At 38.8% G+C, this 288,358-nt stretch overlaps 15 protein-coding genes across 27 annotated transcripts; 6 read left to right on the forward strand and 9 right to left on the reverse strand.

Moving 5' to 3' along the window:
- Positions 1-2,378: 2,378 nt before the first annotated feature.
- LOC126369246 (short-chain specific acyl-CoA dehydrogenase, mitochondrial-like) lies at positions 2,379-11,392 on the reverse strand. 2 transcript variants are annotated; one of them, XM_050013591.1, is made up of 9 exons: positions 10,992-11,392; positions 10,535-10,698; positions 9,706-9,964; positions 9,117-9,278; positions 8,299-8,365; positions 7,089-7,228; positions 6,227-6,318; positions 5,195-5,394; positions 2,379-4,747 (listed from the first exon to the last, which is right to left on the reverse strand). In XM_050013591.1, the coding sequence occupies exons 1-9, from the start codon at positions 11,029-11,031 to the stop codon at positions 4,654-4,656; spliced, it is 1,218 nt and encodes a 405-aa protein (XP_049869548.1). In that variant the 5' UTR covers positions 11,032-11,392; the 3' UTR covers positions 2,379-4,653. The 2 variants fall into 2 exon arrangements, with proteins under 2 accessions (XP_049869548.1, XP_049869547.1); XM_050013590.1 differs by having other exon boundaries at positions 7,089-7,240.
- Positions 11,393-12,060: 668 nt separating this feature from the next.
- Positions 12,061-25,988, forward strand: LOC126369202 (vacuolar protein sorting-associated protein 18 homolog). Its single transcript, XM_050013506.1, has 9 exons — positions 12,061-12,526; positions 12,971-13,302; positions 14,162-14,473; positions 14,624-15,846; positions 16,444-16,613; positions 22,224-22,375; positions 22,784-22,849; positions 23,718-23,883; positions 24,273-25,988. Exons 1-9 carry the CDS (start codon positions 12,268-12,270, stop codon positions 24,506-24,508), a joined length of 2,916 nt encoding a protein of 971 aa, XP_049869463.1. The 5' UTR covers positions 12,061-12,267; the 3' UTR covers positions 24,509-25,988.
- A 16-nt stretch (positions 25,989-26,004) lies between these two features.
- LOC126369223 (BAG domain-containing protein Samui) lies at positions 26,005-61,547 on the reverse strand. Of its 3 annotated transcripts, none has more exons than XM_050013544.1 (3): positions 61,385-61,547; positions 28,222-28,363; positions 26,005-27,866 (listed from the first exon to the last, which is right to left on the reverse strand). In XM_050013544.1, exons 1-3 carry the CDS (start codon positions 61,406-61,408, stop codon positions 26,254-26,256), a joined length of 1,779 nt encoding a protein of 592 aa, XP_049869501.1. In that variant the 5' UTR covers positions 61,409-61,547; the 3' UTR covers positions 26,005-26,253. The 3 variants fall into 3 exon arrangements, with proteins under 3 accessions (XP_049869501.1, XP_049869502.1, XP_049869500.1); XM_050013545.1 differs by lacking the exon at positions 61,385-61,547 and adding an exon at positions 47,953-48,029; XM_050013543.1 differs by lacking the exon at positions 61,385-61,547 and adding an exon at positions 37,863-38,045.
- On the reverse strand, positions 58,043-58,465 carry LOC126369284 (60S ribosomal protein L35-like). The gene has a single exon (XM_050013643.1). The coding sequence runs from the start codon at positions 58,420-58,422 to the stop codon at positions 58,051-58,053; it is 372 nt and encodes a 123-aa protein (XP_049869600.1). The 5' UTR covers positions 58,423-58,465; the 3' UTR covers positions 58,043-58,050.
- Positions 61,548-63,407: 1,860 nt separating the features above from the next.
- Positions 63,408-69,609, forward strand: LOC126369203 (uncharacterized). The gene is made up of 5 exons (XM_050013507.1): positions 63,408-63,800; positions 65,964-67,375; positions 67,795-67,999; positions 68,089-68,264; positions 68,639-69,609. Exons 1-5 carry the CDS (start codon positions 63,674-63,676, stop codon positions 69,533-69,535), a joined length of 2,817 nt encoding a protein of 938 aa, XP_049869464.1. The 5' UTR covers positions 63,408-63,673; the 3' UTR covers positions 69,536-69,609.
- On the reverse strand, positions 69,609-74,753 carry LOC126369205 (uncharacterized). 2 transcript variants are annotated; one of them, XM_050013511.1, is made up of 5 exons: positions 74,605-74,753; positions 72,830-74,265; positions 72,110-72,314; positions 71,246-71,421; positions 69,609-70,598 (listed from the first exon to the last, which is right to left on the reverse strand). In XM_050013511.1, the coding sequence occupies exons 1-5, from the start codon at positions 74,726-74,728 to the stop codon at positions 69,753-69,755; spliced, it is 2,787 nt and encodes a 928-aa protein (XP_049869468.1). In that variant the 5' UTR covers positions 74,729-74,753; the 3' UTR covers positions 69,609-69,752. The 2 variants fall into 2 exon arrangements, with proteins under 2 accessions (XP_049869468.1, XP_049869469.1); XM_050013512.1 differs by lacking the exon at positions 69,609-70,598 and adding an exon at positions 70,979-71,174.
- Positions 74,754-75,589: 836 nt separating this feature from the next.
- LOC126369275 (39S ribosomal protein L12, mitochondrial) lies at positions 75,590-77,524 on the reverse strand. The gene is made up of 4 exons (XM_050013633.1): positions 77,354-77,524; positions 76,969-77,119; positions 76,554-76,682; positions 75,590-75,863 (listed from the first exon to the last, which is right to left on the reverse strand). Exons 1-4 carry the CDS (start codon positions 77,410-77,412, stop codon positions 75,660-75,662), a joined length of 543 nt encoding a protein of 180 aa, XP_049869590.1. The 5' UTR covers positions 77,413-77,524; the 3' UTR covers positions 75,590-75,659.
- A 325-nt stretch (positions 77,525-77,849) lies between these two features.
- LOC126369228 (cryptochrome-1) lies at positions 77,850-104,209 on the forward strand. 3 transcript variants are annotated; one of them, XM_050013562.1, is made up of 14 exons: positions 77,850-78,037; positions 93,135-93,282; positions 94,294-94,440; positions 94,541-94,728; positions 97,096-97,212; positions 97,657-97,790; positions 98,736-98,762; positions 99,415-99,510; positions 99,799-99,872; positions 100,200-100,326; positions 100,728-100,910; positions 101,600-101,767; positions 102,167-102,290; positions 103,328-104,209. In XM_050013562.1, exons 2-14 carry the CDS (start codon positions 93,153-93,155, stop codon positions 103,448-103,450), a joined length of 1,638 nt encoding a protein of 545 aa, XP_049869519.1. In that variant the 5' UTR covers positions 77,850-78,037; positions 93,135-93,152; the 3' UTR covers positions 103,451-104,209. The 3 variants fall into 3 exon arrangements, with proteins under 3 accessions (XP_049869519.1, XP_049869522.1, XP_049869521.1); XM_050013564.1 differs by lacking the exon at positions 77,850-78,037 and adding an exon at positions 86,691-86,968; XM_050013565.1 differs by lacking the exon at positions 98,736-98,762.
- Positions 104,210-107,930: 3,721 nt separating this feature from the next.
- LOC126369265 (cytosolic Fe-S cluster assembly factor NUBP2 homolog) lies at positions 107,931-111,373 on the reverse strand. The gene is made up of 4 exons (XM_050013623.1): positions 111,153-111,373; positions 110,760-111,030; positions 110,423-110,594; positions 107,931-108,844 (listed from the first exon to the last, which is right to left on the reverse strand). The coding sequence occupies exons 1-4, from the start codon at positions 111,261-111,263 to the stop codon at positions 108,604-108,606; spliced, it is 795 nt and encodes a 264-aa protein (XP_049869580.1). The 5' UTR covers positions 111,264-111,373; the 3' UTR covers positions 107,931-108,603.
- A 570-nt stretch (positions 111,374-111,943) lies between these two features.
- Positions 111,944-185,843, forward strand: LOC126369291 (protein tweety). Its single transcript, XM_050013648.1, has 14 exons — positions 111,944-112,185; positions 161,112-161,190; positions 170,208-170,363; positions 170,960-171,088; positions 175,811-175,954; positions 176,408-176,620; positions 177,649-177,777; positions 178,713-178,850; positions 180,917-181,061; positions 182,006-182,151; positions 182,893-182,990; positions 183,651-183,806; positions 184,751-184,959; positions 185,585-185,843. The coding sequence occupies exons 3-13, from the start codon at positions 170,229-170,231 to the stop codon at positions 184,926-184,928; spliced, it is 1,611 nt and encodes a 536-aa protein (XP_049869605.1). The 5' UTR covers positions 111,944-112,185; positions 161,112-161,190; positions 170,208-170,228; the 3' UTR covers positions 184,929-184,959; positions 185,585-185,843.
- On the reverse strand, positions 155,610-157,421 carry LOC126369286 (uncharacterized). The gene is made up of 2 exons (XM_050013645.1): positions 156,654-157,421; positions 155,610-156,178 (listed from the first exon to the last, which is right to left on the reverse strand). Exons 1-2 carry the CDS (start codon positions 156,843-156,845, stop codon positions 156,038-156,040), a joined length of 333 nt encoding a protein of 110 aa, XP_049869602.1. The 5' UTR covers positions 156,846-157,421; the 3' UTR covers positions 155,610-156,037.
- Positions 185,844-193,656: 7,813 nt separating the features above from the next.
- On the reverse strand, positions 193,657-205,772 carry LOC126369259 (sulfotransferase 1C2-like). Its single transcript, XM_050013612.1, has 8 exons — positions 205,690-205,772; positions 204,526-204,610; positions 204,007-204,141; positions 202,884-202,983; positions 198,836-199,128; positions 198,187-198,281; positions 197,927-198,089; positions 193,657-197,484 (listed from the first exon to the last, which is right to left on the reverse strand). Exons 2-8 carry the CDS (start codon positions 204,605-204,607, stop codon positions 197,369-197,371), a joined length of 984 nt encoding a protein of 327 aa, XP_049869569.1. The 5' UTR covers positions 204,608-204,610; positions 205,690-205,772; the 3' UTR covers positions 193,657-197,368.
- Positions 205,773-220,342: 14,570 nt separating this feature from the next.
- LOC126369256 (sulfotransferase 1C4-like) lies at positions 220,343-253,524 on the forward strand. 7 transcript variants are annotated; one of them, XM_050013602.1, is made up of 8 exons: positions 223,974-224,011; positions 226,520-226,706; positions 232,829-232,963; positions 249,530-249,629; positions 249,954-250,276; positions 251,062-251,156; positions 251,615-251,780; positions 253,114-253,524. In XM_050013602.1, the coding sequence occupies exons 2-8, from the start codon at positions 226,625-226,627 to the stop codon at positions 253,245-253,247; spliced, it is 1,035 nt and encodes a 344-aa protein (XP_049869559.1). In that variant the 5' UTR covers positions 223,974-224,011; positions 226,520-226,624; the 3' UTR covers positions 253,248-253,524. The 7 variants fall into 7 exon arrangements, with proteins under 7 accessions (XP_049869563.1, XP_049869559.1, XP_049869561.1 ...); XM_050013604.1 differs by having other exon boundaries at positions 223,988-224,011; positions 226,530-226,706; XM_050013603.1 differs by lacking the exon at positions 223,974-224,011 and adding an exon at positions 224,019-224,130 and having other exon boundaries at positions 226,530-226,706.
- A 7,105-nt stretch (positions 253,525-260,629) lies between these two features.
- Positions 260,630-273,174, forward strand: LOC126369260 (NAD-dependent L-serine dehydrogenase). Its single transcript, XM_050013613.1, has 6 exons — positions 260,630-260,844; positions 266,632-266,814; positions 268,411-268,528; positions 271,557-271,767; positions 272,146-272,302; positions 272,984-273,174. Exons 1-6 carry the CDS (start codon positions 260,701-260,703, stop codon positions 273,149-273,151), a joined length of 981 nt encoding a protein of 326 aa, XP_049869570.1. The 5' UTR covers positions 260,630-260,700; the 3' UTR covers positions 273,152-273,174.
- Positions 273,175-283,647: 10,473 nt separating this feature from the next.
- On the reverse strand, positions 283,648-284,265 carry LOC126369162 (lactosylceramide 4-alpha-galactosyltransferase-like). The gene has a single exon (XM_050013456.1). It carries the CDS (start codon positions 284,263-284,265, stop codon positions 283,648-283,650), a length of 618 nt encoding a protein of 205 aa, XP_049869413.1.
- Positions 284,266-288,358: the final 4,093 nt, after the last annotated feature.

A 288,358-nucleotide genomic window follows, 5' to 3' on the forward strand; every position in this document is an offset into this window, starting at 1 on the left:
CACGGAACAGAAGAAAGAAGTTGGAAGGGTCAAGTGAGCGCGAAACGCGCTCCATACAAGTAAGAGCAAATAGGTCTTATGTACTTCAACTTTGCACTCCACTCGTCCGCAAACTTTACGACACACGGAGCTCCGCGAAAGTATATTAAAAGGCAAATATCATGCAAGATCGATTATCATGCAAGAAGATCCCTCCATATCACAGGAAAGCTAAAACCTTAGTATGATCGGCTATTTATCACTAAAATACTTTTGTATGCAGTTTCTTACGAAACTTAATGATAAAATTCCAGTCTATCACATAAAAAATACATTGCCGGTAAAGTGGCTATGAGATATGAGAAGCAGTAGAGCTATCGTAGTTATCTGTTTACAGGAGTAGTAGTAAAAGAGAGTGGGGTTGAACCGGCGACAGCAGTTCTCATACAAAATATGCGTTAGGGCCTTTCCAACTTCTTTCTTCTATTCCGTGCTATTGAATAAACTGGTCTACGTAGGTAGCATACGAACGACATCAAACTTTGTGGTATTTGCACCAAAATCTCCCCCACCGCTCCGATTCCGCTCTTTACCAAGATAAGAACTTTCTAATACTACAGAAAAATTTACATTATTACCTACTTACCATTCTCATAAAGTGCAAACCATACAAACGGGAGGGGGACCTCCTAAATATAAACGGCGTCTCGAGCCGCGCCAGTTTGGCGTTGTTGGATAACATTGACCTTTACGAAAATCGCAATGAAGTTATTTATTCAGTAGTGTTATTTACGAAAAACATGAAGGTGGAAAGAATGAGCGTGGAATTGGTAATGTTAAGAGATCCAGGATGCAAGAGTAAACTCCTCTAAACTCTTTGATAAGAGTGGAAGAAGCGAGAGTGGTGTCAGGTTCGTACTAAGTGGAATTCCGTGGTATCTGCCAGCCCCCACGAGAAATAGGTGTGGTCTCATGTATGTATCAGAATGTGCTCGCCGCCGCTGTAGGTCTGCGCTGACCCTTACTAAACCGATTACCTCGCTTTGAACTTGTAATGCGACTACTGACATTGCACAGTTCGCTACACCACACAGATAAATAACTATGTACTTATAAAAGTGCACTAGAATTATTGTCAAAGATACTTCATACATAAACTTAGATCCGTAATACCTAATGGGAGCTCGGTAGCGCAGCGTTTAATGCGCTCGGTCTGCGATTGTTGAAGTTAAGCAACTTTCGCAAAGGCCGGTCATAGGATGGGTGACCACAAAAAAAAGTTTTGATCTCGAGCTCCTCCGTGCTTCGGAAGGCACGTTAAGCCGTTGGTCCCGGCTGCATTAGCAGTCGTTAATAACCATCAATCCGCATTGGGCCCGCGTGATGGTTTAAGGCCCGATCTCCCTATCCATCCATAGGGAAGGCCCGTGCAACAGCAGTGGGGACGTTAATGGGCTGATGATGATGATGACCTAATGGGATGAGCAGAACCGTAAGTACTTATAAATTATTCCGCAGCTACTTTTGACGCGATACAAACATAACACCACGCCTGCCCCGAAAGGGTAGACAGAGGTGCAAAGTAGGTACCTACACCAACTCACGATGATCGATACTCACGTGATGATGAAGATGAAGAAAGGTTTTATTTTCTAGTCAAGTCTTTTATAATTTCTCCTGGCCATCTGTCGCTCTGCCTACGGGCGTGAATTAATGCAGCAAAACATTACATCGAATAATAACAACATAACTACGTTATTTTATCGCAAAATGTGCCCAAGATAAGTTTCATTAAGAAAAAGATTACAAAAGGTACGAAACAAAGATAAACCACGAATTTGCTCATTACATAAACCCAAGCGATATATAGCCAATAACCTATTATCATTTGTTGGAAAACTTGGCTACTGCTTATCGTGAGGAATTCCTTAATCACCCGATGACGTCGCGAGGGTCGCAAATGAACCGAACCTGAATAGAAATACCGAACAATAGAGGATAAAACCATAGACTTATTTTTTTTACCTATGGGTAAAACGGAAGTCAAATCATGTCTAATGACAAAGGAATGCCAGATTTTACAGTTAGCTTTAAATTTAGGCGTTCATTGGTGTCAATTCCTGTAGACACAATCTAATTTTAAGTTATTCTGTAATTTTCAAAAGGAAAGGGATGGGTAATCGACAGGCATAAAATTTATGCAACACACGTCAATTTTTTTTTTTATATTGGCCAATAACCCGACAGAATTAAGTTGACAACACACGTGAAACAGGTTGCATTTCAGCGAGATGCACGCAAGATAAGAAACTGTTAGGTATTACTTAAAATAAAATTAGTAGGTGCTGCAGTTCCTTTCTTGAAGTTGGTAAGAGTGTGAGGAAACGAAAACCAATAAGTATAAAATATATCTTTATTCAATAATTAATAACAATGTATATATATTTCGCTCTTGTATAGCACATTTTCTTAATTAGTAAGCCTTAATACATTGATCTGAATATCTTGTATTATTGTCACAATTATATCATTTAAAGACATAAATAAGCACATTTAAATTATATTATTAAGTTTAGGTATTTCAAAAAATAATGAAATATTTTATAAAGATTATAGAAAAAAAATTAAAAGTAGATTATATCTGAATAGCTTACAGCATTCTAGACCTTAAAAAGAACAATTTTCGTGCCAAAATCAAAATCCCTGTATAAATTCAATGGTTTTATAAACCGCTTAACAAAACATTCGTAAAAAGGAATGTTTTTGTTTGTGACAAGTTATAAGTACATTTTACGCTTATAGTTTAACAAACGCTAGTCAGACTTTTATGGTGGCATTAATAAACTAATCTTGGCTTCGACACTGCCCTCAAGATCATGCCAATGTGACAGTACTTATAAAAACATGATCTTGAGGGCATCAGCTGAGATTAGTTTATTAATACCACCCATAGACTAAAGAATCGACTTTTCAACGTCGGCCAAATATGTGTCGCTTGTAACTCACGACGCCGGCAGACGTCGCCACACCCCGGACAGTCCATACAAACATCTCGTTCTTACCGTGTGCCGCCAACGCGTAAGTGCGAGCGAGACAAACGGACTGCTCTCCCCCTTACCCAGAGGGGGTGACGTTGGCGCCCTATACGAATTGGTGCGGGGCGGAGTTACCGTTCTACAGGTATTAACCTGCGTTTCCACCAAAGACGAGCGAGGATACGTAGCAAAAGATGCGTTTGTTAAGAACCAATAAAATCGATTCATAGGAGCTGAGGAAGGTTATGTATGATTCTTAGCAAACACGTTCCTCGCTACGCAGTCTGGTGGCACAACATTGGAGGAAAAACAACCTTATTTTTTAATCTATGACGCTCTCGACATCAAGTTGTGTGCGCCCGATGTCTGCGGGGACACATGTCGTTCGACAAATGTCTCCAAGTGGAGACGACGCTAATATTCTCTTTAGGACATAGTCAATACTTAGCTTAACAGTATTTTTTATTCCAATATCGATACGATGTAAACTCTATAGCATTTAAAAAATACTTACTGGCCAATTGGTACGTCCAAAGTCTTAACTAAATACTTCTACATTACGCAGTTAGCTTAAAGTACATATGGCAGTAATTTTTGATAATATCCTAAACTACTAAGCTCATAGAAATTATCTAAATTTATTGATAAAGTAAATATACAGTGGAAGACAAGCAGAAAGACATATATAGAAATACATTTTGACAGCTGTCAAATAAAATTATAATAAAAATAGAGTTCGCGCCACGAAACAAATCCCACGGCCACACCGCTAGTGTTGCAGTAGAATAGGGTAGTTTCCAACTAGTCAAATCACTTACTTTTTACTAAACGTCAAAACACGAAATTACTATGGAATTTGTATAAAAAAGCAACCTGTGACGTCATAGATAAACGTGACAAAAAGTGGCGCTTATAAAAATTCATAAATAAGTTAAATAGTTTTTTTTGTCAGTTTCAGATCTGTTTTTATTTAGTAATAAGGATTTCATAATTTATTTTTGACCTAGGAAACTACCCAATTATTGTTGACTTTGTTTTTTTTTTGTTGACTTGTCTGTTAGTTCCATTATAACCCGCAGGGCTTGTATCGTGGCGCTTACTGTACGTAGGATCACAATATCATTGCAGACAATTGTCAGTTTTTATAGACGAAAGAAATAAACAGAAAAAATATTATCAATTATTTACTTGTGAACACAAACTAAAAATGGTGGTATTCACATTAAAGTTATACCAACTTATACATAACTAAAATATTACTTTCACGGAACTTTGGCACTGACGAGTCGAGGGAACCGAAAAAAATTACATTTTTATACGATGCGGCGCGTTGGCTTTACATACGAGACATGGCTGTACGGGCTACGTTGCCTGCCCAGTACGGGCAAAAATAACCAAAAAGAAAAAAACGTTTAAGGCCATGTGCCAAAAGTTCCTTGTCGGGCTATACCGCCGTTATGAACTGTCTAAAATCATCTATTTCAGTCTACCTCCTTCGCACGCATTAGGCTTATACAAAGCTACTGTTCAATATATTTGAAAAGTAGCTCTGGTAATTCTTATTATTAGTAAATTACTAGTGTAATTTATGATCGGACTCTCCACCTCACCTTCATAGACTAGTATCGTTGCAGAGTGGTCACAGAGCGTCGTGTTCTTTGAGCAGGTAGTGGCCGACTAGACGTTTTTGTATGTCAGTTACGCCGCCATAGACCTGTGTCCCTCGCGCGTCCCTGTACATAAATAAATTATTTATAATATTTAGTATATTTTATTTATTTCCATTATTTATTTATATTTATGCTGCGGAGCGGAAAGCAAGAGAGAAACCACTGTACTATTTATCCCTAAAAAGTAGCATGGAGAATGAATGCTACACCGACAAGAGCGTGGTTCTTAAATTAGTGATAATATTAATATTTAGGTATATGAAGGCCCTGTTTCCTGCAGACTAATAAGTAATTTTCTTACCCGCCCAAAAGAAAACTGAAATGCTACTAACTTCATAAAGCGTCTTCTGCCATTACATTCACGCAGTTACTGCAAGTAAATAAGTGGCTAACTTCATAACATATTACCTACAGCTAATTTCACGCAATTACAATGTCATCTGCGGCTAACTTCATGTAGCATGTTTTGCTAACTTCACATTCATCATCTTTGCAGCTAACTTCACTAACCTGAAGTGTCTCTCGGCGGAGTATTTAGTAGACAGCCCTCGACCTCCGAGGATCTGTACGCAATGGTCCGCGACTGCGTTAGCGTTCCTTCCGGCGACATATTTTGCCATAGCACTGTTCTTGGTGCTGACGTCTGTTGCTGCCCGGTAGGTCAACAGGCGGGCTGTCTCGACTAGCATACACATCTCTGTTAGCCGGTCCTGAAATAATGACGTATATTTTTAAATAGAGAAGTATGCAACAGAGCCGTGTTAGCCCAGTTGGACGAACGTTCGACTCTCACTGTGAGTTCGGAGGTTCGAATCCCGTCACGGGTCTAAATCAATGATTTTCGGATTTGTGTCGAACATAAATTATCATCACATGCTCAGCGGTAAAGGAAAACATCGTGAGGAAACTCCAACCCCGAGAAATGCATTTCGGACGTATGTGACCTAACCTGTAACGTCTGGGTTTTTCTTCGCAGGTTGCATTAGAGAGGCAGTCGCTTCTGTAAAAAGCTGGACCTATCAAATCTTTAGGTTAGGTAAGCGGACTCTGTGACAAAAAGGGATAACGCTAAGGAGATGAGAGAAGTATGCAATAACTGAAGCTTTCTAGTTCTAACATTCTTAATTCGAAAAGATCAATAATCGTTGCTGAGATTGGACATGAAATAGTCTTGGTGAATTTCTGTAGTAGTTCGTAATGACTAATGATTATTTTTCAAAATTTACCCGCAATTTGTCTACAATGACCATGACCCCATCACGTGATATATAAAATCACCTCCATAAAAAAATATAAAATGCTAATCTAGAAATAGAAGCAAGTCTACGACCAAAAAACAATCTAATTTTACAATTCGAATTATTTTCGAATATTATTTATAAATAAATTAAGAATGAGTACGACGTTTGACCGCTTTTATTTATGACGTCACAGGACTGTACAAACTTAAGAGAAAACTTTCGTTTTGACGTTTCGTAAAAAGTATCTCATTTGAGTAGGTTGTCAAGTAGCCTGATGTCAAATAGCAAATGGTTATAGTACCTTGACGGAAGCCAGTCTGGTGAGTGATTTACCGAAAGCCTCTCTTTGTTTGGCGTAGTTCATGGCCGTGTCCAAAGCCGCTTGCGCAATACCTGTTTACATGTGGAGAATAAATAAAAAAAATCATTTATTCATTCAATTAAAAAAAGAAATCACTCCCGTTTTTTGTCTCGCTCTAGTAGAATAGAATAGAATATAATAGAATAGAATAGAAAGGTCGTGTAGTAAAGCACTTTTTACATAAATTTTGCACCTTTTTACTGCCGGCAACGTACGGTCACGAGCATTAATATGTATACACTTTGGTACCATGTCACATTAAATTTTTTGACAAATTGAACTGTAAATCTCACTAAATGCCAAATATATTAGTGCGACAGAGTCCTAAAGTGGGTACATTATATTGCTCAAGACTGTACCCAAATTGCACACGGAACATGACTGGATGCGGTGCCCTAACTTTCACTTATACAGGGTGTTAGTGACATCGTAACGAAAACTTTGAGGGATGAGTTCTGACTCATCCATGAGCCATGATTCTGAGTCGATATCAAGTGTATTTTTCCGTCGCAAAAATCATGTATTTTTTTTAGTTTTTTTTTAATTATTTTCCTATCCATACTTTTGCGACGGAAAATTCCACTTGATATCAACTCAGAATCATGGTCTGAATCATCCCTCAAAGTTTTAGTTACGATGTCACTAACACCCTGTATATATTGATAGGCAAAAATACAAGTATCCCTTCCAGAATGTTTCATCCTTCTTTTCCATTTCCCATTCTTTTAACTTGTCATAGGCACAAAGCAGCATTAGTGCCATAAACAAAAAAAATGCAACAAAATAATGATAGCTAACTCACCAACAGCATGGGCGGCGATACCAATCCGGCCTTGATCGAGCTGCTCCATGGCGATCTTGAAACCCTCCCCCTGCTGCCCCACCATGTAGCCCCGCGGGATCCTGACGTCAGACAGCGTGACGTCACATGCCGTCGCCGCCCTGTCGCACACGCTTCACAACTCTTTACAAGCTCGATTCAAACAGGGAGTCCGGTGTATGGATAGGGCGGGGATTTGGAAATTAGGCTTGTGTAGATTTTGTCAGTGAAAACTGTACTTAAGATAAATTAATAACTCATTGATGCAAGTCCCACACACACACACACAGTTGGCTCGACCATTCGACTTTGATCTAACAGAAAGCTCTGTGAGGTGTGTGTTCTTAGTTCATCTTACGATAGATGCACCTCTGACAACCCCAATTAGGATATAGTCGTACGCTCATGTTATGTGTAGATTGTTGTTGCAGCATGAGAATAAGCACCAGTCAGCTCAGACAAAATCCAACTAATACTGTAAACAAGAAAATTTGTGAGAATGTATAACTCTTTGACACAAACATTACTAAACAAATTTTCCCAATACTGCTGATCAAGATGACCTTGAATCACTACTGTTTACAAGTTCGAGCCCGGTGTATCGTTGCGATTGGGTTAGGTTCTGTGGATTGGTGAAGATGTTTGTGTTGGTGTCTGAATTGGTGAAGTTGTCAGAGTTGGAAAAGTTGTCAGAGTTGGAAAAGTTGTCAGAGTTGGAAAAGTTGTCTGGGTTGGAAAAGTTGTCTGGGTTGGAAAAGTTGTCTAGGTTGGAAAAGTTGTCTGGGTTGGAAAAGTTGTCAGAGTTGGAAAAGTTGTCTGGGTTGGAAAAGTTGTCTGGGTTGTTAAAGTTGTTTGGGTTGGTCAGGTTGTCCAAGTTGGTAAGGTTGTCTGGGTTGATAAGGTTGTCTGGGTTGATAAGGTTGTCTTTTCTGGGTTAGTGAGGTTGTATCGTTCATTAGTTAAGTTGACTGAAGTTGACTATTATTACTACTACTAAATGATTATTATGACAAAAACATAATTAAGATACCTGGCCGGGTTTACTACGGCTTCCAACAAACTTTTACAAATGTATAGCAATGATTAGTATGGTTTATTCGCTCGCCAACACGACGGGGCATAATTATTTGTAAAACCGCAGTGAATGTTTTTGACTAATTAAAAAGAAAAAGTAAAATATGAAAGTACATACCTGACTCCGATGATCGGTTCTTTGTTGCCTCGGAACACGCCTTCTGTGTCCAGGGGTACCAGGAAACCTATAAAATGTTTAATGTATGTTTTTTGTAAACTAGTTTTCCTAATTTAAGTAATATTATTGGTTGTATTCATAGTCGATGTTGTGTTTCTATTCTATTCGTGTGTGGGAGACACTATTTCCGTGCCTCACTTAGCAGTCAGAGGCTGTTTTATGATGGACACCACCACCATTGTTGACCAGTCCATACACTCAATTACAATTTGCCTTAATATTTACTGACTATTTATTTGTACTCTCTTGTGTAAGTTGTTTTTATTATGTGTTTTGATTGTAAATTATGTGTTATTCCGTGTTTTGTTACTGTGGTGCCCCTTTATAATAAAAATATTTCTTTTTTCGAAAATTAGGAAGTGATTCTATGACGTGTTTAAAATTTGTTCTAATAATTTAATGCAGTAACATTAGAGTCAAATTACTAGTAGAAGAAAAATACCACTTAATTAAAATCTTTTCTTTTTAGAAAAAATAATAAATCATAAGAACTGAAACTTATTAAACCTTAGCCTTATAATTTCACCTCCTGCAATCCAGATTTCCAGACACAAACAAAAACAATGGTGTTTAAAATTTAATAGGACTTTAGGTCTAGACACCTCAAGACCGCGGCAGCCATGCCTTCGATGGATGATGTCAATCCAATTTAATTGACTATTAAATTTAATGGATTATTCAATTTAATGGATTGTTCAATTTAATGGATTATTCAATTTAATGGATTATTCAATGTAATGGATTTATAAGACACTTACAGGCGATGCCCTTATGCCGCAGCTCTGGGTCGAAGGTGGCGAAGACGACGGCCGCGGAGCCTTCGATGGATGACGTCACCCAGCTCTTACGGCCGTTCAGCACCCAGTAGTCGCCGTCCGCAGTCGCTGTCGTCTTAATGTTGGCCGCGTCGCTGCCAGCACCTGGCATTATTAAAGATATAAGTTAATTTGAGTGGAATCGCAGCGGACAGCGGAGGGGTGGTGTTAAAATCGTATTGTTCGTCGACAGGTTTGTTTTTTGATGATTTTTTTAGTTAATTAGTAACTAATATCCAGTGTGTCTATTGGTCGAATCCCGCGATATTTATGGCATGCGTGGCGCAGATGCATCTACTGCTGTCTCAAATAGAGGGCTCATAATGACAAAAACGCAAAATGACAGATTCACAAAATGTCAGAAACGCAAATTGTTAGATGGCGTAAAATGCCAGATTCACAAAAAGACAGTTTCTCAAAATGACAGATTAGCAAATTTATAACTTTTTTTGCGGAAAAGAAAAGCATAGATACATGTGGATGTTGTGACACAAATAAGAAATTTATCAAACCAGTCATCACAAGAACTTACCAGGCTCACTCAAAGCAAAACACCCGATGGCTCCTCTAGTAAATTTCTTCAGAAACAGTTCCTTTTGTTCTTCAGTGCCCTTTTCATTCACCAAGTTAGCATAGAGAAAGTTATGAATGGACAGGATCATCCCGGTACTGGCACAACCCCGAGATATCTCCTCAACTACCAGAGCTAGGGACAGGTAGTCCAAACCCAAGCCTCCGTGTTCGTCATCCACCGATGTACCCATCAGACCTAGGTTGGTTAACTTCTGTATCTGAAAAGATAAGAGGATAATGGTAAGAAAATTATAAAAGAGTAAAATAAAAAGGCAGCTATTGTGAAGGTATATAAAAAAAAATGTTAAAAAGAAGAAAAGTTTTGTTACCTATCAACATTCCAGTTCCTTCTAACATGTTTTATAAAAAAGATTTCAAATAATTACATTAGAATTCTACAAGACCTGCTAAATATATGTATATAAATGAATAGATTAACAGTTGTGAATTTTAAACAATAATAGGCATCTGACTCTATTTAAAAAAAAATAATTGGTAGGTACATTTAGATAACTGTTTACATGTAGACAATCACAATCTTTATAATATCACCACTTGAGATAAAACTGTATGAATGATAAGGAAAAATATATCAACAAATTTACAAGTTCTTTATTTATGTTCCATGGTAGATATACCATATACTTATATATTATTATTATGTAACTTTTAATGTTGGCTAATTTACAGTAATGTCTGTAGTGATCAGAGTAACAAAGCCACTATACGGTCAAAAGAATAGTGTTTTTTACTGCACCCACTCTTATTACATAAATAAAAATAAATACCGGTTCAAAGGGGAACAGTCCAGCCCGATCAAGTGCACCTGCATGTGGCTTCAAGTGCTTGTCGGCGAAGTTCCTTGCCAATTCCTGTATAGACTGCTGCTGTTCTGTCAGCTGAGTTGTAAATGTACGGGACACAAGTCTCTTTGTACATTGTACTGAGCTCACTGGAAAAAGAATATGAGTGATATGATTTATGCATCATTCATGGGAGGATACCATCTCTGGGGAGACTTCTGGGGCACTGCCCAGTGCCATTATGCTGTGGATAAAAACACTGATTGCCCAAATGACTTCTCGAAGCGGGCCTTCCCTGCTAGGAAAGTGGTGATTCGGCGGCCCAAGTACAAAAAAGTAAGCCACATATTAACTTATCATTAAGTGAAATTGTTGTTCCATTTTCAATATGCATGCCAATTAAATACCCACATGAAAATTAATACGAGATCGAAATACTCACGCGCGAATTTTCCTGATTTGAAGAATACCCCACCAGCCATGATAACGGTTGAATTAAAACTGTTATGTATGTACTAACTGAATAAATTGTATATCACTCGCAATCAAATTATAGAAAATGTTGACTTTAAAGTAATACGATATGGTAATATGTGATAATGATAAGTGCCAAGGTCATGAAACGTAAGTTACAGACCCGAAAACTTGTTATTTCGTCTGGTTTCGGATGCCGGTATTCCAACGGTAAATGCAGGTCGTTTTGAAATGTAAATCAGTAGTAGACCAATCAATTGTTTTTAATGAAACACAAAGATAATCAGCACTACGATAATTCTATGGATGTTAAATAGTACTACCTAATTGATTAAAATAAAAGTTTCGCGGATACGTAAAGTTGATATCATTATTATCATTTTTTGTTAGTTAGGTATTTAAAAAAAAGTTAATTTTACAATAGGTGCCAACAACTGAGAAAGCAATAGAAGATTTTGTATAGTGCTTTTTCAGTTCTAAACAGAATGTAGACCTGTGTAGCATACAAAGAAAGCGCATTAAAAAAACAAAAATTGACATTTCAATAAATCTGTTCGAAAACTATATGTTGATTTCAAAAACTATATTTGACATGATTTGACATAAAGTTACTTTATAACATTTTAATTAAATTACTTAATAACAATGAATTGTCTTAGTTTCTATTTTACAAAATCTCAATCAACGTTGAAGTCACAGTAAATTTATGGCCAAAATATGGGGTTACTTTACGAATTATTCCAGTCTCACACGTTGGAAATGTATTTTCTGAACGTCCTACATTATCAACAAGTCTTTTATAGTACCTTCGACACGTTTTGCAATAATATAAAAACGTTCAAAAACTTTAAAATGTTGTTAATATTAGTTAAAAATTAAAAGAACAAGTTGCTGGTTTTATTAAAATATTATAAAATAACTGTTTCTAAAATTTGACTTATAGTTATGAGAAATATTTGATTTTAAATGATTTTAAACCATGATTATATAAAAAAAATAGTTGACCTTATAAAAGAGTCGCGATTACAAATGTCAATTGTGTCGATTACAATTTGTCACTGAAACGGGGAGTTGGTATTTTTGTTTCGTGATCTTGTGCGTGAGTTTTATTTCACAGCCGAATAGACGTTAACACGCATCTTTATATACTAGCAAAACATGATACTATAGTGATTAAAGTAAGCACTAACAAAAAGTTTGGTGAAGTGTTTTGTATTGGGTTTCGTAAATCAACAACTAACAAAATGACTTCAATTTTTGATCAATACGAGCAAGCATCCCAGGTTTCGCAGCGAGCGAAGCCTTTGTCGGAGCCGATGACATCCTCCGGGTACATTACCATGCAGGTCGAGGACAATACGCCGATGTTTTCCAAGCAGAAGATGAATTTGACTCCTTCAGACACTATTACTCATATCGCTGTTGCTAGTGACTACCTTGTCCTTGCCATGGCCAATGGGAAGCTGTTTAGGATGGATCTGAGGATGCCTGATAATGCTGAAGGTATATTTTATACCTATACTCTTCATGACTAGACGCAAGCCTCCCCTACAACCTTTCTCATTATAATGAATAATACACATTCTTCATAGGCACTTTATTTAACTATTGAGGATTGATTAAATGGCCTGTAATATTGAGTGGCAGTACTAAATCCAGTGATGTTGGTTTGTATAATAAATGAGAGATGTTGTAACATTATTAATAAAATACATTTTCCTCCTTTTTATCAGCAATGCTGTGTATGTAGTATTTATATACTTAAATTTATATTAATTTGTAATGAGTACCATATTTTTTTTCAAAGGTTCTTATCACTTGCAACTGCTTAAATAAAAAAAAATATAGTTTCAAATAAACACATAATTAAGTGCAAATTACTATAATACCTACATACAAAGAGATTTACATCACTGATAGTTTCACTATTAATTTTATTTATTCCAGAAATCCAATATTCGAAATACGTTCAGCAAAATACGAAGCTCACCGGCATATTCCTCGATCCCTTAGGCCAGCACCTTCTACTGGCATTCGCAGCTAGAAATAAAGAAGGCAATCCTGAACTAGTCTACCTTCACTGCAAGAGCTCTAAGCTAAAATGTGTTACGAAGTCAAGAAACTTTGAAGTGACAGAAGTTGGCTGGAACTATGAGAATTTCTCAGAAGTTACTACTGGTCCGATCTTGCTGGGTACATCCCAGGGGCACATCATAGAAACTGAGCTGGAAGCTGATAGCGATAAGTCTTTTACCGCAAGCCAGCAATATTGGAGACAGGTAAGATGTTCCATAGAGACGAGAGTGGTAAACGCAAAGGGGAGTAGAAAAATATTGGTGGAGGCCATTGCTATGGACATATAGACAGAATCGTCAGATTCCTACAACAAAGAATTAAAACCATTTTAGAAAATACAAAATAGTGCCTGTTTCTGAATAGGGTATTTGACTGGGTGACAAGTAAATTATAAAATGCTAATCTGGAAATAGAAGCCAGTCTTAGATGATCAAAATCAACCTCATTTTACTTTTCTACTTATTTTCAAATTTTATTTATAAATTAAGTAACAATGAGTACAACATTCAACCGCTTTTATTGATGACGTCACAGGACAGTATTTCCATCCAAACTCCAAAGGAAACACTCGTTTTGACGTTTCGAAAAAAGTATCTCATATGAATAAGGTCATCAAGTAGCCTATTGGATGGGTATTTCTTTTAGCTTTAAAATGTTATAACTATAATTTATTGCTTGTCTTGAAGAAGTTTATAACAATGTGTTTGAATAATTATATATTTTACTACAATTTACTTATTTGTAATTTCTGTTACGCAAGCTGCCTAACTACCTGCCCTTGTATGGTGGAAGGGATATTGAAGGATTGGTAATGTTATATTATCTGAATAATGCTTGCTGTTATGTGTGTAATTTGTGTATGTTTGTTATATTTTCTTAATTTGTAGATTATTGAAAAAAGAATACATTATTTCAGCTTATGAGGCGACTAACTGTTCTCAAATGATTGGGATATACACATTGTGATCTTTGGAATATTATATTCATTGCATGCAGTGGTTGGGAATTAAAAACGTTACATGACCAACATTCACTATTAACTTGTCACCTTTAATATTTCAGATATTCGACATTGGTCGAGGCGCGGAGACGCCAATAACAGGCTTGCAGTTCCACCGAGTGGGGAACACAAGTAAATACTTCATATTTGTGACCACTCCAACAAGATTGTACCAGTTCATAGGCCATGCAGTGACCACGGATGGGAAGCCGTCACTCCAGTCCATATTCCATCAGTATCTGACCACACCAGAAACCAGTTTCCAAGAAATACCGTCGACATTGAAGTATTCTAAACTGCAGTTCTTCCTTGATAAATTCAATACGCCGAAAATGTTCGCCTGGCTGACTGAACCTGGGATATTTTATGGACAGGTTAGTGATGTATAAGATGTTTATAATACTTAACTTTATCATTTTTGATTTCGTTATCCCGTTTATTAGCCTGAATTTCTGCTACTTGTACATTTATTCTGTCTATTAAAACCTCAAAATGTGTCATAATGCCATAACTTTTACTTCCAGTTGGATCCTATATCTCAACAAAATTCAAACTCCCTTTTCACACAAGGTGAACTAATCAACTACCCCACAGAAAACGAGGCTAAAGAAAAGTCCCCACTGGCTTTCGTCCTTACGGAATTCCACGCGCTTATCATGTACTCCGATAAAGTGAAAGCGATATCTTTACTGAACCAGGAATTAGTATACCAAGATCACTATTCAGAAGCTCATGGGAAGTTGAAGAATATAGTCAAGGACCCATTAAGGAGGACGATCTGGGCAGTGACAGACAAAACGGTCTTCCGATACAAGGTGCTAAGAGAAGAACGCAATGTCTGGAGGATATACTGCGACAAAGAACAATTCGACCTCGCTAAAGAGTACTGCTTCAACAACCCTGCGTTTGTCGATATAATAAATGTGAAACAAGCAGAGTTACTGTTTTCCAAAGGCGACTACGAAAAAAGCGCGGAGATATTCGCCGAGACGCAAAGCAGCTTCGAAACGATCTGCCTGAAGTTCCTAGAAGTTGATCAGATAAATGCCCTGAAAGTGTATCTGGGAAAACGTCTGGATGTTTTGAAGGAAGATGAGAAAACTCTCACATCAATGATAGTTATTTGGATGACTGAACTGTACCTGTCCCAGTTAGGTCTCCTGAGACGGACTGGAAACGAGGAGTCGCACGAATACCGGCAGATACAAAGTGACTTTGAAGTCTTTCTTCTTCAGCCCAAAGTAGTGAAATGTATGCAGCACGTGAAATCTGTCATTTACGACTTGATGTCTTCGCACGGAGACAAACAGAATTTGATCAAGCTCACTATAATAAACGAAGACTACGAAAACGTCGTGTCACAGCACATTTACAAGAAATCCTACTTGGAAGCTTTGAACACTCTTCAGACTTTGAAAAAGCCAGAGTTGTTTTACCAGTTTGCTCCAACGTTGATGGAGGAGTCTCCAAAACACACAGTAAACGCTTTGATTTCCCAGGGTATGCGGTTGAGTCCTACAAAGTTGCTCCCAGCGTTTCTCTCGTGTGAGAATGATGAGGCCCATGTGTCAGAAATTATTAGATATTTGGAGTTTATGGTGCAGAACTTCAATGTGAAAGACAAAGCTATCCACAACTACCTTCTGACGCTGTATGTGGAACATGACAACACGTCGCTGATGCGGTATCTGGCCAGGCAAGGCCAGGATGCGGCCTTGGTCAATTATGATGTTCATTATGCTCTAAGGTAAGTAGTGCCCCTGAAGTTTTGTGTGATTTTTGTAAAATATTTCATATACTGATTTGAGCTCTTTCGATATACTTGGTTATAAATGTTTCCAAAAGTGTGACCAGTGTTTGGTATCCCCGTCAAATCTAGTTATTGGTAATGGCAGAAGCAAATATAAAAATAATTGTTGCTTGATATTTGGATCACATTATGTATAGAATTATGTTGCTACCTTTATTGCTTTTGATCAGAATAACAATGGGTGGAAGATGTAATTGTATCTAGGGGTAATGAAAACTATCTTCAGTTATACCCAAAAATATAGATAAAAAGTAAGTCATCCTATGTTATCCATGAAATTAGAAGGTTAAACGAAGGAAACTGGCACTGGGCCCGCGTGGTGGTTTAAGGCCCGATCTCCCTATCCATCCATAGGGAAGGCCCGTGTCCCAGCAGTGGGGACGTTAATGGGCTGATGATGATGATGAAACGAAAGAAAATTTGTACAGCGAAATCTATTTTTTTTTGAAGAACGTAGTCTCGAAGGTCCCTCATAGGGATATGGTGAACTTATGTTATATGTTAAATATTTATGTTGTCCTCACATTTTCCCAGACTGTGCCGCGAGAAGAACGTACCCGAGGCGTGCGTGAAGCTGTCCGCGCTACTGGGGCTGTGGGAGACGGCGGTGGAGCTGGCGCTCACCGTGGACCTGGCGCTGGCCAAGAGTGTCGCCGACCTGCCTGACTCCGTGGACATGCAGCGGCAACTGTGGCTTAGCATCGGTCAGTAACGGCCCCCGTGGTCCAGCGGTAGAGCGTTGGGCTCACGATCCGGAGGTCCCGGGTTGGAATCCCGGTGGGGACTTATCACAAAAAATCACTTCGTTTAGGACATTACAGGCTGATCACCTGATTGTCCAAAAAGTAAGATGGCACCGTGCTTCGGAAGGCACGTTAAGCCGTTGGTCCCGGTTACTACTTACTGATGTAAGTAAGTAGTCGTTACATGAGCCATGTCAGGGGCCTTTGGCGGCTCAATAGTAACCCTGACACCAGGGTTGATGAGGTTGGTACTCCACCTCACAACCCACACGATAGAAGAAGAAGATCGGTCAGTTATATAACCCTTCATCATTCTACCATTTTTACCCGACTGTGACGAAGCAAAAAGGAGAGTTATGCGTTATTAGAGGCATCCACTTACCTAACCTACGGAGTTAAATAGGCCACATGCAAGCAACTCACCTAAAAAACCAATATTGCGCATTTTATATGCGGCAATTGAATTGCGTTATAGTGTTATTATATCCAGAATTCATAAATAACTATAAAAACTTAGTCTAATTACACATAGATAAAAAATGATAATTAAATGAATTTTAAATTAATCCAACATCAGTGAATTAACGTCTATGTGCACGTGCGTCATGTTCAAATAATCCACCTCGTGTCATTCCCGGCGCAAAGGTGCCCATCAAACTAGCCGCGTTTCCACGCTGGATAGCGATGGACAACCGTTGCACAAGGTACGAACCGGAGCGGGCGTCATAACCACGTTCTCTCAATCGCCGGCCCACCTCAGCCACAAATGCCTTCGCCTCCACACACCAGGAGCCCGCAGCTTCCACCGCGAACGGCACGAAAATATATTGCTGGGCGAGGGCTGAGTATTTTTCCCGCTTTTTCACCGCTGCGCATTCCGCTGCAGCCCCGGGTTTTCTAACCGTCCGACTTAGGTGACTAGCGGCAAAGGTGCTGACGCAAGTAGCGTCCCAGATCAAGCACCTACCGTTCTTCCAAGGCACCAAAGTCAGTCCGTCTGGCCTCTTTCCATCTGAGCGACTAAGCCCAGGAGGCTCGAGGACACACGGTATTTGGGCGGACACCAGGGCACGCCGGAGCAAATCATTCAGGGCGTGGTGACGCGGGAACCTCCCCGAGCAGCGACAACAACTTAAGGCGTGATGTCCATCGGCCTCCACCATAGAGCCACAAACGCATAAATGACGTTCGCAAACGTTGCAGCCCAGGCGAAAAGCAACCGCCACCCGCACGGAGTCATTATCCAGGAGAGTCCCCATGTGCGGAGAAGGTCAATACCTTCGTGGCTGCATGCAATCATGCAGCCACGCACCTGCTTCCGGCTGTGACACCGCACGTAGCCTGGCCAAATCCACCCCTGAGGCATTTTCCACCAAACGCTGAAGAACAGCCGTCGCCTGAGTGTCGTCCCACCCTCGCTGAGAACACACAGCCTCGGGTACCGTGGAAGCAGGATTGAGACCCCGCCATACAGTCAACGCGCCGTCAGCGAAGGGTATACTCACTCTACCAGTAGCGGGTGACAATATAGATGACACCAGGTCTGAGACTCCATGTGCTGATGCCAAGAATGCAGGCACTCCTATATCCCCCATACACCTTATTCCTAGGCCGCCCAGCCGTATAGGCAGGTGAGTCCACTGGGTACTGTCGAGCGAGACATTAAGAATGCCCTCCACAGAAAGCTTGGTAACCGCGTCGAAGGATGCCACTTCCGTTGGGAACAGCCAAGTCGGAGACGTCCGCACCAAATAGGTTACCCTCGGAACCGCAAAGCAAACCCGCAATAACAACAAGGCCACGTGTGCAGGGAGAGAACTGAGGCGCTCCTGGGCCCTCTCTAGTAATTCCTTTTTCTGGCGTATGGCCCCTGGGACTCCTGTAGGAAAAATGGGAGCCCCAAGTAGGCAAAAATTTGCTGAATTCAGTTCCCTCAAGCCCGGGATCAGAGAGCCAAACCGTTGAAACCTATTCTCCGCTGCCGGACCGCAAAACATATCTCTTTCCACAACCTCAGGCTTCCCCCCGATAGTTCCGTCATCGAGGTACCAAACATTAAGTGGGGATTCGAGCTGAGATATTATTTTATGAATGGCCAGGCTAAAGATAAGGGGGCCAAGTGGGTCCCCCTGTTGGACCCCAACCTGAGATTGGATAAGAGATTCTCCGTAAAAGAGACTCGAGGGTGAGCGGTACATCTGAAGGAGAAATCGGTACAGGCAGGGAATCTTATCTTTTGCTTCCGCTAACAAAACGTCTCTTTCTAGAGAATTAAAAGCATTGCGTATGTCCAGCTTCAATATTACGCAGTCAGCGTTAATCGGATCGACAGCAAAAGCGCGTGTGGCGTGGATCGCCGCTTTACACCCTAAAGGTGTTCCGAATCCGAGTTGTTGCGGCTGAAGATAAGTAGCAACTTCAGCTCTCACTGCCTGACACCCCAGTTTTGCCACCAAACGTCTGAAGATACTACCGATAGCAATCGGTCGTATTCCTCCATCCTTTTTGCTCAAAGCACACAGAGAAGCTCCATAAAGGTAAGGGCATACAGCAGGGTTTAGCTGACCATCTAAAAAAAATTGCAGAGGTTGGTAAGTTGTTCTAATAGCTTGAGGCCCTCATCCCCTGCTGAAGATGATGTCAATTCCTTGAGATGAGCCGGACGAATGCCATCTAACCCAGCCGCTGAACTGCTATAAAACGAGCTGAGCGCCTGGGCTACGCCCTCAACCTTAACTTTCAAGGACGGTGTATCGCTGTCTAGTTCCGGTGGAAATGAACGTGGCCGGGACGGGGAAGGATGTTTCGCTTGTAAAGAGGCTAACGTTTGGGGATCAGATCTTACAAAATTATCGTCCGACACAAGTAACCGCACTGCAGCTCTAAGGTCTCCCTCATATACCTTTGACTCGATAGTTTTAATCAATGAGGGTGTTTTGCCATTTACATTATTATCACTGGCAACAAAACAAAAACCATCGATATTTCGTTTGACCTTGGTTGTTAGAGACCCTGCTCCAGAGCATTCTGGTCTCCTCAATGCCGTGTAGGCAAACGAAAGAAGGCGGTACCACTCATCTACACCGTTTTTCTCCACACAATCCCGTATTACAACAGCAAGTTTGGCCGCCGCCAAACACCTTGCTCCTTTTGGAATGTGACGAAGGACTGGTGTGGTCCTTTTCATATTGGGAAGGATATCTAGGCAGCAGTTTGTTGGTGGGGACAGAGACAGTGAATTTTGGTGTGTAGACACCGGTACCGGTGCAGCCGGAATATCAGTGAACGGTCGTGTGATTGCATCGGCATCGTTCTTGTGTTTGCGACCGATGTGAATACTAAGGCCCCGCCGTGAAAACAGTCTTGTAGAACCGGGGCAGTGTGGACAGGTCACATTGAGAGAACTCATGGTAATAAAATACACAATCCATAGAGATACTAATATTTTATACTAAAAAAAATAGTACCCTCTAGTTAGTAAAACGTAGTCAACAAGTATACAAAAAAAAGGAAAATACAGTGCGATTTTACCAAATTAACCGAAACATGACAACGAATAAATATTAATTATTAAAATAGTGAATCATTAATGAATATTAAAAGTGGACTGTATTGGGAAAATTGCGATATACTAAATTTGGGTAAAAAATTGATACGAAAGTGCAACTTATAAAAATACGACAATCGACGAGAAAATGCCTTTAAAAGAGAAAGACTCACCTAGATGACCTGCTGCGACATACGCAGGCTCGAGAACCAACAGCCAGGGAGGCTCCTGCAGTACCTTCAGCTCGCCGACTTACCTCAGATTACCGAGTTACCTATAACTGTGGCAAAACACTCGAGCGATGGATTGTCTTCCCAATCTAAAGGCACTGTTGCACTAGGAATATTTTCGGCAATTACGACAATGATTCGAAAGATTCAAAAATTATTCGAGGGTCACACGTCTGACCTCTATAACGACACGAAAGCAAGAGGGTTAGAGAGACGTTCCAAAACTAAATTTTCAAAAAGTTATTTTTTTTTTAAAGTTATGTTTGTGATGTTGCCAGGCGAAATATAGTACAATTCTGAACAATTAAATATAAAATTATTATGTCAAAATATTAAATTAAAACAAAACTAAAACAAGAAAATGTCAAAAACTTAATCAATTTCACTTGTATATAAATAATTTAAAGTGGGAAGACAATTAATAATAATTAAAAAGGATGTAAACCACATTAAAAGATAGACGTCTCACAAAAATACCAAAAAAAAAAGAAGCTAAAAACGATTTGTCGACGCCGGGATTTGAACTCGGAGCTGGCGGCTTGAGCAGTCAATAATAACGTCACGTACACCCCCAGGCCATCGATGCAATCGTCTGAAGTTGCGAAATTTGCGGCCATTAGGAGACAAACACATATATGGACCTAAAAACAGCTGACGTGCAGTCCAAAGGTCACCTTTGTGTTTTTATAGATAACTGATGTAGCCCTTTGCTTAAAAGTCCTCTGATAAATCCGCTCGTTCTAAAATTACTCGTAGCACTAAAGTTATCACGCTCCCTCGAAGAATCAATGCCTAAAAACATGCACAAGTGGTGACAGCAACATTCCATTGAAACTTGTGTCCGTCTTTGTTGCCTGCACGAAACACTTCACCAACACTAGTACTCATTAATCGCAACACTTATAATGCGTAGTATATACGAGCGTGATTTTTTATGTGTATTTTCCGTTTTTAAATAAATGTAATTAGGAACAGCTTTTTTTACTGTAGAACTTCGTTCTACCCTCTTCCAGAATGTTATTGTATCGAATTAAAATTCGGCTTTATGAGTTTGGAATGAATAATTGACATCACATGGTTTATTATTTGAGCACGTGAGCACTCCGTTTTGGTAAATATTTATGGCGAGGGAGTTCACTGTAAAGATAGACTACATAAGCCATCTTGGGGCGCATCAGCGTTGTGCCGACTAGGAGTCGAAGTGGTCGCCATGGCCGAAATCGGTCGGAGATCATCATCATTTGGGACTATAAATTAAAAAAAAAAAAACTTTTGGGACTTAAACACAGCAGGCGCAGAGTGGGTGTTATTATACAACTCTGCCTACCCCTTCGGGTTTACAGGCGTGATGCTATGTTATGTTAATATTACCCAGAACGACCTCCGGGGTCCGGAGCGTTGGGCTCACAATCTGAATGTCCCGGGTTCGAATCCCGGTGATGATATATCACAAATACATAATGCCATCTATGTCAAATATACAATCATCATCATCAATTTAAGAGTCACGCTACACCGACAGGTGTAGCATTTTCCATTCCAATCTATCAAAGGCCAATTCCTACTGAAAAAAAATCTACAATAAGTCATAAAAATAACAGGCTGATCACCTGATAGTCTGAAAGTAAGATGATCCGTGCTTAGGAAGGCAGATAGTAAGTAGTTGTTACATGAGTCATGTCAGGGGCATCTGGTATAATAGTACCTTGACACCAGTTTTGATGAGGTTGGTAATCCACCTAGCCCACACGATAAAAGACGCTGAAATACCTAAAGGCTGTTATTTTACCGCAGCGGAGCACGTGATAACCAAAGAGCAGGACTTGAAGCAGGCGATGTCCTTCCTGGAGGAGTGTCCGCTGGTCAAGATAGAGGACATCTTGCCCTTCTTCAGCGACGTGGTCACCATCGACCACTTCCGGGAGCCCATCTGCCAGTCGCTGCAGGTTTGTGATGTTTTTTGCAGGACTTCAATAAGGTATAAACGGCCCCCTCGGCACCCCGTTTGCACGTCCTGTTTTTGAACCATAATCTTTGAAATATAATGTAACTTCAATAAATTCCAAAAATTCAATATTCAAAAATAGTCATTTTTCAAAATTGGCTTACCTAGTCAGCGCTTTTTGAACGTCAAAAATTACGTACATATTATGTAACTAGCTGTAAAACTACTACCACATCGGAATCTGTAACGCTGAGGGAAAGACGTGGTCAGAAAACCTCCCAGCAGAGGGCCCTAGCGCCCCTGGGCCCAGTTTAAGACTGGGACGAGATGTCCCCTAAGTCCCTAGTTCTACTGTTTCATGTTTGCCTTTCTTTTTTTTTGTTTAAATGTTTTAATTGTTACATTCTAGGAGTATAACAATCAAATAGAAGAACTGAAAGCTGAAATGGAAGAGGCTACACGATCGGCGGAATACGTAAGTAAACTTCCTTTTTTTCTCTGCCTACCCCTTTTGGGGATACAGTCGTGATTTAAGGGTTTATTACACTAACCAATCCATCAGGCCCTATGCATCGGGTGTTTGTTTAAAATGCATGCCGATATCGCGGCGCCGCCACCCCGGTGAGCTATTAATATAAGTATACACTGCCCGATGAGTTCGGTAGTGTAATAAGCCTTCTCTCACATTATTTAAGAGCTGCGATCTTATCGGTGGAGTAACCTCCCTCATTCAGCGCTTATCGCTATCGACCCACTAGGGTCGATTAATCCTTTCAATATTCTTCCTCTCAGACGACGCGCTGAGCCGAGGTTCGCGCCCAACTGGGCACCCTCAGGCCTGTTGTCTTAAACGTTGTACCGGGTGAGAGCCTTCAGCGCTCCCCATTTGTCCGGCCAAGTAGTTAATGCCATCTGCGGCAAATCTACAACATCACGTCAAAAAAAAAAAAAAAGTGGAGTAACCACTATTCCTCTCTTCTCTCCTTCATTTCCTCATTGATACAACTTGCACCTTCCGTCTGTTGTTTTTTTTTTTATAAACGAATCGTGTCGTATCAGGTGGCCAATCATATTTCCTAGTTCTCTAAAGTCTTTACTATGGTTCTTTATGTTTCAACAATATATACCAAAAAACCCTATTCCTAGTACGGGTTTGATATAGACTACTCTGGGCGCCATCCCACTCGCGTCAAACAGTACTGCGGGTCGGAAGGTAAGAGGGAAACCACTGACCTATTTTTCCCTAAAATAGCATGGAGAATGCTACACCGACAAGAGCGTGGCTTAAATTAGTGAAGACGATGAAACTAAAAACTAAAATAACATGCGACCTCTGATTGCAGGTCCGCGGAGAGATCCAATCGTTCCGCAACCGCAGCGTGTTGGTCTCAGTAACGGACGCGTGTTGTCTGTGTGAAATTTCTTTGCTTCTGCGCCCCTTCTACCTGTTCCCCTGCGGGCACAAGTTCCATAGCGACTGTCTGTTGAGCGAGACGCAGCCTATATTGGGTAACTATTGTTTATGGTTCGAAATTTATGGTCGGAAATTTGGCGGAAAATATACCTAACCTTGACGGTAGTACATAATATAGAGTTGATATTACCGTTCACCACCTTACCTTACTTCACTTTTTAAAATATGTTTTTGCTGCAAATTTTTTTGGTTAGACATTAAAATATAACCGTGCCATATGAAAGTATGTTAGCAAAGAACTAATAAAACTACATATATTTTAAAAAGTCAAGTAAGACGGTGAATGGTTATATCAACTCTATATTATGTACTACCATCAAGTTTAGGTAAATATGCCTTTACAACTATCACACTTACTTATATAGAGTGGTAGACCTCTAAAATTTCTCTTTGGAACTAAGTGTATTTTTGTCTTTTTCTACAGCACCAGCCCGCCGCAGCAAACTAACAGACCTACAACGCCAACTGTCAGTATTATCGAATATAGAGTTGAACACTGTCACTTCCACTGGGCTGCCTCTGAGAGAAGTCTTGAAGAACGAGATAGACGACCTTGTTGCAAGCGAGTGTCTCTTCTGCGGCGAGTACATGATCTCTTGCATCGACAAGCCGTTCATACCGCCTGAAGATTGGGATAGAGTGCTGAAGGAATGGGAGTGATTTGTGACTTTATCTATTGACTTGAAGTTGATAAGAGTGATGCATTAATGATATGGGTACAGTCATGCATGAGCAATATAATGTACCCACTTTAGGACTTTGTCGCATTAACATATTTGACATTTAGTGAGATTTACAGTTCAATTTGTCAAAAAAGTTAATGTGACATGGTACCAAAGTGGATACATATTAATGCTCGTGACCGTACCTATTCTGGGAGATGCCAGCTTAATTTTAATTCGACATCTCTTAAATCAGTGCCGTCCTTCATTTACAATAGGAACAAGAAAAAGATGGAAATACTTTTAGTTACAACAACCTAAGCTACAACGTAGCATAGCTTACGAGTAGTCAGAGGTACATCCATCGTAACCATAGATTGTCAACCGTATCGTCACAGTTTCAACTCTGTCAAATTAAGCTAAAATTAAGTTGGTCTGCCCAAATCGGACCTAGTGATGTGCTTTATAGTTCTTGCGCTCTATATACCTTATAATGAATTGTAATCAGGTAATTTTATGAGTTGTTTAGTATTTTCATTTTCTCAAATGGGAAGGCAATGGAATACAGCCATACAGCCTGGTCTGCAGTTCAAGTTCTTTAATGGCAGTTGTTAGGAGACGATGCACCCTACCTCCTGTCAATGTAATTTAAATGTCACAAGAACCTTCTCGACTATTTGTGTTTAAGTTGGCATTGGCAGTAATGGTAGTCTCTTCTCTATGACGACCGGTTGCCATACAACCATAAAGTTGAAGTTTTTAAGTTTTTCGTCGTTTCCCACCTCACTATGGCGCAGGCGCAAATACTTTTAGAAAAAAGGCACGTCTACCGCTCGGTAAAAATGTAAATGCTTTTTGTTGAAATCGAAATATTTTTGTATAATTTGAGTAAGAAAATAATTTGTAAATAGTCTGCATATTTTTTTTATTTAGTAATACATGTTAATGCTTTTTATTAATTGCTGCGTCCTGTGATATTTAAGTTCGTCTCTATATAATCTCTATGCAATCTGTGTATTTATATAATATATAAAAAGCTTATGTACCAAATTAACTATAAATTTTGAGGAACTGATAGTTTAGGTACATATTGGTGCAGATACCAGTACACACCTTCTAATTTTTTATCTGTCTTTTTCTTATCCACCGAAAAGGAAAGGGACGGCTAATCGACAGGCATAAAATTTATGGAACACGTCAATTTTAGGCAGTTCAAACAACCCTCTCAAAATTTTACATTTAACCCGACAGATTTAAGTTGACCGCACACGTCAAACGGATTGCATATCAGTGAGATGACTATTTGATTCACCCGGGTTATACATTTAATTTTTTAAATTAACATCTGTATCACGCGTCCCTTTTCTTTTCGGCGGATAAGGAAATGACAGGTATAACTTTAATTAAGATTAGGAGGTGTCTGCAGGAACCAGGCCCATTATAAAGTGCATATTATTTTGTAAAGTTATGAAATGTAAATAAATAATAAACACATTTCAGTGGCATCTTATTTATTGAGAAAATTGTGTTATCACGTAATGATAAACAATAAATTAAATATTAGGATTTAAATACAATACCATTTAAGATCCTAAAGGACAAATACTTAAGTTTAAATATTAATAAATGTACAAACATAAACACTATACATAGATGTCAACACCTGTGTTATATTAGCACAATGAATTAACATAAGGAAGGCCGAGCCGTGTACTAACTTGCGAATTCACTAAGGCAGCTATATTATTGACTAGCAGCACCGTCCACCTCCATCCCCGCGGGCTTGTCCCCCTTGTCGTCCACCTGCATCACCTCCTTGCTATCGGCCTCGCCTTTCGCCGCCTTATCCTTACTCTTATCGCGTTTCTTTACATTCTTAACTACCTTCTTTGTTTTCTTATCTACATTATCTTCTTTAGTTTCCGTGGCCTCGGGTTCGGCGGGCTTTTCGTCCGGTCGCGTGTCGGCGGCTTGAGGCGCCTCCGCGGGCTCGGGGGCCGCCGCCGCTGCAGCCGGCTGCTGCTCGGGCGCAGCTTCATCTTTGGACGGTTCCTTCATGTCGACCTCCCCGTTGGCCGCCTGCTCGGGCTCGCTCGGCTGACTGTTCATGTCAACGTCCGCGGGCGCCTCCTGGTTCTCTTGAGGCTGCGGGGTGCTCCCGCCCTTATCGGCTTTGGCTTCTAACACGGCTATACATTTCTGAATACACCTAATCGCCTCCTTCCTCGCGTTCCTGATGTTCTCCTTGCCCTCGGTTTCGATGTTGTCTAACTTGATAAGGTTCCTAGTGAGCATTTCATCCAGGAACAGGTATCTCTTGTCCTTCTTGGTGCCGGTGAAGTTTTCGACTTCAGTCATCAGGTTGAGGACGTCGGTCTGGATGGCGAGAATCTGCGTGATGGGGTCGGCGGGAGAGGCCGGCTTGGGCTGCGGCGGCGGGGTCGCCTCCTTCTGTTGCTGCGGTGGCGGCGGCGGCTGTTGCTGCTGCGGGGGCTGCTGCGGCTGTTGTGGTGGCTGGGGTTTGGGCTGTGGTCGCGGCTGCTGCTTTGGCGCCTCGTGCTGCACGGGCACCTTAATAAACTCCTCGTGCTGCGGTTTCGGCGACTGAGATCTCTGCGGGGACGCGCCCCGCGCGAAGTTGGTCGCGCTCTGCGGGTACACCTTCTGCTGCGCGAACGGCTGCCCCTGCCGGTACGGCTTGCCGAACGGGGTGCCGAACGCGCGCGTGAAGTTGGGCGGGTGGTTGAAGTTGATGGGACCCTCCTCGGTGAAGTATGTACTGTCTAGCGGCGGCTGTTGATGCTGGTGCTGGTGCGGGTGCGGATGCTGGTGGGGTACGTATGCGGGTTTGGACTCCCCGAAGTGACCAGCGTGGTCGACATTCTCGTTGATGACGGGCTGGTCGCGGCCCTCCACGAATATGGGGATATTACGTACTTTGGAGTGTGCCTGCGGCTGCGGCTCGCTGTGTGGGGCCTCCTGGTGGTTTTGTCCGCTCATTTTCGTGTGGTTCGCGCTCTCGGGAGGTGCTGACATGGACCTTTGGTTTCTGTCGTCTGCATTAACTAGGCTCGGGTCGACTGCGCTTTTCTGGCCGAGATCTACTGTATTCCTTAGTCCGTACTGTGGGAGTGAAGTCTGTGGCTCTGGCGGTTGGTTGGGTTCAGTCTGTGTTGCTGTGGTCTGCTGCTGTGGCGACTGTGGCTGCGGTTGATTGCTAGTCTGTGGCTGTGGTTGAGGGACCTCCTCTCTGGGACCGAATCTGCGGTTCCAATGTGAAGGGAAGTGTCCTCTGAACTCAGGCGGGATCTCGTCGAAGGGGAATCTGTCGAAGCCGCTGAATCTGTCGCCGAAATCTGCAATAGCGAAACGTTTTTTGGTTACAAAACCTGCAAAAGACGAATGTCTTCATTAATATTGTTACCGACTAAAGGTAAGAATATTAACGTTGAGACATGTTGTTGTTGACTTTAGACTATTTACCTACATTACAGAAAACGGAAATTAAAAAAAGATAGGTAATCCACCTCACAACCCACACGATAATATTTTGGACGGCAAGGGGAAGTCTTTGGCGGATCCATTGAGCCGAACTTAGATCTTCTTTTAAAGTGTCAACTGTCATTCCCTTAGTTTTTAAGTAGGTTTTTTTTCTATAGTTTTTAAGGTGTCTTATAAATATTAAATAAATTGAATAAACTGTGTTCGTACCGTCGTCGTGCTGGCTGTTGGGCCGCCGCTTGCTGGCCCAGCCGGCGGGGTGGTGTCGCAGCCGCGCCGCGATGTCCGGGTGGCGCGCCGCTAGCTCGCTCCACGCGCCTGAGCCCTCCTCCTCGTCGAATGGGAACCCGCGCTGCAAGAGAAAAGGGATGGTTATAATCTCATAGTAATACAACTATCTCTTCTAAGCTCTAATCTCCTATCTTCTACGGCTTCCATGGTGCTCAACGCGTTGGACTCGATTCCCCATGGAAGACACGTCTGACAAAAATCACTTTGTTGTTAACCTTCCAGGCTGAAATCACCTGATTGTATAAATAAGCTGATTCCGTGCGTGGAAGGCACGGTCAGCTGTTGGTCCCGGCTGTTACTTACTTTGCGCATGTTAGCCCTACTGGTGTGAGGAGTGGAGTGATGTGATTATGTATAATACTAATGGTGTTCTTCTATCTAACCCAACTGCCTCCGTGGTCCAGTGGTTTGAGCGTTCGGCTCACGATCCGGAGGTCCCGGGTTCAAATCCCGGTGGGGACACATCACGAAAATCACTTTGTGATCCCTAGTTTGGTTATAGGACATTACAGGCTGATCGATCACCTGATTGTCCGAAAGCAAGATGATCCGTGCTTCTGAAGGCACGTTAAGCCGTTGGTCCCGGTTACTACTTACTGATATAAGTTAGTAGTCGTTACATGAACCATGTCAAGGACCTTTGGCGGCTCAATAGTAACCCTGAAACCAGGGTTGATGGGTTGGTAATTCACCTCACAATCCACACGATAGATGATGATGATAGCCTATTTCGGTGATTGTCCTTTATAACTTATCGCACCTGTTAAATCTAGTTCTCGTGACATTATTGTCACAATAAACACATGAGATGACGAATTATGCGCAATTATCATAATACCGTCTGTTATTGAGGAGTTGTTGCACACTGAAGTGCTTTTGATGCACTACATTGAGGGGAAGGAAGGTGAGAAACATCGCGAGGAGACAGACCCACATACTCGAGAAATGTGTTTTCGTAGATAGAAGATCTAACATATTAAACTCTCCTTTAAAGCTAAATAAGCCTTTATACCTACACACTTATTACAACTTCCTACCCAAAATCCGTTCTCGTATAACGACATTATAAAACCATGCGTCTCGGAAGACTCGGCCATATATGGCAAGGTCGGCCAACTGTCGACCTTACTGGCGCGACTTTCGTACTACTTAACTTACGATAAATAAAACCCACTGCGAGACTTTGTTGCCTAAAGCTAAAGCCACACTGAGTCACTTCAGTTACTAAACTAGTCGACTCGCTTAGTAACTAAACAGTATCTAAAAAGGCCACCAGGTGTCGCTACTATTGACTGTTCAAATTCAAATTATTTATTTTCAGATTAATATCCATAATTATAAGTATAAGTACATCAGATTAGATTAGATAAATTAAAATTAAATTATATATAAAATTAATATTATTAATAAAAATTAAATTACACGAAATAAAATAAAATACATTGGTGCCCATTCGGGTGCACACAAACCCAACCCAATTTCAGTTCGACAGCTCCCAAATGAGTGCCCTCCTGCACTTACAATAAGTGCAAGAAAGGTAAACAAACATAGTTTTGACTATAAGAGCCCCCGCAAACCACAGACTTTCCATCGGCCGATAGTTTGGTCGGGCTTATAATCAGTATGAAGATGTATGCAAGTCCGCATACTACAACGACCGATACCAAATCGTAGTAACTCTTTAACCCTTTGCTCAGCGTTTAACTGCAAAATCATAGTGTTATATTTATTCTCTAAAGATGGGAAAGAAGAAAGCTTATTTTCAATCAAAACTTCCTTTTTCCAACTGATGGCTTTTCTTTTTCGTAACTCGTACTTCAGACGGGATACACTCCACGTTGCTCCACATTTTATAGCAATTTATCACAAATTTTAGCTGGACAGTATGGTGAACTGTCAAAATTTAGAAACACTCGACAGTGCTGCCGCCCACATTCGAGCTTCTAGTTTTTATCCTCGTTGCTTCAACATGGCGTTTTTAACCCCTTCTTGGCAAGTCACAGGTGTAGACGGCTGAATTTGTTCCTCTAATGTGTCGGTTCGCTCTTAGCAATAACCAAGGCTTAACGTGGCTTTAGAAGGAATAAAGTAACTCACATTTGCAGTTTGAAGCAGACGTGGCGTGGGTAGTTATTAATTACTAAATTTGCTAGTGGTTTATTCATAGAGAATCAAGTATTGAAAGAAAGAATATAGTATAAATTGTACGGTATAAAAGTTTAATCTTCGTACCTGAACTTAAAGATAGCGAGTAGGGTTTATGCAAGCCAATAATAGCCAAGCACCTTGTACTTAAAAGTTAAAAAAGTCATCAGGACATTGACATCAGGTCATTGACCCTACAGGCATGTCGATGACCAGAAGGATGTTTTGTACTGGCAAGAATTTTTTTGGGTAGATTTTCGATGATGATGGACGACATTGACAGCTGGTGTGCATCTTCGTGTATTACAACTGCCAATAATGGCGTTTTCATGGTATGTGATAACGGCCTCCAGTGGTTTTTTTTTTTGTGGTTGAGCGTTCTGCTCACGATCCGGAGGTCCGTGGGTTCGAATCCCGGTGGGGACAAATCACTTTGTGATCCCTAGTTTTGTTAGGACATTGCAGGCTGATCACCTGATAGTCCAGAAGTAAGATGTTCCGTGCCTCGGAAGGCACGTTAAGCCGTTAGTCCCGGTTACTACTAACTGATGTAAGTACGTAGTCGTTACTTGAGTCACGTCAGGGGCCTTTGGCGGCTCAAAAGAGGTTGGTTATCCACCTCACAACCCACACGATAAGAAGAAGACCGAAAGAAAAAGAGAGAAGACACTAAAGATGGATTATGTACTATTTTACATAATCATACAGATAAAATCCATTTCGGAAGACACTAAATCTTAAGTATATAAAATATTTTGCATGAAATTTTATTCAGACTTGAATTTCGACACAAATCGAAAGTTGAGTGTTTCTCCTACCATATTAGCAATGTTTACCAAGTGACAACGTTTCGAAATATTCGCCTACAAAGGAGGGAAAGACATCTTGAATGCATGATTGTTTCGTAAATCATTGTGTAAACTGTCTAGATGTATCTACAGCTGTAATATACACCATTCTGTTTAAACTGACTCAATTCGATGTTATTTCTAAGATGGTACCATATCTCTGCCTAACTTTGTAGGGAATATGACCGTGAGTCATACTCAATCTTTTCAGACACTACAGAATATCTTCAACTTTGACTCTATTGGGAATTAGTTTAAATATAAAGCAATATTTATATATTTAATAAGCTAATCTAGACACGCGCTAGCGTGTCAAGCCAAGTTCAAGAAACAGAACTGGCGAGCCGCACCTTCTTGGCTAGTTCATATATGAATTATAGCCTTCGCAAATTCTAAACCTACAAGTATTTGTCGGTTCTTTTTTTATAATTCCGAAAATTTGGGTTGTTGATAGAAACTAGCGATCGAATATAATAATTCGTTGGTTGGTAGGTTTATAAAAACTAGCCAAGACAGACCTTAGGCTACAATACATTATCTTATGTTATAAGAAGATATGTTATGTTATACTGTTACTTATAAATAAATTTCAGGACTGACCATTGAACTTGGCACCCATTTAGATCTCACTTCTTTTGTCGTTGAAGTCAACAACCAAAGCATTTATCATAATATTGAACTTGGCTCTCATTTCACATTTATGTTTTTTATTGGATTAATTGTATTACATTACGATCTGATGAACCACTGCATGTCCACATAGTATCGACATAGGTTGAAGAATAGTACTACGTATAGGACGGTAACTCTTGTTCATGTGTACTTTAGTCTGAAATGGCCGTAAGCCGCTAAGGAGTAAGGAGGAACGCGAGGTTTGGTTCGCTCGCCATGACGCGTTAGGCGGCACACAAGACTTTTTTATGGAGTCTCCGGGGTAGGGTATAGAGTTGATAGTGACAGTTTGTTTAATCTAATGACCTAAGCCTTTAGGAACGCGTAAAATGTGCACAAAACTAACAAACGAATGACTGCATTTGAGTACATTTTCCTTAATGACGAATCGCAAATCGCAATGCAATGTAGAGTCACACTTTACTACTATAGAAGCAGAAAAATAATTGGATACAATATTGAATGCATTTTACGAAATTCAAACATAAAACGTCTTGTTTATAACAATAAGACACGACGCCGACACTGGTGCACTAACATTCACATTTGTCCGACCAATCCGAGACAAATCTACAATGAATCATGTAAGTAAAAATATATCTAAGATATACCTTGCAGAATGGAATAGATGCAAATATTACTAAATATCAATATATTTTCCTTAATGACGGCATTGCTATGCAATGTGTCTCGAATTATATTATTAACACTTATAGATTTTTTACATAAAATGTTATTGGACAGGAAAACAATGTTGCCTTCACAATTTTTAGTTTACAACAACAAAATACCTACATGAAAGTAGTTTTATTTATCTTTATTACTGTTTCCGACTATTTCAACTTTTGAAGTAACAGTTTACAGAAAGATTAAATATAAAACTACAGCAATTTTATGAGAACTTAAAAGCATTACAGATCTTTTCTGACTGCATTATGTACGTACGTACACTGTTACATTAATTTTACGACTTTAAGAACTTTTAAGTTTTCAAGGATTTGCATTTGCGAGTATGTACAAACTAAGATTAAAGCTCTTTATCCAGCTTCGGACACATTGTCATAAGCAAAATTCAATATTAAACTCATTTGCATAAACTTAACGACATAAATAATTTATGCGTAAATAATTACAAGCAAATCCACAACACTTGCAGTGGGCGGATTTCGCGCCATTTGCATATTATGATAAATATCCGCCATTTTGTCATGTTAATATTTTAACAACGCACTCAAAAGACAAACTAGGAAAACGAATTGTGAAACGTTGTAAATTATCCGTTTCGTTATCTGGACACAATAAATAAAAGACCTGTCAAAATCTAAATGTTAAAATTAAACATGGACAAACAATAAAAATGTGTTGTTCGAAAAGTATATTGTCAATAAGTCATCTTTTTTTCAGAAACCCCAACGCATTTTATTTAGTTTGTTCATGAGTGTAAAATATTGGTTCACTAAATTGGTCCTCATCCAATAAATGAAAACTCAAATAATGTCAGGCACACTGTAAAACTCAATTTGATTTCTTCACGCTCAATTAGTACTCCACAAGACCCAATTTTGCTAATTATGCCACTAAATAACATTCTAGAACAGTTTATAAACGAGGCTTAGTATAACGCGGATAATTGCTTATATAACATTCGCGAAACTGCGCTAAAGGAGCTAAGTAGTCACCTTATACCTGGACAAACAACCGTACATTATTTATGCTAATAAATGAACATGATGTTTTCAAACCAGACAGTACGAGCCAGCAGAAATAAGAGAATATTAAACTATTTGTTTGAGAAAAGATGGCAGAGATATCTATTGTTTCGTAATGCATGTATGTTTTGGAGATGGGAAAGTTTGTGTGAACCAAAACATTATAACAAAAATGCTATGTGATTCTACTAGATGTGGTCTGCAAGATATGATTAAACTTTCGTAATACATTATTAATGAGGAAGCTAAAAAGTTCGTTAAAGAACTAGGGCGACGTCTGCGAGATCGTGGTGGCGACCCCCGCTCTGGATCATACCTGGTTCAGCACATCTCGCTGGCCATCCAACGTGGCAACGCGGCGTGATGGGTACATTTGAGCCGGGTATGCTCCGAGGCGGGCTATTTGACTAATTTTAAATGTAATTAATATCTAGTTTTTAAGCAATGACATGTGTTTTTTGTAACACTTATTTATTTATGACATTATTAAAGTATTGAACAATCCTAAAAAAATAAATTTGATTTTGCTATTTAGATTCTTTAGATAAAAAATATATTTTACCATATTTATTATACATCCTGTTTCAAGCACTGAAAGTAATTATAGAATCCAAATCATTATGAACGAAGTTTTTTTTTTCTATCTCACCAACCGTACGAAAACCAAATTAAGTAACTTATTATAAATTCATTCCTCCATGCTGAGCAAAAAATAAATGGTTGCAAAAAAACAAACTTTCTTACGACTCATATAGATGACGAACGATGACATCACCGTGTGGGCGATCACAGACCAATACAAATATCGTCACAAAGTGTTCGCAAACTGGCGGTTCGAAACGGAAAACACATTTCACGTGTGCCGTCTCGTGACCAGTTACACGGTGCTGAGCTGACAATGACTGACTGAAGAGAATTATTGTCATTGCGCTATAAAATTGTAGCCAAGCTTTTAATGTGATCACGCAATGTGAAACAAATGCTATTTTAACATTATAAATCGTCGATAAAGTGGCTCAGTAAAGTGACAAGAAGTCCACAAAACAGATGGACTGAATTTTCAAAATATCAGTTACTGTGCCCGATATCAGTGGGATGCCGATAAACTGAAAAAATACGTAGCATTGAACAGAAATACGCACTTTTTATTTTTATCTACATCGTCGATATTGGTAATTCTAGCAGTTTTTATACTGAAATAAATATTCATAGGCCCTCCATGGCAAAAAAAAGTACATCATATTTCAGACAATACGAATGATGTGATCGGGGCATTGACCGCGAAAATGAACTTAAGTATACGATGAAAAATACTGTTTTGACTTACGGTACTGGTATGTGTAAAATACTCTTTGAGATATTTAAGAAGTTATTAAAGTTAACTGACAATGTCGTAAAATCCTTATATCGGGCTTGTCCCACAAATCATGCAGAAGTATGACCGGTATTAAATCAGACGCTACACACTTGAAAAGAGAACATATTACACAATCACGATATTCTGAACTAAAGGCGAATATTACACTAAAATACTAATTACTAACTCATACATAATTTGATAAAAAATATATACAATTACCAACAATCACAATCACGCGATGATAATAATTAATCACGGCATTATCACATTGACCTATTAAATGCTTTCGATAAAGTTTTTGTAATGAGAGTCACTAATATCTTCTTACTAGTTATTAAAAAAAAAACAGAACCGGATTTAAAATATACAGTTTACTATTCTACAATAATACAATACCATAAAAAGTAATGTCAATCTAAACTCGTAGGTGTGCGTGACGTATTCCACAGGGGAACATTCTAGGTCCGTTTATGCACATTCGATACATTTTACCTTTTCAGATAAATAGCAGTGAGATCATCGGCTGGACTTAGCTTAATGTTTACAAGACGATGAGGTGAGGACGTTTCGACCGTGAACTTGTCTTAGGTAATCTTTTTGTCATGTCCACGGAGTCCACTTCGCCTTGTTTGCTTATTTTAGACGTTTTTGCACGTTTTATCAGTGTTTTAACAAAAAAAAACTTGTCGAATAGCTGTTTTTTGCCGCCTAGGATTACGGGCTTGTGTTTATATCCAAGTTTTAAAACTAGCTAGTCTTAGTATGCAGAGATGGTCTAAAAACGATGACTCGTACCTTGATATATGGCTTATGGTGGATTGATCGTATTTCAAAAGCACACATCGATTCCGCATTGCAATCGCTATAATTAGCTCTTTGTGAGTATTTAGAGCGGAATGCTCTTAGCTTGTAAAACAACGCAGATGGGATTTATGAGCTCTTACTGATTGGGAATTGGATCAGATTTGAATATATTATATATTCCTCTCTACTTTCTCTATCCTCTCTCGATAAAATCCTCTTTCGGTAAATTAGGCGATAGGATTTGTCTGTTGGTAGCTTGTGATTAATTTTGTTTTAGAAGGGACTGAGACTTTATCCCCAGTAGCGCCGTAGATATTTATTTACTTTATATTGATGCTACAGAAATACAACTTACCTATATGACAAATCATTCTTAAAGTACATTAATCTATCAGATTATCATTGTAAATATCAACAGATACTATAGCTTTTAAATATCACTGATTATCGTGTAAGTTATTCTAGGCGTATGCATATATAAAGCGTTTCTTGTTTCAATATAACACTGAAAAACTGCGCACGAGGACTTTTTCTTGTCAGACAGGATTACATTAAGAGCTTTTTCGTGCAGTCTTTTAAGGATAACGGAAGGAATCGGAAATTAGGACATATTTCCTAAAGAAGCTACATAAATTACATTTTAATTTGGGCTCCTATAAATGGTGTTTCGAAACGACAGATGCTCGCGTCGGTGACTCACGCGCTGCTACGTCACTCTGTTTACATCCACTCGTTGTGGCGTTGCTAGCAACATGGTAAACGATATTTAGGATTCCGTCTGTTTTGAAATGCTTGGATTATATTCTAAACCACAGAACAGGGGGAATTACAGCAATCAGGGTTAAGTACGTCCACAAGCATTAATATGTATACACTAAGTACCATGTCACATACAATTTATTCGACAAATTGAACCCTAAGTCCCATTAAATTTCAAACATGTTAATGCAACAAGGTTTCATGTACATTATAATACTCTCATAACTGTACTACATGACTAGAGAATAGAAATTTACAAGTCAAGAATAAATGATCACTCCATACTAGCTCAGATAATATAACAGAGAATGTAAGAATAAAGTAGGATATTCTGTAAAAATAGGAATATGCATAATTATGTATGGTCAATTATCAAATCAAAAGAAATAAGGAATAAGAAATAGAATACATAATTTATTTCTTAATACATTTTCTTGATTGGTATGTACCTTGAATGTAGATTCAACAAGAGACCCTTATTTTAAATTTATTATCTATGATGACATTATCATCAATATCTCAGGCAAAAATATATTGACGGTTGCCACTGTATAAATATTGGTAAAATATAAATAATATCTTTTGTGTCAAATTTTTATAAAATATCAATGAATTTAGCGCCTCAATTACGTAAGTGACGCATTTTGAAAAAAATATTTTTTATTATTGATGTGAAATTAAATGTAAACTATTACTATTAGTGTTCATTTTATAATGCGAACCTTACCACGTAAGGAACTCCGCGGCGCAATTTGGTCTGGATTCTTGTACAGGGGGAAAACGTTGGAATATCAACAAAATGTATATTTCTGGCGCTAAGTTTCTAGTGTGAACGTGGCCGTGGCGTACCCTGGCTACCTTCCAACATTACTAAGATAGGTAATTCGTAAAGTCATTTCTTTACCTAAATTTAGAGGCCTACTGATGTCACGGACGCTTTTAACCTATTTGTATGTTTCAGCTGCTTATAAATAAACAGTCAATACACAAGATGACAACAAAAACGTGCCGTTGTAATTAATTATAATGTCTCATTTGTTTTAAGTCATTTATTAAAAAGAGGTCGTGTTCAAAATGTTCATTTAAAAATCAAACACTTATTAGTGGAAGTCAATAAATTTTGCAAAAATATAAAACCGGGTTTTGGGATTTTGATTCATAGGTACGATTGTTTAAACTTAACCTAACCTATTTTTCTATAAAATTGAAAAGCTTATCGAAAACTTTAATTCAAAAAAGTTTTAATGTACAAAAACTACTTACATCATTATCGTTCCCGTGATACTCCGGTGGCTTATCCACTACTACAGGTGACTCCATAACTTATACACTGGAATGTCCACTGAAATCCACTGATTTTTGTAAATAAAGAATATTTAAACAATCGTCCTCTTTTACACGCACTGTTCCGTTCAATTTCTTTCTTTATACTGGCGCGGTGGGCTGAGAGACCGTATTTATATGATCGCGCGAATGCGTCCACGGCGTCGCGAAACTACGAGACGTTTCGAGAGGTGTGTTGGTTGGGGGCCTTGGTACTATATACTACGTCTCTTTCGAATTCCACGCGTACATTGCCTCGTCCATTCGATTGTCTCTCAAAAATATACCCTTCTCTTTCGCACTCATTGTTATTAACATGCTGAAAGCAGTCTGTGCGTCTCGCTCTGAGCTTCACAGCTGTTTTAGACCGCAGCAATGGAATTCCACGGACTTTATTTGAAAATTGTCGCTAGGTGCGGTGGTATAAGCTCCAAAATCGCATGCGCGATGGATCTTTCTAGGCTTTTAGGGTCGGGGGTGCATCCCTAATGGAAAATTGGCGAAAGTTCCAGAATTGTTTGGAATCTTGCAAGGTGGGCAGATAAAATCTCAGGTGAAGACTTTTTAGTTACCCTGCAGCACTTTTAACTTATTTATTAAATAAGATAAGAATATTAATATAAAAAATTAATTTAAACATAATACTTTTTATTTTATTTATTTTTTATATTTGTTATTATTACTTTAATTATATTATTTATTTATAATTTTAGATATTAAGATATTAAATTGATGTTTTTCGTGACATTCTGCGTGAGGTTTTCACTTTAAATTGTTATCGTAACCAACAATTCTTTTTTTTTTTACTTGAAAGGAATTTATGTGCCTACATTTTCATCATCAAGGAAAGGACATCATAATATAATACAGTAAATAAAATATGCCTGAACTATTATTGATTTTTAGAGGAACGGATAGAACTTGCACGTTTTGCGACAGTTCTGTCATTATCATGAATTGTAATGACTTATTGTATTTTTGCTTTGAAATTTCAATCATTGGCCTACATAACGTTACAAAAGCGACTATATCCCAATTGGGGTAGACAGAGGTACATCCACCTGATCCACCGTAAGATGAATTAAGTACCCACACCTCACCGAGTTTTGTTAGACCAACGTGGTGGAGAGCCGTATCGCTATCTATAACGGTCGAGCTATTTGTGTTAGTGAAAACTGCACTCAAGATTTAAGACATTGGTGCAAGTCCGGTACCGGTACGGATTCGAACGCGCGGTCCATGTTTGAGATCACAGTGGTGCTAATTCTTGTAAATACCATCTAATTTTATTTTATGTTATTATCTGTCATTTTCTTATCCGCCGAAAAGGAAAGGGACTGGTAATCGACAAACATAAAATTTATGGAACACACGTCAATTTTAAGCACAAATGTAAAACAACCGTCTAAAAATTTTACATTTGCCAATAACCCGACAGAATTAAGTTGACAGCATACGTCAAACGGTGTGCATACCAGCGAGATACCTCGCCCGGGTTATTCATTCATTTACTCATTCTTCCTAAAATTAAGAGCTGTCAATCATCCGTCCCTTTCCTTTTCGGCGGATAAGAAAATGACAGGTATAACTTAAAGTAAAATTAGGAGGTGTCTGCAGGAATCGGCGCCAGTGACTCTGAATTTGTCACTGCTGAGTTCCTTAGTAACCTGGGCGTGATGATTGTGGTAAAATATTTTAGCTTAGTAACAACTCTAGACACTTGAGTTCCTCTTCCAACAACTGAAGGGTCGAATCAGTCACTCCGTAGGAGTACTGATGTATGAATGCATCTATTTAAAATTAAAAACGATTCCGCTGCATATAAAAATAATTTGAATGCTATTCTTTTACTTACTATGAATTCTTATGAGATAAATAGTCCCTTAAGGTGATTCGTTTTCCATACAAAAGTTGATGCAGTGCTACAGGAAAACGGATAGAGGAATATTGTTATAAAACCGATAAATAGTAATATTTTGGTGTATTATTTTCGCAAACTAACAAAAATTTAGGGTCCGAATACGAGAAGTACCATATTTCAGACCCTCAATTTTGATCAATTCTACATTTGTAGTGGTGCAGATTACAGTGTATTTGCTGAGCGTGTAGTGGTGTCAATGTTAGTGTGTGTGCGTGATAGTTTTTTTTTTTCTCTAAAGGCTTTGACTACTTGACAAGTGTAATAGAATGTCAGTGACAATTTATAAAGAGATTATGTATGAATAAATAAAAAACTAAAAATATTACAATCTGAGAAAAGGAATATTGGAAAAATATTTTTGGTTTAACGCATATTTTTTAAACATTTTTAAATAATGGGTAAGTACCGTGTTTTAAAAGAGGACATATATTATAATAAAAAATCAATACATAAAATGACATGGCTGTATGGGCATAGTTCCCTTTGCCTTACCCTTCGGGGAAAACCAAATCAAAAAGAAAGTTGTTGCATTTGCCGGCCTAAATAGTAGTCATTTATAATTAATTGTTTTTCCATCCAACATACAGATTTATTTATATTCTCTTTGCCGCGGACTTTTTGGTGGGAACGGGAACGGGAAGGTTGCTTTCTTCATTGAATAATCTAAATAATAAATACGAAGTGGTGTTTTGTGGTTAATGATCACATTAAGTTAGTCGGAAAACATTCCCGATAGTATTATTAAATCGGAATATTCAATAAACAAAGTGTACCTATCTATTTTCGCTTTGCGCCAACAAGCCGCTTACTTCGTTTGGGGTTTGGAGTAAGAGTCTGTGTGGGGGCTTAGGTTTCATCATTTCATTAATCATCATCAAGAAAAAAAAACACAAGACATGGCTGTATGGGCATAGTTCCCTTTGCCTTGCCCTTTGGGAAAAAAAAAATAAGATAAATTTTGAAATTCTTATGTATAATAAACAAACATCACAGACATCATGACAGATCTAAAACTAACGAAAATCTTTTTTCTTTTTTCTATTTGACTTATTTATGAATTTTAATCAAGAAAACGTGATAATAAGTTCGACAGCAACCAGTTCAGGTCCCCGAAACAGCCCATTTCAGGCCGCGTATATATGGAAATACTACTTCAACACGTCCCAGCCTCGTCATTTTTTAACGTCCTCGTTAAAAAAAACGTCCTAACCTGAACTAATTAACCTAACAATAAACACCACGCGTAAATATAAGTCCAGAAATGCGCTGCAAGTCGTCTGGACTGGGCGCGAAAACAACATAAAATTCGATTAGCTGCTAAGTGTCCCGCATGCTATCACCAGCTGTCACTGACATACGTATGAAGTCCCGCGGATTTTATTGGAACTAAATGACAAGTCATAATAATTATATGCGGATACTGCGACATCAGCGCCGTGCTTGCGGGACGTCCTGAAGCGCTATTACATCTTTCAAACGCGATGCGTCAAAGTTTGAACCGACGCAATTTAGGAAAAATCTACCTTATTATTACTGTACTGCGATCGTTATTTGTAAAATCATACAATACATATACACAATTCTTTATACACAATATAATTATTATGACATATTGTGGACTTTCCGGTAGACCTACAAAAATGGAACAATTCAACCATACGTTGTTTTGTTATATCTCAATGGGCTCAGGCAGCGTTTTCGCCGAAAGCTCCAAGTCGGCTATATTTGTAACGATAATTATGTTTGATATTCATCATCATTTTTGAACCATTTTATACAAACAAAAAATACTTGTATAAATTATATACCCTAAAGCACGCCCATGAATCACTCTACTCATTGGTGAAAACCGTATGAAAATCCGTTCAGTAGTTTTTTAAAAAATACGGAAATTACGGAAGGTACTTTAGTGCAAAGTACATTATTGTATAATTATAATATTACTGGTAAAAGTGATACTTTTTGAAAATTCCGTAACAAATAAACGGGTTCGCCAAATTCAATTGTAAAAAAAAATACAAAAAGTAAAAACAATTAAAACATGCACTTGGGGTTTGAACCGTGAAACTTAAGAATGGCGGCGACTGCTTTACCAAATGCGCCATTTAGAAGTTAGAAGTAGACTTCAAATTATGCATCTCTTTTAATAGCTAACCTAGTTCGCATGTGTGTGTGATAGCTTCGTGTTTGTACACAAATTGAAATGACACCAACTTTTGATGCAATGTTTTAATATGATATCTGCAGTAAATACTTCAAAATTGTAGCTTAACTTAAAGATAATGTATGTAAGATTTCGCCACCTAACGTTTCACTGGGTCAGAACTCAACACTAAACGAATAAATGGAAAAAAATACGAAAAATGCAGAAGTAACGCTATCTGCTGACGCAGCGTTACCTAGCTGACTGACACGCATCACCTTAAGGGCCAATTACATTAAGATAAGATATCTAATGCATTCCCTGATTATTTACCCTGTAATTTGGGCCCGATGCGTCGGGATCGGGCAGTGCAATGCAGCACACAGGCGAGGTGAGTCGCAGGCGAGACTGCCTGTTTGCCTGCCTGCGCGGGCAGTGCGATCCTGATCATGGAGTAGTCGACGCCACAATTTCGCCATACATTTTATACGCACACCCGATTTATTTATTCACAAAGAGGTTATTACATTCTTACATGAGAATACTCTCACCAAACTACAAAGGCGCTTTGTTCGCGAGCATGCATCGGCCCGACGAATTACATGAACTGAAGACTATATCCCAATTGGGGTAGTCAGAGGTACATCCATCGCAGGATGAATTAGGTACCCGCACCTCACTGAGCTTTCTGTTAGACGTAATAGGTGGGTGCGCCGCATAGTGGTCGAGGCAATTGAGTTAGTGAAAACTATACCTAAGATAAATTAATAACTCATTGTAACTAATTGTAGGAGCAAATCCAGTACCGGGGTTCGAACCCGATGGATTTGGGTAGTGTATAGCCCTTGAAAGAGATGGCGTGACGATCTGACAATCCAGATATCTTCCGCATAAGTAGATTTAATTTTGTGACAGTGCGCTGAAGCATGCATGGGATTAACTGTCTGAGAACTGATATTAGGCAGCTAAATTACTCAATTGTATAAAAAAATTATGTATATTTTTTTTAAGAACGTCTAGGGCCCTGTGCCGAGGTTTTTCTTGTAGCTTCTTTTCCCCGGCTATACAGGTTGTGAGAAGCTGCAGTAGTTTTAGGCGGATGAGACGTTCGTTATGTAAAAATTGACGATTCAAAGTGTAACTATGTTACCTATTGAATAAAGATATTTTTGAATTTGAATTTTAAGACCGTGAAAGACGCAGAGACGAACGAGAGGCCTTTGAAGAAAGAAAGAAAGAACGAAAGAAAGAAAGAAACATTTATTACTTTGCCCAGTGACTCGTTCACAACATAAAGAACAATCTATTTATGATTGGATGACGATTTGACCACAAGGGCTAAAATAAAATAAATCATAATTTACTCTGAGCCATTAATCTTGCTGCTTATGCGCATATCGATTGAGTCAGCAATAAATTGCATTACAATTGCAGTGACAACGTCGAACATGAGTTTGTATGTTTATTTTTATAAAGTTTATTATTTAAGGCGTCTAGAGGACAGGTCGATAATAAGATTGTGAGGAGGCGTGACATGTTTGACAAAGTAATTTATTTCTGCGGAGATATTTACTTTATGAAAGCTTTTGTTTTAATTTAAAAAAAAAACCCGGCTATACAGGTTGTGAGAAGCTGCAGTAGTTTTAGGCGGATGAGACGTTCGTTATGTAAAAATTGACGATTCAAAGTGTAACTATGTTACCTACTGATTAAAGATATTTTTGAATTTGAATATTTTGTAGTATGAAAATTACGAAAAAAAATAGATAAAACTGCGCTATGGAGCGATACTTGCTTTAATTGGGTAGTTTCCTCGGTCAAAGAAAAAATTTGAAATTATAATTACTAAATTAAGACTAATTACTAAATAAAGACAGATTTAAAGGTGACAAAAACGTTTTCTTTTTTCTGAGGGGGGGGGATGATTCAGACCATGATTTTGACTTAATATCAAGTGGAATCTTCCATCGCAAAAGTATACAATTGAAAATAATTAAAAAAAAAACATGAATAGAATAGTGAGCTGAACCATCCCTCAAAGTTTTCGTTACGATGATGTCACTAACAACCTGTATATTTTATGTAATGTAGGTTTAAGTTTTTGTATTGACAAATTCCATGATTCAAAGATTTTCCGTACTTAGGACTTCGTATGCAAGTTTTCTCCTTAGTGTTGCCTACCCCATTAGATATTTCGTGCGTGAGTTTCTGTATGTATGTGGGAATGAAAGATTATTATGAACGTGATTTGTATGAGATGAAGTTTATGAACGTGTCCTGAGTTGTGTGAGAGGTAGAGAGAGAGGGAGGAGGAAGATGGCGGCGGGTATGAAAAAATATTGAAGATAAAGATTCATTTTTACTCTATCACGCTACATCATGTTATCACCCCAGCATTATCCCGTTTTTCACGGGGTCCGCTTACCTAACCTGAAGATTTGACAGGTCCGGTTTTTTACAGAAGCGACTCCCTGTCTGACCGCGAAGGAAAAACCAGTCCAATACAGGTTAGGTCACATACTTCCGAAAATTCATATCTCGGGTATGTATTTGTAAAAATAAAGACAATGAATGATTCAACCTTGGTATCGATCTAGAAACATTATCACCGCGACAATGCCATACATTTGGCAATACTACACGGCCTACGGATGACTGTACTTCCGTATTGAGACTTGAGACTGTACTACCAATTAAGTCAGGAATTTCATTATGATAATGGATCTAAAACACAGGCATGATTCACGCTCGTAATCGCTATCGGGGGTAAACAGAGTCACAAGTACTGGGGGGTTAAAATGGCCACATCGGAGCAATTCATCTAAAAAAGCAATGTTGCTATTTGACATTTGTTTGCATTGCGCACTTACTTTTATATGCGCAAATGTCAAATTGCAATATTGCTTTCTTAGATGAATTGCTTCGATGTGGCCATTTAAACCCCCCAGTACTTTTTAATACCACTAATTAATGTTACGTCGCACTGTAATGTCACTTGGCAACAAAACGTACAAGAGTCGTTGACTGAATTCGAATACGAATACTGAATAGATAACAGTATAGATTGGGCACAGATAAAGTCGTACTGCTTATGTTATCTATGACTGTTCTGTTAGATAACAATGAAAGTAAAAACTTACTGATACTACTTTTTTTTTAAAGATTTGAGGGCGTTCGACCACGATCCAGCCTGGTTTTAAGCAGCGATGTGGTCTAAGGTGCTCGTACGCAAACTCAAATAGTGCCTATTCACTCTTGCTTTGAAAGTCCCCAAATTATATGTATTGGGGAACAATGACGGAGGAAGAGAATTCCATTCTTTGGCAGATCGCATACTGAAGGAAGAAGTCTCTGAAGGAAGAAGTATCTAGCGGTAACTGTGTCCGTGCAGTAGCGGTATCTATGGGCAAGGTACGTTCCTATGCCAATCAAAATTGCACTTTTTTAAAAGACAAAGTGTTATTATAAATGTAAAGAAAAGCATATAGTGTGGTGTAGTGTGTGTGTGTAGTGTATAGTGTATGTTGTTAAGCAAATATCCAATCTAAGTATGAAATGGCAGAAAATTATAATGAAATAATCATCATTGGTAGAAAATTATAAAAAATATTCCATCTTATTTAGAATTATAGTCATAGACCAACCCGCTGTGGAGCAGCGTGGTGGAGTATGCTCCATTACCCCTTTTATTGATCGAGGGGAGGCCTGTGACCAGCAGTGGGACGTATATAGGCAGTTTATGTATGTTATAGACATAGATTATCGTATTATAGATACACATAAGTTATGGTAGGTCTCATCGCCTATTATAAATACATAATCTTCTAGAAACACGGTTGTTTCTAATATTTTCTAATACAATTATCAAATTATATTTATCATATATTTACCAATTTACTTTAGCCCAGTATTTGGGCTGAAAAAATCAGTATGCCATCGATAAAAACACTGATATACGAAATGTAACTGTCAGTACTATTCAGAGGCGGAAGATAGGAGTCCTAGTCCGGCTTTGAAATAGACTACTCTTGGCGCCATCACACTCGTGTCAGACAGAGTACTGCGGGGCAGAAGGCAAGAGGGAAACCACTGCCCTATTTTTCCCTAAAAAGTAGACAAGCGTGGCTATGAAATTAGTGATGATCGAAAAAATAAGAAGAAACTGTTCTCTTAGTCGCCTGTATGACGTAAGTAGAATAACAAGCCACGGACTGTAAATAATATAGAGAGTTTTTATCCCAGACTCCGTCTAAAAAGATATGTGGAAAGAATTTGTTTAGTATTCTATCTAGTTTTTAGAGTAAATAGGCAACTGGGACGGACTGGCGCCAACTCAATGGCTTATAAGTCTGCGTTTCAGATTTACTTTTATTTCCCACGATTGCGCAATTTCAATACGGGAATGAGGGAATTCGCCCAAGGAGAATTGTCGACCCGACGACATACCAATCGAGAGATTTTACAAAATATTTAGTTCAAGAAGCTATTTAAAAAGAAATATGGACCGCAACTTGTGAAGTGGATTCTTTAAATTCTTAGGTTGAGTCATGTCGCGATAATAATATAAAAATTTAAATGTTTTTCCGAGTTCAACCAGATGTGTTGATGTACAAAGATGATTCACAAAGAAAGGGACTTGTTGAAGATGGGAAAACAGGGTTCGATCCAACAGACGTAGGTTGTGTCTGGTAGGTATACTTAAATGAAAGGTAAACAACAGATTTATCGAAGTATAATATTCTCCAAAAAAAATATAGATGGCGCTGTACAGAATTGACTTTTTTAACATTTAAATTTCATAAATTCAAATTCAAATTCAAAAATATCTTTATTCAGTAGGTAACATAGTTACACTTTGAATCGTCAATTTTTACATAACGAACGTCTCATCCGCCTAAAACTACTGCAGCTTCTCACAACCTGTATAGCCGGGGAAAAGAAGCTGCAAGAAAAACCTCGGACCCCATAGATTGCAGACAATGCATCTTTTATCTTTGTTTTGGGTATAAATGATGACCCTTATTATTACACCCAGGCACAAAACATTTTCCATCCATTACTCTGATCAAAATAAAGAGGAGTATTATAGGTAGCAAAATATTTTTTTAGAATATCTGAACCAACCCGCAGTGGAGCAGCGTGGTGGAGTATGCTCGATACCCCCTCCGGTTGATTTGAGGGGAGGCCTGTGCCCAGCAGTAGGACATATATGGGCTATTTATGTTATGTTTAAGTTATCTGATCCAAACATCAACCATTACATTATACTTTTGTTCATATTATTATGGGCAATGAGAAAATAGGTAATCACATTAAATCTGTACAACGCCAACTATATTGTTTTTGGGGATCGTAGCATGGAGTCATCGTGGCTTTCGTATTTATTATTTAGCATGCCAAAGTAAAAGATGTACACTTTAGTTAAAATTACAACTCTTACGATGTTCTTATGATAAAAAATATAATGTTAAAATCGGATTACCTCAAGGATACAGGATGCACGCACGAGTCAACTGGGATTTCCAAATGAATGTATTAAAACCACGGCAAAACTTCGATCAATAAATCCGACGATTATTACACAAAACGACACGTTAACACACAATTTTCGATTTGGAAAAAATAACTTTCGCACGGGATATGACGCGGACTGTCATCCAATGTAGGTGGAGTTGTGGCAGAGAACAGGTGTGCCATAAAAATAAAAGAGAACTTATTAAGTCACATAATGATGTCATTATACAATTGCTATAATTATGATACCACAATCATCATTAAAAAGACCTTTAAGAATTCATTACAATTACAATAATTATCCCTAGATAGATAGACACGGATTTTTTAAAATAACAAAGCATTATAGAGGAAAAGCAATAAAAAAGTAATAAACCCAAAGGGGAATTAGGAAAAAACCGTGTAAACAAAACATTAGGCCGCTGTCGATGCCAAATTCAACTCGTACTTACATTTCGCTTCATCTCACACATTCATGACAACAATTGCTTTCCGAGTATCACAAAACACTGTTACTGGTTAAATAAACGTAACTAATTGCGTGTAATAGCTACTATCTTGAGTTACCACAGTAAGTCTCGTTCGTGAACTGAAAGTTGGTCGGTGTTGTGGGCGGCATCAGTACCGAAATAGAACTTTTGGAATAACTCGCAGATTATTTTCCTGCGTCACTGTGAATAACACTTCTTATATATTAGCGGATAGTGGCTTCAACGCGCCGGCTTTTGCCTAATTATTCAAAAAGCTTCGAAACAGACATAATGGTGTGAAGGACGCAAGGAGTGCCAACTCGTGCCCGCGGGAATATATGAATATTACGCCAATTAACGTTTCTTCGCGCCACTAGATGCCAATTTTCACATTGTGCCTTACTAGAGCAAAAATTGGATACATTTTTGGGGGGTTAAAAAGGCAAAATCAATTTCATCTAAAAAGCAATATTGCTATTGCACACTTACTTTTATATGCAAGTATCAAATTCCAATATTGCTTTTTAAATGAATTGCTTCGATGTGGCCTTTTTACCCCCTTGATGTACTGTCTCTTCATCATTGTTCTAAGGGATCCACTTTTCATCCTATCTATGCACAACAAAGGCCTGGTACATTAGTTAGAAAAAAATATTAAAAATAAATTAAATTAAATAAAAAAATAAATTAAATTAAATTAAATACATCATACTCAATAGTAAAATTACTGCACTTTGCTAACCTACATTTTGATCTGCTATCTACACATAGATATTTATACAGTGTAGGGTACACCTAATTTTCACTTAGAACTTGTTATGTAAAGGACTCGAGCCCACGATCTATTATACGAAGGCAATCAAGTTAATTACTGAACGATTAGTCTCATTAATCATCATCACTAATTTAAGAGCCACGCTCTTATCGGTGCAGCATTCTCCATGCTACTTTTTAGAGAAAAATAGGGCAGTGGTTTCCCTATTGCCTTCCGAGTTTAGATCCCTTTCCCTTTCTCATTAATATTTGCGATTATATATTCCGAAGTAGATTGATATCTACACGTAATCTACATGAATAAAATCATGCATCACGCCTGTATCCCCGAGGGGTAGCCAGAGGTGCACTTATTATCTAGTTAAATACAACGTGATGCATTCACACGCCACGCCACGTGTGTGCAATGGATATCTTCCTCAAGAGTAAGAGGTCGGTCCTTGGAGCCCACGACTCAATCACCGGCGCCCACGCAGCGCACTCGCTGCAATTTGTATAGGTAAGACTCTGTTTTGCAATGTTGTATCTGTAGGGCTGACATTGTCGTATGATTTGTTCGTCAATATTTGTGTTTGGGTCGTAAATAATTGAGCATCAGTCAAGAAAATGTCAAGTTTGGAGGTATTTCCTGTTTGGGCAATAAAGTATGTTATAAATGCGAAAGTAACAATGTATATCTGTCTGTTACGCTTTCACGTCAAATCTACTAAACCTATTTTGATGAAATTTGGTAGAGAGATAGATCAGACCTAAGGCAAGAACATATATGATAGCTTCTATCCGACTGCGGCGTAGGAGTGTTATGTGTTTGACAGTACTTTGTATGTGTATGTAAGTCTGATTCCTCTTAACATCGAAACCACTTATCAAATGAGGTGTCACTAGATGCGTCTTGATTGTCCGGTGATTATAAACTAGAAAAAAATTAAAAAATACTCTGTGGAAGAGAAAATCTAGAGTAGAGAGTCTCCGTAGTCGTGTTTTAGTTTTTAAATTTATATTATTTAGGGGTGGAATAATCATGCCGCATCTTCACGTTAGGTAAGCGGACGCTGTGAAAAACAAGATAATACCAGGGAGATGATGATGATGATAAATATGCCGCGCGCGACAACCGAACGATACGAGAACGGAGTCGCGGGCGGAAAGCTAGTAGGTAGTCTTTATTTTATTATTATTTTTTAATTTATTGTGCGGGTACTCGCGTTTCACCGATCGGCGTGGTTTGAAAATCAGTGTTGCCCTCTGGGTACATTTTCACTGAACCATGGCCTATTTTGGTGCGCTGCGGCACCCATATGCCTTTATGTTTTCCAACTAAATATTAATGTGTGTATATTTGAATGTTGTAAATGTATATGTGTGTCGTAGGTTTTACCTAAATAAACTTTCTTATTATTATTTTTTTATTTATAATGTTTAATGTTAACTGCAGCATGTTCCCAGCCCTAGCGTCTGCATCAAGCAAAATCTCGACAGACAGAGAACTACTTGTATTTAATGATAATAAACGATCCAAGGAGTGTTATTTACTGGGTCATTTAGTGGGTAGCTTTGCAAACTGACGTATCTGCATTTTTTTGCTAGAATAATTTAGAATAAGTCTTATTGACAACTAGCGAACCGCCCCGGTTTCGCTCGGGTGCAATGCCGAGGAAAAAATTAAATATTTACGACATTACATTAAAAACCTCAAAAATAACAGTATTTGTCCGCTATTTAATGAATGTTATTATACATATAAACCTTCCTCTTGAATCACTTTGTCTATTAAAAATGAAAAGATATAGGGACAGAAAAAGCGACTTTGTTTTATACTATGTAGTGATAGTAAAGGTTGCAAATCAGATTCGCCAAAAATTTCAGTTACTTCAGTTAGCGACGTCAGCGAAGATTTCTTTGATTACCTTTCCGTTCACTTGCAGGATGACTGTAATGCTGATATCGCACAAGTACTGCTTACAGACCTTACTTCTATTTTTGACTGTAGCGAAAGAAATAGAATGTTGCAAAATCCGACAACGGGATTGATTTAATTCCAAAATTCTAACATGACGGAATACCTAGGTGTCAGGCTGGTATAAGCCGTTAAGCCGTTGGTTCCGGTTACCACTTACTGATGTAAGTAAGTAGTCGTTACACGAGCCATGTCAGGGGCCTTTGCCGGCTCAATAATAACCCTGACACCAGGGTTGATGAGGTTGGTAATTCACCTCGCAACCCATACGATAGAAGAAGCTGGTAACATCCCCCTAGCATTATCCCGCTTTTCACAGAGTCCGCTAACCTAACCTGACGATTTGACAGGTCCGGTTTTTATAGAAGCAACTGCCTGTCTGACCTTCTAACCCGCGAAGGGAAACCAGCCCGATACAGGTTAGGTCCCATATCTCCGAAAATGCATTTCTCGGGGATGTGCGTTTTCTCACGATGTTTTCCTTCACCACTGAACACGTGATAATCATTTATGATCCAAACATGAATTCGAAAACAAATTCGACATTCATTGGTTTAGGCCTGTGCTTAAATTAGTGATGTGATAGGTTAGGTAATATATTTTATTATGTTTTTATCTATAACAGACCGTTGTAATGCCGTGCTAAATTAAGTACCTAAATAGATTAATTAGATCATGCGACATTTTTTTTATAAATCCGTAGCATAACGCCAACTAGTCTACAGTCTAGATAACAGTGAGTAATGGGATGGCTACACGCGAATCTAAACATTTAACACATTGGAGTACTGTCTATTATCATAAACATAACGGCCTCCGTGGTCCAGTGGTTGAGCGTTGGTCTGCAGGGTGCGGGCCAGCTCCAACTCCATCCTGAAAACTATCGCGGCCAGGTATGGCTTCCCAATTATCAGGCACTGGGCCAAAATACTCGTAAAAAGGAACGAAATCTTATGATGTTTTTTCTACCACCTACGCTACTAACATTATCTTTTAAAGGACGTAATATACGATCCCGACGACCCGATTACTCTAGCCATAGAGGCAGCCAATCAGCTCGCGACACCAAACACTTCAGGTCCCCTATACCGACCCCGCCGGCGTGGTCGACGATTTCCCTCATTCAGCGCTTATCGCTATCGACCCACTAGGGTCGATTAATTCTTTCAAATATTTTTCCTCTCAGACGACGCCCTGAGCCGAGGTTCGCGCCCAACTGGGCACCCTCAGGCCTGTTGTCTTAAACGTTGTACCGGGTGAGAGCCTTCAGCGCTCCCCATTTGTCCGGCCAAGTAGTTAATGCCATCTGCGGCAAATCTACAATAAGTCACGTCAAAAAAAAAAAATTATCTTTTAAGTTTTATTCCATGTTACTAAACAATTGGATCTATGTGTTTGGAAATAAATAATATCTCGGGCCTATGGAGTCCCGGACTTTTGGAAAGCGTGTGTGGGGCCGAAACATTATGCGCTAATGTCATATTGGAATATTCCTTTTTAGTTTTTATATGATTTGCATCACTGTGGTCTAAAAGACCCCCAGGTCAAAATCATCACATTAATTGAGTCAAATTCGGAAACAAGGTAACATTTAATAAAGGTAGAGTCAAATTACCGTCGAATCAATTCGTTCTGATTAATCAAATACGAGTTAAGGCCTTGATCTTCAAACGACTGGTCTATTGGATTCAGTCATTGTACTGTCGGGAGTCAGTCAGTCGGAAAAGCTAATCAAATAGCCATAATGGTGCATGGGTCTTTGCCTGTAAGTGTATTTTGAAGCAAATCAACATTGCTTTTTTAGGCCCGCAGAGACTAGAGGCAGGTGAGCGTGGCATTCAGGAATCGAGCACGGTATAATGAGAACATAATGAGGATAAAACCTCTCAAATACTCCGCCACTCCTTAATAATACCCATTAACATCCCTATGGATGGATAGGGAGATCGGGCCTTAAACCATCACGCGGGCCCAGTGCGGATTGATGGTTATTACCGACTGCTAATGCAGCCGGGACCAACGGCTTAACGTGCCTTCCGCGGAGGAGCTCGAGATGAAAACTTTTTTTTTTTGTGGTCACCCATCCTATGACCGGCCTATGCGAAAATTGCTTAACTTCAACAATCGCAGGCCGAGCACGTTAACCGCTGCGCTACCGAGCTCCTCAAACACCACCCTATATACTTAGTTAGATTATAATCTGAGGAAAATCACCAACAACCGTGCGATTTACATTACATACAAGAGATTAGTGATCGATCGTCCCTAGGTACCTACGTTATCTGATTGACTTATAATTGCAGGTAACTAGACGCTTGGTCGCCATTGTTGTTAGTTTGAAACAATATATTGGTACTTGAAACGTCTCGCTTCATGCTTCGTGGGTTATCGTCGAGCTGACATCGGTTCCTGATAGGGTTAGTGTAAGAGATGGTGCTCATTGAGGGAAGCGTAACATAAACAGCCTATACACGTCCCACTGCTGGGCACAGCCCTCCCCTCGATCGACCGGAGGGAACATGGAGCATACTCCATCGCGCTACTCCACTGCGGGTTGGTAAAAGTGACTGGACTAGCAGCCCGGCACCAACGCCTTAACGTGTCTTGCGAAGCATGGAATTATCATACCAAGCAAACCACAGTTTCACAAAGTGATTTCGACAATGTCCCCATCGGGAATCAAACCCGGACCTCCAGACCGTGGGCTCAACGCTCTAACCATTAGACGAAGGAGGCAATCACATATTGCTTTTCAGATTATTATAGACGAAATTTCATATTAAGATGGGCAGGACACTTGGCAAGACGGGAAGACAACAGATGGACTAAGGCTGTTACTTCTCTTCTTCTATCGTGTGGGTTGTGAGGTGGAGTACCAACCTCATCAACCCTGGTGTCAGGGTTACAATTGAGCCGCCAAAGGCCCCTGGCATGACTCATATAACGACTACGTACTTACATCAGTAAGTAGTAACCGGGACCAACGGCTTAACGTACGTGTTAAGGCTGTTACTGAATGATGGTCAAGGGATGGTATGCGATATCGAGGAAGACCACCGGCCCGGTGGTCGGATGACATTGTGAGGTATGCCGGAAAGCAATGGATGAGACTTGCACAGGACCGGAAAGGATGACGTGAAAGAGAGGAGGCCTATACCCAGCAGTGGGTAGATACAGGCTGAGTAGACAGAAGATAAAGCGTAATTTATCTATTTTCATTATATATATAAACTAGGGTCGCGTTGGTTCGTTGAGTGTGTACTATCTCTAAATAAGTTTTGACTTACTTAAGATAAAGTTTCTATAAAAAATAACCTTCAAGTTCAGCGGAAACAACGAGCGGACCAACTACTTTAATTACAGAGTAATGAGTAGAAACGTGCCGAAGTAATCTCCTTCTTATCGTGTGGGTTGTTAGGTGGATAACCAACCTCATCAACCATGGTGTCAGGGTTACTATTGAGCCGCCACAGGCCCCTGACATGACTCATGTAACGACTACTTACTTACACCAGTAGTAACCGGGACCAACGGTTTAACGTCCTGTGTGACGTAACGTGGTTCGGAAGGCCGAAGTAAAGAAAACCAGTAAAAAATGGGAATATGCGGTATATCATGGTTACCATGGTTACGCCCGTCAACTCGCTAGAGAGCGTGGTTACCATAACATACCAGCGCGCATGCACAGAATAATACATATATATGTATAGAACGGCAACTCTCCGCTCCCCACCAGTGGCTGAGCCGAATCCTCCCCCTCAATATTCGTTACGATGTCACTAACACCCTGTATTAGTTATCAAATCAAATCAAAAATTATTTATTCGGACAACATAATATCCATAGGGTTAGTAACAAAAACTTACTAGTTAGAGGTGGACGATATTCGGATTTAAATCCGCCCGCCATCCCAATCAGGTGGCACATTAAGGGCGAATCGTATTTATCGGCAATCGCATTCAGGATTCTGTTGGAGCTGCCGCGCACTCGTTCCAACAGTGAATTATGAAGACGGAGGACGAAGTCGCGGGCGTTAAGCGGGTTACGAACGAATAAATATAAAGAAAAAAGAAAATTAATGTGGAGGCAAGAGTACCTATGTCAGGATCCAAGCAAATTGAAGTCCATAGTCTCTGCTTACCTCCGTGGAAATAGGCGTGAGTTTACGTATGTATGTAAATTAATAAAAGAAGTTACACAATTAGTCAACGACTGACATTTTATTGTACGTAGGTGTACACGTTGAGTAAACACGAATATTGAGCTGTACGCCGTATACGTAGTGAGTCAACAATCGATTAATCGATCATGATTATAACGCGTAACGCCCCTGAGACAATAATACCTTACAAGTTCAATGAAAATTATTGAAATTATTAATGCATATGAAACATAGTTTTCTTTTTAATTTTTAGCTTTTTTATGCAATTTTACAAGACAATGAGGGACTTTCCAGGGTCATCATCAATTTTATTTTTATTTATTTTATTTTTATTTATTTATTATGGACAACTTACAAGCTACACTCTGCACATGCAAAGTTACAGACAATAAAAAAAAGATTAAGAGCTAGCTCAATTACAAGTAGTCACAGCATGCACAATCAAGTGAACAAGAAAAACAAGATATAAACTATATTAAAAAATAAAAAATAGACATAATTTAACAAAAAGCAGCCAGTGCAATATTTTTATATGCATTTAAGGGCATAGTAATGTCAAGATCATGATATCTGGCCAACATATTATACAATCTACACAACCTGGAAATAGTAGCATATTGACCCAAATTCGTTCTAGATGGTGGAGTTACAAAGAAGGAGTAGGCTTTTTTCCTACGAAGTCTCAGCGGAGTACTTATTTTAAATTTTGATAAAAGATGTGGGGAATCAATAGAACCGTTAAATAGTTTGTGCAAGAACACGAGGTCCAGTTGCTTCCTTCTATCAATTTAAGAGCCACGCTCTTGTCGGTGCAGCATTTTCCATTCCAGTCTATCAAAGGCCAATTCCTTGACTTCCCTATAAGACACGACGTTAACTTTTTCTTTAATCTGTTTTCCATGTAAGATCTTCTTGGTCTTCCCCTTCTTCTCTTTCCTTTTAGCTTTCCTTCTATGATGTTTTTAATAAATTCGTCGTGTCTTATTAGGTGTCCAATCATCTTGCCTCTTCTGTCCTCAATAATTCTCAGTATTTGTCTCTTTTCCCTTACTTTCCAGGGTATGTTCCTCAAAATCAATATAGATGGTGCTGTACAGTTTATTCTTCGTTTAACCTTCTAATTACATGGATAACAGACTTATGCATCTTTCATCTTTGTTTTTGAGTATAAATGATGACCCTTTTTATTACACCCAGGTTCAATTACATCTTCCACCCATTATTATTCTAATCAAAATAAAGAGAAGCGATATACGTGGCAATATAATTCTAAACATAATGTGATCAAGATATCAAGCAACGATAATTTTTATGCGTCTGCCATTACATTGTATTTTTGAATAATTATGTATCTAGGTACAGTTATGAGAACACATACATACACATACATAAACTCACGCCCGTAATCCCTAATGGGGTGGGCAGAGCCACAAGTAATCAAAGACAACTTGCAGCCACTGTTGATACGAAGTCCAAAGATGGATATGATGAACCTTATGGTGATAAGGGATCAGCCTATCGCCCATAACATTAGTCCATCATGTTAGAGGACACAATCCCTCTGTCGGTTTTTACGACACGCCCGGGAAGAGAAGCAGCTGAACGTGTTCTATGTTATGAGAAAATAGGTAATTATAAAGTTAAAACTGAACAACGCCATCAGAATCAGAATCATTTATTCAACGTAATTATCATGGATAAACTTGTTGAAGTCAATGTAACATTTTTGAATTTACGTCATTTCGCAAGGTGTTATGGCTGAGGAGAAGAAATGACAAGAAACTGCAACAGCAACACATCTTTTAAATCAATGAGGGTACATTACAAGTTATTTAATAACTAGAGGAACACATTCAATACCAGACATTTTTATCATTTAGGTAATCATTAATCTTATAATAAGCTTTTTTACATAAAGTAAGCTTCACGTGAGCTTTAAATTTATTCTCTGACAAATTTAAAATATTATCTGGTATTTTATTGTAAAAACGTATACATAACCCCAAAAAAGATGAATTTAATTTACTTAATCTAGAATTTTGAACAACAATTTTATTTTTATTCCTTGTATTGTAAGTATGCCTTTCACAGTTTCTCGGAAGGAGAGATACATTTTTACGCACATGGGTTGTTCTTCTTTTTTATCGACAATGATCTGTCCTTCGTTCTGCTTCTGATAAGTTATGTTTTAGAATTTTATTTAATGTTTTGATTGTCCAAAAATATAGTTATCTTATTATACTCAAAATACAAGCAAAATACTAATCGGTTCCTCAATTAGTTATTAACGTAGCTTGATCGTTTTTCACAAAATTATGTGACAGAGTGGTAAATTGAAATGCTGTCTCCGATGAAAAGGGCCACTCTGTCACAATATTTTTTGGAATGCGCCTGCAAAGAAAAGTATGTTACCAAGATAAAGAGAACCACTAAATAGTCCTCTACAGACACATCTTTATATGATGTTTTAAAATATTTATTGCCGTTATAATTTTAAAGATGTTAAATCCGATAAATCGAGAAAATGTCTTTTTATTGTCGATAAAAAAGAAGAACGACCCACATACATAATGTTGTACATCTCTATTGTTTTTGATGAACGTCACCTGGAAAGTCCCTCATTTTTAGTAGTTTTTGTCCACTACCGAGAAAGATTGTTGGGCAATGGGCATGTTGTAAAAGCACCATTAACACAAAAATGTCATTGTCACGTTGTGCCGCCTGAACGCGAAGGTGCGAGGGAGACAGACAGTTCATGCGCGCTCCCCCTTTTGTCCTTAGCGGCTTACAGCCATTTAGACTAACCTAAGGGCTACGGTAAATCTAGCTATAGATTGTCCTGCGCAGAGAATTGCCGTTCTATACGCTCCTTTAATCTATGCCTTTGGTTTAGAATAAATGAAGACAAAATTTACTTTCAAGTAATCACCTAACCTTGGTTGTTTTCTTCAAACACAAGCGGGTGTTCTGACGGTAAAGCCTTTGTGTCGCCAACACCGTGTAATTATTTCACGATTATGATAATTATTCTTCTCGCACCCGCCAACGTTAAGTTTATTAAAAAGAACACTAACTAATAGTGCGTATGGAACGGTAACTCTTCGCCCCGCACCAATTCGTATCGTGCGCCGAGCTAGATTTACCTCACCCCCTCTGGGTCTTGCTTTAAGTTTACTTTTTTTTTTAATTAAGCCTTCACAGCATAGACTCTAGGTGGGAATAGAGATTTCTTTCTGATCTCTTTCCTGGTCTTGACCTTAGATTCATGTTTTGTCAACGCCTTGCGCATTGCACGGGTCTTCTTGACTCTGAGGTCTAGAGGCTTGTACTTCTTGTTCTTGTAGTGGTTACGCAGGTTTACCTTCATCTTCTGATGGTAGACAATGTACACACGTGCAATAGCTTTCCTGACCACACGTATCTTGGACAGTTTTGAAGCAACTCCTCCAGTAACTTTGGCCACTCGAAGGTTTGACAACTCTGTCTTTAACTCTTCTAATTGTTTGAAAAGTTCCTTCTTGTCCTTATTGCGCAACTCGGAGCACTTAACCTTACCCATTTTGGAAATAAAAATTCCAACATCATCCGACCACTACGAAATTTGACAGATTTTTAGTTTAAATGACTGTAAGGCGCTAAGGAGTAAGTAGTAAGACGAAGCGTGCGGACTGTCTGTCTTGCTCACTCTTACACGGTAAGACAGCACAAACTAAGAACGTCCAACGTCCGCAACTGGCCATAAAGATGATCATTATTGTCACACAAAGGTGTTGTTGTGCTCCAGCTGGTGTGTAGAAGATGGTAAAGAATACAGCGATTGACTTGACCACGATACATTTTCAAATAATGGCACACAAAATTGACATGTTACATTGCAGTGTATCGAAGAAAAGAAATAAAGGTATTGCCATTTTATACATAAAAAATACAAATTGTTGGATGTTGCCAACAATTATGTTGAAATACAGAATATCCCTTAGTCACCTATTAAAACAAGGTTGGGATGATAAGCAGCTAAGCACATTCTCTTATCTTCGTCACTCATGAGTTAATGATTAAATAATATCTTGAAATAACATATTCCTAAATATTTGTTATATCATTAGAAACTTCGATCATATGTGTTGGCAGCACTGTACCCAACTAAAATATGGCACTTTCAAATAGAGGCGTTATAATAGCGACACGCCGCGTTTCCATAGTTATCTCACATACTTAAATTAGAAGGTTCACATTGGATTGAACCATAGGACATTATAAAATTTTTTCAACATACTCAAAGTGGTATCCCTCAGAATTAATGTGGGGACAATATTTTGTCAGATTTTTCATAGAACTGTGTATCTAAATAATATTATTAGATTAAAGACAAGGAAAATGTATAATTAAGGAAGATTCTGTGAATACCTACATTGTAAGAAATGAGATGAAAATGTTAATAATAAAATACTGTCTAGAAAACACAGTAATAAATAAGTAGGTAACTTGAAGAAGAATAACTAGAAAAATATACACTACGAAAAAGACCACATGTTCCATCATTATCCTCGTAACGCCGAAGCATAATTACGATTTCGAAGTAATAAACGACGGTGGTACCTTGAAAAGGACCAAATTTTTGTAGTCGTAAAGGCCGAGCACTTCAAGTACAAATTTTAAAGTGTTAGAGTTATCCGATCGGGTTCAAATTAAGTGGAGACCTATGTAAGGATGAATAGAAGACATTTTTGAAAAAATTACGTTTTTTTTTTAGTTCTTCCAGAAGGACTCCCGGTTTAAGTCACTACTTTTAGTAAAATCTGAAAAATATTATTATTATAAAGGGTTATGTATTTTTTCATTAACATACATACTTATTTGTACGTCATAAATATGTGTATATACTTACATATTTAAATATAAAATAAGTAACGAGTTTTAGTTTTTATGATGTAGTTTGAGATTAGTCCCTCTGGAAGTACATTAGGTTTTTATTATTAGGAAAGACATTAATTCATGGTGTCAGTTTAGATCATCATTAGAAGGAAAAAGGAAATAAAATGAAGACGGTAGTTTTTTTTAATCATAAGATCACGTAAGCAAGTCAGTCTATATCGGTATGATTTAATCACATATAACAATTTAAAAAAGTATTTGAAAAATATCCGGACATGACACCTAAAGTCCCTTGAAAAGGACTAAAAAAGTTTGCTTTCATATTGCTAACGAAATCGATACGAAATTGATAAAATAACTATGTCATGTTGTTGATTATTATCTTGCCAGCGATTTCTGAAAATAATGTGTATGAAAAACTACGAAATTCGATTATTAACTTGATTTTTTTTTTACCTCGTCGCCGTGTGCGCACCATCTTTACCAATAAAATGTCAAATTACGACAAGTGATACATATTTCTTTTTTATTAAAGGCACCTACCTATTCACGAAATTGAATGAACTAGTTCATAGACAAAATACTTTTTTTCTCAATCGGCGCAAAGGTTTGAATTAAATTGACAGGCAAAGTTTTGGTACTTTTAAAAGTACCTTCGTTGATTATTAGAACAAACTATTTCAAAACCTTCGGCCTTTATGACTACAATTATTTGGTCCTTCTCAGAGGACCCCAGGGCTTACGAGGTTATCCCAGAAGTACCTTTTGGTTGCTAAAAAACACATATCTTTACAAATGTACAACTTTATTTCTGGCATTTATAATATTTTTTTTACTTTAATACAACATACCCTCTACAGTCCCAGTGCCCAGCAGAGGGGTGTATTCAAGCTGTTTATATTATGTTACAATGTATATAAAATATCTGAAATAAATAAAATACCAAAAATAAAGTGTTGAAGGAAACAGAAAAAATAACACAACAAAATATCAAACTAACCTCACAAGCAGGCAGTTAGCGAGGCACTCGGGGCACTGTGTTAGGGCAGGAGTCAACCGTCCTGTGGAAAACCACCACATTACATACCACATCACAACACCCCACTTACTTCTACAACTTCCAGAATTAGCTGTTCAGTATGTCACACTAGTTGAGATTACTAAAGGATCTAGAACACTACACATACTAAGGCCTCTTGAAATTGAGTAGTGTAATAGAGCCTTAACCAAATAAGACCCACGGTCATTTCTAACATTGTTTGCTCTTGACTTTAACAAACCTCTACTAACTAATACCACTAGCCAGTTTCTGGAAGCAACTACTACGCAACTCAACAAGCTACATCATGTATTCCACATTAATTTAACTATTAATCCCAGTTATCACACACAGTCAAGGATACTACAATTGGAAACTTGCCAAAAATGTATTGCAGCAAGCTAACAAAACTGAAAATCATCAATGCAACCATGGCATTAAACTTAAGGATTAGTTAGTTACATCACGAAACGCCCAGCGATGAATAGCAGATGACGCTATAGAACAACCATTGAGGAATGTGTTAGCTCCGTGCAATAAGTACATTAGAAAAAAATACTACAATAAAACGGGAAACGATATCCGATAACAATGATTGAACACTTACGAAACTTCTTCCTCTAAGAGGCATTTCAGTCACAAATATAAAGTTCACAGAATTTTATCACTTTATACAGTCAAATAAATGAGAAACGCACGTTTCACATGCACTAATACAAACAATTTCTTTGCAAAATGCAGATAAAAATTGACAAGAGCGTGCACTATTCTAGAACGATCAAGGTCTGTCTGGAATATTTTATTACAGAAATAACAGCAACGTGAAATAAAGATAGTGCTATACAGATTTCTCGCTTGGCATCTCAGTTTTTCATACGAAGTATACCCCTTGTGCGCAATAATAATCGCAATAAATTTAACGTTTCATTACACGCAGAGGCTATTGCATGTAACGAATGGATTGTTTGTGTAAAGGTGTCATATACCTATGAAATAATAAAGCAGTGTAGATGAGGTTGCTAGTTTGATTAAAATCAACTTAATCAATATTTTAGAAATTTTCTTATTAATCATTTACACCAAATTTACACAATTATTACAAAGTAAAATGAAACGTTATACCAAAATGACACTACTTCAGCCAATCAACAAGTAGTTAGAAACTGTCAAATATTTTGACCAATCCACGAGAAGTTGCGTTACGTAAAAAAAAAGTGATGTACATCAACTAAACAAATATCGATAATGGTCGTCATCGATTCGTTTGGGAGTTTTTCAGTTAGTTCCATCATTATATTGAGATGGCGTTGACACCACTTTAGGAAAACTGTGATAATTATTTAACATTCCCATATTCAAGGGAAGTAATCCAATAATATAGTTGCAAGACCGAATGTCCTTTTAAAATCCTAACCCCTATTGTCTGGTCTGGAAATCTCAGCTGCATGAGGATATAGTAACAATTTCAAATTATGAACTAAATAAATAAATAAGTGTTACAAAAAACACATGTCATTGCTTAAAAACTAGATATTAATTACATTTAAAATTAGTCAAATAGCCCGCTTACCCGGCATACCCGGCTCAAATGTACCCATCACGCTGGCCGCGTTGCCACGTTGGATGGCCAGCGAGATGTGCTGAACCAGGTATGATCCGGAGCGGGGGTCGCCACCACGATCTCGCAGACGTCGCCCTAGTTCTTTAACGAACTTTTTAGCTTCCTCGCACCATGGTCCACCCGTCTCCACCGCAAAAGGGACAAACGAATATTGCTGCTGCAAGTCAGCGTACTTAATTCCCTTAACTAAATTATAATTAGTAGTATTTTTTCTTCTCAGTAATAAATAACATAAATTATAGTGAATGATGCAAATAAATTGACTATTTGATTTTGTTTTTGGCACTTGATATAAGGCACCCGTATTCGATATTTCAGATGGTAATAGATCGATCTAACTGATTTGATACGACTTTTTGGCTGAATTCAGTACCTGTCGAATGAAATAAATTTATTAAGGAATAAAAATATTTATTTCATTCATAACAATTTTACGTGATTGTAAGTACTTCCTAGACCTCTGGAAAAGATGTATGAGGTCTCATGATTTGGGTTGGGTCGAGAGTGAGTCTATAGCAGGTTTCGTTTAATTTATGACATTAGAAATTTAGAATAAGATTTTGTCAATTCAATCCACCATGCAATTGTATCGATCCGCCAACATGTCGAATCCAAATTATTCGCATCAGTAACTTTTTTGTAAGTACTTAATTTATGCGATTTTTTCGATCCGATTCCCCGAGCATGTGAGTGGGTGAGTAAACGGAAGCGGTCAGGTACGCAGGATATATCATGTATGTATCGGCACTATCTACTGTAGATGAACAATCTACTAATTATTTTTATTGGGATTTTTCCGAAATATCGGATAGATTATCCATTTATAGCAATGATAATATGTTTATGGTACTATATCTATGTTCTATAGTATCGAACCATCGACTTATCAAATCAAATCGAATGCTGGTATATCGATAAGTATTGGTTCGGATCGAGCATCCCTATTACGTCGTGACCTTGTGTTTGTGAGCCGGTTGGATTGGTTCTCTAAGTAGTCTGCTGTGATTGGAAGTGGAATCAGCCGAATCAGTCGTCGACATAATTATTTTTGAATATATTGTTTTTCCTCTTTATAGTTAATTGATTCTAAAATTTTAGGTTATTTAGTTGTCTTGAACAAATATTTCTTTGAATAAATCAGTTGCAATAATGAACGACTTTTCTGGCTGTGTAAGACTTTGAAATATTTACAAATAATTGTGTGATTTTACGATGTGATTTGATATAGAAAAGGGATTACAGTTTATGTAGTAGATAGAAAAAGAAGCAGTCACGATGGAGACTGTACTGGTGCAGAATAAGATAAAGCTGCTTTTCGAGAAGATGAGTGCACCAGGTTATATTATGAACAATTACTACGCTGATGGACTAATCAACAAACTGGCCGAGGATACAGAACCAGGTATTGTTTTTTTACACCCGCATGTCTCGAACTCGCTATGAAATAGACTTATGATTAACTTATGTACCTAACATATTATCGCTGTGTCATCTTATGTTCCGAGTAAATATTTTGTATTATGGTACTTAATCAATTGAGTCACTTTATATGTAGGTAGAATGTCTCTGTACTGAAATGACATGGCGCCACAAAATTATTTTAATGTTTTTTTTTTTATTAAACAGTAAGTCTAGTGCCTTAGGTACATTGCAACTAAAATAATAAAAAAAAACCACTCCAACTACCTACCTATATAGTCGGCAATTATAGCATATTTCGTTATTAATTTATTACAAAATTATCATAACATTCTAATATAACAAAGTATCATAAAGAATAGAAGAATCAACAAAATAAGTAATAAGAACTTAAGACAAAACAGGGTTAGCTGATGAGGCTGATGTCACATACAAAACAAAACAGCTAAAATGGAAGTGGGCTGGACATACTATTAGAGTAGGAGATAAATGGAGCAAAGTTGTTACACTATGGCACCTTAGAGGCCATAAGAGAAACAGGGGTAGGAAATTTAAAAGGTGGGCCGATGAAATAATATCAATGGCTGGAAACACTAAGACCTGGACCAGATTAGTGCACAACAAAGAATAGAGAAAAACGGGGGAGGCCTTTGCCCAAAGGCACACAGATTTGGTTATCAAAGATTAAGGAAAACCTTTGTATTTCTGATATAAGGCTATAAATAAATAAATATCATAACATTCCGTGGTTCTCAAGTTGCTTTCGGAACATGCATAAGACAGACATTCTTTTATACTATGTATTGATGATTTCTTACTCCCAAAAGTCACCTGGATGAAATAGTGACATTTTAAGATCCACAAGCCTAAACTCTACACACCTCCACCAAGCACAGGCCTCTGTACTCAGCAGTGGATATTTAGGCTGTCTCTGTTATGAGTGTCGCTATAGGGCTGGCATAGGCACTCAAATGTAAGGTCCATAAAAAAAAAATAGAAAAAAGAATAGACTTATCCCTTTCCCTTTAGATGTGAAATAAAGTCTCCTGACTCATTTATTACTGGGAATGGTATGACACATAAGTTTTATTCCTCAGATACTTGTATATTTTTTCCTTCTTGTAGATGTATATTAATTCTGTGAGTCTTTAATAGTTATAGCATATAGAGGGCAGTCGTTGACCTCACAACCAAGACAACAGAAGAAGATATAGATAAAATCTTAGTATAAAGATTTTTTCTAATTTTTTAATTGTCATTCATCATGATGTTGGCTGTATAGTGCATTGTGTTATGAGAGTAAGAGTTTGACCAGAGAAATAATTACATATACCCACACTCTTTGCCACCTATGTTTAGGTCCCATATAATAGGGGCGATATTAAATAAGTTATAATGATCTTTAATTCAGGGGGTTAAAAAGGCCACATTGAAGCAATTCATCTAAAAAAGCAATATTGCAATTTGAATTGGCGTATATAAATAGTAATCTATATCGACTTGTGTTAATTTTACTTTATTTGTTAAATAAATAATCTTTACTTTTACTTATTTGCCTGGACTAAGCAAAAACTGGGGACAATATGACATAGCGATAGCATATCTACTTTATTTATTATTATTATTTACATACATTACACATGTTAATGATAAGATTTATATTTAGTATATTTTTAACCCTTATTACTATTAGCCATCCAGATAAGATGATTTATGCAGTGAACCTGATCACTCGATGTTTTACGAATCTGTTAAATCATTCACCATGACTGCTTGAAGACCAGAAAGTTTAAAAAAGATGTGGATTTTGATTGGTCAGGTAAAGAATTGAATATGAACCTTAGCCGATCAAAATCTGTAGAATTATTTCGTTATCGTCCACTACCCAGAGCACATAGAACATACATACTATAAAGTCGCATAATCGCATTCCGTATGCGTCGGGTAGGCATGTACCTATAACAGAGGAATTCGCTGCGGCGCGTTTTTATACGAATTGTCTCTCGTCGGGCGCTCGCGTAGGCCACAATGTTCCTTATAAAATCGATAACAAAGTTGAGCCGTCCCGGTTAAAACATTTGTTTAATGATGATTAAGTCAGATTCAATTGTTATACATAAAATGAAACTAACTCTTGTTGTTTCAGAAATCTCATTCATGAAACTTCTGACTCAAATATCAGATCTGATTACGGACGCCTTGGGTCGCATAGAAGAATGCCACGCAACAGTTAAAGTGTTCCTCGTCCGACTGCTGGCCATCGCTTCGAAGAAAGAACTGCATTTTGCCAAGATATTCTCCAAAAGGGGCGAAGAAATCGCCAAGCGTTTCAGAGAAATCAACTCCTCAGGTATAAACCCCAGTTTAAGAGTCGCACACATGGAAGTCGCGTTGGCTATGGTTTCTCATGATACAGGAGTGTCGTGGCTTCTGGAGACAGGCGTCTGGAAAGAAATCCTTAGTCTTTGCAGTGAGAAACAAACAGTCTTTGTCGTTCGACAAACTTACAAATTCGCCTCTCGATTCATGTGGAAACTGAACGACATGAGCGACGAAACCAACATCAGACAAGTTCTTAGCCATGTTCTAAAACCTGTTCAGGAAATTGATTTTTGCAACATATACTCTCTCACTCCCGAGATGGAGGAAAGCTTTACCAAAGTCCTGGAGCCTATGCTTCACATCATCATGGCTGTGGTGACTGAAGTAGATTATATGCCCAAACAGAATATACTCATGGGCATCTTATTGAGGGAACACGGCATCGTGTCTTACCTTCATCTGGTGATGGATCGGATGCGTGAAATGACATTACAGACAACGAAGTTGATCGTCTGGCTGACGGTAGCCAAGTCGTTCCTCGTCAAACCGTTGACGGCAGACACGGTATATGTCGCCGAAGACTTCATTGAGGTCCTTGCCGTGTACTTCAATATAGTCCAATTATTCGTCGCCCGGCGCTCAGCGACCGGAGCGCTTGACTTCTGTACCGCTTGCAACTTGATTTGGTTGGCAATTTGCAGGAACAAATCATTTAACTACAGCCGTGAGAGCACAAATATTCACAACAAGTTGTTGTTCATGTGCCTCGTTCCTACGCTGGTGTACATTAAGGAGATGGGAAAGGACAAATATACCGAGAAAGTTTACGAGAGAATAAAAGGGTATATAACAAAGATCCTGAATGGTACATGTGAACACACAGCGAAAGCGGCGTACGCTTTGAGAGATCTGTCAGACCAGCTGGACTCTTTGACTATAACAATACAGAGTGTGAAGAGGTTGACGTGTATGAAGAACCATTTGAACAATGAGCAGGCAAATTTTGTTTTCCAAGCGTTGTTCTATATTCTGATAGAGTACGACCCAACAATACATGAGGTGACAGAGGAGATGTACGAAGACAGCCAGGACAAAGTACTGGTGATGACGTATGTGTTGGACAACGTGCTGTACCTCGTGAAGCACCATGACATCAACTGGTGCGAGAGCCTTGAGGTGATCTGTCTGTACAACATCGTCTACAATATACTGCAGAGGCCGAACTTGTCTTGCAAGGTAATACAGACAGTTGTTTTGCAAAAGTTTTATTAATTTTAGCTAATAAAGTAAAATTCAATATAAATTGCTTGTACTTTGTGACAAAATGTGTACAAAAAGTAGTTGTAAATTGGTCTTCTAATCTAAAAACTCTGCGTACTGTTATGCATTTATACACAATTGCTCCTCACGCTGCGCGAATTATATCGATGGCTTCGACCAATAGCCGTACGACGTTTATCAGCGTAGATATCATTAGCTGCGTCTGTTGGTTGCTGTTGCTGTGCCGCGGGAGCTGGACGTTATCTTACACAATCTAATACAGTGTCTAAGTGACAGAGTTAACGAAATTTGATCAGTCACCAGAGTTCATTTAATACTTTACTTTATTCACTGCCTTATTCTTTTTTTTACATTTATTATTACTTCCCTTACAGTTCGTAGTCACAGCCCTGAACGTGATAGCAGTAACCGTGAAGAAATTCCTGCCCCCCAACCTCTCGTTACTGCTGGAATCGAAGCCGGGCTCGTCGATGCACGAGCTGGGCAAACTGATCTACATGAAGATGCATGACCTCAACTGGGAGGTACGCGACTCCGCCCTCGAGCTGCTGCTGGTGTGCACCCACATCTCTTATATCAGTGAGTTTGCTTCTCTCTTCTCGTGTGAGATCAAGGACCGACTTTATCAACCCAACATTTGATTACGCTATATTTTTTACACTTTCCAGAATTCCCGCCCTTCCAAAAACAAATAATGGAGAAGAATTTAATCAACGTGGCTGCGACTATTGCGTTTAATGACCACGAGTTCTACGTGCAAGCGTCTGCGCTGAAGTGCGTGGGAGCAGCCACCCAGGTCAGCGCAATCTGGGAACAGCTACGCGTGCAGTATCCTTGCATACTGGTGAGTTGAGGTAGTGGTATAAATCGGCCGAGATTTTTAGTAGTTCTATGGTCAGCTACTACTGACTCTTCGCCCGCAACTTCATAACATCTTCAACACAAATCTTGTGCAATACGTCTAAGGATTCGTCCAATTTAGATCTTTTTTGTTTTAACGCAGGCCAGGTAATTTTATCGTGGCAAAAAGTTGGATCCTGTGCACCTCTAGTCAATGCCCTAACTTCATCAATATTGTGATACCTCTACTGTGCAAACATGAGCAAGACTCTTGGGTTTTCTCTTGTATCTAAAGTGTAGAAAAATCGAGAAACTATTCTAACATAGATACATAAACGTTTACAACACCATGGTTCATCTTTCGTTATCCTTTTTCAGGAAAAAATATTATCGATTCTACGGAACAACCAAGAAGGCATAGTCCGCAAAGAAGCCTGTAACGTTCTATGCGAGGTGTACCAAAATATTAAACTGACTGCAGCGTTCAAACACACCTTGTACGAACATATGGTGTCATCAGCATTGAGCGACTTCCATTGGGAAGTACAACTCGCTGCGTTGAAATTCTGGAAAATTGTCATCCAGTCACTCTTGAACGACCAAGGTATGTTAGATGGTACCTTCCCTCCTGTTACATTCTCTCGCGAAACTCGCAAAATCGTCACCCTAAACGACATTGAGATTCAAAAGAGATTACTAAGAATACTAAACGAGTTAGCGTCAATTGGATGTCTAACAGTTTTAGTTAAGTTACTACAAGAGGACACAGAAGTCGAAATTATGGACACAGCTTTATCTCTAGCACTTGAGATAGACGACATTTTAAGTAAGTACAAAGTTCACGATGGTGTCAAACTTAATGAGAATGAAGTAGCAACTATTGAAGAGCTGTTGTGTTATATAAAAGAGGAAGAAATTGATGGCGCTCAGGATATGGCTAACGCAGAAGCTGCAAATACTTCAGACAATGTGATAGACGGTATATTAAACGCTAGTGATATTAATCTTCTAGCAAACATATACGAAAGGCATATGACCCTAGAATCGGGCAAAGCACAGACGAATGCATCAGAAACATGCACACCTAAAATAAAGCTCTTAAAATTCGCATCACCGTACCTCTTCGTGAATCATTTGAAGAAAAATGACCTTAAAGCTCTTTTAGAAAACAAAAGGAAATGGAAAGAAGGAATTAGAAGTCTATCTTCACTACTCGATGACGTTCTCGGAATTTACGAGATGAATGAAGAGGTAAACACGTTAGATTGTTACTGAGATTAGTTTAAGTGAAAACTTGTTACCACTGTAAGAGATTGTTATTAAAACACATTTTTATGTAAGTATACAAAGCTTTTTTTTTTTACTAAGGTAAAATACGATAAGTGACAATATTGAGATTGCGGTAGGAAAAGATGATTTACGGGAATGAGTTTGGTAATATGACGTCTGTATATATGATTGTTTTAATCAATCCCTTTTTTTATTTATTGTTCTAGTTAAGTTGTAGCCCTAAAATTTCATCTAGCAAAGAGTCCAAACTTTTCGGTTCCAAGTGCCAGTTCTTTTTCTCTTCAATAATCGCTAAATGGTCTTTCTCTCTGAAGCTCTTCAAAAATTCGTTCGGGTCGATCCATTTATTCACAGTCGACGGATTGAAGTAATCTTCATGCACACCGTTTGTCTTTATTTCGACGTACTTGTCGTATAAATCGCAAATTAGATCGCATTGGCTTGTGTTAAGCATGCTATCTAAGACTTGATTTCTTAAAATTTCAGTTTTTTGTGTAGCATCTATTGCTGTGTCCATAGCATCATCCGTTTCACAAATGTCTTCCGCATATTGATCTTCTATCTTTACTGTGTTGTGTACACCTTGGAATTTATAGCAATCTAATATAGACACTAGTTCTTTAGCAACATAATAAGCTTTCTCCAGGACTGGTATATTGTATTCTTCGACCAAACATTTGTTTAATACGTTCAAACATCCTATTGTTGCTAAATCATTCATGATACCGTTAAGTTGCTTTTGAATTTCATGTTCATTTAAAGTGACTATTTTTCTTCTTTCTTTACAAAAAGTTACTGTGGGGAAATTGCCGTCGATCATTCCTCTGTTGGACATTTGGTATTGTATTGCTACCTTCCAGAAGTGTAGTGCGACGATTTGGACTTCCCAATCTAAGTCTTCAAGAGCTGCTGATGTCATGACTTTATAGAGACACTGTTGAAAGTGTGGACTAGTTTTCTGGTTGGTGTAAAGTTCCACAAGCACGTTGGCTGCTTCTTTCCTGATACCGCTTTCTGTATTATTCTTCAACATGTACATCATGTGCATCTGAAATGTTATAAAAATTGTCACTCGTCCAATGCTCTTTAATCAGAACTCCAGATCAATTATTGTTATCAGGAGTAGTACCTAGTTGTAGTTTGTATAGGTGGTATGTGAACTAACCTGTCGGGTTGGAAGTTCAGTAGCTTCTGTAAGAAACCTAACCTGTCAAATCTTCAGGTTAGGTAAGCGGACCCCGTGGAAACAGGATAATGCTAGGGAGATGATGATTAGCAGTATTCCTTAGGTGAGAGGTTTAGAGGATCGCGAATATTTGGCAACGCAAGGCACATTTTCCTACATTACCACCATAGCGCTCCCATAACCCAACGCTAATATACAGAGGCAGTTCCAGCGGTCACCATTTTTGTAATATTAAGGTTTTTTACTCAGAAATTGCCGCGACGCTAAGTTTTGACCGTACTTACTCTCGCTTCCGGCCTCAGTATGCTCGCGTCATCACTTCTGTGTGAATTGCTCTATATCATACCTATTTTACTTTATTTGACTTTTTTTGGGTTATGGCAATAAGTCGTTTAGGAATAGGACCATTCTGTCAGTGTCGAGTAATCAGAAATCAAACTGAAAAAAATTAAAAAGAATAATTTTAAACTGTAGGTAGAAAGTTAACCTTATTTGATTATTATACTAACGTTTAACCCAGGCTCCTCACTCAAGGCAAGCGCCCAGAGGCTCTCAATCTTGGTAGCAGCGGCGAGACACTTCAATGCCGTGACCTGCACATACGTCTCCTCATCATAGACCGCCGCACGCACAGCCAGCGCCAGCGCGCTGTTCTCGCTCAGCAGCGCTTGCATTGGCACGTACTCTGGAATATTCGAGAAATGTTCTGTTTTGCTATAAGAATCATGAGGTAACCCCGCCTTCTGTAAAAGTCTGGACCTGTCAAATCATCAAGTTAGGGGATCTCGTGAAAACGGGATACAGCTAGGGAGATGATGTATTATGTCCGGCTAAAATTCGTGATAAAATGTGGAGCAACGTGAAGCGTATCCCGTCTAAAGGATGAGTTACGAAAGAGAAAAGCAGCCATTTAGAAAAGGGCAGTTTTGATTGAAAATAACTTTTTCTCAGTTTTCTTCTTTCCCATCTTTCTTTAGGGAATAAATAAACTATGATTTTGCAGTTAAACACTGCGGAAAGGGTATATAACCAAAGTGTTTAAATATAACCAAAACACTATGTTTATTTACTCAAATCAAACTCAAATAATATGGAGAACTGTCAAATTTTAAGAACACTCAATAGCGACGTCTGATGGGAGAAATAGGCAGTTTTTATCATCATTATGTTCTTGCCGCGTTCTGTGGATACATGAAAAAGAAATAAATAACTTGAATATGTTATCATGGATTTGGACCTTTTAGTAATTAATTCTTATAGATAGTTATAGAGCAAAAATGATATTAAAATGTACGGTTCCGGAGGCTGGTTTAGACCAGGGAATATATAGTATATACGTCGTATTATTGTCTGTTTTATATGATTTTACTTACTGACATAAGCGAGTTCCGTGCAGCTAAGCAGCAGATGCAGGGCGGAGTCACGGACCTCCCACTCGGGGTGCTGCAAATAGGAGCTCATAACCGCTGCTATTTCATTCAGGGTACTCCCGCGACGGCTCGCGATGAGGAGTGCTAAATCCGGAGACAGGAACTGCTGTATGCTTAAGTCGATCAGGTCTAGAGCTTGCAGGAGTTGCTGCAATGTACCAAGGAAAATTTAAAAAATCTTCCGCCATATTGCGGTCAAAATAAGAACTACTTATTTCCATAATGGACATAGGTTATACAATATAAATGTAATCACAGCGCCCTTATATTCATAGGATTTTTCATTTATTTCTTTAAACTATGAGAACGGTGGTTTAGTTCTGTGCAATAAAGTAGATTTGATTTTGATTTGAGATGTAGGTAGGAATGTTAGACGTAACAAAATCGATCGTCTAGGAACAATCAGGAACATCATTAATTTTAGTCAATAATGAGGTCACGTCGCCTATTTCACGTCTGATTGTCCGTACTGGAACTCATTATATTTCCCGTCGTGCATTGAACTTGTTAATCTGTATTACTCATACGGTTATCAGATAAAACAAAAATCAAATGTTTATTAAAACGAATGGTTATGGAATCGCGCAAAATCTTTTATGAACGAACGCCGCCGGTTTGTTTTACGGACCCTGAATATGACGATTAATTTGATTATGTACATACCTTAATAGGGAGAATATTCTGCTTCAATAAATTCATCAAACAGTTCTGAAGACTGATAATTTCCACGCTCTCGTACCAGTTTATTTTATGCTCTTTAAGGAGCATCTTTATAGCTTCGAGTACCAGGGAAAGCAGCTTCACGTCATCAGGACATGTGACGGGATTATCTCCCACCGTCAATGCCCCGGTTTCGTCAGTCACCGTGTAGAACTGCAGATTATAGAACAATGCCTGGTACAACACCCCTGCCTGTCCCCCACTCAAGTAACTCTTCATTTCAAAAAGTCGCTTCACAGTGTCTATTGCCAACTGCTTCTTATAACTCAAATCGGCCTCAAGAACCGCATAAAAAGAGTAAGCCGCTTTGACGATATGCTCTTCAGTCAACGTGGACAACTTGTAGTGGAACGCGCTGAGAGATTCCTCTGCGTTACAGCTCGTGGTTTGCCGTTTGTTCTTAATACAGGAGTATGTCAATAAAGGTGTTAACAATATCGTTAGGAACTGGTCTTCAACCAGATAAGTCCTGCCGTGCCTTTCAAATGACGGCGGAACGATGTTCTTGTCGAATTTCGACCAAAACACAAAACAAGAGGCAGTGAAATGTACCGACTCTTGAGGCATTTGTTTCCGAAGCAGTTCGTGGAAGACGTTATAATATACAACAGTTATTTCTCTTGCCAAATCGTGTTCCTCCTTATTTTGCATAGCAATCGAGACGTTATACGCGAAACTGATTCGGAAAACTATTTGACTGAGTATGTAGGCAAAACTGCGGTCTCGGGTCACGCTGAGGAGAATCGAAACCACGGGCTCAATCAGCAGGTACTGACGCAACACGGGGACGACTTTATTAGGACGGATGATACGATTAGTTTCTTCTAAAATCGTTTTTAGCGATTCCAAGAACGGAAGCAGCGGTTTGTAGATGGCCTCTTCGCCATCGGCGTCGAGCACTCGGTTTGGATACTGGTTGTTCTTGATCGGCTCCACGATGAACTTCAGAATATCGGTGATGGCTGATTCTTCCTCGTACTCATCGAGTTTCCATACCAGTTTGCCGATGAAATTGTAAGCTTCGACGGCAATGTTTTTCGGCTTGACCAGGAGGTTTCGGCTGAGGATATCTTTCCAGAGGCGGTACTGCACGGCCCAGTAGACGCCGGTACTGTGGCAGATCATGGAGCTGCAGATTTTAAAACAGGCGGAGACCAGAGTTGGGGCGCTGATGACTGTCTTGGTTTTTAACACCTTTTCTGTCACCATCGTGAACCCCTGCAGCTGTACAAACTTGCAAAACTGCAACTCATTCTCTATTAGCAAGTTGACCAGTTGGGTTATAAATATTTTGACTGATAACGTCCCTTTGTCGATGTTAGTCAGAGCGTAGATCAGCAAATCGGAGAAGAACGGTGTTTCGAATATGTTGTCAGTGCCTGAAAGAAAGTTTGTTACAAATGCTGAGAAATAACCCACAATATTCCTTTTAACGATTAAATTTTCAAAAATATAACTCAAACTTTCGTGCTATAATTCTGTGTATAGTGCTAATTGTATTTGTGTTGTACCATGGTGCGTGTGACAATTTGACAGAGTACAACCTAGTGCGAAAGAGACGTACCATGAAATTGGTTTCTTTAAATAGCCGTCTGCTCCAAGCCAGAATCAGCATACATACACCTACTATAGCGTAGATTTATCTTCCCTCAATGTTTATGTAGATAAATTTTTCCGTCTACTAGAATAATCTACGTATATAAAAAAATATAACTTACGTTTTCCACTCTCTGCGAGTTGTTTTACAAGGTTCTCTCGAACGTAATTACTGAGTTCCAGATTCTCGTTAAAAAACTTATCAAACAACACTTTCAATTTTTTCTTGCAATTATTTAGCTCCATTTCGTAAACGAGTCATGAAGTTATACTGCTATTGCATGTACTGATTATATCACTTCTATCTATAATGTTGATAAACGTTATCTTTATTTTGGCAAAAGATACCTAAATTCAAAAGATATCCATGACGTTTTACGGCGTAGGATTTGATTAACGCGCCGTGCTTTGATTGACAATAAAAATATGGAACAGTTGTAAGAAACAGCCACTGAAACTTCAGTAAGACGACGCCTATTAGACGCAGTCCAAGGTCCAAGGCTCTTCCATCCGGTTACTGAATGATCAATAACCTCATACAACTGTGAATGAAAGGCCACTGACATGTCGACGTGGACGTTTTATTTGTTACCACAGAATGCCACGTTACCATGGCTGATCATGCTCACTAGCGATTATGACATTGAAAAGGCTCCATGACATTCAAAAGGCTCCATGACGTTCAAAAGGCTCCATGACGTTCAAAAGGCTCCATGACGTTCAAAAGGCTCCATGACGTTCAAAAGGCTCCATGACGTTCAATAGGCTCCATGACGTTCAAAAGGCTCCATGACGTTCAAAAGGCCCCATGACGTTCAAAAGGCCCCATGGCGTTCAAAAGGCTCCATGGCGTCCAAAAGGCTCCATGGCGTCCAAAAGGCTCCATGGCGTCCAAAAGGCTCCATGGCGTCCAAAAGGCTCCATGACATTCAAAAGGGTCTATGACATTCAAAAGGGTCTATGACATTCAAAAGGGTCTATGACATTCAAAAGGGTCTATGTCATTCAAAAGGGTCTAGTCTAGTATTTCTTTTACTTATCCTATTGAAGAAAATAAATAATATTAAATATATCAACTTGAATATTAATTTGAAGGAAACAATCAAATTGTTCTTTTCTCATATAATTTTTAAATGAACTAAATAATGTACACTAAAATACTAAAACTAATTTACGTCTATTCAATTTCTATGACTGCCCCGACTTTGCTTAAGGCCTCCTTTAGTTTCTCAGCTTCGTCTTTGGAGATATCAGCCTTCACAACTGTGGGTACACTTTCCACGAACTTCTTCGCTTGCACCAAGTTGAAACCTTCTAGAAGGCTCTTCACTTCTTTGATCAGGGCCACTTTCTGTTTGTCGTCGAATTTGGTCATTTTTACCTGTTGAAAAATTGTAGTTATTTTAATTGTTTTTTGACGGTTCATTGAGGTAAGGCCCAAAAAAAGAAAAGAAGTGAGAAGAACAAGGCGCCCCCCCATAGTGGGCTATGTATGTTATGTAACAGGATGTGAAGCCAAATAAAATACATATAAAACACAAGGCAGACTAAACAGTCCAATTCATTTCTAGTAAAACTCTTCCAGCAGATTGAGAAAGAGGTATGATTAAACTATGCAATATTAACCTTTCATTAGTGGGAAATAATGTTTAATATTACAATATTATAATAGAATTTCAGATTATAAAAGCAAACTCATGCCTGTGATACTAAAATTATTTTTGTAGACAATTTAGTATAACTTTTTGCAGATGTTTATTTAATAGCTAGAGTACAATTTTTTATTTAGACCATATAACTATTTGACTTTTTTAATATGAAAATACACTTACAAACATGTTTAGAGCAGTGGTTTCCAAATTTTTCTAAGCAAATGTAACTATTACTAATATGAACAAAGGACTTTTTAGGTATCAAAACAAAGTTTGTTAACGGTTGTTGGCTGGGTCTGTTTTACAGGCAGGGCTCACTCAATATTTACTCACAGGTTGGAATCCATAGTTTGGGAAACCCTGGTTTACAGGTTAATACTTTATCAATTACTAAAATTTTTGAATAGAAAGAAACTTACAGTAAAGCTGGTTTTAACAGCCTTTGGTGTGGCAGCCTCTTCGTCTTCTTGAGCTGCAACTGGAGCCATAGCAAAGCCTCCCATAGGCATCACCGGTGCATCGGGAAGGTTCAGTCTTTTTTTCAGCACCTGAATTTTTTTTTTAAATACATATTGTATGGACTTTAAAAACAGTATTTTGTTCATGATTTGCAGATAGAGTACTAATAATAACAGGGCCCTAAGTCATATTAATTTTACCCTTAATGATATACCTATATGCTAGATAAGTTCTAGATAGGTTAGAGATATTAAAGCAAAGAAAAACCTTTTTTTCATAACTTGTGTTCAGTTACGAATGTGGCTGAAGGGTATCAGATATTTATTAGCAAGTGGTCAGAAAGACTAACTTAGATATTTCTCATGGACAAATTACCTGGCTAAGTTCAGAGACTTCAAGAAGGTTAAGACTTGTAATTTCGGTGAACAGTTTCTCTATTTTCGGCGACACTGGCTTGTCGACGCCCTCGGGCACTGGGACTGAGAGTGGCTGGGCCGCCTGTAACACCTCTTGCTGCAAAATTGAGCTGAAACCAGATTGAAAATATCACGTAAGTATCGAAGCCCACGATGATGATGACACTGTGTAGTCCGTACTATCAATAAACAAAATCCTTCAAAGCTTTTTCATAAAACTATAGCAGCTAATCAAGAAAGTATTTAAGCTACATAATCTTTTTCTTAATTCATTGTTAGTATTGGTTGGTGTCCCGACAAAGATAACCTAAAAGTAATTCGAATACCATAAAAAAATACATTACCATCGTGAGAAAGACCGCCATTGGCGAGGTAAATTCCTTACAATCTTGATGCTATTCATGATGTATTTTATTCTTTTTATAACAAGTTATTTTACGATAATTCTATAAGAATTTTTTCGAATATGATCAGTGACCCCGTCAACCCGTCTGCAAAATTTGACAGTATATTATATAGTTTTTTTCGTATGATTTGGTTTGGATAAAGGGCTTTTGGGCCAGGGTGGGCCATTACACCATCAATCACAACTAATCAATCTTTTTTGTCAAACATAAATATTTCAAGAAATCGATCGCGCGCGGCGAATGTTTAGATAGTCAAAAAAGAACTTTTTATCGGTTGATTAGAGAAGAAACAAATGGAACTTATGTATGTTCCACTAACTAATACACTTCTCGAAGCCAGTAGGTGAGATACGTGTGAGTTTTATAGAGGTCACATAATAGTCCCTCCCAGCTGCTGGGCTGTCATCTGTCACTGTCACTTTGGTCAGCTGATTTTACAGAACGAAGTGTCTGTTTTGGTCTGTTTCGTGTTGCGTTGTTTTGATTTGAGATGTCTCAATTAACTGCTATTTACTTCATTTATAAATCTAAAACAATGCTATAATGCTTCAGAATCCACAGTTATATTATTTTATTTCACTTTCGGTGCCTTTACATCTTGTTACTTTCATTTTCTAATAGGTAAGTCATATTATATTTATTTCTTAGGGGTACTAATTAAGTCTAATTAATTTTCTAGAATTTCCACATTCTCAGAGTTCAAACAAAATTTATAGAATAATGATATTAAAAACCATGAAATGAGTTTGAAAACCATGTTATTAATTTATTTGCAAAGTAGTTTATTTGCATTTAAGTACTAAGTTCGTGTTAAATATTTAAATAAGTGTATAATACCTTTTGCAAGTCTGGCCAATTCCAGAAATAAAAATGGTAATGATTGCCCTTATTTTTTTTTTTTTTTGTTTTGGTTTTCCCCGAAGGGTAAGGCAAAGGGAACTATGCCCATACAGCCATGTCTGACGTATTTTTTTTCTTGATGATTAATGAAATGATGAAAGGTGATGATGATGAAACCTAAGCCCCCACCCTCGGAGTAGACTCCTACTCCGAACCCCAAACGAATTAACTCAAAAGTCCGCATAAACTTTTGAGTTATGAAGCGGCTTCCCAGCACGAAGCGAAAATAGGCAGATACACTTTGTTTATTGAATACTCCAATATAATAACACTCGCGAATGTCTTCCGACTAACTTAATGCGATCATTAACCACAAAACACCACTTCGTATTAATTATTTAGATTACTCAATGAAGAAAGCAACTGTCCCGTTCCCGTTTCCCGCCGAAAAGCCTGATTGCCCTTAATTAATTAAAAAGTATTTTTTTTTTACAAATCTTAATTTTTTAATACCGGATGCGGCCGGTTCCCACATAGGGCCATTCAAACTATTTTTCTTTCCATAGTATTCAGTATTCATGTTCATGTTTACAGTTTACTTGCGATTCTACAAATAGCAAAGAGTAATTCACTACATTTGACAAATAGAACCAAATGAGTTCCTCTTTTTATCTTCACTCTACTCAACATTTCAGTTTTCATATTATGAATTATACTTTTTGGCTCTGAAAATACTATTTCAACACCACTTTCTTTTTCCGCCATTATTTTTCTTTTTCTTAAGAGCTTTGCAGTTCATTGGGCAAAGAAAATTATAGCATAGGGCCCTGTGCAAGTTTTCTTTTAAGTAACTTGTTTTTCCGATTTAGTGAATTGATAACGTCAGAATAAAAAATAATATTATAATGCTACAATAATAATAATATTATAATACTTATAATAATACTACATATAGCACGACTACTCACCGCCACGCACCAATTCGTATTCGTAGGCTCTGGGTTTTACTTTCCGCTAAGCGTAGCGTAGGCGAACCTGTACGTACTTGTAAGTAACATCGTAACGAATACTGTGAGGGATGAGTCATTATTCTTTGTTAATATCAAGTGTAATTTTCCATCGTAAAAGTATATAATTGAAAATAATTTAGGAAACAAAAAACATGAAATTTGCGTCGGAAAATTCAATTGGATATTATCGCAGAATCGTGGTCTGAAACATCCCCCTCAGTATTCGTTACGATGTCACTAACACCTGTATAGTATGCACCTCGGCCTACCCTTCCGGGGATACTATATTATAGCATGTGTATTCCTATTCCTAAGATAAAAGGGGTCGGTAGGTCGTAGGTATTCTCATTGATTACGTATTCTACACTTGTGTTATTGGAAATAGGTCACGCCAATCAGTCCCTAGGGCGTTGCGAGCGGTGCGAGCGGTGCGACCGCACTGAGCGCCGAAATAGGGGGGGACGGGACGTTAAAATCAACCAAGACTGGTCCAAACTGGCCGCAAACTAACTTCATCGGGTTAGATTGCGGCCACATAAAACTCATACAGCAACAACCTTTTTAAAAGATTTAAACAGGAAAAAAAGTATTTTAAGGGTCTGAGGGGTGCCACTTTGGGGTCTCGCACCACCTAAATATTTTGCTAGTGCCGCCCCTGATCAGTCCCTTACATAACACGTCCCTACTACTCACAACAGACAATACTTTATTGCGCAGAAGGAACACAAGACACGGGAATACAAATTCAATTCAAATTCAAAAATATCTTTATTCAGTAGGTAACATAGTTACACTTTGAATCGTCAATTTTTACATAACGAACGTCTCATCCGCGTAAAACTACTGCAGCAAATTAAACATAGACTACAAAAGGCGGACTTGGTATTGCCAAGGTAGCAGTTGAGCTAATAAAGTTAAAAAGTCACAAGTTAAACTAAATGCTTGTTATGCATCTACAAAAAACATACATACGTACATAAACGCACGCATATTTCCTACCGGGGTAAGCAGAGACTATGGAATTCCATTTGCTTCGATCCTGACACACTTCTCTTGCTTCCTCCACATTCATCTCCGCAGGTTTTCCATGATAATTGCGTTGAATAAATGATTCTGATTTCGGAATGCTTCTAACTTGAACGGCAGACCGACACTCGTATTTGGCGACAAACTTCTACAAATCATCTTTTTTTTCTGTGTAATCAGAATCCCGTGATGGTGGCAGAACCAGGTTAAGGGACATGGCTGTACGTAGTCTGGTGTCTAGTAATCAGAATTTCATAATTTATCTTTGACCTAGAAAACTACCTGCAAATTCTTCTTATCGTGTGGGTTATGAGGTAGATTACCGACCTCATCAACCGTGGTGTCAGGGTAATTATTGATCCGCCAAAGGCCCCTGACATGGCTCATGTAACGACTACTTACTTACATCAGTAAGTAGTAACCGGGACCAACAGCTTAACGTGCCTTCCGAAGCACGGATCATCTTACTGTCGAACAATCTGGTGATCAGCATGTAATGTCCTAACCAAATTAGGAATCACAAAGTGATTTTTGTGATATGTCCCCACCGGGATTCGAACCCAGGGCCTCCGGATCGTGAGACCATCGCTCAACCACTGTACTTGTACCTTATTTAAAACACATTACACAAAAGGTGACATAAACTTATTTTACCGTTCCTACTACATAACATGTTACATAAGTTCGTGTGGGTTGCAAGGTCGATGACCGGCCTTACCAACCCCGGTGAGAGTTACATAAGTAACCTATTTAATAAAAGGGAGGCAAAACCGTGTGCTAGGGTGGTGCTCCAATTGTCCCATATCCCTAACCCTCGCCGATACACCGACGCATAGGACGTAATACGAGGGCGATGACGGAAAATTTCACTTGATATTAACTCAGAATCACGGTCTGACTCATCCCTTTCAGTTTTCGGCACGGTGTCACTAACATCCATACGTAACCGTTCAGCTACTTGTAACGAATACTGAGAGGGATGATTCAGCTCATTATTCTGAGTTAATATCAAGTTGTAATTATCCATCGCTATAAACTATAAAAAAAAACCATGAATATTGCGATTTGCGACGGAAAATTCCACTTGATATTAACTCATAATCATTTTATTTTTATATTATATTGTTTGGAGAACTTACAGACTAAATATACTTTAAATGAACTAAATATGCATGAGACAATGCTAATAACAAGTTCCCGCCAATAAGAAAATGGTCTGAATCATCCCCCTCAGTATTCAGTACGATGTCACTAATACCCTGTATATAGGACTGGTTTACTCTTCACGGGTTGGAAGGTCGGGAGGAGCTCGGTGGCGCGGCGGTTAACGCGCTCGGTCTGCGATTGTTGAAGTAAAGCAACTTTCGCAAAGGCCGGTCATTGGATGGGTGACCACAAAAAAAAAAGTTATCATTTCGAGCTCCTCCGTGCTTCGGAAGGCACGTTAAGCCGTTGGTCCCGGCTGCATTAGCAGTCGTTAATAACCATCAATCCGCACTGGGCCCGCGTGATGGTTTAAGGCCCGATCTCCCTACCCATCCATAGGGAAGGCCCGTGCCCCAGCAGTGGGGACGTTAATGGGCTGATGATGATGGGTTGGAAGGTCAGACAGGCAGTCGCTTCTGTAAAAAATCGGACCTGTCAGGTTAGGTACACGGACCCTGTTGAAAATGGGTGCTAGATGATGATGACTAAGTACAGTCATGAGCAATATAATGTACCCACTTTAGGACTCTGTCGCACTAACATATTTGACATTTAATGAGACTTACAGTTCAATTTGTCAAAAAAGCTAATGTGACATGGTACCAAAGTGTATACATATCAATGCTCGTGACCGTACATATAGAAGGGACACTCTCCGTCCCGCACAAATACGAGCTTGGAGCAAGCTTGTAAGTCAAGCTTCTCACCTTTCGATAATTTATCCATCTAGCCTTAAGTAAGTACGTAGCCGTTAGCTGAGTTACGTCAGGGCCATTTGGCGGCTTAACAATAACACACACGATAAAAGCAGAGACTAGTCTTGAAACAATGTTTCGGAAACACAGACTGTGGCAGGCTGTACGTACTCGTATCCTTCGATTTTTTTCATCTAATAAAAGATAATAAAAAATTCAAATCATTCATCATCACTAATTTAAGAGCCACGCTCTTGTCGGTGTAGCATTCTCCACGCTACTTTTTTAGGGAAAAATAGGGCAGTGGTCCCTATTGCCTTCCGTCCCGCAGTACTCTGTCTGACGCGAGTGTATTGGCGCCCAGAGTAATCTATTTCAAAGCGGTACTAGGACTCCTGTCCTCCGCCTCTGAATAGTACTGACAGTTACTGCTGCTCTCTGTCAGGTACCAGGTTACAGTCCCTGTGACTTGCCCCTTAGCTCCATTACATAACGTATATTTCAACAGACTTGTTATGAATCCTATTTGGAAGTTATTTCGGTCTCCTTTGAATTGCACATTGTTTGCAAACAGTTACGACTAGGCACAGTGGAACAACATAAAACTTCGTCCAACTCACAATACTTTCATCAAATTTCATTTAAGAATAACTGACCTTTAAAAAATGCTACATTAACTTAAAGAACTTACGAGAATTTTCACATTAAATTGCGAGAATTTCCAGGTATTTGTTTATTGAGCTAAATATTTTGTTCATATAATCCTTTGTTTACTAAGTGAATATTGTTTTGTTATCGCTTTTATATTTATGTGCAGAATAAGGATAAACACGTTACGTAAATTATTGCAAAATGCATATAAAAAGTATTTATACAGCGACCTCATACCCGGCTTATTGCGATTTCGTATTGAATCCATTAAATTAAATGTTCACTGAACGCTTTGTGAAGTTTGACTCTTTTTCTATACATAAGTAAAACACTTAAGGTAACACAGTTGGCTAGACCATTATAGACGGCGATACGGCTCAGTGACGAGTGGGTACCTATTTAGACTACTACTACGTCATCTTCTTATCGTGTGGGTTGTGAGGTGGAATACCAACCTCATCAACCCTGGTGTCTGGATTATTACTGAGCCGCCAAAGGCCCCTGACATGGGTCATGTAACGACTACATACATCAGTAAGTAGTTACCGGGACCAACGGCTTAACGTGCCGTTCCGAAGTACGGATCATCTTACTTTCGGACAATCAGGTGATCAGCCTGTAATGTCCTAACCAAATTAAGGATCACAAAGTGATTTTTGTGATATGTCCCCACCGGGATTCGAACCCGGGGCCTCCGCATCCTGAGCCCAACGCTCAACCACTGGAGGCCGTTTACGTCGCGTCATAGTAGTATTTATTAGTACACAAGTATGTAGTTAGTCAGCTGGTATTCGTAAAAGCCAATTACATACATACATAAACAGCCTATATACGTCCCACTGCTGGGCACAGGCCTCCCCTCAATCAACCGGAGGGGGTAAAGCCAAATATCAAGCAACCATTATTTTTATGTACGTTTCTGCCATTACATCGTATTTTGGAACGATTATTTACTCGAGTAATGAGAAAATAGGTAATTATCACGTTAAAGCTGTACAACGCCATCTATATTTCTTTTGGGAAACGTAGTCTGGAAAGATCTTTATTGGGGTGGTTACGGCTGTAGTCGTGAGATTATGTTTATGTAACGATTCTGTGTAGTGCGGAGTTTGTATGTAGTGGGGTGCGGTGGAAAAGTTACGTAATGTTAGTAACTCGATACAAGGCATTGGATGGAATTGAGGTCGTCAAATGCCGGGACTAGCTCACGTAGAATATCCGATTCCTCAATCAATTTTACGAATCGATTCTCGGGCTCTTTCCGTTAATCGAATAATCGAATCACACACCCGGTTCCGATTACCGGATAAAAAAACTGACTTATTCCCACGTTATTACTAACGTCCGCAATTCAATTCAATTCTTGATTAAAGGCATGGTATAAGAAAACCAGCTATGCTCAAAAGTGACAGCTAGCATTTCAAGGTTAGCCTACGTTGCCATTTCGTAAAAAATAAATTACCTACGTCCAATGTTTTTAAATTACCTTGCAAGGAAATTTTGAACTTTAAATAAAAGATTTACGTACAGTTTTGATGATTTTCATATATGTCACGAGTATTTAATAGTAATTAAATACATTAGTCAGTAGTTCACTTAATTTTTAATAATAAGATTTACGTCCTTGGAATGTTGTAATACCAATTTAATGGTAACACTTACGTCATCAATGAATGGCGGCTTGTCATAGGATTGAGCATACCTTGTCTTCTTATACCACGATTAAAGGCATCTGTGTGAACACAACAGGCTAGTTTCCAACTTGTCAAATTAGTTACTTTCTACTAAATGTCTAAAATATTTTTTTTGAATTGCCTTATTGTAGATTTGCCGCAGATGGCATTAACTACTTGGCCGGAATTACTAAACGTCAAAACACGAAATTACTACACAACAACATTATGTAAATTATGTACAGTTTATAAGTGCGTTTAATTGATCTTTTCGATTCTACAAGCTTTTCTACAAGTACTATTGTCACTTACTGGGAAGTCTCGTCAACGAACTTTGTTATGTTTTTATGAATAAACATATTTTTTTTGAGTAAAAATTTTCCACGTTTTCTTTTGTCCTGGCCCTCCCCAGGCATCATTTCGTCGGTCGCTTTATTGTAACTGTTTTTGAAAGGCCAATATGAACAATTGAAAAATTTCTAATGAAGTACAGAAATACATTTTATGAACTCTATCCATCTTAGAAGGGATGTGGTGAGATGAATAAGGATGACGTTAAATTATCGATTGTCTAATCTGTTGGAAGAAAGCGTGACTCTCACAGCTCACTGTAAGGTCGCAGGTTTGAATCCCATCTTTTATTTATTTATTAAGGTACATACAACATTACAGTATGGCCCAATCCGCTGTATGACGAGAAAACAATATACGAATTAAAACAACAAAAATAAACATTGAATGAAAAAAAAAGTAAAAAAAATGAATAAGACTATAAATAACATGAAAAACACTAAAGGAAATTACAATAATAATAATTGGAGTATGGAGCATACTCCACCACGCTGCTCCACTGCGGGTTAGTGGATGTGTTTGGGCTAGTAACCCGGGACCAACGGCTTAGCGTGCCTTCCGAAGCACGGAATCATCTTACTTTTTCGGACAATCAGGTGATTCAAGCCTGCGATGTCCTTGCCAAACAAAGGACAGTCTCACAAAGTGATTTCGACTATGTCCCCATCGGGAATCGAACAATAAATAACCACTAAAACTGCAAACCGTAACGTGGAATATAACAAAACAAATCCTAGGTACCTTGACACTCATTAGCACTAAACTGAGATCCCATTTATTATAATTGGGTAGATACGCATACCTATCTACTAATCTCTAATCCTATTATCCGTCGGATTACTCATTTCTGTTTCATGTACAAACGTAGTTATACAGTGCCTGTCTGACAACAGTTGCATTCGATCATATTTGAATAGTCCTCGCACCGAAACCATACCCCGGACATTTCATACAAACAACCTCGTTTTACACAGACACTACACATTGACATTATCAACACGCGCAACTGTGTGTGTGACGTCTGAGGGCTGCCAATTACAATACCTTTTACCGTCATTACTTACTTAGGTAGGTAGTACTACTTACGAAAGATGCTTTTATAATAGTTAGTGTTAATTTATTTATTTACCACATAATTTTGAATAATGAACGTTCACAAATTCACAATATACTTAAATAGATAGGCGTTACGCTTGACTTAAAAAAAAAACACTGAACTAATTAATTGAATTCTCATTATTTTTACATTAAGATCTTGGCCTAGGTTAAATTTTATTGCAAATTATTAGCATGTATTGATGAACAATCACCATAAAAATAAATATTTATACTTAGGCGGACCAGCGCGGGCATTTAGATCAAATATTCGAATCAGGATCCAATTTCAAAATCCGAACATATAAACTAAACTGACAATAAATAAAACCAACGGTCCGCGCGCTGCCTTCACGATTCTAAACTATGTTGGGGGGACGTTAAACCTAGCTCAGACACTGGTGGGGAGCGGAGAGTTTCCGTTCTGTACGTAGTATTATTCTATGCCGCAACGCTCCCGGTATCGCATAGGGCTAAAGAACTGCTCACTGAAAGCTGGTGAACGAAGCACCAGCATTAAGAACATGCAGTCACACGTAAACGATACATAAATTATCGTTATCGACAGTTCGCGCAAAATCTGTGTTCGACGCTATAATTGTACAAAATTTCAGTTGGCAACTACTGAAAATGATGGTGCCAGTAATGTTGGCCTTCCGCCCCCTTCGGAGTAATATACCTCGGCTTAGTCGCAGCAGGATTTCGGTCAGTAGCCGCGGATCAGTTCTAACTGGACGACGTGAGTTGCAAAGGCTGCCTATTGTGCGATATTGGAAACTCGTGGAACGTTCTAGAAAATTTTGAATTATTATAAGTTGGCAGTAGGATTCGGTCCTGCGATTCAGTTATTCAGTTGTCCTTAGGGAACCGTAGAGCAGTGACGTGTCGCGCGGGAATTTTCGTACCTCCTCATCATTCTACTTTGAGAAAATACAGTCTGTGTTTTGAAAGCAAATATCCAGTTAAAACTAGATTCCGATTATAAACAAGACTTCAGCCGATTAGGTATGTTATAGACTTATATAAAGTACCTAGTTTAATTATTGCAATGTAGTTTTAGAACATTATTGCCAGAAAGTTCTGGAGAGTTTTGCGAGAAAGTTCCAGAATTTTTTAGAAATAGTAGAGTTTATTTGCCTTACAGGTAAGTAGGTTCTGCCTACGGGTTCTGCAGTTATTAGTAACTATAGGAATTACGATAACTTGATATCGATATTTGATTAGTAACAGGTATTGCAACGGTGCTTTGTCTACAAAGATTATTTGCCCTGGGAAGAATCGTATCCGACTGGCCCAAGGCTTCGAAATATTACATGTCACACTTTTGTGTACCTATATGTATAAGACCCATTGCCATGTTTAGTTATTGTTTACCAAATAAAATAAAAAACCGACTGCGTAAAAAGTGAACTAAAAGGAAAAAACAAAATGACGTAGGAAATTTTTTTTTTTGATAAGATTTAAATGTATTTTGTGATTATTAAGTACATTGTAAACGACACAAAAACACTTTTGTTTTCTACTTGTATTAGCGTGTGAAATTTGAACTGATTTCTCAATAGTCAGATAGCGTCTATTCATAGAATAAACTGTTCCAAATTTGAATTTTATCATGCATAATTTTGGCTATTCCATTGACAAATATTTATTCGTTTATTGAAATACCAGCCCTTTTGTGTGTTTTTTAAATACATATCTTTTAAGTACGTCCTTCTTGGATCTGCTAACATGGCCGTCATCCGTCATAGACGGGAGTGGTCCAGTGGTTGAGCGCTGAGCTCATGATCCGCGGCTTAAGAAGTAGTAATTGAGTGACCGAAAGTAAAATGATTCGTGTTTAGGAAGGCACGTTAAGCCGTTAGTCCCGGTTACCACTTACTGATGTAAGTATGTAGTCGTTACATGAGCCTCGTCAGGGACCTTTGGCGGCTCAATATTAACCCTGACACCAGGGTTGATGAGGTTGGTAAACCACCTCACAACCTTCACGATAGGAAGAGAGTAGTAATATTAACCCTGACACCAGCAGCTAACATGCGCAATGTGATAAAATTATTGATCGATTTAATAAATTTTGTCGAAATCGATAAGTTAGCCTTTGGCGGCTCAATAATAACCCTGACACCAGGTTGATGAGGTTGGTATTCCACCTCACAACCCACATGATAAGAAGATCGATGTTTTTTTTGTTTGTTTTGTGCCACGTGATTTTGTTGGTATTTTGACAGAACGACATGATTTATTTGGGTTCACATATTAGCACTAATCGACAAAACGACATAATTATATCGTCAGAATTTAAAAACATGATAGCCCTACAGGTTTGATGACAATTGTTATTGATTGCACACACAACCCACACGAGAGAAGCCGCTAAAAAGTAAGATGGTCCGTGCTTCAGAAGGCACGTTAAGCCGTTGGTCCCGGGTATTACTTACTGATGTAAGTAAGTAGTCGTTACATGAGCCATGTCAGGGGCCTTTGGCGGCTCAATAGTAACACTGACACCAGGTTTGATGGGTTGGTAATCCACCTCACAACCCACACGATAGAAGAAGACTATTTAAGAGCCACGCTCTTGTCAGTGTAGAAAAACAGGGTAGTGGTTTCCATCTAACCTATTACTAGGACGATAAGTCGATTAGAATGACATAACATTTATTACGCACTCGTAACACAAGCGTCGTAAACATAGACGATTATGCAACTCAATAACTTGGCAACTTGATAACTAAACAAGACATTTGTGAGAAATGTCGACGTTTTTTCTTCTTAAGGAAAAGAAATATGTGTCTATTTAAACTGACGTGCCCTGAAAATGAAGCGCGGAGGCCTGGAGAAATATTCCACTTCTTCTATCGTCTTCTTCTATCGTGTGGGTTGTGAGGTGGATTACCAACACATCAACCCTGAAGTCCGGATTACTATTGAGCCGCCAAAGGCCTCTGACATGGCTTATGTAACGACTACTCACTTACATCAGTAAGTTGTAACCGGGACCAAGAGCTTGACGTGCCTTCGAAGCACGGATCATCTTACTTTCGGACAATCAGGTGATCAGCCTGTAATTTCCTAACTAAACTAGGGATCACAAAGCGATTTTTGTGATGTGTCCCTACCGGGATTTGAACCCGGGACCTCCAGATCGTGAGCCCAACGCTCAAACCACTGGACAACCGAGGCCGTTGGCTTAAATTAGTGATGAGGTTGCTTACGGTTTATAGTAGAGGTGGGGGTCTTGGTGCTACTTCTTACGATACTAGGTTAGGTAGGTATATAGTCCCACTGCTGGGCACAAGCCTCCCCTCAACCAACCGGAGGGGCTATGGAGCATACTCCACCTCGCTTGGGGTTATAGCCCCAACGGTTGAACGTGCCTTCCGAGTTCCGACACATGGTATCATCTTAACTTTTTCGGACAATCTGGCGATTCAGCCTGCAATGTCCTTCCTAGCTAAAGGACAGTCTCACAAAGTGATTTTAACAATGTCACCATCGGAAAACGAACCTGGACCTCCAGATCGCGAGTCCATCGCTCTAACCACTAGCCCACAGATGTTGGTAAATACCTACTAAATTAAAAAAAAACAAAAATAGCCACCCATTGCATCACTAGTACACTCGACGTGCATGTTTGTACCTAGACATATACCTAGGTAGAATTGTAGGATTTATCACGTGTCGAGCAATTGAAACCTTGGAACTAATACTCCCGGCTGTTACTACATCAAGACTATGCACAGAATGTATGTAGTACTATGTATAGATATAGTATTACCTCAACGACACGGATAATTGATTATGTAGTGAAAAATGCAATAATAATTATCCATAGGTAGGTATAGATATTTTTTCTATAACCTAGTTTCATGTAGCTATTGAAACACAAATGACCAAGGCAAGCGTGTGTTAGAGAGGGATGGCGAGTGGTAGGTTAGAAGTAGGGTTGCAATCCGTCCGGGATTTGTCCTAGTTTAGAGGGCATCCGGGGAGCGTCCGGGGAAGGTTTCGTTTGTACACCGGGTTTAAAAAAAAATAAAAAATAAAAAAATTCGGCCGCCCGCGAGACATGCACTATGCTCGCACGCACACCACGATCAACCGACGAACCAAGTATATTCACAACCAAGTATATTTATTATGTTTTTGTTTAATATATTTTAATAAGGTTTTGTTTTCTGATTTCAAGATTTAAAAAAGCTGATTTATATAAACAATTTGTAACAAATTGTAATATGATTCTGTTTTGTTAAAATCATCATCATCAGCCGTATGACGCCCACTGCTGGGCATAGGCCTCCCCCAAGGATCTCCACGACGATCGGTCCTGCGCTGCCCGCATCCAGCGGCTTCCCGCGACCTTCACCAGATCGTCGGTCCACCTTGTAGCGGGCCTACCCACTGAGCGTCGTCCGACACGTGGTCGCCACTCCAGAACGTTTCCGCCCCATCGGCCATCGGTTCTCCTCGCTATGTGTCCTGCCCACTGCCACTTCAGCTTTGCAATTCTTCGAGCTATGTCGGTGACTTTAGTTCTCCTGCGGATCTCGTCATTTCTGATTCGATCGAGCAGGGAAATACCGAGCATAGCTCTCTCCATTGCCCGCTGAGCGACACCGAGCCTCCTCACGAGACCCATAGTAAGCGGCCACGTCTCACTGCCGTAGGTCATCACTGGCAACACGCACTGGTCAAAGACTTTCGTCTTGAGACACTGAGGTATTTTGGACGAGAAGATATTCCGCAGCTTCCCGAACGCTGCCCATCCGAGTTGGATTCGACGAGAGATCTCTTTCTCGAAGTTGGACTTACCTAACTGGATTATTTGTCCTAGGTAAATGTACTGGTCTACAACTTCGAGTGTAACGTTCCCAACTTGAATTGGAGTGGGTGCGACATGGTCGTTGGACATAATTTTTGTCTTTGCCATGTTCATGCTAAGACCCACTCGTTGGGATGCGTTACTGAGATGCTCGAGCATGGTGTTCAGGTCTTCCAGGGTCTCAGCCATTAGGACTATATTATCGGCAAATCGAAGGTGCGTCAGGTACTCGCCGTTGATGTTGATGCCAAATCCTTTCCAGTCCAGAAGCTTAAAAATATCCTCCAATGCAGCAGTGAACAGTTTCGGAGAGATGACATCTCCCTGTCTCACTCCTCGCTGCAGTTGGATCGGATTAGAGCTCTGGTTCTGTACTCGAACTGACATAGTGGCATTTTGGTAGAGGTCCCTTAGCACTTCGATGTACCTATGGTCCACTTGGCACCTCTGAAGAGACTGCAACACCGCCCAGGTCTCGATCGAATCAAAGGCTTTCTCATAGTCCACAAACGCCAAGCAAAGTGGCAGATTATACTCTTCGGTCTTCTGTATAACCTGCCGCAGCGTATGGATGTGGTCTATGGTGCTAAAGCCTTTTCGGAAACCGGCTTGTTCGGGAGGCTGGAAGACGTCAAACCTGCAAGCGAGACGATTCGTAATGACCCTCGAAAACAACTTGTAGACATGGCTCAGAAGCGAGATAGGTTTGTAGTTCTTCAGTAGGGCTTTATCACCTTTCTTGAAGAACAAGATCACCTCGCTTCCGCTCCATGCCCTCGGCGTTTTGCCCTGAAATATGACGGAATTGAAGAGCCTTTGGAGGACTTTAAGTATTGGCGTTCCGCCCGCTCTCAGAAGTTCTGCTGTGATTCCGTCATCTCCTGCCGCTTTGTTGTTTTTGAGTTGTTTGAGGGCCATCCTAATCTCGTACAGGCTGACGTCCGGGATATCTTCAGTGTAGTGTCGGGTAAGCTTGGCTCGAGGGTCTCGAGCCATGCTTTCGCCTGATGTTTTCGTGGAATATAGCTGTCTATAGAAACTCTCAATCTCCCTCAGGATTTCGGGAGTCGACGAAATGATTCTGCCGTCCTCAGTTTTCAGTCTCGCTAGTTGACTTTGCCCAATAGACAGATCTTTTGCGAACACCTTGGAGCCCTTGTTCCGCTTTATAGCCTCTTTAATACGTTTAGTATTAAATTGGCGAAGGTCGCTCGTCAAAGACTTCGAGATCTGTCTATTAAGTTGTCTATAACGTAAGACATCCGCTGAGTCCTGCAGCCTCATTTCGTGTCTCTTATCCATGAGTTCGAGTGTGTGTGCGGAGAGTTTCTGCGTTTTGGTACGGCGGGTTCTAAAGTGTTTAGAACCTACCGTACGGACAGCATCCACCATCAGGTCGTTTATATCGTCCACGTCTGCGCAGTTCTCAAGGTACTCGAAGCGGTTTTGAAGCTCGAGCTGAAAGCGCTCGGGGTTTTGGATTTGGGCTGGCGCCGGTCGGAGCGTGGATTTTATCAGTCGCGATCTTTCTAGCTTGATATTGATATTCAATGTGCCTCTTACCATGCGGTGATCGCTTCCCGTCTTAACGTCTTAATTTTGTTAAAATAATGATTGAATAAAAAAGGTGATTTATCACATTTTCAACTGTTTTTTATTACATTGAGTATGGTTAAAAGCTCTTGTTGACATGTCCGGCTTTCGGACTCTAAAATCCGGGGTTTTCACGCGTCTTGTCCTGTTTTCCAAATTTTAGAGATGGCAACCCTAGTTAAAAGAGATGTTTTTGAGTCACAAGATAGAATAAAGAATAAATACTGCAGAATGGCAACTCTCCGCCCCGCATCAATTCGTATCGGGCGCCTGCCTCACCCCTCAATTCTTAATTATTTTTTGCATTCCATGCAGTACAATGAAGTGTTATATTGGCATAGGAACTAAAACATGGACCCTATAGGGCACAGCAACGTTGAAGGGAAGTGAAGTGTGTATTAAAATTAAAATTTATCATTTAAAAATTCGTCTGCAGTATAATAGCTCTTTTTAATTAGCATTGTTTTTAGACCCCTCTCGGTCTTTAGTCTTAGGTAAAATGTCTGTAAACCGCTAAGGAGTAAGGGAGAGAGCGCGGACTGTATGTCTCGCTCGCACTTACGAGTTATGTGGCAACGCATATTAAGCCGTTGGTGTCGGTTACACAATTAGTGAAATAAATAGCTTAGTAATACATAAGCCACGTCAGGCCTGCGCTAATTATGTTTTTCGCCTATCTATGCTTACGTATACCAGTATAACCCCTTCAGTATTAACCATGCAAGACCTACTTATACCCGTTTTTATTTTACCCAGCTCCAACCTTCAGTCAGCATGATGGGCGGTAGCGTATTGTGGTTTCGACACGGGCTGCGGTTGCACGACAACCCAGCGCTGCTTGCCGCGCTGGAAAACCAGTCGGGGCCGTTATTCCCGCTGTTCATCTTTGATGGGGAGACTGCTGGTGAGTGAGACTAGTGTGATTAACAGTTGGACCGTCAGCCAGCATGTTGGGCTGCAGCAGCACGGCTACCCAGCGCTCTCGGCCGCGCTGGAAGACTAGTCAGGGCCGTTCTTCCCCCTACTGTGCTACTTGAATGGGGAGATGGCTGGTGAGTGAAGGTGTTGATTCATACTTGCTCTGAGCCGCGCTGGAAGACCGAACAGTATCAAATGCCAGATCCTTCGTGCTAATTCTCAATAGTTGTAAAACGCAGAAAATAAGTAAATTGTGGACAAGGCTAGGTCTGAAGCACATCCGAAGGTTATGTTGGTGCCCGAAAATGGCAATACGCTCGAGCCCTATTACATGGGAAATAACATAGATGGTGAGGAGTGGCTTCCGAATATATCCCGCTTAGGGACGGTACTGACAAGTATCGGCGTCCGAAGGACGTAATATACGATCCCAACGACCCGATTACTCTAGCCATAGAGGCAGCCAATCAGCTCGCGACACCGAACACTTCAGGACCGACCCCGCCGGCGTGGTCGACGATTTCCCTCAATCAGCGCTTATCGCTATCGACCCACTAGGGTTGATTAATTCTTTCAAAGATTTTTCCTCTCAGACGACGCCTTGAGCCGAGGTTCGCGTCCAACTGGGCACCCTCAGGCCTGTTGTCTTAAACGTTGTACCGGTTGAGAGCCTTCAGCGCTCCCTATTTGTCCGGCCAAGTAGTTAATGCCATCTGCGGCAAATCTACAATAAGTCACGTCAAAAAAAAGGTGAGGAGTGAATAATGCATCTCTGTCTACAAGTGTGATGCTATGTTGTGTTGCTATGTCTGACTGTTCCTTTTTATGTATTCGTGGGATCATCTGTCCGAATCAACCAATCGATTTTTGGCGTCGAATCTACCAGAACTAGCGTAAGTTCAGTATAAAACTACAAGTTCTGGTGTAAGGACTCTTGATAAATGTGATAAGGGCAAGATGATGACTACATTCAACATTATAAATGTGTTTACAACAGGCACGAAGGTAGTCGGATACAACCGGATGCGGTACCTTCTGGAGGCACTAGATGACCTCGACAGCCAGTTCCGGAAGTATGGCGGCAGACTCATCATGCTGAAGGGGAAACCTGATGTGGTCATCCGTCGGCTTTGGGAGGAGTTCGGTAAGTCTTCGTTTCTTCAGTTACTGTAGATTTGCGTAATTACGTGATCTGAAAACGAACCAACACCGAAACCCCGACTACTGTTGCTTTACTCATCCAGGTATCCGCAAGCTGACCTTCGAGCAGGACTGCGAGCCGGTGTGGCGTCCTCGCGACGACAGCGTCAAGCGGACGTGCAAGGAGATAGGCGTGGCCTGCCAGGAACACGTCTCCCACACCCTGTGGGCCCCGGACACCGTCATCAGAGCCAATGGAGGCATCCCGCCGCTCACGTACCAGATGTTCCTTGTGAGTGTAGCATAGCCATAAGTTAGATCTAGATAAAATCGCTTAATTCAACTTTTAATACTAAAGGTACGCGTTTGACCACAGTGCAATTTGGGTTTTTCACTAAAACGTTTAGTTTAATATCTGTGTGTATATTGAGCCCGCGATATATCGAGGCTCGTCTTATGTACTAACTTATGACTAATGTAGAGCTAGGGAGATAGATATTTTATACCCCATGACAGTCTTACTGTTGTTGGTAAGACTATATATAGTACTTGTGTTGGTAAGATGACGTGGTCGGAGGTAAGAGGACGCGCTTCGCCCGTACAATATAAATATGCTTATCCACTTTAGTTTTGAAAACTCCAAGATGGGAATAGTCATTCGGCGTCAACAGCGATCGTCTCTTGTTCCGTGACGGTTACACTTATAGAGGTAGTCCCCAGCACGGGCGGCACGAATTAGGTCGTGTACTAGGTTCAAGATAAATTATGAAATTCTGATTACTAAATAAAAACAGATCTAAAACTAAAGAAAACATTTTCTTTTTTCTATTTAACTTATGAATTTTAATAAAGAAAAACGTACTAATAAGTCGGACATTTCATCACGGTTTTCTATGACGCCACAGTGTGCTTTTTCATACAAATTCCATGGTAATTTCGTGTTTTGACGTTTCTGTAAAAAGTAACTGATTTGACTTTGACTAATTGGAAACTGGCCTATTATATCGAATGCTACATGGAGACACGTTATACAACTATTGAACGAACCCGCCGTTATTGGTCGAACCCGTCGATATGATTCGGGAGCCGTGCTGCGCGCGGTGAAAGCTTTTTGGTGTTTTAATAAGTCCGCCACAGCTGAGGACAGGAGTACTAGTATGGCTTTGAAATAGACTACTCTGGGCGCCATCCCAAACGCGTCAGACAGAGTACTGCGGGGCGGAAGGCAAGAGGGATACCACTGCCCCATTTTTCTCTAAAAAGTAACATAGAGAATGCTTGGCTCTTAAGTTAGTGACGTGAATAAGTGCGGCACGTAGCAATGACGTCACAGGAAGTGATTTCTAAATCGACACATGACTAAGATCACATAGAGAAAGGACCTTTCTAAGTTTGATGTACTTAGTTAAGAGTCTTTTTGTAATTTGTTCTTTTTATTTTTTGGTGCAATAAAGTGTATTTGTATTGTATTGTAAGTTTTTAAATTTTACATAATTGAATACTCTAGATAACTAAACAGTCTCTGTCTACATTTCTGCGTATTACGTTATGCTTACTGAATTGATTATGATAATCAATGCTGTGCTGTGGTAAGTCTCTCGTCGTATCGAATAAAAAAACAAAGTATTCATCTTTATCTGTAAGGAAGCAGAAACATAAACGCGCCATTCACTTGACCTTCGCGAATCATGTGTTAATTTTATACCTATTTGTAAGAGCTTCTAGCGTAATATCGGTGGTGATTCCAATACACACCATCTAAATTTATTTTAAGCTATACCTGTCATTTTCTTACATACATAAACTCACGCCCATGTTCCCCGAAGGGGTCGGCAGAGCCACAAATAATCAGAAGACTATTTGCAGCCACTTTTGATACATAGTCTGAAGATGGATAATGAAGAACGTGGTGATAGGGGATCAGTCTATCACCCATATTATAGATTCATCATTTTTGGTAGGGCGCTTTCCCTTTGTCGGCTTTTACGACATGCACGGGAGGAGAGGCAGCAGAACACATTCTATGTTTTTTCTTTACTCCCAGTTCAGCAGAGGAGCGTCATTATCTTATCCGCTGAAAAAGAAAGGGACCGGTAATCGACAGACATAAAATGTATGGAACACATCAATTTTATGCAGAAACCCCCTCCTAAAATGTTATAGAGGTATTGGCCAATAACTTTACCCACAATATTAAGCTGACAGCACACGGGTTGCATATCAGCGATATGCCTATTTTATTCGTTCCATTCATTCACTCATTCATTTTAAAATTAACAGTTGTCAATCATCCGTCGCTTTCCTTTTCGGCGGATAAGTAAATGATGGGTATAACCTTAAAATAAATTAAGGGGTGTCTGCAGGAAATGGGCCCATTGGTGCTGATTTCTGTAGACACCATCATCTCCCTAGCATTATCCCGTTTTTCACCTGGTCCGCTTACCTAACTTGAAGGTTTGACAGGTCCGGTTTTTTACAGAAGCGACTGCCTGTATGACCTTCCAACCCACGAAGGGAAAACCAGTCCAATAGGTCACATACCTCCGAAAATGAATTTCTCGGGAATGTGGGTTCCCTCACGATGTTTTCCTTCACCGCTGACCACATAGTTAGGTAAACCACTGGTACAGTCTAGTAATAATATTTGCCCTTTCCACAGCACACGGTGGCGACTATCGGTGATCCGCCACGTCCCGTGCCCGACGTAGACCTGAGCGGCATCCAGTTTGGATCTCTGACGGAGAGCTTCTACCGAGATTTCACTGTCTACGATAAGGTACGTAGAAGATTTAACATCATTGACTTCTTTCAACCGGCCTCCCTGGTCCAATGGTTGTGCGTTGGGCTCACGATCCGGAGGTCCCTGGTTCGAATCCTGACGGGGACATATCAGAAAAATCTTTATGATCCCTAGTCTGGTTAGGACATTACAGGTAGATCACCTGATTGTCCAAAAAGTAAGACGATCTGTGCTTCGGAAGACACGTTAAGCTGTTGGTCCCGGTTACTACTTACTGATGTAAGTATGTAGCCGTTACATGAGCCATGTCAGGGGCCTTTGGCGGCTCAATAGTAACCCTGACACCAGGGTTGATGAGGTTGGTAATCCACCTCACAATCCACACGATAGAAGAAGAAGACTATGTTACCTATTGAATAAATATATTTTTTATTTGAACGCTAGGGAGATGATGAAAGACTTTCTTGGCATTTTTGACAGACACCAAAGCCAGAAGACCTGGGTGTGTTCTTGGAGAACGAAGACATCCGCATGATCCGCTGGGTGGGCGGCGAGTCCACGGCTCTCAAGCAGATGAACCAAAGATTAGTTGTAGAGCATGAGACTTTCTGCAGGTAAGAGCGCAAACATTTTGATAAATTAGTTTGTTATTATTGCACGTACCCGTGCTTATGGAAAAACTTACAAAGAGAAAATTTGATGGAAAAGTCTGTCCAAAATATGAAAACCAAATCCATTATTTATTCGTTAAGGATTCATGGTTTTGTCTAGGTTTTATATATTACTAAGAATCACATAATCCGCTAAAATCAAGCATGCAAGAAGTTAGTAGGTTAATTCCCCACATAAGTACATAAACTCACGCCTATTTCCCGCCAGAGTAAACAGAGACTATGGAATTCCATCTGCTTCGAACCTGGCGGATTTCTCTTGCTTCCTGTACATTCATCAAGTTTCATACACGTATGCTGGTTCAGAGTAGATCACAATCGTACTAAACCCTTTCTAAGGACATCTCCAATAACCCTAATATAAATCCAAGAAATATACTTAATACTTCTTCTTTTCGCGTCGTTTCGATGGCATTCTGATTTTTTCAGCCCAGTATTTTGCCACCTGGACAATATTTTCGGCAGCATTCATAAGTTCTTCCCGCGTACAGGTATCAGGGCACGCGGGGCAGGACGTCGGGTGACCCATAGTCTGTGGCGTAAAACCACGCTCGAAGCTCGAATGTTTTGGATAGATGGCAGCACATACGCTTGCAAAAAAATGCATAGACTTGATGAGGTTCCGGCGGGGGCGGTAGGTAATGTAATAGATATTAATGTAATTAACACAAGATTAACGGTACGGTCTGTATAAGATGAGTAAGTTAACACGCAAGTCCCGGCTGCCGGTTTGATCACAGAGAGTCAGAGATTTTTTCATCAAATTTTGTCGTTGTGATTTAAATAATTTGTGGTTCGATATGATATTCCAGGATTTTCAATTTTTTTTATTTTTAATGAAAGTAACGCTCCAAAATGAAAGCCTAAAGCTTTTTTTATTTACTATAGGTTCGCGTTTGAGAATCTCACGTGTTGGTAAGTGACTTTGTGCCAGGTGGGGCAGGTTGTTCCAGTCCATCGCTGTTCGATTCCCTTGCTGCTCCATTCCTTCACTGTTCGCATTCATTACTAAAATATTGGAGACATCGTCTGTAACCCATCAAGAAACCTCACTTACCACTGGGGGTTGCTGTAATTAGGAACCGCTGGAGTAGTTATTAGTCTAGTAAATGTGCAAATGTAATTTTGTATTTTTTTTTTGTAACATCGTTTCCATATGTCGGGCCTATAGAGTCGCGGACTTTTGGAAGGCGTGCGTGGAGCCGAAGTCAACACGTAGGGGCCCCTTAGCACTTTCAAGAACAGAACGTCTACGGACGTTCCGATTCCAAGGTGTCATACTACCTATTATGAACCATCGATGACCCATGGTCTCTGTCCGTGAAAGGGTTAAGACAATTTAATCTAAATGTTGTGTGACACTAACCGACAATTATCCCTGTATGCACTATGGGAGTGCACCCAAAGACAATCCCCGGTTCGTGTAGGGCTATTGCAGATTATGGGAACAAAGGGAACTGGGCTATTGGGTGTGGGAGTTGTGGAGATACTGGGGCTATGGGGGACTATGGAGCCTGCTCGACCAATGTTGATAACATGGAACAATATTATTATAATTCTTTCGCAGGGGATCGTATTTGCCAACACATGGCAACCCAGATCTGCTTGGCCCGCCGATATCTCTGAGCCCAGCCCTGCGATTTGGATGCCTCTCTGTTAGAAAGTAAGCATACCCCGCTTCTATATATTTGTTCCTCCCCCGACTTATGTTTTACCCATGAGAAATGCGACAAAAGACGCCGTGCTCTTAGTTCGTTTATTAGGTTCAAGATAAATTATTAAATTCTGATTACTAAATAAAGAGATCTAAAACCAACGGAAAACATTTTCTTTTTTCTATTTAACTTATTTGTGAATTTTAATCAAGAAAACTATAATAATAAGTCCGACATTTTATCATGTGTTTGTATGACGTCATAATTCACACAATTCTATTGTCACCTTATTCCAGGTTCTACTGGGCCGTGCAGGATCTGTTTCACCAAGTGCATCAGGGTCGCTTGTCTGCTACTCACTTCATTACAGGTGGGTTTCAAATGCTTAGTTTATAATATAATAATAGCATTTTAGTTTTTCATTTAAAACACGTCTTTTGAACCCTTCGCGTTACTTGTGAACCCATTCTAGAACGATAACGCTCCGCCCCGCACCGTTTCCTATCGGGCATCGATCTCACCCCCTCTGGGTCTAAAATAGCCGTAAGCTGCTAAGGAGTAACAGGGAGCGCGCGCTGACTACCTGTCTCGCTCGCACTTACGTGTCAGCTCATGGTAAGAATGAGATTTAGGTAAGTGTTCAGAGTATGCTAGCAGTTAGAATCCTGTTATGAAACCCGCATGTGGTGGTCATCAGGTCAGCTGATCTGGCGCGAGTACTTCTACACAATGAGCGTGAACAACCCCAACTACGGACAGATGGCTGGCAACCCCATCTGCCTCGACATCCCCTGGAAGGAGCCTGAGGGAGACGAGCTGCAGAGGTATGTGGTTCTTGCTTACTTGTCATAGTCACATTCGAAAAAGAAATCAAATTTTGCCGTGTCGACTTTAAACGAAATCCAACTCTGCCGGCATGGTCGTCGATATGTTCTAGGGTCGATTAATTATTTCAAATATAATAATAATCTAAGATGCGCCCAACTGAGCACCTTCAGGCGTGTTGTAACCAGTGTTAGAGAACACCAAAAAGTCATAATCGTGGGGTGGCAGTTGACACCAGCAACACAAACAGCGAATTTCTCTTTTACTCCTGGAGTCTCAGAAAGATCTTTTTCATATTGCTATCTCGCTTTAAGTAAAAAAATAAGAGAGAGAGAGAACATGATCATGCCGTTATTTACAGACTTATACTTCTCGGGGTTCATGTATATGTCATTTCCAGATGGATGGAAGGCCGTACAGGCTTCCCGTTCGTGGACGCAGCGATGCGGCAGTTACGCGCGGAAGGTTGGTTGCACCACGCCGTGAGGAACACTGTGGCTTCCTTCCTCACCCGCGGGACCCTCTGGTTATCCTGGGAACATGGGCTGCAACACTTCCTCAAGTACCTGCTGGACGCTGACTGGTGAGTGACTAAAAACAAGCAATCTCGGGACTATATAGCATGTTGCATTCATTAATTAGTCAATGGCCTATTTAAACGCGGTAAGAACCCGTTATTATGTGTTTTAATTAGTCAATGGTTTCTGCAGTAAAAGGATTTCACTTGTTTTTTTGATGTCCCCTGGTGAAGATGTGGCGGACCTACTAGTTCCGCGCATATCACATAGATGGCGCGTATCGAGGCCTGAAACGCGCTAACGAAGTTGTCTCAGCGCGACGCACAAATACAACTTCCAACCTCATTATAGTCGATCCCTCACTCTAACTTGTGGCTACAGTAAACCTACTTTGGTAGCACCACGCCAAAATAATTGCCTCAGTTGGAAAGTTTCAGTGTACATTTTATCAAATATTCGTTTAGTAGGTACTTTAGAACCTAGATTACATTGGACTAATTTTGCTTGGGTTTGTATAACATTCTTCTGGGAGCTGATCGGTGAGTGTCACTTGGAAAATCTCATTACAGGATGAATCCTACAGAAAACCTTCAATCTTCAATCACCTCCATTCATTCTTCATTGAATTTTCATTTAAATGAAGCTTTGGACATTTGTATACGGCTAAAAGTGCCAATAGGAAACTCATTTGTATTTGAGACAATTATCCCGTAGCTTCAAGTATTTACTTTCGAATACCCCTTCTCCTTTCCAGGTCGGTATGCGCAGGCAACTGGATGTGGGTATCGAGCAGCGCGTTCGAGGCGCTGTTGGACTCGGGCGAGTGCGCGTGTCCCGTGCGCCTTGGGCAGAGACTTGACCCGAGTGGAGAGTACGTGCGACGATACGTGCCGGAGTTGAGAAATATACCCGTCGAATACATGTGAGTTCACCGCAAGTTGGCTTCGGATATATTCGTGGATCTGTTCACTGCCTCTAGTCTCTATTTTCCACTGGCGTAAGCAGATACTATGGACAAAGAATTAAGAATAATACTGCGTAAACTCTCCACCCTGCACCAATTTGTATCGGATGCCGAGCTATATTTACCTCATCTCCTCTGGGTCTTACTTTAGTCTAAATGGCCGTAAGATGCTAAGAAGAACCGTGCGCTGTTTGTCTCGTTCGCTCTTACGGTAAGGCAGTACTCGGTAAGAATGAGATTTTTGTATGAAGTGTCCCGGGTGTGCTATTGATTTCCATTTGCTTCGATATCTTGTTTCCGCTACAATCCATTTAAATACGAATAGATTATAATATAATATTGCCTAATATTTTCAAGCTACGAGCCGTGGAAGACACCGCTGGAGGTGCAGGAGCGGGCCAGGTGTATCATCGGCAAGGACTACCCCGGCCCGTTGGTGAACCACCTGCAAGCTGCGCAGCGCAACCGCAACGCCATGAAGGTACGCCAACTGACGGCACAGATGCTTAAAGTTGAGTTAGTGACGCCATGCGGTCGATAGATGGCGCTGAACAAAGTTTAAATCGTCACTTGTGTAGGAGGCGTTAGTGGCGTTAGAACGCGTTTGCTGCGCTAGATGGCAGTATTTACTACTTGTTGTTTTGGAGAACACTAGTTCTCAATAATAAGTAAGCTAAATAAAGTACGCTAGTACATTCTGTGGAAGCTAGAATGTGCAAATTAACCAACTAAAGAATGTGACTAGTACATAAAGATACTTCAGTGCATGCAACTGAAATGAACATTATGCCTCTAGATGGCGGTTGTGAGACTGTGTCTAGAAAGGTTTGGTAAACGACTTTACTAATACTAAATTTTATTATAAGCAAATATGAATTAATAAAAATATTTTTAACCTTCAACTTGATATTTAAGATACTGACGATTGCGGACATTTTTCGCCCGTTGTCGTTGCGTCTGAGATGTAAATATAATACACTTCCTCCTACGCGGTGGCTAGTAAAGAAAACTGTTTATTAAATGTGAATAAACAATTCAAAGTATACATTTGAATAAAATCTGTACATGACTGTATAAATAGATTTATGATAATGATTTAAGAATATAATTCTAATAAGTTTCTACCTATTTTAATTATAGTAGGTTAAATGATTCGATACTTTTTACCAAAACGTGAAAACACAGTTGTTGTTGTTTAAATTCGCCTTATATAAAACAGGCAAGATCTGAGGACCATACAGCCTTGACTTTAGTAATTTAATATTCGAAATTCACGATCAAAATAGCTTAATTAACAATCGTGGTCACACGTCATACTCTATGTTATGTTATTCATAAAAATAAAAATAAATATATTTTTTATTTTTGTAAAAAATACGTAAATCTGTTTAAAAGAAAAATGAGATGGATTTTCTATCATCTTATACAGGCTTCTGTTTCTAATTTAGCATTTTATTTTATGTTTGATGTCGCGCTGTTTGTTGAACAAACTATACTAAGCCCGCATGCCCGCGACAGGAGTTGCGCGGGATCCTACACAAGGCGCCGCCCCACTGCTGCCCTTCATCAGAAGAGGAGATCCGCCAGTTCATGTGGCTCCACGAAGACCCGCAGATGGAGCCTGCAGCAGCCACGGCCTGAACATTGCCCTGGACTTTTGGAGCGGGGTAGAATAAAACAAGGTGGGTTTTAAGAGCTGTTTTTGAGCAAAATTGTTTTTTAGTATGATACTATCGTGTGGGCTGTGTGATTACCAACCTGATCAACCAGTATAATAGTAACAGCATTATTCGACTTATGCCCATTTTCAACAGTCATACATAAACTCACAGCTATATCCCAATTGGGGTAGGCAGAGGTACATCCATCGCAAGAAGAAATAAGTACCCACACCTCACCGAGCATTTAAAAAAAATCTCTTAAAGGGTTTCCTTAGCACCTCTGCTTAAATAGTCGCGTTAACGCGCGCTTATAAACCTTAGCATTTTAACACGTTACGGGACAGAAAATTTACACTGCAAGCTTCTTCTACACTGAACTAGAGTGTCATCTAATCTATTATAAATAAAAGGTCAATGACTTTTAGTATCCCGGAACGTGTTAAGAAGCAATAATAAAGAGTTAGCAAAGGGTTGGACTACATCTGGCAGCACGGAACCGCACTTTCCAACGCGTTTATCCTTTTCTGACACTCGGAACCGTTATTTGCTAGAGCGAGATAAAGCGCACACGGTGGAATCGACGAGACGGTCGACCCGCTGAGTGTCAGAAAAGGATCGAAGTACGAAGTGTGAACAGTCCGGTTTATGACGTCACTATGCGTCATTTCTTATTGCTTCGTGTCCTTCGAGTGTGTCCGGAAATAATATTTCTTAGCCACAAGCGCTGAAATGAGGGACTCTACAGGGCACAATCCTCAAAAAAAAAATAGATGGCGCTGTAATACAACAACGTGATAATTTTTTCATTGCTCGGATACATACATAAACAGCCTATATACGTCCCACTGCTGGGCACAGGCCTCCCCTCAACCGGAGGGGGTATGGAGCATACTCCACCACGCTGCTCCACTGCGGGTTGGTGGAGGTGTTTTTACGGCTAATAGCCGGGACCAACGGCTTAACGTGCCCTCCGAAACACGGAATCATCTAACTTTTTCGGACAATCAGGTGATTCAAGCCTGAAAAGTCCTTACCAAACAAAGGACAGTCTCACAAAGTGATTTCGACAATGTCCCCATCGGGAATCGAACCCGGACCTTCAGATCGTGAGCCTAACGCTCTAACCACTAGACCACGGAGGCTGCTCGGATACATAGTTATTCAAAAATATAATATAATAGTAGAAGCATATAGGTATAGAAATAAATTTTGCTTGACATTTGGATCAGATATGTATATTGCATCTCTTTATTTTGATCAGATTAGTAATGGGTGGAAGAAATGTTGTGCCTGGGTGCAACAACATGTTAAAATGAGGACCAATTTATACCCAAAAACAAAGATAAGAGATGCATATGTCTGTTATCCAATTGAATTAGAATGAAATTAGAAGGTTTAATGTTTTTTGGGCATGGTAAAGCCTAGGTTACACAGTGCGAGCTAACATGCGAGCTGACCGAGTCAATTGAGGTGCAGCTACTACGCACGTGTGACCGCATCATACGAGTTACTGTCATGTGCGAGTGGGACAGTTGCTCGCGTTCGAGTTACTTCAACATTTTTTGTTTTTACTCGCTACTTGCCTTCCCCCACCACACCACTCGCACGCCGCTCGGTCGTCAACTCGCACGATTTTGCGAAATGACAGTAGCTCGTACGCTCGGGCCCACGCCGGATACAGTGTTTCTTGTTTGGGCGACATGATACAAACGAATTATACCAGTACACTGGTATAATAACTGTCTTCTGCAATGCCAGCAGTTTGCATAGTGTGACCGTGCGAGGCGAGTCGAGCTACTGTCATACGAGTACACAGGCACAGTAGCTGTCTATTGTCACATCAGCTGCTCGCACTGTGTAACCTAACCTTATAAGGCCCTTATTATTAGTGACATATCGACGTGCCATAATAAGAATACTAAGAATAACTTCTCAATGTGCATTTTTTTCTAATTCTGCTGTTTCTATCTATACTTAACACTACAGTAACAAAGCTTGTCTGTATATATTTGACTTAGAGGAAGTATATTTCTACTTACTATTAAGATATTTGAAATGTTATTATGACTTATATTGCAGCTCATATATTATGTGACAAACCTTGTTTTATTCTATTTTTTTTTTATAAATTATTCATTTATTTAAAATTAAAAACATACAGAGTACAATTTACAAATAATCAGAAACATTCGTTGGGGACTAAAAAGGCCTGCATCAAAGAAATTCATCTAAAAAGCAATATTGTAATTTGACATTTGCGCAAATTGCGCATGTAAAAGTAAGTGAGCAATGTCAACAAATGTCAAAAAGCAATATTGCTTTTATAGACGAATTGCTTCAATGTGGCCTTTTTGACCCCCCCCCCCCCCTGGTTCAAACCCGTTACGCTAGGCGTTGAACCAGGTACGACCCAGACTTAGGGTCACCCCCTCTGACTTTAACAACTGTGTTCTAAGATGTTAACTCAAACCTTTCTCGACCCCGTCCTCAGTTATGGCGACCTTAGGGAAGACCTCAAACTCAACTCAAAATCGAAATTCTTATACCTTGTTCAACTTTATCTCAAGTTTACTTCAGTGACGTTGAGTGGAGTCATGATGTCTTTATTTCCATATTATTGTGTTAGCAGTATGATATGCTTGAACAGGGAAGCACTTAGATTTGTGGTGTAATTAAATAAAAAACTGAAATAACTTGTAGCTCCGTTCGCGACTTTATTTGGAAGGGGAGAATGATTGGTACGAATGTACATAGAGTATATAGTTGGCACAGATTATAAAATTGTATGTCGTGAACAATGCTCGACTCCAGTGAGTAAAATCCTCAAGTCGAGGGCGTAAATGTCAACTTAAAATACCAATTGCTCAGATGAAGTCGAGTCCAGTGGAGGAAGTTTCGAGTCATAGTCAACATCTTAGAATAGTATGTAAGCCGACGTCCCTGACCTGTTCCTTTGACTCACTACCGGTCTCAAACGCCACGGGCTAATTCTACTACTTTTTAAAATTTCTTACTGTTGATTTGTATAATGTTATTTCATATGAACGAAATAATATTGTATGTCATTGTATGTAAGAGGTTAAGCGCGACTATTGCGTTTTATAATATAGGTAGTTAATTAGGGATTTATTATTTTCCTACTTACTGGATAGATGGCGCTGAACTTGGTACGTTACTGCAAGGAACGGAACGTCATATTATTTATGTTTTAAAAATAAACTTAATAACCAACGAAGAAATAAAACAGAATCTTATCAGAATGTACCGAGCGAACAAGAATAATAAGAGAAGTCTTTGTCTCGTGGATTTCTGCAAAAAATATAGGAATCATTTATTTTCTATGGCCCAGTAACGTGGTTGGTTAAACGCCATCTAACGAGTTCTTGAGAACTATTTTTTTATTAATTCTAAATTTCAATGGGAGATTATTTTTAAGTACTAAGAACTACCAAAGTACTTCTTAATAATATGATATTCCATAAGTTAATATTTGTTCGTTGTATACAACGAATTTAATTAAGGTTTAAAATTAAGTGAAAATAACGATCTTTTATTAATTTTTTTATTGTTCTTGTCATTATACCACTTATACCTTAGCTTAGTGTATTTAATACAATAAGCTTAGTGTATTCTATGTATGTGTATATTATTATTAGTCACTAAATCATTTTATTGATTTGAGCACATTATTTATAATTTGTTCCCTACAACAAATAACCAAATTTATAATTGTAAGTATGTGTCGGTAGCTATATTTAATTACGCCCGCGAACCCCAATGGGATAGGTAGAGCCACAGCATTGAATAAAGAATAATACTAAGAACGGTGACTCTTCGCCCGCACCTTCAATTTGCATCGCATACCTATTTCACCCTTCCATACTAACATCTCATTCTTGCCGCGTAAGTGCAAGCGAGATACACAGTCCCCGCGCGCTCCCTTTTTCTCCTTAGCGGCTTTTCCAAATCCATTAAGACTCAGAGCGGGTAAGGAAAAGGAGTTACCGTTCTATACGTATTATTCTTTATTCCATGCTAGGCACAATTTAAAACTAAACGGGGAACTGTCACAATTTAAAAACAATCAACAGTAGCGACACCTGGTGGGAGAAATAGGCAGTTTTGTACCTCATTAAAATTTAAATGTTCCAAATAGTATGTTATATTTTTGTTTATGACTTTTTTCATAGATAATAGAAACCGAATTTTATATGAATCGATGTTTACATAATTATAAGAAAAATCTAAATCTCGTATTTATCTAACATAATGTAACTGTTATATTCTAGAGCTACACAGGAATTTGAGATATTTTAATAAATAAAATATATTGACCAGGATCGAAATTCACGGTTTTATAGTATACAATTTTACTATGAAGTTATTTTATATTAATTACCTTATATTTACAACTGGCATAATGCATTTAGAATATTGTAAATCGGAATTGAAAATAAAAGTTTTCAATATAAATATCTTGTTTATTTATTAACTTTTTCCTTAAAAACTACGTAACATTGGGAATGATAACAATATTTTTTATATGATTTGATTTGAAAATAAGAAACACCAAGTGCAAATTATTGTGGATGGTTTAATATCAGGCAACCTCATAATTATACCTATACAGGGTGTAAGTGACATCGTAACGAAGACTTTGAGGGATGATTCAGCCCATGATTCAGAGTTGATATCAAGTGGAATTTTCCGTCGCAAAAACATGGAAATGAAAATAATTTAAAAAGACACTAAAATTTCCATGAATTTTCCGAGGGGAAATTCCATTAGATGATCATTCTCCTGTCCTTATCCCACTCCAAATGGGGACGGACGACGGAAAATTCTTGATATTAACTCATTATCACGGTCTGAATTACCTCCTCAGTATTCGTTACGATGTTACTAACATCCCTGTATAAACTAGAGAAAAAAATAATTTTAGTATTCATCTTTTGAACAGCAAAAAATGACAAAAATGTTTTATGTTATCCACAAAATACCCTTATATCACTAGCCCACAGAGTTATTGCCACCATTACAATAAAATTTTGCCATCTTATTTTACAAAATGATACATAATTATCACCTCTAAATCCCAATAATTGCACTTGGCAACTCACATCTTTCGCACCTTTAGCTTGTCAAACCGTTGGTACTCGTCTCAGCTAAAGTCCTGACTAGTTCCGTGAAGACCTTGCTAGTTGTCGAGTCGGGTAGTTCCTTTACAGCAGCAACACCTTGGCCGGCGAGCTTGCCAACCCTGGGGTCAATAGGCACACTGCCCAGGAAGGGAATCTTGGATAACTCCGCCAAAGACTTGCCGCCTCCGCTGGAGAATATGTTGGTGCATTCACTGCAGTTTGGGCACTCGTAGCTATAAATAATTAATAGAAAAATCATAATCTTCATTTTATCTCCTAAGAACGAGGTTTTTAGACAGTAGTAAAAATTGGGGTTTGTTTTTTTTTTTCTAATTTTTGATGTGGCTTTGATCACCCTGACTCCTGAGTGATCCCGCCAGGCTCATACGTGCTTTCGCGCACCTATCTCTTAGGCAAAGGATTGTTCAACCAGATAATATAAACTAAAAGCCTTACATGATAGTGGCTCTGCCAAATAACAATTGACTTATCCATCGCCAAGGGAAATAAATTATCCCATGAGAGCGAAAAAAACTTCTTCGCATGTCTGGACCTCTGGTTTGGCTTTGAAAGCACAATTGTCTTACAACTTAACTTGATTTTTCATATTGTTTTTTTTTATTTATTAGGTACCTCTTTATTAAAAAAATAAAAGAACTTCTAATTAATAAATGTTACTACAGCACTAGTGAATATCTTAATGATACTGATGTTTTACTATTTGAAAAGCTTCCTTCTCTCTTTTAAACTTCTATTTTGTAGTGCCCAAAAGGGTCTATGATGTGAAACTCATATCGACGGGGAAGAAGCAAATACTCCTATCTTACAGTTAGGTCTGTGTAAGATAGGAGTATTTGCTTCTTCCCCGTCGATATGTAACTTACAAACTTGTACACCATCATAGTATGCAAATAAAGAATATTGAATAACAAATAGTGGATTGTACAATGTATAGTTTTGCACAACAAAATGAAAATAATTATGAAATTGTGGACTAATATGTATAAATCAGTATGATACACAATTGGGTATGTAAGGTATTTTTGAAGGTACTATTTGATATTTCTAAAATGAAATGATATGCTATATAAAAAAAAAGCTATTTGAAAATTTTTGTTTTTGATGCAGTTGTCAATTTTTAAAAGAATATCTCATGAAGTAGGCTGAATGACGTTTATACATTTGCCTTTGCTTATTTTGTACTAAAATTTTAATATTGTCATTTTGTTAGGGTAATGTGCCCCAACTGTGGGGGCTCCCTAAGAGTACTCAGGCCCAATAAGATAGATACAAAAAAATTTTTTCATTTCTTTAATTCATTTTGAATATAGTTTTTGCTTCTAATAAACATGATGGGTGTTGGTGATACTCATTATTAAGTTATTTCATTATGTTTGTTAACCACACACACACATAGGACACTTTACCCTAGTGATGACCACAGATTATATTAAATTTTATATGCATTTGGCAACAACAATTTGGGTAAACGGACTATCTTTAGAGGTCACATGAAGGTCAAATAAAAACACTATTATTGCTCAAATAAACACCATCCGGCTGATTTGAGAGCTAAAAATAGTGAAATAAAGCTAATTAAGACGAAATCTCGAAATGGTTTTAGAATAAGCGTAACATTTTCCCCTTACATACCAAATTCTTTATCCCATACAACTAACTTAACTTATGTAAAGACTATCCAAGGCAAATAAAAGATAAGATCTATTACGACTAAGGCAACAAAGCTTTTACACGACAATGAGACAATATCTCTGTGTTAACGTATCTGTCACAAGTAGCTCTACACTCACCCACTCATATTCTCAATAATACCAAGTATAGGTATGCCGGTTTTCCTGCAGAACGTAATCTCTTTCCTGACGTCTTCGATAGCCACCTCTTGTGGTGTTGTGACCAGGATGGCAGCGCACTGTGGCACCCCTCGGAGGTTCTCCATCACTGTTATATGCTCATCCGAGGTTCCTGCAAAATGTACATGTTGGATTTTACAAGATGCTAACTATTATTGGTATTTTAGTATTGATCTTTTATGTTAAGTGGTGGTTTTATTATCATTAAATGCTGTAAACTATGAGGCTGTAACCACCAAGAGTGGCTGAAGCCTTGATGAAAATTAGATTAAAATACCTGGAGGAGTATCTATGACGAGGTAATCCAGCTTATCCCAACACACGTCTTCAAGAAATTGCTTGATCATGGATGTCTTTTTCGGGCCTCTCCACACCACAGCATCGTTGCGGGAGCTCAACAGAAACCCTATGGACATCACCCCGAGTCTCTGTTCCTTGTCCATGTAGACTGGGATCCATCCTTCTGGTCCCTGGTGTACATTCTGACCTTCCAAATTCAGGATATATGGTACACTTGGTCCACACAAGTCTATGTCTAATAATCCTACCTAAAACGACAACATATAATGTAAAAAAACTTGTGCTTCAAACATTTAACAGCAATCAATTTGTCTTTCTCACACAAGCAAGACAAGAAAATACAAATTTAGAATAGTGAAAACTTTCTAACCTTAAAACCATTTTCTTTCAAAGATAATGCCAGTTGCGTGCTAACTGTAGACTTCCCAACACCCCCTTTCCCTGAAAGGACTAATATGACACGATTCACTTGCTCCAACATGGCTAAAATACAATATTTATTGTACAAATTAAAAATAAAAATATAGCAAAACGACACAAAAACAGATTTTTGATAATTGTAGTGTTGTACTCCTAATGTTTTGTTTGTAGGAACTTGGTAGGAACTTTTATCAAAATATTGAGAGATCAATCAATCTCTCTGTCGATAGTTTCCGAGAGTTCCATTAAAATATTATGTTTGTAGTTTCGGATCAAACATAATATTTTAATGGAATACGAATCAGTACTATACTGTTTCTTATGAAAGTCTGTAAAATTGCTTCTTTTGAATAACACTGTCATTTATTTCTTCTCTTTCAAAAATAACTATCGATACCTACATTATTGCGCTGCACTACGAAATTTCTATTTTTTTAAACGTTTGGCCTGCCTGAACACAAGTTATTTGGGCCAAGTTGAACTTGTTTCTAAAGTACTGCCTACTCTGTCACAAAATATACTATTTATTAATAAAAATTGCGTTCGCTGAAGAACAAGGTATGTCTTTCTTATTTTACCCTAACGAAATGGAAAAGCAAAGAAAAGCATGTTCAGCACACGTTCAGCACAGAAATCTATGGCGGCGTGAGTGAGGCGCCATCAAGCGGCTAGTTCAAAAAACACTTCGTCCGTCCTCCATCATTCCGACTGATTTTTTTTTCTTCAGTTTTGTAAGGATTTTTGTAGCGGAGGTTGTGTGTTTTGTGTGCCGGTGATCGTTTTAGGAAATGCTACATATTTTCTATTTTGTGCTAGATTATTGTACGTTTTGTGACACAATTTATTTGTGATAATAGTTTTTGTGTTGTGCGCTTCGTCTTGGGAAGTGAACCTTGTGGTAGTGTTTTTGTTGAGTCCAAGTTTTATGTGCCTGTGCAAGGATTTGTCGCCGTCTTACGCCAGCTGCATGACTTGAAGATGAGGTATTTATCATTTTTATTTGTAGATAGTGAATAACCGGTGATTTGGTGGTATATTCGTGTCAGGATGTCGAAGTAAACATGTTGAGGGGGATGGTAATAAATAATTGTGATGCGGGCCTAGCGCCGGGTCTGCGCACGACTCGCCCTCCGCCCTACGCACGGAGGGTTGATGTGAGATGGATAATGGCCTTGCGTGCAAAATATCTTAATTTATTTTAGGGGGGCTATATGTTCTCTTAAAACCGTAACGGTAAAGAAAGGTAGGTAATTACTTTATCGCTTTGTAGAATTTTCGCACTTGTCTCTTTGTGTATCTCTCAGATTACACAAATACACACTGTACCTACGTAATCGTTAAATAAAATTATTAATGAAATAAATATAATTTATTCAATAACAAATAAGTAGGTACAAATCCTCATCATATCAATTTTAATTCATAGACATTCAATTATGTAGGTTCCTATACGTTTTTATAAATATGGGACTCTTCTATTTAATCTGTAAAATATTCTAATTCATTTTTTCATCAGAAGTCATATTCCTGTTATACTCTTCTAGTAAGGGACCTCTCCTTAAGCACACATGTTAGTTTTTCATTCCTATAAGTTTTGATGTATGAGACCTACTTAGTTCATGTACATTTTATAAATAAATGTTGTAAAGAATATAATGTAGGTACAGGTCCAGTTGAGATAGCAGATAGAGAGGCAAAGGACAAGAAAGAGATGGGCCATTGAATATTTAAGTTATCAGCAGACCCTAAATGCAGAATAGTGAAAGGATATTACTATTAGATGGGCCTTTTGTCATCAGGAATTCTGAAACATCTTATAGGTAACAACACTAAAGAACAAAGCCTAAAAACCTTTAAGGTACAGGGGTAACTGGGCTGGCATTTTTTAATATTATGATGTGTTTTCTACCTATTTAATATTTATCTTTAGGTCTTTGCAACTAGGCCAAAAACCCTACAAAAAAAACACAAGTGATAGGTAGGTAGATAATGGTTTCTCATTTATGATTATGATTTGAACTTTTCTTGGTGCTTGACAGGTCAGTATAATTTATATTGCATGTTGCAATAAGCCCTGTTTTACTGTTAACCTTTAAATACATTTCAAAATAAAGCTTAATGTTGCATAAAAGCTTAATGCCAACTGGAGCTTACGACTTAGCCATAAAAATAATGATTTTTTTATGGAGAGGCTTATGAAACTTAGTACCTAGGACATTACTTTTAAATAAATGAATTAATTGTTTGATAATACTGAGTAATGATGATGATTTGCTAAAAACAGTATGCAAAAACCAAAAGCTATAGACTGTATAGATAGGTAGTGCTTGCCTAAACAATTTAAATTATTTAAACATGTCTCATGTCCATTGACTCTTAGTAAATACGCTACCACAATAGGTACACAGTTTTAAGTTCTTTGTAATTTACTTTGTAATTTACTTTGTAATGCTATAAAAAATATAACAGCAAACAAGTGATATACAAGCATAATATTTATTTTGTTTGTGTTGTAACCCAGACACAATATTTTTTTTTTTTTAATTTAATTATACATGTCGGGCTGTCCTATAACACAGGCCTCCTTCTTGATGCGCCACTCCTATTTGTCGCGTGTTGACTTTGTTGAAGAATTATTACAATTATAAAAACATATAAATAGTGATAATTTATTTGGAATATAATAAAAAATATTAATTATAATTATTTAAAGTAATAATAATAATAAGATTTCTTTGGAATTAATTTGACTTTTTGGTTAGATAGCAGCACAGTTTTTTTTAAATAGTATGTAATCTACATAATGCAACCTCATTAGTCTAAGTTTTCCAGACTTAAACAGTGTAGATTGGTTTTAAAAGGACATTGGGCCTTACAACCTTTAATAGTTTATCCCCCAATTAGTCATGCTTTATAAAATATTGCAACTGCATGTCTTTATCATTTTTCCAGCTTATCAAAGTATGTGGGAGGGATGTGTCCACACTTCCTCTGATAGCTAAATAATCAATTTGTATGAGATCATTGTTTAGAACTGTATACTGTACTTAATAAGGTTTATGGCACTTATATATCAAATACAAAGCTACATTGTTTAGGTACCTATATATACTTTGTCCACCCCTCTTGCCAATTTAGCTGGGGTCGGCTCTCCTTACACGTCTGCGCCAGAGAACTCTGTTCTGGCTTGTCTCTGTACTCAGATTTTCCAATCGAATCTCTTTCTGCATATTTGACCACCAGGTAGAAGGCGGTCGGCCTCTTCCACGCGGTCGATCAGGTATGTTTAAGGCCTTCTTGACGGAGTGGTCGTCTTCGCCTCTCAGGATGTGGCCGTACCATCGGTACCTATATATTTTAGGTACCTATATGTATATATACAATAAAATATTTCAACTTTTTGACTGTTTAGGTAAATAAGTCGCTTTTTCGACAAAATGAAGACAACTTACATAATGTTCTTTATTAACTTCTTCTTCTGCTTCAACGCGACGGCGTGACTAGCATCTTAAATACAAAGCTACATTGTTTAGGTACATATACCTATACAATAAAATATTTTGACTTTTTCACTGTAAAACAGTCGCCTTTTCAACAAAATAAACTTATATAATGTTCTTTATTAGTGCATAAAAAAAAGGTTCTTCATTCACTGTGCTTCAACGCGACCGCGTGTCTTGCATTGTAGTGTCACAGGTACGGATCCTAGCTCTAAACCACAGTCTCGGCTTAATCAGTTTCAAGCCATGTTTGGATCGTAATTAATTGAAATCACGTGGTTTCCATTACATATGTCTGGGTGATGACGATAGGTTCGCCCCCTATTATATATTATTTATTTATAAAAAAGGTACACCAACAGCTTGTATAATAAAACATTAAATAAAATAAAAGTTACATCAGGAATTAGGCTTTATTTTATTATTAGACATTATTACGTGGAACTTGAACATAGCTGGCTAGAAGTGGGTGTAATTACCTTTATAATTATACTATTACAGGCTGATCACTGATTACAGGCAATGATTGTCTGAAAGTAAGATGATCCGTGCTTTGGTCCCGGTTACTACTTACTGATATAAGTGCGTAGTCGTTACATGAGCCATGTAAGGGCCTTTGGCGGCTCAATAATAACCCTGACACCAGAGTTGATAAGGTTGGTAATCCACCTCACAACCCACACGATAGAAGATATTATTATTATTTCTAGTCTATACCCATCCCACTGCAGGGCAAAGGCGTCTCTCCCTTCTATTCCTCCCAATCTAGCTTTCTCTTTCCGAGATGTCAAGTATGAATCCAATTCGTCACTTCGTTTCGCCACGACACCTCTTTATTTATAATATGTGCGCATAAAAGAATATATTTATTTCGTAACTTCATAACGTAATTATTCACCATTCATTACATTATGCATATTAAACTCAAATCGATGATCAGTCGCCTCGCCGAGCGTGTGATTGGTGTGTACGTTTGTATCGAGTTACATCTCGGCGCACTGGTTCTACGACATGTTTTAGAGCACACTGGTTTCTGCCCGCGACTCCCTGACCATGCCAAGCCTCATATTTCTCACTGCTGGGAACAGGCCTCCTCTAAATAAAGGGGGGAGCGGAGGGAAGCATACACCACCACGCTGCTCCAGTGCGGGTTGGTGGAAGTGTTTTTTTACGGCGAATAAGGCGATTCTCACACTGCTCCGCATGATGCAGCGTAGCGCGTGGATGCGTGTTCTTCCGTTGCTTGTAAGTATCTCCGTTTGTATAGAAAACACCTTTGTATAGACTGTGCGTGTGCACTGGAGCAGCGTGGTGGTGTATGCCCCCCCCCCCCCGCTCCCCCTTTATTTAGAGGAGGCCTGTTCCCATCATGTTGTCATCATCATGCTCCGACTCCGGCTTGCCGAAGTGGACGTGCCCTCCGAAAAACGGTTTATCTTACTTCAATGCAATCGGGTGGACCAGCCTGCAATGTCCTAACCAAACTAGGGATCACAAAGTGTTTTTTTTGTGATGTCTCAAGCAGGACCTCCGGGCCGTGAGCCCAACGCTGAATCACTGCACCACAGAAGTAGTTTTAAAAATTAAAGAAATTAATCACAAACATACTTACTTTTACGTTTATAAGACCAGCATGGTAACCAACACATGAACATGATGATATTTAATATAATGCAATACCTACATACTAGTTTATTATTTAAAATGGAAAAATTGCATGCTCTGATATCTTTACTATTTACACTACTATCGCGACGCAACATAGCGATAGGCAATGCAAACATGCGAATGCAAAAACATTCATTGCTTATCATTTTTTAACCAGTAGAATGTCACCACAAAGCTTTATCAGTTCTCTGGTAGTTTTACCGTAGAATAAAGAGTAATACTGCGTATAGTACGGTAACTCCGCCCCGCACCAATGCGTATCGGGAGCCGACTTCGCCCCCTCTGGGTCTTACTTTATGCGCTAATGACTTGTCAATCCATTCTGCCCGATGCGTAACGGTTACGGGCTTGCCGATCAGGATCGTTTAGTCTAATAGCAAATCGGCGGGGTGTAACCATGGTAACCACGATCTCGAGCGAGTTGGTAGGCAGTAACCATGGTAACCACGATCTCGAGCGAGTTGGTAGGGAGTAACTATGGTAACCACGATTTCGAGCGAGTCGGTGGGGAGTAACCATGGCAACCACGAGCTAGTGTAATAATAGCGTCGAATTTCCCAATTTCGACGTGACCTTGACGCATCGGTCTGGATTGGGTAATGTAATTGGCACCCTAGTCTTAAATGGCTGTAAGCCGGTAAGGGAGAGAGCGCGCGGACTTTGTCTCGTTCGCACTTACGCGTTAGGGCGGTAAGATTGAGATTTTTGTACGGAGTGTGTGTGGTTCAACGCAAATGCGTACGGAACGTTGTAGGTAACCTACTTATCTTTTCCCAAGCCAAGAAGGACGAAGGTGTTATGTTAAAGAGGACTGAGTTCAGAATTAAATCAAAAACACATGGCAGGGTGCATAATATAAACTCGAGCATTACAAAAATCCCGGGTCTGAAACCCCAGTACCACTTCTGTGTGTCGTAAGAGAGATAGAGCGAGGGAGAGAAAATATTTATTCATCAACTAAGCTAGTTTTAAAGCGAATTATAGCTTAGTTGATGAATAAATATTTTCTCTCAAATCTTTTATACATAATATATTAATATTACTATTGTCTTTTTGGATTCCGACCTAAAATGGCAAAAAGTAACCCACTTGCTGTGACTGCTTCTACCGCTGCTGCGTCGTAGTGCACTGCGACTATTGTGCTGATTGATTGTACTGTATTGTAGTTTAAAACCGTATTTTTGAGTATTTTTGAGGACGTGACATATTGTTTTGTCTCAAATGGCAAGTGCCTGGGCCTCTCTCTCACGCCTATTCCTTAACGGGGTAAGCAGAGACTATATTGTAGTATTGCAATACTACAATACCCGTTAAGGAATAGGCGTGAGAGAGAGGCCCAGGCACTTGCCATTTGAGACAAAACAATATGTCACGTTCTCAAAAATACTTAGTGCAATAACCCCATTTATTAAACGAAAAGATATTGCTTTTGGACACTTGCCTTTGCAGGAAACGTACGGAATAATAGATGTAATGCTAACCGGATGCAAAGTGCATTGAATCCTAGAGTTTCCATATTAGAAGAGCGCCGCTCAAATATTAATGTGTCGGACTATACAATACTCCTTCCTTATTAGCTTAGTACGTGGATTGAAAATTTTACGAGGATTTTTTGTAAATATACGTGTACGGTCACGAGCATTAATATGTATACACTTTGGTACCATGTCACATTAACTTTTTTGACAAATTGAACTGTAAGTCACTAAATGTCAAATATGTTAGTGCGACAGAGTCCTAAAGTGGGTACATATAATTGTAACTATAGCTGACCCAAGTCCCAACAAGAATTACGAGCGAAAACAATGAATGTGTATGTTTGTACATGTGTAAATCTCTAGTTCAATAAAACTTTCACCGAATTAAATTTTACTGCTTCATTTCATGTGTTCCGGTGAACCATAACCTCATATTCGTAGAAACTATAAAAGGACGTTAATATTTTATAATTTCATAGAACAACTGTTGGTTTATGTATTCATGTTCCGCATAAGCTTTGGTATTAGTTAATCTAACAAAACATTATCATTATAATCGTTGAATTTCTCCGAAGTATGGGTATACGTGTGAAATACGAAATGTCAATGTCTATTTTAAGCGATTGCGACGAAGCAAAAGGGGTGTTATGTGTTAGATCGCTATGTAATTAATGCACGTATGCCATGGTAAGCAAACTCTTAGGATATATTTTCAACTAATTGAATTATACTATTAATTATAATTATTCATTGAATTTCACAGAAATATTTTCTCGTTTCATATACCTTTTAGAGCGTAATTTTACAGTAGTCGGGTTTAGGTTTTTAATTACTTTTTTTAAATTAAAATGTTGAGCGCATCTGGAAATTTTCATTTATTTTAAATAGCTTTCCGTCCGCGCCTTCTTTCGCGTGGACTTCGGTTATTCATCACTGTAAACACTCAGATTCCGTTACTCTTAAGTATCTAAAAGAAAAAAGTGTAAAGTAGTAGTATAGTCCATCTCTAGATTTTGATCTACCTAATGCCAATTTTAATCGTGCGTTTTAAGCGTGAGAAGGCAACAGAGTTACTTTGGCATTTACACAGCTAACAAAGTATCAAGATTTTATTTTTAAACACTAAATTGGACGTTGCCGATTTCGACATGAAAGTTTAACGCTTAGATCCCCAGAGTCCCGTGGCCATGAAACCCTCCATGTTTTAACCTAATTTTACTACGGTATAGAGTGGCCGTCCGAAACCTACCTGTTTACAACTTTCAACTCTGTTCTAATATAATATATAGCATAGCCGTCCAACAAACTGGGCAACAAAAACATTACAATATTTTAATGCTTATTCCATTTGTATAAGATTGTTTAAAAAAAAATATACAATACAAATATAAGAATAGGCAAGATGATTGGACACTTACTAAGACACGACGAATTTATTAAAAACCTAGAAACCTACAAGGAAAGAGAGGGAGGGGAAGACCAAGAAGAGCTTACATGGAACAGATCAAAGAGAAGGTGAACGTCGTGTCTTATAAAGGAAGTGAAGGAATTTGCCTTTGAGAGACAAGAATGGAGGATGCTACACCGACAAGAGTGTGGCTCTTAAATTAGTGATGATGATACAAATATACATAAACTCACGCCTATTTCCCACCGGGTAGAGACTATGGAATTCCATTTGCTTCGATCCTGACACACTTCTCTTGCTTACACATTCATCAATCGTTTCATACACGCACTCCGGTTCAGAGTAGATCGTACAGAGCCTTTTCTAAGGACATCTCCAATTTGGTCAATGTACGTCCTTCTAGGTCTGCCTGTGCTAGTCCTACCACCAGCCTTCGTTTCATATACTGCTTTCGTAATCCTATTGTACTTCTATTTTTTAAAAAAAATATCGAATCGATATTATTTTGTACTCCAATCCTCTTTACCTATGTTATGTGTTTATACATTTAGGCATTATTTTGTTGTCTTAGGGGAGGTTATGGCTTTACGAATATTTACACGATGTATATTATTAATATTAAGTAAATAACGATTGAATAATTATAATACGATACTTCCCCAATACTTCCTCGTGAGCTTATGTGTGTTGGGTGTTGTATCAATACTTTATTGCACTCACAGGAAACAAAGATGTTAATAGGCTACTTGACAACCTAGTCAAATGAGATACTTTTTACGAAACGTCAAAACGAAAGTTTTCTTTGTAGTTTGTATGGAAATACTGTTCTGTCACAATAAAAGCGGTCAAACGGCGTACTCATTTTTAATTAATTCATAAATTAAATTCGAAAATAAGTCGAAAATACGATTTTATTTTGATCATCTTAGACAGGCTTCTATTTGTAGATTAGCATTTTATAATTTATCTTCGACCCAGTCAAATACTCAACTTAAGTAGACTGTAATACTAAAGAATTGGCGATAACGAACATAAAGCAGAATGATGGTGGTACTCCACGAAAAGATTCGCGCAATCAAATCAATCAGCCTAATTGATTGTGTCGCACAGAATGCAGGACTGTCCGGCCGATGTCTGGTTTTTATCGGATACCGCTAGGCAGACCAGAAATTGGGAATATTTTTAATGCCTACTGCAGATGGTGAAAATAAATACTTTATATTAAGATACGGGTTCGATTCCCGAAGGGGACATTGTTGAAATCACTTTGTGAGACTGTCCTTTGTTTGGTAAGGACTTTCCAGGCTTGAATCACCTGATTGTCCGAAAAAGTAAAATGATTCCGTGCTTCGGAGGGCACATTAAGCCGTTGGTCTCGGCTATTAGCCGTAAAAAAACCTCCACCAACCCGCAGTGGAGCAGCGTGGTGGAGTATGCTCCATACCCCTCCGGTTGACTGAGGGGAGGCCTGTGCCCAGCAGTGGGACGTATATAGGCAGTTTATGTTATGTTTTATTAAGATAATGTCCATTCTGATATCAACAAGAAGTCAGGGATAAACACTCTCCACTCCATTCCCACAGATAAAACGAGGTATTGGTTTTGTGGTTTTTTTTATTGTATTAACTTACACCAACAAAAGGATTGTAGCTTATCTAGAATGATGGATCATTGTATGGACGATGGGTTGATCACCACACGCTTCATCATATCCATCTCAGGTCTTCGTATCAAAAGTTGGCTGCAAGTTGTGCCCTGAGAGGCCACATCGAAGCAATTCATCTAAGGAAGCAATATTGCAATTTGATATTTGCAACATTTGAAATGTCAAATAGCAATATTGGTTTCTTAGATGAAATGCTTTGATGTGCCCATTTTAACCCCCTGATTACTTACTCTACCTTACGAAATACGGGCGTGAATATTATAGCACGTATGTTCAAGACAATGTGCGTTATACACTCATGTATAGTATCTAAAGATAAAATGTTATAGTAACATTGGTGACTCACTGTGATCAAATTATCATACTAAGGAAAATTCCTAAGCTTTTTACCTGTACTATATAATAGACTTTACACAACAGAATATCATAACATATTCATATGACAAGTGTCCCTCGTATTTCTTTTGTTTTTATAACCTTTAAACCTGTTTTATGTAGCATTATATAAATGTACATAATATAAACTGCACGGACTTTTATTTTTTATTCTATATAGCTTTTTATGTTAAACCCGAGCCGTTAGACGTCAAGAACCCAAGTATTTAGCTTAAGCTGTAACGTTGTTTTAAACTCCAGGATCAGCACAGAAGTTTTCCACTCGAGTTTTAGACGGAAGTTTCCAGTCTGAAAACCCCGTCACTGCGCCTCTCAATGATCGCTCGGGAAAAGTGCATTTTTATTTTTTATATGAAAGCATTTTCCTACGCTCCGTGGATGGTTATGTCAGTTAGTAAAATCCCTTTTAAATCGACCCTATTTTACTGTTCCATAAAATAGATTCACTTGTTCAAAGCCTCTTGAATAACGTGTTATGTTACATTTGTTTTTACATCTGCATTCATGAATGCAAGAACTAGATAATACCGACTGACATAATGAGGTTTTCATTATAGTAAATCCGTTTATTATGGCACTTGACAAGACGATTGAGTAAAAAATAAACTCTACGCCGCAGCGCGGTAATCGTTAATTCAATATTACGAATTAATGATGTCACTTATCGTGATCATTCGTTTGAGTGGAATCAGTATAATAAATTTCAAGGCGAACTGGGTGTAAATTACGAATTTATTAGACAATTCGTGTCGTGACGACGTCTCCATGTTGTGTTTAAATACTGTAGTCAATGATATAATCCGTCGACAAGCCATAAAAACTTACTGATCACGCAACTTTCTAAGTTACATTGCCCCATGTCGGGCGCCGAGATATTTGATTCATAATGGCGCCCGAATCGGGGCCCAACTCCAGTATTGTAATAATGCTACTAATTATTTATTGTTTACTTTGAGTATCCGATTTTCAAACGTTAAGCCTAGTTCACACGTGGTAGTGTGCCGGTGAATGAAGCACGTGGGTCTCGGGCGCGGCCGTTCGATACTGCGGAGGCTGCGCGGTGAGCTCCCGCCCGGAACTGCTCGTGCCCACCACTGTTTCTTGACCCGCCCTGCCTCTCAATTCATCGCAACCGCCGAAGTTAGAGGGAGAGATTAATCAGAATCCGCGGCTCTTTCTCGAATGGGCGAGTAGCATACTCACCAGTTTGTCAAGAGCTCCCTTGCGAGTTTAATAATGCCGCGACTAATACGTAGTCAGAGATCAATATTAAATAGATGTATATCAGATATTTCGCTTTTCCCGGTGCAGAGCATACGAGGCGCACCTAATGACTGTGTTGTGATTTACGATTCACTTTTTGCGTTGTGGGCGTATAAGATTTTATGTGAATTTTAGTTATGACGACATTTGATGATATTATGTACTTTTTTTGGAAGTTTTAATTTATTTAATCTTTACCTGTGTAACCTTGCTCACCAAAACAGGTCGTCTTGTCTGTCTTTCGTTTGAGATCAGAAGGTCAATACTGGCGTTGGTAGTAGACAACGATTTTGTTCTGACTGCGTCCTGTCATCTCGCTTTATTTTTAGGTCGGCACAAAAGGGAAGTGGCTCATAGGAGGGGACCTACTCTAACTATTAGTTTTAATATCTACGACTGTACCGAGCTATCTAGTTTGCTAATGTTCTGGCTCCCGCCTTCCTTTGATAAATGAGTTCGTATTGTTTCATATGTTCCATTGTTAAAATAAGTCCAAATGTGCGACAGGCTCGAAAACAATGAATAACACAAAAAGTTGTAACAGCAACATTTTGTATACAGCTGCGAGTTCTAAAATGTCCAAACCTTCGATTATCTATTGTCACATTTCGCACATTGTAGTCATTTCTGTTATCCTAAGCCGGATACAGATTTTATACGGAACAGTTGGTTGGATCTAAATCTTAGACAAATATTGGCATCGAGTTGGCACATCACAAATTCGATTTGGCTTTAATGTTGCTGGAATCTAGGACTCAATTCCTCTGGCTGTGAGAGAATTCTACGCTTCATAAAATCGGGCGAGCCTTATGCTTATGAGGTTAGGGTTGATTTTTTGTGTGAGGAGAATCGATTAAGGCGTTAGATGGGATTGTAGATAGATAAAAGTTGGTGGCCGAGATAAGGAAAGGGCATTGAACCGGTGCCGGCGATCTTCCCCATTCTATGTTGATTCCGTTTGGACCGAATCTACTTTTTTCTTTTTGTTTTATTGGGGTTTTCTGGCGGTTGCTTTCGAAAATAGGTCGATGAACATTTGATTATGTCGCAACTTATATTCATTGTGAAGCCTCGGATTAGAAGGAAGTTATAAATAGAATATCTGTCTTAATTTATATTCAGCATTGTTATCTTGTTATTTGATTGCTTAAAGTTTTAGCCATTAATTTGGAAAATCGTGGAAGTGCAAGTATAACATTCCATCGCTTGGATAAAATACGAGGTGACAGCTTATTTTTTTATAAAACATAGTCTTTCCACTAGTAATTTACATAGTTTATTGGTGTGAGACTAATTTAGAAAAGCAAACCTGTTCCATAACGCGAGAGAACGTATTTTAGGAATGTGACGGAGGTCGCGGGAAGAGATATTATTTTAAACTAGGCTGTTACAAATTTTGACGAAAGAGGTTTTAAACTACCTCTTGCATTGCAAGTGTAAATATAAGATTATACTAGTAAATGATAAACACAAAGAATGTAACTTTATAGTACTATGCCGTAGCATTAACTGTAAACGCAATTTATTATGAACGCGGCACCGACCCCGAATTTAAGATGGCTCTGATATTTTAATATTTAAACAAGCTTCAAAACATCTCTTTCATTTACAAATTACGCAGTATTGTTCACACTGTTCAGGGGTTCAGACCTCTAACTTGAGCATTATTTTTTAATACAAAAGGATTTCTTGATTCAATGCATTATTAAATTAATTAACAAGTTTGAAATGAAAGGACGCGGCTGTGTGCCAATATATTTGTTTATAAATAGATTTGGTACTGAATCAGTAAAAAGTTTTGCTTGTTTATAGCGCTCTGCCTGTCAGGTCTGCTAAATAATTAAATAAGTTAATTTGAGTTCGCCTTTCTCTTTGCCACATAATCGACCTATATTGGTTCCTCTGGTGGTCTCAGCCCTGTTTTATATAGAGAAAATTTAAAAAAATAACAACTATGCTGCTCAATGTGGGTGCGCAACGTTAATAAGTTATTATAAGTGCTCACAATGAAAACGAATGTTTCAGAAACAGAAACAGTCGGTTGTAATGTACAGATAGCCGTCAAAGAAAACATGTTTTCACAGACATATACGACATTGGTTTCGATTCAGGCAAACACCAATTTGATTTTCACTAGCTCTTATCTGTTTCTTGTACCTATTGCAAGTGAAAAACGGCAAAAATTAAATAGCTGACAAATTAACATTAGCTTCAGGGCTCGCCCAAATATTATGCATGAATATGCTCGTATTTATGATAACAATGCATTGGTTGGTTGGTTAATAGAAAAATGTTATTATGATCCCAATGATTTTTTAAACAATTAAGGCTACATATTGTTATCTATCTATATTTATGAATGTGTTTTTTCCCGTATTGTAAATATTGTTTGTATATGTCTGTAAAGATAGAGTTTGGTGGGAATTACCCATAAGATTAATTTTATGACCAAATTATGTACCCAAATTTATACAATAAATGATTTGATTTGATTCGGAATAGCTAATGCTATAATATGTTTACATTTTCATAAGCGTTTTAGTTACAGAAAAGTTCCAATTATTTTATTAGTACGTAGGTACATAACTACTTGGAGCGTAGCCCAGTATGCTTCAGTGCAGGTTCTTTCATTCGCCAAGCCTACTTGGCCAGTATTATGAGTTGTTCAATTGCATTTTGTTCATTTAGGCCGATCCAATTACCACAAGTTTGGAACTTTCAACCCGCTAGCCGTCCAGCCACAAATCGGCTTAACAGTTATTAACATTAGTACCGTGACAGTGAACCATAGAGTAAAGACTACATATAGACCGGACACCCCACCCCGCCGCTCCCGTTCATATCAGTGCCGAACGATATTAACCTCACCCCCCCGCTGGGTCTCACTTTAGTGTAAATGGCCGCAAGACATTAAAGAGTACCCGAGTGTGCGCGCACTGTCTGTCTCCCTCGCACTTACACGGTAAGAACGAGATTTTTATATTGACTGTCCGGCTGCGCTTTTACCATAACAATAATGTCATAATGAGCTATGAAGAGGCTATGAATGTACCTATTTAGTAAGCCTTTATGAGGTCCTCACGATTGGTATTCAGCACAGATCTAATTGGCTATTAGAACATTCATTCATATATTCATATCTGACTCATAACGATATTAATGACTTACTCATTTGTGACCCGATTGTAGCGAGATTCAACTTGGGATTATTCCTCTTCTTTAATACTAGATTTAAATTATGTTTTATTATAAAAATATTGAATTAGATTTATTGGGTATGATCAATATCTGGAACCCATGTCGTCCTGCTAGGCTCACAATGCAAGAATACGCTTTCTAAAAGGTAAAATCAAAGTTCGCGTGAAAGTTCCACGGCGAAAGAATGCCTCGTCACCTATAACAGCCTGCCAACAATACTGACTCACAGTCGGAATGTATGACACACGACTACGTAAAAACTACCCTACACTACTCCCTTCACATAAACACCATAACCCCAAAACTCGACCCAAAAGCTTCCATGATAAGACGTCAAGTCCAACGGAAGCCGAGCCATTGCAGTTTGAACTTTGACTTCAAATGGCGTCCTTTCTGTGCCTTCCAGTATGCATTATTTCCCGAAAATAAACCGTAGTGCATCTGGGTAAGTATTGTTTTTCCTTGGTGAGGAGGATGTGAGCGAAATGCGCGCCCGGTTCTTTTGTCGAGACCCTGTGGGCACGTGTCGGCTTCGTACAAAACATGGTTGCATTACTTGACATTTTCTTTGAATACATTTTTCTTTTCGTGTAAAGAAAAGTATTATTAGAGGATTTGTATAGGGCTCCTTAATAATACGTTGTTCAAAAGCTTCGGATGTTTTCTTCCATTGTGTGAAGTAGGTAAGTCTCTTGAATATTTTTTTGAGATTTTTCATTGGCGATTCTAAAATTCGATAAAGCCGCAGCAAAGTTGACCGTATTATTGTACAGCGCAGTATTTCACTACAGTTCTTGGGAATTATGGGTCTATTTCTGCTAATTTGATGGCGCCAACGCGGTACAAACCTTCGGGAAAGCAATTTATTTCTAATGTTTTAAATTGCTTAGTCGGTAAAAGTCTGTGCTTAAAATAAAGCTGTTATTATTTCCACTGCTGTAGTATTCTCCATGGTCTAGTGGTTAGAGCGTTGGACTCACGATCTGGAGTCCCAGGCGTGATTCCCGATGGGGACATTGTCGAAATCACTTAAGAACTTGTCCTTTGTTTGGTAAGGACCTTGCAAGCCGTAACCTGATTGACCGAAAAAGAAAGATGATTCCGTGCTTCAAAAGGCACATTAAGCCGTTGCGCCCGGGCTACTGCAGCAGCTTGGTGGAGTATGCTCTATACTCCCTCTGGTAGTAGAGAGTGTTAGTGACATCGTAACGAAAACTTTAAGGGATGATTCAGACCATGATTCTGAGTTGATATCAAGTGGAATTTTCCTGACATGGTCTGAATTATTCCCCTTAGTATTCGCTACGATGTCACTAGCACCCTGTATAGGCTATTTTATGTGTCTGCTCGTTCTGATCAAATAAGCTAATGTATAAAGTATTTGTATTGTATTGTATTATTAATATCCAAGTTGGCTAGGGAACTAACTATAGCCCAAATATTATCGTTGCGGTCACAATAGCTATGTAAATGACGGAATAGTTTCCAGAAGGAAAAGCGATGTTGTACAAAACAATTCATTGTGATGTTATGTTTGTTTTGGCAGCAGTCATGTTATTTGATATAATGTTTTGTGTAAAATTATCAACTAAACAAACCAGGTGGGTTTACCAATTGAAGTATTTATAGATTTGCTCTTTGTCTTGAGTTGCGTTACCAATTAAGATATTGATGGCAATAATTAGATTATTTCTTCTTGTTGTGCCTTTTGTCTCTCCTCATGTTGTCATTTTGTGTTTGTGTTATCCTGTGTCATCATCATCATCATTATCAGCCGTACGACACCCACTGCTGGGCAAAGGCCTCCCCCAAGGATCTCCACGACGATTGGTCCTGCGTTGCCCGCTTCCAGCGGCTTCCTCGCGTTATCCTGTGTATAATAAATTATTAAATAAATAAATGATAAGTGGTAACAGATAAGTTTTTAAATACTTACTGCCCTACTGGAGTGTGACGAGCCACGCATAATTATTGTGATATTTCTAAACACAACGAAAACATTTTCATGAAAAATGTGCCAAGACGAAATTCATATCGATCACAATGTCAAAAAGTTATCAGATCTCTTGTAGAGCCAAACTTCTAACTCTATACGGGCTAACGATACAAACCCGATGGGGCTCGTCCGTTTCGTTCCAACTAGAACTATAATAACAAAATGGCAATGAACAGTCAATAAAGTTGCCCATGGTGACTGCATAAAATAGGCTACAATACAATACAAATACAAACACAAATACACTTTATTGCACCAAAATAAAAAGAAATAATTACAAAAAGACTTAACTAAGTAAATGGCAAATGGCGGCCTTATCGCTAACCATAAGGTGAGGAAAAATGTAAAAAAAATGGAAAGATTGCGGGTACAAATTATAAATACAACTTACCAATAAATACATGCAAATAAATAACATACAAATATTTATACCTAACCAAAAGGCTACTTGACAACCTAGTCAAATGAGATACTTTTTACGAAACGTCAAAACGAAAGTTTTCTTTGGAGTTTGTATGGAAATACTGTCCTGTGACGTCATTAATAAAAGCGGTCAAACGTAGTACTCATTGTTATTTAATCCATAAATAAAATTGGAAAATAAATCTAAAAGTAAGAATATCACAAACGAATGTTGTCGATTAGTCAATGTACAGTGCTAGGCATTCGATTATGTGTGAATAATAATTATAATGTATATTTTAAAGGGGTAGTTTGTACATATTACATGGGACTTTAAACAGCTGGTGAGGAGTGGGTGTATACCTATATACACCTCTGCCTACCCCTTCAGGGTTACAGGCGTGATCCTATGTAGTTTGGGAATAAATGCACAATAAAGTGAAAACGACTTGGGCAAAATGACATACGGCAAAATGTATAATTTACAATATTTACTCCTGTTATCTATCATACTACATTACATAAACATCCCATTGCTGGGTACAGGCCTCCCGACAATCAACCAGAGGGGGTATGGAGCATACTCCACGACGCTGCTCCACTGCGGGTAGTAATTAATATGAAAAAAAAAAACCCGGTCGATCGTTTATGAGATACCGTTAACACTGTTGACTGTAAAGCAAGGAAACTGGCTGATTAAAAAAATAAAGCCGTTTCTAAACGAGGTTATCAGCCCAGAACAGATTTCACGGTGTCACGCCGCTGGGTCGCGCTGAAACTTTTATTGTTCACAACAATCGCGTTCCACAAAACCAGAGCAAAGATAACTCGTTAACGGTGCCAGCTAACAAAGCAAAAAGTTCAAACTGAAAAGTTTGTAATCGAACCGAAAATATGACCATAAGACGATCATCTAAACCGTGAACCTGAATAACAATTCCGAGCGAAAATAAGGCTCATAAAGAATTAAATAAATGGTAATAATTTTGCTGGATATATGGAACGAATACATAAGTCAGCGAAAGTAGCGTTGTCGAACTATCGATAACTTGATTATCGATAGTTGACCTTAAAAAAACATCTATACTATCGATAGCTCATTTTAGATCAATACTGGTGCAAATTCCTGCATACGCCATCTAATTTTTACCTGTCATTTTCTTATCCGTTAAAAAGGAAGGGTATGGAATACACGTCAATTTTAAGCAGATTAGATATCTAAAAATTTTAACAACCGTCTAAAAATTTTACATCGGCCGACAACCCGACAGAATTAAGTAGACAGCACGTCAAACGGATTGCATACCAGCGAGATACCTATTTTATTGGCACGGGTTATTCATTCATTTTAAATTAACTTGTTGGCAATCATCCGTCCCTTTCCTTTTCGGCGGATAAGAAAATGACGGGTATAACTTAAAATAAAATTAGGAGGTGTCTGCAGGAATCGGGGCCAGTATCGTCACAAAGTTATACTATCGATAGTATTGCTTCTGACTATTGCGATATTTTCAACTATCGATAGTGATTTATCGATAGGCAACACTACAGCAACATAGAAAGAAAACATTGCCACGTTCTGAACAGATGTTTCGTATGTTTACGATGCTGATGATGATTATGACGCATGAAAGGTACCTTCGTTGTTTTTTTAAATTACCTGACTTTTCCATATCAATCACATTTGATTTGCATTTGTTCATGAATACATATTCATCAACAATAAGGTTATGTCTAAGGACCTCACCGCAGACCGCGAAATCGATACTGAATTACTGAATCGCTCGCTGCAGGCACATAAAAAATGCATTCTAACCTTGTATTGAGGTCTTAGCGACAGACGGTTGTAAAACTGTCAATAAAACTCGAGACGTATTGGAAGTTGAGCTCGGTGCAAAGTTGCTTTTGTCGAATGAGATGTCGTATTTTTAAATGGTTTCGGACGGAAGCAACGAATTGTTACGGTTCGGGTTTCATAGGTACCTACGCTATTTGTTAGATCTTGTTTCATCTACTGATTCTTTCCAATTTATGACATCTGTAGCTGCGACGCTATAAAAGAACCAACTCAATTGTCTACGCGGTGAATATACCAACTCTATTGGCTCATTTATGCACTATGCGATAGTTATCCCATGGTTGAGCGTTGGCTTTACGATCCGGAGATCTCGGGTTCGAATCCCGGTGGGGATATATTATAAATATAACTTTGGGATCCCTAGTTTGCTTAGGATATGCTGATTATCTGATCGTCTGAAAATAAGATGATTCGGTTTCGGACGGTACGTTAAGCCGTTGGTCCCGGTTACTACATATTGCAGTCGTTACATGAGCCTTGCCAAGGGCCTTTGGCTCAATAATAACCCTGACACCAGGGTCGATGAGGTTGGTAATCCACCTCACAACACACACGATAGAAGAAGACTGCGATGTTAGGTTGCTCAATATTATCATTTTCAAGGCATAAGCGGCCTTCGTGTATTTTAATGTCTTCTAACACATTGTGACATTTGCCTATTAACAGGTTAATGAGCTTAAACAGTTGCTAGTTGACTTTGATCCCTTCAAGGCCAATGCCGATTGCAAGGAAGATTGGTTTACTTCTAGCGGCACGATCGTAAGTCGGACGTTCACCCGAGTTGTACTTGTGTAACAAAATGTATATTTAGGTGTTCAAATTCAAACTGCCCATACAAAAGCAGCAGCTTCTGATCTAGCCAAAGAATAATAGTATGCATAGACCGTTAACTCTCCCCCCGCACCAATTCGTATTGGGTGCCGACCTCTCCCCTCTGGATCGTACTTTAGTTTTAAATGGCCGTAAGCCGTTTAGGAGTACGGTCACGAGTTATATGTAACATACACTTTGATACCATGTCACATTAACTTTTTTGACAAATAAAACCGTAAGTCTCATTAAATATCAAATGTGATAGTGCGACAGGGTTCTAAAGTGGGTACATGATATTACTCACGACTGTACTGTTTAGTTTGCTGCTAAACTGAGAAGTTTGTAAACTTCTCCAAGAAGCTTTTTGTAGTGTCGACACTCTTGTCCTGTAGGGGTATTTTGTTTTTTTTTTATTCTCGGTTAATCGAGGTTTGCCAGGTTTCTTTGGGCCGCTCCCTTTTGCGTTTTCCACGCGTACACCAGGTCAGAGCTTGTCGGGACGGGTGTTCCATAGATCTTCTAAGGACATGATCAATCCACCGCCACGTTAGTGGAAATTTGTTATTCGAGCTCTACGTCCCAACACGGGATAAAAGGAATAGAAGAAGAGTTTCTTCTTTTTTTTTTAATTATGATACTAGAGGACTTTATTATGAAAATAATACTATCATGATTACTAGTATTATTTACAGAGTGTTACTGACACCGTAACGAATACTGACGGGGATGATTCAGACCATGATTCTGAATTGATATCAAGTGGAATTACGTGTCGGAAAATTCATGAAAATTTTAGAGATTTTATAATTATTTTCAGTTTCATAGTTTTGCGACGCAAAAAATCCTCTTAATATCAACTCTGAATCATTCCCTTCAGTATTCGTTACGGTGTCAGTAACACCCTGTATAATACCAGTAATGGAATCATGATACGATGTTACTAACACCCTGTATGTTAGTCTGTCTATAACATTTGAATGAGGACACTGTTAACGGAAACGATTGTAAGTTGTTTATTGATGTCATGTGCCCTACCCACCTCTGTCCGAAGTATGGGCGTGAGTTATTGATACGGCGGTAACTGCTTCCGGTGTCTTCCACACATTCTATCTTCTTTTGGAATATCTCCAAAAATGGAGTTCCATCGTTTTCAATCGCGGCCTGCAACGGTACTTCCATGGCATACGCTATGCGTGCGTACAAAAAAATATGTGCGCATAGTGTGGTATCATATGGTCCAGTGGTTAAAGCGTTGGGCTCATGATCCCGAGGTCCTAGGTTCGATTCTCGGTCAAGTAAAATTTTATTACTATTTTGTTACAGTGTCCCTAGTTCGGTTAGGACATTATTGAAATCACGTGATTGGCTGAAAAATAAAATTATTTCGTCCTTTGAAAGGCACTTGAGGCCATTGCGTTGGTCCTGGATACTACTTATTACAGTAAGTGCTTAGTCAGTCAATAATACTTTATTGCACAAGTAACATTGCAGGTACGATAAGGTGCAAAAGTCCAATCAGTTTCCTGCAAAGTAATAAATTAACTGGTTGCACTTAAGACCAACTGGTTACATGTCGTTTCTGTAATAGACCAAGAACACCTACATCATCATCATCACCAGCCCATTAACGTCCCCACTGCTGGGGCACGGGCTTTCTCTACGGATGGATAGGGAGTACGGGCCTTAAACCACCACGCGGGCCCAGTGCGGATTGGTGGTTATTAACGACTGCTAATGCCGGGACCAACGACTTAACGTGCCTTCCGTAGCACGGAGGAGCTCGAGATGAAAACTTTTTTTTTTCTGTGGTCACCCATCCTATGACCGGCCTTTGCGAAAGTCGCTTAACTTCAACAATCGCAGACCGAGCGCGTTAACCGCTACGCCACCGAGCACACCTACCGAGAACACCTACATAAATTTTATAATTATGACAACTAATGGTACATAATTTCACCACTGTTTACAAATAATTCGCTGGGCTCAGTGACTGAACTTTTGCTCTTTGATTGTACAAACTTTGCTTAACAGCAAATTCTGCCAGTCAACCTAGTCGTATGGTGACATGAGCCACGTCAGGGTTGTTGAGGTCGGTCATCGACCTTGCAACCCACACGATTGAAGACCGTGGGGTTCCGGTACAATGTGGTGCCGGTATCTGTGTATCAGCTGGACGCACGTGGGCACTCTATTTCCGGCGCGGGTGAACGCCCCGCGGCCTTGCTTGTGCCCGCGGAATACGCAATCGATCCCACATAACATCTTTTTTTTTACGTGACTTATTGTAGATTTGCCGCAGATGGCATTAACTACTTGGCCGGACGGCTCTCACCCAGTACAACGTTTAAGTCTACAGAACAGTGCCTACAATATCAAAAGCTTATGCATTTGGGCGCGTGTAGCGTGTGGCTGCAGTGACGCAAATAGGGGATCTCGTCGCCCAATCGAACAGAGAGCAAGGTTGTGGCAAATTAATGTTTTCTTTGTGTTTTATTTTTGTTTTATGTTAAATAAATGTAATAATAATTAAATACATTATTAGTCAGTAATTCACCTAATTTTCAATAATAAAATTTACGTCCTTGGAATGTTGGAGATACCAATTAAATGGTAACACAGTGGTAACACTTTCGTCATCAAACGGCTAGCAATGGCGGCTTTTTATAGGATTGAGCATACCTGGTTTTGTTATACCATGTTTTCGCTGACGCTAAGACCGTCAAATTCAGTTTTTTTTAATGTTATATATTTATTGTACTTATTGTTATTATGGTACACCCCGGCCACTGCATACAAAATTCTCATTCTTACCTGATACGAATCGGTGCGGGATGGAGATTTACCGTTCTATACTTAGTAGTACCTATTACTCTTTATTCTATGCTATAAGTCGGACGTGGACGCGATCTGGAGGTCCGGGTTCGATTCCCGATGGAGACATTGTCGAAATCACTTGTGAGACTGTCTTTTGTTTCGTAAGGACTTTGCAGGCTTTAATTCTCCTGTTTGTCCGAAAAAGTAAGATGACACGTTAAGCCGTTGGTCCCGGCTATTAGCTGTCAACCCGCAGTGGGGCAGCGTGGTGGAGTATGCTCCATACCCCCTCCGGTTGATTGAGGGGAAGCCTGTGCCCAGCAGAGTGACGTAGATAGGCTGTTTATGTTATGTATAAGGCGGCCATATGTTTTACCGGCTTAGATAATATACATTTGTCAATATATGATACCCCAGATTTACTCATGACGAGTGTATTGCGGTCGCGTAACAAATCATCGATCATGTGTCGGAGTTGTCTTAATCCTAGTGTGTTTCTGTGTGATTGATCCTTCGAACTCAAATAACATATCTTATTATCTATCAACCCATGAAATGGGATAATAATGGATAGTCTCGTGTGGATTGTGAGGTGGATTACCAACCTCATCAACCCTAGTGTCAGGGTTTTTATTGAACCGTCAAAGGCCCCTAGCATGCCTCGTGTAACGACTACTTACTTACATCAGTAAGCAGTAACCGGGATCAATGGCTTAACGTGCCTTCAGGATCATCGTACTTTCGGATAATCAGGTGATCAGTATGTTATGTCCCCACCGGGATTTGAACCCTGGACGCTCCGGATCGTGAGTCTAACGCTCAACCACTGGACCACTGAAGCCAACAATGTGAATAGAATAATGGAATAGTTTCTAGACTGGTGTATTTAGTCTGTATTATCAAATTCAAATCGAGACCATTGGCATAGAATAAACTTTAGAAGGGACACTGACCTGCATCAATAGTGAGTTTGGAGCTATCTTGATTGAGGTACCTCACCTGGGGCCGCTTTTGTCTATTTAAACCGTTAACTTCGTCTGTCCCGCTCGTACTATGGGTAATCTATCCGGTATTTTTGGTAAAGTCCTAATGAAAAAGAAATCGAGAGATTGCCTATCTGATCGCAGCGAGGGTAAGTAAACATGTATAGATGGGAATTTACCTAAAGTACCGGGTAGGTAGATTGCCCGTCCATTGCTTGGACGCATGGGGTAAGACCGTCCACGGTATACAACATTTTTGTATGGAGAGTCCGGGCTGTGCCATTGGATGTATAAAACAATAACTCAAGTGTTATCTGACAAATGATTCGGTACGTCTCCGTGTGCGGTATCCAAACGCATTTCCGATATAAATAACCGCCCACTATCGCCCACAGACCAACCTTAATATTGAAGGTTGAAAGGTGAAAGTCTACTAAAATTCTCCACTCTTGCCTTGTAATAAACATCAGTCGACCCACTCAATGCTGGACATGTGATAACGAAACATTTCTCTGACCTTAGATAGTTTGGAATGGTTTGAAACAATAATAAAGTATTCGATATATTTTATTGTGTACCTTTTTATTCAATTTGACATTTCACTTTATTCTTACATCTTTTGTCTTGTGACATTATAAGGTATTAATAAATATAACCATTCTACAATCATTGAAATACTTGTAGTTATTCTTTAAACGTTGTGGTATATAGAACAGAATCGATCGGCCGAATCTGGACTGACAGATACATCATAACTAAAACACATAATAACCGCGTTTAAATCAGGGATATGAGACTCCCGGTATTATGTGTTATTATTATTATGTGTTTTAATTATGATAATAACCGCGTAAATTTAAAACAATGATAGATACGTCACTATGCTAATGAACGTCACACCACCGCCTTTTGCACTTTGACAGTTTTAATTCGTACCGCGCATTGAAGCTATTGTAAAAAATTATCTATTTTGAAATATAATCAGTAAATGTACTGAAACGTTCTGTTCAAGTAATCGAAAACCAAAAAAAGGTTCTCATTTGACAACCTGACAGTTCTCAGGTGGCAATGACTTCCCTTCAGTGAATGTTCCGTAATGAGTACAGTTGCAGCCGTCAATGAAATGTATTTCCATTTGTCTGTAACATAACTGTTAACAAACCGTAGCGAGTTTTGTTACGAGTTGAAAAACAGAGTGGTGGTTGCGAACGCTACAAAGTGATTTCATTTAGGGTAAAAATGTTGCCAGACTCAGTTGATGCAGACCATGTTTCGTGTTTTCACAATTCCCCCGCGTAGAATGAGGTGAGGTTGTAAATTCGTTATCTGTAGTGGTTCGTTAGGCTCACCTTGCAAAAGGCGTGCGACAAGCACCTAGCTCGCAGTGCAGGCGCAGCACGGTTCTTTTCAGTCTGTCAAAATTGTAAGCTTATTTGGAAGTAAAAAAATGTCTGGCTTATTTGTAAACTCTCGACGAGAAACATTCAATTTCTCCTGCGTTTTACTACTTATTAAAGTATTTTTCAATCGACTACTTAAACAGAACCTTGTACATGCTTTCAATATAAGTGTTATGCTCTGTAGAGTATTGCATCGAACTTTCTAAATGTTTACGGCCACAGTTCTTTAGTGAACGTACAACTTTAATGTTTAAGGTCGTATAAAAAAAATGTGACGAACTTTAGTTCGTATTTTTTCGTAGTGTGACTCATGTGTTGTGAGTCAGTATTCTAGAAAGGGCAAGCGAAATGACTGCATCTGTTGAAATAAGAACGGAGAACATTTAGCCCTTGCGGAGTTAAATGAGCTAATTTAATTTTCGTCTGTCTCCACTGGTTATTTTGGAGCAAAATTTTCAGGTTTACCTTTTAAACTGTAATCCTTTACCTATAAAAAATACAAGCGGTAAACGTGTAATAAGTAATTCATGGCCAAGCAAAGTTCAATTGAATTATTTTATAATTGGATTCACTTTTGCTTGGTTGTCAAATATTAAACACGCGTTTATCGCTTGTTTATTTGTTATTGGTAAAGTTGTAATGTTTTATTAGTCATCCGTCTCATAATTGCAAATTCCGAATCTGATCACGTTCATTCTAAAAATACTCCTATGCTTATGTATTGAATACACGAAAGTTAATCGTCTTGCAACAATGTTGTTGTACGGGTTTTTCGATTGTTTTGGTCACGACTCACACCATGAATATTCCAATGGCAGCTATGTGATGCTGGTGTCGGCACGCGTCACGTTTCTGAACGCACCTTGCCATGAATGTGGAGCATATTCTCGGAATTCCGTACATTTATCCTCTAGATTTTATGTCAAGGCGTTCAAGCCAATTTTAATTGGATTTCATAAAGATTAGAGTTAGAACACTTTGATGAAGGTTAACCATTTCAGATGCCAGTTTTCTCTGCGTCGGTTTTGTGGGGCTGCGGTGATTTCGATTAAAAGTTGGCTGTCTGGTACAAAGGAGGAAACTTAACACTTTCGACGCCAACAGCGGAGTTTTCGCAACTCTTCAGGTGTGAAGTGTGAAACGTTACGTAGAGTCTCTTTTACCCGGCTCTTGACAAAACTTCACAGCGGCGAGTAAATTTCTTATGTAAAAGTTTTAATTTTCGAATTAATATTGTATGATCATGACATGAAAAGCAATTGAACATTTAGCCACAGCCGCAACTGCAGCAACAGTGCAGTGTAGCAGCGGTCTAGCTACAGCTAGGCCGTAACATTTGCTGAGCTGAAGCCGTTTTGGCATTAAGTATAATAATTATTAAGTAATTTAATTACCTAAGTATGTTATGTTAATTAATATTAAGAATGCCGAATAAATATTTTTTCTTTCTTTCTTTCTTTAAATTTCATGTTTGAAATTATATTCGGAAGTTCCAAGTTTAACTTAACAGTCACGTCATAACGTCATATTTAAACGCTCTACGTTTAAACTACATTTCGCATGACTGGGGTGGCATTTAGATGACCTAGTTTGAGGAGTTCAGATTCAAAAAAGGAAATGATATATTGACATGTTCCGTGAACATATTAAAAATATATCTATCTTTGAAGAATTGAATGATAATGGCCACAAGTGTTCTTTTCATAGGTACGTATTTGACTTTGTCAAAGATAAATTATAAAATGCTAATCTAGGAATGTAATGAAGCCAGTTTAAGATAATCAAAAATCAATCTCATTTTACTTTTCGACTTATTTCAGATTTTTATCAATCAATTGATTGTCCGAAAAAGTAAGATGATTCCGTGCTTCGGAGGGCACGTTAAGCCGTTGGTCCCGGCTATTAGCCGTAAAAACACCTCCACCAACCCGCAGTGGAGCAGCGTGGTGGAGTATGCTCCATACCCCCTCCGGTTGATTAGGGGAGGCCTGTGCCCAGCAGTGGGACGTATATAGGCTGTTTATGTATGTTATGTATGTTATCAATCAATGAATAATACTTTATTGCACAACAACATATACAAAGGACATAAACATACGAATAAAACATAAGCACAATAGGCGGCCAATAGGCAATTTTATTTATGAATTAATTAACAATGAGCACGACATTTGACTGCTTTTATCGATGACGTCACGGGACAGTATTGCCATACAAAGTCCAAAGAAAACTTTCGTTTTGACTTAGGTATCATTTGACTAGTTTGTCAAGTAGCCTATAATGAACTATATATTTGGCGATATAAACTGATTGCCTGTCACCAATCTTAGGATGAATTATCAAGAGTCGTTGCAAGATGACTTATTTTGGCTTGCACTACTTCGATAAGACTTGACAACTCAATTCAGTAACCAGAAGTAATGATACAGTAAATACGTGGTTGTCAGTAAGAAGATTTTATATCTCTCTCAGCTCTAGCTCTCTGGAAGTGAAGTAGAGAGATGTAATAAAGAAGTGGGTTTATTGGATGGCTCCTCATTCGACGTCTTTTGTTTGGAGAAAGTACCTACTGTAGATGGATCTCGGTTGGATTAAGTTGGTTGGTAAAGATTCTAATGGAAAGTGACTGTCTACTTGGCAGCTGGGGCTGCTGGGAGATATATTCGCTTGAAAGTGCGTCAGTATTTCGTTACGATTAGGTTTTAATTTAAGGAGTTTCGCTGGCTAATGTCAAACGATATTTATATTCGCTAAAGAGTCCCTTGGAGCACCTCCATTAACCTAATCCTACGCAATGCGATTAATTTGCTCCGCTATACAGCGAAACTGTAACAACTCTGAACGGTTTTAATGAATGTACGCTGATTAAACCACCGTTTGAACGCACCCTCATCCAATTTTCGTTCCGACCACCCGCTGCGACCTACTATGCGCGAACTATGACTCAGCCACATTTGTAGCAAATTGGCAGTTCAATTTAAATTGGTTGTTAGATCCCACATCAAATTATTCTGATCTCTAAGTCTAGCGCTTATATTGAATGACATTTCACAGTGATAGGTCAAGGTACAGATTAGAAGCGAGATAACTTTCTATTTAATGTAGACACCTCAATAATGCAACGGTGTTACGATATCCATGATAGAGCTCTTAAGTAACTGGTGACCGCGGTGTTGGTCCAGTTAACAAGAGCCGTGAGATTGGTTTCGTTTGTACGGGGTGTTGAGTAAATTGTAGCTAGTTGGAGGGGCAGGGTGGGTCAAGTAGCGGTGGTGGGCACGAGCAGTTCCGGGCGGGAGCTCACCGCGCAGCCTCCGCTGTATCGAACGGCCGCGCCCGCGGCCCACGTGCTTCATTCACCGGCACACCACCGGTAATACCACGTGCTTTTCATTATAGTATTCTTTAAATAACGGATTTATTTGTCTATTTGAAATATTGTCTTGGTTGAATTTGGCACCCTGTTTTTGTTTCCAAATTGTATGGAACCATTTTCATTTGCGGTTTTCTATGGAACACTTTGTGATTTTGGAAAATTTCCTTTTTGTTGCGGCGTGTGTCGATAACATCACGCGAGAAAGCACGAGAATTTGCGCTCAAAATATAACAAAAAGTTGTAAATTTTCATTGTTTTCTGTATTCCTATTATTACGAATAAACTTGTTCACATGTCGGGATAAAATGCTGGCAACGTTGTGCATGTTTGCGGCAGCCGCTAGGAATGTGTTAACTTAGTTTTCACTTTGCAGTAAAATATTCTGAAGGTTCATTAGGAGCGTAAACTCATTTTTTATTCGAAGAAAAAGTCTAACACAATTTTCTTGGGTTCCGTAATGAAGTAGAGGGAGCGGTATTCTTACTGGCGACGTATTTGTTGGCAGTCTGCGATTGTGATGCTGTTATCGAGGATTACTTCTGGTTACCGTCTTCTTCCAGCGGTTTTCGTTCATTGGAATCGATTAATTAAAAAGCTTAGAGCTCCGCCAGCTTTGATCGAGTTGTGCTTCACTTTGTATTTGTTCTCTTGCCACCTTTATTAAAATGCGAAATGTATTTTGCCTGGGCAGCGAGAAAGCAATTCATTTTCACGGCACTTTAAAAATATTAGCAGCGTTCCTTAATTAGGACCGCCGACTTTCCTTTTCACGCGGACTCGGAATTAGCAGGTCATTGTACTAAAAATGCGTTAGGAATCGATAGGGGAAGGGAAAATTAACTTTGTTATTACTTAATAATGAACATTAGGGTGTCTCATTCACCCCAGCTTCGTAGATTCAAGGGTAACAATTTTGTTATTTTGTGGGTATTTCGTGACGGTGATAGGTGTCCTAATGCCTATTGGAGTGGTCAGAACGCAGTCACATTTGGCAATAAGGCTATCGCCTATTCAACAGCTTTTCATATCCAAGATTACCTAATGGTGTAAATCGATGATTACCTAATCGTCGATTTACGACTTGCCCGGGGTGTGAAAGCCAGCATCATGTAATGTATTTTCTTTTACTTACTCCCAGTCCAAAGCATATACATACATAATAAGATCACGTATTTCCACGTCACACGTTAAGACGCATGCACACGTTAACACGTTTAAAATACACACACGTTTTAAAATAAATATAAACAGGCTATGCATGTACGGTCCCACTGTTGGGCACAGGCCTCTCCTCAATTAATCAGAGCGGGTATAGAGCATATTCCAGCTGCTTCACTGCCTGTTGGATTGGTGTGTGTTTTTAAACTTCTATTTTGTTGTGCCCGAAAGGGTCTATGATATGAAACTCATATGTAACTTGCAAACTTGTACACTATCATAGTATGCAAATAAAGAATTGAATATTGAGGCATTTAAGCTAGTAGCCTGGGATCAACGTCTTAACGTGGCACACACGTTTAAACACACGTTTTAAGTGATATTTATTAATGTACGCTACTTTCGTATGCGTATTCACAAGTCTTTCTACTCTCCAAGCGATATTTTCGCAAAATGAAAGGCTCATTCAACGTAGAGGCATGCAAACTTGTTCCTATGTCTGCATATTTAAACTGCTCATAACAGAATAATTGTCCAGTCTCATTCGTAGGTAACCTGGACTAATTGAATAATCTACAATTTCGTTTCGTTCCATTAGTTGAGAGCCTTGACCGCCAGTTTGATTGAAGCTTCCTCGCTAAAACTAGGGTAGACTGGCCAACTGTGGCGGGGCTGAAATTACTGTTTGCATTTCTTATTGAATCGGGGAGGGGGGAAATGGAAATGAATTTGTCAGACACCGACGCTCTTGGCAACTTAAAAGCTATTGGAATTGTTTCTTGTGAACGAACGCTATTTCAGAAGTTTATCGAAGGTCGAACTGTTTTTTAACTATACCTACTACTATCGTGTGGGTTATGAGGTGTATTACCAATCTCATCACTAGGGTTGGGTTATTATTGAGCAGCCAAAGGCCAGTGACACAACTACATATGTATACTTACGTAAGGTAAATTTACGAAGCACGGATGAACTTGATTTCGGATAATCGAGTGATCAGCCTGCAATGTCCTAACCAAACTAAGGATTACAAAGTATTATTGGTGTATGTCCCCATCGGGATTCGAACCCGAGATTTCCAGATCGTGAGCTCACCGCTCAACCACTGAACTTCGTTGCTGGTTGGCCGTTTCCACTATGAAATTACAGAATAAATCAAAATCAATTTCTGTTTCAACAAACGGAATGAAACAGTAACGACGTTATATTCTCCTGGCAACTCTCAGACAATGAAGAGCCTAGTGACGTCATTGTAGCTGAAGTCGGCTTATATTACGAGCCGGACCCAAAAGGCCTTATTGATGATCCCTTTCGGGACCACCGGTCGCCTAATTTTGCAAGTTTCTAAGCAATTACATTAGAACAAAACTTGCACAGACTTTTCAACGAATTCAAACATAGTCTTAAAGTATTTTGGATGGATTTTAGTCTGATTGAGAATAAAAGTATCTGCAATTGGTAGAGTAACGGGAAACGGCCTCTGTAGTCCAGCGTGTGACTCACGATCCGGAGATCCCAGGTTCGAATCTCTAGTTTTGTTAGGACATTACAGGCTGATCATCCGATTGTCCGAAAGTAAGATGATCCGTGCGTAAGAAAGCACGTTAAGCCGTTGGTCCCGGTTTCTACCTACTGATGTAAATAAGTAGTCGTTCCGTGAGCCATGTTAGGCGGCTCAATAATAATCCTGACACCAGAGTTGTTGAGGTTGGTCGTCTATCTCACAACTCACACGATAGAAGAAGAAGACTGGTAGAGCGACGTCAACGAATAATATTGGAATCTTGAGCTTAATGTCTGACTTAAAATATCTGATCCTGAATCCTGAAACCCCGAGGGATCTTGCGTGTCAAGGCAACCGTCTGCCGCTGAAACATTGAAGTATTTTTTGCGTCATTCAGAAAGACATTTCTGATTTTACGGAAGATAAAATAGCTTGGCATTATGTTAAGTCTATTACAATATTTTCTATCAATCACATTTCCAGGCTTTATGTTTGTGGCGGAAGACTTATGGGTTTTACAACCACCAGCTCTCATTGGCCATCGTTTTATTGATGTGACATATTGTAGATTTTGATGAGTACTTCACCCCGGACACTTCATATAAAGAACCTCGTTTTACACAGACACTACACACTCTTCTCTACTTCAATCGTATATGTCACACGCATCTGTGTGTGTGACATATACGATTGAAGACTAAAGTAAGGGGGTGAGGAGGGGTGAACCTAGTAAACCTAAGTCAGCCGCTGGTGGGGAGCGGAGAGTTGCCGTTCTACATGGCACATTCCTCACTTTACCGGAACAGTAGATGGGTCAATAACTGCTCTCCGCTCATCTTCTGCTTTGGTGTATACTGGCCCTTAATGATGCCTCTAAGCTAATGATGCTCAAGCAGCGAGGATCCGTTGGTGGTGGAATGTAGTTGTTCTGCCGTGTCCGGAGATAGCGCTCCCCAATGTCCGGATCCGGCGCGCTTTCCGGAAAGCTCGCTGATAAACGAGGGTTATTGGGTCAAAACTCAAACTTAGCGGGGCGTTTATTTTGCACGCCATTTTTATTACTCAATCTACGCCTGTATTTAGTACTGTAAGTCTGGTGTGAAAGCTTTCCTATTGGAATATTAGAAATATCTATTGTATTTAAATGCTTGGTAGCCCTGTTCGGAGAACGCGCGACTTACACTGTAGTGTAACGGGTTCGAAGCCTGACTCGGGTTTCAAACCAGTGAATTCGACTTTATGAGTTCGAATTCATAACGTTTTACATACTTTGTGTCCGGTTAATGGCAATAGTCTCGCCTCCTATTATATGGCACTTAAACATAGCTTGTGAGTAGTGACGTAATGCTGCTTCGGGCATACAGACCAGAGTGATCAGGCACCTTCTGGGCGAGCTCGCTTTAGGCTTCGTCAGTGCCTTCGGGTAAGTCTGAGGCCAAGAGCAAATCCATCAAAAGTATAAAAAAATGTTATATCTACTGGAGAGGCAGGTTATGAATATACATAGTATAGAAAGAGGTCTGTCTGAATGAATTTGCATGCGATTTTTACTGTTCTTAAGGGAACAATAGTTAGTACCCAGGCGAAACTGGGTCGAGTCGTTACTTTTATATAGAATAGGATATGACCTGAGCACAGTTACACCAAATGATAGATTGCAGGACGTTTCCAGCAATACGTGTATTGGTAAAACGCTGTTAATTTTAGTCCCAAACGGATGAATATGTCAACGGAATCGTAGGACCGGGTAGCTTCTCGTGATTCATTACGGGATATCCTATTCGCTTCTGTGTTTCAATTTCGTCTTCGAAATTCAATTTAAAAAAATAACGTATTAATCATAGATAATTGATATCACGTGATTTTTAAAATGCTTGATGCATGAACCTGTTTTGATACTTTATGAAGTCATTCTGATGAACGCTGCAGTTTTTGCGACATTTTTTTTAATTAAGGAAATCTCCTACAGGCTGTATGTTTGGTGATCACATCGCGGTATTCCAAGTAATAAAACCTCTACTTCATTTTTTTGTTACTTATTGTAGATTTGCGGCAAATAGCATTAACTACTTGGATATCGATAGTATTACTTCTAACATCTCAACACATATAGATGTTTCGTCTTCTAAACAAGGCTTAGTTTTATCTTTCATCTCAAGTTATTCCAAAAAAGGCTAGGCTTAGCATACAAAAGGACTCCTTGGCACTAACTGTGACACCCATGTATCTAATACTATAAATGCGATTGTAACTTTTTGTCTATCTGTCTGTTACCTTTTCGCGCCTAAACCGCTGCTGAATGAGATTTTTCAAAAAGGTGTTTTTGAGCCGCCAAAGCCGGGTACTAACCCAGGGATGGATTTAGTGTACTAGTCTTCGTCTATCGAGCGGGTTGTGAGGCGGATACCAACCTCATCAACCCGCCAGGGTTATTATTGAGCCGCCAAAGCCTGACACGACTCATGTAACGAGTACTAACTTACATCAGCAAGTAGTAACCGGGACCAATGGCTTAACGCGCCTTCCGAAGCATAGATCATCTGAATTAGTTAATTCGTGTAGTTACTAACCGAATTCAAAGAGGACGAAGTCCTGGGCGAAAAGCTAGTATCATTATAAACGGCGATGCTATATTACTAAATGACAGCTGACAATGGCCGACAAGTATTTGGTTCAACAAAGCTATCAGTCCAACCAGTCTGCTTGGCGACTATTGTACTGTTTGGCTCATTGTCGCAATGTTTGCTTTGACACATGCTCACGCGCAAATTGAATACAAAATGTATTCTGGCCATGACCGGCATCTTAGGTGCTATAGAAACATCTAACAGCTATTCAAATCATGCGTCTTTCAGCGGATGTTGTGTAAATATGGGGAAGTGTGTAAGTATAGTTATGATTTATGCGACCTTATTGAGAGTGATTAGTTCTATGTTAGGAATTTGTATTAGCGTCTGTTTTCAGGTGAAGGAATATTTTGATGTTTTCTTTTTATTATAAAAAAAAACTTTGATAGTTTTGTTCGGAGAACTCGGGACTTACATCATCAAAGGTTTGGAGCCCGGTTCGGGATGTAAACTACTGAGTTTGTCTTTATGAGTCTGAATTCAAGATTGGATAATTGATATCACGTGATTTGCAGGATTTGTGTGCGGGTAATGGCAATCGACTTGCCCCTATTATATGGGACTTAAATATATCTGGCGAGGAGTCGGTTGTATTACCATATTCTTCTGCATACCCCCGACGGAAATACAAGCTTGATGCTATGTTATGTTTAATAATAATAATAATAAAGTTTATTCAGGTAAAACCTACGATGTTTCATTTGGTTTTCTGGCTCGTGTCACTTTGTGCTCTTTCATAAACATAATCTATGACATAATGTTTCTTCGTAATGTGAGCATTTAGAAAAATGATAATTTCAACGACTCCCCATCTTTGTTCTGCCGAGGCTCTTGAATGTAAACATAGTGAAACAATAGGTACTTATGAGTAACACATTTTAAGTGGGCGTATCATTACACCAATGAAGTGTGAAAGCCATGTTCTTGTTCCGTGAAACAATGGCCTGATGACCAATAGCAGATCATTAGACAACACAATTGATTGATTGCACCGTTATGTTTCTGAAAGAAACCTCAAAGTAGGGTAGGTAGGGTTAGATATTTTAAAATTAGTGATTGTGCAACTTTTAAACAATGGGATCTTTCAACTCGTCAAAAATAACTTGGTGAGTTCGAAACGACTTTTTAAATAATCTTTGTCTCGAACGCTGCGCACGCGCGATGTTTAATAAAAATGTGATACTCCCGTTAACTCATTGATATTAAAAGAGAAAATTATATGTACAGTAGGAGTATCATAATTTTCGAATCCAGCACAGGCTTAAACCAATGACTGTCGAATTTGTTTTCGAACTCATGTTTGATTATCACGTGCTCAGCGGTGAAGGAAAAATCGTGAGGAAACCCACATTCCCGAGAAATGAACTTTCGGAGGTATGTGACCTAACCTGTATTGGGCTGGTTTCCCGGGTTGGAAGGTCAGACACGCAGTCGCTTCTGTAAAAAACCGGACCTGTTAAATCTTTAGGTTAGGTAAGCGGACCCTGAGAAAAAAAACGGGATAATGCTAGGGAAATTAGTATCATAATTTTGACTATAGAGATCGGATAACCCAATCAGTGTCAAAAATGTCTGCAAGATGTGTTTTGGGTTGTGCCTCGGTCCTATACCAGCTAAAAAGCTTTATAATTCATTCTCAACAACATAAAAGTTGTTAATTAAAATTAAACAAGATTTAATTAGAAAGTTGATTGACAGTTGACGACCATTACAGACGGCGATACGGCTCACCACCTCACGTTGGTCTAACCGAAAACTCGGTGAGGTGTGGGGTACCTAGTTCATCATGCTATGAATTTACCTCTGACTATCTGTGAGCTTTTGTTATGTGTTGTTAGTGAGATGCTGGGGTCTGCCTTTTTTTTTTTTGACGTGACTTATTGTAGATTTGCCGCAGATGGCATTAACTACTTGGCCGGACTGGGGTCTGCCGAAAGCGTCAGCTTATGGCACAGAACCCCAAACTACCTCCCGTCGGGTGAAGTGTTTAGAACTAAGCACTCGTTTTATACGTAATAATATGAAACATACATAAACTCACGCCTATTTCCCACCGGGGTAAGCAGAGACTATAGAATTCCATTTGCTTCGATCCTGACACACTTCTCTTGCTTCCTCCACATTCATCAATCGCTTCATACACGCACGCCGGTTCAGAGTAGATCGTATTGAATCTTTTCTAAGGACATCTCCAATTTGGTCATCGTAAGTCCTTCTCGGTCTTCCTCTGCCAGCCCTACCATCAACTAATATGAAACAATAGTAATATATAGCTCTACTATTAGAAGATCACGGGCATGAATTTATGTACGTGTGTGTCAACAAACCACCGACGTTACTGGGAAAACAGAACTACCAACTGCAAAACTTTCGTCATAACACCCAGCAGTTGGAACTCTCGTAAAATGCCAGCACTTTATCCCTAAATAATCCCGCCTTATGCTATTCCGCATACTTCATAGATGCTCGCCGCTTTTGAGAGCTCATTTCACGTAGTTCATTGCACCACACAATGGCTGCTTAGAGATCGGGTAACGGTTGTGCAATGTGCCTTTGCTATGCACTTAATGTGTATCTGATCCGCACTGTTGTGGGGCGATGGCTTCGGTTGGATAGTGTTTGTCTACTTTGTTTATGTAGCCCTGGTACAGCCAGAAGCAAATAGCGACAGTCAAGGTATACAAACATAAACAGCCTATATACGCCCCACTGCCGGGCACAGGCCTCCCCTCAATCAACCGGAGGGGGTATGGAGCATACTCCACCACGCTGCTCCACTGCGGGTTGGTGGAGGTGTTTTTACGCTAATAGCCGGGACCAACGGCTTAACGTGCCCTCCGAAGAACGGAATCATCTTAATTTTTCGGATAATCGGGCGATTCAAGCCTGAAAAGTCCTTACCAAACAAAGGACAGTCTCACAAAGTGATTTCGACAATGTTCCCATCGGGAATCGAACTCGGACCTCCAGATCGTGAGCCTAACGCTCTAACCACTAGACCACCGAGGCTGTAACCATATTATTAAAGAAATACAATAGCCTTTATAATTTAATTTTGTTATTTAAACGATTACGTCATTATCTGACCTTCTTCAATATTTTGATTCAATTAACGTCAAAAAAACAGCTTCCAAAAACACATGTATTCTAAAACAAACACGAAAAGAACCGTTTCGGTCTCTGTTTTTCCATTACAATGTTCACACTTACTGTGTACGGTCACGAGCATTAATATGTATATACACTTTGGTACCATGTCACATTAACTTTTTTGACAAATTGAATTGTAAGTCTCACTAAATGTCAAATATGTTAGTGCGATAGAGTCCTAAAGTGGGTACATTATATTGCTCATGACTGTACATAAGCACCTACGTTTATATTTGTGGTTGACGTTCAAAAACCAATGTCTCGGTCGCGACCCGGTACTGATAATTCACTAGCAACGTATATCTCGGATTTTTGGGTCATTGCCGATAGTTCATTTTATTTTATTAGTCACGAACTAAAAACAAGTATCTATATGACTGGGTAACGGATTTTTGACTTTAAAATTACATTACACATACAATACATTATGAATTGTGGGCACTCATAGTCTTCACTTGTTACTTTATAACATACAAAAACTATATTATGTATGACTGTCTGTTGTCAAAAAAAATAATCTATGATCCAAACAATAATTTAAATTCCAAAAGAGCCCAAGCCAGGATTCGAACCCGTGACACTGCGATGTAAGCCACGCGTTTTCCGAACAGGATTATCACGGATTTTACCTCCAAATAAACTGGATTTAATGTCATTTTTGTCCATTAATTTAATAAATTATTGTTTTAGAATAGTCAGTGCCGAAAAACGTAACAATCCTTTTTATTATTTTGGGGGTACAAAGGTGATTTTATATTGGCCCCGATTCCTGCAGACACCTCCTAATTTTATTTTAAGTTATACCCGTCATTTTCTTATCCGCCGAAAAGGAAAGGGACAGATAATTGTCAACAAGTTAATTTTAAAAGGAACGAATAACCCGTGCGAATAAAATACCTAGGCATCTCCCTGGTATGCAATCCGTTTGACGTGCTGTCTACTTAATTCTGTCGGATTATTGGCCGATGTAAAATTTTTAGACGGTTGTTTTAGATTTCTGCTTAAAATTGACGTGTATTCCATAAAATTTATGCCTGTGTCTATTACCCGTCCCTTTCTTTTTCGGCGGATAAGAAAATGACAGATATAACCTAAAATTAGATGGTGTTTACAGGAATTAGTTTTTGTCCTTGACTTTGTGTCACACCAATTTGGCATAAGACCACTACTCCGCAGACTTAACGGCTTCAAGAGCAGGAAACCGTTCCTTCTACGCAAAATACAGCCGAAAACACTGCCAAAAGCGATAACTGGCGAAATGTTTTACAGGGGGCTTGACAAGATTTATTTAAATGGATACATAGGGCTATCGACCTCTGGATGAACCCGTAACCGAAAGAGACGTAATATAGTCTGTGGTTGTTGGCCCAGCTGGCAGATGGCCAAGTTTGGATGGCACTTCATGCTCAGTGCGGTCTGCGGTGAAGACGGACGAATGACCGTCGGTTACCGTTGGCCACTGAGTCGTTGAGTTACCATTGAGCCGTCGAGTTACCACCGAGCCGTTGAGTTACCACTTAGCCATCGAGTTACCGTCTGCAGGGAAGTTACAGGCCGCAGTCTACATTTACTGACAGAAGTTATGCTTATGCTTAACATATTGCGTTGCGAAGCTGCAACGAGTATATTGATAATGGTGGATCAGTGTTGGTCTAACAGATGGCTCGGTGAGGTATGGGTACTTTGTTCATCTTGCGATGGATGTACCACCATTTAACATTTACCCCAATTAAGATACAGTCTTAGCTTATGTTATGTTCTTGTGTTGCAGTTCAAAATCTGGGAGCCTGGGAAAAATCAATTTGACATTTGTGCATATAAAAATAAGTGCGCAACGGCAACAAATGTCAAATAGTAATATTGCTTTTTTAGATGAATTGCTTCTTCTTCTATCGAGTGGGTTGTGAGGTGAATTACCAACCTCATCAACCCTGGTGTCAGGGTTATTATTGAGCCGCCAAAGACCCCTGACATGGCTCATGTAACGATTACTTACTTACATCAGTAAGTAGTAACCGGGACCAACGGATTAACGTGCCTTCCGAAGCACGGATCATCTTACTTTTTGGACAGTCAAGTGATCAGACTGTAATGTCCTAACCAAACTAAGGATCACAAAAGAAGATGAATTGCTTATAAGTGTATTTTTTAACCTCCCCCCCCAGTCTTTTAAAAAACTATAGGCGCGTTTTTGGCCAATCTTTAGGTAGGTTAGGTTATAGAGAATGAACTCTATATTAGTTTCAGTGTTACCCTCTGGGTAAATTTTCACTGAACCCTGGCCTTTTTTGGTGAGCTGCGGCACCCATATACCTTTATATTTTCTAAATATTAATGTGTGTGTATTTTAATGTTGTAAATGTATATGTGTATCGTAGGTTTTACCTAAATAAACTTTATTATTATGTTTGTCATTTCCATATCTCGGGGCTAGAGTCCCGGACTTTTGGAAGGCGTGCGTCGGGCCGAAGCCAACACGTGGCCTCTACCTTAAGACAATTTTATTATTATTTATTTTTTATGATAAATAATTCAGCAACTAAAAGTGATCTGTGACAAACTTGTTAAAGGTCAATCCATAAGTCACTTTAGTCTGTTTACTGTGATGATGTGTTTGGCGACTGGAGGTAATGGAAACCAATACATCAATCATATTTAATCTAAAAATACATCTGATCTAAGTTTACCTTCTTACCGCTTATGTCGATGCCGTCACTTGATTCTGCTTACAGTTATTTACTTTTTATTTTAAGTATATAAATTATTCTATAATAATATAATGACTTATGCCTATTTCCCACCGGTGAGAGCCTTCAGCGCTCCCCATTTGTCCGGCCAAGTAGTTAATGCCATCTGCGGCAAATCTACAATAAGTCACGTCAAAAAAGAATCCTATTTCCCACCGGAGTAAACGGAGACTATGGAATTCCATTTGTTTCGATCCTGATACACTTCTCTTGCTTCCTCCACATTCATCAATCGTTTCTTACACGCACGCCGATATCATAATTATTATTTTCTTCTATCGTGTAAGTTGTGAGATGGATTACCAATCCAATTAACCTTGGTGTCAGGGTTATTATTGAAATATTATTTTTGATAACAGCTTCTTTAACCTTAGAAAATTGATATTTAATTTAGCAATAAGGCCGCCTGTTCTGCTTCTGTCGTCCTACCTGTACAATAAATAGTTTTTGTATCGTATTGAGGTGGCGTGGTGGAGTATGCTCCATACGATTTCGCTCCGGTTGATTGAGAGGAGGCCTGTGCCCAGCAGTGGGACGTATATAGGCTATTTATGTTATGTTTTTTTTTATGTTGTATCGTATTGCGCACAATACCCACGAAAGAAGAACATTGATCTCAATCTCGACTTATTATGTATGTCATGTTTGAAACTGAAATTAAAACTTAATTGTTGTTAGTTTCTTAATTGTTTAATTACCTATATTTAGGAGATATCCTTTTCATGTTAGCCCCGTCCAAATATTTTCATTGGGTATTCCTATCGGAACTACTTGCACACATAACCACCCACATACGCATACATTTACACCAATGCAGTGGCTAGCGTATAATAATACCTTTCCGATCCCAAGTCCATATACGACGTAGGGCTGCATTGGTGACTAAATATCACGTTTTTACACGCACACACACACACACACACACGCACGCACGCACGCACGCACGCACGCACGCACGCACGCACGCACGCACCCACGCACGCACACAGAGACACACAGACACACACACACACACAGACGCACACACGAACACACGCACACACGCAGACACACACACACACTATGCAGTAATAACACAGACTAAACATATTACCGTTTCTTACTCCGTATGCTGCTATATTTTATAATTATTACCCGACTGCCAAAGAGGGTAATGTTGAGGGAGTGTATGTAAGTATGTATGTATGTCTGTTCCTTTGTGACCTCCTGTAGCCTAAACGGCTTGATGGATTTTGATGTATGAGGTATCGTTAGATTTGTCTTGATTACGGGAGTGTCATAGGATACATTTTATCATAAAAGTCCCACGGGATAAAGACATAATAATATTTTTTCTAAATTTCCCTTTAAACAACAAAAATATGTATGCGGTATCATTAGATTCATTTCAATCACGGGAGTAATTAATATAGGATACGTTTTTTCTCAAAATTCCCACGGGAACATGTTAATTCTGCGTCAACGCAAAGCAACTCATGCGTTAGCAAGCAAAAAGATAGGGCGTGGCCTGGCATGCGGCGCGCGGCGCGGTGCGGAGGGGGATATGCTCGAGAGTAACATCACTCGTAATCTAAAGCCAAATGTCGTCGAAATAATTTAAAATGGTACTTACATATACATAGTCTTCTACATCTACAACATTTTCGTTAAATAAAAACAGCTAAAAAGTTATAAATAAAAGAATTATTATTAAAAAAACAAAATACCCGACTGCACACTAAAAAAAGAGTAAAATTATTATTAAAAAAACAAAATACCCGACTGCACACTAAAAAAAGAGTAAAACAAGCCACACAATAATATTGATCAATCAAATGCTAAAAACTAATTATGTAATACCGTTTAAACAATACCTATATTAAAATACACTACAATATGTGTTCGTAATCGATAGTTAAATAAACAGAAACTTATTTTGAATACAAATTTACTGAATATAATTTATAAATGTTGATGGAAAGCATCGCAGGCGGGGACCACCTTGACCGCCACCAACGAAAATTCTGCTAAATGGTGCACAACCGAAATGACTATAAATAAGCCTCTGTTGGTCCCCGCCTGCGATGCTTTCCATCAACATTTATAAATTATATTCAGTAAATTTGTATTCAAAATAAGTTTCTGTTTATTTAACTATCGATTACGAACACATATTGTAGTGTATTTTAATATAGGTATTGTTTAAACGGTATTACATAATTAGTTTTTAGCATTTGATTGATCAATATTATTGTGTGGCTTGTTTTACTCTTTTTTTAGTGTGCAGTCGGGTATTTTGTTTTTTTAATAATAATTTTTTATAATAAGCCTTGGTCTGTACCTTAGCACTAAAACTTTCCGGACTCGCTAACCCCCCAAAATACAGGTTTTCCTAGTTTGGGGGACAGAGAATCACTATTTGTATCAAAACTCTGTACGATCAACTGCTATTGTAACTTTTCGTTTGTTTTATTTTTGGAAATAAAAATACTTATTATTATATTATTATTATTAAACGATTATAGACGGCGATACGGCTCACCACCTACCCACGTAGGTGTAACAGAAAGCTCGGTGAGGCGTTGGTAACTACTGAGTTCATCTTGCGATGGATGTAACTCTTGACTATTCTAATAGGCTAGTTTCCAACTAGTCACGTCAGTTACTTTTTATTAAACGTCAGAACACGAAATTACAATGGAATTTGTATGAAAAAGCACACTGTGACGTCATAGAAAAACGTGATAAAATGTTGGACTTATTATTACGTTTTTCTTGATTTAAATTCATTAATAAGTTAAATAGAAAAAAGAAAATGTTGTTCGTTAGTTTTAGATCTGTCTTTATTTAGTAATCAGAATTTCATAATTTATCTTGAACCTTGTGCACGACCTAATTGGGATATAGTTGTGAGCTTATGTTATGTTTTTTAATTTTTTTTTGTTTATTTAAAATAAAAAATTAAAAATGTCTTTTCTCTCTGTGATTGCTAATTACTTACTGAATTTTATAGTTTTCTCTCGCGTATTTCGGTTACTGCGTGAAGGATGGTCTGTTTCTGATCAGTTATTTGTTTATACGAACCAAGTCTGCACACTTTACTTTACTAACACTTTAATGTACACATACGTTGATTTTAAAGGTGGGTCGCTATTACAGTTTCTTTTCATTTCTTCTCTTCAGCCATAAAACACCTTGCGAAATAACATAGATTCAAAAATGTTAAATTGTCTTTCAACAAGTTCATCTATGATAATTACGTTGATTTCTTAAACAGCTGGCGAGGAGTGGTTGTACTATACACCTCTGCCTACCCCTTCGGGGATACAGGCGTGATGCTATGTTATGTGAAAATCATAGGGAATATTATCTAGAATTTCCAGCTCCAATAATCGTCGCCTCTTCAATCCGCTGCCGTCAATACGCGTCCTAAAGGCACATGCTTTCCTTCGAGCGAACAGGTTGGAAACCAGTTCCACAGCAGTTGATTCATAGCTTTCATTACCGAGACTAGGTTACCTAGATCGGATCTTCATTAATTCCACTAGTACTGTTCAATTATTCAAAATTGTGACAGCAATAGACTGGGCTTGAAGGCAGTTTATGTCCGAGTCGTGCTGCGATAATGGTTTTATGTCTGGAATAATGGTTGGTTAATAAAACTGGCTGGCTGTCTAGTCTAAGGTATTGTGTACGGATATTTATAGCTTAGGTTGAACGTTCGTTTGTGTTATCGCAAAGCTGTGATAATATTATAAAGTTGTACTAGCGTTTACTGAAATATAAATACCAGTAGGCTCTGCACGGTAACCGCGCCGCGCGCGGAGCGTCTTATATCGAGGCCTTCGACCAATAGCCGTTTGACGTCCATCTACGTAGATAGCATTCGTATCGTTTATTGGTCGAAGCGCTCAATATAATTCGCGCCGTGTTGTTATGCAGATCCGGATGGTATGGCTGCAAGTTGTCTTCCGTCATAGAATAAAGAATAATACTAGGTACATTCATGAGCAATATAATGTACCCACTTTAGGACTCTGTCGCACTAACATATTTGACATTTATTTATTTATTTATTTATTTCAAATCGGGAAACAAACAGCTTAAATAACAATTTAAAAATGCAAATAGTTTGTACATTAGCCAATGAATAAACAATGAATTTAGTGAGACTTACAGTTCAATTTGTCAAAAAAGTTAATGTGACATGGTACCAAAGTGTATGATATTAATGCTCGTGATCGTACATAGAATGCCAACAATCTACCCCGCACCAATTCGTATCAGGCGCCGATCTTACCCCCTCTGGGTCTTACTTCAGTTTTATGTGGACGTAAGGAGTAACAGGAGTATGAGAAGTATGGAAGAATGAGTTTTTTGTATGGAGTGTCCGGGGTCTGCTTCCATCTTTGGATGAAGTCAAACATCATTTTTTTTGCTATTTCTCCTTTACAAGAGACCGAGGTTTCCTGGTTCAGGTATATCTAGGCTTCGACGCTTAAAAGGACACCTCTACTGTTTACTGTTTACTAAACGTCAAAACACGAAATTACTATGGAATTTGTATGAAAAAGCGACCGGTGACGCCATAGAAAAACGCGACAAAATGTCGCATTTATTATTACATTTATTTTTATGAAAATTCTTAAATAAGATAAATAGAATACGAAAACGTATTTTGACACCTTAAGATCGGTCTTTATTTAGTAATCAGAATTTCATAATTTATCTTTGATCTAGGAAACTACCCAATTCATTTTTAAGAAAAACTTTTGCATAAAGTATTTTTATTTTCTTCCATATAAGGGTTGGAGGCGGAGATCCTCGTGCTGGCTTTTTCCTCCAGAGAGGCAACGCTGCAGGCATAATGGTTACATTCGGGCGGGGCTCGCTTTCGGGAGGGCGTTTTGACGCCTGATATGGTTTTCTATATATTTGTGTGTTTTTTTATTTTCTTATTATTTTAGTATAATTTAGGCATTAGGGACTAACTTGCTTTATTGAGTCTATACTTCTTTCACTCGTTTCCGAATCTTATTTAATCAGGCAAAAGTATTTTTTTTATCTGTACACATATTGATACTTATTACAATCTATTTAAGGATAGCGTTCTACTATAATTAAGTACAGTTTTCAACGCTTCGTAACTTACAAAAGCACTCGCAAACAAACTTATTATATTACATTTTGTTTAATAAGAATAATACAATCTTATCAGCTATATTTTCATTCCCTGCCAAGCAAATTCATAGAAATTGCCCATCATACGCCTTTATTCCTTATTCTATGGCCACAGCCTAAAAATTAATTATATCTGATAGCATTCGCTGCGTTTACTGGTCGAAGCCCTCGATATAATTCGTGCAGAGCGGACATCTCTAGTACACACAAATTAGGTGTTCTTTGAGTGATTTTTATGTATCAATAGTATCTCCGCTCAGAACTGTAGATCTACACAAATATTTCGACGCCATACTCCAGGCCGTAACTCCTTTGGCTCTTGAACCGTAGCGTGACGTGTGTGAAGCCGACCCCGCCCTCCGTCACGTTCACTGTGGCTTCTGAACGCTGGTAATCGTGACAGTCAATTGCCTGGAACGAGACATGAACAATAATAAGTCAATGCTTTGACCAGTTAAGAGAGAATGTGCTATTTGATTCAGGATTTAACCGCAAAAATATGTTTTTAATATGCTTAGGCAACTAGAATTTTTGATCTTTAATAACAACATAACAGAGGTACATCCATCGCAAGATGAACTAAGTAACCACGCGTCACCGAGCTTTCTGTTAGACCAACTGTTAGATCAGCTTTCTGTTAGATCGGGGTGAGCCGTGTCGCCTTCTATAATGATCGCGTCAACTTACACCCTATTTAAATAACATCACAGTGATCGGCCCATAATATGACAGTGCCGATTCTCGCGTACAAAATTTAATTTTAGTTTAAAAATACTGCCGTCCTTCACCTACGACGAGTGCAAGACAGAGATAAAGCTAGTTTGATAACTGTCAAACTATTTATCCTACTAATATTTTGCTAAATATACGTATAAATGTTACATACCTTTATTTCCCTTCCCATAATATCATTGTATGTGTACGTCTCAACCCTTTTCTTCCATGGTATGGCGAAAAATATCACCTTCTCACGTATCAAGAGCTTGGTTTCAGAAGTCTTCTTGCCAAAGAAGTAACTCGTGCAAACTACACACGCCAGCAGACTCCAAGTAATCAGTAAAAACATTGAGAATTTCATCCTTATCGCTATTATATAAAGTTGGTTTCAATAATAAATATTTCTTCGCTATTTCTGTTCTTAGATCAATCTTGATATCTTTATTTTAGATGAATGAGCTACAATCGTATGCAGTTTTTCAATTATTCGATTCGTTACTAACACGACGGTGAAGACTCATTGTGATTGTGTGAAATATCAAAGGCCTTGTGCCTAATAACGCGTTAACGCCTTAATAAACGGCTGTGAATCCAGTTACTATTTCTCACTTAAACATTACACTTTTAAGTCACTTCGCACTAAAACACACAATAACACTACAGTATTGAAGTCGCGCAATAAAAATACGATTAAAAAAAAACAATGTGTCGCAGTGTTCCGATATCAGTCGAGTGCGTTTAAATGATTTCTCTCACCGCAACATCGGGTTTTAAAGATAATTTTATCTGAAGCCGGTTCGATAGTAATTACGACATCGCGGCAAATACGTGGGTTCTCCTCACAATTGTTGGGGAAACACTACTGGAAAACAAGTTACGTCAGTTCGAAGGGATGATAAGGGATTGTAGGACATATGCACTCGCCACTTCTGATACGTTCGACGTAGAAACTTGTACTGGACATACGGTTTTTAGTGCGTTGTGTCTATGAGTCTATGGCATAAGATGGTTGATTTCGCAATTACAGTTGCAACATTGACCTGTCGAGGCGTCGTTTTAAATAAGAGATGGAAATTAGGTGTATTGTACAATTTAGGAATGTATTTAAGTTTCCTCCGTGGTGTAGTTAGAAAGTTAGACTCACGATCTTGAGATACGGGTTCGATTCCTGATGGGGACATTATCGAAACCACTTTGTGAGACTATCCTTTGTTTGGTATGGACGTCGCAGGCTTGAATCACTTCATCATAATTAATTTAAGAGCCACGCTCTTGTCGGTGTAGTATTCTCCATTCTTGTATATGAAAGGCCAACTCTTTGACTTCCTTATAAGACACGAAGTTCGCCTTCTCTTTAATTTGTTGCAAGTAAGCTCTTCGTGGTCTTCCCCTTTCTCTATTTCCTTCTATCTTACTTTCTATGGTTTTTTTTATTAAATACGACGAGTATTCATGTTGTGTTAGATGATTCCGTGCTTCAGAGGGTACGTGCAGCGTGGTGGAGTATACTCTATACCCCATCTGGTTGATAGAGGGGAGGCCTGTACCCAGCTGTACGTACATAGGCTGTTTATGTTATGTTATATTAGTGATAGGCATTTGTATAACATAACAAAAGAGACGCGAAAAGGTATTACATTTATTTTCTCACAACCAACCTGCCTTGGGTTCAACAGTAACTTTAAAGTGAAAGGAATTATATTTAAGTAACATTTAGAGAAATATTTTAGTATGAATACTATTGAATATTAAGTGCAATACACATACGACTTCTGTGACATGATACTTAACGACCTCTCCGGCATAACAGCTAGGTATCATGACCACTAATCTGGATCTGGAGGCCTCGGGCTCCATTCAACTAGCGGCCCACTTCCTTAGTAATAGGTATGAGAAGAGAATTATTTAAGAAAGAGATAGCGACAAAATGAAAATTCTGAAGTAGTACAAAATGGGTCATATCTTCTGAACTGAACTTGTATGAGGGGCGGAGGGGGGATTTCTGGTAGCTAATGAATGAGTCCCTGTATCTAATTAAAAAAGTCAACCTTTGGGCTACCCAGTAGTTTCAAATTCAAAAATATCTTTATTCAGTAGGTAACATAGTTACACTTTGAATCGTATTTTTTTTACATAACAAACGTCTAATCCGCCTAAAACTACTGCAGCTTCTCACAACCTGTATAACCGGAGTAAAGAAGCTGCAACATAAATAAATATAGTATAATAAGCATTGTAGAGAGGTGTCATTGTTTATCAAAATGTCCCGAATTTGTTACGACGCCGAAGTGGACGGCCGCCGTGACAAGTCAACTGATTACGTACAGAACTGACACGCTAAAAGCTTTTATTAAATGTTACCCGATAATGCTACGCGTCGGTATTTCTATATTTACGCGTTGTTTTTATGGAAATACACATTAGGTTTATAATTAGGTTTTCAGGGAAACATCCATAAAGATAAGATATGGTTTTCACGGAATTTATTTTCGTCCATCGCGTTCGTTGTAAATTGATAAAATAAAAAGAAAATCTAAATTATAAATAAAAAACGTTTTAATAGTGATATTATTTTTAGATTTATTTTGTATTTATTTATAACACTTTATAAATTACACATGCATTAGTTTACGAAGATCGCTAAACCTAAACAGACTTGTCTTGACGCTTTCTTCGGCATAGCCGTTCGTTTTTTAAATTTTATTTTTAATTTAGATTTAGTGATGGACATTACGAGAATGGTCACCATATTAATATATCGTCAGTGGAAAGGCTAGATTCCGCAAGCACCAGAACATCTTAAAATAGCAATCCTCAGTATGATAATGTATTTGCTAGACGTAGAAAATTAAGTAGACGTAAAAAGTTATACGAAAAAACTTCAAACGGCTTTTTCTCGAAACGGTTTTTTTTTTCGCTTACATAATTTTGCCTATCCAGTGACGATATGGTTCTGTGTTGTGGGTTGAATCAACCCTGGACCCTTACGCGAGACCTTTTGCACACCAATAGATAATATTTCAAGCTCTGTTGGACTAACTCAACTTCAAAAGTCACTGACTTCTAAAATTGTCGTAAATAAAATGCATGCTTCAGTTATGAGAATGTCAATTAGCCACAATTGTGTTGGGAGTGCTTCGTGCGCGGCGCCTCTGAAGTTAATCCGCGTAAAGGGGTTTAAGTAATTCGATAGAAAGCTATTCCCTTCTTAATAAATGAGGGGAATGATAAACCCAAACCAGCGGCACGCTATGATGGCCGTTTTGACATAATAAAGTACAGCAATTCGCTCCGTCAATGGTGCTTATTCTTATTCCTATAAACACCATTTAATTTTATTTTAAGTTATATCTGTAATTTTCCTATCCGCCGAAAAGGAAAGGGACGGGTAATCGACAAGCATAAAACACACTTCAATGGAGTCTTTGTATTTTATTTTTATTATAAATTAAAGGGTTTTTTTGAAGTTATTTATTATCTTATATTTTTATTATATTTGGTCATGTAATTTCATATACGGTATGTCTATGTATTTATAGTATTATACACTACATGTCTCTTTGTCACATAGGCCAGCTGGAAGAGAAATCTCGGTTTACTGTACCGTTTTCTTTGTATGTTCTATTGTGTACAAACAAATAAAATGAATAAATTAGTCTAAATTGTAACCCAGTGCAAATTCTCGTTAATCCATCTGCTCGATGTCAACAGCTGTGCACAAGCTACCGCCCGACTGCGGTCGTATCTCCAAAACAAACAGCCCATCCCATTCCGATTATGGCACGATATATACACAAGGGGCTTTGATAGATATACAGATAGATGACGACGATTGGCTTTTAAGCTACCTAGCATTTTTAATACTATGAAGTTCTTCTTCTATCGTGTGGGTTGTGAGGTGAATTACCAACCTCATCAACCCTGGTGTCAAGGTTGTTATTGAGCCGCCATAAACCCCTGACATGACTCATGTAACGACTTCGTACTTACATCAGTAAGTAGTAACCGGGACCAACGGCTTAACGTGCCTTCCGAAGCACGGATCGTCTTACTTTTTGGACAATCAAGTGATCAGCCTGTAATGTCCTAACCAAACTAGGGATCACAAAGTGATTTTTGTGTTATGCCCCCACCGGGATTCGAACCCGGGACCTCCGGATCGTGAGCCCAACGCTCAACCACTGGACCACGGCGGCCGTCTAACTATGAAGTTTAATATAATATTACATCATATACTTCATTTAAAATTACAAACTAGTCTTGTGACTAACGAGTAACTTAATTTTAACTTAAATTGTTAAGCAGAGTATATCTAAGAATGTCTCTATATTGGCGGATGGTGTAGGTATACTGGAATCAGCCAGTATATTGTTCACTCATTTTTATTCAATGTAATAAACAAGTACTAAATACTAATAGGTACCCTACTTGCAGTTATTCGTCATCTCATTGTCATAATGTAGACGAAAAATAATAGGTACTTTGGTTTCTTTTTGTTTTTAGTTTTAGTAGTAAAGTTTTGATTATTTGTAATGTCAAGATTAATAATATTTACTTGTTAAGTTTGTAATATTGAAGTCTTATAAATGTACAATAATGGTAATATATCATTTATTTATTGTTACAGATGAGTGTGCGGTGACTTGCGACTCTTGGATAGACAGAACCATGGCTTCATAGTCAGAAGAAAATATTTCGTCCTTGCGGTAAGTAAGTTATGTTCTTTTTTCGTTGCAACTCTATCCCGCTTAAACTTACTTATTATGTGTGTATTCTTATTTTTCAAATCGAGTAACTATGTCTATAACAAGAATTAGGTATAGGGATAATTAGATCTTATTTATTTCTAGCCTATTTTGTCCCACTGCTGAGTAAAAGCCTCCCCTTCATACTTCTACTCCACACGCTTTTCTGCGAAGTGCCACTAATCTGTCTGATAAGCATCAACATCGTCACGCCATCTTTATGGGCCATCTTTATTGGCTACCAAGCCAATGAGCCCCTCTATCTGTTTTTTTTTATTTTGAACGTGAACCCTTGGGCCACACTGTATAATAATAATAAACCTTGACTGTTCACACCCGAAAATAGTCTTCAAGCACCACGCGTAGATGATCTCTATTAGGGACATCTAAAAATACGTGCTCCAATTACAATTAGTGGCTGAATACCATGAGAAACAGAGCAATATGGACTCAGCATGTGGCTAATGGGCGATTCACATCGAGTGAACGTAAACGACCACAGGCGAACAACACTACGATGACATAGAGTAAGGAATAATACTACGTATAGAATGGAAACTCTCCGCTCCCCACCAGCATCTGAGCTAGGTTTACCTCACCCCCCTCGAACATAGTTTAGACCTGAATCATATGGTGGCAGACGTCACACACACAGCTGCGCGTGTACGATAATGTCAATGTGTAGTGTCTGAGTAAAACGAGGTTGTTTGTATAAAGTGTCCGGGGTATGACGATGAGCTGGTTTTTTCATAAACCTACGCCTGTGGTCTCTTATGGGGTAGAAGATAAGTTGCAGTTGCAACTAAGTACTTAGCGATAACAAATAGATAGGGAACTTTGATTATCAATGTTATATAGAGGTATAACCAATTCATATTTAAATATTGTCTTATCAAAAAGCACTTACAGTCTATGTACTATTCAAATGTTTCTTAATTTTTATTAAACTAAGAAATTATGTTTGTCGGTTAAAATGTGTGATAAATTATTATTTAACATGTAATTGTACTCAAATCTTCAAGTAGGTATTCAGAATCTATTAAATTTAGTACAGTTTCAAATTACAAAAAGTCAAATAATCCAACTTAAAATTACTTAACCTAGAACCCACTCCGTGTCAAACCTGGCCCAAAAGTGCCCATGACACTAGCAGCGTTACCGCGCTGGATTGCCACGGACAACCTCTGAGCCAAGTAGTCTGAGCGGGGGTCAAACATGTAATACATTTTTCGAAAAATTAAATATGATACGTTAGTTGTTTCAAAACAGGTCGAATCCAGCACAGACCTAAACTAATGATTATCGAATTTGTTTTTAAATTCATGTTTGGATCATTTATCACACGCTCGGCGGTGAAGGAAAACATCCTGAGGAAACACATAAGTATTCCCGAGAAATGCATTTACGGAGGTATGTGACCTAACATGTATTGGGGTGGTTTTCCCTTCGCGGGTTGGAAGGTCAGACAGGCAGTTGCTTCTGTAAAAAATCGGACCTGTCAAATCTTCTGGTTAGGTAAGCGGACTCTGTGAAAAAACGGGAAAATGATAGGGAGATGATGAGTTGTTTCAAAACAAATAAGATTTTTTGTTATTTTGCCCTCTCAAATAGTCACTACCGCACGTCGTTCCGTTTCGTTCAGTCGATCTGAAAAGCGCCTATATGACGCCATATGCTCGGAGCCTGTGACCATATGGCCATAAGTTTGCCCAACAATGACGCGTTCGCTTGAAGACGCTAATTTGTTTGCGAATGGTGCGATTATCGTTTTGCAAACGTATTACTGCAAATTAACATGTCTTCATTTGTAGAGGCTTCCTTGTAAATTACAACGTTTATTGCTTTTGTTATCTCTTAAAACAGTACCATTATGTGGAAAAAAGAATTTAGTTGGTAAAATACTGCTTTCGTAATCATATTATCCTTCAGAGTAGATCGTACTGCACCTTTTCTAAGGACGTCTCCAAACTCGTCAATGTACGTCCCTCTAGGTCTTCCTCTGCCAGCCCTACCACTAACCTTCGCTTTATACATACTGCTTTCGTAATCCTATTATCCTTCATCCGCTCTACGTGTCCAAACCAACTTAACATTTCCTTCTCAATCTTAGTCACTCAAAATTCAAAATTCAAAAATATCTTTATTCAGTAGGTAACATAGTTACACTTTGAATTGTCAATTTTTACATAACGAACGTCTCATCCGCCTAAAACTACTGCAGCTTCTCACAACCTGTATCGCCGGGGAAAAGAAGCTGCAAGAAAAACCTCTTTAAAATAATAAAAATAAACATAAAATATTGGTATACAATTGAGTAATTTAACTGCCTAATATCAGTTCTCAGACAGTTAATCCCATGCATTCATATCTTCTAAATAATCACTAACTTTATAATAACCTTTTTTTGTAAAGTTTTTATTTAACTACTGTCATAAAGCAGTTGAAAGGCAAATTCTGAATGTCAATGGGAATCTTATTGTAAAAACGTATACATTGCCCCTTAAAAGATTTAGTAATCTTATGTAATCGACTGACTTGTAAAGCAAGTTTTTTTTCACTATATCGTCTTTTACGCCACATCTTTCTCTTGTCACACTGTTTTTCACTCTATCACTTAATTTAACACCGCAGATGATACGGAACAACCTCATTGACTTGCACTAATGAGTTATTAATTTACACTAAGTGTTCTTTTCACTAAGACAGTTGGCTCGACGATTACAGACGGCGATATGGCTCATCACCCTATCACATTGGTCTAACAGAAAGTGTGTGGGAGGTGTGGGTCCTTAGTTCATCTTGCGATGGATGTACCTCCGACTACTACCTTCAGTACTTTTCTATGACCAAAGTAACAGATACATAAACAATCCATGTTATTTTTCCAGCACATGTCTCCTGCCGAGCCCTTAGAAATAATTTAGGTCAGTTTATAACAGGGTGTGTTAATGCGACAATAACTAAAATGTGTGTGAAATAACAGTGGGGAAACCTGTGGGCGAAACAGAATAACTGTTGGTACAGTCAGCAGCTCCACTTTAGTGTGTACTGTAATATCGTCACTGGAAAGGCAAAATTACGTAAGCGCCAAAATAGGTATTTTGGGTTTTTTATATATTCGGAATCAGCGTTTCATTCTGCGTCGATCTGTCTGGGTAGCATTGCGATACGAGCACTTTTTTGGCGCTTACGTAAATTTAAAAATAGTTGACTTTTTTCAATTCCAGTTTCTTAAACGACAAGATTTTGGTGTTTTTTTCGTGACTGGTGTATAAGTAATATTGTGTTCCTATATAATAACTACATATTAACTTTAAGTAAATTTGGCATTCTATAGTTTGAAAAGTATCATTTTATTAGTAATTTTGGACTACTGAAAATAAAAAATAAACTATGTATAAGTCATTTTTATTTACAGCTTTTAAAATAAGTAAGGCGTATAAGAAAAAAATGTCTTAGCATGTTTATGCAGTGAATGGCGAATAAGTAATTTTGACTTACAGTATTTAGAATAAGTAAGGCGTGTACGTAAATTTGCCTTCGCATTTTTATGCTGTTATTAAGCAAGTTTGTGGGCTAGCAGTAAGTTTCCCAGGAAGTTATTTTTTAACAATAGATCTAAAAGTAAAACTATTTTAGAATTGATTTTATAATTTATTAGCGACCCGCCCGGCTTCGCTCGGATGTAATGCTGAGGAAAAATGAAATTATTTACGACATCACATTAAAATCCTCAAAAATAACAGTATTTCTACACTATTTATTGGATGTTATTATACATACCTATAAACTTTCCTCTTGAATCACTCTATCTACTAAAGAAAATTGCATCAAAATCCGTTGTGCAATTTTAAAGATTTAAGCGTACATAGGGATACAGGGACAGAAAAAGCGACTTTGTTATACTTTTTAAGTTCTGTCGTTTGCATATTTAGCGCCAATTTTGAATTGAGAACTCAAAATTCAAATTTGTTGGAATTTCAAATATCAAAACAATTGAAAGCATTAGGATTAATGCAATTGTTTAGTCACAGCGTTGGTTTGAATCTGTCAGGTCACGTCCGAAAATGAATCTTACAAAGAAAAATTTTCTATAACTTTCGAAGAGGCCTACCGCGACTTCAGTGTTTCAAAGAGTTAAAATTTCAGGGACAACCATTTAAACGATATTGCATGAGGCACTTGGTGTGAGAAAACTAGTTTGCCGTTGCATCCCGCATTTTCTGACGATCATAAGGAAGCCCGCGTCAGATGGTGTAAGAAAACTCTTCAGAGGTTCAACCGAGGAGAGTCAAATCACGTGTACGACATCATCAGTGGTGACGAATCTAGGATTTATGCTATTATCCTGATTCCAAACAACAATCCACAGTTTGGGTCTTCCAAAACGAGTCAAAGCCGACTAAAGTTGTTCGCTCTCGAAGCACTTCAAAGAAGATGGTGGCTACCTTCGTGGAGAAAATCGGTCATGTTGCGACAATTGCACTTGAAGATCGTAGGACGGTTAATGCGGATTGGTATACCACAATTTGTTTACCACAAGTCATCGCCGAACTTCGAAAATCTAACCCAAAGCGACGCATGATGATGCGCAGGGGTGCAGGATGCTGCACCATGACAACGCAAGCTCACACACCGCTCGTCAAACGATTATTTGCAGCAGGAAAACGTAGAAATTCTTGACCATCCTCCATACAGTCCTGACCTAAGCTCCAATGATTTCTTTACATTTCCTAAAATTAAAAAAGAAACTCTTCGCGGTCAAAGGTTCCAGAGCGGTGAAGAAGCGGCCAACGCTTTCAAGTCAGCCATTTTGAACACCTCTACTTTGGAGTGAAATAAATGTTAAATAATACCTGGTTCGAGCGAATGGAAAAGTGTATTAAACTTCGTGGTAAATACTCTGAAAAACAATAAGGGGAATTATTGAGGAATTAGAAATTATTGAGGAATTAAAAAGACTTAACCCTTCCAGAGACTTGACTCGATTTAGAGCCACGTATGCTTGTCCTAATTCAAACAATTTTGAGCCCAAATATACTACTGCATGGTCGACTGTGCTGCCCTGCATATGTTATGTTAGTGGGCTCTGTTTTCCGCATTTAGACTCTAAGGTGGCCCATTATGCGTGTAATTGTTGACTACGTAAGCCAACCTATCTCCTTCCAGAAGCTCAGAAGCCTCCTGGGGATTTCACAGGCTTTGCGGAGCGACCCCATTCCTTTGAGGATTTTTAACCGTTGTGCTGACACTCCCGTGCATTCCAGGATTACATGGGGGGCAGTTTCTTCTGCGTCCAGACAGCCTCTGCAAAGTGGGCTGTCCGATATCCCTAAGTTAAATAGGTGCTTGTTGAGTGGGCAGTGACCCGTTATACTGCCCACTACTATTCGGAGGTCATTGCGGTTTAAGCGAAGCAGTCGGCGAGTGAATTGGATATCATAGACATGATATCCTTCGACTGTCTGCATGTGGGCAGCTGTGCTCATCTGTCGTTGTGTAGTTGCTGGGTATGGTCCCTTACCCACGAGCGTAACTGACTGAAAGGTATCGGCAGGATTGTTTCGGGTCCATATACCCTGGTGTCTGATCCTCTCCTTGCCAGTTCGTCGGCGGCATCATTACCCAGCGATCCACTGTGCTGCCCTGCATATTATGGACGGTGGATGCCAATGACAAAATTAAGGGCAACATCCTTCTTTCAGTCATTTTGTAATATCGTCCATCTTGGATTTGAAATTTTGACATAATGACAGTATTCTACTAGTGTAGTCCTATCATTTGATACCCATATTGAGGGGGTTGTGGAAAAATATGTACCTAGTACGCTATTTTGGAACGGCGGCCATCTTGGATTTTAAATTTTGACTTAATCACAGTATTCTACTTGTGTAGCTATTTCATTTGATACCCATATTGAGGGGTTTGGAAAAATATGTAATCCCCCATTATGTACCGGCTGCCATCTTAGATTTATAATGTTATTGATTTTATTATATTGTATTGACATCGGAATTAAAGGTGCGTACCAAATATCAGATCAATCTGACAACAGGAAGGTACTTAAATTGCAATATCTAATTTTGATACAAATATACCGTACGGGTTTAGCTAAATAAAACCGTTTAACCCTTTCACGGACAGAGACCATGGGTCATTGGTGGTTCATAATAGGTAGTATGACACCTTGGAATCGGAACGTCCGTATACGTTCTGTCTTTGAAAGTGTTAAAAAGAAACTTTTACAAACAGATAACGGGTTGTACGCTATTATTTATATTTTATGAAACTTTATTTCTGGCACTTCAGTATTTTAATAGCTATTTTTATAAATCAATTGAAGTAATAAGTAATTTAAGGAGGTATTAAGAATAATTATTTGTCTCTTACGTCTTTTTACCCATGTAAGATATTACAAAAACTTACTTTAAAGAATCTTTGGTGAACTGACATAATCAATCGATCACTTTTTAGGCAATTTTCACATAATGAAAGCAGATGTGTAAAAGTCGTTACAGTAACTTTTACTCCGCTAACATTACAGTATTATTATATATAAAGAAATATTGTCGTTCTCGTATGCATTGTCGTAAGAGCTGTAAGTAATTTTGCTTCCAAATAATATTTTAACCAGATGGCGGTTAAGTAAATTTGCTTTACTGTAAACTGAAGTCATTTTTACGTAAGCGCCACTATATCCTAAAATAGCAATCCAACTGTTATGATATGTATTGCTGGACATAGAAAATTAAAAAACAATGTAACCTTACATTGACATCATCTAAATTGGATAATTGGGTAAAAAGTTATGATAAAAAAACGAAAAAATGAAACTTTAAACGGCTTTTTCTCGAAATGGCCTTTTGGCGCTTACGTAATTTTGCCTTTCCAGTGACGATATGTTTAAATATCATTATCGTCCACAGCCTGAGCTCGTCTACTGCTGGACATAGGCTTCTATAGACTCTCCAATGTTTAGATATTATATTGTGTTTTATTTTAAGAGAAATTGGAGATGTCCTTAGAAAAGGTTCAGTACGATCTACACTGAACCGGCGTGCGTGTCTTAAACGATTGATGAATGTGGAGGAAGCAAGAGAAGAATGTCAGGATCGAAGCAAATGTAATTCCATAGTCTCTGCTTACCCCGGTGGGAAATAGGCGTGAGATTGTATCTATTTGTGTTGTTATATTTTAGCAAATTACCATAAATTAAATATCTCAAGTAAAATAAAAGTCTTCAAACTCCTCCTTAAACTATATTTTATCAATAGTTTATTGAACACAGAAACAAAGACATAAAGACAAGTTGATTGATTACACGCAAAACTGATAAACAGTTCAGTTTATTTCTTATAGAAGTCTCTTCCAGTAGACTTTGTTGCTCTGTTATTTCTGTTCTTGATTTCTATGTAAAGAAGTTTCGAAAAATAAATAGTTTTCTGTCTTGTCTGTATTTAAATTATTACGATATAAATTCAAGTAGGTAATTTTCGTAATAGATTACTATAACATTAGATTTCATACATTTCTTTTCTTTTTGTATGATCGTTCATTGCAATAAAGTTTTGTTTATTGTATTTTCTTTTTCTTGCTGTCAATAACTACCTAGTTGTATCGAAGCCACTATGTACTTTAAGCATACGATTTGATCACTGATATAAATATTCAACTCAATCCATTGTGATGCACTCATCGATAAGTGAGTCAGACAGATCATTATTATAAATCACCATGAAATCAATAATGCATACTTGATCTTTGATCTATTACGTAAAGTATGTTTGTAGTACGACTGCCATTTGAAGAATGAGATCTATTAGGTAGTTCCGTAGTATATTATAAACGTAGGAGCATTTTTGTTTTGCAACACAAAAGCTTACGACTAACCCAACTGGGGTAGTTAGAGGTACATCCATCGCAGGATTAACTAAGTACCCACACTTCACCGAGATTTCTGTTAGACCAACGTGATAGGTGGTGAGCCGTATCGCCGTAGATTTTTATTATCTTAATTTAAAAAAATCGGATATCAACCAGTGTTATTACGCGCCGAATTCTTCTGATGACAACATCTGAATTATTCACAAAGCAAAATATGACGTTATCAGTTCTGTGACAGTGATTACAATTCCATACAAAACTGAGAATTCTGACAGCGTCTACGATGTGGGAAAATTATAGTCGGATTTCAGCTTAAAACATTGTTAAATGCTGTTATGGGCTCTCAGACAGGGACTCTTGACCTTGACAATTTAAAAATTGGGTCATTAAAGATCCTTGAATAGTCTCAATGGGAAGAAGAGTAGATAATTTAGACGTTCAAAGAATTAAGTATCTATTAATTTACGTACGATGCTTTTAGAAGGAAGGAGCAGGGGGGTCTAAAAAGCCACATTGAAGAAGTCATCTAAAAAGCCAAATTTCAATTTGATAATTGCGCATTTAATAGTGTCAAAAGGCAATATTGCTTTTTTAGATGAATTATTGTATCAATGCGGCCTTTTTAACCTCTCAGTTTCAATTTCGATTAAGTTTTTGTGATATTAGTATTCGACTTAATATACAATTTGTGACGTCGATTTTGTTATTCTACTGGTTTAATTTAAAAAGTTCAACTTAAGGAGCAAACATATTGTAACTAAATAGTGATCGGAAACATTAAAAAGTTGCAAACATTTGCTAAATGTTATTTGGGTACAAGTCAGAGACATGAAGTGGCAAGGTCAAGAATTCAAGATCCAGGGTGGAAACGCCAACGACATATTTCGAATGCGTTTTTAAAAATCATAAGTCACGTCAAAAAAGAAATGCATATATTTAGTAATCATAATAATTTATTTTGAACCTAGTAGGTACACGACCAAATTGCGATTGTGCTTATCTTGTCACTTTTGTAATTGTTTTCAATGTTGTGTTTATATGTGCAATAAAGCTTTTTGTATTGTAATTTGTATTGTATTGTATGTTGTTTCCAGGTGTGATACAGTGAGGTCGCGATGGGCGCGTCAGGCGTCTCGGACGAGTTCACGCCGCCGCGTCTCTCGCGGCTGCTGCACGCGCTGCCGCACATCAACGTGACGCTGCACCGCGTCAACGACACCTTCGCACCTGACTCGCCGGTCTACCTCGAGGTACGTCAGACATCCAATCGGTAACGATAGCCAGTCAGGCAGTTAGACTGACTAGACTGACTGACTAGGCTACACTTGGTATTGAAAGTCTAATGTAGTCCACCAGACATACTAACGACCTCCCTGGTCCAGTTGAGCGTTGGCATCACGATCCGGAGGATGTTACTACAGCACTAGTGAATACCTTAATAATACTGATGTTATAATTTGAAAAGCCTCCTTCTCTCTTGTACTTCTATTTTGTTGTGCGTAACTTATAAACTTGTACACCATCATAGTATGTAAATAAAGAATATTGAGTATATTGAGGCCCCCGGTTCGAATCCCGGTGGGGACATCACAAGGTGATTTTTGTGATTCCTAGTTTGGTTAGGACATTATAGGCTGATCACCTGATTGTTGTGTAAGACGTTCCGTGCTGCGGAAAGCACGTTAAGCAGTTGGTCTCGTTTACTACTTACTGTAGTACGTAGTCGTTACATGAGTCATGTCAGGAGCCTTTGGCGGCTCAATAGTAAATCTGACACCACGGTTGATGAGGTTGGTAATCCACCTCACAATCCATAATTATTAATACTTGCCGTTTCTGTTTCCAGAGCCTGGGCATAATCGGATCTATCCCGGGCGCGTGGCTGATCCTCACGTTGACCATCCTCCTCATCTACCTGCTGACGAGATGCTGCGACAGGAAGCAGCGCCCGCCACGCAGTATCACTGCTTTAAAGGTAATACATACTTATAACCTAGACGAATTAACAAGGTAACTCGCTAAGTAACAACGTAACGGAACTTTAGGTCCTAACTAACCTATGCTAGGTTAGCGCACTAAACGTTTCGCCTCTTCCTTTTTGATGCGAACAGCGAAAGATTGGAAATTCCTGCCGGCGGCGTCTGTTTTCGTTATAATCTGGGAGTCTTTGAATAGGCTATTGCTAGGTAAGCATGATCCACCCTAGACAACATTGTCACTTACCATCAGGTGAGGTTGTGGTCAAACGCTAGCCCATAACATAACATAACAAATACTTTATTGCACAAACAGGAAAAAACAAAATACAAAACAAAAGAGAAATAGAATTAGTACAATAGGCGGCCTTATTGCTAAGTAGCAATCTCTTCCAGGCAACCTTTAAGTATAGGAGATATTGAATATTATGTAATATAGCGGGATAGTGCAGCATGGGAATACTTGTACATATAAAAAATACACTTTCGATTACATAATCTACATAATAATACCTAATACACATAATTATAATTGTTATAATAAATAAATATCACTACTTAAACTACTACATATACTATGGAAGAAAAGGAGTAGATAGATTATGAAGATGAAGAGGAAATAGAGGTAAGAAAATGCGCCTTGACTTGCCCTTTAAAGGACTCCAATGACGAAGCTCTCCTAATGCTTTCAGGCAGAGAATTCCACAAACGGACAGCTTGCACCGTGAAAGACTTGGAGTAGAAAGTTGAGGAATGGGAAGGTATATTATTATAAAAAGAAGAATAGGTAATAATGCGCATAGAAAGGTAACTCTCTGCTCCAAGTTAGATTTATATCACTCCCTCTGGGTCTCAGTTTAGTTTAAATGGCCGTATATCGCTAAGGAGAAAGATAGAAACGCATCTGGACTCTGTGTTTCGCTCGTACTTACGCAGCCTGGCTGTGCAATAGTTACACTTGGTATTGAAAGTCTAATGTAGTCCATCAGATATACTCGAGTTTTACGATTTACTCGGGAGGATCAGCAGATGTAGGCATTATTTTTCATTCCCCCCTGTCTACAGAAGTGAATCAATACGTATATACACGTCGGCCCGTAAATAATGGTTCAAATGAAAGTGGAAGAGAGCTCACCTAATAGGGTATTATACTAATCTAGAAATAGAAGCCAGTCTAAGATGATCGAAAATCAATCTAATTTTACTTTTCGACTTATTATCGAATTTTGTTTATAAATTAAGTAACAATGAGTACGACGTTTGACCGCTTATATCGGTGACGCCACAGGACAGTAGGTATTTCCATACAAACTCCAAAGAAAACTTTCGTTTTGATGTTTCGTAAAAAGTCTCTATTTTGACTAGGTTGTCAAGTAGCCGACAAAAACGAAAACGGTTGTAAGAACGAATTTGATAAGAATTTAAAAAATCCCCAGGGTTGCCAGGACTTTATGCTTTTTTCTTTTTTAACCCCCGACGCAAAAACGACGAGGAAGTTTGACGTGTCTGTGTGTGTGTGTAAATGTTTATGTGTTTTTTTTTTTGTTTGAAAGGTATATCAGTCGCGAGTGTTCTTAGCTATGTTTGGGGGAAATTGGTTCAGGTCTTCAAGGTTATCAGGTCTTTTGTTAAGTGTGATAGGAATGTTGCAAGCGTATGTGGGATAAGTTATGTTTTGCTTTTTATAGGGTTTAGCATTTTTAACCTTTTGTCATAATAATTGAGTACTTTTGTGGTCAGGGGTTTTTTAAAAATTTTAAATTTAATTTTTCAAGGGTTTTAACTATATAAAAGTGGGTAATATAAATTGCGATAACATGTTTGTTGTGAGCACAATAACGATGAGTCAGTTTGGGTTTTACGTTACGCCCTAGGTAATCGATACAGGACTAAAGGGAAGTCACTAGGACACGCGCTTGACGTATGGCTTCTTAAGGATGTCACGTAATATAATGTTGAGTCGATATCGATCGATGAAAGGAAAAACATAATTATGCAAAAAATATATTTAATCAATGTTTCAGCTTCAATTATTTATATAAAAAAGTACTTCTTCTTCTTCTTGTAATCCTGTTATCCCCTGTTATATTTAGGGACAGCGTCCTGTCGAACATGATGGATTATCTGTAAGAGCGATAGGCTGATCGCCTATCATCATACGGTTTATCATTATCCACCATATCAGGCTGCCTAATAGTTTCTTGCTTATTTGTAGTTCTGCCCACCCCTTCGGGGAATACGGGCGTGAGTTTATGTATCTAAATATATAAAAGGAGAAACTGACTGACTGACATATCAACGCACAGCCTAAACGGCTAAACGTAGGCACTTGAAATTTGGAAGGGACGTAGCTTAGGTACCGTAGAGGTGCACTAAGAAAGGAATTACCGGAATTCCCACGGGAACGGGAATTAGCGGGAAAAATCCTTCCACGCGGACGAAGTCTCGGGCAAAAGCTAGTGTATGTATATACAGGGTGTTAGTGACATCGTAACGAATACTCAGGGGGATGATTCAGACCATGATTCTGAGTTAATATCAAGTGGAATTTTTCGTCGCAAAATTCACAATTGTTTTTATATTTTTAAAATTATTTTCAATTCTATACTTTTGCGATGGGAAATTCCACTTGATATTAATTCAGAGTAATCAGCTAAATCATCCCCCTCAATATTCGTTATGACGTCACTTACACCCCGCACAAGTACATACGGTAGTCATACAAGTAGGTATGGGTGTTAGTGACATCGTAACGAATACTGAAGGGGATGGTTCAGACTATGATTCTGAGTTGATATCAAGTGGAATTTTCAGTCCGAATATTCATGAAAATTTTAGTGTTTTTTTTTTAATTATTTTCAGTTCGATACTTTTGCGACGGAAAATTCCACTTGATATCAACTCAGAATCATGGCCTCAATCACCCCTCAAAGTTTTCGTTACGATGCCACTAACACCCTGTATGTATTTTATCAATGTTTCCGATTCAATTATTTATATAAAAAAGTACTTCTTCTTCTTCTTGTAATCCTGTTATCCCCTGTTGGGATGTAGGGCTCGAACAGCAGATTTCCACTCACCGCGATCTTTTGTAGCCTCTGTAGCCTCTGTAGCTTGCTCCCATGTAGGGTTGCCATCCGTCCGGGTTTTCCCGGATTTGTCCTAGTTTAGAGGGCATCCGGGGAGCGTTCGGGGAAGGTTTCATTTGTAGACCGGGTTTTAAAAAATAAATAAATAAAAAAAATTGGGCCCCCCGCGAGACACGCACTATGCTCGCATGCAGACCACGATCAACCGACCAACCAAGTATATTCACACCCATGACATGCCGAGAGTTTTTAATTCTCGGTTAACGGAGCCCAGTCTCATAGGCCGTTTTGTGCACGTCAGACCAAAGCTCGCCGGGACGGGTATTCTATAGGTCTTCTAAGAACATTACCAATCTACCGTCATTTCCATTTGCGGATATCAGCCTCCACAGTATTTTGCCCAGTCAATTTCCACAGTTCTGTGTTAGTAAAAGTTTTAGGCCAGAAGACCTTTAATAATTGCTGGAAGCACTTACTACCAAATACTTGGAGTTTTCCGGTCGTGTCTTTTCGGACAAACCATGTCTCACGCCAGTAAAAGAAATTACAAAAGTAAATAATTACTAAAGTAAAAATTCCCATTAAAAGAAGAGTAACTTCAATATAAACGATCTGTGAATGTAATCTCCAAGTTTACGATATCAACAGTCAACATGTGGCATGATGTGAACATCACGCCGGGAGGCACTTTAATATATCAGTCCTGGTATACACCGAGCACATTTCGGCACACTGTCAGTATCACAGTAGTGCTTTGGCACTAGGGAATGCAATAAAACACTGTTTCTGTGATAAAGTCACATAAACTCTTTATTTTTCACTTTCCATCCACCGACTGTAATTGGAATACCATTGTATTTAAGTTTATAAGTTATGTAATACAAACTGGATTTAAAAAAAAAGAAAGGAAAACATGAAACAATAGGACTAGGGCCCTGTTTTGGGAGGTTTTCTGGCCACGTCTTTCCCTCAGCGTTTACAGATTCCGATGTGGTAGTAGTTTTACAGCTAGTTACATAATATGTAATTTAATTTTTGACGTTCAAAAAGCGCTAACTTTGTAAGCCAATTTTGAAAAAGAAAAAAAAACTCGACTCGAAATTTACGGTATCTCGTAAAATATTTGGCAAGATAAACATCCCGTCATCTACATCGCTAGTGGACACACGTTCAGTTATAAATCGTGCTCGGTGTGTACGAACCCTAATAATGAATGTATATTTGTCAGAATTAAAAACCTACTGGAATGTTTATAGCCAGTTAATTACTTTGAAACTGTTTTAGTCATTAATTATTAGATTAATTGCATCAAAATGTCTTCTGGGAAGTATGTGTCAACAATTTTGAATAAGAACTTCATAATAATTATCTCGTTTTGTTGCATCTTGTGTTATTAGCTATTTACGATTTCTCGTTGGATTATAACGTCGCATACATAAACATACGTAAACTCACGCCTATTTCCCGCCGGGGTAAGCAGAGACTATGGAATTCCATTTGCTTCGATCCTAACACACTTTCTATTGCTTCCTCGACATTCATCAATCGTTCATCAATGAATAAACAGTGTTATACCGGCTTGGTGGAAGTCATTTGGCAATCTCTACATTCCCTTGATATTGTCGTTTCCAGATAACGCTGATGATCCTGTCTGTCCTGTGTTGCGGCGCGATCGGCGTGGGTCTGTTTGGCAACGACGACCTGCACAATGCTATGCTGCAGAGCATCCAGGCTGGGAACCAGCTCGCCGCGCTCGTTAACACTGTTAAAAATCAGGTAACATCACATACAACATACGTGCCACTGAGCTGGGCACAAAAGCTGGGTGCTCCCCCACCCCTCGTTTACTTCACCACGCTACTCCAGCGTGGGCTGGTGGAGTTGTTGCGTCTAGAAAAGCCGGCACTCCAATGTCTTCCCGTACTTACTGTAACACAATTTTTTTATGGCGGTATCTCGTGCTTAGTGCGACGTCGGCATAATGATTTTAAAAGTCAAATAAGTGCTGTGTGTTGTGAGGTGGATATCTAACCGCAGCAATCCTGTTTTCAGGGTTATTATAATGCAGAAAGTAGTATCCTCATATAGATTTCAATTCATAAATTATAGTAAATTATTTTCCAGGTTTTTTTTTTTTGATTAGACCGACCAACTATTGTGTCTGGAAATCTCTCCGCAAGAGGTTGATGCAGTAAGAACCTGGTATGATGTGTTATAATGGTTTGTCAGTCGAGCATCCTGGAGGAGGCGATGGGGTCGCGCGCGCGGGCCCCGCTGGCGCGGCTGGCGGACGCGCTGGACGCGCCGGTGGCCAACCAGACGGCGCTGGGCACGCTGCTGCGCGCGCTGTCCGCGCTGCGCAACAACGCCAGCGCGGCCGCCGGCGCCGCCGACAACCTGCGCCGTCCGCTGGCCACGCTGAACCTCGACGCCTTCATGAAGGTGGGTGCACGTGGACTTGTCGCAGATGGCATTGGATTTCCATTGTAGGTGTTGCTGACACAGCGCTAGCGCACAGCTAGCGCAGTCTCTACGGTCCGGGCAACGGAGCAACACACCTCCTAATTGGCTTTTCTGATAGAACGCACGATGTATACAGGGTGTTAGTGACATCGTAACGAATACTGAGGTGGATGATTCAGACCATGATTCTGAGTTAATATCAAGTGGAATTTTCCGTCGCAAAATTCATGTTTTTTTTTATTTTTTTTTAATATTTTTAATTCTATACTTTTGCGATCGAAATTTCCACTAGATATTAACTCAGAATACTGAGCTAAATCAGCCCCCTCAGTATTCGTTACGATGTCACTTGCGCCCCTTACCAGTACATACAGGTAGCCATACAAGTAGGTATGGGTGTTAGAGACACCGTAACGAATACTGAGGGGGATGATTCAGACCATGATTCTGAGTTGATATTAAGTGGAATTTTCGTTCCATACTTTTGCGACGGAAAATTCCACTTGATATCAACTCAGAATCATGCCCTGAATCATCCCTCAAAGTTTTCGTTACGATGTCACTAACACCCTGTATTTGGGAAATTTGTATCAGTCTTAGTTTTCCTTAAATTTACTATTGGTGTTTATTAAAAAGACAATGGAACTGGTTCAGTGATTTCATTTATGAACTCTAATTTACACACACCAACTGATACGTAGAGACTCCCTTAAGGACACCACCCCTTAAGGCCACCCAAGTTACTAAACCATCAAAACCTGCATCACGATCACGTTGCGTCCACACAACAAGCGCGTCTTCGCCTCCTGAACTACCGATTTATCCTGATCGATTCCATGCAGTCCCGCGTTTACTCACTAGAGAGCGCTACTAACTTGCACAACTGTTCGATACATTCCGGTTGTTCCCAATTAATACGATAGATGGCGTTAACAAAAATATCTTTCATGTTTTTTTCGTATGGGCCTTTGTAGCGGGAACTAAATGGTCTCATGGTACGTTTGCAGCGTGCGTGGGTGTGGGAGGCGGCGCGCTGGGCGGGCGGCATGGCGGGCTGGTGCTGCGGCGGCGCCGTGTGCGTCGCGCTGCTGGCCGCCGCCGCACGCCGCAGCCGCCGCGCGCTGCTGCTGCTCTGTGTAAGTACATTCTACAGCACGGGCTGTGGAGACAAGGCATGGCCAGCTGGTGCTACGGTGGTGCCGTTTATACATTTATATGTGATGGATCACCATAATGACGTCCCGTCACCATACAATGCCGAGAGAAGAGTACGCGCGAAATGTCACTTTAAACTATTCCGAGCACACCTTCGGTAGAGATTATAATATTCGTACACTGAACACCCTAACCATGGAATAAAGAATAATACTGACGGAGAGTTACTATAGAATGGTAACTCTCCGTCCCGCACCAATTCGTATTGAGTGCCGAGCTTCATTTACCTCACCCCTTCTGGGTCTTAGTTTAGTCAAAACTTACGCCATGTAAGTTCTAAGGAGTAAGGGGGACCGCGTGGGGACTGTCCCGTTCGCACTTACGTGTTGGGAATATTCGGGTAATTCGGGGTGTGCCCTAAACTAAGTAACCTTGCCTTAAAGAAGATAAGAAACACTTTATTGCTGTCTACAAATTCGTCTTGCGATTAGTTATCGGCATTCGATCCTTCCTCTGTGACAGCTAGGCCCTCGACAAAGGCTTCCTTTAAAAAAGAAACGGGCACAGATGTTTCCGATTACGTATTAAAAAAAAAAAACTCTTTGTCCTGACATTGGTCTAATAAGTATGTATTGTTATATTAATGCTTCTTGTATATACAGGGTGCTAGTGACACCGCAACGAAAACTTTGAGGGATGATTCATGCCATGATTCTGAGTTGATATCAAGTGGAATTTTCCGTCGCTGAAATTAATTTAGAAAGACAATAATATTTTCATGAATTTTTCAAAAGAAAATTCCACTTGATAACTCAGAATCACGGTTTGAATCATCCCCCTCAGTATTCGGTAGGGTATCACTAATACAGTGCATACGTGTTTATGTATATGCCGTAACCCCTGGCGGTGGTCGCAGGTGGGCGCGCTGGGCGCGCTGGTGGCGTGCTGGCTGGCGAGCGCGGTGCTGGCGGCGGGCGCGCTGGCGGCGGCCGACGCCTGCCAGGACCCCGCCTCCGCGCTGGCGCACTACGCGCCGCATCGTCTGCCCACTGACGTCAGTACCATACAAGCAAATAATACGTACACAACGCCATCTCTCCCCCCCCCACCAGCGGCCGGGCTTTACCTCCCGTCGGTTTTACTTTAAGGCTTCGCCAAACCAAACGCGGATCATAACAGAGCAGGTCAGTTAGCACCCAGTTCAAAGTAGTGTTCCCGAAAAATCGATAGTTTTAATATCGATAGTAAAACTAACGCTGACTCCCCAAAATACAGGTTTTCCTAGTTTGGGGGACAGAGAATCACTATCTGTATCAAAACTCTGTACGATCAACTGCTATTGTAACTTTTCATTTGTGTTATTTTTGGAAATAAAAATACTTACTTACTTACTTACTTACTAAACAGCCAAAATCATCTACCCAACCGATAGGCCTATCGATAGTATCGATACTATCGATAGTATCGATAGCTCTTTTTTGCCGATACTATTGATAAGCAACGATAGTATCGATACTATCGATAGTATCGATAGTTAAAAGATGAAAAACTATCTATACTATCGATAGTATCGATAGCTTGCGCAATATCGAAGAGCGATACTATCGATAGTATTGATAGTTTTTTGTTTTACAACTATCGATACTATCGATAGTTTTTCATCTTTTAACTATCGATACTATCGATACTATCGTTGCTTATCAATAGTATCGCCAAAAAAGAGCTATCGATACTATCGTTTTTTGGGCGCTATCGAGCGGCAACACTAGTTCAAAGACTTTCTTACATTACAACTTGCGCGGGCCCGCATTCAAACAGCGCTGCTACTGTCCCGCGTTAGGTGTGCTGAAAGCCTTTAGTCTTCAATCGTATGGCGTCATACGTCACACACACAGATGCGCGTGTACGGTAGCGTCAACGTGTAGTGTCTGTGTAAAATGAGGTTTTTACGTAGGTCTGACTAGATCCGCACCGATCTTGACTCTTCAGTGCACAACGCTGTCCACACCGCCGTAGACAGAGACAGATAGAGAAAGATCGTACGAGAGAAAGTGATGCAGAATCCAGGCCACGAGACACGACCGCACTAAGGAATATGACGCATGGAGAAAGGGGTATACAGGGTGTTAGTGACATCGTAACGAAAACTTTTAAGGGATGATTCCAGTTACTTTAAGTATTTTTGATTGATTGATTCAGGCCATGATTCTGAGTTTATATCAAGTGGAATATTCCGTCGCAAAGGTATAGAATTGAAAATAATTAAAAAAAAAACTAAAAAATAATCATGATTTTTGCGACGGAAAATTCCACTTGATGATATTAACTCGGAATCATGGTCTGAATCATTCCCCTCGGTATACGTTATGATGTCACTAACACCCTGTATAGGTGTAGGTTTGTAGCAGAGTACAAACTCTGCACATACTGGCCTTTCCTTCTTACCGTCGATCATTTTGAATTTCGAAATTTTCATTCCATTCGACAATTCGTTTTATTCTACGCTGAAGCATCGCATCCCCGATCTTGATAAGAGCAATATCTATACTGCTTAGCTCTGGCCGTGCCCACCAACCTTAGCTGCATCATACTAGTTGTGATCATAAATTCTTCATTGTATTTTAAATAGCATCGTTATAATTTCGTTTTGTTTTGTGAAGTGCTTATTAATAAGCTGTGTATTCCTGTTGGTGTTTACTGTTTCCTTCGCTATTACTACTCATCCTACTCTCCTGCTACTACTCTGCCGGCACTTCGGGACTCTCATCATCATCAGCCCATTAACGTCCCCACTGCTGGGGCACGGGCCTTCCCTATGGATGGATAGGGAGAGATCGGGCCTTAAACCATCACGCGGGCCCAGTGCGGATTGATGGTTATTAACGACTGCTGATGCAGCCGGGACCAACGGCTTAATGTGCCTTCCAAAGCACGGAGGAGCTCGAGATGAAAACTTATTTTTTTTGTGGTCACCCATCCTATGACCGGCCTTGCGAGTTGCTTAACTTCAACAATCGCAGACCGAGCGCGCTTACCGCTGCGCCACCGAGTTCCTCGGTTCGGGACTCTATCACCACCCATCGTGCCGCAGGTTCTCATATATAACACGCTACGTTTCAGATGGTGCACTACTACCTATCCTGCAAGGTGTCTCGAGAGAACGTACTAACAGCAGAGCTACGCAACGCTCAGCGAGCTGTGGTTGCCGTGAGACAAGCCCTAGCGGTACTGTCCCGGGGCGCGCCGCAACTGTTCAATGACCCAGGTATGAAACGCTATATTACGTAACGCGTGTTGGCAACACCAACTAAAATACTCATTTTGTGAGTAATTTTTTTACTGTGTCACTTTCTCTCGCTCTGTGTAACAAGCACCTACGCATTGCCAATAATTATATTATTCTCAAGTTGGGGGTTTAATTGAAAGACCAGAAAAAAATAATTATTTCTGAAATAAAGTAGACAATCTTGAAAAATGTACGAACTGGGTTATATCTCCTAAACCGTAAATAATTGCTAAACATACATGGGGAAATTTCTGGTAGCTAATGTTTTATTTTAAAGGTGAACCTTTAGGCCACCCTTACTTCGGGAGAAAATCGACTCAGATATACAATTTAATGATTTCTCTTTCATTTTTGATTTCTGAAATAAAGTAGACAATCTTGAAAGAAACAAAATGGGTTATATCTCCAAAACCGTAAATAATCGCTAAACATACATGGGGAAATTTCTGGTAGCTAATGTTTTATTTTGAAGGTGACCCTTTAGGCCACCTTTACTTCGGGAGAAAATCGACTCAGATATACAATTTAATGATTTCTCTTTCAGTTTTGATTTCTGAAGTAAAGTAGATAAGCTTGAAAAAGGTACAAACTGGGTTATATCTCCTCAACCGTAAATAATCGCTAAACATACATGGATGTATTTCTGGTAGCTAATGAGCCTACTATCTAATGTTTTATTTTGAAGTTGAACCTTTTCGCCACTCAGATATACAATTTAATGTTTTCTCTTCCATTCTTTTTTCGAATTCCGGCTCGAGCTCTAAACTACTAAAATCGACATAATAATACATAATTCATATAACGTGGTTTCCGGGATTTGTTTCCGGTTAATCGCAATAGGAACAGGCGTTATGCTTTGTTATATTATGCTACGCTATTGTATGCTGTGTGGTGTAATAAATCGGTCGTGCGCGATCCGCCAGGGCTGCAGCCGGCGCTGGGCGCGCTGGGCGCGGGCACGGGCGAGGCGGAGCGCGCGCTGGTGTCGCTGTCGGGCGCGCTGGAGTGCCGCACGGCGCGGGCCTACTTCGTGGCCGGAGCCCGCGCCGCCTGCGACGCGGGGCTGCAGGTGCGCACCGCCACATCCACATACATCTAGGTGTCGCTGTCTGGCGCTGGAGTGCCGCACGGCGCCTGCGACGCTCTAACTCTACATTTTTCATCAAAATATGTTCAATAGTTTTTGCGTGACAAAGTCACAAGCGTACTGTGAAAACCTCATCATAGGCGCTTTTTTTTAAAAAGACACATATGATGTGTTTTTATTCAACAAAACCTAAACTTCCTTCAGTTACTTTTACGTTACATACATTTTTTTTTACCTAGATTTGTCTATTGTGAAGTTTTGTTGGCAAAAATCTGTTTCGATTGTAATTTTTCAGGAGGCGATAATTATATACAACCTCACTTTCACGCGTTCATAATATTAGTAGGATGTGTGTGACAATAACAATGGAAAGACTTAATTGGACCCTGACGTTCCAATTACTCTAGCCGTAGAGGCGGCCAATCAGCTCGTGACAACAAACACTTCAGGACCCATACCAACCCCACCGGCGTAGTCAACAATTTCCCTCATTCAGCGCTTATCGCTATCGACCCACTAGGGTCGATTAATTCTTTCAAATATAATTCGCTCAGTCGACACCCTGAGTCGACGCTTACGCTCAACTGGGCACCCTCAGGCCTGTTGTTTTAAATTTTGTACCGGTAGAGAGCTCTCAGCGCTCCCCATTTGTCCGGTTAAGTAGTTACGGCAAATGTACAATACATCACGTCAAAAAGACAATAACAATGTATGTGTGTGCAGGCGCTGTCGCTCCAGCTGCTGGCGGCGGTGGCGGCGGGCTTCCTGTTCACCGCCATAGTGCTCGTCGACTCGCACGCCTGGATCTACATTAACACCAAGTCAGTATCACACCTTTAAAATTATTTATTCTCCATAATATATGAAAAATTAAAATCCTCATTGGATTAATTGAGAATTAGACAGTTGGCAAATTGGACAATTTGAGAATTAGGCAATTTGAGAAATTGATAAATTGAGAATTGGACATTGTGAGAATAGGGAGAATCTAAATTCTGAAGTTGGCGCAGATAGAAAGTCTGTCAAATTTTGTGTTCCACTAACAATATGGTTTTCATAGACAAGAGTAACCACGGTGCAGTATTTTCAGGGTTTCCTGAAAATGCAGGTTACTGGTTGCGCCGACTTCAGAATTTATAAAATTGTTTTCAACAATTTCAATTTCATTTATTCCGTAAACAATATACATTGTGTTGGAATGTCTTACAAAAATAGATCACAAATTACAATTTAGGTCTCACAACTCCTTCACCTCCTGATACGACACGACCTGCACCGTCCCTTTTATTTGTTTCATAAATGTTCTCCTAGGTCTACCCCTTCCTCTCTTCCCTTCAATTTTTCCTTCTATGATGTTTGTCGTAAATTAATCGTGTCGTATCAGGTGGCCAATCATATTTCCTCTCTAGTAGAATTAGTTTTTAAGTTGAAAAATTATTTTTAACTTTTTTTTTAAACTGTGCACGTGGTCATCTCCGCAGACGCTCCGGCACGGGCGAGGAGCAGGCCCCGTTCCTGTCGTCGGGCTCCGCCACCAGCACCCGCACGCTGCCGCGCGCGGCGCCTGCGCCCAACGGCAAGCCGCCCTCGTACAGCGCCGCCGTGCAGCTCATGGACCTCAACGACCAACGGCCCAGGTACTCCACTACGTAAGATCATTCTTCATTACCTTTTGTTCAGCGCAGTTTCAGCTGCATCTTATAAGGCCGGTCGCCTTTTGGTCGCGTTTTCGACATAACGCACCACTAAATCCCAATTGGGGTAGTCAAAGGTACATCCATCGTAAGATGAACCACCAAGATCTAACCACCCACACCTCACCAAGCTTTCTGCGGCCTATGGCTACCGGCCTTAATGTCACCTATTCAACTATCTGTTTCATAATTATTATAATGTTACTTATGCTATCATATGATCACAATGTTACCAATGCCATTATAATATCACCGATGCCATCATAATGTCACGAATGCCATCATAATGTCACCGATGCCATCATAATGTCACTAATGCTATCATATGATAATTTTTATAATTATTTCTATCATTATTTCTACATTCAATTTCAAAATATTTTGTTTAGCTTTTCACCCCCTACATTTACTATAAAATTCATAGATTTATTAACCGATTTCAAAAAAGAAGGACCCTTTTACAGTAGGTCTTATAATGTACTAGTATGATAAATGGGAAATATACAATTCTTTTTTGTCATTCTGATTAATTTATTAATATATTTTTTAAACATTCATCAGAAAAGGAGAAAATAATAAATACATAACTCGACAATACTTATAAAAAAAAACATCATTAAATCCACCACAGGCTTCGTCAAAAGTTTTTTTTAAACTATTTTTGGACCTTGAACACGAGAACATGGCGATTTATATAGTCTGAACCTTGAACGTATTACCTAATTATAAGATATTTATGTCTGTAACCAGCAGGTTACATATTACCTAATTATTATTATGCTAATTATTAAAAAAAATATCTATCTATAGCCCTTTTCCAAGTGGCAATAGTCGAGTGGAGTTAAAGAGTTGCGCGGGCTACATGTTATGGACAGTCTGTCGGGCAGGTCGCGCATGTCGGGCTCGGCCACGCTGGGCCGCGGCGCGGGGGGCGGGGCAGGCGGGGGCGGCGGGGGCGCGCACGCGCTGTCGGGCGCGCACACGCTGGGCCGCGCGCCGCACAACGGCAAGTACGCCACGCTCAGCAAGCAGTGCAAGACGCTGGAGAGCTCCGACTTCTACTGAGAACGGCCCGGCGGCGGCGCCAACAACGCGGGTATGTACAATACTACGTTTCATCTTATTAGTATACACATATTGACGATGTCCTCAGAAAAGGTTCAGTACGATCTACTCTGAACCCGCGTGCGTGTATGAAACGATTTATGAATGTGGAGGAAGCAAAAAAACTTTGTCAGGATCGAATTCGATAGTCTCTGCTTACCCCGATGGGAAATAAGCGTGAATTTGTGTATGTATGTACTATACATACAGGATGTTAGTGACATCGTAACACCAAACTGAGGGGGATGATTCAGCTCATTTGTCTGAGTTAATATCTATTATCAAGTGGAATTTTCCATCGCAAAAGTATAGGATTGAAAATAATCTAGAAAAACACAAAAAAATACATGAATTTGCTACGGAATATTTTACTTGATAACTCAGAATCATGGTCTGAATCATCCCCCTCCCAGTATTCGTTACGATGTCACTAACACTCTGTATATAAAAGTTTAACCTGTTTATCGTCTCTGACCTGTCGTAAACTCTTATGTAACACGAATGTAGTCGATTGGTTAATAATTTGTCACTATTCGTTGCAAAGAATATAATGTGTAGCTCCATGTACCTGTGTTACTCTGCCAAGAATTCCCAAACGACAGTACTTCCGCTTACAGATCCTTTCGGTGGCGGTGGAAACGGCGGCGGGGCCGTGAGCGGGCTGAACCGCTTCGACCCCAAGTACGCGTCGTTCGGGCCGCGCCAGCCGCGCCCGCGCCCCATGCCGCCGCCGCCGCAGCTGGCCACGTTCGCGGCGCCGCAGCCGCAGCCGCAGCCGCCGCTGCCGCAGCAACAAGCAGCAGATAAGTACGCCACGGTCCGCGCGCCGCGCCGCGCCGAGCCGCAGCCGCTGTCCGCCGCCGCGCTGGAGTACCGCAGCCTGCAGCGGCCGCGCCGCGCCCCCCAGCCCGCCGCGCCGCACCGCCGCGACCGCCGCCCCGACCGCCCCGACCGCGCCGACCGCCAGGACCGCGCCGACCGCGACCAGCGCGCCGACCGCATCGAGCGCCCCGACCGCCCCACGCACGATCACCGCGACTTATACGCCGTTACCGAACTCTAACGCGTTACCACAAAACCGCATTTAGCACTTAGACAAGTCACGTGACACGTTCGAGGATAGGACATCTACAGCCGATGTTCCGATCTGAGTGTCATACGGTGGTCCACGGCCCGTGGTCATTGTCCTTGAAAATAAGAATGACAGCCGAACAAAATTGACGATTAATTTTTAACTTTGCTTGGCTGTCAAATTCTTAAAATACGTGCTAAACACTGCCAAGCGTTTTGTAGTCGAAATCCATCACGAATGTTCTGGGGGTTTGAAACGGTCCGCAGACAACGATGAGGGTTATAGAACAGAGACTAAATAGTGAAGGAAAACTAAAATTTCATCTGCAGTGAAAAAATCCTCATACGATAAAGTAACGACTCAAGAATTGCAATATTTCTAGTTATACCGGAATATATTGGATTTTCTTGTGAATACGTTTATATAGACTGATAGAAAATGTTACTATCGCCGCCTCAAAAAGAATAAACGCAACATAAAATTATCGCTACATAAGTACAATTCAATCAGTACAATGTTTTTCGCACGATATGCATTTAAGCGTAACTGTTAACCCCTATATGACGAGTAATAAGAGTCATAGAGAAAGACTATTCGTCGTTATTTCCGCGAAGGCTTAACAGAAGCTGAAATCTGCTTTTGTCGAACTCTCTTGGGATTAAACATAACCGGTTTGAAACACAGAACAATGTTTAGCGCTTAGACGCCGCATAAGAAGAATGACAGCTGAACATAATTGATCCATTCGGTTTAACTTTGCTTGGCATTCATTTTTAAAGCGTTTAAATGTTAAACATTGTTTTGGGATAGAGCCGATAGTGTTCACTCGAATATTTACTATGCTACATCATAGTGCAATGATAAGAGTGATTGTTTAAGAAATTCGAACATAAACTAATGAAAATCGAAACGAACGGCTGCTACAAAACTAAAGATTGCTCAAATCTTTGTAATTTATGTGAATACTGGTCTAATATATTGATCAAAATGTAAAAAAAAATATTAATTTATTTCGTTAACTATTAGTGTATTGACGTTTTGAAGGATTTTTATTACAATTTTTAGCACAAATATTTGTGGAGTTTTTGTACAAAACATTTGAGCGTGTAAGAGGCCTATACTTTTTTTGCAAACGCGCAATGGTAAAGCTAGTTTATTTCTATCAATCACACTGCGCACTTAGTTTATTCTACACGATAATGTTGACAGTTATTTAGGAAAAAGAAAAATAATTCAAAAGTTACGGCTTAGTGCCACATCTTAGCGTATTTTATTAAGTTAAATCTGGCAACATTGGCGCTTGAAGGCCACTAGGCCAGAGCCGTTAAACATTATTAAAAAAACAGTTGAACAAAATTAAAACAAAAATATATTTGAACTGTCAACATTATTACTTTTTCAGAGTATTCCGCATTACTGCTCATTTGAAACAGTGTTCACGTACGATTTATCGTTTCGTCACATTGTTTCGAGATGGCAAATTAATGTGAGAACATTCTGAAACTTCTCTTCACTTTATACATTTAAAATTGTCCATACTAAAGGCTGTGTAACCTAACACTTGACCAATAAGAATAACTAATTTTCACTTGGATGTATCTTGTTTGGAAGCAAATGGAATCTTATTAATGCACTTTACTAAAACGTTACAGGATGAGTTTTCATAAACAAAACTTTAGTTCATGTCTATATTTTCAATTGAGGTAGTAAGAAGTACATCCATCGCAAGATGAACAAAGTACCCACACCCCACCGAGCTTTCTGTTAGACCAACGTGATAGGTGGGGAGCCGTATCGCCGTCTTCAATGGTGGTTGATGGTTCCAAGGTCAGGGTTTATTATTTTGGGACTAGGGTTTTAGTAAAGTGCATCAACTCGACTGTTTCATCAGACTGCGCGTTTTCGACCTGGTTTTCGCTCAATAGGTTAAGATACGGTCTAATGACGTCATAACGTGAATCGTTAGATAAATAGTGCATGTCGATAAGTATAGAGGGATGCCAAATCGTAGACAATTTTTTTGGCGTGTTTCTTAGTACGAGTAACGGCTTGGAGCCTGAGTGTAGTCGTATATCTATACAATATTTGTATATATATTACCTATTTAATCTGGTCTCGTGTGTTTAATACTTTGTAAAAAACAATTAGTCGGATTTAATAGATTTTCCGACGGCAAATTATTTGATTTAGAATCTCCATTTGGACTAGATCGCTTCGGATAAAGTTGTGTGTAAAGTAAGCTCAAGGTTTTAACTACTTGTAGTCGGTATAGCGGCAACCCTGTAAATATATTATATTAATAAAAAAAGTAAATTAAAATAAGCATTCCAGCGTTAGAATGTGGAATTGGTAGCGATGAAATATTTAACTTAATTCTTTGTAAATAAAGTCGAAACTGCCGCTCGTTTGGCTCTGGCTATAACACCACAAACGTAATTATAGCAGAATTGTGATCATGAGAATATAACGAAATTAAAACGAAAAAAAGAATAACATTACCTTTCTTTGTAAACGTGGTGTTTTAAGCTACAATCTTTAGTTAGAATAGTTTAAGAGTAACGTGAGAACTATAGCGCTCCTGCTCCCACGCTAATCGGCATTGAAAGTCAGAAAGAGATGGGTATACATTTGACAGATTCTCCGGAATCTCTAAACACGTCATGGTCACATTTCTAAGGTTTATAATATTTTTAGTAATGTATTTATAACAGTAGCAGTAAGTGAAATGGTACCAGTCTGTGTCGTATTGCGTAAAGTTTTGTATTTCAGTATTATATAGGGGATTTTGTGAGACTTTACAACGACGTTCGTACGTTTTTTTTACGGAACAAAATAAATGTGTTTTTTATTTGTCTATAGATGGGTTTTCACGGGTGTTTACAATGTGTGTGGTTAGAAGTTATGGTCTTAATACACAAACGTTCTATGGTGTTGATTCCATCCTTCTGACTATTGCAAGAAGTTTTGATGGAAGTTTTGAACTATTCCTGTCGGAGAGACGGACGGACATAGCGATAGGGTTTGCTATTTTATGAAAAGAAAAAAAAACACATTATGAATGCCCGTGTAAACCTTACTCAAGTCTAAAGGTACCGTAATCAGTGTATTCGCCAAAGATAATGCATAATTAAACTAGCTAGGTTAAGTAAGTATTCATAAGGTTTATTATAGTTTGATAACTATTTCAATCGAGCTGATATTCGGAAACAGCTGGCTGTCTCACTCGCTCTTATGAAGCATTTTTATTTTGGTGTGAAACGACATTAGTTGAGATCATGTATATTTCGTATATATATACCGAGACCATAGACTACCATTGAACCGCCATGGCTCAAAACTTTCCACGTCATTCATTACTTCTTTGCTATCGCGCAACCATAACAAGCGCTTGTGTTACAACGCAATGAACGACGGGTAAATCGATGTAGCGGTCCGGCCAGAAATGTCTTGGTGCTGCCGCTTCAGACGTCGACGTGAGTTGTAACTAAAAAATAATCGCGGCGAGCACACCGCAATTTCGCAAGTACACAGCGATATCGTGGCGATGGATTATTCGTGGCGATGTCGCGTGTACGCCGCGATCTCGCCTCGCCGTGAAATCGCTAAAAAATCGCCATTCAAATCGCTAGTGTGAACAGGCCCTTAACAGGCGACATGCGGACTTGTGTAATTTACTGCTAAGGGCATATCTCCCTTGTTTCTATGATCTATGTTCTTCTTGATAATAATTTTCCTTACGCATGAATATAGCTGTTTGCGTATTTTGATCAAAACTTACGCAAATATTTTCGTCAACATTTTTCATATCGGGTTGTTATTAGTAATAGATACATCAAAGATAAAATATTCTGATAAAATTCTATTAAATAACACATACAGACCCTGAGAAATTCTGGCAAACACCAGCTGTGTCTAATGTCGGTTCGATACAAACAAGCGCTGGTATTGTATAGCTGGGTGGATCTTCCAATATTTGTGACCGATATAATTACCGTAAACGCAATAATATCCTGGAATCTTTGGGTTTTTTGCAAATATCCAGTTACAACTTAAGTAATTGCGTCATGTCAATTTAACAACTTAAGTAAATGTGTTTTTTCTAATAAGCGTTTACGAGACTTTCCTTGACATGTAAGTTTTAACCACCGAATAGAAGGAAGAGGTTGGAACGGCCCCTAACGCGCATTTTGTATGAGAACCGCTGTCGCCCATCCAACCCCACTCTCTTTTACTACTACTCTTGCAAACAGATAACCATGACAGCTCTTCTGCTTCTCAAATTCCATTGCCGCTATTGGGGATCTACCAATAATAAAAACGGTTCTCGTGCAAACAGAAATATAATATATTTTTACATGAAGAACAAAAGACCAAAAATCATTATCAAAAACAAAGACGGAATAAAGGAATAAAAAACTATATAAAAGAGGTAAAATTCTGTAAAATGATGTGTTTTTTGCACAGTCACTTTACCGGCAAAGTATTTTATGTGATAGGTTGAAATCCTATCATTACTTTTCGTAATATTGTGTACAAAAGTATTATTTTGATAAATAGCCGATCATACTAAGATTTTTGGCTTTCCTGTGATAAAGAGGGATCTTCTTGCACCACAGTCGATATTCGGTTTTTGCCTTTCAGATTATAATGCACAAGACCACCTTTTAGTATACTATCGCGGAGCTCCGTGCGTCGTAAAGTTTGCGGACGTAACTGTTTGCTCATACTTGTATGGCGCGCGATTCGCGCTCACTTCGCCCTTCCAACCATCATCATTCATCATTAGCCAATAAACGTCCCCACTGCTGGGGCACGGGCCTTCCCTATGGATGGATAGGGAGATCGGGCCTGAAACCATCACGCGGGCCCCGTGCGGATTGATGGTTATTAACGACTGCTAATGCAGCCGGGACCAACGGCTTAACGTGCCTTCCGAAGCACGGAGGAGGTCGAGATGAGCCCTTCCAACCACTTTCTTCTATTCCGTGGTTTTAACTGGATATTCAAAAAGGCATAATGACAAAATATCTTAGGATATGATTGCGTTTACAGTAAGGATACTGAGTTAACATTGTATGCTACAAGCAATACCCGAGCGTTACTCGAATATGTACATATTCTGATATATATTACGTCACTGTTTAGTAAGTATTTGTCATTGTTTACATACATCCAAAAAACTGCTGAAAAATAGTGACTCCATAAATGCAGCACTCAAGTGCTCAACAATATCTTATCTATAATAAACACATCTACTGATATCTGATTGCGTAAAAATTCATGATGTATCAAGTTTTTTTATCTATTTTTGTGTCGACAGCACATTATTTGGTACGAGGGTGATTCATATACTTTGGTGATGGGATTTGCCTTTGCCATCGTAGTTAAAGTATTCGCCAACGTAAGTAAGATAGACATACATAAGATCACGCCTATTTTCCTTCGGGGTAGGCACAGGTGTATACAGGGTGTTAGTGACATCGTAACGAAAACTTTGAGGGATGATTCAGGCCATGATTCTGAGTTGATATCAAGTGGAATTTTCCGTCGCAAAAGTGTGGATTGGAAAATAATTAAAAAGAAAAGAAAAATTTTCATGAATTTTTTGACACGAAATTCCATCCCCCTCAGTATTCGTTACGGTGTCACTAACACCCATACCTACTTATATGGCTACCGTATGTACTTGTACGGGGTGTAAGTGTCATCGTAACGAATACTGAGAGGCATCCCTCTCATCATCATTCATGAATTGTCATTCATCTGATTATTCTGAGTTAATATCAAGTGGAATTTTCCATCGCAAAAGTATCGAATTGAAAATAATTAAAAAAAACTAAAAAAATAACATGAATTTTGCGACGGAAAATTCCACTTGTATTAACTCAGAATCATGGTCTGAATCATCCCTCTGAGTATTCGTTACGATGTCACTAACACCCAGTATAGTACACACTCACTCCTCGCCAGCTGTGTTTATGTCGCATGTAATAGGGGCGAGCCTATTGCCATTAACTGGGCACAAGTCCTGGAATCGGCGTGATATCAATTATCTATGGTCCAAACATGTCCCCCCCCTCTAAGCCCCAACCACGTTTCGATAATAACAACTTTTATGGTAGTTGTAAGTTTTGATAGATAAATAAAGATGTAGATTGGTGAATATCAAAATGTGTCAAGTTTGGTGGCGACTGTCATATGGTTTTTTCGTGAAAAATTGGGGAACTTGGGAAAATTGGGAATTGAAACATTCCTTTTTCATGTCGGAACCGAGGATCCTTTTGGATCTTTTTCATGTCGGAACCCAATTTTTCACGTAAAAATGATATAAAATTTCGCCACCAAACTTGAAATTTTGAGATTCACCCAGATATGAATCACTATTTTTCAGTGGTTACGATTTTGAAGTCCTGTAATCATACAGTTTTTGTTGATGAAATATTATAATAATTTCAACTCAGACGATGTTATTAATTTTATTTTTGTTTGTAGCAATTGTATAAATTCAACTGAAGATTTTATTATAAATTAACGGTTTATTATTATAAAAAAACTGAATACGAAAACGCAATAACAAAATTAATAATATATTTAAAGTAAGTTACACCACTTTCAATGTAATTATTGCACTATTTACCTTTATTATTAACAAGTGCTTTTGGATGACACTTTAAATTTGATACTGTATCTCGGATTGATTCGAAAAAAAACTTAATTTTAAAATTATATTTATTTATTTATACACAATAGTACATACGAAAGAAACATACAAAGAAAACAGACAGTACAGCTAAGCTTATCTCTAAGAAAGAGATTACTTCCAGCTGACCTACGTGACAAGGAAACATGCAGTGTACGTGTAATACTGTAGATAGACATACCAACATATGCGTACATATAATGAAATAGAAATGTTTTATTGCGCCCATCTGTTCGTACAAATCAAGATTATTTAGGGGTTAAAGCAGCTCCCCTAATAGTTGTCACTAGTAGTCTTAAGGCCTTACAAATAAACCTGGTGTAACTTTTTATACCGATAATAACTTATACCTTGGTGTAACGTCTCATACTATCGCTAAACCAACCCTCACCCTAGTTCGGAATAACCTAAGATGGACTGACACTGAAGATGTGATTTTTTGGTTTCATCTCTTTTTTAAATTATCTCCTTATTATCGACTTATACCAGATTTAACTATTCCTAGTATAATCTTGAAATAAGGATGGAATTTTTATTTGTAATGCCGTTAGTGTTACGAGCAAATTTGAATTTGAAAGAAAAAGTTTGCATGAGCGAAATTCAAATTGAAAGAGTCATCCAAACATTTGAAGTTATAGGAAACTTAGAACATTGTAATATATGACAAGATGCATGGACTTTTTTACGGGCTGATATATTTATTGTACGGTTAAAGTTATGTCATAATTGCCTTCAGTAAATGTCGATTGCCATTTATTTCGAGAGCTCCAGGAAAAAGGGAATTAGTGACATCGTAACGAATACTGAGGGGGATGATTCAAACCATGATTCTGAGTTAATATCAAGTGGAATTATTCGTTGCAAAATTAATGTTTTTTTTTTTCGGAAAAAAACGGAAAATTCCACTTGATATCAATTCAGAATCATGGTCTGAAGTTTCACTAACACCCTGTATTTCTATGAGCTAATAGATGTTGTCATTAATGTTAAACACCCATATTATTATGTTCATCGTTCGTTATTTACTTATTTTTTTCCTATAGAACGTCGAAATAGATACATAAATAAGTACCTATAAATAATACAGTTACCATAGTGTGGGGAAATCCATTTTTAATAGAGTGAAGTCACTGCCGACGTGTGTATGGATGAAAAAAAAAATCGTGCCATATTTTTTTGTTTGTTATACTTATTCTAAAAGCATTTGTGTCACGCAAATCGCTGCAGGTGCGTTTATTTATATTTTTTTGGTTATAAAATTATACATAACTTGAGAACTTTTGTTTATATTTTTCTATTTGCATTGTTTTGCTTTTCAAGTCAATTACGGTGCGCCCGAGTATAATGTTAAACTTAAAATATGCATTTTGTCTCACTTGCGTGGTACGGAATAACACATTTTGTAATTGTCATTGATTGACTATCTCTTTCTTACCCTATTAGCCGACTGCGCGACAGCAGACTATGGTTTGAAATAAACTTTTCCACAATTTCTAATCTATGTATTGCAATAGATAAAGTTATCTAATACTTCCACGTCTCCAGTCAACTAATTAGAGCGTTTCTCTGCTTATAATATGGTTCATTCCTCTGACGAATCGACCAATGACAGCGAGCGAATGAGCGAGAGAAAAGATACTCTGTCTCTCTTCACTTCTCCACTCATCCCTTCTCCGTCTCCCAACAGAACAAATGAATACAGTCACGTAGTAAAATGTGATGTTTCGTACAATGAAAGTGAGATGCTAGATATTAAGTCTCATTTCATGATGTAATGACGTGTATAACGTAACTTGTAAACGGTTGATGAATAGGTCAAGTGTATGAGTTTACAATGAAAATAAATGGATTAAAGTACTTTTTGTGTTTTTTTTTAAACCATGTATGCAATAATTAAAACATTTGGTCTATTTGGGTTCATCAGTCAAAAGTCCAATCTGAGAAACACTTTTTATTTAATAATAAATTCGCGCACACGCATCCGATACAAAACACCACACAGAGAGAGAAAGAGTCAGAGCACAGACAAAATTATTATGGCCGCGCACACGCGCATAGACAAAAGATAATTGCTAAGGTTCTGGTGAAACAAACCATAAAGTAGAGCAAATGTTATCTAAGAGTTTATACACACTGACATTAAATAATTATAAAATAAAGGAAATGCGCGGCGGTAATGACTACTGGCGGAAACGCCCGGGCAGGGTGCCTCTGGTCGCCCTGAGGGGACGGTCCAAAGAGGTGTCTATCACTATAAACACATAATAACGGGTTCTTACCGCGTTTAAAGTAGGGATATGAGACTCCCGATATTTCGACACCGGCAGTAAGAACCCGTTTTTTGTGTTTTAATTATGATAATAACCGCGTAAACTTAAAACATGTATGCAATGGTGCTAATTCCTGTAAATACCATCTAATTTTATTTTAAGTTATATCTGTCCTTTTCTTATCCGCCGAAAAGGAAAGGGCCGGGTAATCGACAAGCATAAAATTTATGGAACACACGTCAATTTTAAGCACAAATCTAAACCAACCGTCTAAAAATTTTACGTCAGTCAATAACCCGACACATTAATTTACTCATTCTTCCTAAAATTAAGAGCTGTGAATCATCCGTCCCTTTCCTTTTCGACGGATACGAAAATGACGGATATAACCTAAAATAAAATTAGGCGGTGTCTGCAGGAATCGGGGCCATTGTTGGGTTATTGTTGGCGAATAACACTCGTGGAATAAATGGACCATTGACTAACACACACACACTTTACATCGTAATGATTAAAGTTTTTTTTTTATTAACCTGCACATCATTATGATTTTGCACAATATACAGGGTGTTAGTGACATCGTAACGAATGCTGAGGGGGATGATTCAGACCATGATTCTGAGTTATCAAACGGAAATTTCCGTCGTAAATGATTGATTTTTAGTTTTTTTTTTTTTATTATTTTCAATTCTATACTTCTGACGACAATTTTGGCCTTTTTAAGGTATTAATATTATCTAGTGGAAATTTCCATTGCAAAATTATGTTTTATTGTTTTTTTTTAAATTATTTTCAATTCTATACTTTTGTGGTAGAAAATTCCACTTGATATTAACTTAGAATAATCAGCTGAATCATCCCCCTCAGTATTCGTTACGATGTCACTTACACCCGTGCTTCGGGAGGCATGTTAGCCCCGGTTACTATTTACTGATGTAAGTAGTAGTCGTTACATGAATAAGAAAATAAAGATTCTATAAACCTGTAGATAAACCTAACATTATTTGAATTTCGAAAGAAAATCATGCGATTAACGGAAGCGTTCTAAATTCCAATTGTATTCCAATGACTTTATATTTTGAAATTATCACTGGCGTATGAAGTGCGTAGTAAAATGGTATACTAATGATAAATTTTAATCAACAATAAAGACCGCTTCCGTGATTCATGCCATGTTTATATAATTCCTATCTAAGTACGCATGTACTCGAAACGTGCGGACTGTATTCTTTGAACTTTGTCAACTTCTTTTAGGGTCCGTGGTCTAACAGATTGGGTCTACCGTACCAATGCTATGTTTGGGGCTTGCTTTATTTGCCTCACGCCATGGGGGCCCCCAATTTAAGGAGGTAGGTAACAGAGCGCGCGTGGCTGTCTGCCTCCCTCCCACGAGTTAGGCAGCACAAGGTAAGAATAAGATTTTTGTACGGTGTGTCCGGGTTGTGCTAAATACCTGTGTTGTATTATCTACATCATGGTGTCGATTCCAGCACACACCATCTAATTTTAAGTTATACTTCTTCTTCTTTGCGAGTCGATGGCGATCGAAGCTAAATTTTTGCTGACCAATAATTGGCCACGCTTACGGCATTGTCAGTGGCTTCGTACAGGTCTTCAATAGTGCAGGTGTTAGGGCACTTAGGACAGCAAAAGGAAAGGGACGGATGATTGACAACTGTTAATTTTTAAATGAATGAGTAACCGGGGGGACTAAAATAGACTTCCTTCTGATTTTCAACCTGTTTGACGAGTGCTGTCAACTTAATTCTGTCGGGCTATTGGCCAGTATAATATCATGGGAGAGTTTTTAAATTTCTGCCCGGGGGGTTAAAAAGGCCACATTGAAGAAATTCATCTAAGAAATCAATATAAGTATTGCTATTTAACATATTTATGATTGCATTGCGCATTTACGTTTATATGCGCAAATGTCACATTGCAATTTTGTTGTTTTAGATGATTCTATGTGGCATTTTTAACCCCCCTGAAATTGACCTGTGTTCCATAAATTTTATGCCTGTCGATTATCCGTCCTAGAAAATAACAGGTAACTGTAACTTAAAATACAATTAACAGTGGAAGTACTGGAATCAGTACCAGTACGGTCACGAGCATTAATATGTATACACTTTGGTACCATGTCACATTAACTTTTTTGACAAATTGAACTGTAAGTCTCACTAAATGTCAAATATGTTAGTGCGACAGAGTCCTAAAGTGGGTACATTATATTGCTCATGACTGTACTGTACATACTTAATGAAATTAAAATACAAGAAAGTTCCACGTATGATGCATAGCATATTGTATGGACTGAATGTAATGCTCAATGTCTCATTTTACATAAACCCTTATCAAACTAGCTGCTGGCGTCAGGGAATCGCAAGTCCGTATCCTGAAGGTGTTTCTGGATGTATTCTTCGGCCTCCTTCGTCATTTGCTCATCAAAGTAATTTATCCAGTTACCAGATTTACCTGAAAAAAAATCATACAAATTCCTTTGGCTTTGACTTTGGAGCTTGGAGTAAAGCACGAAGAGCCAATGAATAATAATGATAAATTTTAAAAAATGAAAAAATATACGTTTAGGTATATAAGTCAAATTTCAATCTCGAAATATAAAATAGGCGCCGGGGCGGAGAGTGTTCCATTTATAATGTAGTGTGCACGCGTGTATGTGTGTGTGAATGGACGTGAGGATATGTGGGGAGGGTGTGTGTGAGAGTGTGCGAAAGGATTTGAGGGTGTGTGGGTGAGGGTGTGTGGGTGAGTGTGAGTGTGTGTTTGCGAGGGAGTGTGTGAGGGTGAATGTGTGTGTGTGTGTGTGTATGACGGTCAGAGGGTGAGTGTGTTTGTGTTTTTTTATTGTTTATTCTGCGGCATAGAACCTATGCCATGGGTTCAGCGCATGACTTACCTTTCCTCAAGAACTTCATTTCTGAATCATTGCCTTTTTGCGTGTCAGCAGAACTCTTGTTCATGTTGTCAAAGCTGAGGTGTTTTACCAACGCATCCTTCTGTTCAGATGTGTATTCCTTACCCAGGAAAATACACACTTTGTCTACTACGCCTCGCAAGTCCTGAAAACGGAATTGGTATTAGTAGAGAGAGATGTATCGGAAGACACGTAAACCCGATTCGATTATCTATATCTAGGTTGGTGTCCCCATATTATACCTTTTGCATTTCCTCATAAAACGTGAACAGCACATTAGGGTGATGACGTTTCCGCCACGCCTCTTCGATGTGTGGGAATATAGGCATGTGAAATACTGTAACAAGATGCAATATTTGTCGTTTAAGAATAACTTTCTTTTTAAAGTTGGTTGAAAAGATAGACTCTCTCACGCGCGTTATTCCTATTGGGAGAAGCAGAGCCACAAGTTACTATACCTTCATTAAAATTTTAGCCAATCATAGGATATGATTCTGTCAGTCAAGATATAAACTAAGTGACACGAAATGGGGGGTGCTCCAGAGGGTTAAAAAGGCTAAGTATATTAAAACAATTAATTTAAAAAGCAATATTGCTATTTTGACATTATTTGTTGACATTGCGCACTTAGGCCCGTGCTGATATCGAACCTTTCACCTTACATTGAGAGTCAAGCGTTCTTCTAACTGATCTACCACGGCTAATAAAAAATAATAAATAGTCTGATACAAAATTCTCACGATTCAAGACCAAAGTAAGTCCGAGGTTATTGTTCGGGGAAGTAACCCTAGCTCAACCGCTGCCGTTAATAAATCACGTCAAGAATAATATTTATATATATATATTTTGTTTAATAGCAGAGTACCTACAGTTTAATTAATAGTTACTTACGCAAGTCTTTCTTAAACAGTTTCCAATACTCCTTAAACTCGACATCATCATCAAAGTATCTGAACAGCTTGTGCATGAAGAAGAAAGAGACGGCAACATCTCTGACGTCGCGCGCTACGTACATCACCTTCGCGTCGAGCAGCTTAGGGGGTAGAAGAGAGAATGGGAGGTGAGTTTTGAAGTATCTAGGTGAGGGTAGAGTGTGGACGTCAGTGAAATCATGTTCGGTGGGAAGCCCTTTGTATTTTGTGTTCGGGGTGGACTTTTTTATGTCTGAAGCTTGAGTCGGATATCTGGAAAAAGAGACAAACGTTAATTTTACTATTTTCTGATACTTAAATAAAAAGTTTCGGGTAGGGTATTAGATACCTAATTATTTAAGAACTAGTTTTAAATAAAGAATAATACTCCTCGCACCATTTTGCATCGGTGCCGAGCTAGATATTTTTTTATTTTTAACGTATTTACGAAGTTTAAGAGATGGCGTGACAACTTGGTCGCTTGCCGGAGGGACAGGCCGGAGTGCGTACAGGACCGCGAAAAATGGAAAGACGAAGGGGAGGCCTTGGGATCTTGTAGGCTAGATTAGATTAGATTAGACGAGTTTTAAGTCCGAAATTTTATCACATTTTTCTATGACGCCGCAGTGTGCTATTCCATTGACGTATTTTGCTTTATCTTACAAATTCCATAGGCCGCGTTCAAGGACGCGCGGCGCATCATGCGGCGAGGCCCCGGACTGCCGGAAAACAAACGTATGGCAATGTAATGAGCGTTCACGGAGAAGCGTTTTGCAGGCGTTTGAATCGCAGCGAGCGTCGCGGCGGGCGACGTGGCATAGGTCATGGTATAAGGAAACAGGTATGCTCAAAAGTGACAGCTAACTTTTCAAGGTTAGCCCAGCTGACGTCGTCCCACCCTGCGTTGCAAAAAAAAGCGTTGCGTTGAAAAAATAAATTACGCACGACGAATGTTTTTATATTTACTTTGCAAGGAAATTTTGAACTTTTAGTAACAGATTTACTTACAGTTTTAATGATTTTTATATATGTGACAAAGAATAGTAATTAAATAGGTACATTAGTCAGTAATACAATTAATTTTCAATTATAAATTTTACGTTCTTGGAAAGTTGGAGATACTAATTTAGTGGTAACACAGTGGTAACACTTACGTCATGAAAGGGCTAGAAATGGCTGTTAGTCATAGGGTTGAGCTTTAGCCCAGTCATTTTAGGGGTTTCACCTCGGAATGAGAGATAATAAGCTATAAATTGGTATGGACCTTTGTTTTGTCGTTTTAAATGTTTTCTCAAAAGTCACAAATGATACCGTGTCCGCGTCTTAAGATATTGAAGGTCAAAGGTCATAAAAATTGGTTTTTTGTGAATATCTCGCTTCCTATTGCTTAAATGATATTTTTACCTATAATAAAAGTTGTAGAGTATAAAATTCTCTACAATTTTTGTTTCATGTTTTTTTTTATACGATCAACCGTTTTTGAGGTAGAGCGCGAAGAGTGCGCAGCGCACAGTTATAAATGGTCCAATGCAAGGTCAAGCGTGAGTTACGCTTATCAGTACGTGATATAAGTCTATTATTTATTAAATTATTATAATTATTAAACAATGGCCATTATTTATATTTTTGTTGATATTTTATTAAAATCAGTAACTTAATTATTTATATTTAACTATTCAACTATAATATATTATTAATTCGGGAATAAAAAACAGTCAGTTCAGTTAAAACGTCATTACATACGTTTTCTTCAAAACGTGTAAATTTTTCAAAGCTTATATACCTGGATATACTTGTCCCTACCCTATGACCTTCTCTATTGACCTTCTCATCATCGAGACAGCTATTGCATTATCAGAACATCAAAAGACTGCCGTCATCATAGGAGAAGATATTGATTTGCTCGTAATTTTAATTGGGCGTACTCAATCACATCAACAGGAAATTTTCTTTCAAAAAGTTGGGAAAGGCAATGTTATCTCTTCCAAAAGTTTTGACCAATATCCGCGTACTAAAAAACACATTCTATTTTTACACGCATTTAGTGGCTGTGACACGACTTCTGCGCTGTTTAAAAAAGGAAAAAAACTGTTACCAGAGCATTGGAGAAAATTCCCAATTTGGATAAACTGGTGGAAGTATTTCAACAAGAAAACTGCCCGGTACAAACATTATTTGAAAATGGAGTACGCATCTTGTTGGCATTATATAATGCTCCAAAATCTGAGGACAACATTGATCATTTTCGCTACACGCAATTCATTAAGTTAACGAAACTAAATAAACCTGTACAATTGTCAACACTTCCACCAACAAGTGTAGCAGCTCATCAATATATAAATCGCGTCTACTACCAGATTCAAACGTGGTTAGGGAATGACTTAGAACCTCAAGAATGGGGCTGGATGCTTGAAAATGGAATCCTGGAGCCCATAAGAACGTTATTACCTCCAGCACCAACCGAACTACTAAATACAATATTTTGCAATTGCAAAAATGGTTGTGGTTCCCGCTGTGGATGTCGAAAATCAGGACTACTATGTTCTTTAGCTTGTGGCCAGTGCAATGGACAAGCTTGCCTGAACGCTGCACAATATCCAAGTAATCCCGATGAAGAAAACGCATACGAAGAAGATGAAGATAACTAGCTTCTATTCACAATTTTATTATAATTAAAACCAATAAAAATTCTTATGATATTTAAACTGACATTTCAACAAATGTATAGTAAAGCATATTTAATGATAAATAAAGATATACATAAAATATATCCCCTTATTGCCTTTTTAACTGAAAATATATATTCCAGAATTAATAATATATTATAGTTGAATAGTTAAATATAAATAATTAAGTTACTGATTTTAATAAAATATCAACAAAAATATAAATAATGGCCATTGTTTAATAATTATATTAATTTAATAAATAATAGACTTTATATCACGTACTGATAAGCGTAACTCACGCTTGACCTTTCATTGGACCATTTATAACTGTGCGCTGCGCACTCTTCGCGCTCTACCTCAAAAACGGTTGATCGTATCAAAAAAAACATGAAACGAAAATTGTAGAGAATTTTATACTCTACAACTTTTATTATAGGTAAAAATATCATTTAAGCAATAGGAAGCGAGATATTCACAAAAAACCAATTTTTATGACCTTTGACCTTCAATATCTTAAGACGCGGACACGGTATCATTTGTGACTTTTGAGACAACATTTAAAACGACAAAACAAAGGTCCATACCAATTTATAGCTTATTATCTCTCATTCCGAGGTTGACCCCTTTTTTTACCTAATATGACTGGGCTACTTACCTGGGCTTCTTATACCATGGCATAGATGACGTGACACGAACTGCTATGTCACTGAATTGCGCGCGCCGCTTAACGCGCCTTATGACTCCCCGCGTGTCATTGTAGTGATTTCGTATTTTGACGTTTAGTAAAAAGTAACTGATCTGATTGGTTGGAAACGAGCGAAATTTAGTAAACAAGGAGATTAAAGAATATTTTATTTATTATCTTTGCACCTAATTTGAATTATCTATCTCCGTGTTATAATTTATCATATTACTCATAAATAAAGTTCAATAGCACTGGTAAGCATGTCATGTCGCACCTATGTAAATAAATTATCTTTGAAACTTTTATTTGTACGTGACGGTTATAAAGATTATCTTCGATTTATAAATACTTTTAACGTTATATCATTGTACCCTTTGTCCTTTACGGCGGGGAACGTGTACGTTGAAATCGTCGCGAACCTCGCAACATATTCTTCGCAGCACATTCCTCGCAACACATCCGTCGCCCACATTTCTCGCTTGTTTTGTATGTAGAATGACCTCGCTTCGCTAAACCCTTTTCCACCAGACCTGAGCTGAGCGAGGCTAGGAAAATGAAGTGATTCTATTGGTGGATTTTTTCCTCGCACACCGCTTGGCTACCTCGCACAGCTCTGGTGGAAAAGCAGTCTAACGCCCCGGTTCAGTTGTCATGTAAACGAATAGCTAACTTACTCAATGAAAGCGAATCTCTTGGAGAGCGGCACATTTTCAGCTGTGGTGTAGTCTAGATCGTTGTCGACTAGCCAAGCGAGTTCCTGTAGCCAAGTGGTGCCTGGGTCAATAAAAGTAAAGCTGTAGGTAATTTATTTGAGCGTTAGACCATGAAATCAGAAATCAGAATCATTTATTCAACGTAATTATCATGGATAAACTTGTTGAAGGTCAATGTAACATTTTTGAATTTACGTCATTTCGCAAGGTGTTATGGCTGAGGAGAAGAAATGACAAGAACCTGCAACAGCAACACATCTTTTAAAAACCAATGAGGATATACATTACAAGTTATTTAATAACTAGAGGAACACACTCAATACCAGACATTTTTATCATTTAGGTAGTCATTAATCTTATAATAAGCTTTTTAACATAAAGTAAGCTTCATATGAGCTTTAAATTTATTTTCTGACAAATTTAAAATATTATCTGGTATTTTATTGTGAAAACGTATACATAACCCCAAAGAAGATGAATGTAATTTACTTAATCTAGAAACGACGCAATCATGCAACGACGAGCATCAGAATTCTAATCAAACTATTGACAGTCATCAATCATCATCTCATAGAGTTATCCCATTTTCACGGAGTCCGCTTACCTAACCTTCAGAATCCCGATACCGACTCGGCGTGGTCGACAATTTCCCTCATTCAGCGCTTATCGCTAACGACTCTCAAGGGTCGATTAATTCTTTCATATATTATCCCCTGAGCCGAGGTTCGAGCCCAACTGGGCATCGTCAGGCCAGTAGTTTTAAATGTTGTACCGGGTGAGAGCCCTCAGCGCTGGGGAGCGCTGAATGGGGATTTGTCCGGGCAAGTAGTAAATGCCATTTGCGGCAAATCTACAATAAGTCACGTCAAAAATTAATGTTTACCTAATCTGTAGATTTGATAGGTTCCGTTTTTTTACAGAAGTGACTTCCCAATTCCAACCTGTGAAGGGGTAACCACTCCAACGCAGGTTACTGGTTGCGTAACCTGTTATAATACCTCCTGACCTCATCTACCCCTGAGACATCATGCTAGTATAGCTCCCTTGTGAGGATCCGCACAGGAAAAACTTCATAAAACCTTACCCGATCTGGAGAAAGTGACCACCCAGCGATCATCAGGCCTCACTTCCAGGTTGTATATATCTGCTGCGTGGTCTGCGTATCCTGGAGTGAGCAGGTAGCCTCGTGGACCCACCCGGACGAATGGACGCGTGTAACCTGGTTGACGTAAGTATATCGATTAGATCTTCTCTCGTGTGGGTAAGATCAATGACCGACCTCATCAACCTTGGTGTCAGGGTTATTGATCCGCTATAGGGGTCAGCAGGGTCTGCATGACAACCGCACCGCGCGCGGCGCGATTTATATCGACGGTTTCGACTAATAAAGGCAGCGAATGCTATCTACATAGATATACGTCCAACGGCTATTGGTCCAGTACATTACATTTCCCTAACTAAAAGTAGTGACGAAGGATTGAGAAAGGGATGCTTTAAAAAGAGTCGAAGAAGCTTAGTAAGTGTAATTCCGCTGTCTCTGCCTACCCCAACGCGATATAAGCGTGATCTTATGTTATGTATGTATCTAACTTTTTAATATTACCTTTATAATATTTCTTTAGAACTGTGTCCTCTTCTTCGGTGACATTTTTGATTGAAAAGGGTAACTCCGACGCCGACGCCATATTCTGCAATGAAAATAATCGTCATCAGCCCATTAACGTCCCCACTGCTGGGGCACGGGCCTTCCCTATGGATAGGGAGATCGGGCCGTAAACCATCACGCGGGCCCAGTGCGGATTGATGGTTATTAACGACTCCTTATGCAGCCGGGACCAACGGCTTAACGTGCCTTCCGAAGCACGGAGGAGCTCGAGATGAAAACTTTTTTTCTGGTCACCCATCCTATGACCGGCCTTTGCGAAAGTTGCTTAACTCCAACATTCGCAGGCCGAGCGCCTTTACCGCTGCGCCACCGAGCTCCTAAATGAAAATAATAGTGGAGTCAATAAAGCCGCAATTCCTAACTAACTTCTAATTTGCCAGGGACAGGTCCGATTTTGATGTATTTTTCTTTTGTAGGTGTAGTTTTTTATATCATTTGAAATCAGAAACATCTTGAGTGGTGCGAATAAATGTTTCGAGCAAATAAAAAAACATATATTTTTTTAATCGTATGGAAAATGGATTTACTAAAGTACTTTTATGATTCTGTACAGAAATGGCTTCCCCAAAACCCTAAAACGTTTTTACGTCTGTCCGTTTGTCTGTTTTATTTTATTCATCATCATATCGAGTGAGTTAAGAGGTGGAATACCAGCCTTATCAACCCTGGTGTCAGGGTTATGATTGCGCCGCCAAAGGCCCCTGACATAGCTCATGTAACGATTACTCACTTACATCAGTAAATAGTAACCGGGACCAACGGCTTAACGCGCCCTTCGAAGCACGGATCATCTTACTATCGGACAATCAGGTGATCAGCCTGTAATGTCCTGTAACCAAACTGGATCACAATGTGATTTTCGTGATGTGTCCCCACCGGGATTTGAGTCCAACGCTGGAATCACTGCACCACGGAGGCCGTCCGTTTTTTTATTATTAAGTATATGATGATGATGATGATGATCTTTCCGACCGATTTCGGCCATGGCGACCACTTCGACTTCTAGTCGGTACGACGCTGTTGCGCCCGAAGATGGCTTATGTAGTCTATTTTTACAGTGAACTCCCGAGCCTAGTAATTAAATACAACATGGCTCCTTACCTGCCAAATGATAACAACGCGATCGACTTCTCAAGGACGACTACACGTCAGGACTGCCCCAACCACAATAATCAAGATCATTTTATATCAAGTTACATTTGTGGACAGCCGGTTTTCTTTCTAAATACACTTATACTTAACGCGTTACCGGTTTGACAAGTTCAAGGTACTTCATGGCGCATTATGTGGAAAACAATATCCAAATTACTAAGTAGGCATACAAAACATCTGTAAGTACTTCCAAATTAATATTGTTTTAAATACTTAGCTACTAATTTATCCGATGTTAATATTTATTTATTATTATACCGTTTCGGTCTTATTTGTTTTTAATAATATTTTTTCTATTTATTTTATTATTATTTTTCATATGTTATTGCACTAAGTAATTGTAAGCGGATTATAGCGCCGAGACAAACCCGTGAGGGGTTTAGCGGTGTTATTTTATTCTTTTTTTGTTAATTTTTCGTTGTATTCAATAATTAAAAAAAAAAAAAAAAATAGATGCGTTGGATGTGTTCCATCATTTGTACACAAAAACAAAGATTTTTATTGCGAATAAATTATTATGATTATGATAAAAGATGCATATTAGGTATGTCTGTTATACATCAAAGTACAACGAAGGATTTTTTTACAGCGCCATCTAAGTATATTATTTTTTTGGGGAAAAAAAAATTTTGGGGGCCTGGAAAATTCCTCATTACTTTTTCACTGTTTTTAAGAGGCGTCATAATTGAGTAACAGCCTCCGTAGTCTAGTGGTTAGAGCGTTAGGCTCACGATCTGGAGGACATTGGGACATTGTCGAAATCACTTTGTGAGACTTTCCTTTTGTAGCGACCCTGGTCACACATCAATACGTAAACAAACCTGCTCTTGGGGGTAGGCAGTGTCACATCATGGTCACCCTACGCCGGTCCTCATTTTAATATGTATGTTTGGTAAGAACTTTTCAGGCTTGAATCACCTGATTGTCCGAAAAAGTAAGATGATTCCGTGCTTCGGAGGGCACGTTAAGCCGTTGCAGTTGCCGTAAAAACACCTCCACCAACACGCAGTGGAGCAGCGTGGTGGAGTATGCTCCATACCCCCTCCGGTTGATTGAGGGGAGGCCCGTGCCCAGTAGTGGGACGTATAATTGCTGTTTATGTGTGTATGTATGTGTAATTATTAAAAAAAGAATTGAGATCGTAATAATATTTTTCTATTAACCAGTTACAAATTATTTTTTTAAATTAAAAAATATTCATATCTTTAAAATCAATTAATTTATTTTATATTTTAATACACTTATTATTTTTATTATGTATATTAGGTTTTGTTTTTTTTTAGGTGTAAATATTTAATTTGCCCCACTCAAGGTGTTTCTAATTTTAAATAGGTAATAAAAAAATACAAAAAGAAATATCAAAATCGGACTTGCTCCTGACAAATAAGATGTGAAACCCTTCATTGAGTCCACTATATTCGCTTCTTCCAAATTTCTCCCCCATCAACATTCTTCCTCCCAACACAAGCTATTAATGCTTAATGGGAGACATCGGTATCCTGTCAAACTTAAATGGAACCTTTTAAAGAAAATAAGCATATTTTATTTTTATTTTATAACATCTTCACGTCTGACATAACTTGTGTTGCTTGAAGATACAGTCGTCTTCAGTTTTCCTGCACTTATTTGTACGATTAAAATAATGAAACACTCAAGACTTGATAGTTGCTCAATTTTAATTAAGACTTGCTGTGTAACATCGATCCTTAAGATCAAAGCGAGCGAACAAAGGTGAGATTGCTTTAAAGTGTCGTCTGGTTTAATGAGCGACTACGACGGAGAAGTGCAGGCGAATACAACTCTTATTGCCTGTCGGGTTAATTGCTCTCTCAAACGGGTGATTATTACCTGCGAACGAATGGGGGTGTTTTATTAAAATTTTATGTTTGACTAGGTTTCGTAGGAACGGCGGCGCGGTGTGGAAGTCTGTTTACGTGGAAATTATTAGGTGAGCTTGTGAACGGTTTCATTGCACAACATTGTAAAGTACATAATAGGTTTCCCAATTAGATTTTGAATCAAATTATATAACGGCCTCCGTGGTCCAGTTGAGCGTTAGGCTCACGATCCGTAGGTCCCGGGTTCGAATCCCGGTGGGAAAATATCACAAAAATTACTTTGTGATCCTTAGTTTGGTTAGGACATTACGGGCTGATCACCTGATTGTCCGAAAGTAAGATGATCCGTGGTTCGCAAGGCACGTTAAGCCGTAGGTCCCGGTTACAACTTACTGATGTAAGTAGTTTACATGGGTAATGTCAGGGGCCTTTGGCGGCTCAGTAGTAACCCTGACACCAGAGAAGAAGTAGTGTCAATAATATAAAAATTGCAAATTTTTGCTTTTGCAAAACTCGACAGACGATAAGGAATAAAGAATAATGCCTAACAGCACTCCGTTTATTGACATTTTGTATTATGATATGCGTATAAAACTGTGCTGGGGTATGGAGTATCCACCACGCTACTCCAACAAACCAGGAAGTCTTTGCCCAGCAGTGGGACGTAGCCCTATAGGCTGTTTATGTATGTAGTAGGTATGTGTATAATTTATGTTCATTTGTAGATACTCCATATTTAATACATTGTATTCAGTCGCCGAAATTATTAATAATTTATTTATTATTGATTATTTTTATGATTTTGTTTTGTTTTTCTTCTTTTTTTTGTTAATGATTATCATCTTAGTCTTCTTTTTGTTTTGTTTTTTTTTCTTTTCTTTTTTCTGTGTATTGATTTCCGTGTGGTTTCTGTCCTGTGTTGAATGTAATGTGCCTGTCGGTCTGTGTCTGTGGTCTCTAATAAATGTTTCTTTCTTTCTTTCAATCAATCAATCAATAATACTTTATTGCACAACAACATATACAAAGGACATACACATACGAATAAAAACATAAGCACAAAGTTCTTCTTCTTTCTTTTCTTTCTTTCAAAATTTGCGCCCGACAAAGATTAAAAACAATTTATTGCCTAAAATAGGAAAACTCTTCCAAAATACAATTTAAATGATATATTCAAAGGCTGTATAATAAAACCGCGCGTGCCTTTGTTACTCGTTGAATTTCAGTACGTATTCGTTAAAACTCCTTTGAGCGAAGTATTGCAGAAGACAGCTGAAAAACGCGGCAAACGGAGTTATATTCGCATTTTTCAAAGACTGAAATGATACAAAGCCGATGCAAATGTAGAAGAAATCGTGGGCCGGGCAATGGAGGTGGAAACCTTGTTGAATTGTGAAAATATCGGAGTGGATTATACCACAGCACTGATACAACATACGCACATCTCGTTCTTACCGCTTTACTGTGTAAGTGCGAGTGAGGCAGACTATCTGCGTGCGCTCTCCCTTCCTCCTTAACGGCTTACAGCAATTTAGACTAAACTTAGACCTAGCTCTAGTGAGGTGAATCTAAGAAGGTCTCGTATCTACATAGGAAATTTTACCTAAATTGGTGCATCGCTTTAACAGGACATCGTTGTAAGGACCGGGTTAAAAAGGCCCCATTGAAGGAATTCATCTAAAAAAGCAATGTTGCTATTTGAAATTTGTTTGCATTGCACACATACTTTTATATGCGTAAGTACCTAAATGGCAAATAGCAATATGTTAGCAATTGCTTCGATTTCATTTTTAACGCCCTTGGTAATCTGTGTTATTTATATGTATATACTTACTTCTAATATTTATGAATATGCGAATAAAATTATTTTATTATTATTTTTGAACATATATATTTGTATGCCCCGTGGCCCGGCCTATAGACTGGTTGTGGGAAGACGTCGGGAATATAGAATTCCTTTGTCTTGCGCACAGAACAGCGGCGTTAAGTTTCCACAGGCGCCAAGCAGAATTCTCAAATGCTACTGTTTACAATACCAAGATCTAATGTGCTCTAGATGTGGCTCCCTCCTTTAGTACAGCGCTATCGGCCTCCGTGGTCCAGTGGTTTGAGCAGTGGGGTTACGATCCGGGGCCTGTTTAATAAAACTTACAATTGTAAATTACAACGACAATTTGGTGTTCATTACGTATCTAATATAAACTGTGAAGTATTCGTGATCACACACTCCGCAATGTACATCAAATTGTCATTGTAATTTACAATTGTAAGTTTTATTAAACAGGCCTCAGGAGGTACCGGGTTCAAATCCCGGACACATCACAAAAATAATTTTGTGATCCTTGGTTGGTTAGGACATTACAGGCTGATCACCTGATTGTCTGAAGGTAAGATGATCCGTGCTTCAGAAGGCACGTTGAGCCGTTGGTCCCGGTTACTACTTACTGATGTTAGTAGTCGTTAGATGAGCCAGATATCAGGGGGCTTTGGCGGCTCAATAATTACCTTGACACCAGGGTTGATGCGGTTGGTAATTCACCTCACAATCCACACGACAGAAGAAGAAGCTATCGGCCCACTAGAGTCGATTAGTCTTTCAAATATAAGTAACCCTTTCAGACGACACTTTGAGTCGAGGTTCGCGCCCAACTGGGCAGCCTCAGGCCTGTTGTCATAAATTTTAGTAAGTACCTCATTTGTCCGTCATTTGCTGCAAATCTACAATATGTCACGTCAAAGAAAACTACTTAGATGTGGCCAATATAAATACTTATTTACATTTTATCTTTACCTACTAATATTATAAGCGAAAGTACCTAACTCTGCATGGTTTGAGATTTACGCGCTTATTATCATAATTAAAAAATATATTACCGCGCTCAAATCAGGGATATGGTGTCCTAGTGAGATATTACCCTTGCTCCCTGTCCAGCTGATGAGTAGGAAAAAAGCGATCTATATTCAAAAAGTTGAATATGCATTCTTTGATATGTTATATCGAGGTAACTTGCACTCTCTATGCTGCCAGCTCGATATAGGGCTCAAGTATCACTCAAGGCGACACTTTGATGTCTAGAGACGCCAAGAAGTGGCAAGAAAGTAGAAAGGTTTTCTGAATTGTCTGAAAGACATCGCTTTCGAAGGTAAGACTGTTCACTCCATCTATTGTCAGAGGAACATGGCAAGATGAAGTACCCACCCACGCCTCACCGAGTTTTCTGTTAGACGAACGTGATAGGTGAGTCGTACCGCCGTCTATAGTGGTGGAACCAACTGTATTAGTGAAAATTGTACTTATGATCGCGCTAACGAGAATGTTATGACGTCGAGCACAATATCGGAGAGGATTTTGTCTGTGGTTGACTGCGTGACTTTATTTGTCCGTCTTGTGGGTGTATATCTATTTTTAATGTTAGGGAGCAATTCTTTCATCGGTTAGAAAAGAAAAAGTGAGTGTTGCATGCTGCTTTTCCCGGCTACCATGTTGAACACAACAAACAATACAATACAAGAATAAACAACAACAACCAATCATCAAGAAACAATACAATACAATCTTCAATCATCGCAAGATGAACTAAGAACCACGCCCTACCGAGCTTTCTGTTAGACGAACGTGATAGGTGAGTCGCATCCCTGTCTATAGTGGTCGAACCAACTGTATTAGTGAAAATTGTACTTATGATAAATAGCTTTCGCGGCTTCGCTCGCGTTAAGTTCGGGGTAACACGATTCCCCTTCTCTAATGCACCAAAATTTACCTTCATGCCTTGAAAACTGCGTACAGTCCCATATAAAATCTCACCCCCTCTTTGAAGGGGTTGGAGGCAGATTTCCACAAAAAATGATGCACAACTTTTTTGTTAAACACAAATAGTCAGCATACCAAGTTTTAGCTTTCTACCATGAAAGTTGCGGAAAGCTCTATACAAACTTCCACCCCCCCCCCCCCCTTTTAGGGAAGTGGGGGGTTAGGAAGAGACAAATATGTTCCAGTAACTCCACTTAAAAATCACCTTAATTCGTCGCTCCGTTTTGCTGTGAAAGACGGACAAACAAACACACACACACACTTTCTCATTTCGTCGTTGCCAATTTAAAAGCTCTTATGTGTCGCTCTCACCAAATTTCTTTTTTGTCAGGATCGAATAGTATTTTGCTCCTAAAACATTCAGTACAAACTCTTATGTACGTAAATATCAATTATCTTTTAATAAGTTTTAACACACAGTCATGCAAAAAAAAATTCAGGCGGAAGTTTTTTTTTAATATCTGTAAAATTTACCCGATTGCACGTAATAGATTTATAAAATTTGTATGGATAGCTCATTGGTGCAACACCGGTAAAGGGGACGACACACAGGACCCCAGTGACTTGAGTGATATATATTCACTTTAGTATTAAGGTATGTCCGTGAGGACTTAGTAAAGTGTGTGTTTTGTGTGTGTCCGTTTAATGTGTGTGTGGGAATGTCACTTTAATATTAAGCTATGTCCGTAAGGATTTAATAAAGTGTGTGTTTTGTGTGTGTGCGTTTAATGTGTGTGTGGGAATGTCACTTTAGTATTAAGCTATGTCCGTGAGGATTTAGTAATGTGTGTGTGGGGACGAAGGTTTGTTATTACTAACTGAGTCACCCTGTGACTCGGCATTGTGATAATCCACACAAATCATTGAATCATCTTACCACACTCCGATAACCGTCAAACAAAACTATGATAATATAATGCAATCGATACGAAGATAAGAAATCATATGCGCTATGTGTGCAGTACAATGATGCGCTCAGGATACTGTTTAGACTTCCGCGATTCTGTAGCGCTTCTCTAATGTTTGCTGAAGCGAGGATAGACTGCTTCTATACAATAATGAGGAAGAGAGGCGCCTCGACCCTAAATCGAATGTGTACGAGTTCGAACAGTATCCTGAGTGTGTTGGTCGGCAGGTGGGACGCGCCTATGTTCGCGCGGTGGATGCGATTGCACACATCTGGCAATCGTTAAACGAATGTTATTTTGTGTTTTCTACTAACAATAGGTTAAGACTGCTTTTTTACTAACAACTATGGATTGTAAATCTGAAAATAAATGATTATTATTATAAGGCTTATCGTGCTATAGGGTTCCGTGTGTTGGGCAACAAAAGAGACGGATGAAAGGAGAGTACGAGTACTAATGTATGATACACTTTGAAACCATGTCACATTAACTTTTTTGACAAATTAAACCGTAAGTCTCATTAAATTTTAAATATGATAGTGCGACAGGCTTCTAAAGCGAGTACATGATATTTCTCATGACTGTACAACGGACAAGATTAGGTAAAGTCGCGTCGGTTACTGTTGGGCTATCTTACAAATAAGTCACGTCAAAATAAGTATACTATATGTTTAAAAACTAAAACCCGACCACGGATAAAGACTCTAAAAAGTCATCATTATCACAATTTTTTAAGAGCCACGCTCTGGTGTAGCATTATCCACCAGAATCTGGCAGAATATCAGTGTTGGTGACAGTCAGTCCCATTTCCCTGGGCAGTATTAGCTACTAGTCACAAATTGTTAATCTTATGTAAATGCTTTTGTAACCTTCACTGTTTTGGGAATAAAGTTACTCTATTCTATTCTATCCATGTTACTTTTTAGGGGAAAATAGGCAGTGGTAGGGTAGGGTAGTGGCAGTACTCTAAAAAGTATGAAACAAAAAAATATTTCTCTGAAATACTTCCGAATACTAAGTGATGTTGACGAGATAGCCTCGCTCGCACACACGAGATCTTTGTAAGGACTGTCCGGCCTGTGAGACATACATAACATAAACTGCCTATATACGTCCCACTGCTGGGCATAGGCCTCCCCTCAATCAACCGGAGGGGGTATGGAGCATACTCCACCACGCTGCTCCACTGCGGGTTGGTAGAGATGTTTTTACGGCTAATAGCCGGGACCAACGGCTTAACGTGCCCTCCGAAGCACGGAATCATCTTACTTTTTCGGACAACCAGGTGATTCAAGCCTGAAAAGTCCTTACCAAACAAAGGACAGTCTCACAAAGTGATTTCGACAATGTCCCCATCGGGAATCGAACCCGGACCTCCAGATCGTGAGCCTAACGCTCTAACCACTAGACCACGGAGGGTGTCGATTGTCAGTGTCGAGTGATTCTCAGATAATTGTAACAATAGTCATACACTACGTACAGATCGGCAACTCTCCTTTCCCCACCAGCGGCTGATCTAAGTTTACCTTACTCCCCCCTCGAACACAGTTTAGTCTTCAATCTTATGGCGTCAGACGTCACACACAGGTGCGCGTGTATGATAACGTCAATGTGTAGTGTCTATAAAACGAGGTGTTTTGTATGAGGTGTTAGGGACGGTACTGAAAAGTATCGGCGTCCGAAGGACGTAATATACGATCCCGACGACCCGATTACTCTAGCCATAGAGGCAGCCAATCAGCTCGCGACTCCAAACACTTCAGGACCCCGATACCGACCCCGCCGGCGTGGTCGACGATTTCCCTCATTCAGCGCTTATCGCTATCGACCCCCTAGGGTCGATTAATTCTTTCAAATGTTTTTCCTCTCAGACGACGCCCTGAGCCGAGGTTCGCGCCCAACTGGGCACCCTCAGGCCTGTTGTCTTAAACGTTGTACCGGGTGAGAGGCTTCGGCGCTCCCCATTTGTCCGGCCAAGTAGTTAATGCCATCTGCGGCAAATCCACAATAAGTCACGTAAAAAAAAATGTATGAGGTGTCCGGGGTGTGCAGTACGTACTTACATAATTTCAGAAAAGACACAGAGCAATATTCTCATATTGCTGTAAGTTAATTCACAAAATTGTCAAATAAGTTTAATTAAGAAAATTTTGCTCGCTCGGGTACCATCTGTTGCCTTTTGTATTATAATTTTAATTTATAAAATGTTCCGCTTCGTTACAATGCTATTAATAGGCTGGAATATGTATTTATTTATAGCTTCAATTTTCGCAAGGGAAAGATTAAAAACAATAGAGCATCTGAACATACTGCGTATCGTTGCGGCAACGCAGAAAAGTGGTTAGTTTCAAATCAAATCAAATACTTTATTGCACAGAACTAAATTACAACAATCAGACATAACACATGAGTACAGTACAATTTGGGCGGCCTTATTGTTCTAGAGCAATTTCTTCCAGGCACCCACCAAAAGGAAACAAACATTTACAAACAACTTGGATGCGGGATGGTGCAATAAAAAAAATACCTAAAAGTAAAACTAAAGTTAAATATAATAAATACTCTAACGTACATATATTAATAAATACTCAATATAATATAATACATATTTACTAAAAATATACCTAATCATAATCTAAGGAAACTATAATAATAAATAATTGACTATACACACACATACAAAACAAGAATTTAAACAAATAAAATTCATCATACATTTAATACATATAACATTCTAATAATATCCGCATAAGGATTCAAAATGAGCTCGTAACTGGTTTTTGAAGCTCTGAAGAGAGTTAGCGACTCTGATGGAAGCAGTGCAGAAGATAGTTTCGTAGGTTAAAGACAAATTATGAAGTGCTGATTACTAAATAAAGACAGATCTAAGGTGACAAAAAAGTTTTCTTTTTTCTATTACATTTGAACGCATTTATTGATGACGTCACAGGACAGTATTTATTTTTTTTTGTTTTGGTTTTCCCCGAAGGGTAAGGCAAAGGGAACTATGCCCATACAGCCATGTCTTACGTATTTTTTTTCTTGATGATTGATGAAATGATGAAAGATGATGATGATGAAACCTAAGCCCCCACCCTCGGAGTAGACTCCTACTCCGAACCCCAAACGAATTAACCCAAAAGTCCGCATAAACTTTCGAGTTATGAAGCGGCTTCCTGGCACGAAGCGAAAATAGGCAGATACACTTTGTTTATTGCATACTCCGATATAATAACACTCGCGAATGTCTTCCGACTAACTTAATGCGATCATTAACCACAAAACACCACTTCGTATTAATTATTTAGATTATTCAATGAAGAAAGCAACTGTCCCGTTCCCGTTTCCCGCCAAAAAGCCCTCACAGGACAGTATTTCCATACAAACTCCAAAAAAGTTTTGTTTTGACGTTTCGTAAAAAGTATCTCATTTGACTAGGTTGTCAAGTAGCCTTCCTAAGACTGCTACGTGTATTGCGGTTAGTGAAGAGGTTGTAGAAGAACATATTTATTTTCTCATAAAAGAGAGTGAAATGGATTTCTTGAACGAATTGGGTAGTTTCGTAGGTCAAAGATAAAATATGAAATTCTCAAAGACCTTGTATAGAATAGACGGAGCATATTTAAGACGAAAGAAAAACGTAGGTTTTGTCTTTCGCACTCATATGAGCCGTCATAAGTTAAAAAGAGATAAATATACTATCGTCGGTACGTCTTTTGTACTCGCGTAGCGGGTTTGTTATAGAAACGTACCTATTGTATATGTTTTTGTATCAAGACCACTAGTGCCGTTCCATGTTTTTATCGACATTATTATCGGCTAAATATTTCATGTTAGTCCAAGATCTAAAAATTTATACTTTACAAATTGAATGATTAATTAAATAGAGAAATAACGACCTAGTATTCATATCTGGGTGGGTAGAACCACAAGTAAATTAGTTAAAACGATTTACTTGTTCAGCGCAATTATCATCGACAAACTTGTTAAAGGTCAATTTAACATTTCTGAATCTATGTCATTTCGCAAGGTGTTATGGCCGAGGAGGTCAGGACGGTCCATCTAGTCCAAATATACTATAGTATCATTTTAATACGACATTGCGGCCAGGTTGCTATAAATCACATACTTACTCCGGGAAGAACGCTTTGTTTTGTTTTCGCTCTAAATCATGCTTGATTCAAAAATATTTTATAACAATTAAATACACGTTTTCTACGTTTTTCATTGACTTGACCGGGAATCGAATCGGCTCTCGATACAAGAAGCAAACGACCTTCTAGTATATTTCGGGGATTATCTTAATGCGATTAAAGAATAAAAGCAAATACTTCTTTATAAGATTTTTATTCAATATAGTTAGAATACAATGACCACGAAGCACTGAACAATTCCGACTTTTGGTGATAAAAAAAAAATATTTCCTCTTGTTCACTTTCTTTAGAAGTGTATAGTGTCGGCTCTGGTCGTTATAACTTTACCTGCAAGAATGGCACATATTAACGTGGAGCACACAAATACACAAGCATTGCATGTTTACACATTGCACATAGAAGGAATAATCACATTTACTTACAAAAATAGTTATTCATACTAATTATTTTGTGCAATAGAGAATATTTGTATTGTATTGAATTATTTTTTCCATGCTTATGTACGTAGAATACAAAAACGAAATAGCTGCAAATTCATCTATAAGCTTATAACTAAATCACCTTATGTGAGATATGTGAGTGAATATTGTTGGTACTGCATCTTTATGTAATATTTTTGTTTGGTATCCTGCTCGATAGAAAGCAAGATACATCGAAATGTAATTAGCACAGGCTTAAATAAGGAGAAGGCGTCCTTCAGAAGAGAGAATCATCTCGTTTCATGGTCTGAATCTAATTGTTTCTTAATTTCTTGTTTCGTAAATTAGGATATTTAGGAAATCTGGAAAATACAATATCTTTATGTAATCTTCATCCAAATCGGAAACAGGTCGAAAAATAAATTAAACGTGAATAGAATAACACAACATGTAGATGTTACATTCAAACATAATATTATGTTATCGACATCAAAGGACAACACTACTTATTTTTGGGTACATGATCTGTCAAAGCTGATTAACGTAAAATGTGAAATCAATTATTTGTACAAATGTGACGGCTTTGCTGAAAATATGCGTCTGCATCGTGTTTAGGGCTCAATAAACTTTACAAAAACCAGACCAGGTAATGTATTTCTTGCACACAAACATGTATTATGTGGTCGATAACTTACCCATGGTGAGACATAATTGGATCGTTCTCCATTATAACACCCATTCTACTCTCACAACCAATAGCTTCGCAAGCCATGGTTCATAATGAATAACTATTTCACAGATTTTTTATATAAAAAGTTAAAATAACGTCCCAAAACACCAAAAAACTAACGGCAGGTTTGGTATCCAGCTGGCTACCACAACATCTCAAAACGGTCAACACTGACGTTCTAGACAGCGGTGTTTGTCTATGTTTGTTTCTTTTTTTCACAGAGATTGTTGCCATAGGGAAGAAAGAGAGCTGTGATAGTTTGATCGTCACTCTAAAATATTATCTGTCTATTCTATACAAGGTCTTTGGAAATTCTGATTACTAAATAAAGACAGATCTAAAGGTGACAAAAAAGTTTTCTTTTTTCTATTTAACTTATTTTTGAATTTTAATAAAGAAAAATGTAATAATTAGTGCGATATTTTATCACGTTTTTCTATGACGTCACAGGTAGCTTTTTCTTACAAATTCCATAGTAATTTCGTGTTTTGACGTTTAGTAAAAAGTAACCGATTAATTTTCCAACTGGAAAATAGCCTATTTAAACCAATGTGCCCTTCGAATCACGGATCATAGCATTTTACTTTCGGACAATCGGATGATCAGCCTGCAATGTCCTGACCAAACTCATAGAGATAACAAGCGATTTTTGTGATATGCGACCACCGGGATTCGAACCCAAAGAGGCCGTTACATCGTTAAGCAAATCTTCTTCTTATCGAGTGGGTTGTGAGGTGGAATACCAACCTCATCCACCCTGGTGTCAGGGTTATTACTGAGCCGCCAAAGACCCCTGTGACATGGCTCATGTAGCGACTACATACTTACATCAGTAAGTAGTAACCGGTACCAACGGCTAAGCAAATATATAACTACTTGTCATACGGAAATTAACATTTAACCACTTAAGGCCTTTAAAACAAAACACAATTTCTATCTAACTTACAACAATACGATAGAACATCATTCAAATCTCCTCCTAATGTCTGACAGAACCCGGGACTCTCAGGGGGTCCGAGGGGGTGTTGGGGGGGGCTGGGGGGTGTGGGGGTATGATGAGAATTAATTAATGTGCCCCACGACGCTAATGAAGTCCCATTGTTACACCATTTATCACTAAACATGTGTATCTTGCTGGATGGCGGACGCGATGGATGTGTGAACTATGGAGTAGGCAACATGAAGTGTCAGTTGAATTCATCAAGCTATACCAAATATTCAAAAGATGTCTACAAAAAAGACGACAGAGAGTGCCTAAGCTTTTTTGTTTAGCTTTTGTGTTACAACTTGGTCCTTAACTAAGCGCCCAGTTCAGCGCAAACCTTAGCTCAGGGCGTCGTCAGAGGCGATTAGAGGATTATATTACATAAACTGCCTATATACGTCCCACTGCTGGGCACAGGCCTCCCCTCAATCAACCGGAGGAGGTATGGAGCATACTCCACCACGCTGCTTCACTGCGGGTTGGTGGAGGTGTTTTTTACGGCTAATAGCCGGGACCAACGGCTTAACGGATTATATTATTAATAATTAATCGACCCTAGTGTGTGAGCTGAAAGTCAACGTCCGTAAGAAACCTACAGAACACCCGCTCCGACAAGCGCGTGTGCGTAGAAAACGCAAAAGAGGCGACCTACCTAAAGAGTTAAACATCGTAAGGAATGGGAAATCTGTTGTTCGAGCCATCCCAACAGGGAATAATTTTCATAACCTTACACTTCGAATCTTATAGCGATCATTCGGGAACACCTGAGTGACCTTGTGAGGGCCTGCCTAGATCTTATCTATTTTGCGATTAATATCGGTATCTGAATTAGTAAACGCATTGTCCCATAACACCAACTCGTCTTTCTTATATCTTTTAGCTTCTTTTAGACCTTGGTTGCACTTTCTTTCCATATTATTATATTCTTGTTTTTTCCTAATATTCCTACTTGCTTTTGTACGTTTTTTATTACAATCAATGTCAGTGTCAGTGGTGCTAATTCCTGTAAATACCATCTAATTTTATTTTAGGTTATATCTGTCATTTTCTTATACGCCGAAAAGGAAAGGGACGGGTAATCGACAAGCATAAAATTTATGGAACACACGTCAATTTTAAGCACAAATCTAAAACAACCGTCTAAAAATTCGCCCGGGTTATTCATTTATTTACTCATTCTTCCTAAAATTAAGAGCTGTCAATCATCCGTCCCTTTCCTTTTCGGCGGATAAGAAAATGACAGGTATAACTTAAAGTAAAATTAAGAGATGTCTGCAGGAATCGGGGCCGTTAGCACTTGACAATTCAGGCACTAGTGTTTTCTTAGAATAGGCTACTTGATAACCTAGTCAGAAGAAAGTTTTCATTGGAGTTTGTACGGAAATACTGTCCTGTGACGTCTTCAATAAAAGCGGTCAAACGTCGTAATCATTGTTGCTTAATTCATAAATAAAAAATGTGGTCGTAGACGACATTAAAAAGGTAATAAGGTAATTAGGTATATTTCGGTGGCCGTAAACTAATCGAAAAAAAAAAAACTGTATTTTGAGGGGCTTCACTGTGAGGTCGCACCATCTAAATATTTTGCTAATCTGTCGTATTATTCGTAGCTCTAGGGCTGTAAGCAAGCGGTGTTATCACTGGCTAATGCCCGTTTTGTGCGTGTATACCGCGATATACTATAACATGCGATATAATATCGCGCTAACGAGAATGTTATGACGTCGAGCACAATATCGGGGAAGATTTTGTCTGTGGTTGACTACGTGACTTTATTTGTCCGTCTTGTGGGTGAATATCTATTTTTAATGTTAGGGAGCAATTCTTTCTTTAGTTAGAAAAGGAAAAGTAAGTGTTGCATGTTGCTTTTCCCGGCTATCATGCTTAACATTGTTACAAATGGGGTGATCAGAGGAACAATCATCGCAAGATGAACTATGTACCCACACCTCACCGAACTTTATGTTACACCAGCGCGATAAGTGAGCCGTATCGCCGTCTATAATGGTCGAGCCAACTGTGCTAGTGAAAACTGCACTTATGTTTGAAAAGCATGCCTGTACGGTCACGAGCATTAATATGTATACACTTTAGTACCATGTCGCATTAACTTTTTTAACGAATTAAACCGTAAGTCTCATTAAATGTTGAATATGATAGTGCGACAGGGTTCTCAAGTGGGTACATGATATTGCTTATGACTACACAATTATTTTTGAATAATTATGTACCCGAAAATAAGTAATTATCATGTTAAATCTCAACAACGCTATTTATATATTGTTTTTAGGGAACGAAGCTTGCAAAGCCCCTCATAGCTAATAGGTTGGCATTGCATAATTTCTGAAATTAAAACCGAAGTCTTTCATAACTTGTGCAAAGTGAGCGTTTTTCAACTAAGAAAACCATACGACTCGCCCGTTTTAAAATTCCTTGTACTTACTTGTAAGTCGTGATTGAGTTTGCCGGGCAGACAGCTCCTCAAACGAGTGAAAAGAAGAGGGGGTAGGGTAGGGTTGTCTCATACTATATTTAAGACTTATATTCTATATTTGCTATTTTTATATTTCTTTTTATATTGGTGCAATAAAGTATATTTTTATTGTATTGTAATATATAGAATTATCTAAGTACACAAAAGTACTATCGTTAGTACCATATTCAATCGTTAAACTTTTCCTACTAGATCATCTCAATTTAATTATATTAAAATTATTATAAAACTAACACTACATCGTTTGAATACGTCCAAAAAAATTTCGCTATATTTTTATTTTCATGCACTTTCAGATAATACTATTATAATTTTAGCTAATTGTAAAAAAAAATACTATACGGATATTATCAACTAACACATTTATTGACACCCCTATAGATATGGTCCCGAGCGCAAATGTTATACTATTATGTCATAAAGGTCAATGACACGTGGTCAGCGAAAGTGGTGAAAAAAGTGGTAACCCTAGAGGAAGGGGGGAGGATAAGGGAGGTAATTAGTCATTAAACTTGTGAGTTTTCCACCAAACTCGCAGATCCAACGCCTACAAATTTCTTCCTGCACTTCCCTAACGCTTATTCCAAGATCTTTAAGTTCAGATTGACTTTAAACTCATGTAATGGATGAGGAAGTTTTAAGTGGCTCCTATTCGAAGATCGGATGATGAGGTAAATTGGTTCAGACTCCAACTTTCAAACGGTTAAAACTGATGGTAGCGGCATTGAATTTTTAAGCTGGCAAGGTATTTCTCTACTACTTGCATCCACACTTTTTAAGACAGCTATGACATTGTGAATTGAATTAAAGTGTACATTATTCTTAATTCAGGTATGGAATTGTAAATTGAATTTAAGTAGAGGTATTAAGTCAGAACCATAATTTTTTTCAAAGGAAACATATTGAATACGTATTAGGAATAAAAAGGCGTTAAGTATATAATTTTCTTTTAATATTACTGTTCCAAATTTCATTAAATTACAAAAGAAGAAAGATTTAGTAACCAGTAGACAGTGTTTTCTATACTACTCTATAACAAATAGGTATTTTTAATTTCTTACTCCGGCCAAGTAGTTAATGCCATTTGCGGCAAATCTACAATAAGTCCCGTCACTAAAAACAAATAGATATTCTTATGTTTTAAGAATATCTAATGACTAATAACTTGCCAGACGTGTTTTTTAATTATCAGGTTACTAAAATCAATGAATCATTTACTTATGTGGGTTAATGGTATGAATGTGCTACGTAACTTGTTTGGTTATCACTGATTATCGTCTGAGTACGGAACAGTGCTGTTTTATCTATTGTGAGTCTTTGAATATAGGCATACCTGTATACCAACATACATAAATGCACGCCCACATTCCCTAATAGGATGGGTAGAGCCATAAATGACCAGAAGACAACTTTCACCGGACTCTGTCAACCCTGATAAGGATTGGACTTGAATTATGTCTGTCTGAACTTGTATAGCCAGAGTAAAATTAATTATTATTGCGTATGGTAGACAAAACTAAAATATCCTACGTGGATCATCCAGCTAAAAAACAAAAAAAAAAAATATACAAAAATGTTATTATACATGAATTATTAATATTAATATACTTCATGTTTACCTTTGAAACATGTCCCAGGATCAGTACAAACAAAGTCAGTACATTGTTGTTACAAAGGCCTGACCTTATTGTATATGAAGGTACTACGACAAATAGTGTGACCCCGGGCATAGAATAAAAAAATAATACGTACTTAATAGGGTAGTTTCCAACTAGTCAAATCAGTTACTTTTTACTAAAAGTCAAAACACGAAATTACTATGCAATTTCTATGAAAAAAGCATGTCAAAATGTCCTTGTCGAGTGAGGTACGCACATCGCATCTATTAGTAGGTGTTGGTATATAGGATATACTACTCCAGCTTACTTACATTATATTTATTTAGTGGATATATGGGAATTACATACAGTATAATAGTTAAATAAAATAGCTAGCACTTTTGTAAGTAAGTTGGAGTAAACTTCTTCTATCGTGTGGGTTGTGAGGTGAATTACCAACCTCATCAACCCTGGTGTCAGGGTTACTATTGAGCCGCCAAGAGACATGGCTTATGTAACGACTACTTACTTACATCAGTAAGTAGTAACCGGGACCAACGGCTTAACGTGCCTTCCGAAGCACGGATCACCTGCCTTCCCTTCCTTCCTTTCCTGTTCCTTTCCTTTTCTTCCTTTTTCCTTTTTTTCCTTCCTTTGGTGCCTTCGGAAGTTGGAATAGTATATTCTATACAAGATGGAGGCGGAGGCCTCTGAATAGTACTGACAGTTACTGCTGTCCTCTGTCATGCCCCTTCCGTCCTGCATCCTGCATTGCCGTACCGATGGCTCCCATCTCCGCCTCTGCAAACGTTGAGGTCTTCACCCGTAACCCTGGCAAAGGTGTACATCGATAAAAATTGGAAGAATATTCAGATTTTAATGCCAATTGTGAGAATGGCTGTTTACTGAGCTTTATTAACTGCTATGGCCGCTACATATGTTAATATTTTGCAACTCTATTGAAGTTTATTTTCTGTGTTCAAATTCAAAAATATCTTTATTCATTAGGTAACATAGTTACACTTTGAATCGTCAATTTTTACACAACGAACGTCTCATCCGGCTAAAACTACTGCAGCTTCTAACAAACTGTATAGCCGGGGAAAAGAAGCTGCAAGAAAAACCTCGGCACAGGGCCCTAAAAGTAAGTCATCACAGAAATTAGGAACTATTTAGTACATCTGAGTGATGCAATAAATCTATTTTTCCAGTGTTAATTACGACCATATACCGCTCTAAAATGAGGTTAGTCATACTCATCAGTTGTCTAGTTAAGCCATGCTTTATCTACAAGATCTAGTGTGAAGTGAACGTGTGATATGGAAAACCATTGTGTAATGTGTCTTGTTGAATTAAAATGTGTTACGTGTAGATTGTGGTGTTCAGTGGGGAAATGCATTAAATACCTACATTTCTTAACATGAACAATTGCTTATTTACTTCTGATCGCGCGGTTTGGACGAAATTATTATATGGTGAAGTGGATACTACCTTCTGAAATGAATTAAGTTCGTGAGGTTTTTAGTTCGTGGCAAAATAAAAATTGTTATTCTATGAATTCTATCCAAATATACGTTACTAAGAAATCCAAATATACAAGTGAACAATGGTAACATAATACACAATGCATTGCAAAGGTCTCAATAGGTAGAGATAATGAGACTGAAACTGCCTATTTAACTTTTATTATTTATTATTATTATTATTTCTCCCATCTGTAGGGTTAACAGCGTAAAAAAATTTGTCACGGCCATTTTATCGATTCTGACGATATAATTATGTCGTTTTGTCGATTGGTGCTACTTTGTGAATCCAGATAAGTCATATCGTTCAAAATACGAGCAAAATCACATGGCACGCGTGTTAGGGGAAAAAAAATCTTATCGATTTCGGCAAAATATATTGAATCGATCGATAATTTTAACACGTTGCGCATGTTTCACCTGCAGCTGTCCCTAGATAGATATAAAATAATAAAAAAAATATTTATTCAGAAAAAAGATACAATTTTTTTAAGAAAAGATAAAAACATTTATTTGGTCTACATGCATACCAAAAGAAAAAGATGAGCTGCTCTGTTGAGTGTTCTTAAATTTTGACAGTTCCCCATATTATTTGAGTAAACAAACATTGTTTTGGTTATATTTTGACATTATAACCCTGTGCGCAGCGTTTGACTGCAAAATGTAGTCTAGTATTAGGTATATTTATTCCCTAAAGAACGGAAAGAAGAAAATTTATTTACAAACTTATTTTCAATCAAAACCGCCTTTTTCCAACAGATGGATCTTTTACACGGGACACGCTCCACGTTTGTTTCACATTTTATAGCAATTTATCACGAATTTTAGCTGGACAGTATGAAGAACTGTGGACGAGCTCGGTGGCGCAGCGGTAAACGCGCTCGGTCTGCGATTGTTGAAGTTAAGCAACTTTCGCAAAGGTCGGTCATAGGATGGGTGACCACAAAAAAAGTTTTCATCTCGAGCTCCTCCGTGCTTCGGAAGGCACGTTAAGCCGTTGGTCCCGGCTGCATTAGTAGTCGTTAGTAACCATCAATCCGCACTGGGCCCGCGTGATGGTTTAAGGCCCGATCTCCCTATCCATCCATAGGGAAGGCCCGTGCCCCAGCAGTGGGGACGTTGATGGGCTGGTGATGATGATGGAGAACTGTAAAATTTTAGGATCAATCAAGAGTGCTGCCGCCTACATTTGAGCTTCTAGTTTTTATCCTCATTGGAATAAAGAAAACCATTTCATTGATTTTGCTCGTGGATTGATATAAGATGACATGTCAATCCCAATTTTTATCACTGTCGATTGTCATAATAATTTATAACTTGGCTAAGGCCCTTGGGTGGACCAAGATTGCGTGTAAAGAAACCCGATATCGGTCCTGATTTGGGCAACCATAACATTAATTTTATTTAAATTGACAGGACTACACCTAGCTCTTTCTCTTTCTTGTATTTATTGTAAGTGAAGGACGGCACTAATTTAAGAACTGTCAAACTGAAATTAGCTTGAAATCCGCCCAAATAGGCACTATGGTGTATATTTTTAAAACAATGGCGCCTATATTGCTTTTGAGACCTATTGGCGCCCTGGTACCGGGTAAGGCGAAGCCGATTCAGATTTGAGCAAATCGAACATGGATTTGAGTCTGTCGTACCGCGTAAGCAGCCAAGATGGCGATCCCCGATTCGTGACGTCACTTGAACTTCGGCAAGCCGATTGAACGAATGTTTTCAGTACTTTTTGACAGTTCATCGGCTCGTTAGAAAAGCACTCTCGTGTATTTAACCGAGTTCTAAAAAGGCGATTCTACTAAGACTAAAGATAATGGTGCTAATTTCTGTAGACACCTGAATTAAGTAGACAACACGTCAAACTGATTGCATACCAGCGAGATGCCTATTTTATTTGCACGGGTAATGCATTCATTTTAAAATTAACTTGTTGACAATCATCCGTCCCTTTCCTTCTCGGCGGATAAGAAAATGACGGGTATAACTTAAAATAAAATTAGATATCTGCAGGAATCGGGGCCATTATCTCTAGCCTTCATTTTGTAATAACGCGGTATGTTTTTGTTTCTTTATCGACAGATGGACAGAATACGGTCTTGATTATGTAGCTATGTAACTGAGTTCCGTCTCTCGATACGAAATATTACTTTGTCGACTCACAAAAACGAATCCAGATAGTTTTAGCATCGATTTTCGTGCAAACAGACCAACTCCCATACTAACGTCACAGTTATATAAGTGTAGATACTGAAGGATCGATACGATTAGATTATTTGTTGTTGAAAAACCTAACAGCGTGTACATGTATGGTAGTTTTGTCCAGACCGCGGTATCTTCTGGTCAGATGCGAGACCGGCGCTCACCAATTGTCCGGCCAAGTAGTGAACGCTTTAACAACAAGGAGATAAAGGCTACGTCATGACGCCGGGATTGGATTTGCCATATGCCATCACAAATGTGTCGTCTGAAGAAGACAAGATCATCAAAAAGTGTCTAGTAGGTCAGTGGAGTGATGAGAAAGTGAATTCGTGTTGTTGTTCTCGTTATGTTTGTCTTCCCGGACATGTCGTAAAAACCGACAGAGGGATTGTGTCCTTTCAAACATGGTGGAGAATTGTTATGGGCGGCTGATCCCTTATCACCATAAGGTTCATCATATCCATCTTAGGACTTGGGATCAACAGTGGCTGGAAATAGTAGATTACAGATTTTTTTTACAAAATACATGCATACATAAACTCACGCCCGTAATCCTTAATGGGGTGGGCAGCTCCACAAGCAATTAAAGATTGTAGCCAACAATCAGAAACAGCCTATATACGAAAACTCCCTGCGGATGTGGGAAAATGAAAAAAAAAAAAGATATACATATTTTTTTGTTAGTCACAAACAGTGCGCATACCAATTTTTAGTTGTCTGCCTTGAAAATTGCTCCATACAAACTTCCTTCCCATTTTAGGGAAGAAGATTAGAAAGAGCCTATCTCCACTCTACTTCTTTTCAATTGTCTTGCTTCGTTTTGCTGTAATAGATAGACAAACACACAGCCAGACACACACATACACTTTCCCATTCATAATATTTATTAGTATGGACTATAGCTAATACGTACAGTATTCGTACAGTAAGTTCGTTTAGTAATGGCCCCGATTCCTGCAGACACCTCCTAATTTTATTTTAAGTTATACCCGTCATTTTCGTATCCGCCGAAAAGGAAACGGCCGGACGATTGATAACTGTTAACTTTAAAATGGAGTTAAGCAACTTTCGCAAAGGCCGGTCATAGGATGGGTGACCACAAAAAAAAAGTTTTCACCTCGAACTCCTCCGTGCTTCGGAAGGCACGATAAGCCGTTGGTCCCGGCTGCATTAGCAGTCGTTAATAACCACCAATCCGCACTGGGCCCGCGTGGTGGTTTAAGGCCCGATCTCCCTATCCATAGGTAAAGCCCGTGCCTCAGCAGTGGGGACGTTAATGGGCTGATGATGGATGAACATTACAATGAATGAATAACCCGGGCGAATGAAATAGGCATCTACTCGCAGATATGCAAAACTTTTGACGTGTGCTGTTAACTTAATTCTGTCCGGTTATTCATCAATATAAAATTTTGGGAGGGTTTTTTAAATTTCTGCCTTTTGACGTGTGTTCCATAAAATTTATGCCTGTCGATTACCCTTTTCTTGTCGGCAGATAAGAAAATTATAGGTATAACTTGAAATAAAATTAGATGGTGTATACAGGAATCAGCACCATTATCATCATATCTGTCTTATGATGACATTTTGATCGGCCCCTGTTAACCCCATTAGGAATTACAGTTGTAGGTGAGTTAACCCCGAACATTTGTTATCAGAGTATCACAAAGAACTTATTCGTTATCTTTAAAAAAATGTAGTGAGTACCTATTTCGTGTAATTTCGGTGCAGGTAACCTAAAGAAGCGTGTGCATGGACGGTGGGCGAATCCTAGCAGTGTAATAAATATATTTTGGGGGAGGCACTTGCCAGGGATTATTCTAATAAAACTATACTCGGTGTAAGTGACATCGTAACGAAAACTTTGAGGGATGATTCAGACCATGATTCTGAGTTGATATCAAGTGGAATTTCCTGTCGCAAAATTCATGAAAATTATAGTATTTTTTAGTCCCAAATTGTGTTTTAAGGTGCATAGAACTTTTTTGTTGTTTATTTTTTCGTTTTTTGACGTGTCTTATTATAGATTTGCCGCTGGTGGCATTAACTACTTGGCCGGACAAATGGGAAGCGCTGAAGGCTCTCATCCGCTGCATAGAACCCAAATTTAAAATACTTAAATAAAAAAAAAAATCCACCATTACCATTTTTATTTGACCATTAGCTTTAAAATACATGTCAACGCGTTCGCAGTACAAGGTCCAGTTACCGGCCTCGATATCGAACTCCTTAATTTTGCCAAGCGACATTGTTATTTGGGTCGTTCTTCTTTTTTATCGACAATGATCTGTCCTTCGCTCTGCTATAACATAGCATGTTTTAGAATTTTATTTAATCTTTCCATTGTCCAAAAATATAGTTATCTTATTATACTTAAAATACTAGCGAAATACTAATCGGTTCCTCGATTAGTGATTAACGTAGCTTGGTTGTTTTTCACAAAATTCTGTGACAGAGTGGTAAATCGAAATGCTGTCTCCGATGAAAAGGGCCACTCTGTCACAATATATTTTGCAATGCGCCTGCAAGGAACAGTATATTACCAAGATAAAGAGAAACACTAAATACTCCTCTACAGACACATCTCTATATGATGTTTTTTAAATATTTATTGCCGTTATAATGAAAGATGTTAAATCCGATATAACGAGAAAATGACTTCTTATTGTCGATAAAAAAGAAGAATGACCCATTTACGATTAGATATTGATTTATGTTTAGGCTCAAACTCGTCGCCAGTAGGATATATTAACTCAGGAATAAAACAATATGATGCGTACGGTCACGAGTACTAATATGAAAACACTTTGAAACCATGTCACATTTACTTTTTTGACAAATTAAACCGTAAGTCTCATTAAATGTCAAATATGATAGTGCGACAGGGTTCTAAAGTGGGTACATGATATTGCTCATAACTGTACGTAATCAGCTGTATTTAGAATAGAATAGAATAGAAAAAGTTTATTATAAAAGGACGCCACACACAAAAAAAGACAACAACATCATATCAAATTTCCACTAAAACAATTACAAAAAAGCAAGACGGATGTTTGTCGAAGTGACCATAAGGTGGTGGTGGACGTCCTGAGATAAAAGGGCCTCACTCAGCACAAGTCGCGGCGTGAACCACGACCCTGGTATTATGTGGACCCTTTCCAGACTAGGGAATGACGGTACATCGCAAAACATAATTAATACTTAACTACCCTATACTACAATATAGAACGATGACCACTGTATTATGGTTGCACAGAAAGAGAGATACAGATTAAGAAAAATTATTTAAAAAAATATATTTATTTATTTATTTATAAAGGTACATACAACATTACAGTGTAACCTAATGCGCTGTATGACGAGGAAACAGTATAAAAACAAACAATACTATACAAAATAAATAATGAATTAAAAAAAAACTGTGAAAAAAATAACTATTTTATTTGGCATACTTGTCCGGTCAAGTAGTTAATGCCATCCGCGGCAAATCTACAATAAGTCACGTCAAAAAAAGCTATATTAAGTTAGTTAAAAAAAAACAATAGCTGCTCAATTTGACGCACAGCTTTAGACAGCATGTTGATAAATTCGTGTAAAGATAAAAATATCGGCATTTTAAGATTACGATTGTCATCGTAAATGAAGATATAAGTTGTAAAGATACCTAAGTAGATCTTAGACGGCCTTGCGCTAATATTGTCTCCAGTTACATAAAATCTAGAATGTGTCGATATGAAATATAAAAGTTGGACGCTTCATTATTTAAAAAAAAAGCGGCCAAGTGCGAGTCGGACTCGCCCATGAAGGGTTCCGTAACAGCAAGTAACATAATATAAAAGTTATTTTTTAGTTCGTAGTAACTTTTGATGTTTTAACTATGAAAGTAAATTACGGTTTACGATTTATGATGTATTAACAAAAAACTACTTACTAGATCTCGTTCAAACCAATTTTCGTTGGTAGTTTGCATGCTAATCTACATCATATATTTTTTTTACTTTTATCCTCCTCTTATTTTAGAAGTTACAGGGGGGGGACACATTTTACCACTTTGGAAGTGTCTCTCGCGCAAACTATTCAGTTTAGAAAAAAATGATATTAGAAACCTCAATACCATTTTGGAAGACCTATCCATAGATTTCCCACACGTACGGGTTGGATGAAAAACATTTTTTGAGTTTCAGTTCTATATATGGGGACCCCTAAAATTTATTGTTTTTCTTCTATCATTGCGTAAAAATCTTAATGCGGTTCACAGAATACATATATTTATCAAGTTTCAACAGTTTCAATAGCTATTATAGTTTCGGAGAAAAGTAACATACGGACGGACGGATCATTGCTCGGGTACTTACATAATTATTCAAAAATGTAGGCATGAGAGGAGCTCGGTGGCGCAGCGGTAAACGCGCTCGGTCTGCGATTGTTGAAGTTAAGCAACTTTCGCAAAGGCCGGTCATATGATGGGTGACCACAAAAAAAAGTGGTCATCTCGAGCTCCTCCGTGCTTCGGAAGGCACGTTAAGCCGTTGGTCCCGGTTGCATTAGCAGTCGTTAATAACCACCAATCCGCACTGGGCCCGCGTGGTGGTTTAAGGCCCGATCTCCCTATCCATCCATAGGGAAGGCCCGTGTCCCAGCAGTGGGGACGGTAATGGGCTGATGATGATGATGATGTAGGCATGTGTAGATATAAATGTTGCTTGATATTTGGATCATATTTCTAGGTATCGAATATTACAGATAAATGGCGCCGGCGGCGTCGGCTTAATGAAGATTATAGTATAGATCGAAAGAATTTCGCATGGACAGGGGGAGGACCCGGTGGTGTAATGGTTAACACGCTTGTCCCGGTTTGACAAGATCCCAACAGGTACCAACAGCTTAATTTGCCTTCTGAAGCACGGATCATCCTACTTTCGGACAATCAGGTGATCAGCCTGTAATGCCAAACTAGGAATCACAAAGCGGTTTTTGTGATTTGTCCCCACCGGGATTTGAACCCGAAACCTTCGGATCGTGAGCCCAACGCTCAAACCACTGGACCACAGAGGCCGTGAAAGTCCTGCATTGCAATTGATGCCTATAATCTCTACTGGGGTGGACAGAATTCCCATTCGCTTGAAGTTATTTTAGGTTACATTAAAATGGCAATTTTTTCGCTGTAAAACATACATACATACATAAACTCACGCCCGTAATCCCAAATGGGGTGGGCAGAGCCACAAGTAATCAAAGACAGCTTGCAGCCACTGTTGATACGAAGTCGTAAGATGGATATGGATGGATATTCGCTGTAAAAACAGACAAGCATCCGTGACGCCGAATGTGACAAACCTGTTCGGTGACCTACGCGTGATCAACGTACAGTTATGGCCGTAAGCCGCTAAGGAGTAACGGGGAGCGCGCGAGGACTATCTGTCTCGGTTACACTTTTATTCTCAGAGCGAGCGGGGGATGTGAGGTAAATCTAGCTCGGTGCGGGGCGGAGAGTGTCTGTTCTATACTTCATTCTTTATTCTATGAGCGTATTTCTTTTCTCCGATAGGAAATACACGCGTGCGATAATGTGTTATGATACACGCCAGTAATATTTTACAAGAACGATTATTAAATAATATTTCGATAACAGTTACAGTTTATGACTCATGATAAGTATGCAGATAGTATTATGATGATGTATGAATGATAGGCACTTGTGTTCTGTTTATTGCATCATGCATACCGTTTGCTGCCATAGCGAGGATATTAAAGTACATAAATCCATACTTAAACTTACATATAACTTAAACTTATATAAAAAAGCTTATGATAAAAATGTCTGGTAATAAATGTGTTCCTCTAGTTATTAAATAACTTGTAATGTATACCCTCATTGATTTAAAAGATGTGTTGCTGTTGCTGTTTCTTGTCGTTTCTTCTCCTCAGCCTTAACATTTTGCAAAGTGACGTAAATTTAGAAATGTTACATTGAACTTCAACAAGTTTATCTATGATAATTACGTTGAATAAATGATTCTGATTTCTATTTACAGCCAGATGTTTCACGAGTATATTCCAATTATTGTAGTCAGAGGTATAGAAAGATGAACTAAATTCTCAATTAACTTTCTGTTAGACCAATGTGGTGAGCCGTATCGCCGTTTATATTTGTCGAGCCAACTGTGTTACTGAAAACATAGTGACATAGAATAAGGAATAATACTAAGTATGGAACGGCAACTCTCCGCTCCCCACCAGCGTCTGAGCTAGGTTTACCTCACCCCTCCTCGAACATAGTTTAGACTTGAATCATATGGCGTCAGACGTCACACACACAGATGCGCCCGTACGATAACGTTAATGTGTGGTATCTGTGTAAAACGAGGTTGTTTGTATGAAGTGTCCGGGTTGTAATAGTGACCATGATTTGTTATTTTCCAGGATACACAAGACCGTTCGTAAAGTGCGGTAAGCAGGGCTACGTGATGTCCGGGGTGTTTAAGAAGCATGCTGAGGCCATCTACAACCTGCGGGTCAGGCCTGATGACGTGTGGGTCATTACTTTTCCCAGATCAGGTATATTGTTTTTATAAAACTTTGAGGGATGATACAGGCCATGATTCTGAGTTGTTATCAAGTGGAATTTTCCGTCGCAAAAGTATGGAACGGAAATAATTTGAAAAAAAAACATGAATTTTCCGACCGAAATTCCGCTTAATATCAACTCAGAATCATGGTCTGAATCATCCCCCTTAGTATTCGTTACGGTGTCATTAACACCCATACCTACCCACCTGTATGGCTACCTATATGTATTGGTACAGGGTGTAAGTGACATCGTAACGAATACAGAGGGGGTTGATTTATCTCATTATTCTGAGTTAATATCAAGTGGAATATCAAAAAAAAATAATTATAAAAAAATCACAAAAAAGAACATGAATTTAGCGACGGAAAATTCCACTTGATATTAACTCGGAATCATGGTCTGAATCATCCCCCTCAGTATTCGTTACGATGTCACTCCACCACCCTACATATGTAGTAAAAATAAAATCACCCGTAATGTTCAACGTTTTCTTATACTAAAAAAAGTTATTCATTCATTTTAAAATTAACAGTTGTCAATTATCCGTCCTTTATAACTTAAAATAAAATAAAGAGATGTCTGCAGGAATCTGAGCCATTCTCATTTAGTTTTCGTTTTGTAATATGACGGACAAGTCCCTAGAATACATGCATATGAAGTGACTCACTGTCAATTGAGAATAAACAACGAGATCTTTTTACCTATAATTATGGCTTCTACGGTAAGGAACTGTGCTGGTTGCCGCGCGAAACTACTCGGCAACAAGTTCTTGACCTGCTCAGTATGTAAAAAAAATTTCGACTTAAAATGCAGTAATATAAACTCAAAGCTTTATAATGCATACTACGCTTTAAACATAGAAAGAAAACAAGCATGGGTTTGTCCGAACTGTAAAAAAGATTTAAAAACAGTCAATACCGACCTTGCCAGTTGTTTTAATACGAATAATGCCAGTACACCGATTACCACTCATCCAAGTTTGGCGGATATTATGAAACAACAGTTACTTGATTATACTCAAGAAGAACATACTATTGAAAATTCAAAGGAAAATCAAGATGATACTGGTAGATTGTTATACACAGAGACATCGAAAGAGTCCCCCCTCCAATCAGCGAAAAACAATAACTCTCATAATCTTTCTCAGAGAATCAGTATTGGTACTACTGTGGACGAAGAAATAGAGAATTCTGCCATTGGTCACTCATTGCTGTCTCAAGAGAAAGTAAATCCAAATCAAGATGAATTCGTTACGGTCAGAGGAAAGAAATGTCTTAGGAAAAATAGATCACAAAGTTTACTAAAAAGTCAGTGCACTTTCGTAAATGATAATAGCTACAGCGCCTTACTTACATTTAATCAATCAGCACACCAAAGTCTTCCGGATCTAAATATCTTAAACAACGTGAACAATGAAGATCTCAGACATGAAAATGAAAAATTAAAAACACAACTTGACGAATGTAATAATGATATGATAAAACTTATTTTGGAAAATTCAAAATTAGAGAAATGTCTTACAAAAAGGGATACTAGGATCCAACAGCTCATGCATATTTGCTCATCTACGCAGCTACCTTCACTGCCTGAAGTTACTGATACAATGGAACAACAACACTCTCAAATAATAGATAAAAATGAAGAATCTAATCCTAACAATGACACTGGGAATTTCAATAAACATAACATAAATCTTAAGTTGAAAATAGATAATTTAGAAGCTGAAAATTCAACCTTACTCGCTCTCATTAAGGAATACCAGAGTAAAACGTCAACAGTTAATTATGAGGAACGAATGAATAAAATTAAACTCTTAGAAAATACAATTGCCAAACAGCAAACTAAAATTACAAGGCTTATCCAAAGACTGAGTAAGATGACTGATGAATATAAATGTGTACTAAATAAATATAATTCTATAAAGGTAAAAGATATAACGCTAAACAAAATACAACGGTCTACCCGTATACTTCAGAGAAAGACATTGGAACTACAACAGGTTAATGTGAAGGCTATTAATAAAGAGGTGGCCACTACAGAACGTATTGAAGCCCTAGGCAACCATAAAAACAATAAAAGTGCAACGCAAATAACAGTACACAACTCGGAGAGTAATAACAATGACATGTTTAAAAATTCAAGAAAGCCAAAACTGCTTCTGATTTCTGACTATCATGGATCAGACCTTATAGATAAAATCAATAAAATAAGGAAAAATGACTACGACTGCTCGGCTGACATCCTATTTAATGCAGTGTCTGAGAGAGTATTAAAGGATCTGGAAATCAAGACAAAGGATTTTAACAAAAGTGATTGTGTAGTTATATTGTGCGGTAAATCGGACTACTACTACAGTAACATAGTGAACACGGTAAACATTATTAAAACCAAAGTATCTCAACTCTCTAATACGAATGTGATTATATGCAGCCTCCCCGGTAGCGTAGATCCTGACAATAAAAACTATAATGATTATGTTTCTGCACTAAATGAAAAATTGAAAAGTGAACTATCAACCTTTGATTATGTATATTATCAGTGTATAGACAATAATCTAACTCCACACGATTTTCAGGAAATAAATGGTTTTAAGCTAAAATATAGCGGGAAATTCAAATTAGCGTCTGCAATTAATAAAAGTTTAATATTTATAAATGAGAAATACTACAATGGGGGTAGTTTTTTAGATCAAACTGTGTAGATCTTCAGAATATATCATTAGTACATCTAAATATAAACAGACTCAGATCAAAACTAACCTTCCTAGAGGCTTTTATAGAATTAGAAATAAAGAGCAGACCAGCAATAATAAATATAACTGAAACATGGTTGGAGCCAAATGAACATAAATCAATACACTTGCAAAATTATACAGTATGTTCAGCTATGTCTCGAAGTACTAATATGGGGGGAGGGAGTCTCATTTTCGTAAGGAATGATCTACATAAACATTGTAAAGACATAAGCACTAAAAAATACACTTCTCATCAAAAAAATCGAAACACCTTGCAAGTTTACGTTTTGTCAGGATTATCAGAAAAATGTGTACATTTAGGAATAAATGTTAAATGTCGTTTAATAGTGAGTAATATGAGCTTATCAAATCTTAATGTTAATGTTCTAAATTTAAATGAATTTTTCATAGGTTTCGTATTTTGTTAAATGAGTCATTTTTATTCCGTATGGAGTATAAAGGAAATGGATAAAACAACACACGTAAATGAAAAAAAAAGCTAAAAAACGTTTATTTAATAACTTGTATTCCCTCCCCGAGCTCTAATTACTGCTTCCATACGGTTCTTCATCGATCGGATGAGAGTCACGATCACATGCTGTGGTATATTGTCCCATTCCTCTTGGATTGCATCTTGCAGCTGGCTAAGTGTTTCTGGGGCAGGATCTCTTGCTCGAATTCGTCTCTTTAATTCATCCCACAGATGTTCAATGGGATTCATGTCCGGGCTTCTTGCTGGCCATTCCATAATAGAGATATCGACTTCGTTAAGATAATCTCGTACGACGCCCGCGGTGTGAGCCCTAGCATTGTCGTGCATGAATATGAAGCCGTTGCCAATAAAATGTGCATAGGGCATCACATGAGGCTCGAGACACTCTTCGACGTACCGATGACAGTTTAGTGCAGGCAGACGTGGCCCAGACACGAAAGCAAGCTCTGTCTTACCGTCGGCGCTGATTCCTCCCCAAACCGTCCACGAACCGCCACCATAGCTGACCTTTTCTTCAATGCAGCATTGTGCATAGCGTTCTCCGTCTCTTCTGTAGACCTTGTTCCTTCCGTCGTTACCATACAGCATAATTTTACACTCATCAGAAAAGAGAACTTTGCTCCACTGTAGGTATGACCAATTTAGGTGCTCACGTGCAAAGTTAAGGCGCGCTCTTCGATGGTCTGCAGTTAATTTCGGCCCATTTGCTGGCTTATGCGGTACCAGTCCACGATCCTTCAACCTTCATCTAATTGTAGAGTCACTTACAGCCACCCTTCGTACAACACGAAGCCGCTGCTGCAGTTGAAAAGCGTTAAGGCGTCGATTTCTTAAAGAAGTTGTTACAATAAATCGATCATCTCGCTCAGAAGTGACCCGATTCCTGCCAGATCCTGAACGGCGCGTGAACAAACCAGTCTCCCGATAACGTTTATAGACTCTATGAACAAATGACAGGCTTAGATGCAGTCTTGCAGCCAGAACACAGCCAGAATCCAGCAATGCCACAACTTGGGCGGCTTCTGTGGGCGAAGTATCCATACGTTTTAGAAAAAAAACCTTTTTTCAGACGTCCCAAAGTCACAGTATTGAAATAAAAAACAAAAAGTTTAAGGATAGGCGCCAATTTTTAGTTTTTAAACGCTAAATGTACTCCAACCCTAAACACACATTTGTCTCAAAACAGTGATTCATTTCGTTTATAAGATAAACAAATGAAATTCTAATTTTGAATTTAGAATTTTCGATTATTACTGTAATGGCCAAACTGCCAGCTATACATTTATGTATTTTTTTTCATCGTATGAATTCTTTTTTGTGTTAAATTCGGACAGAAACAATGAAAACGGAAGTGTTTCGATTTTTTTGATGAGAAGTGTATTACAAAGAAATGGCCTTTGAAATATGTCTGTGTAGAGTGAAGTTACCGCATATTACGTTTAGTGTAGCCAATGTCTATAGGTCACCAGCGTCAGACATGGAAACATTCTTTAAAAAACTTGATACTTTTTTGTCTGACCAAAAGCATAATGTTGTATTAACTGGAGATTTTAATGTTAACACCAAAGATACCAGTGACAAGGACACTAAGAACTTCCTTCAGATTTTATTGGAACATAACTTCAAAATTACAATCTTTGAAGTTACTCGGCCTGCTACTGGAACTACCGTAGATAACATAATAACGGATATGGACTATCACGTGGCATCAGTTGTGCCGTGCTATTTTTCAGATCATGAAGCTCAACTTATTATACTGACTACTAAATTGACTAAACCAATACACACTTTTATAGTTAAAAGATGTTTTAATGGGAAAAATTATCTGGCCTTCAAAAATGATTTGATGCTAATTAACTGGGATGATAAAATGAACGTGGCGAATTGCGAAGATAAACTAAATATTTTTTATCAAATACTATACCGCCTAATTGATGAACATTTTCCTGTTAAAAAGATAAAAGTGAATAATAAACCAAATACATGGATTACAAAGGGCATACGTACATCAGCGCGTACAAAACGACAATTGATGTTAACGAAATTATCTGCAGGTTCAAATTCAAAAACCGCAAATGAGAAATACAAAATTTATAAAAAGACCTTTAAGAAAACATTATTTATCGCAAAACGACTTAATATCAAGCGTAAAATTATTAAATCAAAATGTAGGATCAGAACTATTTGGGAACTGGTAAACGAATACACAGGGAGGAATACAAAACAACACCGTAACAATCGAATTGAACTATTGGATGATGGAAAAAGGATTGTGGAACAAAAAATAGTAAGTAACAAATTTAATGACTTTTTTATTAACGTAGGTAAACCAACAACTCCTATATCGGATTCATTTAAAGGGTACCTAACTAATTTTAAGATCGATAACACTAAAAGTATGTTCATGATGCCTACTAATCAAATAGAAGTAAAAAAGTTTGTAAAGAAGTTAAAAAACAGTAGTAGCTGTGGACCGGACGAATTGAGTACAATGATAATAAAAAACAATTTGGATATTGTCGCACTTCCCCTAAGCAATATTTTTAACGCGTGCATTGAACAGCAAACATATCCATCTGCACTTAAAAGAGCTAAAGTGATACCAATTCATAAAAAGGGTGATACTGATGTTGTAACACAATATAGACCTATCTCAATAGTGTCGGTTCTCTCCAAAATTTTTGAAAATATACTTGCTAATAGAATAGAGACTTTTTTTGTATTGAACAACTTTTTTACTAATCGGCAATATGGATTTAGAAAAAACTTTAGTACAACTATGGCAATACGTGAACTGGTGGGTAACATTCTTCAATGTTTGAATTCTGACCTAAAATGTATGGGTATTTTTTGTGATCTTAGCAAAGCATTTGATAGTGTTAGTCATGATATATTACTTGAGAAAATACAGTACTACGGGGTGAGGGGTGCCGCTTATAATCTAATAAAATCATATTTGGGCAATCGAACACAATACGTACAACTTCAATATAGCCATCAGGATACTGGTGAAGATGTTAAGGTGAAATCTGACGACATGATAATAAAATATGGCGTGCCTCAAGGATCAGTATTGGGCCCACTTCTATTCCTGATATATGTTAATGACCTTTCCGTTAATATAACTAATGGGACTGTTTATCTATATGCCGATGACACGTCTATATTCCTGGCAAACAACACATTTGATGTCCTTGACGCGACAGTGAAACACACGTGGAAAGAGATCAGTGACTGGTTTAAGGCAAATGGGCTAAAAATGAACTGTGACAAAACTCACTATGTCACCTTCAAGCGCCATACAAACAGTCAAGACTTTGATTTCTCTCTTTCAGCACAAAAAATGGAAACTGTCCGCTTTCTCGGCGTGGAATTAGACAGTCAGCTCAGGTGGCTTCCTCAAATAGAGCATGTGAAAAAAAAATTAGCAAGTGCATGCTATTCATTAAAATCTATGCGTAGGTTGGTTGACTCCCAGACTTTGAAGTTAATGTATTACTCCTACTTCGAGAGTATAATAAGATATGGACTCGAAGTGTGGGGAAACTCAACGGAGATCACGGGAATTTTGCTTTTGCAGAAAAAAGCTATGCGTATTTTGGATAATGCTAGCTATCTGGAGCATTGTAAGCCTATCTTCAAGAAACACAAAATATTAACGGTCGTTTCGCTTTATATATACTTAACACTAATTAGGACTTTTAATGATAAACATAAATATTTAGAGGTAAATCAGAACCATCGGCGTCAAATGCACAGAGGAAAACTGGTGCAACCTCGATATCATTACGGCGTTTTTAAAAGTAGCTTTCCTTATCTTGGTATCCGTTTGTATAACGCGCTTCCTTCTTGTATACGTGATAGTCCAGGTCCAAAAGAGTTCTCGTACAATCTAAGATTTCTGCTACTTGCTAATCCTCTGTATAGTCTGAATGAATTTTTTGACCTTTGCGAAACATCAAAATAATGATTTCGTTTTTATGCAATACATGTTTTATTATTTATTTATTCCTATGATATATTTTTGTAATTTTTGTTATGATGGTTGTTACGTCATCACACAGAAGGGAATATGCTGAATACTCCATCTGCAGGGAAATATTGCACACGGCCCCAACTGCAGACGCTGCAATACCCACACGTGTCACGGCCTCATTCCTGCGAGTGGGGTAAACTGCTGACGCCGATGAGACTCCAACGTAACGTGATCGCGCCACTGCGAGTCACTTTGATTCTTGTATCGATCAGGTCAACTCGCCCGTAAAATTAAGTTAATATAAGTAATTTTTGTAACTTGTTATTTTTCGTAATTAAATTAGTGTTAGAAATTTTTGGTTTTTTTTGAGTACTCCGGCTACCGCGATCATAATTGGCGCAGTCGGTAGGATACTCACGGGAAGAACGAAGAACAACGTGGAAGATCTCCCCGGGTGGCTTTCAAGTCACAATCGAGAGTATCCTGAATCTACGATCCAGTGCCGGAGAATCCAGACATCGATTGCAACTCGAGAAGACCAAGAAGAAGATGTGTATGTAAGTGCACCGCTAGATTTTATTATTTGCGTTGCTCTCCTTTCATACTTCCTTATTTTTAATTGAATATTATAAGCCTTCAAAATTTTTCACCCCCGTAATTCTAGTGGCCGTAAGGCTGTTTTACGATCCAGTGGTAATCAGGATATAGATAGTCGTAGGAATATTGATAGGGGTAGCAGTAGTACCAGTAGCGACGATTATAGCACAATGGCCACAGATCCAGATACCATCTTCAAAGGCCTCCGCGCGCTGCCGGATTTCGATGGAAATCCTAATGTGCTTACCAGATTCATTGAATTGTGTGACCAACTCGTCAAGTCCTATGGAGGAGGAGCCGATGAATTAAATAGATTGTTTCTGCTAAATGGGATTTTAAATAAAATCTCGGGTCCAGCAGCAAGAACCATAAACTCTAACGGAATACCTGCGAGTTGGGAAGGCATTAAAATCATTCTCATAAATAACTTCAGTGATCAAAGGGATGAAACCGCCCTATATAATGACCTCGCTGCCCAAACCCAAGGTAACAGTACTCCGCAAGAGTTCTATGAAAAGTGCCAATCGTTATTTTCTACCATAATGACATATGTAACCTTACACGAGAACGTGCCTACCACCATAGAAGCGAAGCGTACGTTGTACAGAAAGTTAACCATGCAAGCGTTCGTACGTGGACTTAAGGATCCACTCGGATCTCGTATAAGGTGCATGCGTCCGGAAACGATTGAAAATGCTTTGAAATATGTACAGGAAGAGTTAAATGCTATATACCTCCAACATCGTAACGAATTATTGCCAAAGCAGTTACAGAACGCGTCAAGTTACAAACCTCCTGTACATATGCCAATGCACGATAATTATGTTGTGCCCAAACCATTTGTGTTCCCACCTAACATGCAGGTTCCTTCACAGCCCCGCTTCAATAACTATGTTCCGCAAAAACCCCAATTCCAACCATTTGCACCACAACCCTTCATGCGTATGCCCACTCGCACGCAACAAATGTTCGCAGCACGACCCCCTAATTACAACCCGCAAAATAACGCTTTTAAAATTACACAAAGACCCACTTTTGATGCTAATAATTTCCCAAAACCTATGAGCGGTGTTAGCCATTTTACGCCCCGAGTCTTGCCACCAACTGGACAAGCACTACGGACAGGACATGACTGGTCACGACAGGGCAATCCACCCCCGTCGAACTATTTTAAAACTCGAGACGTAAATGTGAATGAATGCATTTCATATGACGACTATTGCGACTATAACAACTGTTATAACTATTGCCCCGATGTGAATTATGACACCGAGTTGTATTACACGGATTACAATTCACATAACGGTATTATATACGACAACTTTACTCCTTATCATTATGATGAACCGTCACAGATACAACCTGAGTTGTGCTATCAGCAGCCTGAAGTTCAGGACGAGCAAGGACAAATCACTCAGCCTGAAAATGGTCAGGATTTTCGGAAACCCAACAGCTCAAAAAAGTCAAAATAGAGATAAATTTGCAGTGTCAAAGGCAACTCCCGTACATTCAAATAGAAAACCCACCGTTAAAAATTACTTATCGACACAGGTGCCAACCAATCATTCTTGAACCCTGAAGCCGTGCAGGAGTATTACCCGCACTTAACGCTAAATTTTGATCCTTTTGAAGTCACAAATATACACGGTTCAAGTAAGAATAACTACTCCATTATGTTGCCTTGTTTTCCAAATTTTAACGATGATAAAGAAATTAAGTTGTTCGTATACAAGTTTCATGATTTTTTCGACGGACTCATCGGACTAGACTTACTGAGCCAGTGGGAAGCGAGAATAGACCTTAAGGATAACGTTCTAATTACGCGGACTTCAACGAACCCTATAAAAATGTACAACTCACGGAATGTAAACTTTTATGAGAATGTAATCCCTGCAAATAGTTCTAATTTATATCGGATACCTATCAACGCGCCTAACGGTGACGTAATCGTTGAAGAACAAATACTTTGCAATTGTTTAATACATGAATGCCTAACAAAAGTTAAAAATAATCGCGGTATAGTTACAATCGAAAATCCAACCAACTTTGACATTATTGTCTCTTTAGATAGGCCCGCAGCGGCGGAGATATTTAACACCGAACTGTTTGATACTAAGTGCACGAGCACTGACTCGAACTCGACACCACGAACCGATGAAGTCATTTCTCGTTTAAGAACTGAGCATTTAAACCCCGAGGAAAAAGCTAACCTTATACAACTTTGTTCGCGTTACTCGGACATATTCTATATTGACGGCGAAAATTTGACTTTTACGAATAAAATAAAGCACTGTATTAAAACTACTGACGAAATCCCAATTTACACCAAAAGTTACCGATACCCATTTATACATAGACGGGAAGTCGCTGACCAAATTTCTAAAATGTTAGAACAGGGAATTATTCGACCTTCAGACTCGGCCTGGAGTTCGCCAATTTGGGTAGTACCCAAAAAAGCTGATGCTTCGGGCAGACAAAAATGGCGTTTGGTTGTTGACTTCCGGAAATTGAACGAAAAAACACTTGACGATAAATATCCCATCCCTAACATAACTGACGTACTCGACAAGTTGGGGAAGTGCCAATACTTCACCACCTTAGACTTGGCAAGTGGCTTTTATCAAGTCGAGATGAACGAAGCTGACATACACAAGACCGCGTTCAATGTTGAACATGGGCACTTTGAATTTTTGAGAATGCCCATGGGTCTCAAAAACTCACCGTCTACCTTCCAGAGGGTGATGGATAATGTTCTGAGAGGCCTACAAAACGTGATTTGTCTTGTATACCTTGATGACATCATCGTGTTCAGCACCAGCTTACAGGAACACATGATCAATCTCGAGAAGGTATTTCGAAGATTGAGGGAATCTAATTTCAAGATACAAATGGACAAGTCCGAGTTCTTGAAATTGGAAACCGCTTACCTTGGTCACGTAATAAGTAGGGATGGTATCAAGCCCAATCCAAACAAGATAAAGGCCATTAGAGACTATCCCTTACCGAAAACGACTAGACAAATAAAACAATTTTTGGGTTTAATTGGCTATTACAGGAAATTCATCCCGGACTTCGCTAAAATGACAAAACCACTGACAATTTGTCTCAAAAAAGGTAAATCAATTACATTAGATTCAAATTACACACAATGTTTCGAGAAATGCAAACAGTTACTGACTAACGACCCAATCTTACAATACCCGGATTTTACTCGCGACTTTAACCTAACTACTGACGCGTCTAACTACGCCATTGGTGCCGTTCTTTCGCAAGGCCCAATAGGTTCTGACAAACCCATTGCATATGCCTCTCGTACACTCAATGAGAGCGAGATCAACTATAGTACGATTGAGAAAGAATTATTGGCTATAGTATGGGCTACAAAATACTTCCGCCCTTATCTCTTTGGCCGCAAGTTTAAGGTCATAACAGACCATAAACCACTACAGTGGCTTATGAATCTAAAAGAGCCTAATTCACGACTCACGCGATGGCGACTAAAACTGAGTGAATATAACTTCAATGTAGTATACAAGTCCGGAAAGGCTAACACGAACGCTGATGCCCTTTCCAGAGTAGAATTACATAATGAAGAGACGAACTCAATGGCAGTAAACCCGACTGAACACCCCGCTAACTTGGACGACTCTCGCACGGACACTGTACACACCGACCAGGAGAATCCGATACTTGAGATACCTATTACCGACGACCCACTCAACAAATTCAACAGACAACTGTGTTTAACAATCGTAGGAGACATAAAAAAACGACCGACTATGACTAAGCCTTTCGATACACACACCCGAATCTCAGTCCAATTATCGGAGTCAAGCTTAGAAGAGGACTTAATCAATGCTGTCAAAGAATACATACATCCTAAAGTCAAAACTGCCCTTTTGATAAAACCCCCATTAGGTATTTATAAAATAGTCCCGATTTTACAAGAGAAATTCAGGAGTTCGGCAATGAACCTTGTCATTTCAAAAATGGAAATTGAAAACGTGAAAGAGTATCTTAGGCAGCAAGAGTTAATAAGACATTATCATGATGGCAAAAGTAACCACAGGGGAATAACTGAATGTTATTTATCCCTTTCCCGCAAGTATTACTGGCCCAAAATGAAACAACACATCACGAATTTCATCAATGAGTGTACCATCTGTGGGCAAGCTAAATATGACCGCAATCCTATTCGTCCACAATTTCATATTGTACCACCTCCATCCAAACCCTTTGAAATAGTCCATATGGACTTATTTACAGCACAAAATGAAAAATATGTCACCTTCATTGATGTCTTCTCCAAATATGGTCAGGCTTATCACCTTCGCGATGGCACTGCTCTGAGTGTAGTTCAAGCCTTATTACAGTATTCTACCCACCATGGGCTACCTCTGACTATAGTTACCGATAAAGGCACAGAATTCACCAATCAGATGTTTGCTGAATTTACAAGAGTACATAAGATCATACACCATCAAACTCTTGCTAATGCACCTAATGATAATGGTAATATAGAGAGATTCCATCTGACCCTCCTTGAGCACCTTAGGATTTTACGTCTTCAAAATAAGGATGAAGTTGTAATTAACTTGATGCCGTATGCTGTAATTGCGTACAATAGCTCAATACACAGTTTTACGAAATGCCGACCTTATGACGTTATTCAAGGACATATTGACCCTAGAGACCCGACAGATATTGACCTGACCGCACATCTTATGCAACAATATATTCAAACCCATAGAGAACGAATGAAAACCGTGTACGACCTTATTAATGATTCTAGTTTAGCCGACCGAACCGCCCTCATTGAAAACCGAAATAAAACCCGCGAGCCAGAGGAGGAATATCAACCGCGACAACAAGTCTTTATCTCGAACCCCATGGCCAGTAGACAAAAACTAGCACCCCGTTATACGCAAGATAACGTCCTAGCTGATCTGCCCATTCACATTTATACTTCGAAAAAACGCGGACCCATTGCAAAATCTAGGCTCAAACGTGTACCCAAGAGCGCCAAATTGTTACAGGATACTGCTGATGCTGACAGTGACTGCAGGACTGGCACAGGAAATAAGACTTGAGACTATGGATGACGGACCGGGCATCTTACCGTTTAAACTAGGGTCGATGAGAATGGTGACACACCACCATAGCTTTGTGCAATACATCGAGCTTACTAACATCGATGACAAAATTAATTTAATAAGGTCTCAAATAACAGAAATGGAAAATAAATTACCTAATGATACCCATTCATTATTCGAAATTCAAATTACTTACCTTAGTTCGAAATTAGATAAGGTATCGTATCAATTACAAAGCTTAGAACCACATAGGATGAAGCGAAGCCTTATCGATGGCCTAGGCTCGGTTATCAAATCGTTAACCGGGAATCTAGATTATACCGACGCGATTAAGTATAACAAGGCAATTAAAGCTCTTAGTGACAACCAGGTAAAGGTAACTTCTCAAGTAAATAACCACATAAGTCTAAGCAAAGACTGGATGGGTCGCCATGCCACTATAATTTCACAGTTGGTCGAAAACCAAAAAAAGATAAATGAGACTTTACACTTGGTATTAGATAGCGAAAGCTATAAGCAAAGTAGCCTTATAAAATACGCCAAACTGGCACAACTTTTAACTATAATTAGTGATAACGTAGAAGTACTATCGGATGAACTACTGAGAATAGAAGATGTTTTAGCGTTTGCACGTACATCGAGTACGCATCATTCTATTTTAGGTATAGATGTTTTAAGTAAAATGTTAACAGGTCTTACGAGCCTTTATGATAAGCAACAATTATTAGATTTAGATTTGCGAGAATATTATGACGTTATAAAAACTGGATCGTATTACACCGGCAATAGAATAGTTATAATCTTTAAAATTCCCATAATATCCCCTTACACTTACGATCTCTTTAAACTTGCTATAGTACCTAATAAAAAAAAACAGATCCTAGTCCCTCCTTACCCTTTAGTAGCAACCAATGGTAATATCTATGTGTACGTAGAGGCTGAATGCCCGAAGTATGATACTCGCTACCTCTGTGAGGACAAACTAAGCCGACAGATGAGGACGGAGCCGGACTGCATTCAGAAGCTCATCACCAACCAGATCATCGATTCATCGTGCCAACACACCACCATTGCTTTGCTTAGAGAAACTATGGAGAAACTGGACGATCGCCGTTACGTCATAGTATTCCCACGACCTACGAATATACAACTCACCTGCGAGCGCGACGAGTTTCGGACATTGGAGGGAAGTTTCCTTGTTACCATACCACACAAATGTTCACTACGTACCAAGGAATTCACTATCTATAATAGCAACGACGTCGTCAAAGGACAACCAATGAAGATCATTAACATTCCGCCAAACTACGAGATGGCATCCGTGACGCAGCCTCCGATTAACCTAGAATCAATCAATCTCAACGAGCTAAGAAGCATACAGACCAGAATCATGTCGCAAGAACCAATTGAACTGGATAAACTAAACACGGGATCATTTTACCATACTACTCTACCATTCTACATAGTATTGATAAGTACATGTGCACTCACTATCATCGTACTGTACAAAAAATATTCCAACCGCCCAGAGAAAGGCGATAAGAATCCATCCACCACTGAACAACTACATCATTACGAGAAACCTGGTTCTTCCAAAGTTATCCAGCATCCTGCAACATTTTTACTAAACGTGAAAAAATAGTTGCCAGTCTTCGGGAGGGAGGTGTTACGTCATCACACAGAAGGGAATATGCTGAATACTCCATCTGCAGGGAAATATTGCACACGGCCCCAACTGCAGACGCTGCAATACCCACACGTGTCACGGCCTCATTCCTGCGAGTGGGGTAAACTGCTGACGCCGATGAGACTCCAACGTAACGTGATCGCGCCACTGCGAGTCACTTTGATTCTTGTATCGATCAGGTCAACTCGCCCGTAAAATTAAGTTAATATAAGTAATTTTTGTAACTTGTTATTTTTCGTAATTAAATTAGTGTTAGAAATTTTTGGTTTTTTTTGAGTACTCCGGCTACCGCGATCATAATTTGGTTAACTATATGTGCGTGTCTTAATCTATAATTGTTATAGTGATTATTGTTAATTTAAGAGTAATTACTATGTGTGTGTGTCTCTCTTATGTTTGTATTTATTGTCCTGTAAATGTATTGTGAACTAAATAATTGAATAATGTTACTTAATTAACTTATATGAAATTGTATTGTTACCTTAATTAACTTATATTAATTTGCATCTGATGTATATGATTGGTTATTTGCAAATAAATGAATTGAATTGAATTGAATAGGCAACAGACGTGCGTTGTAAGCATCTATTAAATTGTAGTTATATCATTAAGACGTTATATCCAGTTATAGGCCTCAGTAAAAAGAAAATTTACCACATTTATGTCATACAATGACAGCGCTGAATTTGGTTTACATCTACTATACTGTTATCACTTCAATGAAGTCATGAGATGTTTTATCTTGTGATAACAATTTTGTCGGCATACGTTTATCTGGCCCGTGTCATTTTGTAGATTGTACCTACCTACCAGTATTATTGATTTTCATGCCACGCCTATGTTATATTTGTGTTAGATGGAATAGAACCGATAGGTCGAATCTCAATATCATATCACAACATATAGTACGTGGCGCATACTGCGACCTGCGCGTCCAATACAACAACGCATTCAGGGTTCTGATGAGGCTGCGGCGGCGTTGTAGTGCGTCGGGAATGGTTGCGTTGACGGTTTTGCAGCCATTATTAGAAAGCGATGCGCTTCCTTTCTAGCTAGGACGCGCGACAGCCCTAACGACATCCTTAGGGCGTTGGTGGACCGGTGGGACGCGCCTTTTCTTACGGTGTGGATAGGCCACCATACCGCGTAGAACCACTGGTCACTTCACTTTTATTTATTGATTTCTTTTTTTTATGACTTTATTGATTTTGAATTTAAATTGTTTTAAATTGTAATTTGAATTTGTATTTGATTTTTACTATTTTGATTGTTTATGGTATCTATTTTAATGTTTGGATTTTAAATCTGAAATAGGTAAACGATATTATTATGATTTATTATTAAAGTTCGAGCCATTTGTCTCGAACAAAAGACAAATGTCTATTTGTCTCGAAAAAAAAGGGGTTGCAGAGTACTTGAGAGGGATCCTAAGTTTATTTTTCAGGAATATGTCAGGGTATTTAGGGAGTTAAAATCTTACGACTACACTTATGATACACCACACTCTACAACCCGTTTATTGACCGGACTAATAACGTGTGCTCTTTCCCATGATTTCAAGTGGTTCATTTTATTTAGTCTTATTTTATTGTGAAGTTTGTATCGTACAAACCTTTTCAAAGCTAGATAGCATAATATGAAAAATTAGTCTGTTGTACTGAACTAACGGTTTAATAGCTGACATAATATTGTTTTATATTCTAAATGATTAATAAACTATAAACTATAACTTGTCCATGGCAAATAAGAAATTTTGAAGCTTCTGATTTATTGGCTCTAGTATTGAATTATAATCACTAATTGTACTGAACTAGAATGTCTGGCTGCCTTATTAACCTTTTAGATTTGAGTCCTGGCTAATTCTTGCTACTAATTGTTACGGCTATGGATAAAAAATAAACTTAAATGGTGTGTACTAGAATCAGCTGAACTGCAGTTGAACTGCCTTTTTATTACTTACTCCATGGTTCCAGGCACAACTTGGTCACAAGAGCTGGTGTGGTTGCTAGAAAACAACCTGGACTTCAACACTGCAAGAGAGAAACCTTTGTTTGAGAGGTTTCCCATGTTAGAGTAAGTAAGCTCTTAGAGCCATACCTCACTGGGGCACCATGGTGTCTGGGCCATAGTGCACCACCAACAAAACTGTCAATAGACAGCGCCATCCTTAGAGTAAAAATAGAACTTCACCAACGCACTCTAGTCTCGTTGGGCTACTTGCTTTACAACTAGACTAGAGGGCAACAGCCAACAATGTTGCGCACAATACCTTATAAATCTGTGTCCTATTGAGATAGGGCCCTTATGAAGATCCTATAAAATTTCTCTACTGGACAAATCCTTATCTTCTGCTTTCCACGTGTGTATATAAATAGTAACACCAGTATATTTTTCCAGAATCACATCGAAAATCCCAGAAATAGCCGTAGAATTGATCAAGGCAGACTTCATGAACTTGGGCAGTTTTCAAGGGCTGAACGAAGCGGTCAAAACCCCCAGCTGGAAGACCATTGAAGAGGCTCCAAGTCCCCGGTTCATCAAGACACATCTGCCCTTGTCCTTACTGCCTCCAGACCTGATAAACACTGCCAAAGTTGTCTACGTGGCAAGAGATCCTCGAGACGTCTGCGTGTCCTATTATTATTTACACAAGATGGTTGCCAAGAATTTGGCCAGAGCAACTATGATCAACTTCTGGGAAGCTTTTAGAAGAGATCTGTGTAAGTTTGTCTACTTGTTTTTATTGATTTTGATTTACGGTTTTAGTGGACCAGTGGTTGAGCATTGGGCTCACGATCCGGAGGTCCCGGGTTCGAATCCCAGTTAGGATATATCATAAAAATTTCGTTGTGGATCCTGGTTAGAAGATTGCAGGCTGATCACACCCGTTAGTCCGAAAGTAAGAAGATCCGAGCTGCAGAGGGCATGTTAAGCCGTTGGTCCCGGTTACTACTTACTGATATATGTACGTAGTTGTTACATGATCCATGTTAGGGGCCTTTGGCGGCTCAATAATAACCCTGACACCTTGATGAGGTTGGTAATCCATCTCCTAACAAGAAACAAGAAACAAGAAACAAGAAACAAGAAACAAGAAACAAGAAACAAGAAACAAGAAACAAGAAACAAGAAACAAGAAACATTTATTGAGAAGCCCACACAACAGAAGATCGGTTTTGATTACTGTTGTGGTTTAGATAATTAGAGGTGCCCGCATTAATTTATAAAACAACCTTTGCTAACCAAGGTTTGGGTGGGTCTCTTTAAACCTGCAGTGGAGTAGAGTTACGAAGATTGGACCAGATAGACTAGGGGTGGCTTGCGTAAGGGTCTTTAAACATGTTTAGTGGGCCACTAAACATGTTTAAAGACCCTTATGCAAGCCACCCTAGGAGATCGTGGAACCACAGAACATAGATTGTTTTTCGTAATCTATTATTTTTCAACGTAATTTATTAATGCTAGTGAAACTTCAGTTTAGTGTAATGGGAGTGTTTGTTTCCAGTGCCGTGGTGTCCAATAATAGAGCATACCAACGAGGCATGGAAACAGAGGAGTCATCCCAACCTCCACTTCGTGTTCTATGAAGATCTGATTAAGGTAAGTGCATAAGTTAGTACGCGCAAGAACTGGGGGGTTAAAACGGCCACATCGAAGCAATTCATCTAAAAAAGCAATATTGCTATTTGACATTTGTATGCATTGCGCACTTACATTTATATGCGCAAATGTCAAGTTGCAATATTGCTTTTTTAGATGAATTGCTTCGATGTGCCTTTTTAACCCTCCTGTTTTCGTTAGCCATAGGGGCCCATCAGCTCACTCTCTTATTCAGCGCTTACTGCTATCAGCCCACTAGGGTCCATTACTTCATTCAAATATAATCTACTCAGCCTGGAAACCACGTGATATCAATTATCTTTGATCCAATTCAAAGGCGAATCCAGTGATTTAGAGTCTAAACCGGCATTCGAACCTTTGACACTGCGATGAAAGTCACGCGTTTTCTAAACAGGACAGTAGATTGACTTAGTCCAATTTATTATGGGTTTGCCCAGGATCTGCCATACGAGATAAGAAGGATGAGCGAGTTCCTGGGGAGGCAGACGACGGACGCCCAGGTGAAGCAGCTGGCCTCCTTCCTCAACTTCAACACCTTCAAGAAGAATAAGAGCGTCAACAACACCACTGGTGACAACAATCCCGTGCAGTTCGTGAGGAAAGGTTAGACCCAAAAACGCCAAAAAATTACCTATTCAACAAAAGGACCAATAGGGCTAACATACGCAACGTGTCAAAATTTTGTCACGGTCTTTTTATCGAGTCTGACGATGTAATTATGTCGTTTTGTCGATTGGTGCTTCTTCGGCTCTTGGTGTGTGTGGACTGTAGGTATAGTAGATGGTGAGAAGTCGAGGGTTCCAGTTCCAATTGCAGCAAAACACCAGATTGTTTCTTGTCACTATTTAATTAAATTGTTATTAAAATACACTTTTACATTTTCGCGGGAGACGTCGGCCATTCGATTTGTCCAACATTGCCATGCCAAAAAATATGAATTATTTTTATACTTGTGTTGCCAGCAACAATGCTGTCAACCTAAATAATTCATGTCGTTCTATCAAAATACGAACATAATCACGTGTCACGCGTGTTAGGGGAAAAAAACAAACTTATCCATTTCGACAAAATTTATTGAATCGATTGATAACTTTAATTATATTCTAATAAAGATAACATTTTACAATAGCTTCAATGCGCGATAAAAATTAGATTTGTCATAGTATTGTCAGCTAGTGTTGTTGGTTACTACTTACTGATGTAAGTAAGTAGTCGTTACATGAGCCATGTCAGAGGCCTTTGGCGGCTCAATAATAACCCTGACACCAGGGTTGATGAGGTTGGTTATTCACCTCACAACCCACACGATAGAAGAAGCTAGACGTTCATTAGCATAGTGATGTATCAGTCGAGATACTTTTCTACTTAACACATACTATACGTAGTAGGAAACATAATTATACATCAATGGCATAACTACAATTCATATCCAGCTTACGACATCGTATCAACAGTGGCTGCAAGTCGTCTTTGATAACTTGTGGCTCTGCCCACCCCATTAGGGATTACGGGCGAGTTTATGTATGTATGTATGTGTACAATTCGGAATTTGAACATGATGATGATGTCCTCCCAGACGTATCCGTCGACGGCGACACCCTTAGCTAGTGTTAGCCTGGGCTCTTGCATGGGCGCGGGCGTGACTAGCAAAACCAAATTTAGTTTTGAAAGTCCTGTTGCAAGAAGCACAATACAGGGAGTTAGTGACATCGTACAGGATAATGAGGGAGATGATTCAGCTCAATGCCAAAACGAATGATGTTTCTTTTAAGTAATTATTTTCAGTTCGTTAAATCTAATTTTTTAACGCCTCTGCATTTTAACATATTTTTTTTGTAAATCTGCGATAAGTCACGTTGAAAAAAGAAGAAAATACTGTAAGTTACTGTTTCAAATGGTCGAATATTTAAACAAAATCTTTTATTTTTCTGTTCAGGTGAAGCAGGAGGCTGGAAGTCACATTTCGACGACAAAATGACGCTGCAAGCTGAGGAGTTCCTTATAGAGAGGCTAAAGAGTACCGATTTAGAATACCCCTCCTTTCCGATGCGTGAGACAACTACCCTATAGACGTAGGCATAGAATAGGGAATAATACTAGATACGTATAGAATGGTAACTCTCCGCCCCGCACCAATTCACCCCCACCCCCCACAACCCTCTCACACCCCCTTTGTGTCGTACTTTAGTCTTCAATGACCCGCGCCTATCTGTCTCACTCGCACTAACGCGATAAGACGGCACTCGGTAAGAATGAGATTTTTGCATGGAGTGTCCGGGGTGTAATGTAAATTAAGATTTCATGCTGCGGCACGGGACTTCCCTATGTATGGATAGGGAGATCGGGCCTTAAACCATCACGCGGGTCTAGTTGCGGATTGATGGTTATTAACGACTGCTAATGCAGCCGGGACCAACGGCTTAACGTGCCTTCCGAAGCACGGAGGAGCTCGAGATGAAAACTTTTTTTTTGGTCACCCATCCTATGACCGGCCTTTGCGAAAGTTGCTTAACTTCAACAATCGCAGACCGAGCGCGTTTACCGCTGCGCCACCGAGCTCCTCAATTAAGATTTAGTCCTAGTTAATATTTATAAAGTTCCTCTTGTATATCATACGAAAAACTGTTCCAATGTTCCTATGGGGCGGATGCAAAAGGGTAAACGATCTATATTACCTATGTTAGGTATAAGATCTAAGTGCGCATTACATCTGGTAAACGAGCCCTTACCAAAACCCTTTTCAAGAGTTTACCCAGTTTATGGTCGATGAGGTAAGTCATTTTGCCGTCGGGCTGCGTTCAGGGATACGCGGGGCGTCAAGCGTTTTCTCTGTTCATGAAGAGGTGGCGCGTTAGGCTGCGTTTCCATTGACGCGGAGCTGAGCTGAGAGGAGCGGAGGTGTGCAGGAATCGACGAATCACCATGAGGGAGAGAGTGACAGAGCGTCTTCGTTTTTCGTTCTCTCGAACGCTGTGATTGGTCAAATCCGTACATCTCCGCTGTTTTCCGCCCATCTCCGCGTCAGTAGAAACCCAGCCTTAAGGCGCGCGTCAAGTAACGCGTCAAACAGCGTTCAAACGGCGCGCGCAGTTCCGTGACATAGCGGTTCGTGGCGCGTTAGCCTCCGCGTCGTCTGCCACTTCGCCCGCCGCGTCACTTGTCGCGTCTCCTGCCATGTCGCTTGCCGCATGCCCGCCGCATCGCCTTCAACTTGCCCGCTGCGACGCCCGCGGCGTCACCCGCCATAATATGTTACGCTACAATTCAAACAAACGCCTGAAAAAAGCTTCTCCAAACGCTTAGTACTTACACGTTTCTTTTTTCGATAGCCCGCGCTTTTCGATGCGCTGTGTGTCCCTGAACGCGGCGTTAATGTCATAAACTTTCAAGCCAAAGCCAACTTACCTCGCATAGATTAATATTAAGCTGGATACAAAATTAAGTACGAAACCGAAGTTAAATTGTAGGTGAAATTCGAATAAATATATCTAGTTGACAGCCCTATCGTCTCTTTCCTTTTCACCGGGTTAGAAAATATTTGACGGACATCATTTTGCCGTTATGTTTTAGATAAGTAAATATAATGAGTTATTTTTAGTACCTACTTATTTGTAATAATTATTGTTATGTAAGGTATATTAAATGTGTCTTGATTTTTTAATTTGTGTTTTATTTATTTACGCTGTAATATATAAGAAAAGACTGAATTACAATAGAGGTAAAACAATTTCATAGTATAAATATATTGTTTTAAGTTTACGCGATGCGGTGTCTGCCCGTAGAAAATTATAGATCTACCTACTCCACTCCAATCTCATCAGTCATCCCGTGATCATGGCACTTGCAACAGTGTCGATATATCGGGAGTCTCATATCCCCATTTAAACGCGGTAAGAACCCGTTATTATGTGCTTTAAATATACATATATTTGCGCCTTTTATGGAACCGCACATAACTGGTTTTGTGTATGTATGTGAACGTATGGTGCTTCCAGGACAGTAAAGCGAGCAAGACAATGAATCAAAACGCTGGCTTTGCAATAATCTCGCCATAAATTAAACAAGTTCTAACATATCGGTCTAACTTGCCAACTTGTAACACTCCCCTGAAACTTTACTAATATTGCATCGCTCCATATATTGTAAATAATTTCCATGGATCTTACGGTATTAACAGCTTTACGGTCGCCTTCTAGCGAAAATCACGTAACCGCCTTTTTGAAAAAAGATAGACAAAAGCACTTATTTACTCCATAGAAACTCATCACTTATCATAATGTCGTTAAAATAATGAATAGTCGAAGTTACATCATCATTATCAGCCCATTAACGTCCCCACTGCTGGGGCACGGGCCTTTCTTATGGATGGATAGGGAGATCGGGCCTTAAACCATCACGCGGGCCCAGTGCGGATTGATGGTTATTAACGACTGCTAATGCAGTCGGGACCAACGTCTTAACGTGTCTTCCGAAGCACAGAGGAGCTCGAGATGAAACCTTTTTTTTTGTGGTCACCCATCCTATGACCGGCTTTTGCGTAAGTTGCTTAACTTCAACAATCGCAGACCGAGCGCGTTTACCGCTGCGCCACCGAGCTCCTTATTTTCCTCCTCGAAGTTACATACTAAGTATTTATTATAGTAACTTCATCCAAAACGAAGACGAGTCATCATCACATCACTAATTTAAATTAGTGATGTGATGATTGATTGTAAGAAAAGAAAGAAACATTATTTAGGACACCACAGACACGGATTGATTGAGCCACGCTCTTGTCGGTGTAGCATTCTCCATGCGAGTATCACATGAAGAGTAATCTATTTCAATGCCGAACTAGGACTCCTGTCCTCCGCCTCTAAATACGGACAGTTCCTACTGCCCTCTGTCAGGTTTCAGGTTACAGTACCTGTGACTTGCCCCTTCCATCCTGCATTGCCGTACCGATGGCTCCCATCTCCGCCTCTGCAACCGTGCCACACCACCGTGTGTCCTACAGAAATATGCAAAAAAAAAAGATGAAATACAGACAGCTAATCAACAGAGGCGAAGCTCTGTATTGAACACGCCAGCTATGTATGTGTGTTGCAACAGCGCAAAACGGTTAGCGTAAGTTTTTTGCTCTCACGAACAAAGCGCAGATTTTCAGCTACAATATGGCTGAAGAAAACCGCAGATTCGCCAAAAAAAAAATCATTCGGGTGTGATTTTTGTTAAGAAAACTTCTAAATAGACAAGCTAGCTTCAAGCTAAGTGAAAATAAGTGGTCTCAATTTTTTGAAATGGAGGTTCTGTTGAAGAAATTACATAAGAATGATTTTTCAAAAAATGAGCTTACGTGGCATAAGTCGACGATCGATATGCTATTTGTTGCTCGGCCGCATTTTTATCGCGTATTCACGGGGTCCGCTTACCTACTCTGAAGATTAATTAAAATGTAGTGTTCCCTCCAATATCGGGCGGACGACCTTACCTCCATCCCTTTCTTCATCATAGTATTACATCAGTCTAATTAACTTCAGGGCTCACAAAGCATGTAGTAGGTAGCTATTCTATTCTCCCGTGTAGGCCCATTTTGCATATCACGTTTCTACTGAAAAAGGTAAACCGAAACAAACAATGGCGGCCCAGGTAGGTTCATTGTTTGTTTATAATGAAGGTGCTGTAATTATTGCATTAATCAACCGATAAATGAACACGCCTTGTCAGTGTTTCATACTCTAGAATAACGCCTTGTGAAAAGAACAGAGCAATTGTTCGTAAAGGTGACATTGCTATTGTGTTAACGAAAGGAAAATGTGATATTTTTATTTATTGTGATTCATTGTAGATGGTTTCGTGCTGATTTGACTACTTGATTGGACAAGTGGAGAGCGCTCAACCGATCGTCGTAGACCGGGTTTGTGTTTGCTCGTTTTGCTAGTATTTGTAATTCAGGTACTAAGTAATTAGTAATTATATAAAATGGTACAACATTGAGTTTTTAAAAGGACTCTGGTCGTCGGATAAGATGTCTCATTGTTTACATTACATATAATGAACGTTTTATAATTAAGATAAAACACAAGCTCACAAAAGCCTATAAACATTATAACTGTAATTTCAACATACCTACATTGTTTTGAAATGTTCTACAAAATGTGAAATGCTTATCATCTTGAACAAGTTGACTAAAGGAATAGGTATATATTCTCCATGAGTACCAGCGGTCGGAAATTCGGGTGTTTAGTTGACCATGAAAGGAGGCCTGGGCCCAGCAGTGGGACATATATATAATACATATTTTATATTATGTAGGTATGTTTTAAGTATTTATACCTTTTTAGGCCTAAACTAATGATTGTCGAATTTGTTTTCGAATTCATGTTTGGATCAGATATGATTATCACGTGTTCAGCGGTGAAGGATAACATCGTGAGGAAACCCACATTCCCAAGACATGCATTTTCGGAGGTATGTGACCTAACCTGTATTCGGCTGGTTTCCCTTCAAATCTCAGGTTAGGTAAGCGGACCCTGTGAAAAGGGATAATGCATTAATCAACCGGGAAAATTATAGAGAGATGATGTTTAAGTATTTATACCATCAATAGTCGCTGTGGTGCTGTGGTCTACCGGCTTGATTCTCATTATTATTGCTGGCTAAATAAAGGATAAATAAAAAAACATACAAAAATTAGATCTAACAATTTAGGACAAATGAAAATTAATGTTGTAAATGTATATGTGTGTCGTATATTTTACCTAAATAAACTTTTTATTATTATTATACGGCTCACCATGACTTTGGTCTAACAGAAACCTCGGCATAGCTTATGTTATACCGACAAATTTTGTCGGTATTTATACCGACAAAGTTCCGGGCGAAATTCAGTAGAGTAATAAATACTTACAATTGAAGTTAGCGAGACTTGATGGCGATGCAAATCGTTAATATTAATATGTAAAGTTGGGTCACCAGCTCTTAGCCGGAGTCCACTATTATTTAGCCAGCAATAAATAAAAAAGTTGGACCCATTAAAAGAATAACACTAGCTAAACGGCGTCGTTTGGCAAGCCAACCGCATAAAAATGGTGTACATCGATAAAAAACTGCGAGAATATTCAGATTTTAATGCCAATGGTGAGAATGGCGGTTTACTGAGCTTTATTAACTGCTATGGGCGTTATATTTGTCAATATTTTGCAACTCTATTGAAGTTTATTTCCCGTGTTAATTCAAATTCAAAAATATGTTTATTCAATAGGTAACATAGTTACACTTTGAATCGTCAATTTTTACATAACGAACGTCTCATCCGCCTAAAAATTCTAACAAACAAGCAGCTTCTAACAAACTGTAGCCGGGGAAAACAAGCTGCAAGAAAAACCTCGGCACAGGGCCCTAGATGTTCTTTATTAAAAAATAAACATATAATATTTGGCTGCCTAATATCAGTTGTCAGACAGTTAATCCCATGCATTCATATCTTCTAAATAATCACTAAGTAAACTTATAATAATATTTTTTGCAAAGTTTCTGTTTAACTACTGTCTTAAAACAGTTCAAAGGCAAATTCTGAATGTCGATGGGATTTTTTTTGACGTCAAAACACGACACGTGTCTTATTGTAGATTTGCCGCCCCGCCGGCGTGGTCGACGATTTCCCTCAATCAGCGCTTATCGCTATCGATTAATTCTTTCAAATACTTATTCTTCCTCTCAGACGACGCCCTGAGCCGAGGTTCGCACCCAACTGGGCACCCTCAGGCCTGTTGTCTTAAATTTTGTACCGAGTGAGAACCCTCAGCGCTCCCCATTTGTCCGGCCAAGTAGTTAATGTCATCTGCGGCAAATCTACAATAGTCAAAAAAATGATAAGTTAGTACTGTGACCTGTGTGTGTATTCCGGAATTAGGTTAAATGATAATTATGACGAATGCAAAAAAAGGATAAATAAAAATACAAAATTTAGGTCTAACAATTTGGGACAAATGAAAATAATGGTGCTAATTCCTGCAGACGTCATTTAATTTTATTTTAAGTTATACCTGTCATTTCCACCGAAAAGACGGATGATGAATGAGTAAATGAATTGATAACCCGGGCGAATCAAAAAGGTATCCCGCTGGTATGCAAACCGTATGACGTGTGCTGTCAACATAATTCTGTCGGGTTATTGGACGATTTAAAATTTTTAGACGGTTGTTTTAGATTTCTGCTTAAAATTGACGTGTATTCCGTAAATTTTAAGCTTGTCGATTACCCGTCCCTTTCCTTTTCGGCGGATAAGAAAATAACAGATATAACTTAAAATAAAATTAGATGGTGTTTACAGGAATTAGCACCAATGTGTCACAGTTTTAGTTAGATGGTTTGCGGATGAAAAATAGACATAAGTATCGAAAAGTATGCCAGCCAATATACATAGACCCCTAGCACGCATCTAGGTTTTGTCCATTCATATACAGGATAACAGGTATGAGTTCTCTGACAGTTATAAGGAAGGCGTGTCATAGGCTCGCCTCTTGGCGACAGTCTGTGGCCTTGACAAACAAAATCTTTTAAAATAATCCTCACTAAATATAAATGTAGGTATGAATGTACGATACAGATAGTGACGTCAGACTGCTATCACAAACAACACGTTCGAATATTGTTACGGGTTGAATAATAATAATTATTTTTGGTATGTTCGGTTTTTGAGCTCTGACCTGGTGTGCGCGTGGAAAACGCAAAAGGAGGCGGCCCAAAGAAGCCTGGCGACGCTATAGCTCAGGTAGATTGACCATCAATCATTGCTTGGCGAAGTACTTCATTCCATATGAGGCAAGTCACGTAAAAACAAGTTATCCTAACCAGGTAGGACTCTTAAACTGCCCATTGACCCTTCTTCTTCTATCGTGTGGGTTGTGAGGTAAATTACCAACCTCATCAGCCCTGGTGTCGGGGTTATTATTGAACCGCCGAATGCCTCTCTCATGATTCATGTATCGACTACTTACTTACATCAGAAGTAAGTAACAACCATGACTCATGGCTTAACGTGCCTTCCGAAGCACGGATTCTTTTACTTTCGGACAATCAGGTGATCAGCCTGTAATGTCTTAACCAAACTAGGGATCACAAAGTACTTTTTGTGGTATGTCCCCACCGAGATTAGAACCTGGGACCTCCGGATCGTGAGCCCGACGCTCAGCCACTGCACCACAGAGGCCGCCCATTGACCCACAATAATCATATTGTTTGCCAATCATATTGAAGACTCGAATTTATTCTGAATGATACCCAAGTTGAATGCATTCTGCCTATCTTTTTTTTTCAGAATTGATGCTAACAATAACTAAATGAACTAACATTAAGTAGTTGGTAAGGTTTACCATTACAAAAATTATGTTTAATGGTAATAAAGTGTAAATAAATGATAAGAGTTGTCGAGCGGGTTTCCGAGCGCAGCCATTCAACTGTTTAATCAAACGCAAGACAATCTAGTCCAGTTGCGTTGCGCCCGCGCCGGTACCGAACGTGTTTAAATTAGGAATTCAAAATGGCGGCGCGGTCGATCCTCAATAGTCAGTATTTATTCGTCACGTTCACAAAGAGGGCTTACAGTTCGAAAGCAGACAAAAATGTCGCGTTCCTCGGTCTTGGGAATATGGGAGGGTACATGGCCGCGAATCTCGCGAAAAAGGTGAGATACAATTATTATTGTGTTTATTTCAGTGTTAACATTCTCCAAAATGTGTGCGAATATGCGCCGGCGCCGGTTGTGCGTAGGTGTTGTTTATTAATTTAAAAATAATATTACTACGATCGAAATAAATAAGTGTTTGGTTTCTCAACTTCTTGATAACTGTTTGATACTAATCCTGATGGTTCTGATGTTATGATACATGTTTAACAGTAAATTGGTAACAGGTCACCTTTCCTTGAGTTGTTTACTTGGCTCTATGTTATTAAAATTCATCGTGTTCGCTAGTAACTGGGATGCCTACATACAATACAAGCTTGAATCTGTTGATGTAAAACTTATTTTATGTATAAAACAAAAGATTTCTTTTACCACTGTTATGTTATACTTGAAACCATAATCATCTTCCTTAGCACTGTTTCGCATTTCAAGGTGACCGCTTACTTAACCCTTTCACGGGCGGATACTATGGGTCATTGATGGTTCATAATAGATAGTATGACACCTTAGAATCGGAACGTCATTAGACGTTCTGTTCTTAAAAATGTTAATCAGAAGACATAATAGGTTCGGTTTTAAAACAACCGACTGTATAATTGTCTAGGTCCTTTCGACCCGAAGGAAAACCTGTCCAATTACAGGATAGGTAAAGAAAATTTAAACCTATTTTTTTCGGAATGTGGGTTTTTTCGCGTTTGTCATCCTTCACCGATTCCCCGATAAGCATATTATGATCCGAACATTAATTTGGAAACAAATTCGAAAATCATTGGGTTTAGACACTTTAGGGTGGCTACACACATAGTCGGGCCGGCATAGTCGGTTCGCCGACCCGATGTAATTACTGCACTTATTCGGCTTGTGCCGATTGGGCAGTTCATTCGGGTTGACAATATGATTCGGCAGTGCTTGTGGAACGACAAAGCCGACCCGAAGCAACTGAAGGCCCGCTTTGCCGGCCCGCCTAGTGAAAGCCGAACGGCTTTTTTTCCAACATGCATCTACATTATTATCTACTACCCGGCTGTGCCGATTCATGCCAGCCCGACTATGTGTGTAGCTGCCCTTAGGCACATGCTGGATTCGAAGCAGCTGTGTGACCTGACAGTGAGAATCTAGCGTTCTTCCAACTAGGCGACCACGGCTCTTTTGTTTTCATAGATCTGAGGTATATATAATGTATTAGCTAGACATAACATTCCTGATAAGAATAAACGCTCCTATCGTGACAGAAATGGTGTTAGATACAATGGTATAATATAACTAGAAGTACATAAAATGACCACGATTCCAACACATCCTAATTTAAGCTATACCCGTCATTTTCTTATCCGCCGAAAAGGAAAGGGAGAGACGATTGACAACTTTAATTTTAAAATTAATGATAGATATATAAATGAATAACCCGGGCGAATAGAATACGCTTCTCGCTGATATTCAACCCGTTTCACGTGTGCTGTCATCTTAATTTTGTCAAGTTAGTTAGTTAGTTCGTGGGCTCTGTTTTCCGCATTTAGTCTCTAAGATTGCTATTATGCGTGCAATTCTGTCGGGTTATTGGCCAACGTAAAATTTTGGGGTGGTTTTTAAATTTCTACCTAAAATTGACGTAAGTATATTCCATACATTTTATACCTGTTCCTTTCGATTTCAGCGGAAAAGAAACTGACAGGTTTAAATTAAAATAAAATATGATGGTGTGTTCTGAAATCAGCACCATTATGATGGTACATAGGTACTTACGATAGCCGATTTTTTTAAACGTGTTCGACAATGACTGTGACATTTGTGTCAATTTATTTAAATTGAATTGTGTATTCTCTGGCAATTCGTCCGTTTATTGTATGCAAACCATTAATGTTATTAGTGTACCATGATTTTTACTCTGTGTTCTTAAATATTCTATGCTGTATTTTCAACACCTTGGTTTAAATTATTTTATTTCTGATTGATATGGTATCCGAACACTTCTTATCTTCTTCTTATCGTGTGGGTTGTGAGGTGGAATACCAATCTCATCAACCCTGGTGTCAGGGTTATTATTGAGCCGCCAAAGGCCCCTGACATGGCTCATGTAACGACTACATACTTACATCAGTAAGTAGTTACCGGGGCCAACGGCTTAACGTGCCTTCCGAAGCACGCATCATCTTACTTTCGGACAATCAGGTGATCAGCCTGTAATGTCCTAACCAAACTAGGGTCATAAAGTGATTTTTGTGATATGTCCCCACCGGGATTCGAACCCGGGGCCTCCGGACCGTGAGCCCAACGCTCAACCACTGGACCAACATAATCATAAACAGCCTATATATTGCCCTATTTGCTATTTTCTAACCAGTATTCAAGTCACCTTCTCGTGTCCAATTTGGGTTAACGACAACTGACATAAAAAAAAATATTATCAACAGTTACGTAATGGTAATTTTTATTTATTCAATTGTTACGTAATTAACAAAGTTTATCTTTGATAAGATGTACATAATGAGTTTGTTTGACTTTCAGATTACATTTTCAACTTTAGGCATCAAATTATGTTTTTATAACTTCACAAATAATAGTTCTGTATTTTAGACCAGTGACATTGTGGAGGATTTTGGTCGGAATCCATAACCGTAGTGTCATTGGATTGAGTCCCGGCACGTGCTTGAAAATAGAAATAGAAATACTCTTTATTTGCTTTTGAAAAGGGTACAGGCTCATAAAAGTCCCTCCTTATCAGCTATCAACAATAGCATGCAAATATTGTTACAGAAACATTTCCAATAATTATCATTGAAACCACTGAATGCGACTTTACAAGTTTAAATTCATGTTTGGACCATAGTTTAACCCCGATACCGCCGGCGTAGTCGACGATTTCCCTCATTCAGCGCTTATCGCTATCGACCCATTAGGGTCGATTAATTCTTTCAAATATTTTTCCTATCAGACGACGCCCTGAGCCGAAGTTCGCGTCCAACTGGGCACCCTCAGGCTTGTTGTCTTAAATTTTGTACCGGGTGAGAGCTCTCAGCGCTCCCCATTTGTCCGGCCTAGTAGTTAATGCCTTTTGCGGCAAATCTACAATAAGTCATGTCAAAGAAAAAAGGGTCATAGTTAATCGTGGCAATAGACTCGCTCCTCAAATAGGCTGGCGAGGAGTAGGTTTATATACAGCTCTGCCTACCCCTTCGGGGATACAGGTGTGATGCTACGCTATGTTATATCGTTTAACTGATAATACAGCATAATGATAACGATGGTTATTGACATTTGCCATTGACTAACGCCATGATAATGTTGTTTCATTCTAACGTTTGAGGAAGGAAAAGGATAGAGCATGGTGTTATCTAACAGTTACAAACAAAACATCACGTAACATTCGTCACTTTAAAATGTTTGTTAGTAATGTAATATTGTAAGTATTTTAAGTAAAGAAACATTTAAAGTTTAAAATCCGCGATAGCCCTCTTCGAACAGAAACTTCACAAAAAAGGTTATTATAAAGTTAGTGATTATTTAGAAGATATGAATGCATGGGATTAACTGTCTGAGAACTGATATTCGGCAGCTAAATTACTCAATTGTATAAAATATTTTATGATTTTTTTTTAAAGAACGTCTAGGGCCCTGTGCCGAGACTTTTTTGAAGTCACAAGTTATACAAGGTGTTGTAGTAAATATACGTACATCGCCATGCTAGGGCGCAGCAAACAATAGGGGCAAGTAGTTCAAATAAAAAAAAATAATAACATTATTTACCGCCGGCGTGGTCGACGATTTCCCTCATTCAGCGCTTATAGCTATCGACCCGCTAGAGTCGATTATTTCTTTCAAATATTCTTCCATTCAGACAACGCTCTGAGCCGAGGTTCGCGCCCAAATGGTCACCCTCAGACCTGTTGTCTTAAATTTTGTCCGGCCAAATAGTTAATACCATTTGCGGCAAATCTACAATAAGTCCTGTTATAAAAAGGTGTGCATTAACTGCAGTACTCTGCACCTGCCCTAAGGCCCTGGTGAAGCGGTGTCGAGTCGCTAGAAGATGATAAATTAATACCACGTGCACATAAAAAAATGTCTCTACCAACCCGCAGTGGAGCAGCGATTATGCTCCATATCCACTTTTGTTGATTGAAGGAAAGCCTGTGACGTTTCAAGGCTGTTTATACCATAACAATGCCCCTTTTAAAGAAATCAGCTGGACGGGAGGCACTCAGTCCACCACCGCCTTCTTGCTTTTTTTTGTAATTGTTTAGTGGAAATTTGATAATATTATGATGTCATGGTCTTTTTTTGTGTGTGGCGCCCTTTTTTAATAAACTATTTCTATTCTATTCTATTTTATACAATGAGTGACTTCAAAAAAAGCAACAACTCATGTTATAAAATAGGTTTTTTTAAATAAAGTTTGCGTCTGCCTACCCCGTCAGGTATACGGGCGTGAGTTTATGTATGTATGGATGAAACGAATTATTCACGTATCTGCATAACTTCGAACAACAACCGCAAAAACGGGTGAGCCAAGAAAAACTCCCAAATGTCATTTTATGTTACTTTTGGCGAATTTAAAATTAAAATCCTTTCAATGGATGCAAAGATTATGCTAAATTATGTAGATGGAGTATTCTGAGTGAAACATTTTAAGGTCGAGGGGTGAACTGCGTTAGACCTTCGATTTTCATTACATTAGGACCCTAATGGAACATTTTGTCATTTGAGAGATTAAACGAAACAGATTTGTTACTTAGTATACTTACTTAAGTACCTACTTTAATTTATTTTATTCTTAAACATAAATTGTAATTCTGTAAGGGTCAATAATGTACTTTTATTTTTAAATAAGTAAGGAACAATGTTTATATGGGTGTGCCGTGGTAGCACAGTTGGTAGAACCGTAGAACTAGAACGCTAGCCTCTCACTTTGTCGTCGCAAGTTTGAATCCAGGGCCTAAAGCAATGATGAATTTGTTTTCGAATTCATGTTTGGATCATAAATGTTTATCACGTGCTCAGCGGTGAAGGAAAACATTGTGAGGAAACCCGCATTCCCGAGAAATGTGTTTTGTCCCCCCTAGATACCTATATATATATTTTGCACTACATACTAAATACTGACATATGAGAACAGAAACATACACACATACACGAATACCTTTTATTTAATTTAGTTTTTTTTCTTTTTTTTTCTTGGTTTAAACTACAATCAGTCCTCTAGACTATAAGCAGTTTCGTTGAGTGGATAGATGACGTGTCAGGAGCCACAACCAATGTCACAGCCTCCCACTTTATACGACATGGCTTCTCTTCAGTCGTTTCACCACATTTACGAGGTCTATAAGCTCTGATGCGAGGGAATTCGGATGATCGGCTAGTCGCTCTAGATAGTTTTTTTATTAACAATATATTTTACTTTTCAGCAGGTTCATTTAAAATATTACTTAATTAGTACTTAATTAGAAAATTCAAAATGTGCTTAGACTTCGCGTATATTTTTTGTTAAATGTGTTACCTGATTACCTTACCAGTTCCAACTGAAAATCAGCGTGATAGTCTAGGCTATGGCATTATGCTGAGGTGGAACCGTTTCGGCATACTTACATTCATAATTGTATTATTTTGTTTTAATATGTGAAAACAATAAGTATGTCGAATAAATATTTTTTCTTTCTTCTTTTCTTTTTCTAGGGCCAGGTTAATGGTCTTGTATGAAACTAAAACGAAAGGCAATCATATTCGAAGTAAAAATATTTTTTAGGGAAAAAATATTTTTTTTGGGAAAATTCTTATTTACTTTTTTTTCAGGGTTTCACAGTCCGCGGCTATGACCCGTCGAAGGAGGCGCTAGCGGCCGCCGCCAAGAACGGGATCACGGGAGCCAGCTCCATAGCTGCTGCTGTCGAGGGCGCCGACGTGGTCGTCTCCATCCTGCCCAGCAACAAAGTCGTGCTTGACGCGTACCTGGGCAAGGATGGGGTTATTGCCCATGTAAGTTTTATTTTTAATAATTTAGGCTCGCGTTTGATCACAATCTCACCGGTCTAGGGTGGATCACGTGTACCTAGCAAATGCCTATCACTCTAGCTTTGAAGACTCCCAGATTATAACGAGTTGGAAAAACTGACGACAGTCCTCTTCATCTTCATAATCTATCTACTCCTTCCTGTTCTTCCATGGTATATGTAGTAGTTTAACAATGGCCCCGATTCCTGCAGACACCGCCTAATTTTATTTTAAGTTATATCCGTCATTTTCATATCCGTCGAAAAGGAAAGGGACGGATGATTCACAGCTCTTAATTTTACGAAGAATGAGTAAATGAATGAATAACCCGGGTGAATCAAAAAGGTACGTCGCTGGTTTGCAAACCGCTTGACGTGTACTGTCAACTTAATTCTGTCGGGTTATTGGACGAGGTAAATTTTTTAGACGATTGTTTTGGAATTCAGCTTAAAATTGACGTGTGTTCAATAAATTTTATGCCTGTCGATTACCCGACCCTTTCTTTTTCAGCGGATGAGAATATGACAGGTATAACTTCAAAAAAATAGATGGCGTCAGAAGGAATTAGCACCATTATCAGTAACCGGGCACAAATCCTGGAAATCACGTGATATCGAGTGAAAGAAAAGGGGAGAAACATGGGATGGTTCAACCCTAATTCGCTGGAGGTACTAAACAGAATAACGTTTTTCAATAATACAAAACATCAACTCCCTAGCATTATCTCGTTCCCTCGCTCCTGGTTCGTTGTCCGCTTGCCTAACCTGTGTCGGGTTATTGACTGATGTAAAATTTTTAGACGGTTGGTTTAGATTTGTGCTTAAAATTGACGTATGTTCCATAAATTTTATGCTTGTCGATTACCCGTCCCTTTCCTTTTCGGCGGATAAGAAAATGACTAACTTAAAATAAAATTACATGGTATTTACAGGAATTAGCACCACTTTCAAGGACAGAACGTCTAATGACGTTCTGAATCCAAGGTGTCATACTATTTATTATGAACCATCAATGTCCCACGGTCTCTGCCCGTGAAAGGGTTAAGAATTGATATTTATTTATTATAACTATTATTGATTACTGATTATCTGAAAAAATCCACAAGTAATCAAAGATAACTTGCAGCCACTGTTGATATGATGTCGTAAGCTGGATATGATGAACCTTATGGTGATAAGGGATCGGCCTCTCTCTATTGTACTCTTTCTATTTTTCTTTTGTTTTGTATTTCGTGTGAGGAGCTCGGTGGCGCAGCGGTAAACGCGCTCGGTCTGCGATTGTTGAAGTTAAGCAACTTTCGCAAAGGCCGGTCATAGGATGGGTGACCACAAAAAAAAAAGTTTTCATCTCGATCTCCTCCGTGCTTCGGAAGGCACGTTAAGCCGTTGGTCCCGGCTGCATTAGCAGTCGTTAATAACCATCAGTCTGCTCTGGGCCCGCGTGATGGTTTAAGGCCCGATCTCTCTATCCATCCATAGGGAAGGCCCGTGCCCCAGCAGTGGGGACGTTTATGGGCTGATGATGATGATGATGATTGTATTTCGTATTTCCTGTGATTGTATTTTTTTGTTCCGTTTCCAGGCCCCCAAAGGCACTCTCCTCATCGACTCGAGCACGGTGGACCCCAACGTGCCGAAACAGATCCACCCCGTCGCCACCGAGAAAAGTGTCGGCTTCATCGATGCCCCTGTTTCAGGAGGTATATATATAGTAACTATAATCTTTTTATCGTGTGGGTTGTGACGTTTAATACCAACCTCATCAACCCTGGCGTCAGGGTTATTATTGAGCCGCCAAAGGCCCCTGACATGGCTCTTGTAACGACTACATACATCAGTAAGTAGCAATCGGAACTAACGGCTTAACGTGCCTTCCGAAAGATCATCCTACTTTCGGACAATCAGGTGATCTGCCTGTAATGTCCTAAACAAACTAGGAATCTAAGTGAATTACTGACTAATGTATTTAATGACTATTATTTGTAACATATATAAAAATAATTAAAACTGTACGTTAATCTTTTGCTAAAAGTTCAAAATTTCTTTTCAAAGTAAATTAAAAACATTGGACGTGGGTAATTTATTTTTTACGAAATGGCATCGCGGGGTGAGATGACGTCAGCTGGGCTAGCCTTGAAATGCTAGCTGTCAGTTTTGAGCATACCTGGTTTTCTTATACCACAGAAATCAGAAATAAAATGACATACCAATCCATCACAAAATAAAAGATTTATGTCAGAACGCCTGAAATCGCGCAGGTGACAATATTATCAGTTTTTATCAGATAAATGGTCTGATTTCGTTCACAAGGGGGCTTTAGCTATCTCTGGGTTGCTGACTTAAACATATGACTGTAAATAGAAATCAGAATCATTTATTCAACGTAAATCATGGATAAACTTGTTGAAGGTCAATGTAACATTTTTTAATTTACGTCATTTCGCAAAGTGGCTGAGGAGAAGAAATGACAAGAAACTGCAACAGCAACACATCTTTTAAATCAATGAGGGTATACATTACAAGTTATTTAATAACTAGAGAAACACACATTTAATACCAGACATTTTTATTATTTAGGTAATTATTAATCTTAAATAATTGGCTTTTTTACATAAAGTAAGCTTCACATGAGCTTTAAATTTATTTTGTGACAAATTCAGAATATTATCTGGTATTTTATTGTGAAAACTTATACATAACCCCATAAAGATGAATTTAATTTACTTAATCTAGAATTTTGAATATCAATTTCATTTTTATTCCTTGTATTGTAAGTATGCTTTTCACTGTTTCTCGGAAGGAGAGTTACATTTTTACGTACAAACATAATGTTTTCATAAATATATATGATAATAACTTACGTTGGCCTTGCATTTGTTGCATCATAGTGATGATAAGATGGTTATTTACATACATAATTATATACGATAGGTGTTCAATGAACAGTGAGAATTACTATGGTACCTCTCTCTCATTATTTAAGAGCTGCGCTCTTGTCGGTGGAGTAATTGCCATTCCTCTCTCCTCTCCGCCAAATCCTTCACCCCTTGATACGACCTGACCTGCACAGGTGGTATTCTTAATATTCAGTATAATATTTGTGAAAAAAAAAATAGTGCTTTCATAAATACTTTCACAAGTAATAAAGAGGCCCGCAATTTTCCATGAAAAACAAAACTTGAAAAACAAGTTTATTTCACACTAGCGATAAAATTATTTGTTATCTAAATGGATAAACATTACGTTAACAAACATACACATAGATAAACACATGATGTCATTAACGTGATTTATTCTAGGTCTATCTACTCTCAGTTCGGGCCAAGTACCTACTTCAACCTATACGATCCTGCCGGGTCCGCATGAGAACCGCGCCGCGTTTGGCGCGAATTATATCGAGACCCGGCAGGTCGTCAGTAGGCTCTGCACGGTAACCAATAGTCGTTTGACGTCTATCTACGTAGATAGCATTCGTATCGTTTACTGGTCCAAGCGCTCGTTATAATTTGCGCCGCGCGCGGCGCGGTTGTCATGCAGACCCGGCTGATTACTCAAGTCGTAGAGGCGACCAATCAGCTCGCAACAACAAACACTTCTTCTTCTATCGTGTGGGTCGTGAGATGGATTACCAACCCCATCAACCCTGGTGTCAGTGTTAAGATTGAGGCGTCAAAGGCCCCTGACATGGCTCATGTAACTCAGTAACATGCATCAGTAAGTAGTAACCGGGACCAACACTTCAGAACCCCGATATTGACCCTCCCGGCGTGGTCGACGTTTCTCCCTCATTAATTCTCAGACGACGCCCTGAGCCGAGGTTTGCGCCCAACTGGGCACCCTCAGGTCTGCTCTTTAAAATTTTGTACCGGGTAAGAGCCCGGCCCCCAATTGCGGCGAATCTACAATAAATCACACATATAACACACATCTGACCTCACGACTATAACCCAATTGGGTCAGAGGTACGGTCACGAGCATTAATATGTATACACTTTGATACCATGTCACATTAACTTTTTTGATAAATTAAACCGTAAGTCTCACTAAATGTCAAATATGATAGTGCGACAGGTTCTAAAGTGGGTACATTATATTGCTCATGACTGTACTATGATTTTTACTCTGTGTTCTTAAATATTCTATGCTGTATTTTCAACACCTTGGTTTAAATTATTTTATTTCTGATTGATATGGTATCCGAACACTTCTTATCTTCTTCTTATCGTGTGGGTTGTGAGGTGGAATACCAATCTCATCAACCCTGGTGTCAGGGTTATTATTGAGCCGCCAAAGGCCCCTAACATGGCTCATGTAACGACTACATACTTACATCAGTAAGTAGTTACTACTACTACATGAACTAAGTACCTACACTACACCGAGCTTTCTGTGAGGCCAACTTAGGTGGTGAGATCGCCGTCTATAATGGTCGAGTGAAATTAGAAGTCATTGTGTAATAAATAACTCATGGTGATTGATTCTACATTGAACATAAACTTTTGACCATAAGCACACCCCGGACACTTCATACAAAACACCTCGTTTTACACAGACACTACATATTGACGTTATCGTACACGCACATCTGTGTGTGATGTCTTACGCTCATACGATAGAAGACTAAAGTAAGACTGAAGGGGTGAGGTAAATCTAGCTCAGCCGCTGGTGGGGAGCGGAGAAATGCCGTTCTATACGTAGTGTTATCTTTTTATTTTTTTACTTTTCTAGGTGTAATGGGCGCACAGAACGCAACTCTGGCGTTCATGGCGGGAGGTCGTAAAGAGGACTTCGACAGGTCGGTTCCCCTGCTGAAGGCGATGGGGGCCAAGCAGTTCTTCTGCGGCGAGATCGGCGCCGGCCAAGTGGCGAAGCTCTGCAACAACATGCTCATGGGTATCACGGGAATGGCCACTGCTGAGTGCATGAATATGGGTATCAAGTGAGTCATCACTAATTTAAGAGCCACGCTCTTGTCGGTGTAGCATTAGCACTGACCTATTTTTCCCTAAAAAATAGCATGGAGAATGTTATACCGACGTGAGAGCGTGGCTCTTATATAAGTACAGTCACGAGCATTAATATCATACACTTTGGTACCATGTCACATTAACTTTTTTGACAAATTGAACTGTAAGTCTCACTAAATGTCAAATATGTTAGTGCGACAGAGTCCTAAAGTGGGTACATTATATTGCTCATGACTGTACGTGTGTACGTCAATTAGTTTAATTGAAATCCGTTGACTTTTTGTCGTTATTTTAAACCCAGTTAAGCTTTAGTCTTCGTTTTGTAATAAGGTCCATGTTCTGATTTCTAGAATGGGTCTGGACCCTCAAGTCCTGCTGGACGTGCTGAACAACTCTTCAGCTCGCTCGTGGTCCACTGAGGTGTACTGCCCCGTCCCCGGACTGATCCCCACCGCGCCATCCAGCAGGAACTACGATGGAGGGTTCAAGAACGAGCTCATGGTTAAGGTGAGGTTACGCATGACTTTATCCAGACAGATTGATATTACACCCTCCGACTACACCCTCCGACTGCACCCTCTGACTACACCCTCCGACTACACCCCTCGACTATTAATACCTTCCAACTACACCCTCTGACAACACATGGATAAGTCCCATGTAATAGTGGGCGAACCTAGGGTACCTACATAGCTGTTGAAAAGTGGATACTATACCCCCCCCCCCTGTCTCCCCCTAAACCTCCCCCGCCACGCCTTCCCCCTCGGGGATATAGGCGTGATGCTATGACGTTGTTATGGATATTAACTCTCCATAATCCCTGTTGAGGTAGACAGATTCATAAGTTACTACCAGTAAGATAATCCATAGTATATAAATACAGGGTGCTAGTGACATCGTAACAAAAACTTTGAGGGATGATTCAAACCATGATTCTGAGGTGATATCAAGTGAAATTTTCCGTCGCAAAAGTATGAAACGGAAAATAATTAAAAAAATACACTAAAATTCTCATTTTCTAATGAAAATCCACTTGATATCAATTCAGAATCATGGTCTGAATCATCCTCCTCAGTACCTATTTGTTACGATGTCACTAACACTGTATATATTATGTCGGTCCTGGTAACGAACTAATAAATAAATAGTTATTTACGCAGCAGTTTTATATACGCTCATCGTTTCCAGGATCTGGAGTTAGCCAGCGGCATGGCCCTGGGCATCCGCTCGCCCATCCCGCTGGGCGCCGTGGCCACGCAGCTGTACCGCATCGTGCAGTCACGCGGATACGGCCAGAAAGACTTCTCCTTCATCTTCCAACTCCTCAAGGACGAAGCCGACAAGAACAACCCTTGAATAAACTAACTGTACATAGTATACTACCGTTTTTTATTTTATTTCATGAGGCAGGAGTGGAATTCTTTGCCGTCTTCTGTATTTCCGAAGGTATATAACCCGGGTGTTTTGAAGGCCAGAGTGAACAGGCACCTTCTGGGCGAGCGAACTCCATCTTAGGCCTCAATGCCTTCGGGCAAGTCTGGGCCCAAGAGCAAACCCATCAAAGGTAAAAAAAATAGTTTCTTAATTCTTCTTCAAAGGTGAAAGTGGTGGTTCAGGATCATCGTAGTAAATGTAATTCCGTGGCTTCTACCTAATATCTTAAGTATGTATTTACGTGTTTTCATTTGGTGCTGTTGGGTACCTGTTATAATCCACACAAAACACAACGACAAAAAGGGTCTTGACAAACAGACGGACAACAAAGTGATCCTACAAGGATTTCGTTTTTCCTTTTGAGGTTCGGAACTCTAAAAAAGCATGTAAATAGGTATTTCGACGTTTGAGCATATTTTTTAATGATGTCATGCTTGTTTTTAATGTTGACAAGGCCGACCTGGAAATCTTTAAACTCCGAACACAGGTTGGCCGAAGTAAAGATAACCCCGGATCGGACCTGAGCTGCGTGTGTGGTGTTACGCCACAGACTATGGCTCACCTGACATCTTGCCCCGCGTACCCTGATACCTGTACGCGAGATTTTTTTTTGACGTGACTTATTGTAGATTTGCCGCAGATGGCATTGACTACTAGACTGGACAAATGGGGAGTGCTGAAGGCTCTCACCCGGTACAACCTTTAAGACAACAGGCCTGAGGGTGCCAAGTTGGGCGCGAACCTCGGCTCAGGGCGTCGTCTGAGAGGAAAAATATTTGAAAGAATTAATCGACCCTAGTGGGTCGATAGCGATAAGCGCTGCATCGGGGTCCTTGTACGCAAGAGGAGCTGATGAATGCTACCGAATATGCTGTCCGGGTGGCAAAATTCGGGGCTGAAAAAAACTGAATGCCATCGAAACAACAAGAAGAAGAATAATTATGTCATATAGTGTATTTTTGCAACGAAGTCTTTTGAATGAAGTGTCCGAGGTGTGCTTAAAGTACGTAGCTTGTTTCCATTGTCTTCCTAAAAGGCATTAATTTAATTTAATTTTACCATTGTATTTTGTTGATTTTGGAATTTTAATTTTTGAATTGTAATTTTAATTTAATTTCTAATGTAAATATGGGTTACATGCCTGAAATAAAATGATTTTATTTATAAAAGGGTCTGACGGTGACTTACGAGTCTAAAAATTGACAAAACCACCAAAGTCAGGGGAAGCGCAAAAATTGCCTTACATACTTGTGGATGCCATTTATTATCCCGACACATTAATGTAAGAACTCTTTTGTGAAGAGAAAAATATGATTATGACACGGTCCAGCCCTCCTATTGTCCTTTATTTGATTTTTTCCCTCCAAAAAACTCAATATGGCCGCCGCTTCGGCCTCTATGGGAGGAAAAATTATAAAAAATGTCGTTTGTTTTCAGCCAGTATTAATATCAAGGCTTATTGTTCATATAAATTCCTGTTATTTGTTTTGTTTTTATAAATTGATACGTACGGCGTTCGTGCGACCTTTCAGCTTTAGATAAAAAAAAAACGCTCCTAGTGACGCGGTATAAAAGAGATTAAAAGTCCAGGTGATTGAGATGGCCTGTTACACAATAGATTAATTCCTCTCGAGTCGCCAAAGTTGTCACTGAGCAATATTATATAGGTACCATTAGTAATTATATTACCAACTATTAGTTATTTTATAATGAAAATTGTACATTAAAAAGTATGCGAGTTATAAAATAAATAAAATGGGCGAGTTATATAACAAAAGACATTTTTTTAAATTAATTTAATGTATTTTAAATATCCTATCCATATAAGTGGGACTCCCCCCTTCTAAAAAGGTGGATGGAGCTTCACACTTTATAAGTTTCTATTTATGATCGCCCGAATAATGTCCTACTAACACTAGTTTATAAGTCGTTTGTATACTAACATTCTATGGACTTTGTCCGAAATAAACGATTTTTATTTATTTATTTTATTTTTATTTAAATATATGTTACTGATACATCATCCATCTGTCATCTGTCATCTTAGGACTTCGTATCAACAGTGGCTGCAAGTTGTCTTTGATTACTTGTGGCTCTGCCCACCCCATTTGGGATTACGGGCGTGAGTTTATGTATGTGTGTATGTATGTTACTGATATATACTGCATAAGTACTTAGATATAATTGTTTTAAGTTTACGCGGTTATTATCCACCGGTCATTCCGATATCAAAAACATAAACAAGCGGCAAAGAAAGAGGGTAGACAGATATGTCTGCCCGTAGAAAATTATGGAAGGAGTGGAGTAGCACTCCAATCTCATCAGTCATCCCGTGATCATGGCACTTGCAACAGTGTCGAAATATCGGGAGTCTCATATCCCCATTTAAACGCGGTAAGAACCCGTTATTATGTGTTTTAATTACTTAGATATAAGTTTTAATAAAAATATGACGTGTAATGTGATTTTTACGAAATAAAGACTGAATTGACTGAACTGATCTTATATACCTATTACTGTACAAATGGAAGGCAGCTGGTACTTATAGCACAGGTTGTACCTATTGTACGTGCTAGCAGTGCTTTAAAATTGTTAATCTTCTAGCATATATAATTGTACCAATAGTTATTAAGTTGTTTGTAACAATAAATAAAATGAATAAATACATTTTATTATTATTATTTCTGGTAGACAAAATGTCATCGTTTCTACCTTTTCTCTCTAAACTATAGTTGAGTTAGTAAAACTACAATTAATTACTATTAACCCAAGAAAATGAAAATAATAAGATACAAGAAAATAATAAAGAGAAAGGGTAAAAACGATCTTATATATTGACATTTTGTCTACCAGAAATAATAATAATTTACTATAGTTAGTAAAACTACAATTAATTACTAATAAAGTAATTAACCCAAGAAAATGAAAATAATAAGATACAAGAAAATAATAAAGAGAAAGGGTAAAAACGATCTTATATATTGACATTTTGTCTACCAGAAATACTATTACTACTACTTACTATAGTTTAGTTAGTACGTAAAACTACAATTCATTACAAATAAAGTAATTAAGAGTAGTAAGAGTAAGGGAAAAGAGACAAATACTGAGAATTATTGAGGACAGAAGAGGCTGCCTCTTCTGTCCTCAATAATTCTCAGTATCTTTAATGAATTCGTATTTTTAATGAATTCGTCATGTCTTATTAATGTAACCATCTTTGATTGGACACCTAATAAGACACGACGAATTCATTAAAAACATCATAGAAGGAAAGCTAGAAGGAAAGAGAGGAAGGGGAAGACCAAGAAGAGCTTACATGGAACAGATTAAAGAAAAGGTTAACGTCGTGTCTTATAGGGAAGTCAAGGAATTGGCCTTTGATAGACTGGAATGGAAAATGCTGCACCGACAAGAGCGTGGCTCTTAAATTGATGATGAAAGTAATTAACCCAAGAAAAAGAAAACAATAAGATACAAGAAAATAATAAAGAGAAAATTAAATCGAAAACAATTTTGACTCGGACGGGACTTGAACCCGCAGCTCTTGTCAAGTCAGAACGAGCGTGTTAACTATTACACCATCGGGTCCTCCTCTTGTCCATGAGAAAAATAAAAGAGTCCGAGTCAGAATTTCTTTCGATTTATTTTTCTCTTTGTGAGTTTCCCTAAACACGGATGGGTGCTGTAAAAACAAAAATAATATAAGAAAATAATATTTAGCCTAGAAAAAAATAGGCGCTTTTATCATTTGGCGATGATGAGTAGATAATACAAAGACAGGAAGCTCAGTGAAATGTGGGTACTTAGTTCAAATTCAAAAATATCTTTTGAATCGTCAATTTTACATAACGAACGTCTCATCCGACTAAAACTACTGCAGCTTCTCACAACCTGTATAGCCATCTGTATAGTTCATCTTGCGATGGATATAACTCTGGCTACCCTACTGGGATATAGTCGTACGTAAGCATATGTTGTGTTAGGTGAGCAGATGATTGTAGTAAATGATAGAGGAGAGTAGTAACCTTTGATTTACTTCATTGTATACTAAATCTACACGTCATTAAAACTGGCACTAACTAACACGCAACACAAGCAGTCTCATATACACACCAATTTTTATATAGTATAGTAATTCGCAGGCAGTGGCTGTCTTGTCGCTGACAGACTTCCGAACCCAAGACTATGTCGTAGGGCTGCCCCAAGCGCATGTACACATTCCTACTCACACACACACACCCACACACACACAAACACGCAAACCCACACACTTACACATACACACAACACACTCAAACACACGTATATACTGACATATCTCACACAGGCATAAACACTTTTGTTAATGTTAATTTTCTCTTTCATTTATTCAAATTGCTAATCTTGTAGCCAATTGCTCTTAGTTACAACAGAATCCTTGTAATGGTTGTATATTGTTATAAGTACTTGGACGGATGAACACTGACTCCCATAATACAGATTCACTCTAGTTTGGGAGTTCAGAGGTCACTGCCTCGTGTAAAATTGTAACAGCCACACATTGTAAAATTTATTTTTTAGCTACTTGTGTATTAGGCTATTTGAAATAAATAAATAAATAAAAAATAAAAATTTATTTTTCGATCGTAGATAGGTGGTCATAGAATGTTTTTAAAGTACCCTCACAATGGTGCTTATACCTGCAGACGCCATCTAATTTTAAGTTATACCTGTCATTTTCTTATCCGGTAAAAAAGAAAGGGACGGGTAATCGACAGGCATAAAATTTATGGAACACACGTCCATTTTAAGCGGAAATCTAAAACAACCGTCTAAAAAGTTTACAACTGCCAATAACCCGACAGAGTTAAGTAGACAGCACGTCAATCGGATTACAATACCAGCGATCTCGCCTATTTTATTCGCCCGGGTTATTCATTCGTTTTAAAATTAACTTGTTGACAATCATCCGTCCCTTTCCTTTTCGGCGGGTAAAAAAATGACGGCTATAACTTAAAATAAAATTAGGTGTCTGCAGGAATCGGGGCCAATACCTATATAAATACTCCTCTTTGTAATCATAATAATAAAAAAAATAATTTGTAATGTTTTTTTTATTAGTTTTTTTTTGTAAATGTATTTTTCAGTATTTGTGTCATAAGTGCTCAATGGAGTATCTTATCTTATGATTCTGTGGCTCGGAAAGCACTATTACTTACTTACTTACTCGTTTTTTTACGGTTACTATTTACTTTAAAATTATCTAAGTGAGTTAGGTAAGGCAACAAATTCACTGTCCTGTAGTTAATGCCAAGACGGCAAAACAATGAGTCACGTCAAATAAAAAAATGCAAATTCATTTTTTCGCCTACTACGTAGTGAAAGACGGTCAAAACGGCGTTGCGGTGAAAATTTTAGGCCGTGCACATACAAATAAAGTGTATCGAAGAGTTTCGGGTGGCATTCTTGTCACGATCGCCCATTACTTGCCGACAGTGACTTCCAATTTCAAAACTCCCCCAAAAATCTATTCCTAAATCACCCCCAAACACACCGCAAGACTAACCCTCCACAGTAAAGCTTAAAGGCGAATGTCGAATGAAGGAACATCGTGTTGTTACGTTTTAGAATGACCCGCAAGCGGCCGTAACGTGAAAATTTTAAATTTCGTGTTTAAGTGAAATTTTATTGGGATTCTATTTTTATTGGACGTCGTCCAAAACGATGTAAGTCACCAGAGAACATTTTTGAGTCGGGCCACATCTGTGGTGTAAACTTTACCGATGCATATAACTTTGGTACCATGTCAAATTAACTTTTTTGACAATTTGAACTGTGAGTCTCACTGAATGGCAAATTTGTTAGTGCGGCAAGGTTCTAAAGAGTCCGTTTTAAAAACAAACCATACAGGAAAGATCTTTCTTTTTTCTTTCTTTCTTTTCTTTTTTTCTTTCGTTTTTTTTTCTTTCTTTTTTTTGTCTTTAGATCTTTTTTAAATATTTGACTTATTGGTAGTAAGTAGGTACGTTCTGCTTCAGATGACATTAACTACTTGGCTGGAGAATAAAAATAAATCATTTATTTCTATGCTGTTGTGGAAGCGAATTAAAAACATAGATTGCGTTCAGGATTGTAATTAAAAAAAAAAAAAAAAATTTACTAAAGCTTTTCTAAGCGTTAAAGCCCTTTATCTATAGACTCGCTTCACTCCGGACACTACATAAAAAAAAACATACCGTATGCTGCCTAATGCGTAAGAGTGAGCGAGACACATCCCACGCGCTCTTCCCCTCTCTGCTTAGCAGCTTACGGCCGGTTCACTCTTACGCATTAGGCGGCATACGGTTTTTTTTATGTAATGTACGGAGTGAAGCGACCCAGAGGGGGTGAAGTCGGCGCCCGCTACGAATTGGTGCGGGGCGGAGAGTTACCGTTATGTACGCCAAATAAAGCAAACGCACCGTAGAGAAAAAAAGTCAAACCTCTCACCATAAGTAAAGAGACTTGCCGTAGCTAGGGTTGCCAGGCCCTAAAATATAAAGGCCGGACTTGGGGCTATATAAGGCCGGACATTTTGCCCTAACAGCCGGACTTTTTAGGAAGCCGCAGAAAGGCAAACATGTCCGGCCTGGTAACGCTGCCGACGTCATAATTATTAACCATCGAGAGAGCAGATATAGGTAAGATCTTCGTTCAAAATATTCTAAAGGTTAATTAACCACTTACATCGGCCGAAATCGAACTGTGAGTTTTGGCCAAATTTCAAAAATTGATTAACTTTTAATAAGAAAAAGACATAATTCTTCTTTATTAAATGCTATCGAGACAGCAGATATAAGTAACATGTTCGTTCACAATATTTTAAAGGTTAATTGGTACATTTACTTCGGCTGAAATCGAACTGTATTACTCATACCTCTATAAGCTGTTGGTGTACCTTTTTATAAATAAATAAACTGTTAGTTTCGACCAAATTTCAAAAATTGATCAACTTTTAATAAGAAAAAGACATAATTCTGCTTTATTCTATGCAATCGAGACAGCGGATATAGGGTAAGATCTTCGTTCACAATATTCTAAAGGTTAATTGGTTCACTTACTTTGGCTGAAATCGAACTGTGAGTTTCGGCCAAAGTTCAAATGTTGATTAACTTTTAATAAGAGCCTGTGTGCCGTCAAACTTTGAGCAGCGTTTTGGAGACTCCACTTCAGTTTTGAACTGTTTTCAACTTTGGCTTTTATCAGATTAGCTGGAGGTGGAACTTTGTAACGTGTTGAAAGCACATGAAGGTATCTCTTCGTGTAATCGCTTATCTCACCAAAGACAAAAAGAAAGTACTTATAAAAGATTATTTAAATACGTAGATAAGATACATAAACGTTACATGTTCGTATTTCTTTTTGTACTTCTTTGACGTTATTTATTATAATAGGTTTTCTTCAGATGGCATTAACTACTCGACCGAACATATCGTGGAGCGCTGAGCGCGAATCTCGGCTCAGGGCATCGACTGAGAGGATTTGAAAGAATCAATCGTCTTCAGCCATCCTAACTTTACTTTTTTATGAACTAGACGGGATCCCGAAAATTTCGGGATTGGAAATATCAATCCCGCGAGATCTCAAATTTCCGATCTTGAGTCGGGATTGCATTCTCTAGCTGGGAGTGTATAAAAATATAATTTTGGTTATATAACACTATGAATTATTTATTTAGAGGTGGGAAGTAGACCTGAGGAGTTAATTGGAGATTTGACATTGCGTCGATGAGGCTATTCATCAAGCAGCAATGTTTCAATATGACATTTGCTCATAAAATAGTAAGTAGGCACGCAATGTGCTTTAATAGCAAAATTGCGTTTTTAGACAAATTGATTCAATGTCGCATTTTTAACTCCCCTGATGGATTATTGGATTTTATGCCTCCTTGCAACTAGGTATATCAGAAATTTCGCATTGCAGTATCCCAAATAGCCTGGAGCCTTAATTAAATTAATAGTTTGCGGCGCTATATTAATGTTCGCTGCATTTTGCATCCTGTATGCGGCTGCAAACTTTGGGGAACTGTCCTGGGTGCGATCATAGTATACCTAATATCACATATTTATTGTTCGCTCTTATTTGTTCGGCTAAGTATTGAATGCCATCCGACTCACAGCCACACCCGGGACACTTCAAACAAACAGCCTCGTTTTACACAGACGCCACACATTGACGTTATCGTACAAGTGCATCTGTTTCTGTGACGTCTGACGCCATACGATTCAAGTCTAAACTAAGTTCGAGGGGGTGAGGTAAACCTAGGTCAGACGCTGGTGGGGAGCGGAGAGTTGCGGTTCTATACGTAGTATTATTCCTTATTCTATGCCTTCGCAAATCAATGCAAGATATTTCAATTAAATATGATAACTCCTCTTGGACGTGTTCTTAATCTTAGTAATATTTGTCTTCGAAATTATAGAAACTTTTGTTTTTACGCTTTCCTGTTCCTTGCGTCGTGTCCTTCTTCTTCTTCTTATCGTGTGGGTTGTGAGGTGGAATACCAGCCTCATCAACCCTGGTGTCAGGGTTATTATAGAGCCGCCAAAGGCCCCTGACATGGCTTATGTAACGATTACTCATTTACATCAGTAAGTAGTAACCAGGACCAATAGCTTAACGTGCCTTCTTATCTGCCTGATCACCTTACTTTCGGACAATCTGGTGAATCAGGTGAATCGTCTCCTGAAGAGACTCGACGTTTGGGGGACTCGCTGTCAACGCCATAATTCATATTCCCTTTCCCTTCTGCAGCACTTTCTCTCGTACTAGCTTTTTCCATCTTCTACTGTCTACGGCGGTGTGGTAGAGTCAAGAGCGGTGTGGATCTGGTCGCACTAATTAGATGATATTTTCGTTTAATCCCAGACGCACATTGAGCTGCGCTGTCGCAGCACTTGTTATATATTCATTACTGGATGACTCGGCGAACTTTGAATCATCTTTTTCCGTCTACTTCTTGGTAAAGCCTTAAAGGTTGACATTATGCGCTTGCGCATCGTGTCACTGCAAATACTGGTGTGTAAAGGTCCTAAATGATAACATTATTAAGCGTTAAAATGAAATGCATATTACCATTTCTTTATTTGTGGATTATTTTATTAGAGTCTGTGTTATATTTGTTATCAACACTTATGTAATATTTCTGAGTTATACATTTTTTTAAAAACTGATGGACAGAATATTTTCGCCATGCTACCGTATAGTGTCCAATGTTTCACTTTGACGTTGTGAGAGAAACTGTTGTAGATATGCGCAGTATAAGAGTTGATGAATTTACTGGCGTCAAAGTCTTTACGCTGGAAGTATTCTTGCCAATGTTGTGTTGATATTGGGTAGAACGTTTCCTCACTATGCACTTTGAAACCTGGAAAACAAATTCTATATGTACAAGTTAAGTATGTATGTACTTAATTGCTTAAGGGCCCTGTCTTACTAGAAAATTAACTACAAAACGTACTTATAAACAGTATCTCAACCATAGAATATTTTTTAAGACTAACATAAGACTCAGAAGGGGTGAGGTCGCCGCCCGATAGAAATGGTGGGGGGCGGAGATTTACCGTCCTATATGTAGTATCATTCTTTATTCCATGGTATAGGTTTCTATCCCGGATATTTCGATTCTAGGAATATCTGGACCGTTTTCGTATTTCTAATATATTTACATTACATTACTTTTTTCACATTACATTTTTTCAACTTCAATGTAACACTACAGACATAAGTACAATGCAGTGTGTATATTTATCATCTATCGAAGGATGTCTGGAAGACATCGCTTTTAGCGATAAGGCCTCCTTTGCCTACTTTTAGTTTTTAGTGTTTCCTTTTACCCGTTCTGTGTACATACAAAGATTGCGCACACGCCCAATAAAGTGTGTATTTATTCATTCATAACCTTAGGTAAATAAATGTTTATACCTTTACAATTTGCAGCTGTGGTTATGGTTTTGGCACGACAAAGGTGACACGAGAGTTCATTGACCAGTTTAGATCCGCATGAAGAAAAACTGCTAGGGTCATACGTTTCAGCACATAACCTGTTAAAAATATATTTTGGTAATCAGAGGCTTAATCGTGTAACTCAGTTCATATAAGGGCTTATTCCACCTACTTGTCCGACAGGCTAGATGCATCAAGGTCATGGGTGGTTACCATGGTTACTCCCACTGCCAGGCCATGCCATGGTTACTGGTTAACCATAACCAATAACAAGACAAGACAATCCACCAGGATTGTGCTTTTCTTGTCACTTTTGTAATTGTTTTTACTGTTGTGTTTATATGTGTAATAAAGCATTTTTGTATTGTATTGTATGTATGACTCCACGTCAAGATTAATGAAGACGACTAAAAATAATAATATATTATATATAAAACCTAACAAAATAGTACTCACAAAACAGCAGTGGAAGCTATTTTCCTGCCGACGAAACTGTTAGACAAGCCCATCACACCGGTTCGAACTGTAGATTCCTCTAACCCGGCGAAGTCAAGACCCAAGTCATCAAACGGCTTTATCACCACAATGTCCAAATCCATGTAAACTCCCACAAACTTCCACAGTAGCAGCAATCTTATAATATCCGAGGTATGCGCAAAACGATGTTCACTTTTGTCCAGCAGTTTCTCTGAAAGCAGTCTCTCTAGAGGAGTATCTTTGACGATTTCGGAGAAATACACTCGAGCTATAACCACGTTCTTGTACGACTGTAGACTGGACAGAATACCTGTGGTGAGTCTCTCACGCGTCACGGGGCCCACGAAGAGTAAGTTGACCTGCCAATCTGGATGAGCTCTTGCCGCTGACTCCACGGCACATGCCTGTCTCAAATCCAAATATCCCTTGCAAGACGTCTCTATCAGGAATATATTCTTTGACGTTCCTTTCAATGCCGTTTCGTTCATTACCGGTAATGAGTCACTAACCTCATGGTAACATGATATATCATTAGCCTTATAAGGAGGAGGGTCACCGAGGTCCTTGCTGTTGCATATCATCACATAACTCATTGTCATCACAAGTACAGCTGATTCCAAGTGATGAATTCGTTCGAAGTTAGCAAAGAATAGTCTTCGCGGTCTTTTTGGTCTTCCTTGTGTGCTAGATGGCATGTTCACTGTTTGTGCTCCATTTGCTACAAAGGTAACGGCTAAAGGTACTGAATGAACGTGTATTCACTTTTGTAACGCCATGAATACCGTGTTAGTTTTTGTGTGATTTACTATTGTTCAATACTGTCATGAGAACCTGGACATTATTAAATGATGAAAGTTTATTAACACATCGGTATTGAATATGGTTGGATATTGAATAAGTATAATATTGTTTACTCGCTAGACGTGTGATTATGAGGAATTTAATTCTCTGCTAATACTTTTTCCACTGGGTTTGGTTAAGTAGTATGATCCGTGAGTAATAACCCTGACATTAGTGTTGACGGGGTTGGTTGTTCCACCTCACAACCCACACGATAGAAGAAGACTTGGAGGGATCAAAGTTTGGTCATTATACATAGTTGCCGTAGCATGTCCTATTTATCTCGTTACCTAACCGTTTATAACATACGAGTACCTAAGCTTCTAATTGATTTTTACAGAATTACATACATACATGTAATTGTATTTTTTAAAGTGTAAATGCATAACCCTCTTCTTTTCTATTTCTCTTTTGTTTGGTATTTTGTATTTCCTGTTGGTGCAATTTATTTATTTATTAGGCACATCAACAGTACAAACACACAACAATTAATATAACTTTCTCAAGGCTAGTACTAGTGTTTGCACCAATTACAGACGTGCACAACTTATGTAATTAACATTTACCGTAATCACAGATAAACAGTACGAATTCCCACCAGGTAAAAGCACAACACAACTACTTTCAAAGTTTACTGATACCATTTATGAACATCTTGATAATAAGAAACATGTATTAATAGTATTTATAGATTTTAGCAAAGCATTTGATACGTTAAAACATTCTACTCTCATTGAGAAGTTAAACGATTGCGGTATTCGTGGTCCACTAAATGTTTGGTGTCAAGATTATTTAAAGGAAAGGTCGTACACTGTCAAAATAGGGGGTTCTGTAAGTAGAAGCGTTTTGGTTACAGAAGGTACAGCGCAAGGTTCAGTGTTGGGTCCATTGCACTTTATTACCTATGTTAACGACTTGGTTAACCTCATTAAAAACTGTGAGGTCTACCAGTTTGCTGATGATACATGTCTTATATCAGCTGACAAGGATCTAGATTTAGCCCATAAAAATCTACAAATGGACTTCACACTGCTCACTAAATGGTCTCATGACGTTGGTCTCGCGCTCAATGCTGACAAAACAAAACTAATGTATATAAGCTCCAGCCAGAACAGGAAACAACAAAGCTTGCGCTTGATTGCTCATAATCATGCATGTCTGCATGCTGATATACCAAACTGCTCTTGCACGCCAGTGGAGGTAGTCAAAAAACAAAAATACCTTGGTTTAGTAATTGATGACCGCCTTAAGTGGACTGAGCACATTAATCTTGTAAGCGACAAATTACGAGCAATGCTGTCAAAGTTTACACTTGTTAAGAACAAAATTCCCTACCATATACTTTTGTACTTATATAAAGCCTTAGGAGAAACAATAATACATTATGGGTTGAGTAGCTATGGTAAAACGTGTAAGACACATCTTGATGTAATATACAGATTGCAATTAAGACTATTGAAAGCCATTGTGCCTCCTAAAATTAAAACGAAGCATGAGGACAATTACTTACACCTATTTCAGCACTGTAAAATCATGCCTATACACGACCAAATTAAATATACACTCCTCTCTGAAAACTTTTTTGACCTAAATCTGCAACATATTATTAAACCCATAATAAATACACGTAGTGCTTCAAAACTAACCTTAAAAATACCAAAATATAACAACTTATATGGAAAACAATTACTAAAATATCAAGTACCAAAATTAATTAATGACTTACCTACTAGCCTTAAAAATGAAATCACTGAACTTAACATTAAATACAAACTAAAGCACCATTTCTTAAATCGGGAAAAATATTAGACAAACCGCAAAAACCTCCTGTGTGTCGCGCTGTCCGGTAGTTGCGTGTGACGCGCGGGTTGAAGCTAATGCAGCGAACTAGTTTTTGTGTACTTCGTTTGCAAGTGTATAAATTCCTACCTACATGTTCTTTATTTATTGTACTATTTGTTCGAGCATGATATTATATTCCAAATTGGAAGCGACGATGGTGAATGTCGGTGTACGGACAAACCAAAGTTGGTTTTTGTTGCACCGTCAATTGTAAAAAAAATGTATTAAGTACTGTACTTATTTTCAATAATAAATAAATAAAAAACATGTATGTAGAATTTGCATTAAATAAAGTATTTTTTATATTATGGTATAAACAGTATACGTCACAGGCTTTCCGGACGGGATTTGGAGCATAATCCACCGCGCTGCTCCACTGCGGATTGATAGAGGTGTTTTCTTGTTAGCAACTGGACATCGCTTCACCAGGGTATAATAGTTAATGCACACCTTTTTTTGACGTTACTTACTGTAGATTTGCCGCAAATGGCATTAACTACAAATGGGGAGCGTTGAGGGGTCTCACCAGGTGCACCGAGGTACCGCTCGGAACACTGCTCTTAACGCTGTTCTTCACTTCCACTATTACTTTACTTTAACTTTTCCACTTCTTCTTCTTGCCTCTTCTTCTAATCCCATTATCCCCTGTTGGGATGTTGGGTTCGAATAATAGATCCTGGCGGTCTTTTGCAGCCTGCTCCATGCTTCGATTGCTATAAAAACTGAACTGGCTCTCCTTGCTATTCCCGCTCCTTATATACCCTATAGTACCATCTCGAACAGTCCCCTGTGGGTCAAGGACGTTTCTTTGACCATTCCAATAAAGAAAGACAAGGACGCTGCATTGCGTAAAAGAAAGATGCCGCTAAGAAAAAAAGAGAAAGAAGATTTTACGATGACATTCGAGAACATTCTGGTTGCAGTGTTTCATATCCGTAACAATATCGTATACATTCTTATTCCTCGATTCCGTTCGTGAAAATGGTGGCTTATTTGTTTAATCAGGTTTATACCTAGTTCAATTTATATTCCGCTATTTTTATTGCCCAAAGTTTTATGGGCCGTGGAACTCAAAATATAAAGCCTATTATCATTATGTAATTTTAGAACCATAAATATAACCGTTACCCTCTTTTTAGTAAACTGGCATATTAAAACAAACTTGCATAAATACTGTATATTTATTTTGTTAAATGAAGTACTGCTATGTAAAATCGCATAGGCGCGTAACGTAACAGCAATCATGGAAATAAATAAAGTTTACGTTTTCAGTTTCTTAATAGTTTTAGGTATAATTAACTTCTTTACCGTGTACCTAATAACATTTGGTTCTGTGAAATATACTCACCCGCATAAAACGAACGATATATCTTGTTATAATGATATCTTTGGCGATACCTTGCTGGAACTTGACGAAACGCCACTTCATTTGGTAAGGAATATATTCTTCGTGGAGACATCTTGCAAGGGATATCTGGATTCTAGGCAAGCGTGTGCCGTGGAGTCAGCGGCTAGAGCTCATCCAGATTGGCAGATCAACTTACTCTTCGTGGGACCAGTGAAGGACAAGAATCTCAGTAGCGGTGTCCTGAACACTGTTCAGTCATATCCGAACGTGGTCGTTTCCCGAGTGAACTTGTCCAAAATCGTCAAAAACTCCCCCTTAAAGAGGGTGATCACAGAAAACCTCTTAGCCAAAAGTAGTTTTAGCGTGTCACACGCTTCGGACGTTCTCAGATATCTCTTGCTGTGGAAATTTGGCGGAGTCTACATGGATCTGGATATGGTGGTGCTGAAGTCATTTGACGAACTGTCAAGGGACTTCACCGGGCTTGAAACATCGTACACGGTTGCTGCCGGGGTAATGGGCATGTCTGAGAGCGTCGTCGGACGAAAGATATCTTTGGCTGCAGCAAAGTAAGTACTACTTTTGAAGCCGGATCCACATTATGCGCGGTAAACCCTCGAATAATGGCTCTCACGCCAGCCGTGCTCATATGGACA

Source organism: Pectinophora gossypiella, chromosome 8 (genome assembly GCF_024362695.1).
Source record: "Pectinophora gossypiella chromosome 8, ilPecGoss1.1, whole genome shotgun sequence".
Taxonomy (NCBI): Eukaryota; Metazoa; Arthropoda; class Insecta; order Lepidoptera; family Gelechiidae; genus Pectinophora; species Pectinophora gossypiella.

Coding starts and splice junctions, on each gene's coding strand:
- LOC126369291 (XM_050013648.1), top strand. CDS start 170,229: ATGGGCGCGTCAGGCGTCTCGGACGAGTTCACGCCGCCGCGTCTCTCG. Junction 170,364..170,959: donor ACTCGCCGGTCTACCTCGAG/GTACGTCAGACA, acceptor TTCTGTTTCCAG/AGCCTGGGCATAATCGGATC. Junction 171,089..175,810: donor GCAGTATCACTGCTTTAAAG/GTAATACATACT, acceptor TGTCGTTTCCAG/ATAACGCTGATGATCCTGTC.
- LOC126369202 (XM_050013506.1), top strand. CDS start 12,268: ATGACTTCAATTTTTGATCAATACGAGCAAGCATCCCAGGTTTCGCAG. Junction 16,614..22,223: donor GCAACTGTGGCTTAGCATCG/GTCAGTAACGGC, acceptor ATTTTACCGCAG/CGGAGCACGTGATAACCAAA. Junction 23,884..24,272: donor CGAGACGCAGCCTATATTGG/GTAACTATTGTT, acceptor CTTTTTCTACAG/CACCAGCCCGCCGCAGCAAA.
- LOC126369205 (XM_050013511.1), bottom strand. CDS start 74,728: ATGGAGCTAAATAATTGCAAGAAAAAATTGAAAGTGTTGTTTGATAAG. Junction 74,266..74,604: donor ACTCGCAGAGAGTGGAAAAC/GTAAGTTATATT, acceptor ACTTTCTTTCAG/GCACTGACAACATATTCGAA. Junction 72,315..72,829: donor AGAATATTCTCCCTATTAAG/GTATGTACATAA, acceptor GGTACATTGCAG/CAACTCCTGCAAGCTCTAGA.
- LOC126369246 (XM_050013590.1), bottom strand. CDS start 11,031: ATGGCTGGTGGGGTATTCTTCAAATCAGGAAAATTCGCGC. Junction 10,699..10,991: donor CAAATCAGGAAAATTCGCGC/GTGAGTATTTCG, acceptor TTCTTTTTCCAG/TGAGCTCAGTACAATGTACA. Junction 5,395..6,226: donor CCAGACTGGCTTCCGTCAAG/GTACTATAACCA, acceptor TCATTATTTCAG/GACCGGCTAACAGAGATGTG.
- LOC126369162 (XM_050013456.1), bottom strand. CDS start 284,265: ATGAGTTATGTGATGATATGCAACAGCAAGGACCTCGGTGACCCTCCT.
- LOC126369265 (XM_050013623.1), bottom strand. CDS start 111,263: ATGTTGGAGCAAGTGAATCGTGTCATATTAGTCCTTTCAGGGAAAGGG. Junction 111,031..111,152: donor TGAAAGAAAATGGTTTTAAG/GTTAGAAAGTTT, acceptor TTGTCGTTTTAG/GTAGGATTATTAGACATAGA. Junction 108,845..110,422: donor ATTATTGAGAATATGAGTGG/GTGAGTGTAGAG, acceptor AATTATTTATAG/CTACGAGTGCCCAAACTGCA.
- LOC126369228 (XM_050013562.1), top strand. CDS start 93,153: ATGATGGGCGGTAGCGTATTGTGGTTTCGACACGGGCTGCGGTTGCAC. Junction 94,729..97,095: donor TCACGTACCAGATGTTCCTT/GTGAGTGTAGCA, acceptor CCCTTTCCACAG/CACACGGTGGCGACTATCGG. Junction 101,768..102,166: donor AATATACCCGTCGAATACAT/GTGAGTTCACCG, acceptor AATATTTTCAAG/CTACGAGCCGTGGAAGACAC.
- LOC126369203 (XM_050013507.1), top strand. CDS start 63,674: ATGGAGACTGTACTGGTGCAGAATAAGATAAAGCTGCTTTTCGAGAAG. Junction 68,000..68,088: donor CACCCACATCTCTTATATCA/GTGAGTTTGCTT, acceptor TACACTTTCCAG/AATTCCCGCCCTTCCAAAAA. Junction 68,265..68,638: donor TGCAGTATCCTTGCATACTG/GTGAGTTGAGGT, acceptor ATCCTTTTTCAG/GAAAAAATATTATCGATTCT.
- LOC126369259 (XM_050013612.1), bottom strand. CDS start 204,607: ATGGCGTCGGCGTCGGAGTTACCCTTTTCAATCAAAAATGTCACCGAA. Junction 198,282..198,835: donor ACTGTTTAAGAAAGACTTGC/GTAAGTAACTAT, acceptor ATCTTGTTACAG/TATTTCACATGCCTATATTC. Junction 197,485..197,926: donor AATGAAGTTCTTGAGGAAAG/GTAAGTCATGCG, acceptor ATTTTTTTTCAG/GTAAATCTGGTAACTGGATA.
- LOC126369286 (XM_050013645.1), bottom strand. CDS start 156,845: ATGAAATTCTCAATGTTTTTACTGATTACTTGGAGTCTGCTGGCGTGT. Junction 156,179..156,653: donor TTATGGGAAGGGAAATAAAG/GTATGTAACATT, acceptor GTCTCGTTCCAG/GCAATTGACTGTCACGATTA.
- LOC126369256 (XM_050013602.1), top strand. CDS start 226,625: ATGACGCCGGGATTGGATTTGCCATATGCCATCACAAATGTGTCGTCT. Junction 249,630..249,953: donor GAGAGGTTTCCCATGTTAGA/GTAAGTAAGCTC, acceptor ATATTTTTCCAG/AATCACATCGAAAATCCCAG. Junction 251,157..251,614: donor TCTATGAAGATCTGATTAAG/GTAAGTGCATAA, acceptor GGGTTTGCCCAG/GATCTGCCATACGAGATAAG.
- LOC126369284 (XM_050013643.1), bottom strand. CDS start 58,422: ATGGGTAAGGTTAAGTGCTCCGAGTTGCGCAATAAGGACAAGAAGGAA.
- LOC126369223 (XM_050013543.1), bottom strand. CDS start 37,919: ATGGAGTCACCTGTAGTAGTGGATAAGCCACCGGAGTATCACGGGAAC. Junction 28,364..37,862: donor ATCACGGGAACGATAATGAT/GTAAGTAGTTTT, acceptor TTTCTCTTGCAG/CGCGGGTTCCCATTCGACGA. Junction 27,867..28,221: donor CAACAGCCAGCACGACGACG/GTACGAACACAG, acceptor TCGCTATTGCAG/ATTTCGGCGACAGATTCAGC.
- LOC126369275 (XM_050013633.1), bottom strand. CDS start 77,412: ATGAATAGCATCAAGATTGTAAGGAATTTACCTCGCCAATGGCGGTCT. Junction 77,120..77,353: donor TGGCGGTCTTTCTCACGATG/GTAATGTATTTT, acceptor ATCTGGTTTCAG/CTCAATTTTGCAGCAAGAGG. Junction 75,864..76,553: donor CTGTTAAAACCAGCTTTACT/GTAAGTTTCTTT, acceptor ATTTTTCAACAG/GTAAAAATGACCAAATTCGA.
- LOC126369260 (XM_050013613.1), top strand. CDS start 260,701: ATGGCGGCGCGGTCGATCCTCAATAGTCAGTATTTATTCGTCACGTTC. Junction 260,845..266,631: donor CCGCGAATCTCGCGAAAAAG/GTGAGATACAAT, acceptor CTTTTTTTTCAG/GGTTTCACAGTCCGCGGCTA. Junction 271,768..272,145: donor TGCATGAATATGGGTATCAA/GTGAGTCATCAC, acceptor TCTGATTTCTAG/AATGGGTCTGGACCCTCAAG.